Consider the following 288,358-nt stretch of genomic DNA (forward strand, 5'->3'; position numbering starts at 1 on the left):
CCCCTTTTCCCTCTCTCTCTCCTGCTCCACCTTGCTAAGATGTGCTTGCTTCCCTTTGCCTTCTGCCATGATTGTAAGTTTCCTGAGGCCTCCTAGCCATGCTTCCTGTTAAGCCTGTGGAACTGTGAATGAGTTAAACCTCTTTACTTCCTAAATTACCCAGTCAGTAGTTCTTTCTTTATAGCAGTGTGAAAATGGACAAAAACAATAGACAAGTTACCATAAATAACATTCAAGTAGTGGATAAAAGCATAAAGAAGAGATAAATGGAAGACATAAAAATGGCTCAAATATAACTTTTAGAGAGGAAAAATACAGTATCTGAAGTAATATACATTGAGTAGGATTAAGAGATTAGATACTGGAGAAGAAAAGATTAATGAACTTGAAGACACGGCTATAGAAATTATCTGACATTAAGTACAAAGAAAAAAGCAATTAAAAAAGAGTATAAGTTTTATATTTCGTTATCAAGTAGTCTAATTTATATGTAAGTGGCTTCTCAGAAGAAGGGAAGGGGATAGAAAAAAATTTGAAGAAATAATGGTCATATTTTCCCCAAATTTGATGAAAACTATAAACTCACAGATTCAAGTAGCTTAACCAACCTGAAGAAGAAGAAACATGGAAAAAAACAATGTCATAACTAAATTGAAGAGAAAATCTTAAAACTTGATAGTAAATGACACATGCATTCAGAGAAAAATAAGAATGAGAGCACACTTTTCATCAGAAAATATTAAGGCAAAAAGGCAAAAGAGCAATATCTTTTTTTTTTTTTGGAGATTTTTGCCCTTTTTGCCTAGGATGGAGTATGCAATGGTGCAATCTTGGCTCACTGGAACCTCTGCCTCCTGGGTTCAAGTGATTATCCTGCCTCAGCCTCCTGAGTAGTTGGGACTACAGGTGATCGCTACCACTCCTGGCTAATTTTGTATTTTTGGTAGAGACGGGGTTTCACCATGTTGGCCAGGCAGGTTTTGAACTCCTGACCTCAGGTGATCTACCTGGCTCAGCCTCCCAAAGTGCTGGGATTACAGGCATGAGCCACAGCGCCTTGAACGTGAAGTAAAGACTTTTCAGCCAAACAACTGCTGAGAGAATTCATCAATAGCAGATCTGCACTCTAAAAAATGTTCAAGGAAGTTTTTCAGGCAGAACAATGGTACTAGATGGATAGAAATGGATATATCATGCAGACATTAATCTGAAGAAAGTTGGAGTAGCTATATTAATAGCAGACAAGAAGATTTCAGAGCAAAGAATTTACAGAGGTAAAGAGAGACAATTCATAATGATAAAGGGGTGAAGACATCAAGAATACCTAACAATCTTAAATGTTTATGCCAGAGCTTCAAAGTACATGAAGCAAAAACTGATGCAATTGAAAGGAGAAATAACTCCACATTTGTAGTTCAGAATTTCAGCTGGTAGAGCAAGTAAACAGAATCAGTAGGGATAGAGAGGATGTGACAAGTGATATGGAACATTTTAACGAGGAACAGCAGAATACATTCTTTTCAAGTGCACGTGGAAAATGTACGAAGTAGAACATATTGTAGTCCACAAAACAAGTTTCAATAAATTGAAAAGTATTCAACGTATGGAAGGGTATGCAAAGTATGTCTTACAGTAGAATTAAATTATAAATTAATAACAGAAAGATACCTAGAGAATCTCCAACTATTCAAATACTTAGTGATGCACTTCTGAATAACCCCTAAATAAAAGAAGATATGACTGAATAAATTAGAAAGTGCTTTGAACTGAATGAAAATGAAAACAGCATATCAAAATGCATGGGGAGGAGCTAAAGTAGCACTTAGAGAGTATTAAGGTAATAAATTCTTTGATTAGAAAAGAAGAAACATCTCGAGACAATGATCTAAGCTTCCACCTTAAGAAAACAGAAAAAAATGAGCAAACTAAATCCAAAATAAGCAGAAAGAAAGAAGTAATAAAGATAAGAACAGAAACAATAATATAAGGGCAGATAAATAATAGAGAAAATCAATGGAACCAAAAGCTGATTTTTAAAAAAGATTAATAAAATTGATAAACCTCTAGGAAGAATTATCAGAAAAAAAAGAAGACACAAATTACCAAATCAGGAATGATAATGGGGACATCATGACAGATTTAAAGACATTAAGAAGATAAGAGTTTTTTCAGCAGTATGAATTCTTTAGTCTTCTAAGGCTTTTACCCTGAATAAATTGCCTTCCCACATTTCTCACATTTCCAGGTGTAAGCTTTCTGTCAGGGAATATTACAAATAGGTCCTAGGGCACCTAGTGACACCATGCTTTCATAACCTTCCACCAAGCTGACATCAGCTCATTAATCAACAGCCTTTAGACATGATCACTTGACACAGCTTCTGTTGAGGTTGCTGATTTAGCTCGCTGTTCATGGTCTGGCTGGGCTGGTGAGGGACTCAAGCCTGAGCAGCCAGCATCACTACACTTGAGTTCCTTGAGAGATTCAACTGTTTCTTCCAGCTGCTAGGGTCATGCTACATTCCTCTCAAGTTTCTGCCTTCCTGTCTTATGCTTTGGCAGATGTCAGGCTTTCACCCTTAATCTCATCAACCTTCTGCCCATCTCATCCTGCTTTCTAGCAGTCTTCTCTGCGAATGGTGTCCTTTGGTGCTGTGCCGTTTAGAAACTGACTGGTCCTATTTATGGTAGCCAAACTTCTTACCTACTTTTCAGGACTTGAAGTTATCAGAGACCCGAGGGAGCACTATTCGTTTCTTTGAGGCCTGTGCCATTATTCCCTCAGTCTTCTCCCCACACCCTCAGGCAAGTCAGATATTTCTGGGGCTTAGTTGAACTCAAGTGGAGAAGTCACTTTCTGTTTTTCCTTTTCTCAGACTTCCAGCAAATTTACAAGTCAAGCAGTTGCCTTGGGAGGTGAGGTGAAGGAATAACTTTATAGAAACTAGGCTTCCCTTAAATTCACTCATTATGAGCATATACTTGGCTGCCAGGCACTGGACTCAGCAACATATCAGTGAATAACACAGATGAAAATTTGTGGTGCTCACATTTTGGACAAGGGCTTGTTCAGTTGCCTTTCTACACCCTTTATATAGACTCCGTGTGTGCATGTGATGCACGTGTGTGTGTGTGGTGTTGGGGCCATCATGGTGTTGCACTGCCAGTTATGCTGAAATGGTTTCTCTCACCCACTCCTAAAGAAGGGATTGGCTCTAGAAACTTGCTGCTCTTCTAGATGAGCCAAAGCAAGCACCCTCTTGATTTTTCTCGGTGAGACCTCGACAGCTCACTCCTTTATGGTACCTCTCTGGTGATGGTCAGCCAGAAGGCAGATAGTTTTTGGAGGCAGGGTAAGCAAGGTGACAATCATTCTGCCCCTGGAGGTTGGCAGCCTTGTTTTGACTGCTGGCTTCTTGGTCTAGCTGACTGACAGTGGGCAGGTTATCTGAGCTGCAAATATTACCTCAAAGGATTGGTGGAATGAACAAATAAAATAATTAACTTTAGCTTATCATAGTGGCTGACACAGTCCTCTAGGAATAGACAGTAGCTATTTCCACTGATATCTTCAACATTATCATTTTTTATGTATTTCAGACAGAAGGGTAGCAGGGGGATATAGGTAGGTCCGCACATAGATACAAACAGGTAATATATATATAATCACTTCAAGGCAACATTGTTTTACTCCCCTTGGTAATTCCTCAAAATATTTTATACCCTCTCCCCTCAAAAGTTACTCCCTTTATGTATTGTTAATTCTGTTGATATCAGGGCCTGTTTTCTCTTATTTTGTCTTCTGCATTGAGTTTTTCAGATATAATTCTTTCGTTTCTACAGTTTAACATTTACCAGCTATTCAAGCCCCTTTTTCTAGACTTTATTAATGTAGCTACTTGGGAAAAAGATTGTAACATTTTAGAAGTAAGACTGGTTGTGTTGCAGGTATGTGGGGAAAACACTTTGATTTTGACATAGGATCTCACTCTGTTGCCCAGGCTGGAGTGCAGTGGTGCTGCCAGCAGTCATAGCTCACTATAGCCTTGAACTCCTGAGCTTAAACAGTCCTCCCAACTCAGCCTCCCAAGTAGCTGGGACTATAGTTGTGTGCCCATCTACACATTTTTTTGTAGAGATAGGATCTCGTTATGTTGCCCAGGCTAGGAGCAAACTTAATAAAAGGACTTGTATACTCTTAAATTGAATTTTATGATTTTGACCTACTGTTTTTGCTGTGATGTCCTCAATGATTCCTATAGAACACACAATAATGGTAATAACCTACAGGAGCCTCCTCTCATGTACAATTTTATTTTTCTTTTAAAGAGATAAGGAAGGGAAAAAAGTAGTTCATTTCCTTTTTTCTCATTTAGAAAAAAATTAAATTATACTACATTTTCTGGTAATCTGTTAGAAATTTACTTTATTAAACCTTGGTAACTGCAGCTATAAACCTAAAATATTCTTCTTATATTGATAGACCAAACAAAAGGGCTAAAACCAAATCTATCATCTAATTTTAGATTATATCTAAGTTAGTAAGTCTCTTCAAAATAAAGGAAGGCAGTTTAGGACACAGAAATTTTTATACAGATTGAAAGTTATCTTCCCTGAAAGAAAGGTGAATCTGAGAATCTAGCCACACTTCAAAAATGTGTGCAAGTGTTTATTCAGAATCCCTTCTATTTTATTAGAAACTGAAACAGTAATTTCACCAGGAGGAATTGCGTGTGCTCTCAATACAGGTAAGTTTGCCACTCCTTCCGTTGTTGTCCATTGCAGACATTTTGGACTCAAGGTAAGAATCCAAATGAGAAATAAGGAATATCCAGTCCCTGATGATTCATTTAAGTCCTGTTCAACTAGATGAAAGCTTCCACCAGAAGGAAGAGTTGCTGTTCCTCCTGGCTGGCTTTGTGTTTCTTTCAGTTCTCTAAAGAACTTTGTATTTGGGCAGCTATGCTCTGTTGTGTCAGGCTGCTGGACAGGAGTTGATGCTCACGGCGCCGCTGACCAGGGCTGCTTTACTGAAGCTCACTGGGTGTCCATCAATCACAAAGTGGCGTATGCAGCCTGTGAAGGGTTTGCTGGGGGCCAAGCGTGGTGTCAGTAGAGATTCTGAAAAGAGCAAGTAATAAAATCAAAGATTGCAATTGAGGTATTGCAAGCCCAAATATTACTTTCTGGTAAAAGTAAACATACTTGCATCAACATGATTTACATTTCAAAAGTGGACTATTATAATTGACTCATTTCTCAGGAACTTTATTTGCTTGTGAAGTCCTGTGAACATGTGGTAATTTTAATGTTTTGCCATATTTTCCATGATCAGATTTCTGTATATTGTAACTGTCTTTCAAGGCTGAAATTTACCACTTAAGTGTAAGCCTCAGCAGTGGATTTTCATAATCTACCTATGTTTTTAAAAGTTAATTTCACCTGGGCCTCTCTTATAATGTATGCTTTGCTAAGAAGGAGGAAAGAAACTGTAGCTTCCACACTATATTTGGACTTGGTTAATATTTCTGTTTAATTTATTACCCTTCACCCTTAAGCCTCTACATTTTTGCCTGTTCATAAAATATAATGAGAAAATAATGAACCCAAATAAACTAAAACTTAATTTTTCTGAGCTCAGGGTTTAAGAACTATACATAGGGTAATGATAACTCTCTTAGTCTTTGTGTGGGCACAGGTGCCCTGTGTTATGCCAGGGAACTTTCTCCTCCTATCTTAATTAGAAATCTAGAGGAAGCCTTGTGCTTATTAATTGTACAGACACAATTAAATATGTTAGGATGATGGAAGCAATATAATTTAAAACAATTTAGAGAGCTTAGAAATATCATAAAATTAAAATCCATTTAGCCAAAGCTTATTAGTATTTACACACAGATATGTGAGCAGTAGCAGATAGAGGATGGAAACACTTAGAAATCAGTAATTCAGGAAGGAACATAGAACAGCAAACAAGACATCAGCAAGCAGCTGTAATGTTTTCTAAGCAATGTAGGGTAAGAATATACAGAAGCTATGTACTGAAAATAAATCATGGAAATGGCATTTCATATTTAGAATTATAATCATAGAAGTTTTAGATTTGGAAGGGGCATGAGAGATCAATTCCCTTTATTGTCTCTAGATTAGTGTAACTATACATATTCTTTAAGCCTGCTCAGTGTACTTCATCATCTGGGTAAGAAATGAGTGAACAGGAAAGCTTATGAGGGGTAGAACATCTAATACTTCTGCTTACTTTGGAGACCAGACTTAGAACATGGGTTTTTATTATGCCCAAGCTTACCATCCTTTGGCTTATGAGGGAAATCATCTGGAGGTAATAATTTATGTAGCAGTTAATGGCCTGAATAATTCACCACACAATTAATTGTAGGTAGTGACAGTACAGTGCCCTAGAACCCTAAGTAATTGATTATTGAAATTAATGCATAATTTTAAGAGCAAATGTTTACATGTTGAAGGCTTGACTATATGAAAATAATGCAAGATTTTCAGTAGAGGAATGAATGCTTAGACCCGTGGGTAGTTTACATTAACAAAAACATTTTATTTTATTATTATTATTTTGAGACAGAGTCTCACTCTGTTGCCCAGGCTGGAGTACAGTGGTGCAATCTCTGCTCACTGCAGTCTCTGCCTCCCAGGTTCAAGCAATTCTCCTGCTTCAGCCTCCTGAGTAGCTGGAGGGATTACAGGCGCACAGCACAACACTCAGTTAATTTTTATATCTTTAGTAGAGATGGGGTTTCACCATGTTGGCCAGGCTGATCTCAAACTCCTGAGCTCAAGTGATCCACCCACCTTGGCTTCCCAAAGTGCCAGGATTACAGGCATGAGCCACCACATCTGTCAGAAAAAAAATCTCTAATCTTTAATTTCAAAATGATCACACACTAAAGTTGATTTTTTTGATTTGCAGTTCTATGAATTTTATGCATTAGCTTTTTATGGATAGAAATAATAAGTCACTAGAGTTCTGAGTGAGATTCTTGGAGAATTCAGTGCATTTAGGGGTTTTATTTAGCCTAACTTCTTCAGTTATCCTTCTTAATGCCTGGTTCCTGATGTAATTTTAGTGGAATTAACCTTGAACAGCTCAAAATGATATGATGAATTACATTTTATCTTAAATTATAATTGCTTTTGTTCTAGGCTTGCTGGCATAATTCTTAGATGGAATTAAAAGCTGCAGTGGTGCATGCGCTCGTGGTTACACCCTCCCGGCCTACTACCTCCTGTGCTGGCTCATTAGCTAAAGTTTGCTATTCATTCTGTGTCTCAGACAGGCTGCATTTGGCTTTAGGTACATCTTGCCCATCCAGTCTGTTGGGGCTTAGCAACTTTTGTAGTGAGGATGATGGCAGTGTGTGAGGCTGGGATCAGACTGTGAAAGCAAACAAACAAAAGTCAAAAAGAAATATTTGTTTGAAAAATATAGTAAGAACGTTGGGTGCATAGTGAAGAACAAATACTCCAACTTCCATGTCCACCTCCCAAAGCCTAGCACAGTGCTTAATAGGCAATCCATGCTGTGTGTTGAATATAGTCATGTTCCCTGCCATCAGTACTACTTAGTTACAACAGTATTCTGTGCCAAGTGCTACAACAGTGGTATGCATGCACATCCTAGGGGGAAAGGGACGTGTGTGTGTTAAGAAAAGTCTGAGCTGAGTCCTAAAGGTCAATAGGAGTTAGGTTGAGGAGGAATGGGGGAAGTTGTTCCTTACAAAGGTACTAGGGGAGGAAATGAAGAACATTTGCCAGAAATGGAGGCCCAGTTCCCTTATGCAGAGGCCTGGAGTAAAGAGACCATCATCGAACATTTAGGAACTGCAAGTCCCAGAAGGTATAGAGAGATCCCAAAGGCAGGGATGAGGGAGAGAGATGGTCAAGGAGCTTGCATGCTATGGTGAATTTAATCCTGGAAATGCTAGGGAATCTGTGAAACACTTTAAAGTGTGTTGTGATTTCTGGAGGGAAGCAATGTGCAGAAATGTGCACTGACGTGAGACTTTTTCATGCTGCACCTGCATGAAGTGCAGTGCTGGCCTTTGCCAGAATCCTTTCAAATCTAAAGTCAGGAATAGAGAGAGGACTGGGGAATGGAGAGGGGAGTGGAAGGGGGAGACAAAGGAGAAGAGTTGCTTTGCAAGGGTCTCAAATCTTCTTTTCACACTGGGTTACCATTACTGTCAATACTAGTATTAGAAAAATTCACACAAAAAAGAGTACTTGGTTGTTAACTCTTTTTGGAGTACCCAAGGTCAGATGCTTAATTTTATGTGTGCTTTCTTGCCCTCTTAATTAAAGCATTGTCTTTATGTGTCAGTCTAAAAATTATCTATTAGAAGATTATTAAAATCTCCACCAATCCAAGCATGAAAAGACAAATATCATATGTTCTCACTCATATATATGAGCTTAAGAAGTAGATCTCATGAAGAGAGGTAGAGAGTAGTTGGTAGTTACTAGAGGCTGGGACAGGAAGGCAGAAGGAGATGAAGTTGCTTAATGGGTACAAAAATACAGTTAGATAGAAGGAATAATTTCTAGTATTTTATAGTTGAATAGGGAAATTATAGTTAAGAATAATTTATTGTATATTTCAAAATAGCTAGCAGAGAAGAATTGTAATGTTACCAACACAAAGAAAAGATAAATGTTTTAGGTGACGGATATTGCAATTATCCGGATTTGATCATTACACATTGTATGCAGGTATCAAAATATCACATGTACCCCCAAAATATGTACAGCTATGATATGTCAATTCAAAACTCCCCACCAATTTCCAGCTGCAAAAGCTGGGTTATTTCCTTTTTAAATCCCACTCCCCAGCCAGAACATTCAGGTTTTCTGAGATAATGAAATGTGTGAAAACAAACTCATTCAATATGAAGACATGGTCCTTGCTTCAGAGGTTTAAAACAATTGGGATGTGTGTGTCTTGTCCATGAGTGTCCTGTTACCATCCTGGATTATACACAATTCTTGGCAGATGACAGCAGCAGTGACTGATGATGTTTGCAGAATTGCAGCTGGGAACCTCTCTCAGGGAATGTCACTACCAGCGAATAACAACTTATGGTCTGCAGCTGTTTTTGCAGTTCAGACTAATCATGGACAGAGAACTGTGCTTTTTCCTACTGAGGAAGGGGAGCAATTCACAGCAAACTTAATCCTCCAAAGTTCTCAGATCCCACTGTAGTGTTAGTCAGTGAGTTTTCTTTGTGTTTGAGATAAAATAGGGTATGTGTTTCACCATGTGTATGTGTGTGGAGGGTACTTAAAAGGGAAAGGAAAGAAAAAAAATAAGCAAATATGGCAAGGGAGAGTAACAGCTACCAGCTAGAATGCTGGAGGCTAGATCTTATGTGTCACTTTATTGTGCTTTTGCCTTTTAAAGGACACTGTATATAAAATCCTTTGAGTAACTGGGTGTATCATGAAAACACATGGTTCAATTCTATAATAACAATTATGAGAACTCAGTTTTTTGAATTGGAAACTTTTCCTTTTAAACAAGGCTTACCTGGAACACCTCCAACAAACACAGGTTCCCTGTGATCAATTGATTGTGGATTCAGGGGTCCAACCACGTGGTTTACTTCAGAGTCCACATCTAACTGAACCACATTTGAATCTCTAATAACTGAAATGCAGGGCAAAGGCTGGTCATAAGTGGCACTGGGGTGATGAATTTTTACATGAGAAAGACTATCATAGTAATTGCTTTTATTTATAAATAAAACCCATACTTTCTTCTATATTATTAAAATCATCAAAGATGTCTAACCAAGAAATGGCTGTAAGTAACATTTTTCTTAAAACGGGAGAATATTTAGAATATTCTTGTGCTACTTTTTTTGCTCTTTAAGTTGTGCATTATTTAAGCAATTCCTCAACACTATTTTGTAGCATTTATATTTTTGAATCACATGTGGATTAAATATACACATATTAGTATAATGACATGATTTTCTTTTCTTGTCTACTTTTAGACTGTCACGTGTTACCTATCATATAAGTGAGAGCCTAAGTTCTGCCAGGTCATAATCTTACAGTTGGGTGTGCAGGCTCCCCAGGACACCCAGCTTTCCTCACCTGTAATTCTGTGCCATCTGCCATCACAGAGACTCTGCTTGGGTGTTACTGAGGTGGAAAAATCTCTGAGGCCATTATTGACTTTCACTATGACCTGCAAATATAGGGCAAATTCTATGATTTAGTTTATCCTCATTGTGATAAAACCGAATTTCTTAATTTACCACAGTGAAGCAATACTTCAACAAATATTCACACATGATTAGCTTTGCAATTTGAACACAAGGGGTCACTCTTTGGCAGGCTATAGAAATAGGTTCAACTGGGGGTGCTCCTTGGGGAGAGAACAAAATGAGAAAACAGGGAGAGAGGGACAATAAGAAATAGGATGAATCCCTTTAATTGCTAAAGGTGGAGTGTGTTATACAAATCAGGTTACAGTGTTGGTGAAGAACTTGGACTTTGAAGCTAGACGGCCAGTCTCCTATTTAACTTACTCTCTGCCCCAGTTTTCCCATTTGTAAATTAAAATCGATACTGTTACCTACACAAAATAGAGATAATTGGGAAGATTAAATGAGTTAATCTATGGAAAGCATTTAGAATATAGTAAGCACCTAGTAGGGATACATTTTATTATGATGGCTCAATATAATTTAATAGAATGTACTAGAACCCAAATAAAAATCTGTTGTATTAAGTTAGCAGCATAAATGAAAATTTACTTTTTTCTTAATATTTGCCTGAATACTTCCATGAATATTCGTTAGTAATATTTTAGGATGAAAGTGGCATTTAATTATAACATAATTTTTTATTTCTATCAATTGAGAATAACATGTATACTATATATACATATTTGGTACACCTACATGATATCTGATATACATATATTATAGATATTTAGAAAGATGTTTGTTTTAGTGTTTGTTGATTTTGATAGTTAGGTTTGCTGATTCCATTTGGTGAAAAAAAATGCTTCTCATTCTTTTGTTAAAACTTTTTATGTTGTTACTGGTGATTTTTTTTGGGTAATTTTGCCATATTTTCATCACTCTTCATATTTATCAGATCAACTTTCAACATAGGAATCTGAATCCAAATATTGCCCACATTTACATTTCATGTTACAGCTTTCCTATTTTTCTTTTCAATTAGGAAAGATTGATGAAATAATTCTGTGAAATATATCTGCTTCAGATCTAGAATCCAAGATCAGATGAAACAAATGGTTACACTTTTCAGACAGTACCTGTCCATTTTTCATGTGAACATTTAAGTACTCCCCATTGACACTGTGGCCGTGGACCAGGATTCCAGAACTGCTTCTGGGACGGACTTCAAATGCAATTTCAAACTTCAATCCAATATTGAAAGATTCATCTGTGGAGATAAATACTATAAACTCCCAAGAATAGCAAGATAATATTTGTAACTATGGTGTGATTTTGTAATTATGTATCTTTGTATCCATTTATAAAAGCTTGATGCATTTTTCAGAAAGTGGCTTTTCCATGTCAAATTCACTGTGGAAAGTTCTATGAGGAAAGAAGATAATGAACACATCAGTCCTGTTGTGGGGTGTGAGGCTGGGAACAGCATATAAAATATGTGTTACGAGAGCTCAGCATAGGAGAAATTAATTCTAAGTAGGAGCAGCACTGCTGAGTATTTCTCAAGTGAGCCGGACAGGGCAATCTGGGCAGAGGAAGTAGACTGAACGCAGATACAGAGGCTGGAATGCTTGGAGAGCATTGTGAAGGCCACTGTGGCTGGACTGTCCCTGCCAGGGGAGAAGGAGGCATGGTAAGTGGGAGCCAGACTGGGAAGGGCTCTAGTGCTGAAGTATGGAGGTTAGGCTTTATTTTGCAGTCACTGAGCAAGAAAGCTATCCTGATTGGACCTGTATTTTAAAATAAAGACACTTTTCAAAAAAAGACGTATGCAGCCAACAAACATATGAAAAAAAAGATCATCACTGGTCACTAGAGAAATGCAAATCAAAACCTCACTGAGATACCGTCTCAAGCCAGTTGGAATGGTGATCATTAAAAAATGAGGAGACAACAGATGCTGGAGAGGATGTGGAGAAATAGGAATGCTTTTACACTGTGGGAGGGAGTGTAAATTAGTTCAACCATTGTGGAAGACAGTGTGGCGATTCCTTAAGGATCTAGAAATAGAAATAAAATTTGACCCAGCAATCCCATTACTGAGTTTATACCCAAAGGATTATAAATCATTCTGTTATAAAGACTCATGCACACGTATGTTTACTGCAGCACTGTTCACAATAGCAAAGATTTGGAACCAACCCAAATGCCCATCAATGATAGACTGGATAAGGAAAATGTGGCACATATACACCATGGAATACTATGCAGCCATAAAAAAGAATGAGTTCATGTCCTTGGCAGGGACATGGATGAAGCTGGAAACCATCATTCTCAGCAAATTGACGTAAGAACAGAAAACCAAATACTGCATGTTCCCACTCATAAGTGGGTGTTGAACAGTGAGAACATATGGATAAAGGGAGGAAATATTACACACCGGGGATTGTTGGGGGGTAGGGGGCTAGGGGAGGGATAGCATTAGGAGAAATACCTAATGTAGATAATGGGGTGATGGATGCAGCAAACCACCATGCCATGTGTACACCTACGTAGCAGACCTGCATGTTCTGCACATGTACCCTGGAACTTAAAGTACAATAAATAAATTTTAAAAAAGACCAGAGAAAAATGTAGACAAAGCAAATATCAAAATCCATTAAATAAAAAAAATTATTAAACAAGAACCTAACTGGTCCCAGTGCTGTACAGCATTTCAGAGAAGAAAGAGTAGAGAAAGTATTTAGGAGCTGTTACTGAGGTGATCCAACAACATTCTTATTACGAATAGTTGTGTTTACTCCAAGAGACTCATTGCAAACCAGAGCATTTAAATAATGTTCACTTGATGTGTCTTGTAAATCATGTAAAAGAATTTCCTGCTATTAATGCTCATGGAGTAGTACATAAATTGTGCAGTTTACTCTGCGTTTCCAGCTGTCCAAACCATTAGAGTTCTTAGCACTGAAATTCCATGAAAGGCTGAGAATTGGGAGTATGAGTGTGAGTGTTTTAGTGCAGAAGGTGGGTGAGGCAGGGGAGTAAAATCATGAGCTAGACAATAGAGGAAGTATTACCTCTGGGTGTTCTACTGGATTTGGTGGTGGTTTAAAAAGTATACTTGACTGTATTGTGATTTCTGTATTCAGGGGATGTGCAAAGTACCTAAGTGTCCTGAGAGCAAGGAACATGCAGCTTTATACTCTTTCCTGTCCTCATTCCAGGCACTTATTCTGGTGTCTTCCTCACACAGTGATTGCTCCATAGAATGTTCTTGGAATGAATTAGATGATGATTGCGTGTACTCTGCTAGGATTTTATTTATTTTTAGAGCTGTTATGTCCCGTCATCTGGCATAGAGACTGCCTTACGGGAGGCATACAATAAAAATTGTTCAATAAATGAGTGAGTAATGATCAAGGAGAATAACAAAAATCCAGAAATAAAAATTTCTGAAAAATAGTGTCTGCTGGTGTTTCAGATCACAGGGAGGAAGTGGAACTTCCTTTAGTAGTACAATGGTTCATTCCAAGAAGGAGCAGAGCAACACTTTGAGGAGCAAGGTGGCCAAGAACTGACATGGCCCAGGCCACGGAGCAGCATAGACATTCCAGAGGAGCCTAGGTGGTCTTCATCCAGAAGTTTGGCAGCTGTGGAGAAGCCTGGTTAGGGAGAGAATAGAAGGATGGAGATTGCATGCGTGGTTTGGAGTGCAGCAGGGAGAAAGGTGGTCTTTATGGAAAGAGGTCATCGTCTAAGGCTGAGTTTGGCATTCTTAAATTTTGACTCTGGGCCTGATATTCTCTGTTAGCCATCTCCAGGAAAGAAGCATTTCATGACTCATACTTTTAACATAACTAATGTTACCTAGAACCACGTATCCTCCTTCTGTTGAAAAGTAAGTGCCTGTTTCCATGGGGCCTTCAAAGCAAGGGGTCACGCTGAATGTCTGAGAAGCAGAGGTGATGGAGGCCCCATTGAGCTGGAGATGGGCGAGACAGCCACTAAAACTGTAGATGGAGTTAATCTGAGGAAAGAAGACATTTCTTAAAATCCATTTTCTCAACACAGATGCACCAAGGGGAAGCAAAATGAGGGGGTTTGAGTCCTGAGGGAAACCAAGTAATTCCTTGTTTTATTTATTTCAGCTATCTGAATGATTGATACTTTCCTGGGTAGTTGCTTTTTAACTTGTTTGAAGCTGGAATTTTGTATTTGATAATGTCAAGCTGTAGTAATTAAGCTATGGACATTTTCATATTATACTTTAACAAAATAAGTTGCAGCTGTGGTTTTCAAATTGAATATTTAGAAGTATCTTGTTTTCCCTCAAGAATGACAGCTGTGCCAAGATCACCTAAGGCTGATTAGGACTAGCACAGTTCTTTACTTAAATCTACCATTGCCAAATAAACAGCAGAAAGCTTTCGGTTCTGGTTTCATAAGCTGTGTTTGTGGTTGAGAATGTTTTGTATCACAGAACAAGAAACTGGGGCCACTTTTGATAACTGATTTTGTACTGCATTTGGACATTTTCAAAAGGAGACTGCCATGGAATTGGGGCTGCTTATCTAAAATCGAATTATAATGTAAACCATCTTTTTTGCTTCATCTACATATATTAATGGGTCTTAAAAATTATTTTCAACATTGCTAAAATCAACCTATATTTATGTTAAGAAAAATGTAGTTCTTTGATGCATTCCTTTTATTGCTAAATATTTTAAAAAGTGTAATATTTTTAATTTTTAAATTGCACAAATATTTTTCTACTATATTCTCACTTCTCCCCAGGGTAACCACATTTCCTTTATACATTTACAAATTGTGTGTGTGTGTGTGTCTGCGTGTAAGAAACTAAAAATGGGATTGTAGTCTGCATAATGACATGAAATCTTTTATTCACTCAATAATCTATAATGCAATGACTTGCTTTCTTTTTTGTTATCTCTTTACATTAAAAGCATAGGTACTTCCTGAACAAATAAGATCCCCTTGAGACATACATTTTTATGATAATTTATGCCTGTGAAGCTTTTTTCATTTCACATCTACCTCAGAATCAAAAGATGACTTCTGACTTTGTCATGCCGCAGGGCAGACAGGCAGCCCACAGGGCAGTACTTACTTTGATATCCCATCTCCAGAAAACTAGTTTTACTTGTGCTACTTTCCAGTTTCCTCCTCTGTGAAACGAGGGCCTCAATTAGATGATCTTCTGGCTCTAAAGGTCAGTGGCTTTACCTGATCCTGCCTGGCTTACCTGAACATTTTTCACAGCCTTTCCAGGAGCCACACCTCCCAAATAAATGGGACCCTTAATTTTCCAGGTAACTCCAGTAGGAGGAAGACTTTCTTCTAGGACTCGAAGACCATCAATCACCAGTCGGCCACTGCTCTTTTCCCGAATAAATATCACCTGCATGAAGAGAAGGAAAATAGCGCATCTCAGGTACATTCCAAGACTGGAGAAAAGGCTGTTGTTTCCTCTTCTCCCAATTTTGCTATTGCAGTGCTGTGGGAAGTCTTCAAAACGTTTATCTAAAAACTGGTACCTTCTCTGAAGATCAGGAGTTTATCTCTTCTGTTTAGTAGGTTTCTGGCGATGCAGTTGTTCTCTCCCACTTAAATTTCTTGTGATTAATTGTAATGCATGTTACATTGCTTACTTTTGCCATTACATACCCACCAAATTGCTTTCAATATTTATCTACTCTCCCTGTGGTATCCTGTCTTCCTGATTTACTATTCGCTTTTTATCTTCCACAGCTTAGTCAATAAATGACAGTCCATAATAATTTTTGAAAATTAAAAATCTATTGGCAGTAGAGAATAAGTGAGAAATTATTAAAAACCACATTTCAGTTTATGTTGGCTACTGAAGGTTAAAATAATTACACTTAGCCTGTGTCTCTTTTTAAGCAGTATGCCTCAAGACTTTTATAAGGAATACGATTTTTTTTTTGAAATTGAATTCTGAGCATGCAGCAGAATTTTAAAATGGATATTTCTAGAAAGAGTAATGGAGGGCCACTAGTGTCCCTTTGACAATGGTAGCCATTTGCTGATAATGCTGTTCTCTGCCTTCAACTTACATCATGCCACTGTCCGTCATTGTATTTCTCCTGGCTTCTAATCTTCAGTTTCTTGTGGCCAACATTAAACATGAAAACCAAGCGGCCATGGGCCAAAAATAGAGTCATGAAGTCATTCTCTTCTTGATCTGAGACATAGAAGATCATGCCATGGGAGGAGCGAGTTCTCAGGCGAATGGAAAACTGAGATCTGGTAAATGAAAAGAAAGGGATTATCATAGGTAAAATGAGACTGAGGATGATCTCTAACTTCTTAAAATAATACAGTGTAAGGAAGAATAACTAAGTAGCCATTCTATCTAGTCCTAAGCACATTACTACTAATTATTCCATACGTAATATTATTAATGAATATTAAATTAGCATGGCTAGTTCAAAAATGTAAATTCTTCTCTACTTCCTTAGACAACAAGGATGTATTCCACATTTAAGGAAATGCTGTTTCAGTTAAGGATATTACTGTATCTTGCTTTGAAAATATGGCTGCAGGCTGGGTGCTGTGGCTCAGCCTATAATCCCAGCAATTTGGGAGGCCAAAGCAGGAGGATCACTTGAGGCTGGGAGTATAAGACTAGCTTGGGCAACATAGTGGAACCCCATCTCATGAAAAAATTTTAAAAAATTAGCCAAGGATGGTGGTGCACACCTGTAGCCTCAGCTACTTGGGAGGCTGAGGTGGGAGGATCACTTGAGCCTAGAATATTGAGGCTGCAGTGAGTCATGATCATGCCACTGCCCTCCAGCCTGAATGACAGAGCAAGATTTTGTCTCAAAAAAAAAAGAAGACTACAATTTAGTAAAAATATATATGTTAAAGAAGCTTATTCATGGGGACAAAATATTTGTGAGCAATACAAATAATGTAATATCACTTGTGTGCTATGTAAAATACAGACTAAATTGTTTTCCCAATAAAAATTAATTAATGGATAACATATGTAAAAAGCAGCCACCTGAATGTGTAGAAATTAAACAAAACCTTCTAGAAATTTAGCCCCAGGCTATGGATAATATAAATTTATTAGGTTACCTTCTAGTTTGATTAACTCTGAATTATTCCTAAAAAATACAAAATACTGATTCTGCCTGTTAGGCAAGTAGCAAATTATAAGGCATGAGAGATTTCTTATTGAATGCTTTGCCTCTGTGAATGTTTGACAGAGCTATGTAAGACCTATATAAAAATATTTTGGTGCTAAAACTATAATTTTTCAGTAGTATCAGGTAACCTTGAGATCTGTGAAATACTGGAAAGAGGTGATGGGGTTGGAGATAGCTGGAGGGTCACAGACATACAAGAGTATTTGTATTTTCAATGCCTTTCCTTATTAACTTTCTAGCAGTTCAAATACACTCCCATATACAATCTGGAAGCAATTTGTATGGGAGAGGGAGGATGATATCAAGGTTAGATGACCAGTCATTCGAAACTTGCTCCACCTTCCTCTCCTTGTCTTTTCTTTTTGATCAAACACAGTAAACTCCTGGAAGAATGAAGTTTTATGAACCTTACATTTAGGAAGTCAAAGAGAATATAATTCTTTGGAAAGCATAAATCATGTACTATTTCATATTTATTTTGATGATAACATAATAGGATTAAGGTGGCACAGAAAAGAAAGATAGGAAAAAAAGAGGACATGTGGCAAAAAAAGATGGAGCCCAGCCATGTCATTAAGAGTCTAGAAGTATAGTGTGTTAATTTACTTTGCACCAAAATCTTCTTTTAAGTGCTCAAACTCTTGGCGGCTGTTGGCTGTTCCTCCATATTGATAGGCGTGCTCTATTGCTCTAGGGCTGTTGGAAAGGTGGCAATGAGAGTTTCTTGGAGTATTCTGCTCTGGGAATTTCAGGCCAACAGGATCCCATGAAGGTGCATCTTTACTTTTCCCTCCCTATAAAAGTAAACCAAATTAGGGGATGAAAGTGACATACTAGCAGCAAAAAATAACTTATGATGTCCTCATCATTAATAAGGATTAAAAAATTGTATATTATTTGCATGTTTTCCATTCATGGGATATTAGGCCCCCCCCTTCCCTACCTCTACCACTATGAGCAAATGACAGCAGTAGCTGCAGCAGTAACATCAACATAGCATGTTAACGAACCCCAAATTCTTCTGCATGGTAGTAAAGCAAAGTTAAACTCAACTTATAGAGATAACTGCTCTATCATTTAAATTAAGCGCACATCTTAAACAATAGTGAAAATTGGCAAAGTTGGCAATTAAAGTGACCCTGAATAAATTAACAAAGTCCTTATACAAGAAACAATATTAGTCTGGGCGCGGTGGCTCACGCCTATAATTCCAGCACTTTGGGAGGCCGAGGTGGGTGGATCACGAGGTCAACAGATCGAGACCATCCTGGTCAACAAGGTGAAACCCTGTCTCTACTAAAAATGCAAAAATTAGCTGGGCATGGTGGTGCGCGCCTGTAGTCCCAGCTACTTGGGAGGCTGAGGCAGGAGAATTGCTTGAACCCAGAAGGCAGAGTTTGTGGTGAACCAAGATCGTGCCATTGTACTCCAGCCTGGGTAACAAGAGCGAAACTCCGTCTCAAAAAAAAAAAAAAAAAAAAAAACAACGATATTAACACAGATTCTTATGCATGCTGTGTAAAATGTTAACATAGCAATATCTTCAAAATACTTAAGGATATTTTTGGTGATAGGCTATGTAACGGACTTTTATGTGACAGGATATAGAACAATTTTTAAACACATTGTGCTCTTAAAACTGCATGACCGATTCTAAAATTTAGAGTTGTGCAAGTATAGGCTAACATTTAATGATTATTTAGTTTTAATTTCTGAAGCAAAATAAAAGTAAATGCAAATAAATTCAAGTATTTAGTCACGTATTCAAGCAAATGTTTGGTGACTATTGAATGGGTAGAAGTAAATGGGAAGGAAATCAGTGTTTATACATGCCTCCTGTGGGTGGCATGTAGTGCGGAATAGAAAGTGAGAAATGATCCCTGTTTTTTAAGGAGCTGAAAATTAATTTGGGGAAACAGTTATAATAGCAAATTGGAAAACAGGTCAGTGCCAGATAGGACCTTAGATGACTTGCTGGAGGTTTTGTTTTTTTGGGTGACGAGGAGCCACACAGGTTTTGAAAGCAGGGAGGGAGTGGCCTGCTCTGACCCACCTAGCAAGATAGCTTGCAACAAGGAAGGCCTGAGGCACAGCAGAGTTCTGGTTCAGGATTACTGAATGAACGCACACCTTTAGTTCCTCCCGCCCCCTGATTCATTGAAATGTCAGAACTATATGCATAAAAATAAACCCACAGCAGTCCTGGAAATCTAGGAGGGTTTCTACTGGCAGAACCAAATCATGTGGAATTTCTAGAAGATATAAAGCAGATTGGAACAGATGGACAAGAAAACCCTTAATCTCATGCAGGCAAAAGATAAGACCTACCAAAAAAATAGTGTTTTAGCTAAATCTCAGAATTACTCTCAAAATCTAGACGTGATTTTGGGCAGAGGGCAGGTTAATTAAAGGACAGACCAGCTGTGCCAGTGTCCTGCTCTCAGGGCAGCAGCTAGTGCAGTTGGATTTTGGCAGTGGAGACTCTCACAGTGGTGGTTAGGTTGGAGGAGATGGGAGCTTGTAACTCTCATGTCCTAAAGGAAAGCCCACCTGGTTCCACCATTCCCTCATCACTTCTTTATGCAGTTGTCAGGACTCATAACCTGAGTTTTACTGCCACAGAATCAAGGTTTCTCTCTTGGATGGAAGAAATATACCCAGCTTCCAATACTTTTTGGTCTAGGATCTCACACACAAATAATGGCCATAGCTTCAAGCTGTAGGTGGGCCGAATGGGCTGGAGTAGGGCTGCCAGATTCTTTAATGTCGTAGGAAAATTTCCCCAAACCCATGCTCTGTTTCAATCCCAGTGGAATAATATGCTTTATTATTATTATTATTGTTATTTTTTTTTTTTGAGACGGAGTTTTGCTCTTGTTACCCTGGCTGGCGTGCAATGGCGCGATCTCGGTTCACTGCAACCTCTGCCTCCTGGATTCAGGCAATTCTGCCTCAGCCTCCCGAGTAGCTGGGATTACAGGCACGCGCCACCATGCCCAGCTAATTTTTTGTATTTTTAGTAGAGACGGGGTTTCACCATGTTGACCAGGATGGTCTCGATCTCTCGACCTCGTGATCCACCCGTCTCGGCCTCCCAAAGTGCTGGGATTACAGGCTTGAGCCACCGCGCCTGGCCAGTAATATGCTTTATGATGGGAGATATGATCATCTTTCTCTCAGTGAAGGGCCCAGCTGGAAATACTTTGCACAGGGCCTGGAGTGAGGGTGAGAGAACAGAGTGAGTGAGGGTAGGCGACTTTCCCAACTCTGGCTGCTTCCTGTTCTCTCTGTTTGGATGGAAAAGATCTTATGCTTTCTTAGTCAGTGCATCCACTTAGCCCTAGGTGCTCAGTGAGGCACAAGGTTATTTGAAACAGAACAATCTCAATTTACCAGTCTTGCCTTACACTGCTTCAATGTGGGAATACATGACTATGGAGGCTCCATCTCTCATCTGCTGCAAAAAGTCAATAAACTCTGGTATCTATATATGGCAACCAAATAGGCTAATTCTTCTAAACTCACACTCTTAATAATGATAAAATAGCCAAGTTATAACTTAATTACTTTATACCACAAAACACAGAGACTCAGTTTATTATCCTAACATGGGTATATGTATGGAGATTCTCACTGAACTCCACCAGACTTTGGCTTTACCAGTATAATATTTTGTTTTCTCTGTGGGCCTATTAGTTGCAATCCCACTGATAGGACCAGTTCAATTTAGAAAGATTCTTTTGTGTTAGATAACAGCCAAGCTAGCTGAGCTACTGAAGAAAAGGACAGCAATGTGTTATAAGGATATGGGGGTATCCTAAACAATCTAAGAGAAGATAGTATTCTGGTGTCCCAGCAGGGGCTGGAATCAATTGGAAAGCTAGAAAGAATCAGGACACTCCCTTTGTGGAGGTTTCTGGTTTCTCAGAGCATCTCTTTTCATTTTTCTTTCTCAGCAGTTTAGCTTTCTGCCTGTCACTCTATAAAGCAGCGTTTTTCCCCTCTGTGTATAATTAACATAGAGCCCTTAAGTTTACATGTTTTCTATTCAATAACCAGCTCAGGCTCGTCTCTCTGGGTTCTAAGTTTCCAAGGAAGAGAATCTGATAGCCCAGCTTAGTGCATGTGATCTACCCTGGTCCAGTGATCTATATCCAGAGAAGTGAGGTCATACATCTAAAACACAGGGCCTGCTTTCTGGGTTCTCAGAGAAGAGAGTGGTTTGCCAGATACCCTAGAATGAGGTCTGTTAAAATGCATGAAATGTTCATTATTAAACACCAAATAAGAAACTTTTCTCATTTAAGTTTGAAACATAAAAATTGTTTAAAAAAATTTAAGGCTGGGGCCGGGCATGGCGGCTCACGCCTATAATCCCAGCACTTTGGGAGGCTGAGGTGGGCAGATCATGAGGTCAAGAGATCAAGACCATCCTGGCCAACATGGTGAAACCCCGTCTCTACTAAAAATACAAAAATTAGTTGGGCGTGGTGGCGTGCTCCAGTAGTCCCAGCTACTCAGGAGGCTGAGGTAGGGGAATTGCTTGAACCTGGGAGGCAAAGGTTGCAGGGAGTTGAGGTCGCGCCACTGCACTCCAGCCTAGTGACAGAGTGAGACTTTGTCTCAAAAAAAAAAAAAAAAAAATTAAGGCTGGAACATAGGTGATAAGACAGGTATTCACAAATACCATAGGGAAATATAAATCAACATTACCTTTTTGGAAAGCTATTTGCCTTGATCTAGCAATTCTGTCTCTAGAAATCTATCTTAAAGATTTATTCAGCAGTTTACTCAAAGATTTATGTACAAAAATCTTTACCTGTAAAAGGAGAAAACTGGAAGCAACTGAAAGTCTATTAATGGTCAAATGAATATATTAAGTGATAAAATGGGATATGAGGAAGTGATTGTGAAAATAAATTATTACAATCCCAATTGCTTTGATGCAGCCTTGATCAAAATTTAGAGCAGATGCCATATATTTTTCTTGGTAGCTATTTGTGAAGCTATTGAAACAAGGGTCAATATAAGAAAGGATTAGCAAATGTTGGCATTCTAGTTACCATAAAATATAATTGAAATCTATGGTGATTCTGTATCTTGTTATTACAAAGTTGAGTTTCTGTCTAACATGATTTACCATAAAGGTTAACAAGTTTCCTATAATATGGAAAAGTTTGTGTTAAAAGTTGGGCTGTTCATTATAACCTTGAGACTGAACGTTTGTTGGAAAACTACATTTAATAGGCAACTTCGAAAACTGTGTTCATTTAAAGGTGTGACTGTGTTTGCTTTAGAAGGTCGATGTCCCTCATCAGCCTCTAATGTTAACCTGCTGCCTATGACCTGCTGCCCAGTGTTCAAGTGCCAGATAAAAACTTTTCAGGGTAAATCTTTTAGCATCAATGTATGACGGTAGCAGCAAGACTCGATTAGAATTTCATAGTATACTCTGAAAACTCCTTCATAGTATCTTTAAGCAAAATCCTTCATGAGAATCAGTGAAATTATCTGTCCTCCATGTCAAATTCAGGAAGGGATCCTAAGAAACGACTAAGCTTTAATTATACACACATAAGATTATTTTGCTAACATTGATAAAGCAGTCATGTATGAACAAAGGAGAAATTTCAAGGGGATTGAAAAAAGTGGTCCACATATGCTCAAATATATGGAAAGTGTCAACATATAATGGTCAGTGAAAAACCATCAGAATAGAGAAGCTGGTGGAGACACTTCCCTCTTGCTGATGGTCCAGAAGCCACCTTGGAAGGCACTCAGTTCTTCCCCAGAAAAGGTGTTCAACCTCACTGGCATTCAGGGAAATGCAAACTGAAACCTCAATTTGTCCATCAGATTGGCAAAATTATAGAAATTTGATTATATTTGTTGTTGACAATAGTGTGGGACAAAATGTTCTTTAAACGCCGTTTGCGGGAGTGTAAATGGGTATTGTCTTAATAGTGAAAGTGCATATTCCCTTGAGCCAAGCAATTGCACTTTTAGGAACCAATCCTTCAGAATACTCACAGGGTTCTACAGAGATATAACAACTAATTTTCACTGAATTTTCACCATATGCCTTGCACTGTGCTAAGTGCATTTCATTTCATGCATTAACTCATTTAGTTTTTGTTACAACCCTATGATGCAGATAGTTGTGTATTTGTTGGACACCTGTTTTATGCTTTGTTCTGGGCCCTTATGATACATCAGAGAACAAAACGAGTGAGCTTGCATTTTAGTAGAGGGGACAGATAGTAAATAATAAACATAATAAAAAAAGCATACTAATAAAATGTAAGTACTATGAAAAAAGAATAGAAAGAGGCAAAAGAGTGGCATTACTGGTGGGAGGTAGGAGGCAGGCTGCAGTATTCAATAGGAGGTCGATGTAGGTCATTGAACAGATGAGAGTTGAGCAATTGTAGAAGGAGGAGAAGTTGTCTGTGCAGATATTTGGGAGAAGAGTGATCCAAGTTGAAGGGAAGCTTGAATAAAGAACCTAAGGCAGGAGTTCCAGTGGTCCATTCTAGGAATAGTCAGGAGGCCGGTATGGGGAGAAGAGTGAGGGAGGTGGGCAAGTAGGAGGAGACAAACTCAGGGAAAGGGGAAAGGGGGGTGGATCACATAGGGCCTCTTATGAATTGTGGTGCCTTGGGTTTTTACTCTGAGTGTAGTCGGGGGGCCACTTCAAGCACAGTAATGGGATGATATGATTTATATTTATAAGGATCTGGCTGTTGGGTTGAGAATACGCTGTCAGGAAACAAGCTAGAAGCAAGGCGACCTGCTGGGAGGTGAGAGATGAAAGATGCTGATGGGATGGGCCAGGACGGGAACACTGACACCTGAGTGCACTCTTAAAACTGGATCATGAAAGACGTGGGGAGGGTTAAACTGAAAGAATGAGAAGGGATTAACAGTTTCTCTTGTAATGAAGGCAAATAATGTGCACAGTGGAAGTAAATGAATGAGAAAGAATAGTAGTCTGGATGGAATTTTAGAACTCAAGATTTTGACAATGGAGTAGCTTTAGCTGATGTCACAGACCAACTGTGCATGTGAGTTGAAGTGCAGGTCCAGGAAGGAGGGGGAAAAGCCAGGGTAAGATCAGAAACTTGAACAATTTCCATGATTGGGACAAAAGCCTGAAATTGTTACACAAAAGCAAATGATACTAGAGAATTATAGTACTAAATAATATGTATTATTTATACAAACTGTTAAGCATAGGAACATTTTAACCATTGTGAGGAAAAGTAGTTGGAAGTATAAATAAACAGCTGATTCAAATTGTTCATTGGGCAAGAATTGATGCAACAAACATGGATGAGCCTGGAGGACATTATGTTAAGTGAAATAAGGCAGGCACAGAAAGACAAATACTGTATGTTCTCATAAGTGGGAGCTAAAAATGTTGAGTTCACAGGAGAATGGAACTGTGGTTATCAGAGGCTGGGAAGGGCAGAGGCAGGAGGAGGATCGGCTGAGATTGGTTAATGTATACAAAATTACAGCTAGATAGGAGGAAAATGTTCTGTGTCTCTATAGTATGGTAGAGTGACTATAGTTAACAATAATTTATTGTGTATTTTCAAATAGCCAGAAGAGATGATTTCCAATGTTCCCAACATGAAGAAGTAATAAGCATTTGAGATAAATAGACATGCTATTACTCTGATTTGATCATTGCACGTCACATACATGTATTAAAAGATCACTCTGTACCCCATACATTTATACCATTATTACATGTCAATAAAATAAAAAAAAAAACGCTTCTATAACAAATAAAGAACTAATGCAACAAAGTTAGTAAACTGGAATATGTGATACTGCAAGAATCTCGTCTTTCCTGTGTACATAGTTGCAAAGTATCAAGTAAATTGTATAAAGCAGCAGTGTCTAGAACTGTGTGCATGGAATATGAGGTCAATTAGGAAGTCAGAACAGCGTTATCTTTTACCTTTTTATTCTGACTTGTTTTAGGCTTGGATAAATTTTTTCCTTTTTTATGGAGGAGAAACAATGGTGAAGACTCAATGGGACACTCAAAAAGAGAAGTGTGGACCTTTTCAGTATACCGTTGGAAATCTTCAACCTCCACATCTCTATCCACCCTGTGTTTGCAACAGAGGAAAAAATAAATATTAAAAATATTGTTCAGAATTACATGATGAAGAAGAGCTTTGGCAATTAAAATGTGTGTGTGTGTGTGTGTGTGTGTGTGTGTGTGTGTGTGTGTCTGGTCCTTACCCATCAACCACTCTTAACCAGAACCCTTTAAATTAACATTCAACCAGTTAATAACTATGTGCCTGCCATCACACATTTATACTAATGAACACTTTTCCCTCAACACACTCTGGATGATTGGAACTGCCCTTGTTTCTTCTACATTAAATTCCTCCCTTGCTTTTTCTTGTACTCAAGGCACCCCTATTGTCTTTGTTAAGAACCTAGATTAATAGCTTTCTTTAAAGTCATGCATTAAATTAAGACTTTCTTAAATCTCTGGGTATGTTACTCTGCCATTAATGATAAGTACAAAAATAATTGCATCTAATATTTATAGCTTGCTGTATGTCAGACACTGTACAAGTTACTTTATGTGCTTTATCTACTCATTTACCCCTCATGACAAGCCTACCCAGCATGCACTATTATTATCTGCATTATGTAGGCGAAGAAATGAAGGCTTACTTAGTCAAGGTTGAATGGAAATTAAAGGGCAAAGAACCTACACAGAAACACAAATATGACAGTTTCTCAAACACACACAAACTTTTAATTGCTATCTCCTAATACCTCAGATACATTTCACAGTTCTCAGTTTTAATATTTTCACTGTTGTTTTGATTTTATTTATCAATCATGCAGATGCATTAATAATAAAAATATTATACCTGGTAAAATAGGCATTACTTATGCAGCCAGTGAAATTAGCATACTGAGCACTGATTGGTGAGCCACCGAAGTAAAACTTCTTTTCACCTGGTTGTGTCTGTTCTACTTTCCCTTTGGTAGGATTCTTACTCCCAAGTCTGCTTTTATCTACTATCAGTTCATATCTGCAAAAGAAAAAGGCTTCTTTACATACCACAGAGCTAGCATTTTACCTTGACCCACTCTAGGTTAGATAAGCAGGTTTTCACATGAAATTGAAATGGAACATCTGGTTAATGGAGAGACAATGAGTTGCCAAACTCTTCATGAGGCCTAGGATAAAATGGTTGTCTATTCCTATATGCAGAAAAGATCTTTCAAACCAAGACTGGAATTTAAACCCATAAAGCAAGAAATTCAGATGACTAGTCATCATCATTATTTGTGTGTGTGCGTAGATAAAACAGCATACCTCATGGTAATCCTTAATCACATTTGTGGAAGACCATTTTCACGGCAAAGCACATTAGATTATTTTGATCCTTACTGGAAGTGGGGTCCAGAAAAAGCCTACTCATGTTTTCTGTGTCCATAAAAGTGGACAGAGAATAGCAGCAAAGGTTCATTTCTTATTCCAGAAAACTTTCTTATTATAAAAAATAAATTCAGCATTATCATTTTAAAGATGAAGTTTGAGCTTTTAAAATGTGGCCATACATGTTGCATTCTCAATTGTTTAATTCAAGGTCTAAACAAGACCAATATTTACTGAGCTCCTTCAATGTGCAAAATACTGCACTCCGTTCAGTAGGTGAGATTAGCAGGCACTTCTCTAAGGCGATTATAACCTATTGTTTATAGGAAAATGAACCCTTATATTTCTTTTAAGAAATTTCATAGTGATTTATTTTACATGTCTCAGAAGCTAATAGCAGTACTTTTTTGAAGAAGGTAAGTTTTTCATTCCAGCTTTTTTGTTTTAACGTTAGAAAAGGCATAGGAAAGCCTATTATTCATAGAAGTTTTTGACATAATCACGTCCCACAAATAGACATGTTGGAAAGAATATGAAGTGAGGATATGTACCTTGTGGGGGAGACAGAGGTAATGACGAAGTGGGACAGACCATCATTGTACTGCTTATCTACTGACTGAACTTTGATTCCCTTCACATTCATGACGACAGTACCGTTATCCAGTGAGATGGAGAACACGTCTGACTGAAATGCAAGCACAGGCATGTAAGTAGGGAATCTAGGGATCCAAAAGACGAAAACATTTTCAACATTTACTCAGTGGTATTGCTTAATGGCAATATCGTGTGTAGGAAATTTGCTTGTAAAATAATTTCTATAAATAGCTACCAAAATACCCTATTGCTTGTACTGATGTTGCCTATAAAATTAGACACATTTCCATAGAAAAATGCATCTCCTATATTTCAAACAGAAAATTTTTGGTGACATTGTTATGCTGGGAGTTGTCAATCCAGTCTCAGTTGCTCTCCTACTTTCAATCTCACTTTTAATTCCCTTGAAAAGATAGTATTTGGATCTCCTTGGGGCTGTAGCTATATGTCTAGGGAAGGGTTAATTTGCTAGTTTGGCTTTAAAAAATCTTTCACTTTGTCATCTACAGAGGCAGAAGGGATATTTTTAAAAGCAAATTAGTTCTTTTTTTTAAATTTGCTTATTGCTTGTCTTAAAATATTTGGCAAATGTTAATCTTGCTTCTCTTTCCTTATATGAGCACCAACTTCTAAAGTCTGCCCTCAAAATAGTCTACTTTTTGTAGGCAAAAAGTATTATTTAACTAACCAGGGTAGTCCAAGGCAGGTTTTGGGTCAGAAGTTCTACAAAATACTTTGGGTAAATTCTCACAGATTCTACTGATTCCAATTAAATTGGATATAAATGTGTCAGATACAGGTAATATACATGAAAAGTGAAAGCTGCTTTTAGAAGTTATAATGATGACCTGGCACATCAGTGTGTGTACTGATGATGACCTTTTCACAGACCCATCAGTTGGATCTTAGGGGCACCAATCCTGTACAGACCTTATTTTATTCTTGAAATAACATATCTTTATGAGCTGAGCTCACATGTTCTATAGCTAATCTAAGAGAAGTGTATACGTTCTTTTTACTCTTTTATAAATTAAATCACAAATGTGTTTGTTAATAGCATACAAACAGGGACTCTTAATTTTTGTGCCAGAATTACCTTTGGCATTTTGGTAACATATAGGGACTCCTTCACAAAATGTTTTAATTGCATAAAACAAAACATATAATACAAAGGAAACCAATTATATTGAAATATAGTTTTCAAAATACTAAAATAATCATCTATGAATATTATAACTTCTTTATTAAGGCATTAAATAACAAGATCTCATAGCAGCTCTAATAAGTACAGTAATTTAGAAGTAGCAATGAGTAAAAATTACATTCTGAAATTTCTGTGACAATTGTAATGTGAAATAAAAAAATCTATGATTTCTATTAATGACAAAGTCACAGGTACTTGTAATACTACTGTAGTGTGTTGCCTAGATTCATAATCAAAGAAAATGATCAATTTCAGTGAGACAAAATAAAGATGTATCTTTTCCCATTAAGTCCACAGACTCCTCTGATTTCTATCTATGAACCCTTGGGGGTGGATCTATAAATTCCAGGTTAGGAACTCCTAATATACAATATATATATAATATTTTGTAAAGTGTTTGAAATGAGGTATTCTGTGTATCTACATGTGAGTCAAAATTAATCTAAATAGAAAATCACTTTTAACATGCATTAAAAATTATTTTTAATAGGCAAAACAATAAACACAAAGAAGTTTCCTCAGAGAAAAACAGATACTTACCCCTGAAGCATAATAGAATAGTAACCCATTTGGTTGTAATGTTCGGAAATTAAAACCTCCTTCAAAGCCATCAAAGAAAGATATTTTCTGAGTTGAAGCAATGAAGCTCTGCCCATTGAAATATGCTCTGCGAGATATCTGTGTGGCAAAACAAGTGAATATAGTGTTTCTGATCATTATCAAATGCTTTAAACTATAAACTTTTCACACATGGAGGGCCTTGCCTGTTAGTGTCTATGCAAATAGCTTTTCTTCCCCCCACTTCTGGTTTATGTTGGAATTCAGGCATACACCAGGAGCTCCTCTGAGAGATGGGGTTTCATTTTCTCCACTGCCTCCAACCTGAGTGAACAATGACACTAGAGCACCCTCTCTGGGTTTTAGATGCCCCACCCATGGAAAACTGAAGCAAAAGAACAAGTCACAGGGGAACTTCACACACAGGAGCCTTTCTAGTTTAATGATTCTTCTTTCTAGTGGTGGCAGAAAGGAATCCAAGGTGTACCTAGGATCATGGAGAAGCTGAAAAGAGCTTTTCCAGCTTTTGAGAGTGGTAAGTATTGTGTCTATTAAAAAGCTGTTGACTGAGTGGTTCTTACAAGAGAGTCTTCTGGGCATCCATAACCAACTCCCAGGGTTTCTGTCTGCTCCAGTAAATTGAAATCTTTCTTTTGGAACTGGAAGCCCTTCATGCATCCTCTGAAGTTGATATCTAGGGGAAGGTGTGCTCTTAGGGTCCTGAAAAAGAAAGTCAGCCTTCACTGATACAGCCATGATGATGATGTTACCATGCATATGCAGGCTATGGAATTTGCATTTATTTATAGTCATTCATAATGGCTTTATAATCATTCATATTCTCATGCTTTCTCTGATAAGCACATAGCAATGTCTAATGTGTGCCTATAAAAGAGTTTTGTTCTGAGTCAAGCCACTTTCTTCCTTATAGTTTTCAAAATGCTTTAATTATATTATCTCATTTTATCTTATAACAATTCAGTATGACAGATGGAGACACTATTATTTCCCTTTAACAGATGATTATTAGGTTGAATCATAGGGAACTATGATTATTATACTGACATACATAAAAATAATCAACTCTTAGTAATTGCACAGGGTTTAACCTATAAAATAAAACTAAGAAATAAATTATTCTCTTATGCCACAAGTGATGTTAGGATTTGAACACAGGTCTTCAGACTTTTATTAATCCACGTTGTTATTGAACCCATTTTGGCATTATTTGCAACACATCTGTAATCAACAAAGGTTAGGGGAGTGTCTTAATGTTTCATTATACGTAATACACAACCCTTTGGATAACCTTAAACATTTGTGTAGCTCAGATGCTACTGGAGAGTTCAAAATGGGTTTAAGACTAAAGCAAAAGTAAACGGACAAATGCTGTTTCCTCTTCACACAATATACATGTTCCACCCTTCCTACTGTTGATGAGAAATATTGTATTAGATCATGTTCTAAGAGTAATACAATAATTAAAGAAATCTGTGATTACATCTGTGAAATGCTAATTTCAGGAGGTCCTGAAGACTGACTGCAGGGGGCCTGCAGGTACATGAATGAGTGTGCCTGTGCTTGTCCCTGTGTGTAAAAGTAGCAAGGGTGCTGACACTGTTACCAGACCTTCCTGCATGTTGCCAGCCTAGCACATTGCTAGGAACAAACAGCTACTTAACAAAAAGCCTTACCTGGATTGTAAGATTTCTGCAGGAGCTCCTCCAATGTATATATCTGTAAAAGGTATTTTCATCTTTTCATTATCCATGCTCTTGACATGCCTTCTGTCAACTACTAAGATCAATTTCTTATCATTGTGGTAAATGATTGAGATCTGGGAGAGATAATATATAGTAAGCCTTGATTAACTATTGAATACTCAGCTCTGTGACGACTTCTATGTATTTTAATTCTTCTGGCTATAATAGTTGTTCTTGCATGCGTTTGTGTTTGTTTGTTCACAAAATGGGGAATAGATTTTCTTTTCTCACAGACTTGAAAACTCTTGCTTCTACAACCAGCAGTTCACATTTCCTGGGAAAGGAGGTCTATATGAAGAGGGAGCCAGCCCAAGAAAAATTTTGCCATTCGACCTATTGTTTCCTCCTGCTCCTTCCTAGAGGATTCAGGAAATAACTATAAACAGGTGCCATCATTCTCTTCTTTTTTAAAAACAACTTTATTCAAGTTTAGTTGATAAACAAAGAACTACACTTATTTTATGTATACAATTTGATGAGTTTGGACATATGCAAACACTCATATAATCTCACAATCAAGGTAAGAGACATATCACACATTTCCCAATCTTTCCTTGGGTACCTTTTTGGGGTGTGTGTATGTGTGTGTGTTAAGCACACTTAACATGAGATCAATCCTCAATACATTTTAAATTATTTTTAACTATAGGCTCCATGTTGTATAGATTCATAGAACTTACTCACCTAGCACAACTGAAACTTTATACCCCCGGCAACCCCTATTGTATTCCCAAGCAGGTGCCTTCTGGAATCTAGATTGCATGTTACCAGGTGTAATTTTTTTTGGTGACACAGTGAGCAGCTCTAATAAATCTGCAAAAATGCTAGTCAGAGAAATAGTTAAAATATTCTTTTATTGGAAACCATTCTCATGAAGCTATGGACTTTGAACTGAAAAGGGAAATATAGCCTCTTACCCCTTGCATTTTGGTTCAACATAAAACATATTATGCCTTGTTTACACATTATTAAATTGTATATTTAAAATAGTTAATAAAAATGAAGTATATTTTCAGCAGCCTGCACATCTGTTTCAAAACTAAAAGAGATTCTTTGTGAGTTCTCTTTATAAGGAAAACTGTGCTAGTATTTTCTAAATTCTGAATAAGTGGCTTAAAAGGAAATTCTGTATTTACTTATATGTATTCTTGTTACATTTAGTAGGGCTCAAAGGATAAACAAACAAAAAAAATGGCTGTGTATCTACACTCTGACTCATTCAACAAATGTATGGAAGTATTCTATAGGGATACTAATGGAGATATTTAAGATTAATAGAAGCCTTCTGGTTAATTAAGCAATTAAAAGGAATTTTCCAGTGACTTTTTAATTGGAACACCAACAGGACAAAAATACATTCATTGTTTTAAAACAAATGTTTTCCTGGGGTTGAGAAGATGAGGTCCGTCAGTTGCTCCTTAGATATGAAAGTTCTTAGTTGATTTACTATCCTGCCTATCTCATTTGACTGCCTGATTAGATCAACAGATCTAAGTATAAAAAACAAAAGCAAAGCCACCCAAACCACAATGATTTGTACCTCATGGTATTTTGCATCATTAATTTGAGCTTTCTTTAACGTATCTTCAAGATGCACCGGACCATTGCTGAATCCAAAATCATAGAACACATGTAGGTAACCATTGCGCATTTCCAGTCTGAAAAACATACTCTGGGGAGAGAAAGAAGTTGTAAGATAAGAACATCTGCTATTATGCGAATAGAATCAGATTTAGCTGAATTTGAGAAATAAGACTGTATTTTTTATTATTGGAGTGATTTGAAGACTAAGGAAGTCACATGAAATTCTTATAAAATAAAAGTGACAATGGCTGGGTGCAGTGGCTCACACCTATAATCCCAGGACTTTGGGACAAGGTGAGTGGATCACTTGAGGCCAGGAGTTCAAGACCAGCCTGGCCAACATGGCAAAATGTCATCTCTACTAAAAATACAAAAATTATTCGGCTGTGGTGGCAGGTGCCTGTAATCCCAGCTACTGAAGAGGCTGAGGCAGGAGAATTCCTTGAACCCTGGAGGCAGAGGTTGCAGTGAGTCGAGACTGTGCCACTGTACTCCAGTCTGGGCGACAGAACAAGACTCTGTCTCAAACAAACAAACAAACAAACAAACAAACAAAAAACAACAAAAGTGACAACTACTTCCATATCAGCAGCGATTTCGTAACTTAATATAGAAAAGTTAATATTTATACATGGTATAAAAAAAAAACCTTTTGTTTTAATTCTACTTTCTGAATTAATGGATGAAGTCTACATTATTGCCCTTAAGAAAATCTTGAAAACAGAGTGTAGTATACCATGTTTATTCAACTGCCTTGTCTTTAGGCAATTTTTGAAAATTATAATAGGCCAACAGATATGATTGAATTTATTTTAGGGTGAAATTAGTAATATTAAAAAATAATTTCATGGCATTCTGAAAAGAATTCTCCCATATTATCAGCAAATATGGATTTTAAAAAAGAAGGCCATTGCTGAATTGTTTTGAAACACTGGATTTATGTAAATAAATATAGAATGATTATACGCTTGGACCATGTGATGTTTGAGAACCAAAGAAATTTGGTAACACTCAAGTAATTTACTGGTGAGGTTTGCTTGTTTCAGAAGATAGTTCATAGATATAAGAAGTCAACGATTTGAAAAATAAAGCACTGTGGCAAAGTCTCTGTTCAGGAAGCGATCTCCTGAGTGGAGTTTGTACATTCCTGGGAGTGTGGAAAACAACCTATTGGAGTTTTAAAAGAAAATATTTCAACTTCTATATATACTAATTTAAAAAATCTAAAATACAGAAGAAAATATTTCAATGTCTATTTATACTCACTAAAAAATCTAAAATAGAGAAAGCAACTAACTTTAAATATTTAATACATGAATAAATTATCTCTGGGCCTTCATTTCATCCTTTTGTCAGGCTTTCACAGGATATGTGAGGCTTCCCAAAAGGGGTTCCATACTTGAAGGATTGAACGTGGCTCCTCATCCATTTCATTGCTTCTAGCCTATTGCAATTTATTGCAGTTTACATGTGCCTAGTTACATGGATTTAAGGGTGATATAACCTAAAAAACAGAATATTTACACTCAATTTGTATTGAGATATAGAGTGATGTGAAAACATTTTGAGACACACAGATATTTGCTGGCTACTTCCTACATATTACTAAAAATGCTGTCAAGTTTATAGAGGGTTACATATTTTCCTTTGTAACATAAATTATTCTAAATTTGTTGAACTTTATTTGTGATGACAAATGTCTGACAGTAGTATGAAAACTATTATTTTTTTTCTACTAGTTATTTCACAAAATATACATACTGCCACACCAATGTAAGGGTATTATAATAATAATGGATGAGAAAGTAACTTTTTCTTTTTTTTTCTTGAGGACAATTATACTGTTAAGAGATGGTTTTTAAAGATGTTTGGGGATTTTTCTATTGTTAAGTGATTTTTTTGATGGAAACAATGTAAATGCAATCTCACAAAAACTCTCCCATCAACACTATTAAAATATTTGAGGGAAGAAATTTCTAAACTTTAGAAAAATCTTTCAAATTAAGTTTTTCAATAGCTTTGAATCCTTTTATTAAAGTTTACAAAATAATATCTGGTTAGCTTATAAGAACTAATATTAGAAAAAAGGAAACATACCAGTCGAATCTCAAAGACAACCTTTGCCACTTGGTGAATGTGATTGAAAACTATTTGACTTAGTAGGCACAGATACTGATATGCTCTTTCATTTTTATTTTGTGAGGTATCTTGTCTAGTTGCAACAACCAATAAAATTAGTGTTGAAATCAACTGGACTTAGGACAAGACTTTTGAATCACTGTATCACAAAAATTTGAAGGATTTTTGAAAATATTTAGCACATTTAATTACATTTTCTCACTAAAACTATTTTCCTTGAGCTGTACAGTAAAGTGCTATTAAAATATTTTGTTAGTGAGAGAAAAACATTTCTGTATCATTAACAAATAAGTCAACTTAATCTTCATTTTAAATATATATATTTATTTAATCTTTTATTTTATCATTATATAATTTGCCCTTTATTGCTAGTTTTGAATGTTTTATACTATACCTGTATCTGTTTATAGTACACATATATAATTCATAAATAAAGGTATATATATATGTGTGTACACACATATATATTTATATACACACACATATATACAAAGCATGCAAGCTTTGCTTTTCATTTGACGAGGGAATATGATTTAGAAGAGTTAGGAGACAAGGGCAAAATTTCTGCAGAAACACTGCTCACCTAGATCTTGGTGCTAATTTCCTCAAAGTTCTCTTAGTTTATTTATATCCAAAAATGTACTGTGGGGAAATGCATTTCAGGGTTGCTTTTATTTATTGCTGTCATTACTTTCCTGAAGAAGAAAATCCAATTTGACTTTCTAAACTAGAATTTCAATTTGATGGCATGACACACTGGACCTGGGAAAGATCCTGGAAACATGAATAGCAGCAAGTAAAGGAAATAAAGGAGAAGTAGTAGGACTTGTATTTTGACTCACTCCATTGATCATCAGGAGAATAAGGCCGTTGTCAGCTGTTGTTCGAACTTCTATGTCAAAGCGAGTCACCTGACCAAATTTCCCTCTCCTTGTGATGTTTCTCACTGCAGCATAACTTGAGCCATCGAAGAAGTAACTGGCGGCCCGACTCTGAGTGAAGGCCAGCTTATCTCTGAAAGGGAAACACAAGGGTCATTTGAACACTACTGTTTCTGTTATGCTTTTCAAGTGAAGCCCTTTTAACCCATTCTTCTAACATCTTCTGTGGACCTTACAACATTTAAATGAAGTCCTGTTGTCTGCATGGAAGAGATAAAGAGATATTTGTAGGTAATTTAAATGGATTGTTTCCTTCTTTATCCTGTGTGCTAGACAACTGAAGTCTCCAAAGACACCCCAGTCTCTGGAGTCCTAAATCAAGGCTGCAAACAAGTTGTTTAAGACTTGACACTTGGGCATGCTCATCTATGATAGAGAAAAGGTGAAGAGTTTTTTGCATGTATGACTTATGCAGTTTCAAAACTGGCTTCCCCAAAGAAAAGCTTGAGAACCTGAATGACTCTTACTTGTTCTATCTGCTGCTCTTGCACGAATATCCAAGTCTTTAGTGTTCTTAACTGTCTCTTACCGGGCACAGGGCACTGATGTGGAGGGGTCCATATTATAGATGTGCTTAAAGTTGTACAAGCTGATCACATCATTATTCAAAGTGGCCAGCTCCAGGCAGCCAACGAAGCCAGGCAGGTTTAAACTGGCAGGGAGCTGTGCAAAAGAAAAGGTAAAATCAACTATTTCACGATCATGTTTTACTCAGACGTCACAAAACAGACAATGAAACTAACAGTAAGTCAAAGCGACATATCCCTTCTTAGAAATATCTTTCTAGACCCCAGTGTGTTTACGCCAAATCATTTAGATATGCAGTGACTTGTCAGTTGTGCAAATCAGCCGAAAAAGTGGGATTTCCTGAGCACAGATTATGTGTGAGTCACAGGCTGGACAGTGAATTCATGACAAAAATCAGTCCTCATGCCAGCTTTGTGAGGTAGGTATTCCTGGTCTCATATAATGAGAGAGAAAATAATCCTCAGAGAAATTCCAGTAATGTGCCCATAACTAGTAATAACAGTCCTGAAATTGGAACCCTAGATCAACTTCCCATCTTCTTCGACCTATCTCTTATCCACCCTTCATCAGATTTCATACTCTCTCCTACCCCCACTTTCATCTCAGTAACTTTATTTCATACATGTATTAGGTGAGATAACTGAATTTCTGAAACCACCACTGCAAAGCTGAAGATTGGTCTAAACTGTGGGGACACCACAAGCTATGGACATTCCTGCAGCAGGTGTGGGTAATATTAATTACATATGCATGTGTCAGAATGAAATGATCTTCAGGAGTTAGTTATAACTTGAAAGCATTTGACATTATTCAAATATGAGTAGCACAGACCAGATTTACAGATTCTTGTTCAGAATTCTACTCCCCACTAAACCAAGCTCTTAAAGTGATACCAGCAACCCCCAAGTCATTATAGGTTTATGGATTTATAAAAACAATTACTGTAGATTTATAATAGGTGAAAATATAGCTGTATGGCTGACCTTGAAGTTGGAAGGCACTCCACCAACATAAAAGACTGTGTCCTCAGGGTCCAGATCCAGCAGGGAGTCATCTCCTGAAAATTCCCCCTTTTTAATGAACTTTTCCTCTGCTGTGCTACTTAGACTTGGGACTGTTAAAAACACCTTTCCATGTTTTCCCACCCTATTGAGATAAAGAATTTTCACTCGTTATTAGATAATTCGTAGAAAATACTTTTTAAATGTCAAAATGTTAATGTTCCCTCATTACAAAGTTGGTAATTTAATTCTGTCACACTAATAAGCTTTTATAAAATATCACAATCAATGGGAAAGAAGAAAGATATTTCATTTTGAAATTAATTCATGAATTGATCAGGTAAAATCTAATCAGATCGTGATTTGGAAATGACCTTTTTTTTCTCTTTTTTACTAAGGTGTTTGGGAAAGAGTACAAGAATAATGGAAGAAAAGCGAGCAAGAATAAAGGGAAGAAAATGCTATTCATAACATCCACAGGAAGACCCTGTGTGTCTCTGTGTGTGTGTGTGAGTGTGCATGCGCACGCACACACATGTGCACGCAAGCCTTCAAAAGCTTTTTTGTGAATTGCGCATATACACCCTATGTCATGAATTCACTGTACCTTTCAATCTTGACAATGCTAAAATAAGCAGGCCAGGAACTGACGGGCTTGGAGTCCAGGGGAATCTCCACATCTTTAGTTCCCAAATTATAGACATATACCAGGTTATCATTTTTGATTGCAAGACCTATATACTCTTTTTTGGCCTGAAATATCAAGAAGTAAGAAGTAATTTAAATAAAATTCATATGAATGAACATCAACTTTTATTTTCATTTCTTTAAAGGACAAACAGAAATCCAAATGCTTGGCTGTATCCAAGTGACTTCTGCCCTGACTTACTACCCAGCGCTCCTGTGAGACCAGGCAGTGGCTCTTCCTTTCCAGCCTTCCTGTGGCCACGTAAGAGTCTGCCGGCCCTAGGCTTGCTTAAGCTTGTGGAAATTGGTTGGCTGCAGGAATAGGCTAATTTTGTGAGGCTAACCTAGGGATATAATACAGTCTGACAGTACCCATCACTATGTATCTCCAAACAGGATTTGGCATCGAACAGAGGCTTCTATCTTTCTCAAAGTCCTTGAGGTGTTCCATTCAGACTCATGAAAGTTCGTAATGTGATGGTGATAGAAAACAATCCCCACAATATCCCACACAGAGAATAAATTACTTGTCCTTAAGTCTTTCTTTTAATCTTGCCATTAAAATGAGATCTTCTGAGTTACCAGAATGGGCATTGTTTTGGCTTGTTTGCCCAGGTGGCTTTATTTTAGGCAAGAGAAAAAGCAGCTTGCTTGTAAATATTATTCCCTCCTTTCAAATTCATGTTCTTACGTTTTTGCTTCCGAGGTACAGGATAAACTGATCTGCAGTCTCTGTCAGTTCCGGCTGCTTCACAGGAGGTTTCATGTACAGGCTCAGAGACGTGAAGGCCTTTAAGTCATCCATACTGGTTCTCGAGTGCACTTCCACCGCTGACTGGCCATCAAACATCATGGAGACTTGGATCTGGAGTTACACAACGGTTTCATTAAAAGTGCTTTGCAGAAATGGTTCTCATTGTTCTTCCCTCATTCGTGACAGGGGCCTCTGAGCTCTCCTCACCTCCATGCCTTTAGTTATTTACTCACCTCCTCCCCTTGTTGGAGAGAGGCTTAGGGCAGATTATGACAGTTTAGAATGGGGTGAGAGAAAGCAAAAAAGGTGGTGACTAAGATCCAAAAACGAGGATAAATATGAATTTCACGATGAACTATATATTTGGTTTGGGTGAAGAAACAACTTGCTCAAGTTGGCTGGTCAGTATACAGTTCACAAAGCTCATAGCAATTACACAAAACTAACCATTTAGGAGGAGTAGAACTAATCTTGGTTCCTAATACAGCTGAGACTTTCTCCCTAGGGTCCTCATAAAGGGGGCATGCGGTGAGGCTGGGAGCCACATCCTTGCCCTTGTCTGTACAGTTGGGAGGGGTCCGGACTAGCTTTGTAGTCTCAGACCAGGTGGGCTCTGCCACTTCCTAGCTATGTAACCTTTAGTTTCCTCATCTGTGAAATGAGGATAATAAATTTGGTGTGAGCATGAAATACAATGATAACTATAAAGTGCTTTCCAGTGCCTGGCCCTATCATTATCATGACTGTAATGTGTTCATAAGGTGCCTCTTATAATGGCTCACAGAAAGGCCTCACAACAAAGCACAATTCAGTAAGTGCATTTCTAAGAGGCCCAATGTGATATGCTGAACTGGACTGATTCAGGGGCAATTTTTAGAGTATTTAGAAGCAGATGGATTGTGTATACTTATGTCATTTATCTGAATTTTTCCAACTGAGTAGACATCTTTACATTAATTTATTAATACTGATTTGGCTAATGTTGGTGGTCAGTGAGCTCAGAGCTCTATTCCCAAATGACTGGAGTGCAGCTGTCCTATGTTACCAGTTGAGGAAAGACTAATACATCTTTTTTATTTTTGAGACAGTCTCACTGTCACCCAGACTGGAATACAGTGTCACAATCTCAGCTCACTGTAACCCCCATCTCCTAGGTTCAAGTGATTCTCGTGCCTCAGCCTCCTGAGAAGCTGGGACTACAGGTGTGTGCCACCATGCCCAGCCAATTTTTGCATTTTTGGTACAGACAAGGTTTCGCCATGTTGGCCAGCCTGGTCTCAAACTCCTGGACTCAAGAGATCTGCCCGCCTTGGCCTCCCAAAGTGCTGAGATTACAAGCATGAGCCACTGCGTCTGGCTAAGACCAATACACCTTAATAAACAAGAAGTGTAGGGGATTAAAGTCTTACATTAGTAACGGAGAGTCTGAGAATAGCACGTATCTTCATGAAAAGCATCTCACTTTGGGGCGCTGAGTAAGCTCCCAATTCCCAAAGGTAGGGCTAAGTCTGTCTTTAGCAAATGGTCTTAGGTGCGTAAGGTCCCAAAGTCATATTCTTTATATAAATAATATTACGAGAAAGTACTCACAAAAACCAACTGTTTTTTACAATACCATTTCTTGATGTACCTTTAGATAAACCTTTTTTGAAAATAAGGTAATTTATCATATGGGACCATTTATCATCTATCATTTAAAAGTCAGGTCTATTTACCAAGAATAAAATTCTCCATTACAAAATAGTTGATTTCTAACTCTTCTTTCTCTCAATAATTAGGACCAGTAGTCCGCTCAAGCTAATTCTGAACTGAGAAAATAAAACCATATACTTTGATCATAAAAATGGAGTCTGGTCTATGAATCAATTAAAAAAGTTGAAGGATTGGTGCGGTGGCTCACGCCTGTAATCCCAGCACTTTGGGAGGCCAAGGTGGGAGGACCAACTCAGGTTGGGAGTTTGAGACCAGCCTGACCGACATGGAGAAACCCCCATCCCTACTAAAAATACAAAATTAGCTGGGCTTGGCAGTGCATGCCTGTAATCCCAGCTACTTAGAAGGCTGAGGAAAAAGAATCGCTTGAACCCAAGAGGCAGAGGTTGTGGTGAGCTGAGATGGTGCCATTGTGCTCCAGCCTGGGCAACAAAAGCAAAACTCCATCTCAAAAAAAAAAAAAAAAAATTCAAGAGGTTAAAGAACAAGGCCCACTTTGCCACACTGAAAAGTTAATTGCTGTGTCAGGAGATGTTCCTACAAATGCCAACTCTAGTTATCTTCTGCTAGGTTGCTTCTGTATGTGTCTCAAAACAATGTCTTAGTTGAGTTTATTCCTCTTAGCCAGTATGTGATTGCTCAGTCAACCCTGCGGGTGGTCAGTAAAAGCTTCATCATAATTTGTGTTGTACCAGTGAATTTCTTGAAGAGGTAGGGCAGATGGGATAGGTTACTCCATTATGTAGAAGCTGTTAAAATAATAAATAAAATATAAGAACGAATTGAGGCTTTTATTGATGCTTTACTTGATTTCTTTTGCTATATTAGCTTTATTGACTAGTTTAACTCTGTGGTTTTTAAAACCTGACTATACGTTAGAATAACCTGGGAGCTTTCAAGAAAACACAAGTATGGAGCCCTTTCTCCACAGTCTGATATATTGCTTTCAGGTTGGGACCAGGAATTGATTTCGTTTTCAAAGTTCCTCACGTGTTTCTAATTAGCAAATGGGGCTGAGAATTACTGAATTGGAGAACACAGTAGAAAGGTCCAGGCTCTTGAAGCTGCCCAAGCTGTTGCAACTCAGCTTTGTGTTATGATTGTCACTAAGTGACTGATGAGTCTTTTCATCAGTTACCTTGCTGGCAACACTTCTGGTTTGAGCAATGAGCTCTCGGATCCTCTGGATGCTGGCAGAGACGTTGCTTGCAGGCAGCTTCTGCTCAACTGTACGAAGTTGATCCAGGAGCTGAGGGACCACCTCTGTCAGATTTCTTACTGCAGTTAATAAAAATTAATCACTTGAGTAAATATCTCAATATTAAGTATATTTCATGAATCAGATGTAGACAACAAACATGGACTATGTATGGTAGAACTATAATAAATTATTTTTAATCCTGTAAAATTAATAGTAAAACCTGTAAGGTACATGAATGTGCTTTGGTCAAAGCCCAGAGTGACTCAGCGAGTGTAGTGCACAGGTACATACTCCATTTGTTACAGAACCTGTTTGTGTAAGTTCATACTTGGCTCAGAGCCACTCTGGTTTGAAAACGTATAACTGCCCTGCTTATGGCATGCACAGGGCATGTGCTCTTGTGTCCAAAGAGAGAGTGCCAAGGTGGCCTGTCTTGCAGATGGACAGAGGGAGAACCAGGGCTCAACATGGCTTGGGTGTGCTGGTGCCCAAAGAGAGAGTAACGCTACTGACCTCTGTAAGGGAGAGCCGGTTGCCTTGAAGGCAGGCATGGGGAGCCAGGAACCAGCTTGGAGAGGGAGAGGGTTAAGCTGCTGACCCTGAAGGCAAGGCAGAGCTGGCTATGCAGCTGTGCATGGGAGCAGCAGGAGCAAGCTGCCGAGACAGAGCAGACAGTGTGAGAGCTGCTGATGAGAGAGCTGCTGAATAAAACTATATTTCACCTCTCTACATCCCCCAAAGTGTTCTTTTAGTTATCTTCCACCCATGTCCTTCCCTCAGACCTCAGCATGGGCTCCAACCTGACCCCAAGTGTGACGTCTGGCGTAGTTGTGGACTTAACAAAGTCCAAAGCACAATTTGTTTCTGTTTTTATGACATTTATAGTACTTAGGGATCTAAAAGTTGTATGTGGAGCAGGCTTTTTCTAAAGGGCAGGGTCCACAGTATATACACAAATGTTCCTTTAACCATATAGCACAGGTTCTTCTTGCATTTCTAATATAACTGATAGAACTGGTCAAGAGGAATACTGGGAAAAAAGGTGGGAAGGTTGTTTTCCAGAAGGTCCATGCACACATCATCCTGCTGCCACTGTCCCAGAAGACAGTACTAGATGGAGGAAACAGGTGGCACTCAGAAAAGTGGCAATTGTGCCAACGTAGGGGTGGGTGGCTATGGTCTGTGGGTGCAGACAAGGGTGATGCTACAAGCAGATCATAGCAACCTTTTATTTCTTTTTATTTTTGCGCATCTTGCTGGAGAACAAAACAACATCTGGTATTGCAGGTTGAGGAAAGCAGCTAAAGAGGAAGTGACTGGAGGGGGAGATGCACATTCCCCTTGACTCAGTCTAGTGCCTCTGTGCCCCACCAGGCTTGCCACTGACCTACTTCTCATGTCCTTTTTTTTGAATGCACAATTTAGACATAGAAAAGAATTCAAGTCAGCTAGGCATGGTGGCTTACGCCTGTAATCCCAGCACTTTGGGAGGTGGGTGAATCACCTGAGGTCAGGAGGTCGAGACCAGCCTGGCCAACACGGCAAAACCTTGTCTCTACTAAAACTACAAAAATTAGTCAGTCATGGTGGCACGTGCCTGTAATCCCAGCTACTCGGGAGGTTGAGGCGGGATAATCCCTTGAACCCAAGAGGCAGAGGTTGCAGTGAGCTGAGATCGTGTCACTGCATTCCAGCCTGGGTGACAGAGCTAGATTGTCTCAAGAAAAAAAAAAAAGCACACGTCATAAGGATACAGCTTGATGAAAGAAACTCAAAACAAAGAGAATGGCATAACTTTTTCCAGAGTTTCATTGACTGAACAGTGATTCTTAAAAGTGTGATTCCCAGACAAGCAACATCAGCATCCCCAGGGACTTATCAGAAATGCAAGCCCTTTGGCCCTGTCCCAAGCCCACTGAATCAGCAATTCCAGGAGTGGGATCCAGCAGTCTGTGTTTAACAAGCCCTCCAGGTGATTCTAATGCACTCTAATATTTGAGTAGCATTGGCCCAGAGACGGAACACTTTTGAGGTATTCGCTTATCTAAGGGCAGGGCCATGGTCATTAAGCATTAGCAGCTGAGCAAGAGCAAGCCTCTTTCTAGAGAAGAAAAGCTAAACTCAGGTTCCGGATACTATGTCAGCGCAGATCAAGGAAACATCCCTTCTCTGTACTTAGGACATACAATGGTTCTCTAGCACAAGGCATAGAATTAAGTAAAATAATAGCAACCATCAGTGTATTATATTGATTAATACAGAGGATCACTGACCACAACACCTATTTTATAGTATACTAGTCTTTAAAAACTAGAGAGGATATACTTAATGAATTGTTAGATAGTGATTATGGAAATGTATATAAGACCCTAAATGTATATGAGTCCTCCCGCTCCCTACAATCAATTTTCTCAGAAAAAGGAGGCCACTGTATATTAGAGTCTTGATAAAGTTTCTTCATTATGGTATCCATTTTCATTTTCTTTGTTTTGAACCACAAAATGCCATTCAAGAAAAGCACAGTAAACAATTTCAATTAGCACTAGCTCTGGATGCTTACTGGAATCACTTGGTAAGACTGGTGAAAAATGGAAACACAAATGTAAAACAGATTGAGTGCATATTCCTGAGGCAATATCATTATAAATGTAAGAGTTGAATAGTAGACAAATGTTTTAAAGACAAAATTTTAAAAGCACTTACATGAGTGGTTACTTGGAAGAAATAAATGTATACTTAAAAGATCATTACAAAAGAGCGATTTTACTGTTACGCGAATGGGTATCTGTTAATTGGAATAAAATTTCCAGTGACAGGTCATACATAGATCTATGAACTTTCTTAATTCAGTTACAAGTGAAGGTAATATTGTATGCAAACCATATTGGAGAACAAAAAGTTCTAGTCATGATTTGTCATGATATTGATGGACATTGTTATTTAAGAGGTCGTGATGGGATTGGATAAAAATGTGAGAATGGAAGAAGGGAAACTTTACAAGTATTAGGTGGTTCTAATATCTACAAAATAAATTAGGTAGACATGAAAATATTTCATTTTCATTTCTATAGAACTGTATATTCAAGTTGACCAACATACTATTCTTTTTTTTTTTTTTGAGATGAAGTTTCACTCTTGTTACCCAGGCTGGAGTGCAATGGCACGATCTCGGCTCACCGCAACCTCTGCCTCCTGGGTTCAGGCAATTCTCCTGCCTCAGCCTCCTGAGTAGCTGGGATTACAGGCATGCGCCACCATGCCCAGCTAATTTTTTGTATTTTTAGTAGAGAAGGGGTTTCACCAAGTTGACCAGGATGGTCTCCACCTCTTGACCTCGTGATCCACCCGCCTTGGCCTCCCAAAGTGCTGGGATTGCAGGCGTGAGCCACCGCGCCCGGTCCCAACATACTATTCTGAATAGAAAGCTGGAGTTATGTTTGGCTGTATTCAGTATTTGTTAGTAATAACCTGCTTTACCCAGATAAAGAAAAAGCAATGTTGCTTAGTAAAAGCAATGCCATTTAGTACTTTTTTCCCTAAAAGCTAAACAGTATTTTGTTAAGATTATTTACCCAACATTTGATTAACTTTGTTCCCTAAATAAGTCTTACATTATTACAATCGCTACCATTATTTCACATAGAAAAAATTATGACTCTTTACCAATCTATCTATTGTTTATGTAAAATATATATGTTTTTCCTATGTATACACACAGGTATAGATAGATAGATGAACAGAGCAAAACCTTTTCTTTTTCTAAGCTAACTTCTACAGTTTTCAAATCCAAAACCCAAATGAAGAAAACGGTTTCTTGACAAAAGTTGTATAGAGTTTAATGGCCAATTCCTTCATTAGACTGAAATTGTAAAATATCTAAGTGATACCTGCATCTCTAGCAGAGTCCACTGCAGTGTTGTAAGCAGAAGAGTCAAAATTTTGAAGATTCTGTGACCAGTTGGTTAGATTGTTGGCCATTGGGGCGGTGGCCTGTTGCACCTCCATCGTGGTCCTGTTGGCTTCCTCGGTGATCAGCTTGGACTGCCCCAGGCGCTGCTGAGCATCCCCTTCACACAGAGCACAGGGTTATTCACTTTGCAGAGAAGTCGGACATTTGTTGGGGAACATTGACACCCCTTTAACCCTTGAATGAAGCCCAGATCTCACATTTGGGCTCTTAAGTAAAAGTAAGATCTCTAGATAATCATGTGACTCACTGAAAACATTTCCAAATTAAGAGGCAAATTTAAAAAGAAGAGTATAACTATTTCCTATAAGCTGGTGAGAAAGCAATAGAAAATGCACATGAGATTTTAACTCATAAGAGGTTTGTGTCTGAAATTAATTGCAAATATTACTTTCTTTATGAAAAAGTAGGCTTGTGGAACACTTTTACCATAAAAATGATGCTGTAGAAGTCGATCCATAAAGAAAGGTATTTTTTAGTAGAAAAAAAGCAAATTTCAAAGAGTTTTATTGGTGAATTCCAATTTTTGTTAAAAAATTACATCTTTAAAATAACCATAATGTAAGTTTACAACAAAAAATTTGTCTAGGGGATGGGATGATTTTCTTCTTTTTTCTTATCTACATTTTCTAATTTTTCTATAAGAATTACTTATTTTTTATAATAAAGATAATTAGAATTCACTTAGATGATCTTATAACTTCAAATTTTATAAATTTGTAGTTATGCCCTAATTTGGTTATTGGATTTCTTTGGCCTCAACTGTAAAATAATTAGAACTCTAAAATAATTATAAATTTGAAGTTATATCATTACCTAAGTAAATTCAAATTATTTTTATTATACAAGTAATACATAATTAATTTAATAATATATAAATAATTTATTAAGGTGAGGGTACCTTTCATTTAACCTCACACACTCTGGATTCTGATAAATGCTGATTTGAATCCTGAATCTGCTTCTTACTGGTTGTGCCTGTTGCAGCAAGTTCCCTAACATTGATGAACCTCAGAGTTCATATTAGTCTGAAGGCAAAAGTGGCACTTATCCCCATGACATAAGGTATTAATATGATTCGCTGTGTTCCCGCCCAAATCTCTTCTTGAATTGTAATCTCCATAATCCCCACCAGTCATGGGAGGGACCAATGAGAGATAATTGAATCATGGGGGTGGCTTTCCTCATGCTGTTCTTGTGATAGTGAGTTTTCAGGAGATCTGATGGTTTTATAAGTGTCTGGCATTTCCCCTTTGCTCAGCAATCATTCTCTCTTCTGCCACACTGTAAAGAGGTGCTTTCTGCAATGATGGTAGGTTTCCTGAGGCCACCCCAGCCATGCAGAACTGTTAGTCAATAAAAACTCTTTTTTTTTTTTTATAAATTACCCATTTATAAGTGTTGAACACTCAGGACAGTGCTCAGATCATATTAAGCATCAATAAGCAGTAACTCTGATGATGCTGCTGCTGATGTTTCTTTGTGAAGGACCACTCTGCTGGCCAGAGCTTTGGTGCACTGTAGCACTGTAGCTAGGATTCACTCATTCCAATAAAACACCCATATGCTGCATTAGTATTTTAACTTTCACTGTGCTGAGGAAGGCACATCTGCTTCCAATCACATCAATGTAAGATACCACTGCAGTCCTAGATTAAGAAAAACGTGTGCTTTTGTTTCTCTGCTTGGGCTTGTTGGTCTGCTTGGTCTCTATTTGGTCTCTGTTTGGACCTGCTGTTTATGTGATGAGAATGACTCAACATGTAACAGAGGAAAGCTGTTTACAGCTGAGGCCAAAGAAATCCAATAACCAAATAAGGGCATATTGTTCTGAGGAAGGATGCACATAACATAACATTCATAAGAATGCCATTATCAAACACTATAAACAGCTTGATCTCATTGATCTCATTAAAAGACATACACACACACACACACACACACACACACAGAGGAAATGCTGGGGAAAAAAAGGGTCTCAAATATAAAGGTCACCTCTAGGTGGTGTGATTACAGTGTTTATATTTGTTTTTTCTTTTTATTTTCTATAACAATTTTTTTTGGTGATGAACACAAGTTATTTTGTCTAAAAACATTGACAATAAACAGTCACCTAATCCTTCCTTGAAGGTTTACCTTACACTCCAGTGAACCAACAGATGAGACCTCAATTCTCTCTCAGGTTGCTTACCTCTCTCTGCTGCTTGTAGTCGCTTAACGGCATCATTGAGTCTGGTTTTAAGGGCACTTTTCCTTGCTAGGGCTCCACCCACACGCTTGCTAGTGTCAGCCACCGCCTCATCACTGCCTGTAGAGAAGGAGCAGAAAGAAGTGGAGCCAAGATGCCTTGAAAAGGTTTTCTTTTCAACAAGGAAACTTCTCATTTGAAGGATGGAGTCATCTGCAGTATTCGTAGTATTCTGAATACTCTGAACATAGATCAACAATTCTGGAAAGTAGCATTTAAAAATCGAGATACAGAATTGCAGAACACTTGTAATACTGCTTGTGAGTGACTTAGGATGCCATAATGGTTAATTTCTTTGATGGAAACAGATAGCCCTGCTGTGACTAATAACACCAAGCAGCACAACTGTTAACGCGAGCTGAAAAGAAAAAAATCTGTCTCTCTCTCTACATATATATGATAATGACTGGTGATAAGAATAATTCTTGCTTTCTTATTTGTTTCAATAAAATTTTAATTGCTATATAACATACATCTAGAAAAAGGCATCCTTTGTAAGTGCACAGCTTGACAAATTTTCACAAAATGACCACCAAATATAACCAGCATCCAGGTTAAGAAAATAGAAACTTACTACCACCTTCAAATTTCCCTAGACACCCTGTGCTGACCCAAAGATGATCACTATTTTGAATTCTATCTCCATCTGATGGTTGTGTCTGTTTTTAAACACTATTCAAAAGAGTGGATACAGTATTATAGTCTTTTATAACTGTGATAATTTCTGTATAGAGCTATAATACATCTTGATAATGTAGTTTGTCTTCCAGCTTTGGTTTTATTCTTCAACTATCTTGGCTATTATTGGCTTTCCCCTCTCATTTCCATATAAATTCTAGAATATTCAGTTCAGGTGCTTTAATTGGTACTAAACTGAATCTGTAGATGAATATGGGAGACTTGTCATTTTTACAAATTTGAGTCTTCTACTCAATGAATATGATATTTATTATTTACATATAAATTCTTGTTTAGATCATTTATCTGAATCTTTATGTGTAGCAAACTTAGCCCCTTTTAACAAATTTATTTCTATTTATTTGATGCTATTGAAAACACTGTTATTTTAAAAAGTTAATTTCCCATTGTTGTATATAAAATTAAACTTATTTTTACACATTGAATTGGTAATGTAGGGTGTCATTGTATTGTTTCTAATATTAGTAAAAAAGCGGTCAACATTTCCATTTTAATATATTTGCTGAATATTATTTTATTTTTCAGATTATGAAAGTTTCCAAGTTTGCTGAGTCTTTTTTTAAATGAGTATCAAGTTTGTTAAATAATTTTTCCACATGTAATTAGATGATCGTATGAATTTCTGCTATGTTCTATAAATGTGATAAATTACAATCGATATTTTAAATATTAAACTATTCTTGAAATCCTAAATAAACTCAAATTGGACATCATATATTGCGCTTTATATATGTGCTAGATATATGTATTAGCTATATATTAGCTAATATCTTAATTAGAATTTTTGCATCCCTTTTTGTAAGAGAATTTGGCTTATTATATTCCTTTTTAATAATATCCTTATGTGATTCAGGTAACCACGTTTTGTTGGCTTCATAAATCAAGTTGGAGAATGCTTTCTAGTTTTCCGTTTTCTAGAAGAGTTTGTGTGAAAGTGGTGTTATTTCTTTTTTAAGTGTTTAAGAATTCACTGGGGAAGCCATCTGAGCCTTGAGATTTCTTTGTGGGCAGGGATCACTGGATGGTTAAATTTGTTATACATACATATGTACACACAGTACTATTAGATTTCCTATTTACATCAGTTTTGAGAGTCTTTTGCTTAAAAATTGTTCTTGAAAGAGTGCTTGTGGCACAGTGGCTAAACTGGGGTTATCCTTGAGCCAATTCCATCAGGTCAGGATGTAATTATCTCATTATCTGAACTAAAGGATCAACTTTGCCAGTAATTCTTTGCTTCTGTTTGTGCTTTGTTTAATTCCAAAGCACTAAGAATTTTCTTTCTTAACAAACAGCAAAATAGTTTTATCACTTCTAATTACACTTTCCTCCTTCTTTCCAATGGGATTGTAAAGCTACACTCTCTGATGGCACCCTTTTTCTTTTCTATTATGTAGTCTTAATGTGTTTGGTTTATTGCTATCTTTCCCCCCAAAGATGTGTATAATGGGTGGTGCTGTCATGAAGCACAGTTAACCAAACACAGCACTTCTTTTGCATTTTCTCTGGATAGTGTGGAGCATCTGTATCGTACCCTGCCTCCTTCCGCTTTCAAGTTTCAGTTTCCAAACATTAGAATATGAACAATGTTGTAGCTCTTATTTTTGGGTCTCATGACTGCAAAAACAAAAAAAGTACTGGCTGACATACTGAGAAAGAATATATTTAACTCTGTATTTGGATCTCTTGATACAAAGAAAAGAAAGAAAATCTATTTTGGGCTTGATGTTTATAAGAAGAAATGTTTCAAAAGAAGTGTGTTCTATTTGGAATTTACTGTCTTACATAAATACTTTTCATTTTTCAAATGAGTTAAGTAGAAGATTCATTTAAATAGCAGCTTCCTGAGATTATATTGATTATCAACTATGTGATATATATAATAAAAAGGAAAATTGGTAAATAAACATTACTGATCATTGAAAGGAATTTGGAAATAAAGAAAAGGTAATCTGAAATGATAACGTCATTTAGCAGATGACCTTGGTTTAATTTGAAAACTTGAATGTACATCATAGATGTGTGTATTTTCAAGGGAAGACAGTCCTATAAAGTTCTTTTTTTTTTTTTGAGACAGAGTCTCACTCTGTCACCCAGGCTGGAGTAGTTAAGTGGAACAATCTTGGCTCACTGCAGCCTCTCCCAGGTTCAAGCGATTCTCCTGCCTCAGCCTCCAGGTACCTGGGACTACTGGTGCTCATCACCCGCCTGCTTAATTTTTGTATTTTTAGTAGAGACGAGGTTTCGCCGTGTTGGCCAGGATGGTCTTGATTTCCTGACCTTGTGATCTGCCCCGCTTGGCCTCCCAAAGTGCTGGGATGACAGGCATGAGCCACCTCGTCCAGCCCTGACAGTCCTATAAAGTTCTAAGTCCTATGAAGTCCTTATTGTTGTTGTTCCTTTTGCAAATAAGTACATGAAGGGATTTGGCCAAATGAGATCATGAAATAGATGAAAAGGTCTGCAAAAATAGTCAAACAGGCTAATGCAGAGAGACTTAGACATAAAATATTGAACTTTGAAGGGATGTCATTCCCAAAATAGTAAAGTGTTTTTTATGAGGTTCCCTAACTTAATAATGACAGTAACTCAATAATGAGAGACTATATTACAAGTTATCAAAAAATAAAATAAAATATTTAAGTCACTGTGTTATGATGACTGACACATTCTGGTCTTTCCAACACAAGAAATGAAAGCAATACATAGATATAGCAACATTTATTTAGAAGTATTTTACTGTTAATATTACAATTCTAAATATTTTCACTGATATTCTAAATATTTTCCATAGAGTATGTTCATGATAGACTTACATAATAAATTAATTAGTCATGTAATAATTAGAATAGAGAAACAATGGCACTTTTTATTGCCTTTGTTTACTCACCAAAGTAAAATAACAGTTGTTTTATGGGAAATAAACAGTTAAGTATCTGCGTATAAAAGCAAAGTGCATTTATCTTTTCTATATAATGGCTCTTTGCAAAAGAAAAGAATATGCATGATTAAATGAGATTTATTACTTTGACAAAATTAGGTGAGGTTTTTGTTTTCAAACTTGGCTTTTGTTTTTAGGTGGTAGTTAGAAGTTCGCTAGATGATGAATTTCCAACCTCATTAGTCAATGTTCAAAAATCCTTAGGAATTAGTTCATTATCTCAGAGATGAATAATGTTTAGTGTATTTTTTAGTCCATTCAATTGTTTTTAAGAGTAACTCACAAGATTCAAAATTGTCTAATGTGATTTTGCTTTTATTTTTTCTTCCCTCCCTCACTCTTGGATGTGCACACTTTATCAGGTGCAAACATTGGCCTTTGGAAAAACTTCCTTCCATATGGTCATTAGGTCTGTCATAAATACAGTAAACTGTGTAGAATAAAACTACAAAACAAATGCAAAGAACCGGATGGCTTTGTGGTACCCTGTCATCCTAATTGACTTACAGTGGTGCCCCATTCCTTCATGGGAAACATTTTAAAAGGCCTTCTGAATTGTTCAAGAAAGAGGAGATTCTGTACCATATAGTTTTAGTGTTAAGTGTATTTTATGACATTTCCCCTTAAAAATTGGTATTTATGGTAAGTTTCCACTAATCAGCCTATTTGATTAGCAGGAATATCAGCAATAGGTGAGATAGCCATATGTTTCCATGTAGTTTACTACTTGGCAGTTTTTTTTTTTAATCACAATTTTAAGTATCAAATCTTTACTCTTTTATAACTTGACTCTGAGCAGGAACTATTGATATGTTATTTAGTTATAATATTATTTATTCTTTAATTTTAGATTTTGGAAATCTCTGTCTACATGTATGAAAGGATGGAAGCAGCTGTACATTAGAAGGGAGATAGGAAAGTGAAGATATTTACTAGACTCTGCCTTTGCTTGCAGTTCTCTGGCTTGATTGAGGAGGTTCTCGCTTTCATCTTTATGGTAAATGATTTGAGTATCAATCCCACTCACCGCCTACAAAGGAATTGGGAGGAGAGAGTAAAAATGACAGCAGAAGAAATAAGCTATTCATGGTTGTAGGATTTAAGTGACACAGTTTATTTGCTAAACACCAAGCAAAATTCATTCAGCTTCATTTTCACACCTCAAAATTAAGGTCAGATATAAATGTTACCATGAGAAAGCAATGTCTTTGGCATTTTCAAGGTAATTTTTTTCTTTTGGAAAGATTAAGTGAACCTAGAACAAAGCCCTGGCCAAGGCTTGTCACATAGAAGTCATGCAATAAATAATTTTGAGTTGAAAAAATCTAAAGGCATGCATAAAACATCTTCTCTATCAGCAGAAATTAATTTTAAATACATATGGTCTTTTTTTCAGGGACTTTGAAAAAACCAAGCTGTCAAAGAAAATGGCATTTGCTGACGGGTGTACAGCACATCTTGAAGAACCTGCAGACTGAAACCTTGAAGGCCTTCATGAAATGGTCTTTCCTTAGTTCCCCTGCCCTTCCCACTCTTTCTGCCATTTGTATTGCACACTGGAAGTTCAAGAGATGACATGGGAAAGCAGAAAAGTCATAAAGTGGAAAAGGCAAAGTGTAAATGAACTTAAGGGAATACTCACATCATAAATTCGGTCAGTGGTGTTCAAAGCAAATTCTGCTGTTTCGTTGGCTTCACTAACATAATTGACAATATTTTCATAGACATTTGATGCATCCAAAGCCTTCTGTACCAGCCCGTTCATATCTGAACTATGCAACTTCCTGTTAATAAACAAACATTGTTATTTCTCCTTCTTACCTTTTTGGGGAATGAGGCCATTTTTAATGCTTGTTTTTTAAATAATTCACAGATGCTTCCTTCTTGTTATTCAGTCGCCTGGCGTGGCAAGCTTTTCTTGAGGGTCACACCTGCTCTGCGTTCTTCTGTCTTTGTTGAACCCCATTTTGGTTCTGTGACAGCTGCCTGTCTGGCAGTGCAGCAGGAAAAGGGAATGATGATTTAAAAGCAGCCTCTGCTCCTCTTCCAGCAGGAATTTGTTTATGTGATGGATGTCAGGCAGAGGAATGAACCCATGATCATCACTACCTCGTGCTTAACCAAATCAGCATTGTTATTTCCTTTCTGTAGAGGAAGCCAAGGCTCTGGGAGAGTATGCAGAGCTTGTCTAGGGCACATATTGTCAAGGTTTGTCTCATTCCTGAGGCCTGGCTACATCCTGGGGCTCAGGAATGAGACAGCCCCAGCTGGTCTTGATGAGTGTGTGGTCGAGTACATGTTGTTTGCTGAGAGGTGATGGCAAGGAACACTGAGCCACCCCCAGGCAGAAAACTGCTAGAATAAGTAGGCAATATGTACTGGTCATGCACTAGTTAAACCAGTTCCCCAAATACAGGATATATGTCTCCATTGCTGACTTGCAAAGAGTGCTTTCTAGCTTATTTCTATTTTAGTAGTGAAGAGGTACTATCTCCCTGTTTAGTCTATCTTTATTCTATGAAGAAACATTGAGCACCTGCTTATTAAAAATACTTGTTCACAAAGAATAAATACGTGGGTCAGAGTCTGCTCTGGGCTTTCAGCTGGGAAATGCCATCTGTCCCCTGATGCTCCACTCTGTTTCCCACTTTTGCACTCTATCTATGTATCTGCTTCTTAATTCCTTCAGCACCACCTGGGTTGGGGTCTCTACAACTGAGCTGCTCTTGGCAAGTGGTGCCCAAATGTGGGGCTCGAACCCAGGACAAAGGGTCACCTGAGAAGCAGCTAATCTAAGCTGAAGGACACCTGAGAACTCTTGAAAAAAATCTCCCAGGGTAAGTTGGGGGAGCTCAGAAGGTCAGGGTCACAATGGGACAAGTTTCAAGCAAACGCGAAGTCTGTCATAGTTGGCTTCGTGATTTGATTAGAAGAGAAGTTAAAGTTAGTACTAGCTGCATAACACAGCCTTTTAATGCAGTTGAAAAATATTATCCCTGGTTTCCTGAGCAGGGAGCTCTAAACATAGAAGAATGGGAAAAAGTGGGTACTACTTTTAAAAAGGCATATAAAGAAGGAGCTGAGGATATTTCAATCCCAGTATAGTCAGTTTGGGCAATGGTGCATTCAGCATTAGAGCCATTTCAAACTGATGATAAGGAGGAAGATTCAGGGAAAGAAGGAGAATATAACTGGGATGAAGAAATTAAAGATAACCCAGTTAAGAAAAAAGACTAAATGAGGAAAAAGAAGGAGTTCGTCCATCAGCGCCTCCTCAGTATTTCATCAAAGAGTGGCCAGATCCACCTGACGTTTCTCCATTAGAGGAACCAGAGGCTGTTTTGAAAGGGAAACTAAAAGAGCAGTAATGGGTCTATTCAGGCTGGAATTCAGCAGCTGGTAAAGACAAAGATTTAGAGGCTTGGCAGTTTCCTGTTATAATATATCCCCCAAATCAACAAGGACAGTTTCAGGTAACATTTGAGCCTTTTCCATTTAAACTTTTAAAAGAATTTAAACAATCCATTAGTCAATATGACCTGGGATCTCTGTTTGTTATGGAACTGTTGAAAAATAACAAGGGGAGAAATACCAGATATAGGTGATGGGGGGATGAAGGCAGCAAACCACTTTGCCATGTATGTAACTATGCAACATACCTGCATGATCTGCACATGTACCCCAGAACCTAAAGTGCAATAAAAAAAAAAAAGAAAAAAAATGTGGCCACCTCTCATAGATTAATTCCCGCTGACTCGGACACGTTAACTCGAGCTTGCCCATCTCCTTCTCAATTCTTACCATTTACGGCCTGGTGGGCTGATGAGGCTAATATTCAAGCTAGTATGAATGTCAATGCTCAGCCTCCGATTAATATTATCGTGGAACAGCTCACAGGAATTGATGCATAGGGTCTTTTACAAGCACAGGCCACTATGGCTGATTTAGCCATAGAGCAGATTAGGAAAGCGTGTTTAAGAGCTTGGGAAAAGATTACAATGGGAGGTGAAATATTCCATCCTTTAGTGCAGTGAGACAAGGACCAAAGGAGCCGTAGCAGACTATAGCTAGATTACAAGAAGCCGTCAGAAAGGCAATTGCAGACACAGAAGCTCAGGACGTAGCACCGCAGTTTCTAGCATTTGACAATGTGAAGGCAGAATGTGAGCCTGGTCCCAGTGCGGTGGTGTCACAACTAATTAACCACAACCAGTTAAAGATTTCTTTGTTCCTTCTCCACTCCCTCTGCTTTACTTAACTACAGAAGTGAAACGAAATTTCACATATTGGGCATATATTCCTTTCCTTCCTCTGTTGCGACCTATGACACGGTTAGATCCCCCTGTAGATGTATATACTAAGGATAGCTGTGGATGCTGGAGTGGATAATTAATCAAGACTCGTCTCATCCTCAAGAAGAATGTATTTTAATGAATATCCCTCTCGGTTTTGAACATCTACCTATATGCCTAGTAGCAGCTAAAGGATGTTTACAATAAAAACTTCAGGCATGGCTAGCCATAGTACCTGGAAGAAATCACATTCAAGCTCAGTTGCATATGATTTCTGGCCTTGGTATTTCTTACAATAATTTGAGAAATAAAACAACATGTTTCGCCCACCCAAACCTTAATGTAGACAAAATAAAGAATGGTCCTTTAAGTTAAAAATATTAATCAGGGAAGATTGTGTCACGGCAGAGGCTGAGGTGCTGTGCAATGATGGAATTATTATTGATTGCTCCCCTAAGGGGATATTAATTGCATCAATTAGCTCTTTTGTCATGACACAGAATCAATTACATGGTACACAAAAAATAATAACAGTCCCGAGTCAAAACCAAACACTACTATTGTTTGAAAAATTGGGGGCATGACAAAACCTAGGCCAGGAATGGTTTGGCTGACAATGGTAACTGAACAAAAAGAACTTTGGAAAATACTTACGGCCCTAAAAACAAGAGAGGTCTTGAAAGGAAACTATACTAGATCCCGTTCTTGTAATTACTATTCATTCAAAGTTGTAAAAACTAAAACTCTTTGGATACAGAGTTGTGTTAAACACCCTCATCTTTTGGTGGTGGGAAAGTTACAGATTTATTTTATTAACTCCAAAGTGACATGACAAAATTGTAAGTTATTTCCTTGTGTGTTAATGCTTCTGTGCTTAACTCTCACAACTCTGTACTATCGGAGCTTGAGAGGGAATATGGCTACCTGTAAACCTACCTGTAAACCTGTCTTGTCCCTGGGAAGCATCTCCCTCAGTGCATATTCTTACTGAAATTATACAAAACGTTTTAAAATGTACCCGAAGATTTATTGCAACTTTAATTTTAATCATTATGGGTCTGATTGCAGTCACAGCCACCGCAACTGTGTCTGGAGCAGCCTCGCACTCCTTCATACAAACTGCTGAGTTTGTCAACAATAAGCAAAAGAACTCCACTTTGCTGTAGCATTCTCAAACAAAGATAGACCAGAATATAGCTAACCAGATTAATGATCTTAGGGAAGCAGTCTTCTGGTTAGGGGACAGAGTAGTTAGTTTAGAATATAGAATTCAATTACAGTGTGATTGGAATACTTCTGATTATTGTATTACTCCTTATCCTTACAAGGAAGCTGAGCATAATTGGGAAAAAATAAAGCATCACATGGAAAAGCATGCTGGAAACTTATCTTTGGATATAGCTAAATTAAAAGAGCAAGATTTTCAGGCCTCTCAAGCCCATTTAACTTTAATTCTGGGAATGGAAGTGCTCGAGGGAGCTGCTGATGGATTAGCAGTCCTAAATCCAGTGACCTTGGTAAAAACACTTGGAGGATCTCTGATTGCTCTTATGATTGTGTTATTAATTTGTCTTATTTCTCTTTGTGTAGTCTGCAGGTGCAGATTCCAAATCCTCCAAGAAATAGTTCACCAAGATAAAGCTGTGCTTGCTTACCTAGCTTTGCACACACACACACACACACACACACACACACACAAAGAGAAGACCTGTTGGGAGAAGGTCTTGATGTGTGTGTGGTGGAGTACATGCTGTTTGCTGAGAGGCAATGGCAAGAAACACTGAACTATCCCCAACCAGAAAACTGCTAGAACAAGTAAGCAATATGTACCAGTCATGCACTAGTTAAAACAGTTCCCCAAACACAGGATATATGCTCTTGTCCCCATTGCTGACTAGCAAAGAGTGCTTTCTAGCTTATTTCTATTTTAAACAGGCACTATCTCCCTGTTTAGTCTATTTTTATTCTATGAAGAAACATTGAGCACCTGCTTATTAAAAATAACCACTTGTTCACAAAGAATAAATACATGGGTCAGAGTCTGCTCTGGGCTTTCAGCTGGGAAATGCTGTCAGTCCCCTGACGCTCCACTCTGTTTCCCACTTTTGCACTCTATCTGTGTATCTGCTTCTTAATTCCTTCAGCGCCACCTGGGTTGGGGTCTCTATGACCAAGCTGGTCTCAGCACCCAGCCCTTCCTCAGCACACAGCCCCAGCTCAGTCCACCCTCACCCCTGCCCTTCCACACCATAGTCTTTGCCTTTGCTCCTGTCTGGCCTGTGTAAGGTTAATCCAACATTTACTGAGTAGCCGTCACACACTGGGCACTCACACACAGGGGCTAATATAACAGGAATAAAATATGTAAATGCTTGGTATACCATGCCTGGCGTCTGGTAATCATCAGGGTTTATTATTACACCTACACCATTTCCTGAATTGGGATTTTAAAACTCTATGTATACCCACATAATTCATTTTATTTACAACCTCTACTGCCTCTGTAAAACAAACTCTAACCTCCACTTCCACAGTTCATCTAAATCCTTTGTCTTAATTTTGTTCAGTCTTAAATCCACCAATTCCTTATTTTTTCTCAGTCCCAAACATTAATGATTAGTATCATCACCTCGTTCGTCAGTAACCTCCACATATACTCTCTGACCCAGTATATGACATTGCAGATCCCTCACTGGTTCCTGTCTTCTAACCACCTGACCTGTTGAGCTCAGTCATTGTTTCTCAGTCTCCTGCACCCAGTTCCAGTCCCTGTATGCCCCCTTACACTCAGAGCAACCTTGTATGTATTTCTTTGGCTACTTCTCTCTCTGTTGTCCAAGTCTATCATCATTCTACCTGCTCTACAGAAGGGCTGACTTATTTATTAGGCACAGCAAGGGCTTGCAAAAATGTTTTCATTTTAATTTTTCTCAATCAGAAGAAAAAATGAGGATAAAAATAATAATGGTGGTAATCTTTATACCAATGCAGACATGAAATAAAGGTTTTAATTTTTTTTATTAAGAAAGGAACTCACCAAGGCAAAAGTGCCTAGTAGCCGGGCATAGTGGCTCATGCCCGTAATCCCAACACTTTGGGAGGCTGAGGTGGGCAAATCATGAGGTCAGGAGTTCAAGACCAGCCTGGCATCTGGTAAACATCAGGGTTTATTATTACACCTACACCACTTCCTGAATTGGGATTGGACTGGCATGTCTCTCCTAAAAATACAAAAATTAGCCAGGCTTGGTGGCGCACATGTATAATCCCAGGTACTCAGGAGGCTGAGGCAGGAGAATTGCTTGAACTTGGAAGGCGGAGGTTGCAGTGAGCCGAGATCGTGCCACTACACTCTAGCCTGGGTGATAGAATGAGACTCTGCTAAAAAAAAAAAAAAAAAAAGTGCCTAGGGCCTATAGAAGTCATGTGGCTCTGTTCTGCAGAGGGGATTTCTAATCTAAATACTCACTACCTGTTCCTCCCCACAACCTCTTCTTAGAAAATGGCTCAGAGAGCAAAATCTGGGGAAGACAGATAAGAAAACGTTTTAAAGGAAAGGGAAAAAAGAAACAAGATGTTACAAATATGTATCAATATTATTAATGTTTTAAATTTTGCTCATGAGAGTGGTAAGATATAAGAGCATGAAACAAAGCCTTTATGACTTTGCTTTTATTACTAGACACAGAACAAGTACTACCTCAATATTCAAATTAAAAAATGTGTTATTGAAATGGAAGCTTCTTAATGAATGATATTTATCTTTGAGCACAGCATGTAAATCATTGTGCACACCTGATAGATATGGAAGGATATTCACATTTTGAACAAAGATGTCTCTAAATTGAAATACTTTCATGAACACATAGTCAGAAATATTTTAAATAGAAAAGGACTTGAGGGTGATTGACATTTTGGATCGTGTTTCATGTAAAGCGTGTAGTAACTGTCTTAGAATCATGCTGGAACACTGTTTGTTGCAGAGTGGCATTATGCAGGTGTTATATTTTGGAATCCCAATGAATGGAATGTAGTTACCAAAATGACAGAGAGTAATGAAGAGAGCCATAAGATGGATCTCAAAAACAATATTCTGCCAATATAGCATATTATCCAAACAGTATTTTTTTTTTTTTTTGAGATGGAGTTTCGCTCTTGTCACCCAGGTTGGAGTGCAATGGCACGATCTCGGCTTACTGCAACCTCTGCCTCCTGGGTTCAGGCAATTCTCCTGCCTCAGCCTCCTGAGTAGCTGGGATTACAGGCACGCGCCACCATGCCCAGCTAATTTTCTGTATTTTTAGTAGAGACGGGGTTTCACCATGTTGACCAGGATGGTCTCGATCTGATGACCTCGTGATCCACCTGCTTTGGCCTCCCAAACTGCTGGGATTACAGGTGTCAGCTACTGCGCCCCGCCAGTATTTTTTCTAAGCTCCATTTTATTGACTTCATCAAAAGCTAATTTTCTAGGGCCACGTTACCCAGCAGGATATAGCACTGTCTCACCCACTCATACACCAAGGTTTTATATAATCTCCTTTTTTTTTCCTCTTCATAGGAGATTTGGAAGAGTGTTTGAAAATTTTGGCAATCAAGAATAAGAAAGTGATTTATATTTTGAGCAGAAGTTAATATTGGTTCTTATTTTATTCATGACCTTTACTGGTCCTTTTTTCTAATCTTTCTCTATAGTGATCTCATTATTTACCTATTATTTCAGGGTCAGGAATTCAATTCCAATCTTTCAGTACTTTTCAATTAACATTAATTGAGTGTCCAAGGGTTGTGTGACTCTCTTCTAGGTGCTGGGAGGAAAATTGCCAATTGATTTTCTCTTAACAGGTGTTGAAATAAAATAGTTCCTGTTGGGCACTGTGGAGTATTTGTCAGAAGTCAGTTATATTGCCAATTCCCAGCCAGCTTTACTTAAGACACTTGGGTGTGGAAAGATAATGCTGTCTATGAAGTAAATAGGTGATGTTAGACTTAGAAGGATCTGATTTATTTTATAATGTTTTATACAGCATTTATGCCCCTAATCAAAAAGTCTTCATTCATCCTCCTAATAATTACGGAATGAACACCCTCCTCTTCCTGGAACACAGGACTTTAATATAACAGATTTTTTAAAATCAAAAAGACCATCTCCCCCAAACAATGGCAATAAACAATGATGGACTTTCAGATGGACCAAACAACCGACTGACATATCAACAAATAAGCATACGCATCCTTAACCAACCTGCTAAAATTGTATCCCAGTAGCTCTGGCATATGGAACTGAATAGTAACATTTTCTTCAGCCCATGTAGATTTTTGCATTTTTAAAACCAGGATATTACCTGCTCAATTCATTAGCTTCCTGTTGAAGGTCCTGTGCATGGTCAATAGCTTCTTGGACTAAATCGTGGCTGAGGTTACTTAGGTTAGATAGTTTTACTTGTAGTTCATTTTTGGCTCCATCTATTTCTGCATAAATCCCTGATGCATTCTAAAGAAAAACATTTTTTAATAAATAAATTGAATTTAGAAGAACTTAAAACATTCTTCCTAGGTACCAAAAGATAATCTCTATTGTTTTTTATTTTGAAGGTAAGCAAATGTTAGTGCAGGGCCCTGTAAGTCTAAAATGCTCCAAGTAGATATCTATTTATCCTGCATTGTCAGTGCTTTCTTCTCTACGATTGCTTCCCTAGCATTCACAACCCAGAAATGCTCTACCATTTCAGACCCGAAACCTAAACTAAACTAAAACCTTCAATTATCTGCACACTTCCCTAATGTTACTGCAGGACTTTTCTGCTCTCTTTATAGCAAATTATTTCACAAAATGGGAAGTTGTTTATATATGTTGTCTCTATTTTCTTGCTTTATATTCCCCATTTTGACCTATTCCTATCTGATTTCTATTCCATTACTCCACCAAAAGAGAAGTTAATGACATCTAAGTTACTAAATCCAATGACATCATTCCGTTCTCATCTTATCTGACCTTTCAGCTCCATTTCATGTGGTTGATTACTTCCTGAAATTCACCTTGTAACACAGGCTCTCTTGGTTTTTAATCCAACCACAGACCTATGATTTTGCCTAAAGGTCATGCAGCTGTGGAGATGGATGTTCCTGCAAACCCATGACTTTCAGCCTTGGATGGCCCCTCAATGCTGCAGAGATTTGTTCTCCTAGTCACCCAAATAGTGATTCTAAACATTGTCATCACTCCTAAGTCAACATTTCCTTCACCCACATCTGATTCCAAACAGATCACTTTCTTTTTTGTTTTATTTGGAGGTCATTAACTGTTAGTGGGGGACACTTCTTCCATACTTCTGATGTTTCCTCTATATGCAGGGAGCCCAGTGAGTGAAACTCCAGACCTCTCTACCCCTTTCCTCACTCTACTCCTGTGGGAGGGGAGGGATGGATTTGATGGGTAAATTTGGGAAGATTAACTCTACAGGCTCTGCTCAACTCCACCCTTCTTAGTCCTGGGAGCAAGCTGTCAGCAGAAAGCCTGAGTTTTCCTGTGTTCCTCCATATAAAAGCTATTTTGGGCAGAACTCCCACCTAAGCCTCAGGATGTTGCCTGTCTGGGTGGGCACAGCTGACTAATTCTGGGACTGAATGTCAGCTACCCCACTAAGAGACCTAAAGCCATTCCTGCTGTTTAGCTGCTTTGGAAATAAGGCAACCTCCTTGGTCTCTGTATTTCCTATTTTATTTATGTTTCTACCTGTTTAGAACCTGGGTTCTGGAAAGGGCACTGGTAACCCCCTCAGAGACTCCAGCACCAATGAACAGGAATTTCCCCCACTTTTTGCTACCAGCCCTCAGCCCTTCCCTGCAAACTCTATACATGATTTATAGCTACACCTACACACAAATTTCTCTCCAATTTTAAGAGGAAAAGTGTTCATTTTCTGTATAAAACATGCTGCCCCATTGTCTTGGTAACCCTGTTATTCATTCCTGCTTCCTAGCTACTGACTCTTCTCAGATGTAAACATGCTCAAGTATCTCTCAACAAAAAACAAACAAAAAATCTTATTCTTTCACTCTAGGCTCCCTTCTAGCTTTTTCTTTTGCTTTGACACAGTGCACTTTACAGAAATTGTTCTTGCCAAGATTACCAACACCTGGCACCAAATAGCCAGATCCACTTGACATTTTCCCACCTTAATTTACTGGATCTATCTGTGGTTTGTTACAGTGTTGGTCATTGTCTTTGCTTAAAACCCGTTCTTTTCCTAGCTTCTGTGACTGTGCTGTCTCATGGGTCTCCTCGTTCCTTGACCAGGAAAGAGACCATGAAAGTTGGTGTTTGACTCCCAGCCCTTTCCTCTCCCCTGAGTGATCTAACTTCCTTCTCTGAGAGCAGTCTTCTAGCATTCCAATCCATTCTCTACTATCTTGCAGGAAAGGTAATCTTTCTACTTAGAAAGTCTGACCATGTTATTTTCCCTTCTCAGAATCAGCCAGTTTCTTTGCAGGAATGAGTCCAATTTCTAAGCAAGGCTTCATCAACTGACCACTCTTCTCTCACCAATTTCATCAGTTCTCATGACCCCCAATCCACTATATCTCGTGGTGTAACCTTGACCAACTGCTTATTGTTTTAATGCTCCACAAATTTTTCTGGTCCATCTTACCTTTGCACATATTTTTCCCTGCTGGAATAGTTTTCTTTTTTTTCTCTCTAATCTACCTGGGAAAGCTCTACTCCTCCTTTAAAATTCAGCTCAAATATCACTTCCTGTATGTAGCCATCCCTAACCTCCTCAGAACGTGTTAAGTGTTGCCACGTGTTTTTATTATTCATTCATGTGTCACATGATTGTAATAATATTAAGTGATTGTTTAACTCACCACATCATACAATCCTGGGAGGCAGAAACTGAGTTTAACTTATTTTTGTAATCCCAGAATGTAGCACATTCCTAGTACAAAGGGTTTATTTTTGTGGAGGCAGTATTAAAGCTGTAGCCATTTTGATTGGTCATCTGGGGAACAATGCTTGGGAAAAAATGCTTTTTAATTGTATAAGTGGAAAATAGACAATGGACATACCACTTGTACTCATTCATCCAATCAACAAATATTGCCTGTGTTCCCATTATGGACCAGGCACTGTTTTAGGAGGTAGAATACCTTTGAACACAGTCTCCATTTTCAAGGAATTTACAGTTGAGTGGGGGATATACAGATAATAAACAAGTGATGAAATAAGCAAATAAGCTAATTTCAGGTAGTAAAAGACATTTTGAATAACTATGACAGGTGGGATGGGATGAGGAGTGAGTGGGGTAAGGGGTTCACTTGGATGGAAAAGTCATAAGGACACCAGCCATTTGAAGATCTGAGGGCAACAGGTGCAGAGGTCTCAAGGCAGGAAATAAGTATGGTATGTTTGAAACACAGAGAGGAGTTTGTTGGGTGAGAAGAGTGAGTGAGAAGAGCTGGGTGTGTGGTCAGAGAAGTGGGTCTGAACTGCGTTATGTAGGGTCTCATGGGCCAGGATGAAATGAGCTTGTTTCTTACTTTAAGTGCCACTGGAAAGTGTGTGTAGGAGAAATAATGTTGGTTATGTTTTCAAAGGATCGTTCTGCTCCTGCACGGAGAATAAGCCTTGAAGGACAAGAGAGGAGACAAATGAATCAGCTAGGAGGCTCTAGTGGCAATTTAAATTGCAGATGAGGTGACTTGCACCAAAGAGTAGCAGTAGAGACTTGAAAGTGGTCAGAAATCAAGATTCAAGGCGCGGTGAGGTGCCTCATCCTTGTACTCTCAGCACTCTGGGAGGCCGAGGCAGTGGATCATCTGAGGCCAAGAGTTCAAGACCAGCCTGGCCAACATGGTGAAACCTTGTCTCCACTAAAAATACAAAAAATTATCTGGGCATGGTGGTGGTTGCCTGTAATGCCAGCTACTCGGGAGGCTGAGGCAAGAGAATTTCTTGAACTCAGAAGGCGGAGGTTGCAGTGAGCAGAAATCACACCATTGCACTCCAGCCTGGGCAACAAGGGCGAAACTGTGTCTCAAAAAAAAAAAAAAAATCAAGATTCATTTTTGAGATAAGGGGAAAGCAGTAGACCCTGGAGTTTTGATTTGAGCAACTGGGTTGTGTCACTTATTGAGATGGGAAAGGAGTGGGTTTTCTTCAAGACGTGTCAAGTTTGATATGCCTATTATTAATACACAGTAGATGGGATTGTGACTTTATTACAATCACACTGAGTTCTGACTTGAAAATGTCAAGTAGACACTTGGATATAGGAGTTTGGAACGCAGTGGAAGTGTCACAACTGGAGGTATAATTGTGTAACATTGGTGTGTAATTGTTCTTTAAAGCTGTGGGAGGCAGTGAGATCAGCTAGGGAGAGAGTATAGGTAGAAAAGAGGGCCCAGGACCATCCACAGAGCCATTCACTACCCAGAGCAGAGATCAACATGGCCCAGGGTCAATGCAGCTCAAATTCTTTTTTTTTTTCCCAGACAGCGTCTCACTTTGTCACCCAGGCTGGAGTGCAGTGGCGCTATCACGGCTCACTGCAGCTTCCACTTCCTGGGCTCAAGTGATCCTTTCATCTCAGCCTCCTGAGCAGCTGGGACTACAGGTATGCACTACCATGCCTAGCTAATTAAAAAAATACATATATTTTTGTAGAGATGGGGCAGGGGGGTCTCACTATGTTCCCCAGGCTGGTCTCGAACTCCTGGGTTCAAGCAATCTTTTCCACCTTAGCCTCCCAGAGTGCTGGGATTAGAGGCATGAGCCACTGCTCCCAGCCAAACCCTGTTTTTGTAAAACCCTGAGCTGTGAATACATCTTACATTTTTAAGCGGTTATAAAAAAAAATAAAAACAAAACAAAAACAGAGAAAAATAAGAAAAAATAGGGACTGCAGAGCCTAAATTATTGATTCCTTAGAGGGTGTGCAGAAGACAGGCTAGCAAAGGGGGCTGGGAAGAAACCACCTGCCAGGGGAGAAGCCGTGAGCGGGTACCAGAGGCACCAGGACAAGGGCGCCACGTGGTGCTTAGAAGAGGGAGGGCTGAGAAAGCCCGGGAGAGACAGGCGACCATGGTTTTGGCTGCAGGAGGGTCGCTGGTGACCTGGACAGGAACAGTCTCAGTGAAGGGGGATGGAATGCCCTTCAGAAACGGCAGAGTATAGGAGACAGTGGGAGTCTGGGAGGTAGAAACAGCAACGATATGTCACTCTTGAGACATTTTGCTTTGAAGCTGAGCAGAGTGGTAGGGCAGAAGTTACAGGGATGCAAGTTTTAGAAATTTTTTTTTTTGTTGTTGTTGTTTTTATTTGAGACAGTCTCGCGTTGTCGCCAGACTGGAGTGTAGTGGTGTGATCTCGACTCACTGCAACCTCTGCCTCCCGGGTTCAAGCAATTCTACTGCCTCAGCCTCCCAAGAAGCTGGGAATAAAGGCCCGCACCACCATGCCCAGGTTAATTTTTGTATTTTTAGTGGAGACAGGGTTTCACCATGTTGGCTAGGATGGTCTTGATCTCTTGAACTGGTGATCTGCCTGCCTTGACCTCCCAAAGTGCTGGGATTACAGGCATGAGCCACTGCTTCTAGCTGAAGAATTTTTTTTTTTTAAACGAGCTTTTTTTCTTTTTGATGGTTAGGAGATTGTAAGGCATGTTTGCATGTTGATGGTAATGATTAAGTAAAGAATAAGACCTGGATGATTCCGAAGGAAGAGGGCGTAACTTGAGGAGTGAAACCCTGCAATCCCTTATCAAGGTGAGGAAGGATGGGGTTTGGAGCACAGTGAGGGGGCCAGACAGGAGGAGGAACACTTACAATGGAGGGGAGGTAGAGGTGTGGGTGCAGATGCAGGTAGGCTGGCAGATTTGGGGAAGAAGAATGGAAGGAGCTCTCTTCTGCTTGTTTCTAATTTTTCATAAAGCAGGAAGCAAAGTCACCAGGCAGAATTGATTAAAGGGAAAGTAGATTCCCACCAGTTGCATGCAACTGCTCTGTATGGCAATGATGGTGGGAATGAGTCAGGAATCTCAGTAGGTACAACAGAGGAACAGGCAGATAGGGTAGTTAAGGGTATTTTGAAAGAATGATTATGTTAATAATTTAAGCTGCTTAAGGAGGGAAGAAAGGACATGAGAGGGGTAGGGTAAAAAAAGCAGGGAGGTCTCCAAGTGGCCAGAGAATTACTAGGGTGGACATTCTAGAGTACATGAGATAGGAGCTGGTGCTCTGGGAGGGAGGTGCTTGAAACTAGGGTTTGGGAGGAGGTAATGTTACTGATAACAAGGTCTGAGTATGGCCATAGGTGGGATAACAGAGGTGAACTGGAGGATAAGCTTGCTGGAGAGGACGAATTCCGGAGGTCAGAGAGTTGGTGACTTCATCCATATGGGTTTTGCTGTCACCAAGGAGAGTGATGGGAGTTGGGCTGGAGAGCGAGACAGGTTGTTTGGTGGTGAACCAGTCAAAGAAACATATCTGTGAAACTGCTCTGGTGTGTGTGTGTTCAATTGAGAGAGTTGCATCTATGTTTCAGTTCAGCAGGTTAAAAACACTTTTCTTACAGAAGCTAGATTTGTTCATTCCAGACGGAAAGTGGGCATATGCTGTAATGAGAAATATCTCACCTTAAAAACTAAAAGGAAGCTATCTGGGAGAAAGCTTGTCAATGTGTGCATTCAACTTACAGAGTTGAATGACAATCAAATGACCTTAAAGTGTTATCTTTCAAAAGGTAATAAAAATGAGCTGAGAGTAACTTCATGATAGTTAGGTTCACTGCATTTTATTGGAAAATTCCTACTTTTTGAAATGTGACTTTTATTGATTTTGAATGCCAGATTTATTAAACACAACTTTATGAGTAAAGAGTGAGTAGCATGGATCGAGAGCAGCACTTTCAATAGAACTCTCCGCAAGAAGTTCTACTATATTCAGTGGCACAATGCCTGTTTCTGCACATTGCCTGTGTTACTGTATATACTAGCTCCTAGCTATGTGGCTGCTGAGAACTTGAAACGTGGCTAATGTGACTGAAGAATTAAAATTTTGATTTTATTTAATTTTAAGTAGTTTAAGTAGTGACATGTGGCTGTGGCCATCGTACAGTGCAAGAAACTAAAACATTCAGTCATCTGATCCTTATAATGCCTGCTCACTTTATAGATCTGAATTTATTATTATTCTGTGACATTGAGCTGTCATTGTAACCTGCTAGAAATACCTGAACAAGTCACGTGTGTCCTTACCTTTATTATATCATCAAGTTCCGAAAGAGTTAGACGAGGTGTTGTCAGAGAGTCCGCAGATGTGCTCAGAGACCTGTTCACCACTTCCGTTTGTTCCCTCACTCTTTCCTGTTGTTTCTGCAGGAAGGAAGAGCAAGGGAGCGTGATGTGAATGTGTCTTTAGGGAAAGTGGTAAATGTTAACTTGCTCTCTTTTGACTCAAGCAAGTCTGGGATCATATCCCAGCTCCATCCTCGCTGTGCACCTTTGGGGAACTCTACCTGTCTGATGCTGATTTCTCATTTATAATGTGGAGATAATAACAGTAAGAACCTTGGGAGATTAGAAGCACTGAGGATTATTATAACAGTGTCATCTCAAAGAGAGTTAGCACTCTAGAGAGGTTATTTGACTATTTTCTCCAGAATATAAAGGGGGACTATGGAGACAGGATTGAACACAGGCTCTATATTTGCAGTGACTGGAATATGAATTAATTCAAAAAGCATTTATCATGTGCTGGCTCTGGGCCTGACACAAACAACCCATTTGGACAAGAACAGACAATATACAAAAATAATCTTAATGGCCTTTTAAAAATTAAAAATGGCCCTACTATTAAAGCATAAAATTATAATCTTGCTTCATACCATTCAGAGCTCTTGATTGTAAATGCTCAGATGTTTTGAGAAGGAAAATTGAGGGTTAATACATATCTTGATGAGTACTTTAATTTCTACCTTCCCTTTTAGGTTCTAGTGTCAGGGACATTGTGATTCTGAAGAAATATTATGGGGTTTCCAATGATTTCAGAGTTTGAAAGAAATACAGGAAGAAACTTTAGGAGGGAAAAGTAAAAGACTCATTTTACACTTTGAGTGAAAAATGAGTTGAAGTTACCTTGGAAATAGTAATTTAAGTTAGAGTTGAAATATACATTATAGTGTAATCTAGGATATCATAGAAATAATTATAGAAGCCCAGATAGAGAAGGAAATACTTTAAAACTTCCTAAGTTCATCTTAATGATGACTTAGTCTTTCCTGACTTAGTGAAAAGGAAGAATGGAACTCATCTTCTCCAGATATGTTGCTATGGGGTAGATGTAGGTCTAGAGACAGAAAAGAATCACATTTGAACATCCCGTTAATGCAAGAACATTTTAAGATAATCAATTTCCCCTCGATATCCATCAAGCCTAATACAGTGTGACTATCTGAGGTCAATTATTCTTAGCTCTACTAAGACAGGGAGTTACACAGCTGTACACAAAATATGTGGGTTAAAGTATGTAAAAGAAGGGAGTTGAAAAAAGGTTGGTATTAGTTACCTCTCACATAATCGTTTTCCTTTTATAGTGTCTGAGCTATGACCCCTTCTGTAAGTTCTCTCAGGGTGACTGTGGGAGAACACTGGTAAATATCCTAAAGTAAGAGCCAAACTTCAAAGCTGTTGCTAATACCACTGTATGATAAGCTTATTTGCTGTAGATGAAAAATGACATGCTTCAAATTAATGAGTTTCTTTCACTTACCTTATATAGCATTAGACAGAAATGAATAAAATTACCTTTGAAACAAATAAAGATATTTCCACAGAAAAATGGTCAACTTGAACAAAGTAAAATGTTGAAGAGGAATAATTATGAAAATGACATAATTATCACTATTCAGCATGCTTCACTGTGCGTATCATATATGCAAAAAATAGAAAGAGTTCCATGATACCCCTGCCCCCCAAGAAAGAAACAGTCCGGGAAGGTAAAGCTTGGATAGATGAGAATCTATCCAAGTGCTTTTGAAAGAGTATTTTACTTTTAAAATATAGAATCTCATGTTCATCTGATAAGATTTTAATCATTCTGTTACTCTTTGGGATTAGAAGTAAGATGACAAAATAATGTAATTGCTAGTTGTATGGCTACTGTTGGCACATGTCAAAATGATTAAGCTATGTAGGTGCTTTTTTGGTTTTGTATGAGAACTGAAATTTGGGAGTTATTCTTTTCTAGCCCACGCTGTAGGTGTAACAGTGAAATGTGAAATTAAAACACTTAAGTTTGGGCTGGGTGTGCTGGTGCATGCCTGTGATCCCAAGTACTGGGGAGGCTGAGGCAAGAGAATTGTTTGAACCCAGGAGGTGGAGGTTGTGGTGAACCAAGATTGTGCCACTGCACTCCAGCCTGGGTCTCAAAACAATAACAACAACAACAACAACAGCAGCAGCAGCACACACTTAAGTTTGTTTTCTAAAACACAGAGTCACATTCCAGTAAGGTCAGATCCATTCCAATCTGTTTGATATAGGAAAGATTATAAATACAAAGTTGGATTTTTTTTTTTTTTTTTGAGACAGAGTTTCGCTCTTGTTACCCAGGCTCACCACAACCTCCACCTCCTGGGTTCAGGCAATTCTCCTGCCTCAGCCTCCTGAGTAGCTGGGATTACAGGCACGTACCACTGTGCCCAGCTAATTTTTTGTATTTTTAGTAGAGATGGGGTTTCACCATGTTGACCAGGATGGTCTCGATCTCTTGACCTCGTGATCCACCCGCCTCGGCCTCCCAAAGTTCTGGTATTAAAAAAGTTGGATTTGGAGGGGACTCAAGATGGCGCTGTGAGAACAACCCAGGATTGGAGCCCGCGTTGAATTCGCAAACGGTGAGTCAGTGCTGCATTTCCAGACTGATCTTTGTTGCCCACAGAACGGGGAAACTCCCAAGTATAAAAAGACACGGGACGCCAGGCAGTAGGTCTGCCTGGCGAAGCCGGCAGCCGGGGCGGCGGCGGCCGGCCCTACCCAGCAATCCCCACAGGGCGCGCTTGTCCGGGTGCCTTGTTGAACCGGCAACCTGAGACTTGAGAGGGCTGGACTTGAGACTGAACGAGACTTGCACAGTAGCCCAGCCCAGGGGATTGCAGGGACAGATCGGTTGGGATACCCAGTGGGACGAACAAAACCGTGATTTCAAACTATCCCGGGCAGACGGTCCGAGACGCTCTGTGGGGGAGGGGCGTCCACCACTACAGAGGCAACCTGCCCCAACTGATATACACGCCCACTGCTGAGGCAGCCAGCCGTTGCCGAGGCAACCCGCCCCAACTGAGATACACGCCCACTGCTGACGCAGCCAGTCGTTGCCGAGGCAACCCGCTCCAACTGAGATACACGCCCACTGCTGACGCAGCCAGCCGTTGCCGAGGCAACCCGTCCCTACTGAGATACACGCCCACTGCTGACGCAGCCTGCCGTTGCTGAGGCAACACGCTACAACGAAGAGACTCCGCCGCAGGGCGTGGCGGAGACCACAGCAGAGCCCGCAGGAACAGCGGAATCACACAACAGCAGGGCGGAGCCTCGGCAGCCAAACAGTGGCTAGTCTGCCTTTGAGCTGGGCAGGACACCTGATCGGACATCCAAAAATAAAGCCCAAACCCCTCAACACAGAGCATTTGAGAAAAAAAAAAGGGTTGTTTAATGAGCTGTGTTGCCGCTGAATCAAACATAGTAGCCTAACAGCCCTGAATGAACAACAGAGTGCACAGCTCAGCAATTAAACCCCTATAAAGTACAAACTGTCTCCTCAAGCAGCTCCCTGACCCCTCTATATCCAAAAGACTGTCATTAGGCAGGCATCATCCTGGGACAAAGAGAGCAGAAAAAGAAACTGGTAGCATCCCTCGCTGTGCCACGGCTACTAGAGGTGCACCCCAGACAAGCAGGGTCTGGAGCGGACCTCAACAGTCGTACAGCGAAGGGGCTAGACTGGTAGAAGGAAAACCAAGCAACAGAAATACTTCATCATCAACATTTTGGGTGTCCACTCAGAGACCCAAACGAAAAGTCAGCAACTACGCAGACGACCAGCAGACAAATCCACAAAGATGGGAAGAAACCAGCGCAAAAAGGAGGAAAACACCCGAAACCAGAACACATCGCCTCCTAGAAAGGACCAAAACTCCTCACCAGCAAGGGAACAAAGCTGGACGGAGAATGACTGTGACAAAATGACGGAATTAGACTTCAGAAGATGGATAATGAGAAACTTTTGTGAGCTAAAAGATCATGTATTAAATCAATGCAAAGAAACTAAGAACCTTGAAAAAAGATTTGAAAAAAGATTCGAGGAAATGATAACAAGAATGGATACCTTAGAGAGGAATATGAATGAATTAAAGGAGCTGAAAAACACAATACGAGAACTTCGCGAAGCAAACGCAAGTTTCAATAGCCGAATTGACCAAGCAGAAGAAAGAATATCTGAAGTCGAAGACCAACTCAATGAAATAAAACGAGAAACCAAGATCAGAGAAAAAAGTGCAAAAAGGAATGAACAAAGTCTCCAAGAAATGTGGGACTATGTGAAAAGACCTAACCTACGTTTGATAGGTGTACCAGAAGGGGACGAAGAGAATGAATCCCAGCTGGAAAATACTCTTCAGGACATCATCCAGGAAAATTTCCCCCACCTAGCAAGACAAGCCAACACTCAATTGCAGGAAATACAGAGAACACCACAAAGATATTCCTCAAGAAGAGCAACCCCAAGGCACATAATCGTCAGATTCAACAGGGTTGAAATAAAGGAGACAATACTAAGGGCAGCCAGAGAGAAAGGTCGGGTCACCCACAAAGGGAAGCCCATCAGACTCACAGCAGATCTCTCGGCAGAAACACTACAAGCCAGAAGAGAGTGGGGGCCAATATTCAACATTCTTAAAGAAAAGAACTTTCAACCCAGAATTTCATATCCAGCCAAACTGAGCTTCAGAAGTGAAGGAAGAATAAAATCCTTTGCGAACAAGCAAGTACTCAGAGAGTTTGTCACCACCAGGCCTGCTTTACAAGAGCTCCTAAAAGAGGCACTACACATAGAAAGGATCAATCAGTACCAGCCATTCCAAAATCACACTGAATGCTAAAGAGCTTCAACATAATGAAGAATCTACAACAACTAACAGGCAAAACAGCCACTTAGAATCAAAATGGCAGTATCAAATTCACACATAACAATATTAACCCTAAATGTAAATGGACTAAATGCACCAATCAAAAGACACAGACTGGCAAATTGGATAAAAATCCAAAACCCATCAGTGTGCTGTATCCAGGAAACCCATCTCACATGCAAGGATACACAAAGGCTCAAAATAAAGGGATGGAGGAAGATTTACCAAGCTAATGGAAAGCAAAAAAAAGCAGGAGTTGCAATTCTCATCTCTGATAAAATAGACTTTAAAGCAACAAAGATCAAAAGAGACAAAGAAGGCCATTACATAATGGTAAAAGGATCGATACAACAAGAAGAGCTAACGATCCTAAACATATATGGACCCAACACAGGAGCACCCAGATACATAAGGCAAGTTATTAATGACTTACAGAAGGACTTAGACTCCCACACAATAATAGTGGGAGACTTTAACACTCCACTGTCAATACTAGACAGATCAACCAGACAGAAAATCAACAAGGATACCCAGGGCTTGAACTCAGACCTGGAGCAAGCAAACCTGGTGGACATTTACAGAACTCTCCACCCCAAATCCACAGAATACACATTCTTCTCAGCACCACATCACACCTACTCTAAAATTGACCACATAATTGGAAGTAAAGCACTGCTCAACAAATGCAAAACAACTGAAATCATAACAAACAGCCTCTCAGACCATAGTGCAATCAAGTTAGAACTCAGAATTCAGAAACCGACCCAGAACCGCACAGCTTCATGGAAACTGAACAACTGGCTCTTGAATGTTGACTGGGTAAACAACGAAATGAAGGCAGAAATAAAGAAGTTCTTCGAAACCAATGAGAATGAAGACACAACGTGCCAGAACCTCTGGGACACATTTAAAGCAGTCTCTAGAGGAAAGTATATAGCAATAAGTGCCCATATGAGGAGAATGGAGAGATCCAAAATTGACACCCTATCGTCAAAATTGAAAGAGCTAGAGGAGCAAGATCAAAAAAACTCAAAACCCAGCAGAAGACAAGAAATTACTAAGATCAGAGCTGAGCTGAAGGAGATTGAGACACGAAAAACCCTTCAAAAAATCAATAAATCCAAGAGCTGGTTTTTTGAAAAGATCAACAAAATAGACAGACCACTAGCCAGATTGATTAAAAATAAAAGAGAGAACAACCAAATAGATGCAATAAAAAATGATAAAGGGGAAATCACCACAGATTCCACAGAAATTCAAACCATCATCAGAGAATATTACAAACAACTCTATGCACATAAACTACTAAACCTGGAAGAAATGGATAAATTCCTGGACTCCTGCATCCTCCCAAGCCTAAACCAGGAGGAAGCTGAAACTATGAATAGACCAATAACAAGGTCTGAAGTTGAGGCAGCAATTAAGAGCCTACCTCACAAAAAAAGCCCAGGTCCAGATGGGTTCACAGCCGAATTCTACCAGACACACAAGGAGGAGCTGGTACCATTCCTTCTAAAACTATTTCAAACAATCCAAAAAGAGGGAATCCTTCCCAAATCATTTTATGAGACCAACATCATCCTGATACCAAAACCCGGCAGAGACCCAACAAGAAAAGAAAACTTCAGGCCAATATCCATGATGAACATAGATGCAAAAATCTTCAATAAAATATTGGCAAGCCGATTGCAACAGCAAATCAAAAAACTTATTCATCATGATCAAGTAGGATTCATCCCAGGGATGCAAGGCTGGTTCAACATACGCAAGTCTATCAACGTAATTCACCACATAAACAGAACCAAAAACAAAAACCACATGATTATCTCAATTGACGCAGAGAAGGCATTTGACAAAATTCAACAGCCCTTTATGCTAAAAACCCTCAATAAACTCTGTATCGATGGAACGTATCTCAAAGTAATAAAAGCTATTTATGACAAACCAACAGCCAATATCATACTGAATGGGCAAAAACTGGAAGCATTCCCTTTGAAATCTGGTACTAGACAAGGATGCCCTCTCTCACCACTCCTATTCAATATAGTACTGGAAGTTCTAGCCAGAGCAATCAGGCAAGAAAAAGAAATAAAGGGTATTCAAATAGGAAAGGTGGAAGCCAAATTGTCTCTATTTGCAGACGACATGATAGTATACCTAGAAGACCCCATCGCCTCAGCCCAAAAACTCCTGAAACTGATAAACAACTTCAGCAAAGTCTCAGGATATAAAATCAATGTGCAAAAATCACAAGCATTCCTATACACCAATAACAGACTTAAAGAAAGCCAAATCAAGAGCGAACTGCCATTCGCAATTGCTACAAAAAGAATAAAATACCTTGGAATACAACTCACAAGGAACGTAAGGGACCTCTTCAAGGAGAACTACAAACCACTGCTCAACGAAATCAGAGAGGACACAAACAGATGGAGAAACATTCCATGTTCATGGTTAGGAAGAATTAATATTGTGAAAATGGCTATACTGCCCAAAGTAATTTACAGAATCAACGCTATCCCCATCAAGCTACCATTGACTTTCTTCACAGAACTGGAAAAAACAACCATGAACTTCATATGGAACCAAAAGAGAGCCCGCATAGCCAAGTCAATTCTAAGCAAAAAGAACACAGCGGGGGGCATCACACTACCGGATTTCAAACTATACTACAAGGCTACAGTAATCAAAACAGCATGGTACTGGTACCAAAACAGAGATATAGACCAATGGAACAAAACAGAGGCACCGGAGGCAACACAACATACATACAACTATACAATCTTTGATAAACCTGACAAAAACAAGCAGTGGGGCAAGGATTCCATGTTTAACAAATGGTGTTGGGAAAACTGGCTAGCCATGTGCAGAAAGCAGAAACTGGACCCCTCCCTGACACCTTACACTAAAATTAACTCCAGATGGATTAAAGACTTAAACATAAGACCTGGCACCATAAAAACCCTAGAAGGAAATCTAGGCAAAACTATCCAGGACATAGGAGTAGGCATGGACTTCATGAACAAAACACCAAGAGCATTGGCAACAAAAGCCAAAATAGACAAATGGGACCTAATGAAACTCCACAGCTTCTGCACGGCAAAAGAAACAGTCACTAGAGTGGATCGGCAACCAACAGAATGGGAAAAAATTTTCGCAGTCTACCCATCTGACAAAGGGCTGATATCCAGAATTTACAAACAACTCAAGCAGATTTACAGGAAAAAAACAAACAAGCCCATTCAAAAGTGGGCAAAGGATATGAACAGATACTTTACGAAAGAAGACATATATGAGGCCAACAATCATATGAAAAAATGCTCATCGTCACTGGTCATCAGAGAGATGCAAATCAAAACCACATTGAGATACCATCTCACGCCAGTTAGAATGGCGATCATTAAAAAATCTGGAGACAACAGATGCTGGAGAGGATGTGGAGAAAAAGGAACACTTTTACACTGTTGGTGGGAGTGTAAATTAGTTCAACCATTGTGGAAGACAGTGTGGCGATTCCTCAAGGCCTTAGAAATAGAAATTCCATTTGACCCAGCAATCCCATTACTGGGTATATATCCAAAAGACTATAAATCGTTCTACTATAAGGACACATGTACACGAATGTTCATTGCAGCACTGTTTACAATAGCAAAGACCTGGAATCAAGCCAAATGCCCATTGATAATAGACTGGATTGGAAAAATGTGGCACATATACACCATGGAATATTATGCAGCAATCAGAAATGATGAGTTCGTGTCGTTTGTAGGGACATGGATGAATCTGGAGAACATCATCCTCAGCAAACTGACACAAGAACAGAAAATGAAACACCGCATATTCTCACTCATAGGTGGGTGATGAAAAATGAGAACACATGGACACAGAAAGGGGAGTACTAAACACTGGGGTCTATTGGGGGGAAAAGGGGAGGGCCAGTGGGAGGGGGAGGTGGGGAGGGATAGCCTGGGGAGAAATGACAAATGTGGGTGAAGGGGAGAAGAAAAGCAAAGCACACTGCCATGTGTGTACCTACGCAACTGTCTTGCATGCTCTGCTCATGTACCCCAAAACCTATAATCCAATAAAAAATTAAAAAAAAAAAAAAAAAAATTTGGATTTTAAATTTTCTTATAAGGAATTAAAATTTCATAATATTTAAATATGCAAAAGTATGCAGAAGAATGGTGAAAGTAGTGTTAAGTAATTTAGCAGTCCAAGTTAACATGAAATAAATGAATATTTATAATCATGAAAAACCAGTGTACATGAATCAAATCTGTATTACTTGAGAGTGCTCCAGGCATTTGTCCAACCATCCGTTCATCAACAAATGTAACAAATGCAAGTTATCGTGTTTGGTGCTAGGAAGATGCAATTTGTGCAAGGCAGGAGTGCTGCCCTCGGGTGCTCACAGTCTAGTGGGGTTAGACCACGCATGTGCGCACGCGCACACACACACACACACACACACTCACACAGTTATGCATTCAGCAATTAAGAGTGAGTCCCAGACGGGAACATAGAAGAATATATGCTGACTGTGATGAAGCCTGGTGGTCATTCCAGTGGTACAACCAATGGCTGCACTAGTAGAGAGGAAGGAAGGAGTCCTTCTGGCAGCCAGCATTCTTTTTTTTTCTGAGATGGAGTTGCCCTTTTGTCATCCAGGCTACAGTGCAACGGTGCAATATCAGCTCACTGCAACCTCCACCTCCCAGGTTCAAGTGATTTTCCTGTCTCAGCTTCCTAAGTAGCTGGGATTACAGGCACGCATCACCATGCCTGGCTAATTTTTGTATTCTTAGTTGAAATGGATTTCACCATGTTGACTGGGCTGATCTCGAACTCCTCACCTCAAATGATTCACCTGCCTTGGCCTCCCAAAGTGCCGGGATTATAGGCTTGAGACACAGAACCAGCGTTTTTAACCTGGGGTTAAGATGGACTACCTGAACTTGCCTGTCAATCTTATACGTGCAAACAAGTACACATTTTTCTCACAGCAGGGATATATGTGTGCGTGCATGCATGTGTGTTCCATAGTTTTCACTGAATTCTCAAAGGATATAAGACTGCAGCAATGTAGGAACCGCTGGACTCAAATGAGTAGGCGAGGCACTCTACGGAGGGAGACACTTAACCTGGCTTAAAGGCTAGACAGAATTACACAAGGATGAGAGAGATGAACAAAGGAGACACCATGAGCAAAGGCAGTAAGAAGAAAAAGTGCATGATCTCCAGTGGCTAAGAGGCATGGTTTGTAGCAAAGTCAAGAAATACCACTGGAATAGTAGGTGGACTCAGACTATGGGTCGCTGAGGAATTTACCTTTCTTAAGTAGGAAGCCATTGAAGGCATTTGATGAAGTTGAATTATATAGTTTCTGTCCAATTAGAGAGATACCTTGCAATCAAATCTGGCAGTGACCTGAAGGGGAGAGAAGCCGGTAGCCTAGGCAAGGGGCAGTCCAAAATATCTGCACATGAGATACAGGACTGGAGAAATCATGGCTCACAGAAACCCAGAACAGGAGGGGCTGACTTAGAGCCTGGGGACTTGGAGCGGGGAGGAGAGCCCTGGACAAGAATGAGAAAGAATGAGAAAATAGCAAGGGAAATTGGAGCAAAAAAGGTGTTGATTTTCGGCAGGTAATGGCAAGACTAATCCTGCAGTCAGACACAAATATGAAAGTTATGCTGTGGGGCTCAGTTTTGAATAAGGATGCAAACCCACAAATCAATCCCTTTTAAGGACTGAAACGGTGAGACTGGGTGAAGTCACTGAGGGAGGAGATGGGGGCAAAAGGGGTGCAACTGTGGCTAATTCCAGATCCAAAGGTCAGGAAGAAGAGGGAGAACCGAGACAGAGCAGGGCTTTCAGATTCCTCAGTGCTATGCTGTTCCCTTCCTGAAGTCTTGCTCGTGCTGTTCATTTGTATGCAGTAGAAAGGTTTGTTTGGTAAAGTTAAAATGAGCACTACCATCTCTCTCAATCAAAAAATGCCAATTTTTTGGTAGCCACATGCATAAGGCTTAAAAAAAAAAGACTGTATAAGTTTATTTAAAAGCTATTCTGGCAGTCATTCACTTTTAGAACTGAAGTGTCTTCATCTAGGTAACACTGTCCTCTTGCTTGTTACATTTACAAAGTCCACTGTGCCCTGCATACACACTGACATTTACCAACCACTAGCAAATCAGCTGCCTATGCAGATACTTTAATTCTCAGTTTGTTGACTGTGTGTTACCCTTCCTGATTATGAAATTTACAAAGGACTTTTGGAGGTGAGATCTATTCCTAAAAATGAATCAAAAGAGAACTGAACATGTTAACACACAATATATGTGCTCTCTAGCACAAGACTATGTGGAAGACAAAGCACTTGGCTGAGATTGACAACTCACCATCTAAAATGAGAACCAAATACAGTTTACCACTATCAGTAGTATTAATAATAGCAATAAATATTACTCCCTGAGGCTAAGGGCACAGCTGTGGGTCTGACTGGGGTCTCCTACAGGTTATTTCTTGCCCGTGTCCTACCAGGACCAGTCTGGGTTGGCAGATCCACTTCTCATTTCAGGGCTTGCAGTACTGAACATGGTTCTGGGTCTTCATTGGTGAAGCCCGGGAATTGCTGCATGAGGTTGCAGTGTTGTTCCTCTCTTACTTAAATACCATAAATCTTCTCTTGGGAATAGAATAGTGTTATCCTGCAGGCTAGAGGTATGGGCTTAAATCTTTCAGGATGAGAAGAATCACTTATTTGTAACCCATGAAATGGTTCACAAGTTGCAGCATCAAAAGCACTACTATAGGTGATGAGGAGAAAATGAAAGCTTTGATGAGCACACGCAGTTGTGGTCAGGCTATGACTAAGGTGAGCTGCTCTGGTAGGGTGGGGAGGACGGCTTGGAAGGAAGCAAGAAAGCGGAGACTGTTTTGGTTGAGAAACAATGAAAGCCAGAGCTAGAGAAGTTGTAGAGGAATGGAAAAGAAGGAAGAGAGATAAAACAGGTCAGACAGTAAATCTGGGAAGAAGCTGTGGTTGGCTGGGTGTGGAAGAGGGGAAAGAGGGGAACTTCAAGGGTGAGGCAAGTCCCATTGACTATCTTGAAACAATATCTTGTGTTATACTTTTATTGTATAAGATAATCATGCCTTCATTTAACAAAAAAATGTTATCCCAACTGTATTACTCTAAAAAATATTGGCTAGGGGTTTGCTCCCATTAGCAAGTAGTGGTGATGAGTGTAATTCACTTTTATTTAAGAAATTTTACAAGGATTCTTACTGAGGTGCAATGATGACTGAAAATCAGTCTGGAAAGCCTAGTTTAAGTGGCTTTGCCAACCACAATACTACGTAACTGAATTAATGATATTTTTCATAATTGGCTTCTATTTGTTCACAGTATTCTTTTCTCCCTAATCTTTTAAAGTGTGTTCAAACATACATATGTCATCCTATTAAAAGATGACCCCTCTTGAGAGTGGTGGTCGTGAGTACATGCATTGCTTGGAGTGTACACATGACCACTACTAGTTCTCAGCACTGTAGGTGTGGGCATGCACAAATTCTGGCCTCATGAGATGACCGTCTTTGCAAGCTATGACCATGTCCGGAAATTTTCCTGACCTCTCTGCATTTATGTGGCCTTAGCAATTAGTTGCTGCTGACCAGCCAGACTGAAATTTACTTATTGTGCCTTTTCAAAAATTACACATACCCAGAACACATGGTTTTGAGCTGCTTTGGCCTTCTAGTGCTCTCAGTATATGGGTGAAGGGGAGGAAGGCAGCAGAACACACTGCCATGTGTGTACCTATGCGACTATCTTGCATGTTCTACACATGTACCCCAAAACCTAAAATACAATAAAAAGAATAATAATATTAAAAAAAAGAAAAGTTATGCATTGCTTACCCACTTGCAAGAACAACAGATCCATACACATGGACAAAAGCACTAGAACTATGGCATTCTTACCAAAGCAAGAACTAGACAATTATCAGTTTCAATTTGACTTTAGGAACACACACTTATGTTGGTAATTTATAGCAGCAAAAAAATACCAATATTTTAAAATATAAGTATTTAAATATATCAGTATTTAAAAAAATGTATATCAACTGCCCCTTCTTGGTGTACCGTCACACTGCTTACGCCTGAAATGCATTGGTGGTGGATGTCCACTGTACCTCGTGGTCCCGCTGCCTGGCTGCTGTGGCCCTGTTCATGTCTTCGGCATCCCTGACATGGTTAAGGGCCTGGTTAAGTGCTTCCTGGAGATCTGACAACTTAGCATTGTAGTCATCCAGCTGCTCCAGGACGACAGGAAACAGAGTGCGAGTCTCATTGTGCAGCCGCTGCCAGCTCTCAGCCTGGCTCAGCACTGGGAAGAAATGGAGACAGAGGCTCAGTGTGGCTTTCTCCTGCCCTCTCCTATTCCTCCCAGCATTTTGCAAAGTTGCAAAATTTTTAGGCCATGCCTTCTTTAGCGATGGAGATTGAAGCCATTCTTTGTAAAAAATAGCTCCACCTTTTAGATTTGAAGTAAAAAATGATAGCTTTTAGGGTTTGGGAGCCCTTGGATAACAGTCAGTTGAAAGAAGAGTTTGATTAGTTTTCACAAGAGGTTGTGTTTGTGTGAAAATCATGTCATTATACTGTGCTTATTATTATCCAGATTATTAATAATTTTTACTGTGTAAAGAGGACTTGGGTATACTATGGTTTTTACTATTAAAAAATAACCAGAATTATCTGGTCAGTAATAAGGCAAAATAATGTTCATAACCACTCATTTTCTGTAGTTTCTCTAAGCAACCATTTAGTTAGCTCTACTAGGTAGAATCCAAACCATGATTTTGGCGGAAAAAAGATTAAATGGCAATGATATGATATTCCTAAACTTTGCATGAGTCTTTCATTCTCTGCTCAGACACATGTGTTGAACATGTGCCTTTATTTCTGTTTTCTTCAGGGAATATTAGTTTGTCTTGTTGTGATTTTCTTCCATCACTGTAAGCAGAGCACAAAAGTTCCTGGCTGAGTGTAGAAAGTGTTGGAAAATGCATTCTTGGTGGAAGGAGGCAGAGTGGAAGATGTGATCGGCCTCACTTCTCCAGGGCAGGCTTGTTAAATTCCACAGTAGGCGATGAGCTTGGAAACATCTGGCAGTGACTGACACCAGAGTTCTAGCCTTTTTGAGTCTGACTCAGAACTGGGGCCTGAGATTCTTCTTTGGTTCTTACTGTTTCTAAGACTTTACACATTTGCCACCATAATAAACCCGTTTGCCAATAATGTTTTCCTACAGTATCACAATAACTGATAGCAGAAGTTGATAGTGACAATTGTGGGAAAACGACCTACTGCCCTTTGACACTTTGTGTGTCATTAGTCCCTTTGTAATCTAATGAAGCCTTCAGACTGCTTCTTACAGAGTGTTCTAAAATGCATAAAATAAAATATATGGAACTTAAAAAGAGACTAATATATGTGGTAATATAATAATGTATATGCTTCTTTACTAATCTCATAAGTAGCAAGATCTAGAGGTGGACCTAATAGCTACCATAATTTTGAGTTATAGGTGAATTTAAACAGTGTCATGAGATGTCAGCAACAGCTAAAATATAGTATGCAAATCTGTGATTTATTTTGTTGATTGTGTAGATTAAGTCAATTGTTTGCAACTCTTCCGATCAAGAGTGGAGTATATCTCTGTACTCCTTGAATTTGGGCTGGTCTTGATCAGTATAATGGCTGTGACATTGCTGAGCTCCAAGCCTAGGCTTAAGAGACCATGTGCTTTTCATTCTTGCCCTCTTAAAGCTGTTGCCATGTGAACAACCTGGACTAACCTTGTTAAATTAAGCCCACATGGATGGAGAGGTCCAGCTTTCCCAGCCAGCCCCAGACATCTGAGTGAGCTCAGCCAATAATTGTCACATAGAGCAGAGATGAGCTGTCCAGGTTAGGTCCAGCCTGAATTGCCAACCCATGAAACCATGAGCAATAAATGGTTATTGTTTTAAATGAATGCGATTAGGGTGACTTGTTATCATAATAAGTGATAGCTGATATAGTGATCAAGTGATTGGTACTACTATGGTTTGGTGCCTACATTCATCAATAAAGGAAATGTTAAATTTCCATTGGAGGCTAAAAGATATTGAAAGTCATTCACGGTCTTCACTACATGAATGTTTCTGGGCTTGTAGCATTCCTGCCTTCTCAATAAAATTTATTTTAATGTAGTTCTGGGAATTGATTTCCTTTAACCTTCTTTCTACTGTTTTATGCATTTTCACCAACTGCTGTAGATTTGGCATCTCAGCTGTTTCTCAAGGGCTCAAAGCTGGGCCTGAATCTAAAACTCTTGGTTATAAAGTCAAATTGTCCTGAACGATTCCCTGTGGCCACATATATATTCTAAATAGTTCTGAACACTGGAAATTGGTTGCTTTGACTAAATGTTGCCCTAGATTTAGTGTCCGCTCTTGGACCCACAAAGAGGGCAAACGTGCTGGGTCAGCTACAAGAGGAATACACTTACATTCGTGGGCCTCGTCTGCCTCCTCACCCACGAGCTCCCGTTGGGTGAGGAATGGTTGACGGCGTCTAATTTCCTCAAGCATCTTCTGGGCCAACACCAGCTTCTCAGAGACTTCTTTGGGGCTAAGTTCATGCTCTTCCCCATAATAGAGCATCTTGTTGTTGATCTCTGAAAGGAAGAACATGGTGAAACAAGGCAGCAGGGAGAGATGACTGGGCACTAGAAATGCAAGGGCACAAGGGCTGGTGGGCAAAGGGTAGGGCTGATCCTGAAATGGAAAGAGAGGCTTATTCAAAGGCAGCACACCAGTGTTCATGCTGTGAATCCCAGTGAGCATGGGAGCTCATCACCTATTCCACAAAGGAAGAAGACCCAAGGAAACCACTCTTCTCTGCTTCCCATGTGGTGTCTTTAGAATGGTAACTGGCTAATGCAAAGCCTGCTCTGCTTTCATCCTCATCTGGTTTCCACAGTGATTCGAGAATGTTAATATTTAGCATTAAATATTAATTCAAGGCATCCAAATCTATGGTCTTTCATTAGCCTGTTACATAAAATACTTAACCTGAAGAAAATGCTCAGAGACCACTCCTGTCATGGGTAAGATTATTTCTGTATAGGAGTTATTAATTGTATTTTAGATAAAGATTTGACCAAAGCTTTAAGGCAAAATGAGAGCATATTAATAGCTGTCCTGATGAGTCTTTCAGACTATTTCACAGGCTAAATATAAAGTGGGGGTTTGTTACAATATGATGGAGCTTTTGCTCATTAATATTTGTTTTTTGGCTATTGCTATTTGCCTTCTAGAGTGTGACTACTCCAGGTCATTTTCACCCCACTTCCATAAACCAGGTCGAGGATTTTAGAACTGGAGAAACCACTGAGGCTCAAAGGGATTAGGTGACCTGTGCAAATATTAGCAGATTGAAATACATCTTTGAATCCCTCTTTCTTACTATATGTGATGAGAAGAAAGGTATGTAATTGTCACCTGATTCTACTACAGCTCCAAGAGGAAGCATTTTATCTTCCTGGCATAAATGAAATTGTGTGTCTTTGGTTTACTATGATCTATGTAGTTGGCCAGACAAGATGGGTAAACAAACACTGGTGTCACATAAACCATACCAAGATAAGGGGTTGTATTTTATGTGGATAATGCTTGAAAGTCACCAGTGGTTATTTTAGAGATGGTTGGGAATGAGGAATGACATATAATTAATGTTGTACAGCATTCCAGAATTATATAAAGAGATGAAACACTCACTCTTCAAGTAAAGTCTAAAATATTAACCAGTGAAATAAACTAAGTGTAAATTTTTTCTAGGCTCTAGCATTTGCAATGCTAAATCCTTTGGCATTTTGATGCAAGTCTTATGTTTATTATTTTGGCCTGTTTTAGTTTAGCCACTTGCAGTATAAATTAGAAGAGGGGAATATAGACAATAGTATTTTTGCCTTTGGTCTATGGAGACTATTCATAAATTGTTTTAAAAAGTTAAAAATTGATAGAAAGAATTATTTCCCATTTACATTTCTTTTGTATTTTTTCATCTTTTTTCATGCTTAAATGATCAAAAAAGAGGATTCAGATCATTTCCAAATGAAACACTTTTGAATCAAAACATGGGTTACAATAGCAAAGGTGAATTATTTTCTCTGAATGGCTTACTAGGGTCCTGACATTTTCTGCCTAGAGAGGCATTTATTTATGAGTTAGATAAGGTCATGTAATCTTCTAGGTTCAATCTTACTTTTTGAACAAATCAATAGTAACTCTAAAATACCATAGAAAAAGAACATTTTGTCAGGAAATGCAAAAATATGAGACATGAGAGAGAATGTGAGTGAGGAGTGATTGAACTGCATGTCATTTGCTTTTATTGTTTATTATAGGCACTAGAGGAAACATAATAAAGGATTAATTTTGCTTTTATGTATCCCTTTGCATGGAATATGCCCCAGTATAAAGACATGAATCTCCCACTGTGGGTCCCTTTACTGCCATTGTGCCCTGGAATGCACTTGGTCTTGTCATCCAGCCCTTAATATATAGTATACTAAAAACTATGGAAATGCAGATACTGGATCTTAGCAAACTCTCACCCAAGTAAATCTTTGTCCTAGAACAGATGAAATCTGCTGCTTTCTGCTGGTAAATTGCAGGCTAGCTATTAGTGCACTATTAAGATAGTCTTCAAGATTATCCTGCATTTATTGGAAGTGAGAGCACAAATTTAAGTAAACCTCCAAGAAGGAAGGTACAATCATTCACAATGCTTCAGAACAAAGAAACCTCCCACAGCCCTCCTCCATCCTTTTCTTCTGGGTTGGGGGTCCAAGCAAGTTGTCTGATTGGCCTTTGGGAAAGCCCATCATAGAAACAGCGTGTGATGACTTGAATCAACTGACAGTTTACTGGCATTCTAAAGCAATGTTTTTCTCTGCAAGTAACCGAGAAAAGTCTGTGACTCCTACTCAACTTTTGCATTTTAGAGACACCATAGCATGCAGCCTCCTCTGTCAGAAGGGTATTCTGCGAAATGCCTAAAAAGGTAATGATTTTATACATTGATTCTTGAACATCAACAGATAGTAAGCAGGGATGAGTGCTCAGAAATCCCAGATAAACAAACTTGAAATGAAGACCTTATACAAGTTTAAACCCATAATGCTGTACCAACAAGTTCCTGGCACACAGCAAACACCTAACAGTAGCCATTATTTCTACTGTTGTTAATAACGTGAGTGTTTCCTTGATATTAAAGTGAATCAGAAGAGAATATATTTACCTTGAATTTTATCCCTCATATCATGGGCTTGCTCTACAAGCTGACTTGTGTGGTTAATGGTGTCCATGCTTTCCTTATAAACCAGTTGCCCTTTTCTGGAGGCTTGATTTTCCTACAAATAATCCATATAAAGGCTGGATTAAATTTATGAGAAAAGAATGTTGTATAAGCACATATGAGGGTGAGTAGGCATAGTGTATTCCATAAACATAAATCTTCCTGGCATGTGAAAGTTCTATAACATATAAAATGGTCCTAAAAATGATACATGAAGGCTAATGTAATGGCCGTTTTTTTTCAAATTTTTAATTTTTCCATAAGTTATTGGAGTACAGGTGATATTTGGTTACACGAGTAAGTTCTTTAGTGGCGATTTGTGAGATTTTGGTGCCCCTATCACTGGAGCAGTATACACTGCAACGTGTTTGTAGTCTTGTTTCCCCACCTCCTCCACGCTTCCCCCGAAGTCCCCAAAATTCATTGTATCATTCTTACGCCTTTGCGTTCTCATAGCTTAGCTCCCACATATCAGTTAGAACATAAAATGTTTGGTTTTCCATTCCTGAATTACTGCACTTGATGGCCAGTATTAGAATAACAGAATAAAATCAAGTGCTGTTCTTATATCATCAGTCACAGTTCAATCCCAACCAACTGCCGTTCATGTGTAATTTGTTCTTTGAATTTTTACTGCATCTCAAGGTGCTGGACTAGAAAATTGCCCATGTCCACTGATCATTTTGACATTGTGCTGACTGAAGAGCTTAAAGTTTCAAAGAGAAAATTGTTGAAAAAATAGGCAGACTTTGAAATGCACCGTGCTTCCAGTGGCTCCTGGGTGGTCCAACCACTGCTGAAATTGAACTACCACAGAGATTTCAAGGATTATTCTCGCTGGGCTAAATGCTATTTTCAGTGCTTCATTCCAAATTCCCATCAACATTGATGGCACTTGTATACAAATAACTGCTAAAGCAGATTTGGCTCAGTGTGAATGGAGCTCTTCTCCGGGAAGCTGCTTCTGTTCTCTCAACTTGGGATATCCTGTTTCAGAGATCTCACATGGTATTCGTCAAAAATAATGCCCAACTCAAATGTGGCCTCTGAAGATAGGGTTTGTGTGGGTGTCTGTGGGTACGTGTGTGTTTTTGTGTGCGTGGTGAAGGACAGAATGTGATCTAAGAGCACAGAAATGATTCAAGGCCAGGACCCCACCTTGTATGCACAGCATGGGCAACATGTACTTCCTTTTGGGATTCGAAAGCCTGATGTATGGATTATATTTAAGAGGAAGAGGAGTTCTTTAGTTTGGCACTTAGTAAAATGCCCACTTGCCTTGTCTGGTGCTTTTTTGGCTCAGCTCTTTAAAAACTGCTGTAGGAGCTGTGGGGTGATCTGCCACACAGAGCACTGGTAGACCCACTGTATAGTTTCCTGAGGATGGGGAAGCGGTTGTTTCAGACTTCTCTACTTTCACCCAGCATTCTACCCAGAGTATGATGCCATATTTTACCAGGAACATTTTTACACTCCCCAGGAATAACCCAAGCTAGTGGCCCTCTCAGATGGTCAGGGAAGAGATTGCAGAAATGGTGTTACAGCAAACACACGCCCAGGGGCTTTTTATCAGGCAGGTTGGTAATCCCCTCCCTACAGAGCAGGGCTCCCGGAGTCATGGAGCCCGCTGTGCAGCGGTAACGGGGTTATCAGTCCCTTCATAAATTGTGGGCTCTCTGAACGGACACCGCTTTCTGAGTCATGATATTCTTTCCTCCAATTCCAGTCTTCTTCTTGGGTTGTTCCGGTGCTTTCCAGAGAAACAGTATTTGTGGTCATTTTGGAATTAAATACGCAGAAACTAAAATAAATCTTAATGTTGCTCCTCCCTGGTTTTAAAAAATATGGACACAAACATTTAAAAATTTAGAATTTTTAACAAATTAATCTTTGATCCAGTTTAAGTTATATTTGCAAAGCATAACACCCCTAGTTTTTACTTTGACTTTATACTTCAAAGTAAAGCTCAATTGTTATTCCTGTGTCACTGAACTTATTATTTTTTGGTATGGAATCTTAGGCTGAAGTGATGAGAGAGAGCTGAAAAATGTCATGCCTGTAAGAAAACATTCTTTTTGACAAACGCCAGAGGGCGCTGAGATACAGGTAGACAGAGAGAAATAGCTACTGATACACTGTATATATGACTCAGTCAGTGGCAAAGAGGAGCATCTATTCCTTTACATTGTGAGATTACTGAATCTAACCTACAGTGAATGCTTATTTTTTTCTGTAACTTTCCCTGAAAGAAAAATAATAACATAGGCACATGGTAAAATAAATGTGGCTTGGTTTAAGAAAAGCTGAAATTTAAAAATTACCTTGCAACTGTAAACCAGTTGGTGGTTTACAACACAAATGTATTTGTCATTTGCTTACCTCAATAGTAAATTCTTCTTGTACATATTTGATATAAAGGTGCCAAGGATGTCTTGGTAATATAGTGCATAAAAGGTAGATTATGTGAGGGTGATAACCAATATCCAGGGTGATCATATATTTTATGGTTCAACCTGGGGCCTTTTGCACATGAAAGGGAGAACTTTTAGTAATCACTCTGGGACACAAGCATAAACAGCAATGGTCCTAGACAAACCAATAGTAAAAATATTGGTGTGCTACTTCAGAATTTGTACAGTAATATCTACTTCTAGCTGCCTCCTAAGCATTAGTGACCTCTGAATTCCTTTCTTGCCCTGATTATCCTCTGAGTTGCAGATTCACGTCTCTATCTGCCCTCTGTACACTCATAGATATTTCACTTTTAAAATGTCCAGAGTAACCCATTCATATTCTTTTTTTTTAATTCAGTCTCCGTAGAGACTGTCAAAAATTGCCAATGCCGACTATGTTTCAAGTCGTCGTGGCGGGGTATTGGGAAAAGTTTTCAATTAGCAATAACTGCACCTCGGATAAACCTCATTGGCTACGATACTGCCACTGCGCAAAGTTAACCCATTCGTATTCTTAGTCATCCATATCTCAGGATGGAGCTTCTCTCTTTGCCATTTCTCACCTCCGACTGATCACCAAGTCAGTTTTATTCCACTTGCCATTTTGGCCTCTCTTTCTCTTTTCCATGACCACAGTCTCAGTTCACGCTTGTTCTCTGCCAATCCGTTTCAAATAAAGGCAAGACAGCAATCCACTACTCTCTTGTCTAGATCACTGTGGTGATCTTCCAAGCAGTGCCCTTGTTTTCAATCTTCACTGGCTAGTCCATCATCCACACTGTGGAGGGATGTTTCTAAAGTGTAAATCTGATCAGCTTATTGTTCTGGGTAAATACTTGAATGACTTCCAGAGTCCACAGGCTGAAGTCCCCATGGTTATCAGTGTGGTTGAGAAGGTTCTTCACAATCAGGCCTCTGACAGCCTCCTCAGCATTATCTCTTGCTCTCTGCCTTACAATTAATATTCCGCAAGGCCAAGACCTTCCAGTCCCAAGAACACAGCATGTTGCTTCACATCTCTCTGTGTTCTCATAGCACTTATCTCTTGCTCAGAAGTATTTGATAAACTCCTACTCATTCTCAATTCACAGGCCAATACTCACCTTCTCTGAGAAGCCTGTCCTAGTGTACCCCTGCCAAAATAGTTCACCATTTCTTCCTTTGAGTTACCCTTTAGCATGTACCACATTTCTCTTATTATAATTATGGTTTTTTTTTTTTCTGAGATGGAGTTTTGCTATTGTTACCCAGGCTGGAGTGCAATGGTGCGATCTCGGCTCACCACAACCTCCGCCTCCTGGGTTCAGGCAATTCTCCTGCCTCAGCCTCCCTAGTAGCTGGGATTACAGGCACACGCCACCATGCCCAGCTAATTTTTTGTATTTTTAGTAGAGACGGGGTTTCACCATGTTGACCAGGATGGTCTCGATCTCTTGACCTTGTGATCCACGTGCCTCGGCCTCCCAAAGTGCTGGGATTACAGGCTTGAGCCACCGTGCCCGGCCTATAATTATGTTTTTACATATCTGTTTCCCTGCTAGACTGAAGGATCTTGAAAGCAGGGCCTTATTATATTTCAGGATATCTAGCCCCTAGCACAATAACTGTTACATACAGATGTTTAATAATGCTTCTGGAATAGAAATGTAAACAGTTGTCCCTCAGCATCCAGGGGGGATTGGTTCCAGGACTCAGCCCCCACAGATACCAAAATCCATGGTTGTTCAAGTCCCTTTTATAGAATGGTGTAGTATATGCAGTACTATAACCTATGTACTAGAGATAGTATACATTATCTCTAAATCACCCATAAGGCCTGATGCAATGCTTATATATCACTTCATTCATTTGGATTCAAAGTAATACTCAGCGTATGGTAAATTTTAATTTTGCTTTTTGGAAGTTTGTGGAATTATTTTCCAAATATTTTTGACCCATGATTGAATCCACAAATACAGAGGGCCAACTGTACTTAATTTTGTCCTGCCTTTTTGGCAGGACCAGAGATGAGGTTCAGATGCTTTCGAATCTTGGAGATAGCCTACGTTCCTTTTAGTCCTGTGGATCTCTTTGCATGAGTTGACATTCAGGGAGCTTCTGCTGTGGTTTAAGGAGTAGAAGTGGAGGAGATGGCACAGTACTTCCTTAGCCGCCCTTGGAGACTGTACTTTGTGACTCTGGGCTCTACAGTGGACCTTCAAGATCCAGATGGCAAGGGGCAGCACTGAGATTGAGAGAGGGCCACATCTCACCTTTGCCTGTAGCCAGTGACACTCTGACCTTGAGCACGGTGGCTCTGGGAACATGGAAAAGTAGAATTTTGGCATGATCTTTGGAATTTTCATTGCAGACAAGATCAGCAGCGGCAGAAGTGAGGATATTTTGAGCACTGGGTATTTATGAATACAGATGGATGGACATCTTTTAGGGGAATCCCAGACATAAGTGGTGGGAAAGGGCTGTAGGACTTCCCAATGGGAGGCTGGAGGATTTAGAAATGGACGTTGAGACAAAACTGGTAGCTAGGTGGACGTAACTTATGTGATCTAGGCCACATAAAATCCACGTGGCAGGTAATTTGCAAAAAGAAATATTACTTGTCAAGTTCAAGGGGTGATATTACTGATTTTTATCACTGTGAGTATACACAATGAAATCATTTACTTGATTTAAAGCCAAATATTAGTTACTTTCTTGATACAAGGCTTTCTAAGACAAAGTTTTCCTTAAATCTAATAATCAATCATAGACTTTTCTAGACTAAAGGCTTGAAGAATGCCTAAAAAGTCATTAAGACCAGCTCTGGGCATTTGTTTTGAAATGTTTCAGCAGGTTTTTGCACCATCAGGACTGTAGTTAGAACATTATATTCAATAAAATTGATGCAAACAGCCGGGTTTGTTGGTGGTCTGTTCTTGTTGTCTGGGAGACTTTTCTACTGTGATGTCACTTTCAAGAATAGGTTACTTCCTCCCCACTAAAGCCTGCATCTAGCTTACATTAGAAGTGGGGAAATTGTACAACAAAAGAATCAGGAACTCTACCGGAGCTGTGGGAGATGCTAATCTTGGTGAAAACATTTCCTCAAGAGTTTTCTTGAAAATTCTTTCCTCAAGAAGGAATTAGGCTGGGCGTGGTGGCTCATGCCTGTAATCCTAGCACTTTGGGAGGCTGAGGTGGGTAGATCACCTGAGGTCAGGAGTTTGAGACCAGCCTGGCTAACATGGTGAAATGCTATCTTTACTAAAAACACAAAAATTAGCCAGGTGTGGTGCTGTGTGCCTGCAATCCCAGCTACCTGGGAGGCTGAGGCAGGAGAATCGCTGGAACCCAGGAGGTGGAGGCTGCAGTGAGGCAAGAACGCATCACTGTACTCCAGCTTGGGCAACGAAGCGAGACTCTGTTTCAAAAAAAAAAAAAGAATTAAGATACTTTTAGCAAGTTTCAACCACATCTGATACCAAAATGAAGTAACAGTGACTTTCCACAAAGATTTATTTCTTGGTATTTCCTTTGCTATTTAAGAGATTTCACTGCTCTTCAAGAGCTAGTGATTGGATTAATATGGGCCATTGCCAGGGAACTAGGGACACAATTTTCATGTGCACTTAAAAATGAATGAATCTTCCAAGGGTACAATTAGAGTAACTTGCATTTTTAAAGCATAATCTCTTAAAGGGTTAGGGGTACTAGATACTACTGGTATTTTATTGTTGTTGTTGAACATGAGAATTGTTTATAATGTCAAGTACCAGTTTCTGAAAGCAGCAATTCTGAAGTACTCTGGCGAGCACTGGTGGAGCATCGTTAGAAAAAAAAACTGTGTTAAACATTCTAATATGCTAAATATGGTGCCTTGTGACTTAGTTTGCAGTTTTAAAATTAGTAAAGCACATGGATGGATATTTTTCCATTAGGCTCTTGTGGAGCACATTGAATAGCCTCTCACATTGACTCTGCTCCTGTTTTAAAGCTTTTCCTGTTCATTTGTGACAGCTTTTATAAGTTGTATTTTCCTCAATATTTTTTCTCTGTCTAGTTGTCCTTTTTGTTTATTTAGTTGTTTTATTGGATATCTAAATTTTTATCTTGTCAAATCTATCTTTTTATTGTGTTTAAGTGTTCTGTTATTCCCTTTCAAGGTTTAATAAGTATTTTATTCTATTTTTTTTTTGTGGATTTGAGAGTTATACTCAACTCTTTAAACAAACTAATTTATTGTAGTCTATGGTGTAAAGGGATAGCTGAAAGTTTTTTATTTCCTGCGAAAGAGTGAAATTGCTTTCTCAGGACATTTCCTTTTCTTTCCATTTGTCATTTAATTTATACTTTAACCAATATTTAAATTTTATATTCTATATAATACATTTTAATTCTGGATGCTCTATAGCTCTTAGTCATAAGATGCCTTGGTAAACAGCTAAATGAGCATCCTGATTAAACAAATCAACCGTATCAACCAACAAACTCTCCATAAACATAGCTTTTCAAGAAAACCAATCAAAATGGGAAGAGGCGGTAGAGACTAAGTATGCTAACTTTCTCTACAGGTCTGGTCTTGATTTATTTTAAGGCACATGGGTCACTGCATTTTTTCTGGGCTGTGTTAAGCCTCAGTCGTTTGCGACCAGCCAGCCTCACAGCAGCTAAATCCTTTCTTTGAAGGCTGTCCCGGAAACTGAATACATACATACGTACCTTTTCAACTAATTCCTCTACATCAGACAGAAGGCTTTTCATCGTGTTCTCAGCATTGTTGATTTGTATCTTTCTTAAGGCATATTGGTTTTCTCTTTCTGACAATTTTGTCTGCAGAAAAATGTGTTTTGAAAACAATTAGTCAATGTGCACACCAGGTTTTAAAAATGTACATAAAGCTCTTTCAGTGTAAGAGGACCCAGAGTAGAGTGTGAGGCTCTTTTCTCAAAACAGTGGGGTCCACAGCTTTTAGGGGCTAAAATTCTGCAAGCTCCACTAGACCAGGGGTGCTGGTCAGGGGCTGATTTGACCATGGGGAAAGGGCTCCTTTTTCTAATTTGTGCAAGGGTACAATATAGGTTGGTAGTGGCCCTGGGTGTTCTGAGCTTTAGAATTTTAATTTTGTCAGGTCTGGAAGAACTGACCAGCCCACCAGGATTGATGTAAATGGAGTATAGAAATTAACTTTCTTCATTTTAATGCAAGTCTCTTTATTTCAGACCCCTTGCCTTGTCCTTTTTCATTTTTGAGGAGTTTGGTCTAAATGTGGCTTTACTGAGATTACTTGGGAGAAAGCCCTTCAGTCTTGCCACTGACTTCCTGTCAGCCATAATAATTCCTATCTTGAAGTTTTGCCTTTGAGGAAAGAGAATCTGAGTGGTTTCAGGAGGTCTGGATCTGGGTTACTCCCTGGGAGGTAGTGTCTTCATGTGCCCAAATAGGTGAGGTTGGACAGGAACAATTTCTAAGTTTAGAATAAAATTCACACTAAGATTCTATCCAGGCTATAATTCAATTTTTGTTTTTGTTTACGCTTTACATATTTGGCCAACTGCTGTGAATATCATTTGCACCTCCAAAAAAGCAATGAGTACTTGGTGTGCCAGGTATTGTTCTAACTTCTCTGCATATATCAATTCGTTGAATTCTCTCAACACATGAGACAGATGCAATAATTATTCTCAATTCCATATGAGGAAACTGAAGAATTAAAGAGGTTAAATAAATTACCTAGTGGGTGTCAGAGCTGGGATTTGAACACAAGCAATCTAGTTTCAAAGTCCATGCTCTTAATCATTTTCCTAAATTGACTAAAAAGCTAAAACAATGTGCTGATACTCTATTTTCTCTCAGCTAATAATAATTGTTTTAAAAATATCCTTTGGTTGTGATAGAAGCTCATGATTTAGTGGGAAAGAAGACGTTTAAATCTTAGCTATATAGTCATCCATCGGTAGTTGAGGGAGATTGGACCCTGGACCCCGTGGGGATGCTCCAGTTCCTGATGTAAAATGGCCTAGTATTTGCAGATAATGTAGTACAGCCTCCAGAATACTTTAAATAATCTCTAGATTGCTTACAATACTAACACAATGTCAATGCTATGTAAATAGTTGTTATACTATATTTTTAATATTATTGTATTTTTTTTATTGTTTTTAAAAAATATTTTCCATCTGTGATTGGTTGAATCTGAGGCTGTGGAACCTGTGGATATGGAGAGCCAACTGTGTTACTGCTTTTTTTTTTTCCAAACTTTTGGCTGCTTTTAATTTGTTTACTAGCTATTAACTAGTAGATCTATGAGGAGAAACAAGGTATGTGTATGTCTGTGCGTTTGAGTGTGTGAGTATGAGAAAATGAGAAAGAATGTATGTAAATGAGAAGGAAAGGTGGGTGGGTGGGGGTTGGTGAGGAGAGAGAGAAAAAAAGAAGGATGCTTCTAGATAAACCCAAACCTTGCAAATGAAGGCTAAGGAAATGGTAGCCTTGTGGTACCATTTGTGGTAATGACTTAAGTAATGTATGGCCATACCAAGGAAATAAGTGTTTCTCTTTCCTCAGTAGTTTTGTGCACAGATACTAGTCTTTTAGTAATTTCATTTTCTATATACATTATTTTGTAGATAGTAGCTCTTGTTTTGACCCAACCTCATAGTTACAATCAACTTTTCATAATTTCCTATGAAATTACTTACGTTATGTATGTTAGATCTACAGGTACAGATACAAAAAGGGGTAGAAGGAGTTACTAGGTGCGGGCCTGTGAAGCCAGGATGAAAACAGAGTGGAAGGTAGAACATTCCTGCGTACTTTGAGGAGGTAGATGGTGGTGTTGATTTCATTCATGTGCTTATGAGCGGCGGCCCCAGAGGATACGCTCAGCACCCCGGATTTGCCTTCCTCAATGGAGAGCGCTGCTAACCGCAGGTCATCAGTCAGGTCCCAGATGCACTTATCACAGCCTGGAGGCGAAAGAGGAATGCCATTTCTTTAGAATCACAAGTCAAAAGCATGCTGAAAGCAGGCCATTATAGCAGAACATGAATGTCTACCTCTTTGGTTAATATCATTTTTATTTTCGTCTTATGAAGAGCTGTAATTCTATTCTTGTCAGCCTTTGGTATCTTGCTTGGTGTTAGCTAGTGAAGACAGCTATTTGCTAGACGCCCCTCCTCTCCTATTAGCTTTTCTCAGTCAGTACTTAGTGGCTAGCACCAGCCTTCTCCCCACTCCAGGGAGGGCACAGCTCCTCCACACAGCCCCACTTCCTGGCAGGATGAACACTTCAGCACCTGGAGGTCTGAGGGTATCACTGTGAGAGTCGCTTCCTGACATCTGATGAGGGCGCCAAAGTTCAGGCTGAACCTGGACACGTGGGGAGGCAGGTCCCAGTTCCTCATCACTTCTCACTTTTCACGTTTGAGTTCCTCTGAACACTGTCATCACCTTCAGAACCCAGGGACCCCTGCAACGCACTCACAAGGAGCGCACGCTGTGTTTCGGAACTGCCTTGACCACCTTCTGCAACTTGCCTGTTCCCAATCTCTTTCCTTTAGATGGTGCTCTCCTCTAGAGGTGTGATAAAGGGAGACTGGCGTGTTAATGGTTGTTAATACGTTAATTTGTTATTTGAAGTTTAGCATGGTTTTACTCATATGCTCTCTCAAGGGGGTGAGTCCCAGCCAGCACTTCAGGCTTGATGGAGGAGATGTTTAGGGCCAGGCAGGCATCTTGATGTTCTTAAGTTGGCCTTCCTAGGGAGCCACCCATTCAATTAGTGGGTCAACTTGGCATTGCTTGTGCCTCACATCCTATGGCATCTTCTAAGATGTGATCCAATTGTAATGTTTATCTCTTCTGCTCAGAGGGACTGAGAGACTAAGATACTTTTGTTTGGGGGATGGGATGCTTACTATTAAAATAGGTTTTAAACCAGGTTTTGTTCCCAGTATAACTCCTCATGATTTAGATAACAGGAGTGCCAGAGAAATCCAGGAAAGATAAAAGGCAGCTCCATTTTGTAAAGCCTGAATGTTTACTTCTGCTCCCACTTCAGATTTGGGGTAACTTGGGAGAAGCCACTTAAATCTTTTGGTATCTCAGTTTCCCCAGGTGTTGTAAAGCATTGTCTGTACATCATATTATCTGAGGACCTGAAGAGACAATATAGAAAAGGAGCTAAAAAGAGCTCTGTCACTGGGATTTGTGTTTCTGACTTTGCCTTTACTGAATAGGTAAGATGCTGAATGTAAAGACGGGTTAAAATAGAGCTATGCAAATGTAAACCACCCGTTTTCCCAATGGAATCAAATGGACCACCAAGTACTTGGTTCAAGATCCATTTGGTTGAGGTGCAGAAAGGGTTACGTCCAGGGGTGGGACTCAGCAGTTTCTAGAGAGTGATATTGCATAGCTCTTCTTAATCCCACACCTGCAGCACATTAGAGAAAGTGGGGTTAGTCAATCATGTATTGTTATTTTTACTTATGGTTGGGCAGTCCATGCCTGTAGGGGGTTCAAAACCTTCTTCCAAGCATTCTCCGGTTACGCTGTCACATGGGCCTCCCCCGCAGTTGCACACTATAGGAAACAAAACAAGAGACGAGAGATTCACTTCTTAATGCTTCAAATATGGCAATATTTTCCTGGTTTCTAGAAATACTAGCTGTTAGTGTATAATTCTTCAGTCGGGATTCATTACATTTTTCCTTAAGACTGTGTAGACTCTATGATACAGAGATTATGCCCTTCACCCAGTTAAGCTCCAGCCCAATGAGATTTTCAAAGGTGACCCTGGACAAAACTGAATCTAAGTTTTTTAGGATTTCTCTCCCAACACTTTGGGATTCTGACATGACAGTGCAATTGCTTTAGTCCAAAGAAGTCCTCTTAAATTTCACAAGGTGCTAAATGACCATGGAACAACTCATCATTCAAATGGAAATTGAAAGGCATCCCTTCCTTGCAGACTGATACTCCAGTTTAATTTAACTCGGGGGTTGATCACTGCCAAGTGTGAGGGAGGAGCAGCTCAGCAAGGCGTGAGTGAGGAGGCCCAGGAGCAATTCTTGGCTCCCACTGTGCTTGACCTTTGGCAAGACAGACTCCAAACCTCCAAATGACAGCTATCAGTGCAATAAGAATAATGTGCTGGAAGGAATCAGGAATGTTATTACATGAATTTAGAAGACCTGGGAGCCCATTATTTATCTACTGATAATTTTCTATAATGCCTTTTGGAAAAAGCAAAAAGAAAAACCCAATTTCATCAGACTGTTCAATTTCCACTGAGTTTCCATGTGGGAATTAATTTCTAATATTTAAAGAGGAATTCTCTTACTATCTATGGTAACAATTAACTGGCATAGAATTAATGCATTTCCCCCCACTTCTTAACTGTCTTTACAGAATAATCATAAAAACCAGCTTCAAAGAGACATCTATTTATTACATTTCATCTGTTTAATGTTCCACAAAATGCAGATTTATTAAACCATTCAGCAAGATCATGCTTTACTGCTTCTAAAATTAGCTTCTCTTCCACGAGTGATCTGCATCTTTGTAGATTACACACAAGTTTAGTAAATGTTTTGAGAATCAGGATGTCAACCTTTCAGGCTTTGGTTTTGCCAACATTATTTCTGATGTCTGCCTTCTCTCCCTTTAGCCTGACTAGTCACAGTGCTCCTTCCTTTCTGCTGTCATTCTCAGGGTTATGCCTCTGTGCACATTGCTTTCTTGTAGACATGTTTACTTTTATTGTGACTTCTGCAGAACATATGTGTTACATTTTTTTATTTAAAACTCTTTACTCCTTGGATCTTTTCAAGTGGAAATCTGTTTCACTGAGAGGATTTCTTATAGAGGCATGCCGCAGGAGTACAATACCTCCTGCTCTTCCTCCCTCCCCTCAAAGTCACATGAGCATAAGAAATACTCAATCTCAGCCTTCCCGTATTCTTAGAGGAAAGCAATCTACTTCACTTTCTGTAGCAAGTGGTTTGGAGACATGATGAATAAAATTTGTGTATTTCAGTCTAATCAAATTAGAAAGATTTCTTATTTACTCTTATAATTTGAGGAAATCGGAGGGTGGTGGAGATTAAATGGTACCTCTGGCTAATTTGTTTGATGGAAATCTTGATTTTAGCCAAACATAACTAAAAGAAAGTGATATAGACCTCAGAATAAGAAGATTGATTTGAACCATGCAAGATTTCTTTTCTTCCTTTCTTTTTTTTTAAGAGGCAAGAGTCTCTCTGTCACACAGGCTGGAGTGCAGTGGCACAATCTTGGCTCATGGCAACCTTTGCCTCTGCCTCCCAGGTTCAAGGGGTCCTGGGTGGGACTATAGGCACCCACCACCATGTCCAGCAAATTTTTGTATTTTTAGTAGAGACAGAGTTTTGTCATGTTGGCCAGGCTGTTCTCAAACTCCTGGCCCCAAATGATCCATCCATCTTGGCCTCCCAAAGTGCTGGGATTACAGGATCGAGCCACTGTGCCTGGCCTCAACCATGCAAGATTTCATTCAGTCTCCTCATTAATGGTAGGTGATCCATAGAAATCTGATTTATTTCTTTGATTAGAACTGGAAGGATATAAGATGCTGAGACAAAAGTTCATTTGTGTTAGTGTCTCCTAGTTTATTCTACCCATGAGCAAAGTTATATTAGTAGCCTCGATAAAGATTTCTGTCTCTGGGGGTTTGGGATGCATATTCCTGAGGATGTACATTGCCCTGGAAAAGTGACAAGGGAGCACTTGCCATACTTCCCCAGGATAAATTCTTCATTTTAATTCAGTATTGGCAGAGGGTCATGCTGGCCAGGCAGCTGGCTGGGTATTTATGATACTGCACCTGCACAGTTCTTGGCTATCCTGGCGTCCCCATAGTAGCCAGGAGCGCAGCGTTCACAGTTGAATCCAGTGGTGTTGCGTAAGCAATTCCTACACTGGCCAGTGATTTCGTCACAATCTTCAAAAATCAGGTTGGGATCTGAATTTCCACTGCAGTCGCATTTCCTACAGGTGCTTCCAATAAGTAAGGGGTTTCCATAGTAACCAGGAGCACATCTGAAGAGGAATATCACACATTTAAACATTTAGCATCACGGTTTTTCTTCATTTTAATCTTATTTCCTACAAAGAAGAAAGATGTAGTGGATATTTGTTGATTTCCCTCCCAGAATCCATTTGCACTTCCTCATCTTATTCATAGGACCAGACTTTGTTTTTAAGTAACCACCCCTCTCCATTATGTTGTAGATCATCTGGTTTACTTTATCTGTAGGCCATTCAGTTCAGCCAAGGTTGAACAAGTATATCCAGCCAGGGAACTGATGTACACAAATAATCTATGATGGGTGGGAGCAGATATGCTAAAGGTACTGCAATGAGATGTAAGGTAGCGTACAGCTGGGAAATGTCCTAGCCACAATGTTAATAGCACCTCTACTGAGAAACACTGGTCTGAGTCACTATCTGTCTAGTCACAGTGAATTGTTTAAGTAACTAAGCTTGAGCCAATCTCTGCCTGGCATTCTCCTCACTGAAAGGGATTGATCTAGGAGTGTAGCTTGGGTTCTTGTTTGAGGGTTATGGGGTGGCATTCTCTCCATCTTCAGGTGAATGAAGAGGTAGCAGGTAGTACTCTTAGCTCCTGGCAGCAACTTGTGACTGAGCAAAGCCAGCCTGGAGTCAAAGCAGATGGCAGAGCTGAGAGTACCACAAATCAATGGAGTTGGAGCCCAGACTGCCATTCTTCTGGATGTTTTAGATATATGCACCTACAGAGGGCAGGTGCCTGCCTGCATTTATTGTCTGGGCAGAGCCAGTGCCTATGGTCATGCTGGCTGGGCCTTTAATGAGAAAGCCTGGCTGAGTTAGAGAATGGAGACTGAAATCCATCCAGCCTTTGCTTGCCTAGCCAAGTTGTGCACTCTAGGTCAGGCTGCCTCTGCCCAGAGGAAGAATTGCCTTTCCCTTCTTTTCCCAAAAGTGCCCTGCAGGGCAGCAGAGGCCCTGCTGTGACTGGTGGGCCTGTAGGTCCCATCTAAGGGAACAGCTGTTACTAGGCTCCAGTTGATTGTTGCCAGCCTAGAGCCTTGAGAGAATGAAGGACTTACATTGCCTTATTTTTTTTTTTTGGAGAAAAAAGTGGAAATTTGGATGTTTATGGCAATTTTAAAAAGTTGATTCAAACGAAGATCAAACTACATGCTTGTTGGCTGATTGTGCACTCTTTTTTGCTGTGGGCTCTAAACTAGTGTGTGGAAGATGGGCCAACTGCAGCTGCAGACACTTTGGGAGTAGCTGGAAGGAACATGTGGTCACACCATAATGGGATCGAAGGTCAGGTAGAGAAGTTAGTTCTGATGCATGAGAGAGAAAGAGAAAGAGAGTCAGAAAAAGGTTTTGAGCATGGTGGAAGTAGTAGTGAAGGAAGCTAGTACTGGCTTCAGAATGCCTGGAGCAGAGGGATGGGATGGGGTGCAAAAGGCCTGGGCTGGGGTGTTGGCCTTGGGAGTGGAAAGGAAGGGAGAGCTTTCCAAGGAAATCAACAAGCCCTGGCCAGTAATAATAAGTCACTACAATTTTGTTTTTATGGGATTCCCTTTAAAGTAAGGGAATCATGATGCAGACATTTTGAAAAACAGAGAAATTAAAAAAAAAACGTATCTGTAATCCCAAGACCCTAAAAAAGTCACTATCAACATTTTGTGTATGTTCCTTCAGCCTCTGTTCCTATGTCTCAGTTTCTTGGTGTAGTTGTAGTGACAGTATATTTCAGTTTTTAAACTCTTTACCTGCATTGAACCTCATAGCTTCATCTATGTGAGTTTATTTAGTTACCACAGACACCCTGGGAGGGCGGCCACACAGGCCTGGCATTCTGAGGCTGAGAGGCTACTTCAGTTTTCCTGGGTCACATAGCTAGAAAGTCACAGTGCAAGGCCTGAACCTTCCGACCGTGGAGTTCTTTCTTTTGCTCCACCCTGGACTACACTGCTGCTGCTGTAAGTGAAAGAGTGGATTCATCCAACAGAAGGACAATTCATGTCCATTTTACATAAGGCGTAGAGGGAGACAGGAGGAAGAAAAGCACATAGCCCATGCTCTGAAAGGACAGGAAATGAATTAAACATAATTATACATAATACGAACTCTAGAAATCAGCTCTATGAAATGATGGGGATGAATGTAGGTTTTATATAACCTACAAAGAGACATCCCAAGACGAAATATTCAATGAGTGTTGTTATTCACACTTTCTTATGTCTTTGCACCTCAGATTTATAGGCCTGCAAGTCCCCAAGCCAGCATAAAATATTCCTCTACGGAATATGTGGCTGGATTGAATTTCTGGCCTTGGTTGCAGTTCATCACACAGAGAATATTAGGCTCTTGAGCCAACTGAAATAAGACTCAGATCTACCAGCTCAATGTGTAGCTGGGAATCTTGAAGTCTTGGAGTGAAGGGGCTTGCCCAAGCTCAGACAGGTCACATGCCAGTAAATATCTTTCTATTTAATTCCACTGCATTTGCTCTCTGTAGGCAGTCCCCCGGTCTTTCACAAGATAAAACTCGAATTTTCTATTCTGTAAGTTGGAATTTCAATCACAGTGGAAACCTACTTTGAGTTACTCTGAGTCTCAAGAACATCTGGTGGTAGGCTCAGAGGAAATGCTAAAGTTGTAGTCCAAACTGTAGACCCTATGGATTTAATAAAATGAGCATACAAAAGTTTACTCATGACAGTCCCTGAGAAACCCCTACTTTTATAGATAGGAGCTAGAAGGCAGAGAAGCTAAATGACTTGTTCATTGCTGCATAGCTCAAACCCCTGTGGGACTCCAGGCTTCATGTTCTTTCCACTCCAGCAGTCTAGCATTAAAGAATGAACTAATTAATAAATTAATGATTATAAAAGTGCCCAGGCCTGCCCTCAAAGAACTGACAACAAAGACACAAGAGCACCAGTATTTGAGTTTAGAGTCAGCACTGGAGCCCTGGCACCCAGTAGCCTGGTCCTATTTTTTTTCTTCCCTAATCTCTAGTTTATTAATGAATTGATCCACCCAGGGAAAATAGAACTGATAAGTTTATAGCTCAAATGAAAGGATTGTGACATATGAACTTTGTCATTTTTGTTAGTGATGATATTATTTGGGCAAAATGGAAAACCAAAAGATATGTCGTTTAGAAAAAAAAGATCATTTTGACCAAATACTTTGTTTTAGGAATGTTTAAAGCTCTCCTCCTTTTCTCTTTCTCATTCGCTCCTCCTCCTGGGTCTATACAGCTGCCACTGAAAGTCTTTATCAAGAGTGCCTCAAACTCCTGGGCTAGGTGGCTCAGAAACCTTTCTAGGAGGATGTCACTCTGTAGCTGTCAATGGGATTAAATAAGATGACATAAAAAAACAAACATTTATTGCAAAGTAGGTGTCAAGTAAACGCTCTCCACTTCTTTATGAAAGACTGAGAAATAAGGCTAGGAAAACATATGTAACCTAACTCAGGGTCACAGGGCAAGAATCCAGGAGTTGGTCAACCCAGAGAATACAGAGTCATAAGAACTATTTGCAAATAACAGGGCTTAAGTGTGAAAAACTTGATGTCTTTAGAGAGCATTAGACTAAATCCCCACACCACAGTAAGCTTCAATAAACGTTAGCTTTCTCTTGTTCTTTTTCCTTTTTCTTCTTTGCCATCATCGAAATCATTATTATTATCACCTTCATCTCTGATGATACTGTGTTCTGCCCTTCCTGTTAGGGGTTTAAGTCACTTTGGATTTGCTTTAATTTGCCCCATTCTTTCCTTCTGACCCTTAAGCAATAAGATTTATATGATCAACCATGCAGTCTTAGCATGTTGCTCACTCCACTACCAAATTTAATGCAGAGAAGTGTACTATCGATAAAGCTGCTATGGGAGGCGGTTTGGAATACTGAGTTATTTAGATCCTATGACTGAAAATAGTATTGAATGTTGAGGGTCCTGGGTTTTACTTTTGGATTTATTGCTAACCCAATTGTGTGATGTTAGATTAAGTCTCTCCATAGCTCAAGAGTCTCAGGTTCCTTATCTTACTTTTTAAATGAGCTAAGTATACACACACACGCACACACACACACACACACACACACACACTACACACATTACTATATATCATATATTTGGGGGTGGGTGAAGCTGGTGAGTCCTGAACAAGGATTTTTTTTCCCTTTTTTGTATTAGTTGACATGTAATGGTACATATTTATGGGATACAGAGTGGGATACACGTAGTCCCATATGTGTATACAATGTATAATGATCAAATCAAGGTAATTAACATCCCATCACCTAGAACATTTATCACTTCTGTGTATTGTGAACATTCAAAATCCTTTTTTCTAGCTTTTTGAAAACAGAAACTTAATTATTAACCGTATTCACCCTAGAATGCTGTAGAAAGCTACAACTTATTCCTCCCATCTAGTTGTAAGTTTGTATCTGTTAACCAACATTTCCCTATCCTTCCTCCCCATCACCCCCGCCACCTTTCCCAGACTCTAATAATCAGAATTATTCTACTTCTATGAGCTCAATTTTTTTTAGCTACCTCATATGTGAGAGAACATGTGGCATAAAAAATGTGGGCTGCTTCACGATTCCGCACGTCATCCCTGCACAGAGGCCATCCTAATCTTCTTTGGGCTGTTCCAATTTTAGCATATATGCTGCCCAAGGGAGCACCTCATCTTCAAAGTGTTCTTAGTTGTTCCTACTGGGATGAGAATGAGAATTGCAAAACTCTTCCTACAAGGCTTGTGCATTTAATAATTATTTGCATCAGAAGACAACTTCCTTTGCAACCTTTAGTCAGCCAGACTCAGTCAACTCTGGGTCACCCTTTCCGTTTTCCTGGAATAGGGTGGAAGGTTGGGGGTAAAACGGCAAGGAATGATTGACTCTTGTCACTACTTAGTATCTTTTTTTAAAGGAACATTAAAAGTGCTGTTGTTATTTTTTATTGAGAAAACTTATTTTTACTCAATAAAATTATTTAAAAATAATTGAGGCCTTCAACATGTCAGATACTGTGTTGGGGGAAGAACAGACAGAGAAGGAATATGATGCTGCATCTGTCTAGCAGCTCATAGTTTCACAGACAGATGAAGCCATTGTGTGACTTAAATTATGTCTCACTTTCTTCTCTGTAAATAAAAATGAAAATGGTGTCCCATAGGATTTTGGGTGCTCTTCTGAGGCTTAAATCATTGTCTGTAAAGTTTTTACAACAGTGCCTGATATATAGCCCAGTAAGTACTTAATAAATGTTATTGTTTTATCACGTGATCATGGTCTAAATACAATACAATGTGGAAAGCTTGCCAGCTGATCTGGTAGAGTTGGGGGGCAGCATGTCCAACATGGGAAGTTTAAAGTATGAGACACGAGAAGGTCTTTAGGGAGGAAAGACATGCAGGGCCCAGAGCAGCCAAGACTCATGAACCTAATTGTTATGACAAGGCAGGTGAGTGCGCTTGAGCTGTTTTTCACACAATAGTGTAAGAGATAGAGTAAGTAAAACATGTTTTATGTTTTAGACCAATGATTCTCAAATTGTACATATGTAACATGGATCCTTTTAAAAGGAAAAGCATTTTCATATAATTACTCCCTCCAGTGTTAAATTATGTTTAAATATTCCAGACACAAAGCTAGGTGGAAGCTCCTTATGTCCACGGTTGTTACATAAAAACCAAAATAAATTTTCAATTACAACATAAATAAAACTATAAACGAATCAATTTCAGATTCACATTAATTCAATAGTTGACGTTGCCTTGTAACTAAATGGCCACTTATAAAATGACATGGTAGAGACTACCTGAGTCCAGCATGCAAATCCAGCTATGTGCCATGTGATGAGTCATTTCTCTCATCAATATTCATTTTGGAATCTTTAGTTTTACAGTTTGCCTTGATGTCAGCCACTTGACCTCCAGTTGTCTGAAATGTGTTGTTGACATACTGTTACCTCTGTTTTCTCCCAGCACCGAGGGAGATCTTCCCTTATTATAATGTGACACAGCAGAAAGTCCAGAACATGTTTCAATGAATGTTTTCCTCAAAGTTATTATTAAAATTAAATGTAAAATTAGGAAAATATTCACTGAGAACTCATGAACCTTCTTTTCTGAGGACAACCAATGTTCTTAAGTCACAGTTTGAAAAATATTTCCCTGGTGTGAGAGTGGTATTGAAGCTCAAGGTAGAGCAGTAGTTCACAAAGCAGAGTCCTGGTGCATGAGAATCCAATGGGAGGTCAAAATACAGGTCCTGGGCCTCACCCCTGGATATTCTTTTTCAGTGTGGTGAAGGGGAGTTGGGGAGGACTCAGGAATCCAGAGTTTTCCAGGAGACACTTGGACACAGATTTGAAAATCACCACTTGACTCAATCATCTCTGAAGTGCAAAAAGACCTAGAGTGTTCTTGATTTGGAATAATTTTTACATTTGTTTAAAATACATATCCATGCAAATCAGCTGCATATTTAGAAAATCTCTTTTGGAGAGGTTCAAGTTCACAAATATATTGAAAACACAGATTAGGTGAAGGTTAACTCAAGCAACTTAAGAGCTTGGCTGTTCAAGCAGAAATCCTCCTCTTATTCCCAGGGTTGAACACAAATCAAAAGCAGCAAAGGCTGCCACCATTTGGAAGATGTAGCCCTTCTGGTTCAGTTTCCTTATCTGCAAAATGACAAAATACAACCTTCTCTAAGGTGGTTGTGAAAATGACAGATGAATAATGTAAAGTAACAAGGACATAAGTGATCATTAATCAATGGCATTATTTAGCTCAGAGCCTTAATTTCTAGCTAAGAAAACTCAGGGAAATGGGCCAACATGTCCCAGGCACACATTTGCCAGTGGCAGAAGGTGGACAATGACCACCATGACTCATACTGTCATTGGTTAATTCTTATTGTTTATTCAGTGCCAGGTCCCATACAAAAAATTTTACAGTATTATCTCTTCATAGTTTAATGAGATGGGTAACTTTATTTTCTCCGTACTGTACAAGTGGAAATTGGCATTTGGAGAGAGAGGTCAAAGAACTTGCCTGGGCAGGTCGCAAAGTGGTGGAGCTGAGATTCAAACTCAGACAAGCTGATGCTCAAATCTCCTCTTTTCAATACTTTACTTTCACTTCCCAAACTAGTGCTCTTGTGTAGAGCCTACCGCTCCAGCAGCAGATCTGACTTAGCCTTACTGGGTCATGGCAGAGCCCATGAGCCTCCTATGTGCGCTGAGGCATTTATCACCTGCAATTCCTTGTCAGAGGTGGGCATGCTGTCCTGTTGGGAAGGTTGGGATGACAGAACACTTCTCTGCACCCCTGTGTGATTTTACAGGACTGTGCCCTTAGGGCCCAAGCGATTTCACTTCTGGGAGCTTTGCATCTGGTCAGCAGGGCTCTATCTAAGGCCATTACTTTTCCCATAGGAGCCATCGAACACCCCATTAGCAATACTGCTTAGTCGTTAGCAAACTAAACTGAATTTAACCTCAGACACCCAAGAGAAAAAGTTCCATCCTGGCTGATTAACAATCATTACAGACCTCCAGTGAGCCAGAAAATGAGTAAATCAGGTGCCTCCTATTCCTGTGTCCCCAAGTAAGGAAATATAAGATCAGTGTGTCACAAATATTAATGAACCCAATGTAATCTAATCATCTCTGTCAGTCCCTCCTAATAGATGAAACTCATGTGGGTCCTAAGCTCACTTTCTCTTTTACGGCAATAAATAAATTAAAAAAATCTATAACTCTTTAGTGAAATAATTATCCACATTTTGCACACTTAATAATCATAATAACAAACCCTTCCAAGTGCAAAGATTTTTCTCTAGATCACAGACACTGTGGCTTTTGTTTGTTTGTTATGTTTCAGACCCACTTTGTGAGAGAGAGAGGGTGTTTTCTTTGGAAGTGAGATTGCTTATAATTTAAAGTTTATATTTTAAGCCCCAGGTTGAGTTTGTAAGCCTGTCTGTGCTGTTGAGGGCCTGCAGGTGAGTGACTGAACGCATGACTAGTTCCGCTTGGGCCTTCCTTCTCTGTCTCTAGGCACTGCACATCATTTAGCTGCCTAAACACAATGGTGAGGGCAACGCTAATGGCATTTTGTTAAAAATAAGAAGACTTGGCCAGGCACAGTGGCTCACGCCTGTAATCCCAACACTTTGGGAGGCCAAGGCAGGTGGATCACAAGGTCAGGAGTTTGAGACCAACCTGGCCAATAGGTGAAACCCTATCTCTACTAAAAATACAAAAATTAGCTGGGCATGGTGGCAGATGCCTGTAGTACCAACTACTTGGGAGGTTGAGGCAGGAGAATTGCTTGAACCTGGGCAATGGAGGTTGCAGTGAGCTAAGAGCATGCCACTGAACTCCAGCCTGGGCAACAAAGTGAGACTCCATGTCAAAAATAAATAAATAAAATAAAAATTAAGAAGAACTGTCTAAGAGACTCTTTTAGCAAAAGCCATTTTATCTTACAACACTGTGAGCAGCTGGCAGGTAGAGCAAATGGGAAACATCTTACTAGGAGTCATTCAGCAGAAAGCCTCTCATGCTCTGTGGAGAAAGCCTTTCTTACATGAGCAAACCTCAGACCAGTTTAGCCAGGAATGTCATGTGCTTTTCAAAAGAAGACATTTATGTGGCCAACAAACACATGAAAAAAAGGTCATCATCACTGGTCATTAGAGAAATGCAAATCAAAACCACAATGAGCTATCTCATGCCAGTTAGAATGATCATTAAAAAGTCAGGAAACAACAAATGCTGGAAAGGACGTGGAGAAATAGGAATGCTTTTACACTGTGGGTAGAAGTGTCAATTAGTTCAACCATTGTGGAAGACAGTGTGGTGATTCCTCAGGGATCTAGAAATAGAAATACCATTTGACCCAGCAATCCCATTACTGGGTGTATACCCAAAGGATTATAAATCATTCCATTATAAAGACACAATCACATGTATGTTTATTGCAGCACTATTTATAATAGCAAAGACTTGGAACCAACCCAAATGCCCATCAATGATAGACTGGATAAAGAAAATGTGGCAGATATACACCATGGAATATGATGCAGCCATTAAAAAGGATGAGTTCATGTCCTTTGCAGGGACATGGATGAACTTGGAAACCATGATTCTCAGCAAACTAACACAGGAACAGAAAACCAAACACTGCATATTCTCATTCATAAATGAGTGTTGGACAATGAGAGCACATGGACACAAGGAGGGGAACATCACATACCAGGGCCTGTCAGGGGATAGGAGGCAAGGGGAGGGAAAGCATTAAGAGAAATACCTAATGTAGATGACAGGTTGATGGGTGCAGCAAACTACCATGACACGTGTATACCTATGTAACAAACCTACATGTTCTGCAAATGTATCCTGAACTTAAAGTATAAGAAAAAGAAAAAAAAGAAAAGAGTGTCATGTGTAAATACCAGCCAGGGATCTAGAAAATCCAAACTCCTGTGGAATTAGTTTACTTTTTAGGAGATGGTATAAAGCATGGGCTAAATAATAGCTTTGTGGGTTTCCCCCCCAATTTATTGCTCTACTGACAAAAAGTGATTCATTTTTTATTTATTGAGGAAACCTCACTCTTTTTTGGGAAACATTAATTTTATTACTCTTTCTCTATGATGGAGAGAGAAAAGAGTGTTACCAAAACCACCTAGAGAATCTTTTCAAAATATGTATCATCGATTTCCTTTTCCCCTGTGTGCTTATCCTGAGATGTGGCCCTGGCCTGGAGCCCTGGGAAGCATATAGCTATTTGTTGTATCTGGGGCATGGGATTTGGGAAAATCTTCCCTAAGGGGTTTTGAAATGTGGTCCCTCCAGCCCTCTTAAGCATCTCCTTTAATACCGACTGAATGGGAGTATGGCAGAGTTGTTGAGTTATAGAAACAGAAAGCTTCCTTGGACCTACACAGAAAATAGAGCATTTTATTGGCTTACCTTTCACAGTTAGGTCCAGCATAATTTTCTTTACAAATGCACCGAACAGCTCCATTTTTCCTATAGCAGGATTCTGCAAAACTAAAATTGGAAGCAAATATTAGACATGGATTTCATACATCACTGAAGAGACTGTCTTAACTTTTTATTAGATCATCTCTATGTTGGTCCCATTAAAGTTCTAATGGGTGCAATCATTTTCTTTATTTAAATTTATTGTACACATTTACCTTGCAGATAAGTTTAGGCCAGAAGGCCCCAAAAGATGATGCCACTCGTTGGTGGGACCATTTCCCAGGTCTTATATAGATATTTCAAGCACAAGTTCAAAACATGTATTCCAAAGCCAGAAATAAAATAATTGAATTCTACCTGCAATTTTGGATTTTTTGAAGAATCCCCTTTATTTCCATCACTGTCTGGAAATTCATTTGAAAGTTTCCCCCATTTTTCTATACCAGAACTTGTCTAGTTTTAAAGGGAGGAACCAGTTCTAAACTATAGAATCTCCACAGAATTTTGATTTCTTTGGTGTGCACTTTAAATATTGGAGATAAGGGTGCTGAGACTGGCTGCGTTGATTGAAGTCCCAGTCAAGTACTGCAGCAAGACACAGGACCCACCACAGAAGGGTTTTACCCCTTAGAAACTTCTTTCTTCTTCTTTCTTTTTTAAAAGATAATAAACATTAGGATGTAGGACAAAAAAGTAATAAAATTATTGGTTTAGTGGAATAAATAAGTCTCCTCATTATTAAGGCAAAGGAAATGGGGTCATGCTCCCCACGTGTTTGGGAAATTCTACATAGACACATGAATTGTGCAGGGCATGGGGTGTGCGTGTGGGTGTAAAATTTTAACCCTTTCTTTTAAATTAGCTTTGGCTTTGGTACTGAACAACCAGATAGTGTGACCCGCTGCTCTCTTGTTTCTTTATGTATCAGCAATTTTACACTAACGGTCTTTGGAGGAAAGCAAAAGGGTGTGTTTATTTCTTTGATGACACTTATAAAATCAGTCAGAAAACAATATGTGCTTTTCAGTGAAAGGCAACACCCACAATTTATTTTCTCTAACAGTTTGATAAAAACATTCTAACAGTTACATTTCTTTGGCCTTTTATCCTTTATTTTGCTTGTTCTGATTTCTTAGCCTACTTAAGGAACCACTGTCAGTTAAGAAGAGTCCAGAGCACGGGCCCCCGTGTCCATCTTTCTTTGAAGGTGTTCCACCCAGCAGCCCGCCCACGCTTGAAGGATGCAACATCTGCTGGGGGCATCTGGAGTCATCTGCCTGTAGCTGACGCCCTGCTGTTTCAAACAGATGACAGTTTCCTTAATTGGAGCAATTTCCATAGCTAGTGGTAGAGATGGAGGATATCTGGCCAACCCCCAAATAAATACATGGACATTACGCAAATGGTCCTGGGAACGGCTGCATGACCACTGGTCTCTGTGGCAAAGGCAGACACCAAGGAAGTGCCAGCCCCAAGGATTCATTTTTGTTTTTCATCAGAATTAAATGTTTATGTTTTTCTTAAGGTAAACCCTGGTTTTGGCTAGGGAAGTGAAAACACTGTATCTCTCTCAGCTCACTCTAACCACTGTGGTGCCCATTTCAAGTGGAGGGGTGCCTTTTGTTCTTAGAAAACCCTTAGGAAACTCAGAGAAAAATAGACTCGGTCCTTTGTTTGCTTAACCCCCTCAAGCACTTTCCTTGCTTTCTTGTAACTGGAAATCCAAATCCTACATCTGCAGGCTCAGCTTCGTGAATGTCTCAAAGTGTAATTCAGAGTCTAAACTAGGTGCCTTTCTGAAAAGTCCTGGAACTTTCATTTCTATAAAAAGTAGCAATATGAATTTCTTAAAAAGCTGAAAAAGACAATAGGGCATTTGATTTTTGATAAGATATTTAATTAGTATTTGAGATTAGTTAACTAAGTTAATAAGGTCAGATCAAAAGGTTAGAATTTTTTAGGACCCAAGAAAATTTGTTTTGTTCCAGGACCACAGACTAATCCCTCCTCTCCTTTTTAGCAACCAGTTTCCCCAACAAGGGATTCAACAAGTAAAGCTGTTGTCACTACAGAAAAAAAAAAATCTGTAAAACCCCTTGGTCTCTCAAACCCTTACCAATTCTTCCCTACTCCTACATAATATTTACTTACAGGTGACACACTTTTGATTTCATTTTCATTTTCAGTAGGCTTTTCAACCTCAAATCTGTACGATTAGAGACTAGAGTTTTCATATCTGTGAATATGTACTTAACTTTGGAGGGCATTCTCTAGGTCCCTTTAGTACTCCTTTAACCCTGGATCCCTTACACAGAGAAAAACCACGGGCAGACATGTCGCCTTGATGCCTTTGGGAACTGTTTTGTCTTTCAGGAAAGGAGACTCATTCCACATCTGGCAACTCTTGACTTCATTTCTTCAAGAGTTAACAGCCTTCAGAAACGCTTCTTGCTCAACTAACATACTGGACGATGTGACTCAATAGATAAAGGGTCATTTGATGTAGGATTTCAAAACCCTGCTGTATTTTGACCTATCTTAATAGAGGTAAGACCTTTTGAATGTTTTATTCACTGCTATGTCACCAGTGACTAGTGCATGACTGGCACATAGTAAGTACTGAATACCAGTTTTCATGCCAGTGTATAATACGTGCTCAATACATATATGATTGCATGTAGACAAGGTTTCTCAGTCTATAGGGAATGATGTCTAAAGGTCTCATATCCCGAGACCAGGTAATTTAGATAAGAAAGTCTTGTCAGACAAATATGGTGAAAAGTGATAAAGTGGGACAATGTAATTATAAAGAACCATCTGAGATTGCCTGCCTAATTCATCCACTACTGTTTAAAACAACTGCAGCTCAATGCTTATAAACCTTTTCTGAGCAGATGAGGCTACACAAAATCTTTATATGGGAGAATGAGTAAAACCAGCTATGAGGAAGTTGGAGGTAATATATTTAACAAACTATATCATGGCAAGAGAACTGTGCTAAATACCTTACCAGATGTGAGTAAGACTAATGCTTGAGAGCAGAATATTAATGAACAATGGAAGAGTATACCAAGAAAGAGCAAAAGGAGCTCATAAATCAGGACATACTTGAGTGAAAATAATAGAACAATTAATGTTTGCATTTTCTACCCTTACTGTGAGTACCATCCATTTTACACAGGTTATTAATACTATCAGACATGAAAAATTACAGTGCAAGGTCTGAGGCAGTTTAACAGCTTCTAAAGAAGGATGGGTCTGAAAAACATCTGACTGCTCTGTTAGACTTGTCCATAGGATTCGAACTTATCACAAGCTATTAGGTGAAATGTTAGTTGATACTGCTGTTCAATTAAGGAAAAAAATTCAGGGGACTCTGATTGCCATCTCTCTTTTTCTTTTCTGTTTAGCGGTAAGTGTGTGAGTATGAGTGTGGATCATTTGATTTTATTTAAAACAGCTATCAATTACATACAAACATTTAGAACAGTGCCAGACATAGAGTAAGAAAAATCTAAGTATTAGAAAAAACATAGTGTTATGTGTTTGGTAAAGGCAACATCTACCTATACCTGTCCATGTTCAGGGCACCAACCCAAATGCTCCACACAAATTATCCTAGTCCAGTCCTCTGTGATACAGATCCTTACTTCCTAGTTCGATTTACTGTACTAAGAGAAAATATGAGATACAGGGCTGGTAAATGAATCAAGGAGAGGAGCCAACATGTGAATCCAGGCTTCTTGACTCCAAGTCCCATGGAAAGTGAGATCTAGGAAGAGAGTAACTTGTTGGAGATCATACAGGTATTATGTGTCAAAACAGAAATATGAACCAAGATCAGCTACTCTTTCCAATTGTGGCATAATAAAAAACAGTATTTAGCGTTTGTCTTTGGTTCCTGGCACAGAATTCCTGGATTTACTGAGTGAAAAAGACTCTCTTTTGTTATTCATAACAAGCACCTTTCAACCATATCTGAATTTATGCTAATGAAGTGACTCACTGTGGACCTCTAGATAGCTTCAGAGTGGGAACCAGTGACCAGAGGAATGACCGAAGAACCAAACATATAATTAGATGTTGGAAATTTCACCATCCCCACCCCCAACCTCCAGGGAGGAGAGAGACTGGAGATTGAGTTCAGTTACCAATGGCCAATGATTTGACCAATCATACCTATGGCATGAAACTATGATAAAAACTCCTGAACAGCTAGGCTTGGGGCTTCTGGCTGGTGACACGTGGAGGTGCTTAGAGCGTGGTGCTCCAGCAGAGAGCGTGGAGTCACTGCGTGCTCTCCTTCACTCCCACCTCTCCATATCCTGCTATATGTATCGCTTCCATTTAGCGCGTTTGGAGTTGTAACCTTTATAACAAACCAACAGTCGTAAGTGTAGCACTTTACTAAACTCTGTGAGTCATATTAATGAATTGTCAATCCTGAGGAGAGTTTGAGGGATCCTTCCCAAATTTGTAGTCTCCTGCGAAGAAGTGTGAATAGCCTGGAGACCCCATTTTTGGCTGACATTTGCAGTGGGGGCAGTCTCGTGGAACTGTCTCTTCTCTTAACTTATGAGATCTGTGCTAGCAGTGGAACAGTATTGGAATCTAATTGATTGTAGGACACCCAGTTGATGTCAGAGAATTGGAGAATTGGCAATTTGAAAAGTCATGTGTCACTAGACCTTTTAAATTCCGTATTCGGTCATTTTAAAAAGAATAAATGGCTAGTGATGACTTAATTACTGGATTTGTACATACTCCATTATTTCAATTACAATGTATGTCTCTTCTTTTTAACTTCTCCCTCAGGTAAAAGCATAGCTAGAAGTGTTCCTGTAAATATTCTGTAAGCTGATCGGCCTAGAGCATGAATTCTGTTGATCTGTGTTCTAATTCTGACTGAAAAGCCATATGTAGGCAAATGTTTCCTTTGTGAAAGTCAGAAGAGACAATACTGCTGAAAATATGGTATTATAATGAGTCTGTTGGCATTCCCAGTTGTGATCTCTCTAGGTCAAGGAATAGTCAAGAAAAGATGAGACTTTATAAGATTCCTTGCTTATAAAATTTAGGAGACTTCATAGATCTTATGATGCACCCCAATATTCTGGGAACAGAGTCATCATTTATACTGTAAGTGCTTAAGCTTTCCAGATGATGTATTTAGACTAGAAACATTGAACATATCTTTTCCAGTCTCATCTCAACATAAGGTTTTCCTGTGGAGAAACCTCAGAACTCTGGATAAAGCAAAACAAACCAAAAAAACCCCATAGACTGATCATTAAAAGAGACCATCCTCCTTTAGGACTTACTTGGCCAAGTGGGGCAGGGGACAGGGGCACGGCTGGCAGAATCGGGGTGGTCCCCTGATGGAGTCTCCAATATAACCATCCAGACATTTTTCACAGTGCTCTCCTGTTGTGTTATGCTGGCAGTGCTATGAGACAAAAGATAGGAAGATTGACAAGGATGCAAAAGAAATTTTAGAGACAGCAAATCTAAGAATCACGCAATACTTTTTCAAGTAAAAGGGATGTCAGGTCGGACAGCACAGACAGTGTGCGGCAGTACTGGTTAGCACGAGGAGTCTCACTGGCCACAGTCAATGCCAGAAAGTGTGGGTAAATGGTGAATGAATTCTTCTTGAGCTTTTGTGTGTGCGCTAGCAGCCTGGGGACTCTGGAGTTTGTGAGCAGAGGAGATTATTCATCAGTTACTTATTTCAATTCAGAATGATAATGAGAATGATTATTCTGGATGTTTCAGAAGCATTGGCTTACTGACTTGGAATGAATATGTAATGAGAAACCAACCAACCAAGCAAGCAAGCAAACAAAGGACATCCCTCTGGTACTTACCTATGACAATGGGAACAATAAGTATACGGTCTTGGAGGATAAAATGGGTCAGATTGTAGTATAAATGGAGTAGAAGGTAGATAAAGGGCATTCTGCTCATGGGTTGGTATCTTGGATAGTGACATACAAGAAATAGTAAGCAGGTTTATTTGCACGATTTTTCCACTTGTAGTAAGGATTATAGGAGGAAAAGGACAAAATGTCTGGAACGTCATTCCTCATTCAATATCACACTAGGCTGCAAGTCTCTTGAAAGTACATCCTAAGTTTCCCTTTCAGAATCATTCCTCCTTTTCCACTACTCACATTGTAGTGCTATTATCTGTTCTCAACCTCATCACCCCTCCCCAGCTCTGTCTTTTAGCACTGTATTGCCATTAACTCTAATGGAGTAGGCACTCAGTAACTGTCAAGCTGATGGATTAATTTCTATAAAGAGCAGTGAGCTAACACACAAACAGCTTTATTCTGTGGGATTGTACTAGATGGTACAAGGCAAAGCCATTAGCTCTGTATTTTCATCTTTACATTCATCAGAGTGTATAAAGGTTGAATTGGGGCTGCAGTGAAAAATTATACTGTTAGAATTAGAATGCCATTTAAGAACACACTCATATTTGAGCAATTGCCTTAGTCACACCGATGCACAAGAGCTTCAACAGAACAACTTTTTTTTTTTTTAAAACAGTGGAGGAGCCTTGGGGAAAGCAAGATGGAGCAGCAGTAGGCTGAACTCTGAGTTCCTTATTTTAGCCTTTATGCTTTATTTAAGGTTCAGAATAAAAGAATAGCAAGGTCCTGCTCTAAATATTTTACTTGAATTAACTGACTTAATTCTCACAATAATCCTGAAGTAGGTTCTTATCCTCCCCCTCCCCCTACCATTTTACATCTGAAGAGATGAAGGCACAGAGAGATTAAGTAAATTACCCAAGGTCACACGGATAGCAGGTGGCAAAAGTGAGATTCAAATTCAGGAAATCTGGCTCCAGAAATGAACTTGTTAGTTTCCACATTATACTGCTTCTCCAGTATTGTTGAAGAAAAGGCTTAACAAACAATTGTAAAATGAATACATTAGAAGGCATCAGTATTAATAACACTTTGAGCTTCAAGTGAAATATAATATCAATATATAAGTCAAAGGGGAAGAATCCTAATAAGGGTAACTAGCTATCCCGGTTGAATGCTCTTCAGGCATTTAATCAGCCACTGGGTATGAGCAATCTTTGGTCCCAGATTAGAATTATGTCTGCAGAATAGAATTTAGGGGCCAGTTTAGATTGCCTGACAGATCAATGAGAAACTCTGAAAAATAAAGTATGATATGCAGACAACAGGATGTTAGCATATTTCTCTCACAGTTTGTAATACTGTGTCTTATGCTAAGTCAGCCTTCAGGAAAAATTTACTGGGGAAAAATGAAGGAAAAGGGAAAGGGGTGAATTAATGAATTTGTGTCTGGAGCAAATAGAGGAAATTAACACGCCCCCAAAGCTAATATAAAATTATGGCAATCTCTCATCCCAGGAAAAACCATGAGCCTTACCCAACTACCATGAACCTAAGCCATGAGCAATCTGGCAGGGCTGCTTGTAGGCTGGGGTTAAATTTGTCTACGTTCTTGTTGCACAGATGAAGCCCCTCTGTGATGAAGAAAATAGGCCCATTGTAAGATGTTAGGCCATTCTTTGTGCCCAAAGTGACTATCACACTACAAAAGTGTGCTAATTTCCAATTCTGTCCCCTTATGGCTTGATAGATGTTTTAGACTCCTTGTCAGGGTTTTAATTCTGCCATGTCAGCCGTGGGAAGCAATGATCCTCAAGAGCAAAGCCACCAAATTTCTCCTGACCTGTAAATGCTCAGAATGCAAATATTAACTTTCCTCATCTGCCTTTTTTCAAAAGGTTTATTACAAAATTCCCTAAAAGGTTTTGATGCACATTTCGGGAGACTGGCAGACACAGTGCTGGACGAAGGGAGACAAAGTCCCTAAAGCTTCTACTTTCTAGCTGGTCGGCTTCGAAAAAATCATTTGACTTTCCTGGGTTTCTATTCCCTTATCTGCAAAGTGATGATGTAGACTAGAGGACCTTTCAAGTTTCTTCCAGCTCTGATAATTTTTTACTTTGAAGACTGCAAAATGTCTTTTGTTTTACTTTCAGTGCTCTGGAATTTAATCAGCAGAAAACAGGGGTTGCACTCCTAGTCTCTGATGAAACAGACTTTAAACCAACAAAGAACAAAAGAAACAAAGAAGGACATTACATAATGGTAAAGAGATCAATGCAACAAGAAGAGCTAACGATCCTAAATATATATGCACCCAATATAGGAGTACCCAGAAACATAAATCAAGTTCTTAATGACCTACAAAGAGACTTAGACTCCCACATAATAATAGTGGGAGACTTTAACACCTCACTGTTGATATTAGACAGATCAAAGAGACAGATAATTAAGAAGGATATCCAGGACTTGAACTCAGATCTGGACCAAGCGGACCTAACAGACGTCTACAGAACTCTCCACCCCAGATGAACAGAATGTACATTCTTCTCAGTACCACATCGCACTTATTCTAAAATTGACCATATAATTGGAAGTAAAACATGACTCAGCAAATGCAAAAGAATGGAAATCATAACAAACAGTCTCTCAGACCACGGTACAATCAAATTAGAACTCAGGATTAATAAACTCACTCAAAACCGCACAACTGCATGAAAACCAAACAACCTGCTCCTGAATGACTGCTGGATAAATAATGAAATGAAGGCAGAAATAAAGATGTTCTTCAAAACCAATGAGAACGAAGACACAATGTACAAGACTCTCTGGGACACATTTATAGCAGTGTCTAGAGGGAAATTTATAGCACTAAATGCCCACAAAAGAAATGAGGAAAAATCTAAAATTGACACCCTAACATCACTATTAAAAGAACTAGGGGAGCAAGATCAAATTCAAAAGCTAGCAGAGGACAATAAATAACTAAGATCAGAGCAGAACTGAAGGCAATAAAGCACAAAAAAAAAAAAAACCTTCAAAATATCAATAAATCCAGGAGCTTGTTTTTTGAAAAGATCAACAAAATAGACCACTAGCCAGACTAATAAGGAAAAAGAAATAGAAGAATCAAATAGATGCAACAAAAAATGATAAAGGGGATATCACCACCAATCCCACAGAAATACAAACTACCATCAGAGATTACTACAAACACCTCTATGCAAATAAACCAGTAAACCTAGAAGAAATGGATAAATTCCTGGACACATACATCCTCCCAAGGCTAAATCAGGAAAGAAATTGAATCCCTGAATAGACCAATAACAAGGTCTAAAATTGAGGCAGCAATTAATAGCTTACCAACTAAAAAAAGTCCAGGATCAGACAGGTTCACAGCCAAATTTTACCAAGCATACAAAGAGGATCTGGTACCATTCCTTCTGAAACTATTCCAAACAATACAAAAAGAGGGAAACCTCTTTAATTCATTTTATGAAACCAACATTATTCTGATACCAAAACCTGGCAGGGACACAGGTATAAAAGAAAATTTCAGGCCAATATCCACGATGAACATGGATGCAAAAATTCTCAATAAAATACTGACAAATCGAATCCAACAGCACATTAAAAAGTTTATTCATCATGATCAAGTCAGCTTCATCCCTGGGATGCAAGGTTGGTTCAACATATGTAAATCTATACATGTAATTTATCACATAAACAGAACCAAAGACAAAAACCACATGATTATCTCAATAGACGCAGAGAAGGCCTTTGACAAATTTCAATAGCCCTTTATGCTAAAAACTCTCAATAAACTAGGTATCAATGAACCATATCTCAAAATAATAAGAGCTATTTGTGACAAATCCACAGCCAATATCATACTGAATAAGCAAAAACTGGAAGCATTCCCTCTGAAAACTGGCACAAGATGAGGATGCCCTCTCTCACCACTCCTATTCAACATAGTATTGGAAGTTCTGGCCAGGTGCATCAGGCAAGATAAAGAAATAAAGGGTATTCAATTAGGAAAAGAGGATGTCAAATTGTCTCTATTTGCAGACAATATGATTGTATATTGAGAAGACCCAATTGTCTCAACTCAAAATCTCTTCAAGCTGATAAGCAACTTGAGCAAAGTCTCAGGATACAAAATCTTGTGCAAAAATCACAAGCATTCCTATACACCAATAACAGACTAACAGAGAGCCAAATCATGAGTAAACTATTCACAATTGCTACAACGAGAATAAAATATCTAGGAATACAACTAACAAAGGATGTAACGACCTCTTCAAGGAGAACTACAAACCACTGCTCAAGGAAATAAGAGAGGACACAAACAGATGGGAAAATATTCCATGCTCATGGTCAGACAGAATCAATATCATGAAAATGGCCATACTGCCCAAAGTAATTTATAGATTCAATGCCATCCCCATCAAGCTACCACTGACCTTCCTCACAGAACTGGAAAAAACCACCTTAAACTTCATATGAAACCAAAAAAGAACTCACATAGCCAAGACAATCCTCAGCAAAAAAGAAACAAAACAAACAAACAAAAAAACAAAGCTGGTGGCATCACGCTACCTGGCTTCAAACTATACTACAAGGCTACAGAAATCAAAACAGCATGATACTGATATAAAACAGAAATATAGACCAATGGAACAGAACAGAGGCCTCGGAAATACTGCCACATATCTACAACCATCTGATCTTTGACAAACTTGACAAAAAGAAGCAATGGGGAAAGGATTCCCTATTTAATAAATGCTGTTGGGAAAACTGTCTAGCCATATGCAGAAAGCTGAAACTGAATCCCTTCCTTATGTTTTATACAAAACTTAACTCCAGATGGATTAAAGATTTAAACCTAAGTCTTAATACCATAAAAACCCTGGAATTAAACATAGGCAATACCATTCAGGACATAGGCATAGACAAGGACTTCATGAGTCCATGCAAATACCAAAAACAATGGCAACAAAAACCAAAATAGAAAAATGCAATCTAATTAAACTTAAGAGTTTCTGCAGAGCAAAAGAGACTATCGTTAGAGTGAACTTGCAACAAACGGAATGGGAAAAAATTTTTGAAACCTACCCATCTGACAAAGGTCTAATATCCAGAATCTACAAATAACTTAAATTTACAAGATAAAAACAAACAACCTATCGAGAAGAGGGTGAAGGATATGAACAGACACTTCTCAAAAGAAGATATTTATGCAGCCAACAAACATATGAAAAAACGCTCATCATCACTGGTCATTAGATAAATGCAAATCAAAACCACATTGAGATACCATCTTACGTTAGTTAATATGGTGATCATTAAAAAATCAGGAGACAACAGATGCTAGAGAGAATGTGGAGAAATAAGGATGCTTTTACACTGTTGATGGGAGTGTCAATTAGTTCAACCATTGTGGAAGACAGTGTGGTGATTCCTCAAGCATATAAAAATAGAAATACCGTTTGACCCAGCAATCCCATTACTGAGTATATACTAAAGGATTATGAATCATTACATTATAAAGACACATGCACATGTATGTTAATTGCAGCACTGTTCACAATAGCAAAGACTTGGAACCAACCCAAATGCCCATCAACTATAGACTGGATAAAGAAAATGTGGTACATATACCATGGAATACTATGCAACCATAAAAAAGGATGAGCTCATGTCCTTTGCAGGGACATGCATAAAGCTGGAAACCATAATTCTCAGCAAACTGACACAAGAACAGAAAACCAGACACCACATGTTCTCACTCATAAGTGAGCATTGAACAATGAGAACACACGGACACAGGGAGGGGAACACACCGGAGCCTGTCAGGTGCTGTGGGTTGGGAAGGGGGGTTGGGAGATTGTAGAGGGATGGCATTAGGAGAAATACCTAATGTAGATGACAGGGTGATAGATGCAGTAAACCACCATGGCACGTGTATAACTATGTAACAAACCTGCATGTTCTGCACATGTACCCCAGATCTTTAAGTATAATAAATAAAAAAATAAAAACAAACACAAAAAAGCAGAAAATAAAAATAACAACAATAAACAATATGTTGTTGGGAGGTGATATGGTTTGGCTCTGGGTCCCCATCCAAATCTCATGTTGAATTGTAATCCCCAATGTTGGAAGTGGGGCCTGGTGGGAGGTGGTTGGATCATGGGGGTGTTTCTAATGGTTTAGCACCATTCTCCTAATGCTTGCTGTCTTGTGATAGAGTTCTCATGAGATCTGGTTGGTTTGAAAGTGTGTAGCACCTGCCCTTTTGTACACTCTCTCTCTCTTTTTCTCTTTCTCTCTTTCCCTCTCTCTGTCTCTCCCCTGAAGGCCATGTGAAGATGTGCCTGCTTCCCTTTTGTCTTCCATCAGGAATGTAAGTTTCCTGAGGCCTCCTCTGAAGCAGAAGCATGTACAGCCCACAGAAGAGTGAGCCAATTAAACCTCTTTTCTTCATAAATTACCCAGTCTAAGACTTCTTTTTTTAATCCAAAAAGTAGAGTGAAAGCAAGTTTATTAGCAAACTATAGGAATAAAGAATGGCTACTCCATAGGCATAGCAGTTAGGTATGACTTTATAGCAGTGTGAGAATGGATTAATACAGGAGGAAAAGTTTAATTTTTAATAAAACTGACTCCACTTAAAAATGAAATTAACATTCTGAACGTTTAGCCAGTGATTAAGAAAGCTATAACTAGATAATTAATTGCAGATAAGTGTTGGAAATGTCATTTGGACACCAACTGTGTCTCCTTAATGTGAAAAATGATGTCTCTCATCTACTTGGTTACAGCACCAGAATAATGTAGGAAGAAGGCTTAAAATAATCAGGCTAGCCTTCCTGTGTCTGTCAGCATGCTTCATGCAGGACAAGACCTATGGATCTCAAAGTATGCCCAGGGAGGCCAAAACTGTTTCTAAAGAATACTAAGATTTTTCTTATATTTTGCAGTCTCATTTTCTCATATGTGTAAGCTGAAATGGTGTAGAGGCTACACAACACAAGATATCACACAGATGAATGCAGAAGCAGATGGCAGAATCCATCTTCTTCTATTAAGCCAGTCATTAAACATATGTTCCACCTGTAAAATATGTTAGCATTTGATAAAAACATATTGTCTTACCATGCAGTGGGTATATTATTGCTATTTTCAAATGAATTAATAAGTATTATGAAATTGTTCAGTTTACATTTTAAATGCCGTAAATATCAGCAGACAGTCCACATAAACAAAAGTTCTCTGTTATCTTTAATAATCCTTAACAGTGTAAAGGTTTATGAGATCATAAAATTTGAGAACTGCTCTCTGTGTAGATAAATACCTCTCCAACTTCAGTGGGCACATGAATCTCCTGGAGATCTGATGAAAACGCAGATTATGAATCAGGATATCTGCATCTTGAGGGTCTGCACTTCTAAGTTCCCAAATATCATCAGTGCCGCTGGTTTAGAGCACACTCTGAGAAGCAAAGGCCTAAATAAAAATACCTAATATTGGCAGCACTGTTTGCTAGTTACACACAGGGTTGAGCCGGAGCCTGAGTTTCTAGCATAAGACAGTACATCTTTACTGCCATAAAGAAGTGACCCAAGTGTCTCATAGATTACAAAATTAATAATTTTTTTATTTCGGGTAGCTTGTTATTTTAGTAACTTATTCATTCATTCACTTAACAAACCTGAATTAAGCCGATATAATAAATAACGAGCTATATCTGTTATTAAAATGAAGACCTGGTTCCCACATTTGAGTAACTCACAGACTTGTGAAGGAAACAGAGAGGTAAACAAAGAATACTACGGTGTGAAGGGCTATGTCTGAGGTGTACAGAAAGTACATCCCTGCTATGGGACAAAGATGAGGGAAGGGTAGCTTTTAGCTCTTCCAGAGAAAGTTGGAGAAGGCTTAATGGAGGTGGTGACATTTGATCTAAGCCTTGAAGTTATCCTTCAAGAAATCCTAGGTAGAAAACGGGGGAACAAGTTCAGGCATGAGAGAGTGAAAAAACAAAGCAGGTTTAGGTGGCAGTGTCCTCAATGGCTGGAGTAGAAATTCTTGGAAAGAGGGATGCCTTGATTGGATTGTGTTTTTGAGAGACGTTTCCATTGCTGTGTGGGAGGCAGAGTAGAGGAGGAAGAGTCTGGAGCAGGGGACTGACAATGAGTGGTTGGGAAGCTGTGTCAGTGGTCAAGGAGATTGTTTCGTGAATTAAGGCAGTGGGAAGGGACAGACAAGAGCAAGCTCTCTCCTAGTTTGAATTGGTATGATATGATGTGAAATTGATGGTTGTGGAGGAAGTTGATGAAGCATTTGGTGTGTCTAAGCATGGGGGACTGGCCGATTAATGATGTCACTAGCTCAGGTGGGGAGTAAATGGGGAGGACCAAGTTCAGGTTGGGAGAGAAAGGATGAAAAAATGTATAGATAACTCATTACCTGCATTCAGCTTTTGTCATATTATTATTATTGTTATTTTTTGAGACAGAGTATTGCTCTGTTGCCCCGGTTGGAGTGCAGTGGTGAGATCTCGGCTCACTGCAACCTCTGCCTCCTGGGTTCAAGCGATTCTCCTGCCTCAGCCTTCCTAATAGCTGGGTTTACAGGCACATGGCACCATGCCCAGCTAATTTTTGTATTTTTAATAGTGATGAGGTTTTGCCATGTTGGCCAGGCTGGTCTCCAACTCCTGACCTCAGGTGATCCACCTGCCTCAGCTTCCCAAAGTGCTGGGATTACAGGCATGAGCCACTGTGCCTGGCCAGTTTCTGTCATATTCTCATGTTGATGGGCACACAGCAATAGGGGACTCCACTGAGTTTTCCAACCTTAGAATTCCTTGGACACGAAACTTTCTGACTTTGTTTCAGAACTTCAGTTATCATGGAACCAAACTGATCACACTTTCCAAAATTTCAGGTTTTTCCAAGTTTGCGACAGATGGAAAAATTGTCAAAGTTTTCATGAAAGGATTATGCACTTGTTGTAGATGCCAATTGCAAGGAAAACAGGAACAAGAAGTCTCTATAATCAGTTTCTTCCTGTTCTTGGACACCTAATTAATATGCTGGTTGATTGAACACACATCCTTAGTCTTACAGGGATTTACCTGGTTGATTTCTGCCTTACACAGTAATAAAATAGAGTTCAAAAATTATGAAAATTCTAGTGTCTGCAGAAACTGAGATGTGCTATCTTTGCTTTCCTGAATAGGGTTTTAATTAAGCTCTGAGACCAATAAGAAGCCCATTAGCTTTCAATATATTGGATTACTTCCCATCTCATTATGGTTATGGTAGGCTAGAAGTTCATTTGGATGAATTAAATTAATGGACAAATTAACTCTTAATCAAAAGGAAACTGAGGAGTCCTGTGCCTGTGGTGAACTTCAGGTCAGGTTTGTCTCATTCTAGTTCTGGCCATTAGGCTCCTGGCTTTCTCCCAGTGACAAAGCACCCATTCTTTAGACGGTAGCTAACCTCTGTTAGAGCCCCTTCTAACTTCTATGTACTTAGCCTCCAGGGCTGGGATGAAATACAGATTATCTGTGACCAGCATTTCTGCCACCAGCTGTCTACCTGCTTCCACTTGTTTCCTCTCCTTAATTCCTATCTTGTGCTCCTTGTAGAACCTTCCTAGAGACCCAGCCATAGCCCTCAGAGTTGCCTGGCCTTTGGGGCCACCTAGCTGACTCAGGTGAGAATCTTGCCCAATGTGTCCCAGTTCTCATAAGATGCAAAGTGGCCCATTGGAAAGACACTCAAAACATATTAGATTTCTGAGCTGTTTTTTTTTCACTTAGCCACCATTCTGTATTTGAAAGATTAGTGTTCCACTAATAAGAAGAAATCCCTTTGCTTGCCTGATGTGTGTAAAATGGTAGCATAATGTTGTCTAGTTTGTATTTTGTTGCTGAATGGGTTAGTTCAGCTTTACCAACAGCTTAGTTAAAATCGGTCTGTAAATTTTAAGGTCACACTGACACTGGATGTTGGAATTGAGGAGGAATTAGAAGCAGTTGAAGGTGGACAAGGCAGATACAGAGGTCTTATATGTCTTCAAAATAAAAGCAAAATAAGACAAAATGAAATAAAAGAAGGCATTTTATTTTTGGTTGCTTACAGGAAATGAGAGAAATGAGGTAAGTCAGGCAACCTGCAAGAACTTATTGAAACACTGGTGACGACAGTGAGCTACAAGGAGTGTTCACGCTGGAACCCTGGCTTCCTGGCTCCCTGAGAGCTGAGAATGAGCCACAGGGCAGGAGCTGAAAAATCTGGGTCTGCTCCATCAGTAGGCTAGGATAGGGGCAGCAAAAGAAACAGAAAAAAATGAGTTCTATTCCAGTATGACACCATGGACTTAACGTATTTGCAACTAAGTAAAAAAAAATTCTTATGATATTCATGCACAAGCCTTTTTTGCTCTGTCACTTACATTTAATTAAAGATAAATAGATCTTTTTCTTTTTTGCTTTTGTTTATTTACTGTATAGATGGGATCTCATTATGTTGCCCAGGCTGGTCTTGAACTCCTAAACTCAAGTGATCCTCCTGCCTTGGCCTCCCAACGTGCTGGGATTACAGGTGTGAGTCACTGTACCTAGTTATATGTTTTTTCTTTCTACATTAAATTGATAAGAATATATCTATATGTGTAGCTCTGGGGGATTAGGATTGTGAGTGACTTTTACTTTGTATTTTAGGCCATTTATAATTAAAATAATCTGGCAATTACACTAATGTATCTATATTTTTGTTTGTTTTCTTATACTGAACATGTATTACATTAGTGAGGGAAAAAAAGAGATTTGTCTCTGGACAGGGTGAGGTAGAGGAACCATCATTAAGATGAATAAAATGGCTGCTCTTTTTGTATTAATTTTCTTTGTTGGAATGAAGCAATTGCAGGAAGGTTGGCAGCTGCACTGAGAGTGCATGTAAATGTTTATATTCTAGCCCATCTCTAAACATTTATTAGAACCTATTATGTTACAGAACCATGGAGAGAATCACATGATGTTTGTTTCTCTCAGAAGCTCACCACTAGGTCAGAGATAAAGCCAAGATTGCTCTCATTCTAACAATGTCATTGTAAAAAAGAGTGGCTTAGTCATTGCTTTCGATAGGCACTAGCAGGAGGGACTTTTTCCCTCTTTAATTTATCTTAGTCTTTCATAATATCGACTGCCTATCAGCAGCTGATATGCTTGACAGTCTCCACTGCCTTATATTTTAATAAATCAGATAAAAAACAACCTTTAATTGGTCTAATTATCAGAGATGTACATTATTAGTTCAAGTGTATCCATGGGATTTTTTCCCCCCAAATGTCACTGGGATTAAAATAACAGGAAACCGGAGATGGAAGCATTAGAAAGGGGTAGACTTTGGCAGCTGCATGTGCCTACACTGCTACAGAGGACATCCTGGTTGTAGTGCTTATTTAAGAAGATGGGGGAAGGGAAAACAAATATCAGGACTAAATAAACACTACAGAGAGATAGCAGCATTAGTGTTTTGTCACTTAATTCTTTGTCCCTAGAAAAATGGCAACTTCTAAGGTTTAAGATTAATAAAAACATTTGCATTTGCACCTTAATGTATGAATAAAATACCACTTTTGTGTACCCACCTTAGAGGCCATTTATAATAAAAATTATCTAATAGGGACAAATATGCAAATGTTGAGTGCATTTAAATGTGTATTTTATAGTTTATGCAAAAATACTTTTGTAGTTTTGGAAAGCCTCTTTTTTTGCCAGATAGAAGCTTGAATTTTTCTGCTGTATCATAGAGCTCATGAAGGAAAACATCTATTTCGGCATCAGTCCTTAAAAATGCCTTCTATGACTTCCACTGATGCCACTTCTGGTAAATATTTCCACTTCCATTTTCACTCCATTCATTAAACATGGTAAGTATGTAATGAGCATTTTTTCTGCTGGAAAACTTCTGTCTTCCACGTAAGTCTCTATCATGCTTCAAGGAAGAACAGCCTATTGGAGAATTCATTTCAATTAAGAAACAAAATAAAGTCTCCTGGGGGCTTAAACACAGACTTGCAAAGACCACAAGGCCAAAGCTTTCATTTTCATCAGCTATTTGGTTCAAACTTAAATTTCTGTTTTAAAAACGAATTTTGATCTATAGACCTGTTTATCTTAGTTTCTAAAATAGGCTAGGCAACAACTGTTTCATTCTCCTGCTTTATGTGGAATGAAGCCAAACATATGGCAAATCATACGTTGACAGAGGAATTTGGATGTATGGCTTCCTCCTCTGCGTATTATTTTCAATCTTACCACCATTGGCCTACGGCAGGCAACCAGGGTGGTGGGGCAGGAGCCTCTGGGTGCACATGCACACTCATGCATATGCCTTGGTGGCTCCTTAAAACCAGAAGTAGTTTATACGAGGTGTTTCACAGGAAAAGTTGAAGGGTGAAAAAAGGCACTTGATTAGCAGTTTGCTCCTATGTAGCTCAAACATCCAAGAAGAATATTTTATCTTCACCCAAGATGCAAATACCCAGTGAAGTATGTGAAGTGTTATAGGTGTCCTGACTTACCACACAGAATCCAGAGCCGTCCAAACACTCGTTGGAATTGCCATTACAGTCACAAGGCACACATTCTCCTGACAGGGTGTGAAAGAATCCAGCATCACATTTCTGCAACAGACACACCAAACCATTTTGATTAATGAAAAGATTGAATTTTGGTCAGTATTTTCTGAGCAGAATGAGAGAAGTTGATTATTAAATGGTTTAAACATTTTTAAAATGAATATATTAAATGATATACACAAAACATGCTAAAATAAACTATTCTACCATTCAGTGACAGATGATTTATATACAATCTTCTTTGTTACATAACTTTTTCCTCTTCTTTTACTTTTCAGGAGAACAGAAATGCCTTTAACACTGTCTTATTGCAAGGAAGAATAAGAAGGTATTAGGTAACAGTATGGGAGAAAAAAATGCTAATGTTTTCTTCCAGTATAAGCAAACAAAACAAGATGATGATTAAGTATTAGTCAGGGTGGGTCGCACTCCCTATAAATAAAGACTCGTTTCAGAAATCATTCGCTATGTATGGGATAGCAAATTAGAGCTGAGTCTTTCATGAACTTCAGCTCTTAAAAACTTCTGTTTCTTCAGATGCTATCATTTTAAAGGAAGGGATAAGGAAGTTAATGAGTCCTTACACTCGTCAAGTCCCGTGTGGGTGCTATTCACATATGTATTTCATTTATCTTCATAACGCTGCGAGGAACCCATGACTTTCTCTTGTCCTAGTGATGAGCTCATGAGACTGAGAGGTGCTAAGTGGCTTGTGGGGATGTTAAACTACCCTGTCATGCACCAATTGACCTGCACAATCACCAGCTGCCCTCCCCAGATGTCACTTGTGTACCATTTGAGACACACTTGAGATTGTTCCTGGTTTATGTGATTGGGCTGTGGATATGCATTGGATACTTCTTTGGAATGTCTCAGGGATGATGGGCAGAAATGGCATTATGGGCCTGGAAATCCACTCCCCGCCCATCAGACAAGTTTATATCTAAAGAATTCCAGACAGATAAGAATCTGCTTTGTTTCCACAGACTTACAGAGTCCGAGATTTCACATCACACACCCCATTGACCCATTGTAGTTTGCACTTCCCTGGCGACCAGGAAATTTTTCATTATATCTGGCTGAAGTCCCTCTGATTGCTATGCAAATCTATTTCCTCTTGCTTTTTACTCTGTAAAGAAAGACTCACTAAACACCATTCATAGTATTTAAAAAACCCCATCAGTTTACACTTTAAAACTAAAATTTAATAAACCCCATTGGGAGGAAGTTTAATAAAGAATAAGAACATTTGCCTATGCAAATAAAGGCAAAGAAATTTCACATTTCTAAGTTAGAGAAATAAGACTAAGAAATGATTAATTTATAATTTTATAATGGAGAGTTTGTGGTTGATGGTAAGCTTCTTTCTCACTTTCCACTAGAAAACAAGAGAGAGAAAGGCACTAAGATTTCAGCAGGAAGCATTTAATTTAGACCATTTAATTTTACATTTTTAGCCTTTTTCCCAAAGTAAAACATACATGTTTTCATTGTGATGGGGTACATGGATTGATATCTATATCTATATTGATGTAGATATGAAGATAGATACAGATATCCATATATATGTCTCAGAAAAAAGATTCACAAAATAATAATGTACCTTAAAGTTCTCTATTGTGTTTAATAGTATATCCTGGTATGACCCATAAAATTGATCTGATGACCTATGAATGTGTTGTAGTTAAGCATTACTGCAGGGATTTCTTTATAAGAGTAGTGAGGGTCTTAATATTAGTTATCTCAGTAGCCTCCTGTTGTAAATCGTGGTTTCTGAGCTCTCTAACTGACCGTATTATAGTCTTCAGGGGAGCTTCTGATTCAGTGAAAGCAAAGGATCTGCATTTAAAAAAACACCTTTTGTGTTTTAGAGTAACTTTAGATTTACAGAAAAATTGTGAAGGATCTGCATTTTTAAAAAGCTCCCCAAAGATTCTGATAGTTGACCAGGTTTGGAGGCGTCTCTCACAATATCTTGTATATATTAATTGCTCAAAGAACACTTGGTGGTTTGGGTGGTTTGGACAAGGACAGCAAACTGGAGGCATATATACTATTGGGAGCCCACAGACGATACTCATAATCCATCTACTGCTCTCTGCTAAGGCTGGATTCAACTCTTTGTCAACAGTCCAGCAGCCAGGGCTTAGATTGAACTGCACACAAGATGAAATCTTTGTGATGTGCCAAGTTTAGGAGGAGAGTTCACTGTGACAGCCTGCCATTATCCACTTACCACTCCTCAGTCTGAGATTACGACCTTGGGTGAAGGAACTTGGCTCCTGTCTCTTATAATGTGTGAGATGGGAAGAAAAAGGAGGTAGGAACAGGGCTGTGTTGAGTCATTCGGCACCCCTCCCCCTGCTGAGGGGATGAGGAGGGAGGGCGGGAAACCCTGGCAAACTCCGTTTCTGCTGGGCCTTGTCCACCTGAAAGAATTATATTTTTCAATCATCTATCTGGAGGCCCTGGGCATGCCTGCTAGAGCACATGGCCTGGGTAGCTTGGGTCTTGTGTTGTGGAACTTTGGAGGATTCCCTGGAAAGGAGTTGTTAAGTGGTTCAAGAGAAGTTTGAAGGAAGAGCTGTTTAAAATGGTTTCCTTTAGGTAGAAATATTTCATCATGGCTCTAGGGAGTATTATTTATTTATTTTTACTGACTCTTTCCTTGAAATTTCAAAGGACCTGGCAAAATTGACCTTTTTATAATATCAAAAGACAGATACTTCCAAGTATGAAAGCAGAATGATATGTTTTTTAGTTTTGCTCCTGGTTAATGTAATCTCTATCCTTAGTAATTCTAATACCTGTGCTTTTTAATATTTAGAGGCCCGTGAAAGCTGCATGGGCTCTTCACAAATTAGTGTCTATTTTCTTTTGGAAGATTCTCCACAGTTTATTAAAGAAAGATGGTGTTTGTGTATGTACAGGTATGAGAGAGTAGGAGATGAAGCCTTATAATCAATTTTTTTGACACCACACTGAATCCTCTTTTCCACATGAGAAGCCTGTCCTATACCAGACAACTGTAAAAACACAATCTTGTCATTCGGAGGATCTGTACCTTCTGGGGTGCCGTGGTTTTTTAAAAAAATTGATAGTAATAACAAGGATAATGATGATGATGTTGATGATGATAATTATAATATAGTCACCATCAATGTTATACAACTCCAAGAGATTCAGACTGATCCAAATCTTGCTCTTTCTTTGCTATAACTTGCTGCCCCTCATAAATAAATACATAAAGTTTGTATATTTATTTAACTGAACATGAATATCTACCATGCTTAAGTCACCACGTCAATTATGTTGCCCAATTCTCTCACTTGACCCCACAGTAACCCTATAAGGTAGGTTCCCTTGTCTTCATTTTACTGGTGAAGACTTTGTGACTTACGGAGACGTATTACTGAAGCCAGCTAATACAGATAAGAAATGGTGGACCCAGGATTTAGATCCTTTGTTTTTCCCTCAAGTTTGAGCTCTTAACCATCTTGTGTACCATTAATATTTTGAACCAAATCTTTCCTGTTGAACATTTAGGTTATTTCCAAATTTTTGCTGTTATTAACATTTCAAAAAGACTGAAATGTATAAAAATGTAAAATATCTCCTTTAAATCCCAGAAAAAAAATTTGCTAGTAGACACAATACTTAAAAATCTATGGTTATTAATATATGAAAACCATTTAATGGGGATATTTACTTTTAAAAATATTTATTTTAGCCAAATTGTCACTTTGATCAATTACCTTCCACTAAGTCACTTGTAGATCTTTTATAGCTCTTCATTATAAGGAGACTCTTATTACTACACTTGCCTTCTGCTCTACCATTAAGACTGAATTAATCAATACCATTTACTTCTGCCTTTTGAAAAATAAGAGTAAATTTCCCATTTGCTTACTTTGTTATAATTAGTATGAGGCCTGGCTTGGAGTAAAATCATTGTGTGTGTACTTGCCTAATTTTACTTTTATAGAAATGAGAACTAGATGTAACTTTATGAGGAAATAAGTATGGTATATCTACATGTGCCAATTACATTGAAAGGAACTGGGATGATAGCACATGTTGTGATCATTGCAGAAGGAATTTTTTCTAGAGGCTTATCATATGATCACAATATTATTTATTTCACAAGATATGGTGAATTAAGATTGCTTAACAAAGTGGGCCAAGCGAATAACAGCTATGTGAGTGTTTGATTATTTTTTTGTTCATTTGAAGAGCCCCTTGAGAGCCCTAGACTCATACCAACAATACTGTCATTGGATATAACATTTTACAATTTTTCTAAAAATATTTAAATCACTTTCTTTTGAAGGATAGACTAGTATGCATACTTTGGCTGTGGCGAACTTTTACTTATTGAATAAAGTGGGTACCAATCTAAATAATAAAATTCTAGTTAAAAAAATTTCACAAAAATCTTGCTGTTTCCTAAACACTATTACAGAGGAGTTAATTAATTGCCCACAAGCCACTACTTTTGCATAGATACAGAATCTCTGAGAACTTCAGAATTTCTGTTACGAAGCCTGATTTACTAAGTCACCTACATACTCGAGTAGATCTTCTAGGGATATAAGGTCCCTAGCTACCCATTTAAACAAACCAACAATGGCAAAAACTGATGGGATTTAGGAAGAGTATGAAGTTGCCATCTGGGAGTACGAGATAAATTCTGAGCATTCTGAGTCCCAAAGAGGATCAGACCTAAGTCTCCAGCTCCAGCAAATGACAATGAATTAATTACAACAGAATTCCATCACAAAGAACACACTCTACAGCCCTACTGCCTATTCTCATAGGAGCTAATTGGAATGGTTATTTGGATTGTGTCTCCAACCAAAAAGGTCTATGAACATATTGCATATATTGACTCAGCTTATCTTCCTTTCCAATTAGACTTAAAATTTGATTCAACAACTTTTGCTTCAGTTTATTGAGTCTCGAAGTAAAAAGCATAAAAACTAAACCAAAACCCAAATCCCTCTAAATTCATTCATGTGTGTCCACAATCATTGCTACCATCCAAATTAATCGTCTTCAAATTTAACAGCCAATATTACATTACCTTTCTGCTTAGGCTTTTGTCTGTATTTGATGAACTCACTTTTTTCTTGTTTCCAGGCGACAATGATTTTTAGTTCTAGTTTTACTTATAGTGAGTTCCATGTTTTGTTTTAGTAAATAATAAGTCATCTTAAGATAGAAGATTATGCCCAGTTAGGAGCTAAAGCTGGATGTTCTCACTTAGAATCTTTGGTTCCTGAACAATGCTGACTTCCATCTGCCTAAAACTTGGGCAGACTTAGGAATCAGATGGTATTCAAGGATCTTCTAGTGGAGAACAACATAATTTAATCTGTTCAAAAATTTCCAAAATATTCCACCCTTTGCTAAGGAGGAATGACTTCTGAGAACATGTGAATTTATCAAGTGAGTAGGTATTTCACAAGCCATTTTTTCTGTGTCAGTAAAAATAAAATATGAAATATCTGAAATGGAAAGCAGTTCTGAATTTCAGCTATTGCTAACTTCTGGCTCCATATGTTTTTCAGATAGGGCATAACATGTCCTGATTTTTAGTATACAAGCCTATAAAGTGCCAAAATGAGTTAAATGGATTATGTGTTGCAGTTACCAAGAAGTTTGCTTCTTGATTGATTTTATTTGAATCTGGAGATAATTACTCTTGCATCCTCCCCTGGTATCTCTAAACTCTAGTTTGCGTAATTGAAATTCCCCACATTGTAATAGGAAAAGTTAACTTTTAGATTTTGACAGTGATTTCACCATAACTCAATTAGGAAAATGGTTTCAACATTCTTCAGAGGTTTCTGCAGTTCAAAGACATTTTTTTCTTAGGATGGCAGGATAAAGCTAGGCCGAAAAGCAAACACAGACTATGGTGCTGGTTTTCCCTTCTTGACTCAGAAAGTTACCTTTGTGCTTACTGCTTAGAGCCTATGTCTGCCATGCCTTGTCCAGCTTACAAAACACTAGCTCTCAATTTAATCACCGATAAGATAGAGAAAGTGACTCAGGTCCTGAGGAATTCCAAGGAGCATAGAGCCATCCTAACCACTCTTAAGCCAAGTCCTTTAATTCTGTCAGAAGTGAAGAGAGGATAATCACATTTATATGGCTACTCCTCAGCACTCTTTATGGGCTTCATGGGTGGAAACCAGTGCTTCACTCGTAGCTCTCAAGTAACTGTCCCTGAACACTGTTCATCAACTATTTGGACTGTGGATACCAACAGCCTTGGAGTGTGTTGAAGTACTTGCTACACTTGCTAATAAATAGTCCTCTTTATTTGTCCAATTAAAAGGATCAACCAAGAAAAGTTCACACCCCTTACAGCCATACAGGTTTTCTTTTAGAAATGTTGGGTTTGAGGATGATTCTATTTATTAATACTAATGAACATTTCTTTAATTTGCTTCTTGAAAATTATTTAAAGTAATTGTCAAATCACTTGTTTATAGTAGAGATTGTTGCTTAAATAACATAACAAGGCTTCAGTGGTGCCTTTTTTCCTTCGGTCTCCTGCTAACATCTGGCTTTCTGCTCTTGGTTCATCTCACATTGCCTCATGTAACTAGCTTGTTCTTTTCACTCCTCGCCTTCCAAGCTACGGTTACACAACATAGCCTCTGATGCTGCCAGATTTTTTTATATCTGAAAACTGACTCAGTTTTATTTAATTTACTGGGGCAAATGCCTTGGACACATTTCCAAGAAAGGAAGAGATTGCTAACCACAAGGGTTAGCAATAAGAATGAGTAGACAGAAATGACTTCAGAATTATAGGCATTTAGGGGATTTTGATTTGATTCCTTAGCCTCTCAGAAGGAATCAATGTTGTGAGGTGACAGACATCTCTGTCATCTTCATTTGGTTTTTATAAATCACAGCTAATAATTTATTGACAGACACCAAACATTGAGCTAGGTGCTTTTTATGGATGGTCCAGTTTGATCATTACCATTTAATAATGGCTTATGGTCTTGCAAATGTCTGCGTAAATTACTTTTTCTTTGTATAAGAAGTTTGGAGGATGAACTGTCTTTAAATGACAAGCACTTCTCTTCAGTGTACTCAGGCAAGGCAGTAGTACTTTTCTTCAATTGGGGTGTTTCATCAGTGTCCGTTGCTGGTAGATGAACCTGCGTCTGTATTGAGGTGACGTGAGTATTTCAGTGCTATCCTCACCCTGGATTACTCAAGATGCAAGGCACAAAGTGAAAGTGACTGGCAGGACATGTCTTTCCTTCCTTATGCTCGTCTTCACAGGTTTATGAAGAAATGCTACAGCGAATTAGTAGGAAAAAAGAAATGTATCTGAAACTTCTATTGCACCCACTTACTCTCAGCAGCTAATCCTGCGTCTTTCGGTGAAAACACAGAGGCCATTGGGTGGGAAATCTCATATGATCTCATTTTTCTAAATTCCCCTTTGTCTTGACTCATTCTTGTGTCTTCTGCCCATCTCAGAAGCAATCTCTTCATTGTAGGAAAGAGGAGCCCTGTATCTGTGTTCTGGGAAGCATGCATCTCTGGCCATCACACTCTGCCCCATATCTGGCCTTCCTCTCTGTACCATGCACCTTCACATCTACAGGGGTGAGAGGAGGCAAAGAGAACACTTAGGTGCTGCATCCTGTGTTGGATGAGCCTTGACATCTTTATCTGGGCTCAGATCCAAGAATATCCTCCCTCAACTCTGGCTTCCCTTTATTTCCTCCGTCTTGTCCAGCAGATCTCAAATGAGAATTTAATCACACTGGCTCTGTTTCCTTCATGCTATACTAATCCATGCCTCCATCTATCATTGGCTCTGCTTCCACTGCACTCTGAATCTGTCCTGACAAAGATGGCCAGTGATGTCTCTGTGGCTTTGCTTTTCCAATTTTACTTATCCTCATTTCAGTACTTAACATTGTTGATGGCCAGGTATAGGGTCATGCCTGTAATCCCAGCACTTTGGAAAGCTGAGGCAGGTAGATCATTTGAGGTCAGCAGTTCAAGACCAGCCTGGTTAACATGGTGAAATATTCTCTCTACGAGAAATATAAAAATTAGCTGGGCATGGTGGTGCGTGCCTGTAATAATTCCAGCTACTTGGGAGGCTGAGGCAGGGGAATCACTTGAACCTGGGAGGTAGAGGTTGCAGTGAGCTGAGATCATGCCATTGCACTTCAGCCTGGGCAACAGAGCAAGACTCCATAAAAAAAAAAAAAGCAAACATTGTTGAAAGTTCTTCCCTCCTTGAAGTTCTCTCTTCTGGTTTCCAGGACAACTCCTCTTTCTGGCATTTCTCCTGCCGATCTTTTGTTCTCAGTTTTTAAAATTTTATTTATTTATTTTTGGCAGGGGGCAGGGGAAGGGGCAGAGTCAGGTGGTTCATCTTCTGTTGCTTCTACATTGCTGGTGTTCTCCAGGGTAACTCCCTTAGCCCTTTTTTCTATCTACAGACTTTTGTATATGAATAACATTTGTGGATGATGTTAATCCCTCCCACAATTTTATACTCCAGCTATATTATGGTAATTCCCAAATCTCTCTAAATATCCCTGATCTTACCCTTTTATGCCACCCCCTTATTTCCAAGTGCTTGTTAGACAACTCCATCTCCAGTTTCATAGGCCCCTGAAGTTGAGTGTGTCCCACCCTGACTTTATAACAGCCTCTCCCAAATCTCTTTTTCTCCTTATATTATGTCTCAATTAATGATAAAGACTATAGAACATAACAAGAAAAGGTAATAGATTAACACTTTTAAATTACATTAATGTACTTTGCATGAATGTAACTTTTGGAAATACTTCTCTAGAAGAGAAAATTTTGCAAGGATTAGAGGATGGTTTGCATATAGAATGACACAATTTAAGAACTCAAGTTCTCTTACCTTTCAGAGTCACTGTGCTATCATTGTTTATTTCAAATCTGAGGTTTAAATGCAGGTACATGAAGTACCACAGAGATTTTACTTGTCCAAGTGAAATTTGGACAAGCGATTTTACTTGTCCCAGTGAAGTCTCAAGTAAGAGTGAATTTACACAGTTCTGAACTGTTATGAACTTGCTCTTTAAACTGATACCCCTACCTGTGTTGGGATGGACTGTAGGACTAGGAGTTCTCCAAATTAATTTCTGGATAGAGTACAATGTTTACTGAAGGTTAAGCAATTGGAATGTGTTAATTTGAAGCTTACATATTTGTTGTATTATCCAAACTCAACAGTAACCACAGCAACTGCTTAGAACTCAGACAACAAAAGAGTTCTCAGGGAGGGTAATTTTGTCATTGACATTGTTTAGAATTGCTGGCACATGGTGATAATAAAAAGCAGATTCAGTTTTAGTAAGTTTTATTGTTGTTTTTAAATTCTCTACACATAATGCATGCCCTTGCATCCTCCTGAGTTAGGCTGTTCCCACCACCTGCCTTCCCTTTGCAGGCTGCTGCCCTGTAGAGTTTATATTCTGCCTTCAAAATACTACCAGAGAGATTCTTCCTCCTTGTTCCCAATATCACTGTTTAGTTCAGAATCTTGGTGCTTCTCTCTCCTGGATTATTATAATTCCCTCCACTCTACTCTTCATTACCAGATGTTCTTCCTTCCAGTTCATTCTTCATTATCAGAATTAGTTAAAAACCCTTATCATACTACTTTTCCACCTTGAACCTCTCAGTGGCTCTTCATTCATTACCTATATGAATACATAAAATTCCTTAGCATGAAATACAAGAATCTAACCTTAGACTATCTCTTTAGGGTCAACCTTGGTTCCCTCTGCTCTAATGAAACCACAATACCCCATCACCCTCATAAATATCATGCTGTTGCCCACTTTGCCTTTGCACGTACTATTAGATATGCTACAGAGACCTGGGATGTCTTTCCCTTCTTCATCTCACCTGAGAACTCTTTCCCTAGACTTTCAGACTCAGTCACATGGCACCTTGCACAGACCTCATTAAAGCACACGGAGCATGACATTATAAATTTTAATTTATACTCTTGCCTCCCTGAAATCACTGTGAGCTCCTTGAGAACAGGGATAGTGTCTTACTAATTTTTGTATCCTCGTCTCCTATCATGGTCATTTGCAAATAGGAGGTCAATGCCAAAAATATGTTAGTGAAAAAATTGGTTTGAATTGGTAAAGAATGAGGCAAATAAGGAAAAACCGTGCCAACATTTTGGAGAGCAATTTGGCAAATCTCACAAGTGAAGATATTTCTAGCCACAGATGAATCTTTTAAATACAATATTGAGGAAAAAACCAGTTGCAGAAGAGAAATAGTATAATATTTATATTGTATTTTAAAACATGCAAAACAATACGATGTAATACATTGTGTAGGGATATACATATATAAAGAAAAGTATAAAAAAAGAAATAGGAATCTAAGAAATCAGGCCAATTAAGGGTAAAGGAGTGGGGATGAGACTGACAAAGAGTTTCAGGGCTTTGACTATTTTATTTCTTAAGGTACGTGGAGCGCATACATGTTCTTGTGAAAGAATGAAAGAAGAGGAAAAGGAACAATTGAGGAAAAGAAAAGAAAAGAAAGGAAAACAAGAGAACCTACTTAGGTTGACTGGATATAGGATTTCCATGCCTACACCTGGAGAGACCTCTAAAACATCATCTCTAGGAAGTGACTAATGTGGTCTTGACAATAGATCCTGACGCTTGTGTATAATTTCCCCAACTTCCTGGTTATTCACTTTATGTATCATTACTATTAACACAGTTAAAAAATAAGCAAAAGAACATTCCTTACTTAATTTGTCCTTCCTGTGTTTTTCACCTTACAGCTAGCAGCTGCCTCATCCCATGTGGCACATTTCACACATATCTGTCTTAGTTCAAGCGTACATCAGCCTTTAGGTTCTTCTATAATATTTGAGGGGCTACTTAATTTGATTTCCCCTAATTATTTTATTCTAGCAGTAAAGCTACATGTCCCAGGCTACCTATGCAATTCAAAAGACTTTTAGGATGCTTATTTATTCTAGTTGGGCCTTACTAATTTAACGCAGAGGTAAAAGATTCTCAAAATAGTGCACAATACTCCCATTTTCCAGTTGACTGAGAAATTGCAATATCCAAATTTAAGTAAGAGGGTTTACAGGCCAGTTTTCTGCACTAAGAAAGCATCTATGGCCCAAACACAAAGAATCCTCTTCCTTAGAGATCAAGGGAGCTAATGATGGGAGCCTTAACCGTCTGCGGCCTTAGATTGGCAGAACATGACAAGTGTGAGCCACAAGCTCAGGCCAAAGGTTACCCTCTCCAGCTGGCCTGGAGTTGAAACGGGGGAATCAGGGGGAAATTGTGCAATAATTCAAAGGAAGCTGAACTACAGAATTTAGATTATGTTTTTATAGTTTGCTAAATTTTTTAATATAATCTCTTCCTTTATGTGAAGGTGAAATAATTTGTCAATTAAAATAGTAGATGGTAGTAGATGCTTTTGGAAGATTCCTCTAGACAAATGGAAATGGAAAAAGCCATGAATTTCAAGAGGGGGCTTGTCACTGATGCAGTCAGTCAGACCCAGCAGGAATAATCAAAATTGATCTCAGAGAGTTTAAATGAAGAGAAAGAAGATAATTAGAGTTTACAGAATTGTGGGCAGGTCAAGGAAGCAAGGAATGGAGAGGGCATAAAGACTAGAAACATTAAAATTTACTAAGATCTCCTCCCCCAAGGGGATAAAGAAAGCTTGTTACACAAAGCCAGAGAAAGCTGGAACTGTGGAAGACAGAAGCTTGCCAGTGACAGCTGCCATCTTGGGGATCACAGCTTCTGTCTGAACAACAGTGCTGAGGCAGAGAGGAAGTGGAGCAGAATGGCCCAACTTTCCCTTCTCCTACTTTCCCTGAAATGCAAGAGAGCCTGTGTGCTGCAGCCTTTGGGCATCAGCCTCTTGAGACAGGGGCAGATCCTGGATCAGTGGGGACAGGTGCAGAGTCACCACCACACCCTTGTTCTCAGGGTGCTCAAGCAGTGATAGGAAAGACCTGCTGGCTCTTCATCTGGGGACTATTCAGTGGTTTAGCAGATATGCAAAGTGAAGACATCTGATTCACTTTCTTTCTCAGACAGTCCAAGGTCAAGGACTCTTTCAATAATCAAGTCGTGTTTACCAAATTTCAAAGGCTTATTGAAAGATGTTAATTTACCAATTAGGATGGTTTAAAGCCCTAAAACAAGAGCACAGTCAACTTTTGTTAGAAAATTATTAAATATGACACTGGAAATCCCTGTGGCTGGTAGACTGAGCTAGAAATAGGCCAAGGGTTTAGGATTACCTATATTCAGCTGCTTTCAATCATGTCTTCCTCATGGCCCCATTCCTCACTTTCTCCAGTTAGAGAGCAGCACATTTCCCTCACTTTCCCCGCCCCCTCTTTAAATGGCCCTACTCCTCCTCAGCCTTCCTCAGGCACAAGTCTCTGACAACAGCCAAAATCATACCAACATCCAGTATCTCCTTCAACGTCCTGAACTCAACTTTCCATTTCAAAAAGTTGAATTCAACTCTTTGAAATCAGCTCTTGCAAGATAATTGTTCCTTGTTGAAGTGGAAAGTTCTTTTTAGCTGTAATTATTCTAAACATTAATTTTTTTGTGGTGATGACAAAATTTCAAGTGGTCTCATTGATGGCCATAGTTAGGAAACAGCATGGACATAAATTGCTTCTCACAAGACTTATTTCTGGAAGAGCTAGTTGAAGACTGAAAAGAGCTAACAAATTGAATTCAATCCGTCTGGGGATTGAAGTTGCACTATCTAAAGAAAGATGGATTGCACACCACATATTTGGATTCCCCTATCATAATTTATAACAACTTGAGCAAAATGACATTTTCCGTTGTTCAATTGATGGAGCATATTTTCAGAGAATCAAAATTGATAAGGGTTTGTATTCAAAGGTGGGATCCATGTCAACTAGTCAGTTTTGATAGGATTCTCAGTACAATTATAGTGACTTAAATGAAAGAATAAAGAACATTTCATAGGTGAGGAACAATTTCTTTTAAATTCTTTGCCCTTCATTTTTTCTTATGCTTCTAATAGCTCTATAACCACTTCTATTCCCCCAGGAACATGCACATTTAGATATTACTTCTTTAGCATTTACATCCAAAATGGCTGGGATGTGATAAATCTACTTTTCGCCATTTCGAGAAATATCCATGTGTGTCTGTGTTCAGTTCCCATTTGTTGAGTTGTGCAGTAAATACTTGTTGAGTGAATGAATGAATTCTCTTCCAAGTATGCTTACATTTAAGATAGCTCAGCCTCTATACCTCACTGACTGATCTGCCATGGATATGATGTGAATCACTGCAATCTATTCCTTGTAGTGGATATAATTCCTTATAGTTATGTCCTTTGGATATAACTGAAGCAACAGAAAGACTGAGATCACCAATATTTCAATTCCAGCTCTACCTGAGTGACCTTATTCAGGTTATTTAACTCTAGGGTTCAGCAATGTTTAAGTTACTGATTCCTTGTCTTTCTTCCCTGGAAGTCTTAACTCCCTGAGCACAGAAACGGGATTCACCTGATTTGTTGCTCAACCCTTAGTGCCTTCATAGAGCAGAGGCTTAATCCATATGTATTGGATGTGTCTTGGCATTACAGAAACACAGAATGCCAGAGCTGGCAAGGACTGTATTCCTTACCTAACTCCTAGTTTTAAATTTGGGAAAACTGAGGCTTAGCAAAATAAGAAACTTATTGCAAGCTGTTTACAGCCAGGCGCGGTGCCTCATGCCTATTAATCCCAGCACTTTGGGAGGCCGAGGCGAGTGGATCATGAGGTCAGGAGTTCAAGACCAGCCTGGCCAAGATCGTGAAACCTCATCTTTACTAAAAATACAAAAATTGGCCAGGCACAGTGGCATGCACCTGTAATCCCAGCTACTCAGGAGGCTGAGGCAGGAGAATTGCTTGAACCCCAGGGGGCAGAGGTTGCAGTGAGCTGAGACCGAGACCGCATTCCACTGCATTCTAGCCTGGGTGACAAAGTGAGATTCCGTCTCACAAATAAAAAAGAAAGCTGTTTACATAGAGCAAGGTGAGACATCATTAGTGCTCTACTCACTCAACCACACTTCTTGATGAGGATGATAAAGAAGAAAATGATGATGAAAATTGTGGCGTTATTGCTAAAGCTCACACTTCTTCTGGGGCTGCAAACAAACCTATGCTGTCCATCTATGCCTTTCCCTGGGATATCTGGGATAAAAGTCAACTCTGTTCCAGCTTATCAGATTTATCAAGAATCTCACAGAAGATATCTCATTAGTATGTCTGCCTTTTTTTCTCAGGAAAGTGCCATTGTCATCAAAAGGTCTCAATATCACTCCCCGGTGATCTCAGAGGGGAGAATGCAGGTGGTGGAGGAGTAAGGTGAAGTGACCTCTCTTAAGCAAACTCACATTCGCTCTATGAGTGTTTGTGGCTGAGTCCAGAGAGATAGTCCAGACTATCAGATAGTACTCAGAGATTGCCCATCAGTCCTCTCTTATTACTTGGTTTGACATATGGTAATCATTCTTAATTTAAATATAATAATTTATAGTTGATGTTTTAGTTTTTAACAGTTTTTATGTAGTGTAGATAGAAATAGACCATAAAGCAAATAATGTAGATTCCTCATTAGCAAAGTCAACTCTTGATAGAAGCTAGTCAGCTATATCCAGCTATATCCCTGACACCTCCTTTGTTCCATTTGAGGGATCTGACAATGGGCCCTGGGAAAGGATGCCTCTTTGTGTAATATACACCAATATGTGTGCAGGTGTTTCCCCTCATGAATCAGAGGCAGGCGTCTGCTCAGGCAGAATATGTGGCAGCTTGACATATGTCTGGCCCCACCTAACAGGAAAACTACGGCCCATAAATTGTACTAATAAAATACCATCACTGCAATTCTGACTGAGCAATGAAACCAACACCTTCATCCTTCAACGCTAAGGAAGGCTATATCCCACAGAGGGTTTGTAACTGGCTCCAAACTTAAGATTGTGTATTGAACTCCCACTCTGTCATGTGTTTTATGAGTCAAATTTTACAAGTCAAATGATAATGAGATTCTACCCCTAGTGCTCTTATTTGTAAAATGTAAGCAGTAGAACCCACTTAGCAACTATTTTACATCTCTACTATGTGTCAAACACCTGAAAAGGCTCAGAAGAATGGCTCTTTAGGCTAAAATCCAAGTATTTCAGAGTGGAAGTCTTCTCAGGGACACTGGTGACAAGGCCATTTTCAGAGAGTTCATTAATAAACAAGTATACTAAGCACCAATTGCTTATAGAAAGCGAGGCAGATGAAGTACCATCCTGAACACTCTGCTCCTTAACTTGGGAAGCTTATTTAAAAAACAAACAGACTTTTGCAACAAGTGGCAAATATACACGAATACAATTTTAACTACAATATCATGAACTATTTATAAGCTACTTCTATTCTTTTTAAAGCATGAATGATATTGGAAACTGCTACAGAATGTCCATCCTTTTCATGTTACTTAAGGGTATTTTGTATAATTTTCCCCTCAATTTCCCTACCCTAAAGTTTTATTTTTAGGTTTCTGTGAAATACTATTTAATGTAAATATGTATTTTGTTTAACTTTTCATTTATAAATGGCTCAATCTGTACATTTCTTTCAAGTAAAAATTTTGAAGGATAGTTTCAGAATTGCTTTACAATATACCATCAGTTTGTAGCTTTAAATTTTGCCCCCAGATAACTGTTGTGATCGAGATAGCTACTCTGTTACAGCACGTTTATAAAAGTGAAGGCAAAGAACACAAACTAAAGTGAAAAGAAAATGACTGCAAAGGGAATGGCAATGCCTGGGGTGCAACAAATCTAGTCTTCACACTGCCATTTTAATGACAACAAAATAATACACATTTATGAAAGGAAATGAATGGGGAAGGCTGAGAGTGTTTGATTCAAAGCAATTCTGTTATCTGTCATTTGAGGGGAAAAATTGTGCTGATTTTAAAACAATACTTTCATTACAGATGTTTCCAGACCCCTTCCCTGATCCAAGGAAACAAAATACCATTCAGCAACAAGCCCAGATTTAGAGATGGGGCTTGTTCCAATATAAACATTTCTTAGCTAGATCTTCTCCATGAAAGTGCATAGTCAATTTTTCCATATACAGTGGGAAAGACAAAGCTTTTAGCTTAAAAGGCATTCTCGCCTGCAGCACGGAGCTCTTGGAATGAGCAGCCCAGGGACACTGTGGTTGGCTATTGATGTCACGTGGAATGCTGTCTTCACTTGTTCATCAAAATTATACAACAGAATTGTATCAGAGCGTACACATACCACGAACAGAAGAGTAGGCACTGTTTTGGCTTTCAGTATTTGGTACGGTCATTTTTTCATTTTGTCTCTGCTTCATGTACCACTGGTGATCCAGGGCCCAGCTCAGGGGATGGCACAAAGTAGGTTTTTCAACAAATAATTGAGGAATGTATAAACAATTTTTTGGAGCACCAATTTTAAAAGGAGCTTGCACAGGATATTTGGGGAATCAGAAGATGAATCATGGACCCTGCTGGCTTTCAGGGGTTCAATGGGGAAAATTTAAGGTGTATCTGTAAGTTACTAGAATATTTGGAATAAAGTGCTAAGAATTATAGTATCATGAGAAGTACAAAGAAATGCTGAGAGAGCTAAGAAAAGCAAGAGATTATTTTTAACATGGGGAAGAGAGGAAATAAAAAATGGTTCTTGGTAGATGTGGGGTTTGTGGAAGATTTTCTGGAAATAAGAAAACTGAGGTTGAAAGAAATTCTAGGGCAGTTTTTAATTCACTCTTCATAAGGTAGAGAGAGGCTCAAATTTATATTCTTCCCGTTGTTTCATTGCTTCAAGCAGGCATCTTTCACTCCTGGTAATCTCTCTCAAGAAAAACGCCAATAGATTTACTTTTTTCTGCTTGCTGGGAATTTCTTTGGAAGGATTAGTTTAATATCAGCAATTAAATTTGTGTAACATCTTCAGCAACCTCTGGCTTACAGTATACTCACATGGACACACCACCTTCTCTCCACACATTGCAGATAATATTGGAGTCTTGTCCCAACCCCTGAAATAAATGTTAGGCACATCTGGAAGCCTCGTTAATTCTTTGTGGCCACCAGGCTCCCATGAGTCACTCTCATGTGGCTTGAAAGTTAGGGATCTTGAGAACAGAAATAATTTTCAAGCTATAACTTATACATAGGGAGAATGTTAGTCAACTATAAAAATGAATATTTTTTGGCTGGGCGAGGTGTAATCCCAGCACTTTGAGGGGCTGAGGCGGGTGGATCACCTGAGGTCAAAAGTTTGAGACCAGCCTGACCAACATGGAGAAACCCCATCTCTACTAAAAATAAAAAAAAGATAGCCGAGAGCAGTGGCACATGCCTGTAATCCCAGCTACTTGGGAGGCTGAGGCAGGAGAATCACTTGAACTGGGGAGATAGAGGTTGCAGTGAGCCGAGATTACACCATTGCACTCCAGCCTGGGCAACAAGGGTGAAACTCCATCTCAAACAAACAAACAAACAAATAAATAATTTTTTAAAAATTTCCTAATTGAATACCCTTTATTTCTTTTTCTTGCCTGATTGCTCTGGCTAGAACTTCCAATACTATATTGAATAGGAGTGGTGAGAGAGGGCATCCTTGTCTAGTGCCTGATTTCAAAGGGAATGCTTCCAGGTTTTGCCCGTTTAATATGATATTGGCTGTAGGTTTATCATAAATAGCTTTTATTATTTTATGATACATTCCGTCGATACCTAGTTTATTCAGAGTTTTTAGTATGAAGTGCTGTTGAATTTTGTCAAAGGCCATTCCTGCATTTATTGAGATAATCATGTGGTTTTTGTCTTTGGCTCCATTTATGTGATGGATTATGTTTATGGACTTGCATATGTTAAAATTTTTTATTTTGCCATTGGATGCATTTTACCCAAAGTGAGCTAAGCAAGATAACAAGAGGAACACTTCATTTTGTGGCTCTCTGAGGAACTACAAGACTGATTTAATGAACTTAGAACCTATCAAGAATGAAAGCAAGAACCTGGTGCATTTTGTTTTCAATACTCTACTGTCATAAACCTACTCACTGTATAGCTGAGATATAGCAAATAAAGTATTCTCATAAAGATTTGACTACATTTTAGTATATTTTTTCTTTTTTGAAATTTGTTAATTTCTAGTTGATTTGAACTAACTCAAGGAAATTCATGCTGATTTATGACTTTGAGAAAGCGCAATTTCTAGATGAACATGAGCTTGTGTTAGCAGATTAAAAAAAAAAGAGATTGTAATCAAAACCAAACTACTTTAGATAATCTCAGATGGGGATCTAATGTCATAACTACAAAATAGATCCAACACATAGTTTTCAACATAACCAAAGGGAAGAGACGACCAAAAATGTGATAAGAAAAAAATAACAGAATGCTTATTTCCACTGAACACTGATATACTGCATGTCCAAAAATACAGGGCACGAGAAAAATGTGCTTCATCTGCCAAAGTAACCACAAATACTGTTTGAAACCAGGAAGAGCCTGGCCCTTTAATAAAAACCTGGAGGTTTTGAGCACCTTTCGAAGAGTATTATCTTCTTTGGATAATGTACTTAAAGGTGATTACTCTGGCCTTCCACAGACATCAGCTTCATCTCCTTTTTTTTTTTTTTTTTTGAGATGGAGTCTCACTGTGTCACCTAGGCTGGAGTGCAGTGTTGTGATCTTGGCTCACTCTAACCTCCGCCTCCTGGGTTCAAGCAATTCTCTGCCTCAGCTTCCCGAGTATCTGGGATTGTAGGTGCCTGCTACCATGCCCAGCTAATTTTTGTATTTTAAGTAGAGATAGGGTGTCACCATCTTGGCCAGGCTGGTCTTGAACTCCTGACCTCATGATCCATCCACTTCAGTCTCCTAGAGCGCTGGGATTACAGGTATGAGCTACCACGCACGGCCTAGCTTTATCATAAGTACAGTATTGTTCTCACCATACTGAGGATCCTCCTGACATCAAAGACCAGGGTGAGAATGAGGCATGATAGTCCCTACCATTTTGAAAATGGAGCATGGAATGGGCAGGGTTAGAACTGTCCTGTCTCTCAAAAACCTTCCTATTTTGCAGACCATGTGGGACTGCCCCAATTCCCTGAAATACAGTTTTTTCCTTGTTCTCTATTAGGTTCAGGGCACATCTCAGCAGATGCTGTTCACAGCAAAGTCCCTGGATTATACCATAAAGTTGCATAGTTCCATTGGGAATGGCAGATTTTCTTGAGAAACAGGTATGATGTATTTTTTTGTTCTTAGAAGACTAGGGTGAATTGGATGTGATATTAACAGTAAAAAAAATTCTACATATAAAAATGGAACTCCTGAAATTCAGAATTGTCATAAAGCAGGTTGAGAAGATCACAGAGGGGTACAAGTGCCAGAGTGGACCACTTTGGTGCTACCACCATTTCATTTTCTTCATTAATTTCTCATGTTTCAATTGTTTTGCTACATGATAGGGAAGTTTCTTAAAGTCATGTGGCAACCTGGCTGATGACTGTGTACAGGAGGAATACCAGACATGATGTGGTCTAGGAATTTTAAAAATTAATTCTCCAACTTTTAAAACAAAAATGTTATTGTTCAATTTTGAAATAGATCTTTCTTTCTTCCTTTTAAGATCAAGGATGTTTGGTTTATTTTTATGTGACCCTAGAAAACTCTAGCCAGAAATTCTGAAATCTTATGGCACTTGAATGCTTACTTTCTAAGTATAGGTGCTGAAAGCATGGTTTAAGGGGTTGACAGCCATATGGGGCAAAAAATGCTTGAAATGAAAGAAAAGGGATACATGATTTGGTTATAAATTAAATTCAAAATTGACATAAATATAATGACTGAAGGTGAAGAGAACCTTTAATGTTTCAGTAATTACTTAGTTCTAAGACACAGATGGCTACATAAGTTACAAGATGAAGGCGAACATGGATATCTTCTTGTCTAATCCAGCTCACTTAATGTCTCAACACCCCTGTGATGGTGACTGTGCTCTGCGATGCAGTAGGGAAAGACGACTGCCCCCACAGAGCCAGGAAACCTGGTTGTGGTTCCAGTTCTAGAAATCCTGTATGGGAACTTGGGGAAATGACTCAATTTCTGGCTCTAGTTTCTTCCTCTTCAATGACATTAGCAGCGTGATGATTTCTAGGCTCTTCCCATTCTAACAGTCTCTATGAAACCTCAGCTCTCTCAACAATGCTCCATGCTAGGAAATTTGGGGCTTATCATTGAACATTAACATGCTTTCATAAATTAGAGGAATACCCACCAGCCTGCCTGGTAAAATGATTGTGAAGACTAAAGGTAGAAATATGTAGCAAAACACTTGTAAATCATGAAAGGTAAATAAGTATTAACACTATTTTTTACCTGATGCAGTAGTCATTGGAAATTCCAATATTTGGCAGTTGTGTATAACACTTGTTCAATATCAACAGCTTTTTAAAAGCTGAACTCTTCAAGCTATGGGTAAAAAGAGGTATAAGAGACTTTTGTAATTCATTAGAACATCAGTTCTTCCTGGGTATACTGCAGATATTTTATAAAGCAAATTTGAAAACCTGTAGTTTGCCTTCATGACACTATGAAATGCTTAGGTTGCCGCTGTTTTAATTCACATGAAAACCACAATTTTTCATGCCTATTTTATTGATTTTTATAGACAAAATGTTCATCATGGAAGTACTTTGCCCTTTGGAGATCACTGGGAACAGCTTCTGGACCACAAAGGGGGTAAAATACTGCATCAAGGAAGGAGAAAGTACGACTTGAGAGCTATCTTTTTAGCTCAGGGTGCAGGTAAGAAACTGGTTTATGTTTCAGAATAAGATGACGTGTATTGTGATGGAATAATTGGTTTAGAAGAATAAAAATTGAACAGACATTTGGTCATTTCTAGGAAGATCAAAACATAGTGCTTATCTGGTCTACCCACCACTATCCTATCCTCTCTCAGAAGTTCCTTTGTTGTCCTCAGTACTCCCAGGTAATGACCGAGACAAAAGTGGAATTTCCTAATTTCCTTGCAAAGGGCCAAAAATATCATCAGACAAGGAACAGGAAGCATAAAAATATCTCTCAGGAGAGCACCGATTGTTTAAAGATTTCTAGCTTATGTTTGGAGCTATTACAGGGGTGCTCTGAACATCAGCTGCTCAATGCAACCAGTGACATGTACTGGCCTGAGGCAGGCGTGTGTGCAGCTGGGAAACTGCCTAGGAGGCACTGATTTGAATAAGATTTTGAGTAACATTTTGGAGACTTGTCTAGATTTAGAATATCAACTTGGGAGGCTCCAGCATAGTGGTTCTCAAATGTTTTAGAGCAGAGAAGTCCTTTTCAAAAAACCAGTAAAATTTCACATGAAATTTATCTATAAAACAAATAAAAAAGAAGCTGCTTTGATTGAAGGAGGTAGGGAGCCACCTCTGGCTGCTCAGGAGGCCTTGTACCCTCAGGCATTTCCATGGAGCCTCAGTCTAAACGCCACTGATTTAGTAGGTTTTATGTTAAAAGGTCTCTGCAGAGACTTCTCTCCCATGATTTAATATGTTTCTACAAACATCAGCAGGACCTTTAACTTCTCCCTCATCCTTACTCTTCAAACATATGACAAACCATCTTGATAGAACCTTGGCTATGATCCCAGCAACTGTTCTCTGTTCCAGACCACAGCCAGCATCCAAATCCAGGCCTCCTTAGGGTCTCCTGGACGGTTACCAATGCACGACATAGGTTACCCTGATTCCAGGCTCTCTGCCGCCTATTGCCAAATCTAGCCAGGAGCCTGTTTCCAGATGAATGTTGACAAATCACAATTCTCACTGTGTTTCTCTTTCTTCTGCTCTGAAACCTTTGATGGCTCCCTGTTGTTCAGCCCAACCAACTGGGGCTACTTCCTTTCCTAGAAGAAACCCTGTGTCTTTGTTTTTATTTACTCATCCTGTCCCCTCAGCTTGTATTCTTTTCCACAATCTGAAAGATTCAACTCAAATGCCATCTTGCCCTTGAAGTCACCTGGGAATGTTCCACTGGGAGTGAATGTTCCTTCTAAATCCTCCAAGAGTTTTTGTAACATAAGAAATGAGCTGTATTGCATTATTAGTGTACTTGTTTCATCTCCGTGTTTTATTAGTCTTTGTAGGATACATGGCACTTGCTAAGGTAGTGGGCACCTTTCTGCTAAAAAAAACAGAAAAGATATTGATATGGATCAGTCAAGTGTCTCTGGACATCTGAGGAATACAATGTGGCAGTACAGAACCTGACAAACGGTTTTTCATATTTCAAAATATTGAATTAAATGTTTGCCAGGTGCTGTGGCTCATGCCTATAATCTCAACACTTTGGGAGGCCGAGTCAGGTGGATCACTTGAGGTCAGGAGTTCGAGACCAGCCTTGCCAACATGGTGAAACCCTGCCTCTACTAAAAATACAAAAATTAGCCAGGCGTGGTGGGAACCTATAATCCTAGCTACTTGGGAGGCTGAGGCAGGAGAATCGCTTGAACTTGGGAGGCAGAGGTTACAGTGAGCTGAGATCACCATACCATTGCCCTTCAGCCTGGGTGACATAGTGAGACTTTGTCTAAAAAAAAATAGAAAATAAAATAAAAGTAATGGTGACATTTATTAAAAATGTACAATTAAAATCAAATGCTAAATTTGGCTTTTGCTTAAAGTCAAAACAGGGCAATTACATTTATTATCTTATTTTCTTAGAAGCTCTCTTTTGTGGTTATAAATTCCTTTGCCTCATTAAGAAATGAGTTACTACTTAATACCTTTCACTTGGTAGCTGTGATGAACTGAATTGTGTCCCCTCAAAATTCATGTTGAAACCTAATCTCCAATGTGTTTGTATTTGTATTTGGAGATAGTGCCTATAAAGAGGTAATAAATAAAGGTAATAAAGATTAAATGGGCTGGGCACAGTGGCTCATACCTGTAATCCCACCACTTTGAGAGGCTGAGGTGAGTAGATCACTTGAGGTAAGGAGTTTGAGACCAGCCTGGCCAACATGGTGAAACCCTATCTCTACTAAAAATACAAAAATTAGCTGGGTGTGGTGGCAGCCACCTGTAGTCCCAGCTACTTGGGAGGCTGAGGTACGAAAATCGCTTGAACCCAGGAGGCAGAGGTTGCAGCGAGCCGAGATCACGCCACTGCATTCCAGCCCAGGCAACAGAGCAAGACTCCGTCTCAAAAAAGAGAGAGAGAGAAAAGATTAAACAACATTTTAGAAGGAACACGTGAATCTTATAAAACTTATATTTTTATAAGATGAGGAAGCGATACCAGAGACCTCTCTCCCTCTGCAATACACATAAGAAAGGCCATGTGAGGACACAGTGAGAACGTGGCCATCTACAAATCATGAAGGGAGCCCTCACCTGAAACCGACCTTGACAGCACCTTGCTCTCGGACTTTTAGCCTCCAGAACTGTAAGAAAATAAATTTCTATTGCTTATGCCATCCAGTCTGGAGTACTTTGTTATGGCAGACCCTGCAGACTAATACAGAAGATAAAACATTTTAAAACATGAGGTTAGAGGAGGAGGAGAAATAGTAAAGAGATCCCTGTGCATGAAAATTTGGGAGAACATTATTCTCACACATTCCCCCATTCAGGTTACAATGCACTTCACAAGTGACTACTGCTTCAGTTCTTCTCTTAGTTCAGAAGGGCTGAAGACTGAGTCTGTTCTGAACAAATCACTGGTGCCTTGAATGGGACCTTTCAGCGCTATACCCTTATTCCTTTGGCGCTGAATGAATAACTCACTTATTTCAGACAAATTCTTTTATATAGTTCTTAAAGGAGTTATCAGCCTATATTTCTTATAAATCTGACTTTTGAATCCTTTTTATTGTTAAATTTCCTCTCCTTTTCTATGGTCATTTGTAGAGAAATATTTTAAAAGGTAAACTGTTTTTAAACCTTCGTTAGTTTTCCCGATTGACATAACTGTCTGATCAATTTCCCATGAGATCACGTTTTTCTGTTTAATTGTTTTATTTTTAATCTTTTTATTATTTTTAAAATTTTGTGGGTAAATAATAGTTGTACGTATTTATGGGGCACGTGAGATGTTTTGATACAGGCATGCAATGGGAAATCAGCACACCATAGAGAATGGGATATCCATCCCCTCAAGCATTTATCCTTTGAGTTACAAACAGTCCAATTATATTAAGTTATTTTAAAATGTACTATTAAGTTATTATTGGCTATAGTCATCCCATTGTGCTATCAAATATTAGGTCTTACTCCTTCTTTCTTTTTTTTCTGTGCCCATTAGCAATTCCCACCTCTCCACCAACCCCCTACTATGCTTCTCAGCTCCTGGTAAGCATCCTTCTATTCTCTATGTCCATCAGTTCAATTGACTTGATTTTTAGATCCCACAATTAAGTGAGAACATGTGACATTTGTCTTTCTGTGCCTGGCTTATTTAACTTAACATAATGATCTCCAGTTCCATCCATGTTTTTGCAAATGGCTGCATCTCATTCTTTTTAAGGCTGACTAGTACTCTATTGTGTATATGTACCACATTTTTTAAATCCATTCATCTGTTGATGGACACTTAGGTTGCTTCCAAATCTTTGCTATTGTAAACAGTGCTGCAACAAATATGGGAGTGCAGATATCTCTTCTATATACTGATTTCTTTCTTTCAGGTATATACCCAGCAGTGGAATTGCTGGATCACATTGCAGCTCAATTTTTAGGTTTTTTTTTTTTTTTTTGAACTGAGGTCATGTTTTTATGACCAGGTCAGCTCCTTCCATATCCTTTTCAATATATTTTTTTTGAGATGAAGTCTTGTTCTGTCACTAGGCTGGAGTGCAGTAGCACAATCTCGGCTCACTGTAACCTCCCGGGTTCAACCAATTCTCCTGCCTCAGCCTCCTGAGTAGCTGGTACTATGGGCCCATGCCACCACACCCACCTAATTTTTGTATTTTTAGTAGGGACGGGATTTCACCCTGTTGGCCAGGAGGGTCTGGTCTGGATCTCTTGACCTCGTGATCCTCCTGCCTCAGCCTCCCAAAGTGCTGAATTATAGGCATGAGCCACCATGCCTGGCCTCAAGATCTTTTAAGTTATAGGTCCACAGAGTAGACTCATCACTCCACTGAAAAACCAGTGCTCAGCATAGCTGGAGTTACAAAATATACACACATTCAGAAGTTTCACCCACTTTCATTCCTCTTATGTTTAAGGAAAGAACTCCCTACTGTTACTGAGATGATGCTTAGTTTACTCTATAACTTAAAAACCAGGCCAAAGACTAAACATACCACTAATTTAAATGTTCTTTACAGACTTGTCAACTGCTAAGACTACTGTGGTAGTAAGGATAACCTTTGTTAGCTGGGGTATTGCTAAGGCACCCTGAGACTTAGACACAGATGTTAGAGGGTCATTATAATGTGAAGGTTACAGGCTTCGGGTCAGATTTCCTAGCTATGACTGTGACCTATTTAACTGCTATCTGGCTTATTTTTGTCATCAGTAAAATGGAGTTAATATTAATGCCTTCCTCTTGAGGTTGTTATGAGGAATAACTGAATTCATAGTACACATAAGTGCTTAGAACAGTAGTTGCAACGCAGCAAGTACTAATCAAGTGCTTAGTAATTAAAGGTAAAAGGCTGCATCAAGAACACCTGGAGCCTGCTAGGAGAATGGGGACATCTGCTCTGATACAGAAGGAGACACAGACCTGACTCAAAAGCACTTTCCTGCAGATTTCAATCCCTCTAGAAAAGGACCAGCTGGAGGAATAGCAATTGGCAATTTTCATTTTGGGGAACTAGGTCTCTCCCCTGTCTCTTATCTTTTTAGTCTGGATGCAGACTGCACTCCTCACTCCCTGAAGAGACATTCTGAATCAGAATGACTCCCTTGTTACCAAGAAAAACATCACAATCCCACTATTTCCTGAGAAGTGTGAGCAACATCCTATTTTTGAGCAGATTCCCCAAGCAAATTCTTCCTCTGCCTCTGCTCTACTTTCTTCAAGGACACAGAGTCTTCAGTGTTTTGCTATCTGGGCTATGGGTGCGGAGAAGACTTAGGTGGGTGTAGAAAATCTGCCGTGTCATTTCATGTCTCTTCTCAAAAAATACATTCGGAGCACCCAGTATGTATGTGCCATGGTTTCAGGAAGTGACTTGACTTTATCAGCTTCCTTCAGATGCCTCAAAGCAAACTCTGCTTTGAGGCTTGTGTTTTATTCTGAAATACGTTTTTTCAGGTAGCACGCCCCTTACTAGATTTAGCCATAATTTATGTTTTTTTGGGTCTCCCTCCATAACTGTCTCAAAAACTTTTTGACATTTTCTGTATTCTCAATTTTCTGTAATTCCATTCAAAATTCAAGCCCACCTGTATTTGAGAGCCTAACATTTCTCATATTTTAATGTGCAGATGAACAGCCTGGGGACATGGTGAAAATGCAGCTTCTGATTCTGGGGTGGAACCTGAGATTCTGCATCTCTAACACATTCCCAGGTGATGCTAATGCTGCAGTCTTTGGACTACACTTTCAGTAGCAATGCTTTGGATCCCTCTGCCCCATAAGCCAGCAACAATCAGGGCATTTAGACACCAGAGCACATCCCCTCACATACCAAGTCTGCCTTCTAGACAGTTCGTTGAACATACTTGCTTCTAAATGCTGTATTCTGCCCAATCTAGAGCAGGATTCTTCTTTACATTGTCATTAAGATTTAGCGGACAGCTGTACTATGTATAATATAATGTGAGTATTTCCTGTTGATGTTTATAATGATTGATAATCTGTCACTGGCTTTCCCTTTCTTTCTCATTGAGTAAAAACGCCTTCTCATCTCTGGACTCTCTGCCACTTGGCACTGAACTGTTATGTGTTGACCTGAGTCGCTGCTCAGTAGGTCTCCAGTCCCTGATCTCTTCCATTGTATACTTTTCTGTCTCTCTGGATTGGGGACAGGTTTAGGATCATTCTGGAGGGTCCAGATAGAGTAGGGAGAGCACCCTTGGACCTTGGCATGGGAAATCCATGAATATTTATTGTCTACACTGAGACACGCTTAGGGGAGAGGCTCATATCTGTGGCTCTGTTGGTAACCTGTGCTGGGGCTATACCCCAGCCCCACATCTGAAGTTGTTAGGAACCACCCCTCCACACCTGCTTCCACAAACTAGGACCCCATGTTTTCTTCAGGCTCTGGACTCTTAAAGTCTTGGGGTTCTAACTGGGGCAACAGCTATGACAGTGTGATTCAGTATCTTAAGGCAGGTTCCCTTCAACTGGCATAAATTTTTATCTATTTATTAGACAATTATAGAATTTTGTTACTAGACGTAATCATTTTTAATTTTTTTAGTATAGAAACTGAGGCCTCAGCAGGTAGAGGGATTGACCAGGTTTCTTTACCTGGCAAGGGTGATCTGGTTGTTAGTGATGAAGCCAAGAATCAGAATAGTTAGTTACAGACTCATAGTCTAGCTCTACTCAGCTCTATGAGAATCTCCTACTGATGACTCAACTTAAGGATAAATAGAAATAATAAAGAGTAAAAGAATAATAATATATTAGCAGCAGATATCTTTTGTAAGATATCTAGATGTGCTCAGGTAATAATCAGTAGTTCCAAAGCTAGGATGAAGCTGGATGTGGTGGGTCACGCCTGTAATTTCAGCACTTTGGAGGCCCAGGTGGGTGGACTGCCTGAGGTCAGGAATTTCAGATCAGCCTGACCAACATGGTGAAACCCTGCCTTTACTAAAAATACAAAAATTAGCTGGACATGGTGGTGGGTACCTGTAATCCCAGCTATTCAGGAGGCTGAGGAAGGAAAATCACTTGAACCTGGGAGGAGGGTTACAGTGAGCCAACATCATGCCACTGCACTCTAGCCTGGGCAACTGAGCCAGACTCCGTTCAAAAAAAAAAAAAAAAAAAAAAAAGCCAGGATGATTTAGTCCATTAAAACAATTGGAAAGTACATAAGGCAAAAAGTCAGAAGACACAGTTCTTTGTGAGCTACGAATTCAGCAGGACTGGTTCAGGATGACAGGTCACAAAGACCCGGCTGACAAAACAGCATGCAGTGAAGAAGCCAGCCAAACCCTGCCAAAACCAAGATGGTACTAAAAGACACATCTGGTCTTCCTTACTGCTCATTATATGCTAATTATAATAAATTAGCATACCAAAAGAAACTCCCGCCAGCGCGGTGACAGTTTACAAATGCCATGAAACGTCTGCAAGTTACCCTATAAGGTCTGAAAGGGGGAGAAACTCAGGGTTCCGAGAATTCCCCATCCTTTTCCTGGAAAACTCAAATAATCCATCCCTTGTCTAGCATATGATCAAAAAATAACCATAAAAATAACCAACCAGCAGCCCTCAGGACTGCTTATCTATAGAGTAGGCACCTCTTTATTCCTTTATTTTCATAATGAACTTGCTTTCACTTTACTCTGTCGGCTGACTCTTGAATTCCACCCTGTGTGAAGCCAAGAACCCACGTGCCTCCCAGGCTGAACTCCAATTTTGGGGTTCATCCCATGATGATTGTACTACTGCTAATGGGCTTTGTGTCCCTGGGTCAAGCACCCCCACCTCCCCTCTCTTCTCAGTTTAGGTTTCTCATCTACAAAATGAGAGAGTTGAATTTCTAAACTTCCTTTCTAAATCTGACGTTCTATGATTCCTGTGATTTCATGGCTCATGTTGCAAGGTATGATAGATTTATGTATCCAGTAATAACCAACCACCCACTGACTCTACATTCAAAGAGATCTCCTTTATGCTGAATTTTGTGCTGCAGGAGAGGCATCAGGTCTCTTATGGATGGAATTTCAGGGTGTCTGTTGGCATTAACGATGGCAGACAACAATATAAATGAGGCAATTATTCATGTACTACAATGAAACTGCAGTCCATCTTCAGATATTCAGACTGTTTAATCTCCAAAGAGCAGGCATTTAGCACCTCATCTGTGACCTGTGGGTTGACAGAACCACCTAGGACTCAGGACAGATCAGCAGGAAAAGAGGTAACACTTAGGTAACACCTTTAGCTTGTCAAATTGTATCACTGTTCATTAAAGGGAAGCACACACATGTAACCATGAATCTTGAAAGGCACCTTGGACTACCTCTGCTGTGGAAGAAGAGGCTTGCCAGGGTTATCAGCCCCAGACCCTGAATTTGTGCTGGGGCTCTATGCTGTGATTCTAGAGGGTTCTATAGCCCTAGCATCCCAGAGGCTGAGGCTCACTAGACATTTCTCTTCCCTTCTGCTGGTGCCTATGTCATGTGCTTCTTAGGATTGACATTTGGTTTTCTAGTGCTGCTTAGTTCAGTGTGCCATGTTGCAATTCACTTTGCACATAGACAACAGTATTCCATGTAATAGTCATGTGTGTGAGGCAAGTTTTAGTGATGGTACCTTTGATCCCTAGAGTCCTTGATTTCCTTTGAAGCAATCATGCCACTCCAAAATGACATAATTTGAAAATAAATATTAACATGCAAAGTCTGCATCATGCTTAGGGGCCCTTTTAATCATAGAGTACAGCTTGGATTACTGGTCTAGTCTGCAAAAGACTTGTACTAATGCAGCTGTTAAGGTTACAGGATTTCTCTAACTCACTAGTTCTCACGAAGCAAAAAATGTGTAAATTTCACTCCATTTAGGTAAACACAGATCTCTAGCCTTCACCAAAATGCAACATAAAAACTAAGAAAGTCCTGGGAATGAAAAGAAGGTCATTTTGCATATTACTTAAATTATATCCACCCATCTCTCCTCCCATTTTTAACAGAATTTGTTTATATATTTTTTTTATTTATGGGGAAGATTTGGGCTGAATATGGAAATTTTCTCACTATCGTTCAGCTTCAGACTGTTTTTTCCCCCAGGTTCTCATGATAAAAAGACTCAGATTCAGGGCCGAACTGCTGGCAGCTGAATTTCATTAAGGCTTTGATGGGAAACTTAAGCTGGAATTACAAACATCTGTGGTTAAACTTCCCTTTAGTAAACCATTTCCCAGAATTTAACTTTTACCATACCAAGAGCAGAAAAGAAAAACAGTTGAAAAAAGAATGCCGCTCTTTTGCAAATATGAGTAGGTATTTAAATATTCTTCTATATGGTCACTTTACATCAATAGACTAGATTTACTTATTTTAGAAAATAAATGATCGGAAATGCTAAGGTTCAGAACACAAAGCATATGCTAGCAATCTGGTTTTAATGGCTGTTAACCAATCAAAGCTCTCAAAATTATGTCTGGCCATCATTATATTTATATGGTTACTATAAGCCAGAAAAAATCCATAATAGGGGAGTGTTTTTGGCATTTTTATTTCAAGAAACTGTGAAAAGTCAGATTTAAAAATTTAATTATTAGGGGAGAAAAGGTATTGTCCTTGTCATATCAAAGCTGTTGGGTTTTCTCTTTCTTTTTTGATGGGGGATGGAGTCTTGCTCTGTAACCCAGGCTGGAGTGCAGTGGCATGATCTCTGCTCACTGCAACTTCCACCTCCTGGATTCAAGCAATTCTCTGCCTCAGCCTCCCAAGTAGCTGGGATTACAGGCACCTGCCATCGTACCCAGCTAATTTTTTTTGTATTTTTAGTAGAGATGGGGTTTCACCATTTTTGTCAGGCTGGTCTTGAACTCCTGACCTTGTGATCTATCTGCCTCGGCCTCCCAAAGTGCTGGGATTACAGGCATGAGCCACTGTGCCTGGCTGCTGTTGGTTTTTTTCTTTAGATTTTTTAGTGATTTAGAAAAGCTCATTTATTTCTCTTAACTGCTCAGATCCTCCTATTGCTGGGGAAAGGCTGTTTAAAGAATCATCAAAGACACAATGATTATAAAAACTAAAGGACAGCCTCCTCCAATGTTGGATAATCAGCAAATTTTAAGCAAAAGTTAAAAGTACTCAAATTTATGGAATAAGAAAGATTTTTATAACAAAATACTTTAAACCAGATAGTAGAAAACTTTACCTGAAGATAGACAGAAGCAGAGAGTGGAAAAATGAGGGAGAAGGGAAAGAGACCGAGAGAAACGAGAGCTGACTTTGTGGTAGGCAGCTTACATATATTATTTCATTTAAATTTCACAACAATTTTGCAAGCAAGTGTATTTCTATTTATTTTATAATCAAAGGAACTAAGTATCTAAAAGATGGTCAAATTTGCCCAAAGTCAAACAGCTAGAAAGTTGTGGAGCTGGATTCATACCATATCTGTCTGGTTGTAAGCCCATATTTTGCCTGTAATGAAAGCTGAACTTCAAAATATTGTAAAGCAGAGGCTGCAAATAAATTATCCTTGAGCTGAATCTGGCCCTCAGATGTACTAAGCCTACAAGGAATTAAAAAAATATTTGAGTCAGCAATTTCACTTATGAATCCAAATTCTGTCTTCCTTTGAAAAAGACAAAACAAAACAAAATAAAACCAGAAGATCTGGCAGTGCTGAGAGGTGGCTCCCACTCTGGAAGAGGCATTCTCTCTTCTCCCATTATTGAGGCCCACCACTTACAGGATGTGTTTCTTTACTGAGCTAGATTCACTCAATTCTTTTTTACCTGGCCCCTATCAGATGCTGAGTTTTAAAACGTTCTCTGTACCATATGATCCAGCAAATTCCACTTCTAGGTATATGCCCAAGAAAACCGGAAAGCAAGAACTCAAGCAGATGCTTGTACAGCAATATTCGTAGCAGCATTATTCACAGTAGCAACCCAAATGCCCATCAACAAATGAATGGACAAAATATAGCATACATATAAACAGAATATTATTCAATTTTAAAAAGGAATGCAATTCTGACACATATTACAACAAGGATGAGCCTCAAAGACAGTATGCTAAATGAAATAAGCCAGGCATGAAAGGGTAAGTATTGCATGATTATGTATATGGAGTACTTAGAGTAGTTAAATTCATAAAGACAGGGTAGAATGGTGGTTGTCAGGGGCCGGGGGAAGGAGTTAATCAGAAGTTATTGTTTAATGGGTTTCAGTTTGGGAAAATGAAAAAGTTCTGAAATGGATGGTGGTGATGGTTTTATAACAACGTTAATGTAGTCAATGCCACTGAACCGTGTCTTTAAAAATAGTTCAAATGACGGAGTTTCTGTTATATTTATTTTATCACATTAAAAGAAAAAACTTCCTCTGGTTAAATTAGAGAACTCTTGAACACCAGGGAATAGAATTCTTTATTTTTTAGTAATTTTATAATAGGTCTATCATATTCAATACCGTTTTGAATATCCTACTTATTAATATAAATCAAGGACTTTTAAGATAGACCATAGCATCATGTGGAGGACACACACTAGAATGTGATTATAAAGGGAAAATATGATAAGAAGACTCTATAGTTGGAAAAAAGAGCTCTATCAGGGAGACTCACTAGTATACAGAACAGCATTTGGAAATTTGGTTAAGATACTTACCACCTTTAAACTTCAGTGAACTCATCTGTAAAATGGGTCTAATTTTTACTAGTATTAAATAAGATAATACATGAAGGTTGACAGGACATAGTAGAAGTTAACAAGTGTTAGTTTTTTTCTTTCTTGAGTATTTTTAAAAAGTAGTTATTAGACTTGATGGGGAAGAGAAGTTATCTCAACGTTTTGCAACTTATGCTACTCATCTAACAAGCACTGCAAAAATGATCTCTAAATTGCATTATATATTTCTTCATTTTAAGAAATTCCCCAAACTTTGACTAGAAGTATTCCTATATACACTTCTGTTTACCTAATCACCTCTTTCAAGCTACTTTTGCACAGTTGAACTGCTTTTATAAACTCCTTCCTAGCTGTGCAACTTACAAGTAGGGGCCTGGGCAAATGCTCTGTGCCTTGGTTTCTATGTGTATCAGATGAGATAATAATGATACAGTCACATTGATTTGTCATGAAAGTTACTAGAAATAACTCATGAAAAGTGTTCAGATCAGTATCTGGTATGCAGTAAGTAGTGACGAGTGTCAGCTATGAGCCATATTATTATTGCTATTACCACCACCGGTATATTCCAGTTCTTCTAAAATAAGGTTTTTGAAGCCCATTTTGGTATTTGGCAAGTAAGTTCTGGGCCCTACTAGTCTAGCTCAGAAATAATAGTTTTCTCACATTACTTCCATGGCATTTGCCTTGTAGCCATCCCCATAGAATGTTAGTACATTGTGCTTTATATAACGGCCATATATGTATTTTTTTCTCTCTCTTAAATTGCTTACTCCTGAGGGCAAAGATGAGACTCCACCTTATGTCTATTCCTCCTGTGCCTATTTTATTGCTTTGTTTGAGGTAAAGCTCTAAACCAGCTTGTTGGGTGAATAAATAAATGAAATAATGACTGCATGTAGGGGGTTGAGATCACCTAATTGAATTGTTAGAACAGCAGTACAGAGTGATACCCCAGGCTAGTGACTGGGGGTCTTAGTGTGATCCTATGGGATCTTTTTCAAAGCAAGTGACCAAGATAAGAAAAAAGAAAGCAGATGGTGAAAGAGATCTAAAGTATTTTTATTAAACATTCTGCAATCTTTTAATGGCAGGAGCCTAACAATAGGTTGGGACATGGGGGCACACAGCAACAAGGGAAAGAGTCAAGAGGAAAAGTCCCTCAGAGTTAGTCTGCTTTATAATTTCTTTTTAGCAAGTCAGTTTTTCCAGTGTAGGGTATGTTCATGGGCACTGATCTTCTCAGAGTGAAGTTAACACAGCAATAATGACAACAATAGCAAAACTGAGGTTTCTAGGAGAGAAATTCCTCTTTTCCCATCTGAGGGGTATTACTCAAGGTTGTCAGTTGTACCCCTTATTCTGTCATTTATTTGTGAAAACCAGTAATATCACTGTCACCTCCTCCATCACCTTTGACTATGCCCTGTCAGCATAGTCCTTGCCTTCTCAATATCTCAGAGTCTCTGTGTGGCTTCTTTCCAGCCACACAGTGTACAACCTTGTGTTCTTGACCTTGTTTATTTCCTACTTCTTTTTGATGGACAAGAATCTCACTCTTCCCAAGGACATTCTGATACTGGCCTTTTGTTGGGGTGTTCCCATCTTTATTCCTACCCCCGCTCCAGTTCTTTTGCATATCTACCGTATTTATATTGGTCAAGAAGACTTAGGCTTAGTGTTTCTTGCTATAGTGTGTTTGGCGGAATGAATGGACTTTCTTTTCCTAAATGTGACATATTAGAATAGATTATCATGATTGAAACTGCCCAGTATCCCCTTGAGAATCACCTGTTGAGAATCACTGTTCTCACTATAAACTCAGCAATAATGGACTCAGTAGATTGCTTGTAAAGAAGCAAAGGTGGGAAAATCCTCCCCACAACAAGTATGGAGTTACCCACAGGTGCTCCTCTTTTCAAATACTTTGCATTCTGGGGGAAGCTTGGGCTTGTTTTACAAGGAAAAGCGGAGACTTCCTTCTTGGTCAGCCAAGAATCTCTATCCTTTTATTCCTCACGCATTTCATGTATTTGTTCCCCAGCTCACGTGGAGCAACACAGCATGCCAGAGTTAATGTCTTGGGCTAAGTACTCAGGGATGGAGAGCACACAAGCTGGGCTATTGAGGAGCTTAGGAGAACCTCAGGAAGGCCTTCAGCCAAGCACCTTCCACTGCTCCATGCTTGCCTTAGTATTTTTCTTCCTTCCCTCTGAAGGAGAATTGCAGAATAACCATTCATATAAATCCAAGTAAAGAGAATGTATTTTTAGAATACCCTCAGATCCACATATTAAACCTCTCCCATGAATAATGCGTCTGTGTGTTCTCTTTCTTTCTCCATGTATACATAAATACAATCTTCGGAGCCAATCGAGTTTAGTATTTGCCTCATGTTATTAAGTCTCCGGAATGTATTTGGTTTAAGGTCTGCTTGCTGGCTATAAAGAGCATGGGAAACCTGATGGTGGGGCGTTGGGATCGCCGTGGGACCGCAGGCTAACTGGAGGCATTATGTGAAACTATGCAGTGGGAACATAATTACCTCAGTCCCACCCTTTCTACACCACATACTTTGACCTTCCTGGAATGACTAATATCTTCTTTCTGTTTTTCAAAACTGAAGGCCTCCATTGGCATTCTGAACCTATTAAACTCTGACAGTATTACAAATTTAACTCACTACATGACATTTATTTTTCCAGTTGAAAGAATATAGACAAACAGATATAATAACATTAAGTAAAGGAAAACCATAAACATAAAGTTCTAAGGAATATTCTCAAATAAGGGTTTCTTTTAACCTAGTCATCCACATTTTTAATAGTAACGATTATAACAAATCTTGGCATATACAAAGCATTTATACCATGTCAAGCACTGTACTAAGTGCTCTATTTTATCTAATTTAATTACAATAACAGTATGAGGTATAAAGCAGACATCAATAAATGCTGTCAGTTTCAGTTTATCTGTAATCTTGCATCTGCATCTGTAACTTGCCTAAGGTCAAAGAGCTCGAAATTTCAACTTGGGACCATTCGACTGAAATCCTACAATCTAAAACACTTTGCTGTCCTGTTTTCCTATTATTTCACCAAACATATGAGCACATAAGAAATTTCCTAGGGTATCAACATTAATTTTAAGTTTCTCTAAAACTCTAAAATTACTTTCCTAATTTGTTTTGGGATGAGAGTTATAAAAAACAGCTGTATATAGCTTGTCTCTTTAGATGTAATGGATATAAATACAGGATGCTCAGATAAATTTGAATTTCAGATGAACAATGAAAACAAATTTTAGTATAAATATGTTCTGTACAGTATTTGGGACGTGACAATAATACATCATTATTTACCTGAAATTCACATTTAATTGGGTGACCTCAATTTATCTGCCAATCTTACTGTTAAGCATTTCATTCAGGGACTTCCTATGTTCAAAGCAACAGGTGGAGATAATGCTTCCCTGGGGTTAATTCCAAGCCTGTAGAGAAGCAGACCTTCCCATTGCCTGAAGTCCCTCCTGGTCTGGCTTCTCCCCAAGTCTCTGGGTATGAAGTTGACCAGAAGCCATGCTCTCTCTTTCTCATGGAAGCTAAATTTTATACCACAGTGAGAGCTTGGTATATTCTGACGTTGTCTTCTCTCTCTCTTTTTAGGGGCACGTGGGTAGGGCTTACTCTGAAAAAGGATCATGTTCATGCACCTTATTTTTAATCATCACTAATTAATAACAATAATTGTACTAACAACAGAATTCATAACAAAAACCCATGCATCAGTGCTGTTAGAAATAGTGTCAATCCACATAACTGTTTTAGTTGTAGGGTTGCTGTAACCATAGCTATAGAGTGTGGTGTTTGTTTTGTTAGGTCAATTGCTCCTTCCTTTCCCATGAACTTAGGTGACTTCATTTTCCCCCTTGTTAGCATCTCCCATGTAAAAGACACGCTGTTGTCTGTTTCAGTTCAAGGGGTCTCTTAAATCACTTGTTCTGGATTCATTCTCCTTCACCAGATCTCTACATTTTGGTTTTACTTTAAACTTAAAAGCTATTGTAAGGTATTCAAACAGCAGTTCTTTGAATACATGTATAATCAATAGCATACCCCGAGGCTTGATTTTAATGGAAACATCTTGCTTCTGGAATATAAAGGCTCGTTCTATTTAAGGTATCCTCTCAGCTAACAGCTTCTTTCATGACCAGCCACTCTCACTCACCCCCTCACTTTCCCTGCTGCAAAAGACTTCTTGTTTAATATGAGACAAAAAAGGTCCTACTGTCCTAACAGCACAGAGGAGCAGGAAGCCAGTGACAGGGCACACACGTTAAGCACTGTGGCTTGACAAGATGACTATTGGGACACGCAAGTGGCAGAAGTCACCGATGTGCTGCTGCAGTCCCAGGTGAGGGTGTAGCACAGGGACTCAGGGCACCAATACATGCACTCTGGCCGGTTTGAGAAGATACATTCCAAGCCTCAACTTTCAACTCTCAACATCCAAACGCAACTTACAAAGGAAAACTCTTCACTTCAAGTTTCTGAACTGAAGTGAACCAGCCCAGGTGAAACTCTCTAGGCAGTGGGGAAAGAGGCGGAGAGAGAGAGAAGGACGAATGTGGCACGGCCCGCGGGACGCAGGTGCCCAGCACGGTGGCCACTGCAGACACTGTACCTCGGCCGCAGGCGGCAGGCGTCCCAGAGCCACGCGGGGCTCGCTCAGCTCAGGCGGGTCCTGCCTGCCAACCGCTGAGCTCCCTTCGATGTCGAAAGGAAAAGCGTGGTCGTCCCCAGACGCGGCGCGGGAGCAGGCAGCGCCCCAGAGGAGCCACAGAGGCAGGACCGAGCGCCAGGCTGAGCTCAAAGCCATCTCTCCGCCGACATCCAGCGGGGCTCTTCCAGGGCTCGGGTGCTGTGGGTCTCCGTGGGTCCCCCGCGTGGTGCGGCGGTGCCTCGCTATCCTCCTCTCCGTGTGCAGTATCCGGAGGTGGCAGCGCAACCAGCAGCTTGGGGGAAAAAGGGAAAGTGCGGGCTTAAGGGAGAGTCCCAGCCCCTCTCCCTCTGTCTTCCCTTTTCCCCCCTCTCTCCCACTCCCTCTTTCACTTTTCCTCCCTCCCCGCGGAGGTTCTGGCTCAAAAACTTACAGACGGACGGAGCTTACAGTCCGGCATCAAAAGGCAGAAGGATTGGGGTGAGCCCCGCCAGCGCCAGGCCGCCTCTCCCTGGCGGTTCGTGACTGGGGACTGCGCTGTCCCGGCTGCCTTCTCACATTCATTCTCACCACTCCCTTTTCACCTTCCACTCCCAGGCCCTCCCACCTAAGTTGGCTTTTCAGACAAGGAGGTCCGCCTTTCCCTGCGGCCTCCCCTCCCCTCTCAGTTTGGAGCCCCTCCAAGGGCTCCGCATGAATATTCAGCTTTTGTGACCGCTTCCTCACCACTCTCATTTATGTAGTCAAGGTGCCGGATATCTTATTATCTTATCTATATTTATATAGACCTTTTATGTGCCCCCCCAGCTAGTTTGCAGGAAAGTGGGTGGAAAAGGAATTCCAGGGGTAGGAACCAGAGGTATATGATCTCTGAAGGCAGAGGGTCAGGATGCCCACTTTCTTGAGCAAGGTTTCTTGTCTCTTTCTAGGGACAGATTGTTGCACTCTTTTGCTAATATCTTCTCCTGAGATTCACTGGCCATCCCTCTTCCTCCCTGCAGTCTTCACCCAAAGGGCTTGGGCGAAGAATATGTTTTACTGCAGTGCTGGAAAATGACTTCATTACTCAAATGCATGAACTTTTATTTACAAAGAACATCTTGTTTTCATCCTAAAGAGGTGCTTTGTAAGGGACCTGGAACAAGGCTTGCAGTGTATGAGCCTGTCAAATACACTGCCCACAGCCCCGACCTCTTCCTCTTGGCCTGTAATCTCATGCCTACTACATCTGTCTGAATCATGTAACCTTTCCAAGACTTCAGGGTGAAGGTGGGCTACAGTTATGCCAGGGGTGCCCCTGTGGATGGAACAGTGGCTGCAACAGCTGATAGGTACCTTTGTTTACATTGGCTTCAAAATAGAGCTCTAAACATTTCCAACCACGGCTTAAAAATGGTCAGATGAGACAACCATAAAATGACACCCAGGTAAGCCTCTAGGTATTTGAAATAAAGCATTTTCATAAAACCTAATCATTAGCTCCATTTCATAGAACAAAAGTCATTTTATCTAAGGATAAGCAAAACCATTTATTTTGCACCTATCATGTGCCAGACACTTGGCATATGCTGTTTGTAAACCTCACAGCATTCCTGCAAAGTAGTATTAGTACTTTCCTTTTATAGAAAAAGAAAGTGAGGTTCAGAGAGACTAGGATATTTGCCCGAGGTCACACAGCTGGTGGAAAGCGGAGGTGGAGTTTGGATCCTGGCTTCACTGATCCAGGAGCTCTCTTTTACATCTATATAAACCACACTGCAACTTCAAAATAATGAGCATGAATTCAGAGGTGGGAGAAATGGTCACTTTTAGTTTTTGAGTGCCTCCTATGTACAAAAAAGATTACATAAATTGTCTCATTTAATTTCATCTTCACGATAATCCCGTGAAGTAGGAATTGTCATACACACTTGGCCATGGCTAAATGGTAAAAACACTACCGAAGTCCAGATAAATCTGATGCTAAGCTCTTTGATTTTACATAGTAAAATTGTATGACACAAAAGTACTGAAACCTACTGGGCTGCGTTAGCAGGAGGTTAGGAATTCTGAGTCACAGGATGAGACAGGAGATCAGCATAAGATATAGGTCACAGAGACCTTGCTGATAAAACAGCATGAGGTGAAGAAGGCAGCTAAATCCCACCGAAACCAAGGTGGTGACCTTGGTCATGCTCACTGCTCATTATATGCTAATTATAATGCACTAGCATGCTAAAATACACTCCCACCAGCACCAAGACAGCTTATAAATGCCAGGGGCAACATCAGGGAGTTACTTTACTTGGTCTAAAAAAGGGAGGAAACCTTAGGTTCATGGGAATTGCCGACTCCTTTCCCAGAAAACTCATGAATAATCCACACTCTGTTTAGCATATAATCAAGAAATAACCATAAAAATAGGCAATCAGCAGCCCTTAGGGCTGCTCTGCCAATGGAGTAGCCATTCTTTTATTCCTTTACTTTCTTAATGAACTTGCTTTCACTTTACCCTATGGACTTGCCTGGATTCTTTGTTGCATGAGATCCAAGAACGTTCTCCTTGGGTCTGGATTACCCCTTTCCGGTAATATTTTCACTGAATTATTATGGGTAGTAAATGAAAGAATATAAATAAACATTAACACAGACTAGCTTGTAGTCAGAGCTCAATAAATACTGTTTAATTACACAATAAACCCTCCTTTAACATTACCTATATGTTCTTGGAAACTGACTTTAAGCAAAACAACATATACTGAAGCCAATTTTACCTCAGGCTAATTGATATAAATAAGATTTATTTAAATTCTTATGACATAGTTCTGGTCACAAAAACACCATCAAACTTCTAAATAAAGACCAAAATGCTTCTAATGGTAAGTATAAAAATAAATGTGAGCTATACATACATTTCAAAAAGATTAATAAAACAAGTGAGAGAATTATTTACCCAATGTTTGGTGAATCAGTGAGTGATAGCAATCATAGTGGTGGTAGGTTAAAACAGGGAATAAATGTTTAAAAGCAAAAATTGTAAGAAGCACCTCCTACCACCACGCAATTAAAAAAAACACCCACCACCAACAAATACTGTGGGCTCACTGAATGTTTTCATGCAGCATCGTTTATTGTCATGAACCTGTATGATTATTGTAGACTTCAAGAATTTTTATTTGATAATAATTTTTGTTCATTATTCATTTTTTTTCCAATCTGCTTCTTCCAACTCAGAGTCTTGGGTGGCTGGAGCCCATCCTGGGAGCTCAGAGTTCAAGCTGGGGATCCTGGAGAGGCCATTCCATCTCCGGGCACACTCACACACACAGTCACACTCGTTAAGACTAGAGCCATGCAGACATACCAAGGAACGAACACATCTTTGGGCTGTGGGAGGAAACTGGAGTACCTGGAGAAAACCCATGTGGGAGAACATGCAAATTCCACAGAGACAGGGGCTCCAGACAGGAATTGATTTTTTTTTTTCTCACCAATGTGATGACAAAGCAATGCTGAAAGAGACAATGTTATTCTGCGACCTGCCTTACTATATTTCCAAATCTTAAAGAAGAACAAAATGACTATTCTAAAAGAGGAAAGGCAACCATGTTTATTTATCCTGGTGGAGGTAACCTCCCATGTGAAGAATAACTGTTCACATTTCTGGCTGCTGCTGGGCCCTTCCTTGCATTAACCATGAATGAGGCAGTCATGGGCCGCAGAGTCATAGGTCAAGTAGACAAGGAGAGAGCATGGCTGACTAATTTATAGCAAGTTAGAACAGCAGAACAAAGGGAATTACCTCCTCATCAAAGGGCCACTCCCTGACCACCAAAGGCTTGAGTGTAGAAGGGTTTTATTCCTGCTACAAGGACAGCTGGGAAGCATTTTCAATGTGGCTGCTACTTATTTATTTATTTATTTAGAGATGTCTTGCTCTGTTGCCCAGGCTAAAGTGCAATGGCACGATCTTGGCTCACTACAACCTCCGTCTCCCAGGTTCAAGTAATTCTCTGGCGTCAGCCTTCCGAGTAGCTGGGATTACACATGCCCATCACCATGCCCGGCTAATTTTTTGTATTTTTGTTTTAGTAGAGATGGGGTTTCACCATGTTGGTCAGGCTGGTCTCGAACTCCTGACCTTGTGATCCATCTGCCTCGGCCTCCCAAAGTGCTGAGATTACAGGCATGAGCCACCGTGCCCAGCCTGCAGGGCTTTCTTATCACAGTTCTCCCTTTCTCTCTCTTCTGGGATCGGGGCTGGGAGTTCACCAAGTCCTTTCATGGATGTCATCATTTTTGGGACACCTATTTACCCCACGGTGCAAGGAGTGCTACTCCATCCATCATCCACAATGCATAGAAGATGGCATAGACATTCAGAGAAGCTCACAGTGCCTCCAAGGACATTAAGCCAGTTAGTGCAAAATTAGGGCCCCCATGCCTTCCAACTCCCAGACCAATATTTTCCCAACGAGACCAAATTATTTTTAGCTCTGGCAGCAGCAGATCTTGTGGGTTTGAGGCTTTATCATAAGAAGCTTCTGGAATTCCCTTTTGAGTTCCCTAGGGCAGTCATCACCCCTTTCAGTGCTTGGCTGTTAGGCCTGTCCTCAGCATCCAAGGCTCTACTGAGGGTGTTATTAACACATCCCATATGCCCTTCTGTAAATAGAAAGTCACGTCAGATGCTATTTTGGATTTGCAGGTGCTAATCTTGACATAACGAGACAGAGGACTGTTGTGGGGATTGTGTACTAGTGACAATAATTTTGTGATGAGATCAGTCAGAGAAGCAAGTATGAACTGAGCTATCCCCCACCATGAGGTCTCTAACTAGCACTCAAGTAGCAGGACTGTAGAGTGTAAGATGGCATCTTTTTTCTTCTGCTAATCCTGGTCTCCAAGATTCTGTTTTACAGTCGGCTCTGGTGGATGTTCAGGCTATATGAGGAGGAGCAGCAGTGAGAGTGCTAGGAGGTGGATAGAGTTTAAAAGTTGTTTTCCCTCTGTGAGTTTTCTCAGGCTTTTGTTCAGGACATGGATAGTATGTCCTATCTATGCTTCCCCTTCAGTCACAGACTCATTTGGCTTTTAGTATATGCTACCAGCATTCTTCATCATTTATTCTTTCTTCCATCTATTCCTCCATCCATCTATCCATATGTTATTCATTTATTTTATCATCATTTATTAAATAGCTCAGTACATCAGGTTTTGATGCTGAGGATAAAATGCTAAAAACATCATTCTGTCAAGAGTCTGGTGGGACTCTGTAAGGAATGCAGTGATTAACAGTTCAATGAGAATGTGTAGAAAGGCTTCTAATAAAATATATCAAACAAGCCATTTACTCAGATGCAGCCAGGGTAAGTCAGGGAGGCTGGAGAAGAAGAGGGCAACCGGGCTGAGTCTGAACTGGTGGGAGCAGGGGAAGGATGGTCCTCCAGGAGTGGAGTGCAGATGCAGAAGGACAGACAAGTCAGGGCACAGTGGCTCACGCCTGGAATTCCAGCATTTTGGGAGGCTCAAGCAGGTGGATTACCTGAGCCCAGAAGCTTGAGACCAGCCTGGGCAACATGGTGAAACTCTATCTCTACAAAAAAAAAAAAACAAAAAACAAAACCCAAATATATACAAATACTAGCCAGGTGTGGTGCTGTGTGCCTGTACTTCTAGCTATACAAGAAACTGAGGTGGGAGGATCGCCTAAGCCTGGGACGTTGAGGCTGGAGTGAGACTGCACCACTGCACTACAGCCTGGATGACAGAGTGAGACCTTGTCTTGAAGAAATAAAATAATAATAAAAAAAAAAAAAAAAGAGGAACAGACACATCAGAGGCCATGATGCCATGGAGGGTGGGAAAGCCATGTGACTTCTGGATGCTCTCTGAGCCCCTACTGTTCACAGGGTACTGTCTCTGCTGTCAGGCCCACAGAGCACAGTCTGCAGGAAAAGAAAGAGCTTTCCCAGCCTCCTACTGCTCTCTTAGCTCTGCCTGCCAATCCAGGCCCGGTGAGCAACAGAGGATCCTTCCCCAATGCAAATCTGAACACTGGGAGCTCTTAGTCCTAGTATTTATGCACTGAACCTGATGCGAGAAAGAACAACTTTAAAAAGGCCTCCATCCATCTCCTAGCACTCTTGCTGTTGCACCTCCTTGTACAGCCTGAACTTCCACCAAAGTCATTCATAAAAGAGAATCTTGGTCTGAGAGAAGAATCAGCAGAGAAGGAGACACTGTCCTACAATTTCCATTTCTACCACTGAGTATACCTGCTAGGGCACATGGTGGGGGAGAGCTGGTGCTTGCGTCTCTGGCTGATCCTATCATAAAATTGTCTTCACTGTTTTTTAGGTGGATAAATTTAAGCCTAGGAATGACATGATCATATTTGCATTAACATTTTTTTTTGAGATGGAGTCTTGCTCTATCGCCCAGGCTGGAGTACAGTGGCACCATCTCTGCTCACTACAGCCTTTGCTGCCTGGGTTCTAGTGATTCTCCTGCCTCAAACTTCCAAGTAGCTATAATTATGCCCCCACACCTGGCTAATTTTCTAATATATATAATTTCTAATTTTACTATAATGACTTTATCTGGTACATTTAAATTTTTTATACAAAAATTAGCAGGGGCTGGTGGCACACGCCTGTAGTCTCAGCTACTTGGGGATACTGAGGCAGGAGAATTGCTTGAATTGGGGAGGCGGAGGCTGCAGTGAGCCAAGATTGCACCACTGCACTGCAGCCTGGGTGACAGAGCAAGACTCCATCTCAAAAAACAAACAAACAAATAAATAAATAAGTAAAAATAAAAATAAAAAAGAAAAAGAAAAAGGAAAAGAAATTACATATACCAGAGTAGGTGGAAATAATAGTTACTAGAAATCATACTACTCTGGGGCAATAACTTACAACACTGAAAACATTTTGGTGTAAATAGCTTCAGACTTTCGTGACATCTGTATTAATGTATCCCATCTATTTTTATATTTTATATATTTTATTATATATATTATATATGTTTTATACATATGCTTTTTGTCTATTCCATCTTTTTTTTTAAACAAAGATGGATTAAACCATACATAATATATGTCAACTTTTTCTCCCTGTCACTGTAACTCCAATACGTAACCGTGAGTACCTTGCACTGTTCAGATGTGAATTTTCAGAAGACCTTCTGGCATGGATGGGGCCTGGAATTGAGGGCAGTGCTGAGAGACCAGTTGGGAGGCTGGGCAAGCCCTTTCTTCTCATGCAAGCTCTGTGAATCCCAAGGGCAGGGACTGTACTCATGAACTGGGGACTCAGGAAGCATTTGGGGATGATAGTAGCAATGAGTGGGTTGGCCTGATGGAGAATGAAACAAACAGATGAAAGCATGGTCCTAATGAGGATTATTGACCAGCTTCTGCTGTGGCCATCCCTTTAGGTCTAATAGGATAATTACTTCAACAGCCCTAAAGGAAAGTGATAAATGCTCCGTGTAACACATTCAATAGAGAACAGCAGGTGTCAACATCAATTAGCTTAGTGATGAGATCAATATAACAGAGAAGCTCCTGGGACTTGTTAATAAAATGATATAATTAAGAAGAATGGAACAACTTTCAAAAAAAAGAGGCCTAAGAAACTGACTTTTTGTGTCCATACATCCAACCCCACTCCCGGTAACACAAAAGAACTGTTCATTAAGATCAGGATTGCTGTCAGCATGGTGGGGAGATACACTGGATGGAGTGTTAAAATCTGTTCTAACCTGCTTTGTGTGAGCAGCTGCAGAAACCAGTCTGTGAGATTTTTAACTCAAAAGCTCTACAATGGAAAATGCATGCTGGACATGCTTACTTTAGGAAATCAATTGACTTCAGAAGAAACGTCGGAAGTAGAGAGAGCATAACCTTAATAGCGCTACAAATTTTCAAAGTGCCTTATAATTTGAAATTGATATATATTTGTTTCTCCTCCTACAAGTGAGACTGACCTGGCTTTAAACACCAAGTGTAGACTCAGACCTTTAGAAGAAAGATTCCTGTATCGCTCTCCACCACATTCCTTATTCTTAGAATATTTAACAACTGAAATAAGATGTTGAATTCACCATCCATTCATTCATCATCCATTCATTCAACAAATATTTTTCAAATGTCTACTTTGCAAGCTGCATTTTTCTAGGCTCCCTAGCAAAGAAGAAATCAGACAAAAATTCTTACCTTCATGGAGTTTACATCTAACTGAAGCAAGGTAGAAGAGAGATAAACAATCAGACATGGGAAATGTATAGTAGGTCACATGGTAAATGCTTTGGAGAAAAAGAGCAGAGCAGGGGGTAGAGCATGCAAGCTGAGAAAAGTTGGATGAAACTATTTTAAATTGGGTCATCAGGGCCAGGTGCAGTGGCTCACACCTGTGTCCTGGCACTTTGGGAGGCTGAGGCAGGTAGATCGCTTGAGGTCAGGAGTTCAAGACCAGCCTGGCCAACATGGGCAAAACCCCATCTCTACTCAAAATACAAAAATTAGCCAGACATGGTGGCACATGCCTATAATTTCAGCTACTCAGGAGGCTGAGGCACAAGAATCTCTTGAACTTGGGAAGTGGTTGCAGTGAGCAGAGATGGCACCACTGCACTACAACCTGGATGACAGAGCAAGAGCTTGTCTCAAAAAAAATAAAGTCACCATGGAGGCCTCAATGACGAGACAATATTTCTGCAGAATCTGGGATGTGAGGTGGCAAGCCAGGCAGCTATTAATGCAGAAGAGCAAGGCAGAGAGAAGAAACAGAAACTGGGTAATGGAAGGGAGGAAGGTGCTTCTCTCATTGAGGAATGAAGTGATGGAGGTAAAGCATAGCTGGAGATAAAGTCAGAAATGTAGCAGCTGTGGGGAGGATGATTATGTAGGATCTTTGGGATCATTATGTACAAAGACTGGCTTCTTCCCTGAGTGAACTGGGAAGAATTTGAAGGGACTTGTGCCTAGAAGTGACATAATAGTACTTATTTTGTCTGTGATGTGGGGAGTAGATGTAGGGAAAGAGGTGAGAGAAGAGGCAGGGAGGCAGGGAGGCTATTTTAAGGCTATTCTAATCATACAGGTGAGCCATCATGATGACTTGGGTTAGGGTGTTGGCATTTTATATGAAAAGTAGTTGAATTCTTGATTTATTTTAAATGTAGAATCAATGGGATTTGCTGGATATGGGGAATGAGAGTAAGAAAGAAATCCAGGATGATATACATGGTTTTGTCCTGAGCAGGCTGGAATGACAAATTTGCCATTAGCAGAATGGGAAGGATTATGAGAAGAGTAGGTCAGGGTAGTGGAGACATGAAGAGTTTAGTTTTGAACAAGACTTTTTTGAAATCCTCTCAGATCATATTCTTACATTTTATTCTTTACTTAAAGATACTTATTTTTAAAACATTATATATCCATAATGTGCAATGCATACTTTTGATTTCTCTGGGATGTATCAGGTGCAAGGAACTGTAGATAAGACTATAGGACATCCTTACAGTCTAGAAGAAAGATTTGTAGCATGAATTCCAGTATCTACAATTCAAGTCAATCAGTGCTCAAGATGGGCAAAATGTCCATTACCCTTGGGGGAGAAAGCAGGAAGGAATCCCTTTGAACTCCATGAGAAGAGAAGCCATTAAAGATTTGAGCTGGGCCGGGTACAATGAGTGGCTCATGCCTGCAATCCTAACCCTGTAATCCCAAGAGACCGAGGTGGGTGGATCGCTTGAGCTCAGGAGTTCAAGACCAACCTGGGCAACATGGTGAAACTGTCTCTACAAAAAATACGAAAATTAGTTGGATGTGGTGGCTAAGTTTTAATTAGCCTGTGATCCCAGCTACTCAAGAGACTGAAATGGGAGGATTGCTTTAGTCCAGGAGGTGAAGATCGCAGTGAGCTGAGCCAAGATCATTCCACTGCACTCCAGCCTGGGAGACAGAGGAGACCCTGTTTCAAAAAAAAAAAAAAGATTTGAAGATTTGAGGTTGATCTCTACACATGTATCGGAATTAGATGTGGGAAGATGGGTCGGGGAGGTTCATGAGAAAAGGAATTTCTGGCAAATGGAACAGCATAGGCTCAGGTGTAGGAATGGAAAAACACATTCATGTTCAGGCAAAAGCGAGTTGGCAGATGACTGAGCACTATACAAAGCTGGTTTGGGGGAATAACGGGAGATAATATAGAACTGTAGAATAGGTAGGTATAGCCTGATTACTTTACAGTTTGCTCCTATGAGAAAGAGAGATCACCGGAGAGTTAAGAAGGGTTCATTGAATAACCATGAGGTTTCACTGCAGCACAGCAGTGGAGAGACTAGAGGCTGCTCCAGTCGGGAGATGGCTGCAGTAATAACATAGGCCTCAAAGGTGGACCAAGACAGAATAACATTTATGAACTGTCACTGTCCCCTGGACACAATGTCCATCCCTAGGCTAATCCAGACGTAGTGCAGACATCTGATTTTGTAAAATCACCATTTCCTTGAAACTGAGGTGAATTTTAGCTTGAATGGAATCAGTCAATGGAAGGACAGGCCAGGAAAGAAGGCAACGCTTGATACTGGTGTTTCCCAACCAATGCACACTGTGTGCAGTTTGCCAAGCCACAGGCTGTCTTCTCCGCCAGGAGGTGTTGCCTGACAGCAATTCCTATCAGATAGCTTCTTCCTCTTTTTACTTTTTTTTGAGGGGCAGAAAGTAGGAGGGGGCAGCACAGTGGAAGCCCTTGTGAGTGCAGGGGTCTTCTGGAAAGAGAAGTTCTCATTCTTTGGAGGAGCTTCCCAAGGTGGACAGCTTTTTTCTCCTTTATGTGGTAGAGAGACTTTGTTGCCCTTGGAGTTGTTGACAGGCTCAGGGGAAGCCAGGTTTAGCAGAAACTGACCCCACAAAGGGCAGAGTGGAAGGAGATGAGAAAATGGGTCCCAGAAGGTGATATTTAGCTGCAGAATCTGAACTTTCCCATTTCACAAGTCCAAAAATACCCTTTATTGCCAAGTTGAGTTAGATTTTCTGTTACTGACAACAAAAAGGTTTCTAACTGATACAAGAACAGTAGGAATTTGAGAAACATGATTTTGGAAGACACTGTGATGGGTGAATCAGTGAGAAATAGGAGGTGGTTTATTGAACAGAAATTTTTTTGGGGGGAAGTCTTCAGGAAAGCAAAACTAATATACAGAGCATCTTGATTTCCCACAATTCATCAATCCATTGAACATTTATTAAAAGAGAAATTAGATGGTAAAAACTCAGCCTATGGATTCAGACTGTAAATCTGTGTATTGTAGTCTGTTTTTATAGCCTTCGATTCTCCAACTTATCAGCTCTGTGAACTTGAGAAGTTACTTCATTCTCTCTCTTTTTTTTTTTTTTCTGAGACAGAGTTTCGCTCTTGTTACCCAGGCTGGAGTGCAATGGCGTGATCTCGGCTCACCGCAACCTCTGCCTTCCTGGGTTCAGGCAATTCTCCTGCCTCAGCCTCCTGAGTAGCTGGGATTACAGGCATGCACCACCATGCCCAGCTAATTTTTTTTGTATTTTTAGTAGAGATGGGGTTTCACCATGTTGACCAGGACGGTCTTGATCTCTTGACCTCATGATCCACCCGCCTCAGCCTCCCAAAGTGCTGGGATTACAGGCATGAGCCACCACACCTGGCCCGTTATTTCATTCTCAAAGCCTCAGCTGCACATCTGTAAAAAGGGAACTGTACCTATCTCATAGAGTTTTTGTGAGTGTAAAATAACATCACGTATGAAAATTGCCCAGAATAATGCCTGGCACATAGAGAATGCTTAATAAACTTTAGCTGCTATTATTATTGCTGCTACTACTGATATTCATACTTACTTACATGTCTAATGTGTTCTGGAGAAAACTAGAAGACAGAGGGGTAGGTTGATAACTATAACTTTAGTAGAACTTTCTGTTGCTTATAGCATAATGCATAAATATTCTTGTTTTCTTTCAGTCGTTTTAATATTCAGAAGCTATAACTTAACAATTATAGATGCATTATTATCAATGTGGTATGTAACATGTGTTAAGGTTTCTCAGAGGCTGCTAACAAGGCTATCACGTGGTCATAGTCTCATTAGCGGCCGAAGACAACATCTAGCCCTTGAATACAGATTTCATCTTGATTCTTAGCACTATCCAGATAATGCACGGCTTCAGTCACTCTGTCCTTAATTACTCGGCTCTTTCAGTCTGTAGTGATTTTAGTTCCTCTGTCCTTAACAAACTCAGTTCTGTATCTGAATTTTCATTTGTAGACTCAGACATAGTAAAACTCCCTAGGAATAAGTGCCTAAAAATGAATAGGCTTTTCTAGGAGACTAGACCATAATTTGGGGGACAGTTTTCTCTCTGACATTGTCAGGCACTCAGATTCAGACTCTATAATTACTAAAGGTTTTTAGAATTATGGCACTTTACATTGGTTTTAACTTTTCATCATTTTGAGTATGCAGAATACTATCACCTACATTGTCTCAAATCATTCCCCTGACACCTCTGCGAAGTGAGCATAATTATCCTACTTGAGGCCGAGAGGCAGCGTCATGAGAGAGCAGTAGAACATGACCCAGTGGCTGATCTTCAGGCTCCCAGGCTGATGCAATTTCTTCCCGTTCCTTCTGGCTCCTGAAGCTATCAACCTTTGACATTTTAAACTTTACAACTCAACTTAAGTAACAGCTGAGCAGCAAGAATACAAAGACAGTTTCTGTCCATCAGATTTTGAGGAAGAATTCATGAATTATCATTCTTAAATTAATAATTATTAGAAAACAAGAACACCAGTGACAAGAAGTCAATTGTGGGCTAGAGGGAGAGAAGGATCCTATGATTGAAAGGAGGCACATTTCATCTTTAAATAACTGAATAAACATGAAGGTTTGTTTTCTCTGCCTTTATTAATTAGGATGTCAGAGCACAGAGAATTTAAAAATTGGGCTTGCCATGGCTCACGCTTGTAGGGAAGAGATCTTCCTGGTGAATATGCTGTATATCAAAGACCTTGAAATGAGCATTTCTTCCAGCCAACTACTAAAAATGGGCCGGTAGCATTTTTGTGCTTAATTAAGCCAGATAGCCATTGGGAAAGGGCTGGTGCAATTTTTAGCCTGGTGTTAAGATGAATGATGATAAACAGTTCCATCGAGGGCATGGGACGGAGCACACGGAGGAGAAAAGGCTCTGGACTGGGGCCTGGAAACCTGGTATTTACATCCCAGGGCTGCCTCTTGTGAGCCACAGTCTTGAGCCAGTTTCTTAAGCTCCCTGGCTTTCACTTTCCCTGCTCTATGAAATGAAAAGTGAGACAAGATGAGCCTGGGGTCCCATTCAGCTTCAAAGCTCTGATGTTCTTGGAAAGCATCTATCTCCAGATAGGGACTGTTCTGGCCACGGCCAAGAGCAGACAGATAGTTTAGAAAGCAGAACATAGACGACTATTCCATGGTGTTACCTGCTGAAATCATTAAACCCAGGGTCTGGTGATTTGTGCCCAAAGCTATGTTTTATTTAGGTGCCTGAAAAAAGCCTGTGGACAGTTCATGTAACAAATTTAATGCAACAAAAGGAAGAGAAATATGAGTTATTACTTTAAACTCTGCCAGATTCAGAACTGTAGGCCGGAAAAGAAATAATTCTGCTTGAGACCACAAAAGGAAAAAAATTAGGAACTATGTCTCCTGTTCCTGATTCACCCCCACTATGATATAGCCCTCCATTGGCATTATGGTGTGTGCTTCCTAGAACGATAGGCCATCAAGTAATGTAGTGTACAGATGGAAAAAGACCAGACAAATGACACAGGACACTGCGACAGGAACTTGTGACTCTACCAGCAGAACAGGGTAGTTTTTCTCAGTCATTAGTTCACCTGCAGGGTAATTAAAAAAAAATGTACTGAGTAACAGTGTTTCAGTGAAGTTGAATTTTATTTCCTTTATTTAGCCTCTATTGTTTTTTTGTTTGTTTTGTTTTGTTTTTGAGATGGAGTTTTGCTCTTGTTGCCCAGGCTGGAGTGCAATGAATGGCACGATCTCCGCTCATGGTAACCTCCACCTCCTGGGTTCAAGTGATTCTCCTGCCTCAGCCTCCTGAGTAGCTGGGATTACAGGCATGTACCACCATGCCTGGCTAATTTTGTATTTTTAGTAGAGATGGGGTTTCTCCATGTTTATCAGGCTGGTCTTGAACTCCCGACTTCAGGTGATCCGCCCATCTTGGCCTCCCAAAATGCTGGAATTACAGGTGTGAGTCACTGCACCTGGCCTGCCTCTATTGTTCTTAGCTGTGAATAATTTTATTCTTGCTATTTGCAAGGACCCTAAATATATTAGGTCGGTGCAAAAGTAATTGCTGTTTTTGCTATTGAAAGTAATGGCAAAAACTGCAGCTGCTTTTGCACCAACCTAATATAATTACAAACGGTAAAAAGAAAAAGGGAGAACTATGACAAAATATATGTGAACTCCACAAATCCAAGGCCAAGTGTAGAAATAAGCCTGGCTGAACTGTGTAGGAAAGGAAGCACCTGCTTGTTGCAGGATGCTGAGGAAGTTGGAGGATCCGTATGTAGGTAATTTTTGCTGTAGATTCCTTGCTTATTCATTGATTTTTATGTAATCCTGACACAGACTAAGTAGAACCCAGTTGTTCCTGGAAAATGTTCTTATTTAATGCTATGAAATAGCTCTGAAACCCAGATTATTAAGCAGTTTTGAGTAGTGTCTATGTCTAAAGTAGGACACAGGCAAACCAGCCCTTCTGGTCTACGTGTGACACAGTCATGAGGACAAACCCACAACAAGAAAAGAAATTTAAAAATAAACAAAAAACCACAAGCCAGGAGCATGAAAACACAAAGCAATCACACAGAGATCAGAGGAACATTGTCTATGCCTTCCGTCTCCCCACTCCCGCCCCTTTTAATAACTTAAACAGTTACCTCTGATCCTTCCTTGGATGGTGGACAATACCAAAAGCTGAGATCCACCTTCCACCCTGGCAATTGCATTACTGCATCATGGCTGGACATCTGCAATAGCCTGGGAACAGCCAGTGGGTTCTAGGCAGAAGGCCCAATATCAACATGTGTCTGATGGGCAGCTGGAATGAGGCTGGTGAGTCGCTGAGCCTCTATTCCAGAAACAATTGCCAGAATGTTTTAGCCTTTATCAGCCACTGCCTTAATGAAGGGCTGAGCTGCTAATGAAACCTACTCAAAATGGTAGCTCTAAATCCACCCCCAGGATCCTGGGAATCAGCAGACATTTTGATTTCATGTTTAAATAAGACAATGCATGCTGCTTTTACAACTGAGGCAATACTTCTGTCCGCTTACCTAATTGTAACATTAGCAAAGCTATGATGCTTTGGATGAAAGTGGGGCAAACCAGTGGCCTATCATTTGAGTTGATCAGTCAGTCCAACAGCCACTCTGTTGGTTATTAGTGTAACAACCAGTCTTTCATTTTGCTACCCTTTTCCTAAGCTTGGAATTTTTCTCATTAACTAACAAATTTCAGCTTCTCGTTCTGTCATGTATTATTATGAAACACTTTTTCACCTCCTAGGACTTACTACCAGCTCCTCTCACCATCTTGTCTATTCCCCACTCCCTTTTCATGCTTTGGCTTTCATTCATAGGCTCCTGGCATTGCCCCAGAATGCCATGGAGTAGTATGCCGTACTATTCCTTCTTGGCCATGACTCCCCTCAATTCATAGCTCATTCCATAAGGTTTAGGTCCTCATCATAATGCCACAGTGCCCTCAAGGAGCTCCCCAGTCACCTCAAATCACTGCATCCAGTGAGGGCTTAGTCTTTTCACCCCTGTGTAGCATTTCTTTCTTTTAAAGACCTTCTCCTCTTTGGGCTTCTACAGAAACATAATTCTCTTTTTCTCTTCTTAGCTTTCTGATATGACCCCCTAAATAGAGTGAGACACTCTGCCTTTGGCATTCTTTCTTCTTCCTTTATTATTTCCTCCTGATCTAATCTACTGCCCTGGCTTTCATTATTGCTTCTGTGTGTGACTGAACTCTTCATCTCTAGTCAAGACTGTTCTAATAAGCTCTAAACCTGAATTTCCAGCTGCTGAAATGTTATACCCCAAAGACACCCTTACATCAATCTCAGTATACTCAGAATGAAACTCATTTTCTCCACCTGAAACCTTCCTTATCCTTTCTTTTTTAAAGAGAATCACTGTTCTTCCAGTCATCTAGCCTCAAAATGTCAACATAGTTTTTACTACTTTCTTTTTCTTGACTCTCATTTCCCATCCATTGCCAAGTCAATAGAACCTACTAAGGCTGCATTTCATACACCAGCATCCTACAGAATAATGGGTTAAACAAAGTTAAAAAAAAATTAAACTGCAATACCTCTTATACCTTTGCATTGTGAATCCCTAAAAAGGACAGATCCTATGCCTTTCTCCCCTTACAGGCCTACAACACTTTTATTTTCAAGAGAAATCTGCTGAGGTTTCTCAGGAAGTTAAGGAATATATTTTGGCAAATGCATACATAGAAAAATTGTCATTCTGTAAAAGAGCATTTTGACCTATCATTTCACTGAATTCATTCAGAAACAAGCTATATGAAAGGGCCAGATCTGGGGAAAGCCATGCAGAATGGGTGGTGGGCTTCTTCCCTGACATCGTCTCTGACTCCAGACAGTAAACATCTGTGCAGCTTATTGCAAGTGAGTTTCGTAATTGGTGTAAAGTAACCACAGATATGCAGGCATTTAAAAATGGGTTAAAACAATTTTGTGCTTACTCACTATTACTCTGGCTCAAAATTCTTTTAAGTGTTCAGCAGACATCTCATTCTGTCTATAATTTGGTCCTGCTTGGGTTTAAAAAATAGATGTCTTTTAAGTGGTGTATACTAATTTTCATTGAGAGCCACTATTTCTGTGTATCACCAAGTAAAAAAAAAAGCTATGCTTCAAAATTATTCAAACACACTGATAAATCTGGCTTCTATAAAAAGCTAACCACAAGCTTACTTAGATAAGCAAATATCTTACCCTTTCTTTTAGGGCCTAGTACTGACTTTGGTTATATATACATTAGCTGGTATGCAGCTCTAAATTATAGCCTAGAAATGATATTCATTGCTACTATAGCATTACTCTGTGTTTCTTTTCACATCAGATACTATTTACAGAATATAATAAGATAAAAATGTATGAAAAGAAGAAAAATAACTATCTAATTTGTATGTATTTCTCTTATAAAAAGATACGCATTTTATGCAATGGCTGTGAAATGTTTCATGCGAATAACACATTTCTAGCAGCCAGGTGGCATGTCCTGCTGCACAGGAAGTGAGCGCTCAAGGAAAGCAAAAGTTATCAGTTAGAATGCAAGAAACTGAACACTCCCACTCACATTGGCATGGACAATAAGGAAATTCAGGTTCTCTATGACAAGAGGCCTGGAAGTGGGGGTTTCATGCACAAGCACAGGATGTGAGAGCTACAGCTCTGCTCTTCTGAAAATCTTTGGGTTCTTTCTTCTATAGGTTGGTTTTATTCTTAGGCTGGGCACAAGACAGCTGCAGCAGTTCCAGGTCTCACAGTCAGACTTGACACTAGAAGCAGAGAAGGATCCATTCCTCCAGCAGACCACCCCTCAGATTTCATTGGTCAAATGGGGTCACTACTCATTATTCACTAAGCAATGATAATAGATCAGTTACAGCCTGTAGCTATCAATGGCTTAGGCAATATGCCAGAAACAACAAGACAATAGATCTATGGCTTAGATCAATCAAGACTGTCTTAGAGAAGGGAATTAAGTCACTATCCTTTGAATTACTTGAACTAATTTGCACTCTGCAAGCAAGCAAGAAAGGAGAATGGATGTTGAAAGGGGGAATGAATGTTGAATGTACACATGGCCCATGATGGAGGAACAAACCACCCAAAACATAGTGCTTAAAATAACTACCATTTATTTAGTTCTTGTTTCTGGGGTCAGCAATTTAGGCTGGGCTCACCTGGACAGTTCTTTGAATTTGTATGGTCTTTCACATAGGACTGAAGTCAGCTACAGGTTGACTAGTGGCTCTGCTAAGGCTAATGGCCTCCAGCTCCATCCATGGCCCTGCAAAGGACATGATCTCCTTCTTTGTGTGGCTGGATAGTATTCTATGGAGTACATGGTGTATATGTACCACATTTTCTTGATCAGGTCTATCATTGATGGGCATTTAGTTGAGTCCATGTCTTTGCTATTGTGAATAGTGCTGCAGTGAGCATATGCATGCATGCGTCTTTAAAACAGAATGATTTATATACATTACTGGATCAAGCCTTTCTGTACCTGAAGAGAGGTGGCTGTTTCACTTCATAGATGCATAAACTGAGAGGTATAAAGGATAATGTAGTTGCTTAGTCATAGCAACATCAGAATTGAAACAGAACCTGAACTGTGGTCTCAATCCTCTGCCCAACTATCTTAAATAGTTGGAATTTGGCTGTTTAATAAACTCTCACCCAAAATACAACTAGGAACAAAAGCAAGAGCAAAAGAAGCCTTTAACCGTGAAAAGTTATGTCATAAAGTCCATAAAATTCACCTTACTTGGAAGAGAGCCTCTTCAAACTGTCGATCAGAATCTGTTTATTCTTATGCTACACACAATTATAACAGTGGCTCCTTCCTTCCTTCCTTCCTTCCTTCCTTCCTTCCTTCCTTCCTTCCTTCCTTCCTTCCTTCCTTCCTTTTCTTCCCTCCCTCCTTTCTTTCTTTCTTTCTTTCTTTCTTTCTTTCTTTCTTTCTTTCTTTCTTTCTTTCTTTCTTTCTTTTTCTTTTCTTTCTTTCTTTCAACGGAGTCTTTCTTTGTAGCTCAGACTGGAGTGCAGTAGTGCGATCTTGGCTCACTGCAACCTCCACCTCCCGGGTTCAAGCAATTCTCCTGCTTCAGCCTCCCAAGTAGCTGGGACAGGTGTGCACTATCACACTGGCCTAATTTGTGTGTGTGTGTCTGCATATTTTTAGTAGAGATTGGGTTTCACCAGATTGGCCAGATTGGTCTCAAACTCCTGACCTCAGGTGATCTGTCAGCCTCAGCCTCCCAAAGTGTTGGGAGGTATGAGTCACTGTGCCCAACCTGGCTAGAGAGGTTTCTAAGCCTTCAGTGTATTAGAAGAGTATTTCAAAGGGGGAAATATAGGCATAATTTTAAGAAAATGTGAAGTGATATTTGATAATTTGACAGGAGGGAGAAGAGAGAAACCTTTTAAAAATAAAATTTGGCTGGGCACGGTGGCTCACACCTGTAATCCCAGCACTTTGGGAGCCTGAGGCAGGCAGATCATGAGGTCAAGAGATAGACACTATCCTGGCCAATATGGTGAAACCTTATCTCTACTAAAAATGCAAAAAGATTACCTGAGCATGGTGGTGTAGTCCCAGCCTGCCTGTAGTCCCAGCTACTTGGGAGGTTGAGGTAGGAGAACCACTTGAACTCAGAAGGCGAAGGTTGAAGTGCACCGAGATCATGCCACTGCACTCAAGCCTGGCAACAGAGTGAGGCTCCGTCTCAATAAATAAATAAATTATATTCAGGGATTAAAAAATACTCCATTTAGATTCTTTCTTAAAAATAAAAATAGCTCTCTCTATTTAACTGGAATGGAGGGGCCTCACTATAATCATGGCTCATGTAGCATACACGAGTAAGTGTATAAGGCAGTATCTGAAAACAGTATAATTTATCTAACTGCCTGCTTCAGGTACCAGAATTGTGTTACATATGTTAGTGTCCCTCACATCTGTCCCCTAGTTCAAGAATTAAGCATAACAATACTTATAAAAGTGTCTTAATTTGGAGGTTCATAAATCAAGAAGATAATTTATTGAGAATGACTGAGCCTGCACACTACAGAAATAGCTTTCTTCAGTTTACTCAACAGCTAACTCAATCATAAAAGATACACCACAAAACACAACTCTTCACCAACGTGCTTCTAATTTTGACTTTGAGACCTTCCACACCAGAATTAGCAAAGCCCTGTGGTATCTGTGACCAAGGGCCCATCACCGTGCTAATAAGATGGCCACTGTTTAGAGTCTGCATTGGCCACTGACAAATCTTCTTTTAAGATGGGGTCCCTTTTTGAATATGAATTAAAGGGCATGTTTGACTGAGAATGCTGGACATTATGTTGTGAGGCTGAACATCCTCCTACTCTGTGGCCCAGCTGTTCTACTCCTAAGTATATCCCCAATGGAAACTCTGGCGCATGCATCATAGGACATGCACAAGAATATTATACTGCTCACAGCAAGGAAAACACACAAACAGTCCAAATGCCCTGCCAATGGGATACCGTGTGGACAACCTGCTAATACTTAGGTAAAGGAAGACTAGACAAAGACCGTCTAAATGAATGGATTAATTTTAGCCATATAGTATTAAGTCAAAAATATTAAGTCCTTAAAGAATACCTATGATGTGTTATTCTTTTTTAAAAGTTAAGAATAAGTGAAATAAACATACGAATTTTGGAATGTGTGTAGATATAGTAAGACAATTTAAAAAAGGAAAGCTAGGGAATGATCAATCCTGGATTTAGAATGAAGTTATTTGATGGGGAGTGGGGGTCAAGTTGAGGAGGAGGCATATGGATGTAGGTAGATTATTTTTAAAGCTCTAGACTTTTAGGGATAGCAGTGGTCTCATAGGCACTTATTAAATTATTCAAAATATTAAATTAAATAGATAACTAGATAAATAAAAGCAGGACATACATGTATCACTGATGAGAGTATGTCAGTAAACAAGATTATGATTAATTTAATTCGTTGAATCAGAAGGCCAATAAAAGGTCCAGGAAGAAACTTAGGTATATTAGCAGCTGAGGTTTACAAGAGTCAATTTGTAAGAGATCTATTCTTTAAACTACTTTGCCCCTGCAACACTGAAGGAGAACAGACAGGTAGGTTTGCAATGGTGCTTTGGTGAAGTGCGAAGGAAAGGGTATATTATCGTAAAGTAGTAAATTCACAGCTATTCCCAAATCTGAGCTCCCCAGTAGGTTGCCTTGCTAAGCACAGAGGCTAACTCCATTTCCCCTACTGCACATCAGAAGCTCACCAGCATCAGGCAGTGTGTGATTGTGACCCAAGAACCAGCCCATTTCAATATGTTTTGTATGTCCTCCTCTGAAGCATGCTGGAGATAAGGAATGATGTAAAAAGCAAGAGTAAGTTTAATTAGCACATGCCTTGCAATATTTCCCCATTCTGAGGACTAACCATGCTTTTCTGGTTTTGCACATAATCTTAAATCCAAGTTTTTAAAAGGGTCTTACTTTCTGAATATAGTTTCAGATTAGATTTTAGAATCAGCACAGTATGTGCGAATCTAAGAAATAGACATTCTGCACAATCCAAGGTGGAGGTTAGTCATCATTTTTCCTCTCTCTACAGTTTGTGAGAGAGAAGTTACAGCAGCCAGAACAGCACTCTAGTCCTCTAGAGAGCAATGTTTCTGCTAAAATAAAAAGGGAATGGACTACAGGATAAAGATAATTATGAAGATGTAGCCAAGGGCTCCATCTCCTCCTGCTTTCCATCCTGTGTTGCTCTATTCCTCAGGGAAGTAGCTGAAGCAAGGCCCTGCCACTTCGCAAGACTCAGCCTGTGATTCGGCAGCTGTGTTTCTTATACAGTGTATTTGCCTTACAGTATTTGTATTAAAGCTGTATCTTTTCCCTTCTCCACCCAAATGAAATCATTTCCTTTTACCATCCTGCAGCTTAATTCTTATGGAAGAGAGGCATTGCAGTTGTAAGGGAGACAGGGTGGGATGGGCAGGAAAGGAACAGCCAGCTTATAAACATGCCAGGGTTTAATATGGGAGCCAGGGAGAAAGCTCACACTTACAGAAAGATGATAGTGCTTTCTGCACCCGCCTGCACCCGCTGTGTTTGTGAGGGATCACTTTCCCCATCTTTGCCAGGCCAGACCCTGAAAACGCACCACGCCATCCTCCGAAAAGAATTCTTATTAATTAGCTGTTTGATTTTTGGAATCTTTAGGGCTTGACAATATTAAAATCATATTGGGATTAACAAGCAAATTTCAGTCACATTAAATCACAGAATGGAGAAAGTACTCCCTAATCCTCATAAACTTGCAAGAATGGAAAATGGCAAACTTTGCCTTTTATCTACAGCATATGAAATTTGAAAAATAGCATAAATGAAGATTGCATCCAAGCCTTTTCTCTGCCCTAAAAATGGCCTTGCAACTTAGAGAATGAATATATGCATTCACATAGATGTCAGCTGTCTTGATAAAACAATGTTTTCATAATATAGTGTTATTTCTTTAAGTCACATTCAATATTCTTGGCTGCCAGATGACAAGACAGGGAAAACAAAATATTTTTTGGGCAGAGGACAAAGACTTAAGGACTGAGGGGTCATGGGAGGGAGTAAAGTGGTAGTATGAAATTTGCTACTCTTTTTGCCTGTCCTATTTAATTTTTGAGATGAGTGGAGAAAAGACACATAATCCAGGAGGTTTGGGGAAGACCAGTTGTCTCAAAGTTGGCAATGATTTGTAGGGAATTTTGCATTTGTTTTCTCATCAAGTGCTTCATTAACAAAGGGCCAAAGTCGGGTAACTATGGACTGATAGCAGGAGAAAAAGACTCTAGCCTTCAAGAAGGTACCCCGGTGACTGACGTTATAAGGGCTGGCCTCTTCAGAATTTCCTTCCAAATAGGACAGTCAAAAATGGAATGAGTTATTGGCTTAAGATATTTAATAAGGACACAGTAGAAACTTAGCATTGTATTCAAGGCTGACCTCTCCTAGCACACACACGCATATATACACACACACATACACGCACACACACACTCCTTTAGTTTTAATTCTGTTTAAGAGAGAGTTTTGTCTTTAATCCCTAAATACCATACTTCATGCCAAATTATTTTTAGTTTTGTTACACACAATGGCAAAAGTGAGTAGCTTGAGAAGATGGCCAGTGGAGGAGCCTTTTGAACATCCCCTTTTATTAAGGAGTTTAGAGGCTTCAAAGGACTTGAAAATTGCTGACGGTGGAAAAAAGAAAAAAGAAAATTGGTTGAGACTATAAATTCATAACCATGTTTATTACATGTTCAAGGAAGATTGTTCTTTGGCCTCATTTTCATCCATGTCAACACAGTTTGGATTGCAAGTCTTTTGAGGGTAGGAGCAGTGACTGTGTGCCCTAGATTTTCTAAGATATCCCTGAGTTCCCATATTCTGCTCTGTGGCCCTTGAAATACCCTCAAATTGATGTGAAGATATTGCCCCCCAGCTACTCTGTTTACATGGTCTCATATTCAGAAAGGGTCTTAAAGCTTTGCAGTGATGTAGTGGTGCAGGGAGCTTAAACAACACAGTTTAAGCTATAGTCCTAATTCATAGTCGGTCAGTGCAGTGGGGACACCAAGGTTAGGGTCTCCTGTTGCAGTGTTGAACTCACAAGTGGACACCTCGGTTTTGTTGCTGTCAGTGATCCAGAGGAGAAAAATCTCACAACAGCACTAAAATTAATTTTATTTATCAAAAATTGTAACCCTAAATGGTTTTTCTTGATAAAGTAAAATTTACTCCAGTGTTGGCAGGGATTTTATAAATGTCTTATTTTCAGGAAACGATCTTCAGCTCATAAATTTTACCAAAACATGAATATAATTAAAATATATCCCTAAGTGAACTTAGAAACATTCTGGAACAACAAAGTTCCCCAGTGAGATGAGATGTGCCTTTTCTTTTGTTCTGTTAATCATTGAGAATTAAATTTTACTTATTTTCTTTTCCTCTTTAGTTTTCTTGAGAACTTTTTCAGCAGTTCAGTGGAAGAATCATCTCTTTTTTTCCATTCCAATGGAATACTACAACAATTTAAGAACTTTACTTGCTTCAATTTGGATCTTATGCCTTAGTCCCCCCTGCCCCTCCTCCCCATACACACACACACACACACACACACACACACACACACACACACAGGGAATGCAGCTTCTTTGAGTCGCTGACTCAAGCAGCAGAATGACATCTGCTGTGGATGTGCAGCAGCACAGCTGACATGTATTTGAAAAGTGAAGTGTTGGAGTCATTTAGGGAGCAGAGCAATTTCCTCTGTCAGAGATGAACACTTGGATTAATATAGATTACTTCATTCTCATAAAAGTTGATTCTGAAAGTGCCTGAAGCAAATCTTTTGACCCTGAAGTTGAGGCTAACCACTCCTGGGCAGGGTCAGAAGTTTAAGAAAATGCTGTTTTAGAGTTTAATGGGGTGAGGGATATTTCCAATTGAGTCTTCAAAAGTGCTTCAGACTGCAATTAGCATTTACTGTTGGCCGAAAAAAGTGACTTCATTCATTCACAGCCGTTGATCCTTATTTATGAATATTACCTTTTTTTTTTTAGAGACATTAAAGTAATATAATTAAAATACTTGATTTTTTTCCTTATTATTTTCCCTTCCAGCTCTGGCCATACCAAATTTCTTAAAATTTGTCTGTATAAGCCATGTCATTTTGTTGCTAACCTTTAAACATGCTGTTTTCTGTTTTAGGAAAACTACATTTTCCCCTGCTTCTCTTTACCTGGCCAATTCCCACTCATCTTTTAGGTCTGGAACTCTCAGCTGGGTGGAGTGTCACCCCTGTGAGATCCCTGAAAGCCTTTCCTTATCCCCCACTCATCTTCTCACATTTTTTCTTGTCTACCAGGACCTTCCACTACTGCATCATAGCTATTCACTCCAGTGCTTGGCACACATTAGGTACTCAACAAGTGTTTGTTGGATGGATGGATAAATAAAGAAAGAAGGAATAGAGGAATGAACAAATGCTTTAATCCCTTTCCAATTAGTGGAGGTAAAGTTGCTTTCAAATGTTATTGTGCTTCACAATCACTTGCAGTACTTTGATAAAAATGTATATTCTCAGGTTCTAACTGCAAGGATTTTTCATGACACATAGGGGTATATGTGGCAAGCTGCACATAATTCATGACTACAGAGCTTAATATGTGAGACAGAAAGTGGAGAAGAGCCTGCCAATGAGCTTGGGTTTGAGCTGCAGTACAGATGATGGGGAGACAGCAAAGAGTTTCAAGGATAGTCACATTTCTGGTATCTGTGTAGAAATTAGATGCAGCATTGATCTTCAACCTTGGCTGCATGCTGGAATTACCTAAGGAACTTTAGCAACTAAGTAATGATGTCTGGGTCCTCCTTGAGAGATTTGTCTTTAATTGGTCTGAGGTGTAGCCTGGGCTCTGGAATGATGTTAAAGCTTCCCAGGTGAGGCCGGATGCAGTCGCTCACACCTGTATGTAATCCCAGCACTTTGGGAGGCTGAGGTGGGTGGATCATGAGGTCAGGAGTTCAAGACCAGCCTGGCAAACATGGTGAAACCCTGTCTCTACTAAAAATTCAAAAAATTGGCTAGGTGTGGTGGCAGGGGTCTGTAATCCCAGCTACTTGGGAGGCTGAGTCAGGAGAATCACTTGAACCAGGAGGTGGAGATTACAGTGAGTGGAGATCACAACATTGCACTCCAGCCTGGGCAGAAGAGCAAGACTGCATCACCCACACAAAAAAGCTTCCCAGATGATTCTAGTAGAACATCATGATTTAGAACTACCAGAATAGAGGAGAAAATTCATCCATACAATTTGGCAATCAATCAACTCTCTAAGACACATTTTAAGTATGGTGTATTGCTGAAAAGTAGTTTAAAACCACAATGAGGTATTACTGCACACCTACCAGAATGGCTAAAATTAAAAAATGATGGGAACCAGACAAGATGGCCAAATAGGAACAGCTCTGGGGTGCAGTTCCCAGCGAGAATGCAGAGGGTGAGTGATCACTGCATTTCCAAACCAGCTTTTACTGCTGACAAACCAGGAGATTCCCAGGCAGAAAAGCACCATGAGTCTCTAGCATGGCTGTTTCAGCCTGAGCAGCAGGTCTCTGCCCAAAAACACACACAAATCTGGGCAGCCATTTCAACTGGCACCTGAAATGCCTGGGGAACAGAGGCACCCATTCAACTAAAACAAGGGGGCTGAAACAGGGAGCCAGGTGATCTGACTCAGCAGGTCACACTCCCACAAAGACCAGCAATCTAAAATGCTCTGGATTGAGAGTTTCACAGCAAGTACAGCTGGACCTGGGAGAGTCCAGCTCTGTGGGGGGAAGGGTGTCCACCATTACCAAGGCAGTCCACCACTACTGAGGCACTCCACCATTACTGAAGCAATCTGCCATTACTGAGGCAGTCTGCCATTACCAAGGCAGTTGCCATTACAGAGACAGTCTGCCATTACTGAGGCAGGCCGCCATTACTGAGGCAGTTCTAGCTATACCTCTATAAACAAACCACAAGGAAGTTCACACAGCAGCTGGGCAGAGCTCACAGCAGCTCAGCAACTCCTCTCCTGGCAGACTGTGACTAGGCTACCTCCTCAATGGGCAGGGCATCTCTGAAAAAAGGCAGCAGTACATCAGGAACTTATAAATAAAGCCCCACCTTCTCAGGACAGAGCACCTGGGGAAAAAAGGCTGTTTTGAGTTCTGCTGTAGCAAACTTAAACATACCTGCTCAGAAGCTCTGAACGGAACAATGGCGCTCACAGCTCAGCACTTGAGCTCCTATAAGGGACAGACTGTCTCCTCAAGCAGCTCCCCAAAACCCGTATATGCAAAGAGACACCTCATAAAGGGAAGCTCAGGCTGATATCTGTTAGGTATCCTTCTGGGATGAAGATAACAGAAGAAGAAACTGGCAGCAACCCTTACTGTTCTGCAGCCACCACTGGTGATCCCCAGGCAAGCGGGGTCTGGAGTGGACTTCCAGCAGTCCTACAGCAGAGGGGCCTGACTGTTATAAAGAAAACTAAAAAGCAGGAAGAAATAACTTCATCATCAACAAAAAGGACATCCACTCAGAGACCCCATTCAAAAGTCACCAACTACAAAGGCCACAGATAGATAAATCCACAAAGATTGGAAGAAACCAGTGCAAAAAGGATGAAAACACACAAAACCAGAATACCTCTCCTCCTCCAAAGAATCACAACTCCTCACCAGCAAGGGAACAGGCTGGATGGAGAATTAGTCTCATGAATTGACAGAGACTTCAGACAGTGAGTAATAACAAACTTCTCTGAGCTAAAAAAACAAGTTCTAACCCAATGCAAAGAAACTAAGAACCTTAAAAAAAGGTTTGATGAAATGCTGAGAATAAACAGCTTAGAGAAGAATATAAATGAATTGATGGACCTGAAAACACAACATGAGAACTTGGCAAAGCACACACTAGTTTCAATAGCTGAATTGACCAAGCAGAATAAAGGATATCAGAGATTGAAGATCAACTCAATGAAATAAAGTGAGAAAGCAAGATTAGAGAAAAAAGAGTGAAAAGAAATGAACAAAGCCTCCAAGAAATATGGGATTATGTGAAAAGACCTAATCTATGTTTGATAGGTATACCTGAATGTGACAGAGAGAATGAATCCAAGCTGGAAAACACTCTTCAGGATATTATCCAGGAGAACTTCCCCAACCTAACAAGGCAGGCTAATATTCAAGTCCAGGAAATACAGAGAACACCACAAAGATATTCCTCAAGAAGAGCAACCCCAAGTCAAATTTACCAGGGTTGAAATGAAGGAAAAAATGCTAAGGGCAGCCAGAGAGAATGGTCGGGTTACCCACAAAGGGAAGCCCATCACACTCACAGCGGCTTTCTTGGCAGAAACCCTCCAAGCCAGAAGAGAGTCGGGGGCAATATTCAACATCCTTAAAGAAAAGAACTTTCAACCTAGAATTTCATATCCAGCCAAACTAAGCTTCATAAGTGAAGGAAAAATAAAATCCTTTATGAACAAGCAATTGCTCAGAGATTTCATCACCATCAGGCCTGCTTTATAAGAACTCCTGAAAGAAGCATAAACATAGAAAGGAACAACCAGTACCAGCCACTCCAAAAAACGTACCAAATGGTAAAGAGCATTCGCACAATGAAGAAATTGCATCAACTAATGGGCAAAACAGCCAGCTAGCATTAAAATGGCAGGATCAAATTCACACATAATAATATTAACCCTAAATGTAAATGGATGGGCTAAATGCCCCAATCAAAAGACACAGACTGGCAAATTGGATAAAAAGTCAAGACCCATTGGTGTGCTGTATCCAGGAAACCCATCTCACACCAAGGATACACATAGGCTCAAAGTAAAAAGATGGAGGAAGATTTACCAAGCAAATGAAGAGCAAACAAAAGCAGGAGTTGCAATCCTAGTCTCTGATAAAAAGGCTTTAAACCAACGAAGATCAAAGAGACAAAGAAGGGCATTACATAATGGTAAAAGCATCAATGCAACAAGAAGAGCTAACAATCCTAAATATATACACACCCAACACAGGAGCACCCAAGTACATAAAGCAAGTTCTTAATGACCTACAAAGAGACTTAGACTCCCACACAATAATAGTGGGATACTTTAACACTCCACTGTCAATATTAGACAGATACACCAGACAGAAAATTAACAAGGATATCCAGGACTTAAACTCAGACCTGGAACAAGCAAACCTGATAGACATTTACAGAACTCTCCACCCCAAATCCACAGAATGTACATTTTTCTCAGCACCACATCACACCTACTCTAAAATTGACCACATAATTGGAAATAAACTATTCCTCAGCAAATGCAAAAGAACAGAAATCATAACAAATAGTCTCTCAGACCACAGTGCAATTAAATTGGAACTCAGGATTAAGAAACTAACTCAGAACCACACAATTTCATGGAAACTGAACAACTGGCTCTAGAATGTTGACTAGATAAACAATGAAATGAAGGCAGAAATAAAGATATTCTTTGAAACCAAGGAGAATGAATATACAACATACCAGAATCTCTGGGCCACATTTAAAGCAGTGTCTAGAGGAAAATACATAGCAATAAATGCCCACAGAAGAAGTGAGGAAAGATCTAAAATCAACACTCTGTCATCAAAATTGAAAGAGCGAGAGGAACAAGATAAAAAAAAAACAACTCAAAACCTAGCAGAAGAGAAGAAATAACTAAGATCAGAGCAGAACTGAAGGAGATAGAGACACAAAAAAGCCTTCAAAAGTTAATAAATCCAGGAGATGGCTTTTTGAAAAGATCAACAAAATAGACAGACTGCTAGCCAGATTAATAAAAAAGAAAAGAGAGAAGAATCAAATAGATGCAATAAAAAATGATAAAGGGGATATCGCCAGAGATTCCCCGGAAATACAAACTACCATCAGAGATTACTACAAACAACTCTATGCACATAAACCAGTAAACCTGGAAGAAGTGGATAAATTCCTGGACACTTGCACCCTCCCAAGCCTAAACAAGGAAGAAGTCAAAACCCTGAATAGACCAATAACAAGGGCTGAAGTTGAGGCAGCAATTAATAGCCTACCAACCAAAAAAAGCCCAGATCCAGATGGGTTCACAGCCAAATTCTACCAGACATAACAAGAGGAGCTGGTACCACTCCTTCTGAAACTATTCCAAATAATTCAAAAAGAGGGAATCCTTCCCAAATCATTTTATGAGACCAACATCATCCTGATACCAAAACCTGGCAGAGACTCAACAAACAAAGAAAACTTCAGGCCAATATCCACGACAAATATAAATGTGAAAATCTTCAATAAAATACTGGCAAACTGATTGCAACAGCACATCAAAAAGCTTATCCATCACGATCAAGTAGACTTCGTCCTGGGGATTCAAGGCTGGTTCAACATATGCAGGTCTGTAAACATAATTCACCACATAAACAGAATCAAAGACGAAAATCACATAATTATCTCAATAGATGCAGAGAAGGCCTTCACCAAAATTCAACATCCCTTTATGCTAAAAACTCTCAATAAACTAGGTATTGATGGAATGTATCTCAAAATAATAAAAGCTATTTATGACAAACCCACAGCCAATATCACAATGAAAGGGCAAAAACTGGAAGCATTCCCTTAGAAATCTGGCATTAGACAAGGATGCCCTCTCTCACCACTCCTATTCAATGTAGTATTGGAATTTCTAGCCAGAGCAATCAGGCAAGAAAAAGAAATAAAGCATAACCAATTAGGAAAGGAGGAAGTCAAATTGTCTCTATTTGCAGACGACATGATTGTATATTTGGAAGACCCCACCATCTCAGTCCAAAATCTCTTAAAACTGATAAGCAACTTCAGCAAAGTCTCAGGATACAAAATCAATGTTCAGCAATCACAAGTATTCCTATACACCAGTAATAGACTTAAAGAGAGCCAAATGACGAACGAACTGCCATTCACAATTGCTATAAAGATAATAAAATACCTAGGAATACAACTAAGAAAGGATGTAAAGAACCTCTTCAAGGAGAACTACAAACCACTTCTCAAGGAAATAAGAGAGGACACAAACAGATGGAGAAACATTCCATGTTCATGGTTAGGAAAAATCAATATTGTGCAAATGGCCATACTGCCCAAAGTAATTTATAGATTCAATGTTATCTCCATCAAGCTACCTATGACCCTCTTCACAGAACTGGAAAAAACACCTTAAACTTCATGTTGAACCAAAAGAGAGCCTGCATAGCCAAGTCAATTCTAAGCAAGAAGAACAAAGCTGGAGGCATCATGCTACCTGATTTCAAACTATACTACAAGGCTACAGCAATCAAAACAGCATGGTACTGGTACCAAAACAGAGATATAGACCAATGGAACAGAACAGAGGCCTCAGAAATAATGCCACACATCTGCAACCATCTGGTCTTTGACAACCTGACAAAAACAAGCAATGGGCAAAGGATTCCCTGTTTAATAAATGGTGTTGGGAAAACTGGCTAGCCATGTGCAGAAAGCAGAAACTGGATCCCTTCCTGACACCTTACACTAAAATTAACTCCAGATGGATTAAAGACTTAAACATAAGACCTAACACCATAAAAACCCTAGAAGAAAGCCTAGGCAAAACAATCCAGGACATAGGCATAGTCAAGGACATCATGACTAAAACACCAAAAGCATTGGCAACAAAAGCCAAAATAGACAAATGGGATCTAATTAAACTCCAGAGCTTCTGTACAGCAAAAGAAACAATTGTTACAGTGAATTGGCAACCAACAGAATGGGAAAACAGTTTTGCAATCTACCCATCTGACAAAGGGCTAATATCAAGAATCTATAAAGAATTAAAACAGATTTACAAGAAGAAAACTAACAAACCCTTTCAAAAGTGAGTGAAGGATATGAACAGACACTTTTCAAAAGAAGACATATATGAGGCCAACAAATATATGAAAAAATGCTCATCATCACTGGTCATTAGAAAAATGCAAATCAAACCACATTGAGATACCATCTCATGCCAGTTAGAATGATGATCATTAAAAAATCTGGAGACAACAGATGCTGGAGAGGATGTGGAGAAATAAGAACACTTTTACACTGTTGGTGGGAGTGTAAATTAGTTCTATTGTGGAAGACAGTGTGGTGATTCCTCAAGGACCTAGAAATAGAAATTCCATTTGACCCAGCAATCCTACTACTGAGTATATATCCAAAGGATTATAAATCATTTTATTATATAGACACATGCACATGCATATTTATCGCAGATATATATGAGGCCAACAAACATGAAAAAATGCTCATCATCACTGGGCATTAGAGAAATGCAAATCAAAACTACATTGAGATACCATCTCTTGCCAGTTAGAATGGTGATCATTAAAAAATCTGGAGACAACAGATGCTGGAGAGGATGTGGAGAAATAGGAACACTTTTACACTGTTTGTGGGAGTGTAAATTAGTTTAACCATTGTGGAAGACAGTGTAGCAATTTCTCAAGGACCTAGAAATAGAAATTGCATTTGACCCAGCAATCCTATTACTGGGTATATATCCAAAGGATTATAAAGTGTTCTATTATATAGACACATGCACACGCATATTCATTGCAGCACTGTTAACAATAGCAAATACCTGGAAGCAACCCAAATGCCCATCAATGATAGACTGGACAAGGAAAATGTGGCACATATCCACTGTGGAATACTACACAGCCATAAAAAATGATAAGTTTGTGTCCTTTATAGGGACATGAATGAATCTGGAGACCATCATTCTCAGCAAACTGACACAAGAACTGAAAATCAAACACTGCATGTTCTCACTCATAGATGGGTGTCGAACAATGAGAACACATGGATACAGGGAAGGGAGCATCACACACTGGGGTCTGTTGGGGGTGACTAGGGGAGGGATAGTGGGCAGGGTAGGGAGTTGGGGAGGGATAACATGGGGAGAAATGCCAGACATAGGTGATGGGGATGGAGGCAGCAAACCACATTGCCATATATATACCTAGGCAACAATCCTGCATGTTCTGCACATGTACCCCAGAATCTAATGTGCAATAAAGTATATTTTTAAAAAATGGTGATAACACTAAATGTTAGAGATAATGTGGAGAAACAAGTTCTCCAATAGGTAGTTGGTGGAAAGGAATGGTAATTTTTTCAAAGCTAACCATGCAACTATCATGTTACTCAGAGTAGGGTAAATGCATCTGATCTCAGTAACTTAAGCATACTCTGATAAATACCCTGTGTGGCAGAGACGTCTGAATGTATCTTCCTAGCTAGGGAAGCTGGGAGCAGACAACTTGAAGATTAATTCTTTTTCTATGTGGAACATCTGGGCCCCTGGCTCATTCCATGGAACACCAGCTATACAGCCTATTGAGGCCCCAAGTTTTGGGTTGAATGAAGGTTGCCAGGTGGAAGTTTTAGGGAAAGGGTGCTAAGTGAGAATGCTACTATAAACTGGATGCTTTTTGTAAGCGGTTACAGTTTTCCTGCCCAGCCCACCTCCACTGGGCTGTGTAGTTCTGCTGTGTAGGCTGCTGCCACTGGACTCTCTCCCCTAAATGTAAGCCCTAAATAAAACCCCATGTCTCATTTGCTGTCTCTGGGTCTCTTCTTCAGCCTCTTGAACCTGGTACCATCTCTGTTGTGGTTAACAGACATTCAGTCTGACACCCAGCATTTGCACTCCTGAGCATTTATCCCAGAGAAATGAAAATGTAGGCTGGCAAAAAAAATTGTAGGTGAATGCTCATAGCAGCTAAATTTTAACAGACAAAAATTGGAAATAACACAAATATCCTTTAATGGGTAAATGGTTAAACAAACTGGTATGTCTATATCATAGCATACTCTTCAGCAATGAGATAAACAAATTATTGACACATGAAACAACTTGGAGAGATTTCAAGGGTGTTACGCTTAGTGAAAAAACCCAGTCTCAAAAGGTTGCATACTGCACGATTCTATTTATATAACATTCTTGAAATGACAAAATGATAGAAGTAGAGAACAGATTAGTGGTTACCAGGAGACAGTGAGGAAGATGGGTGTGAGTATCAAGGGGTAGCCCCCTGCTCATTCCTTTATGGAAATAGAATCATTCTGTATCCTGACTGTGGTGGTGGTTACAGGAATCCATACAGGGGATTTAATTTTGCAAATGACTATAGTCACCTACGCTTACTTATTCGTACCCCCACACATAACACTCCCCTCCCCAGTTGAGTGGCAGGTAAAAACCGCTGAAAACAGAATGAGGTCTGTAGTCTAGTCAGCAGCATTATACAAATGTCAGCTTCCTGGTTTTGATACTGTACTACAGTAATGAAAAATGGTAACTTGAAAGCTTGGTTAAGAGTTTGCTGAACTCTGTGAATTATTTTTCTAACTTCCTTTGTGTCTACAGTTATTTCAAAGTAAAAAATGGTAGCAGCATATTGTTATTTATTAGCTGTATTTTAAAAAATGTTATGCATACATATATACTTTAATTCTATGGCTAGACCGTAGATTTTAGTATAGCGGCAATGTCTCATTAAGCTCATTCAAGTAAATTCCAAGTTGAATTCCATTAAACTCAGTTCATCTCAATAAATATTTGAAGGCCTACTAGACACAAAAGGAATGATGTTAGTCCTCTTACCTATAATCTTACATTGTCCACCCAGCCTAGCACACTGATATGTACACAGTAAGACCTCAAAAAATGGCATCTTCTGATGGGACACTTGCCTTATTAATTTTTTATTGTTATGTAATAATCCCTTATTTATATAAAGGCTGCATTTTTTTACTTTTCTTTCTCTGAAAAGACCAAACATTTATGTAGGGAAAATACATTTTCCAAATTAATTTCTTATATCTAGTTACCAGGATTGATGAAAATATTAATATGCTCCATAAATTAATTTCAGGTTTCAAGCTCTAAGCATGTTTTAGTATATTATTTTACATCAAAAGACATGTGCTTACCTTGAAACCAGGACAAACAGCTTAGACTACCAAATAATATTTTTGGTCTTTTTTATTTTTATTTTTAATAATCGTCAAGTTTAAATTTGTGGGGAGGAGGGCAATTTCCTTAATGTTTTCTTCTTGATTCAACATTCCCGAACAGCAATTAAAAGACAAATATCATTTCAGTAAATGAGAAATTCTTGTTTTCACATACTGATTGGCTTTACAACACACTAAGGTTAATTGGGAAGCTCCTCAGGCTTATCTGAGTGATAAGGAACAGCTGCAATGGATTGCACTCCCTTATCCCCCACATCATTTTGACAGAGCAACACCAAAACAAAACCTCGAGAAATGTGTCATTAAACTGCACTGCAAACCCTGGTTGCAATTGTGTCTGAGATAGCATCATAGGAAGCTGGAAGGAAACCAATAGCCTGAGAGAAAATGTTTAAATTAGCAGGGGTAGCCAGCCACCCTAGACCACAGCAGCTATAGGATTTGGTTACTGTAGTTCCAATGTATTGTAATCTTGATAGTTCTTTATCTCACATGAGTAAGTAGTGCTATTTCAAGCAAAAATATACTTTCCTAATGCAAATGCCCTAAATGCCAGATTTTTATATCTCTTTTTTTCTTTTTGAAAGAAAGACAAAAAAAGGAGTGAAGGAGAGGAAGAAAGAGGAAGAAAAAGAGGGAGAGAAAACGAGAATGTAGCTTTATTCTAAAAATAGTTATTAATAATGGCCGATCAATATTTTGTGTATTTAGGGTGAAAAATGTATGTTTTGTGTATTTAAAATGGAGAGCTCCTTAAATATTTATTGAGTTTACTTGTTCCGGATCTGAGTTCAAGTCCTGGATATCATTATTAATTTTCTGTCTCGTTGCGTCTAAATCTCTTTATGAGTCTTATGTATCTGGGTGTTAGGATCGTTAGCTCTTATTGTTGCATTGATCCTTTTACCACTGTATCTTTGTTGCTTTGAAATCTATTTTATCAGATGCGAGAATTGCAACTCCTGCTTTTTATTTATTTATTTTTGCTCTCCATTTGGTTGGTTAATCTTTTTCCATCCCTTTGTTTTAAGTCTTTGTGGCCAGATTTTTCTATCTCTAATGTAAGAATCACGTTGTAGATTTCAGCGGTAAAGTAAAAATGGACGTCTCTGACTGCTTTGAAGAGCTTAGAAAGTGCTTTACCTGTCATCATGTTTTCAGTAACAACAGCTAGTCTGTTTGAGCACTTATTATAGCCCAAGCACTGGACTGTTTCTCATGTATCATCTCAGTTAATCCTCCCTACAACCCTAGAATAGAATTATTATGTATATATTAAAAATGATCCCTAGCCCACATACAAAGCTTGTCCAAAGTCACAGAGCCAGTAGGTGACAGCCTGGACTTGAGTCCAGGTGCATCTTTTTCCAAAGACTCACTCTTATCCTTATGAGTAGGTTAACAGAGAATGCTTTACAGGGAACTCATTAAGTGAAGGTTGCCTAGTAGAGTACTTTTTAGGTCAGCAGATGTTTTTCCAGTTCAGTTGCCAGTTGGCCAGGTCACCAAGTGGATAACCAGTGTTCTCTCTGGTTATATATGTTCATATTTGGGATGAGATGTCTTCCACTGTGTAGTATGTTGACACTGCAGTGTTTTTAGGGAATGTGTGGATCAAAGCAACTTGCTCTGTAATGCTTTAGTTGGAAGATGGATATGTGCCATTGGTGCCCCCTTACTGGCCCCTGGCCATCCAAAGGCTCCTCTTTCCCGCTTCTACCTCTCTGTCCTCTTCTACACAGTCTGGTCCAATCATGCTCTTCATTTGGGCCTTGAAGGGGCTTAGTAACTAGTTCATCCTGCTATTTATTTTTCAAATAGCCCCTTTTGTATTTCCTTACCTTTGTAGGGTATGAAGCAGGGAAGCGCAGTAATAGCTTAGGAGTTCTGGTTTGGAGTCAGACAGACTTAGGTTCAAATCCCAGTATAGGCACTTTCTGACACTTAGACATAAATTTTGGTCAAGTCATTTAATTTCCCTGAGCCTCCGTTTCCTTATCTGTAAAATTTAAATGACACAATCTTACTGGATTGTTGTGAGATTTAAATGAGGTAATTCATGTAAAGCTGAATTCTTGGCACTGGAAAAGCTCGAATGTTAGCTATAGTATGTTAACTATAAATAATTGTAAACAATAGTTCAGCCTCTCTTATTTTTAGCACATAATTACTGTTCTTTCCATAACTTGAAATTCCTTTTTTCTTCACTGATCTTTGAACTTCCTTAGCCTCAATATACTACAGTCACCCTTAAGTATACAATGGGGATCGTTTCCAGGATACATTCCCCACCCCTCTCCTTGGCTAATACTATATACTTGGTTGAAAAAAATCCCAGTAGAAGTGAACTCTAGAAGTTCAAACTTGTGTTGTTCAGTGGTCAACTGCATTTAGTACTCATGAAGCCTTTCAAAACTTACATTGATCTGTATTCTAGTTGCTGAGCACTGTAATAATCTTCACTTTCTTAATTTTTCTTTCCCTGATATGTTATTTAGCACCTGTGTAAACCTATGCAGCTGTGCCTAGCTATGTATAAATGTTTGCTTATGTGCTTCTGTTATGTTTATTTATGTGATGCTGTGGAGAGCCAGTTGCTCTATTAAGTGATAAGCTCCTCAGAGGCCAAGGACCACATTTTCTGTTTCTGCTCCAGGTCCGGATGTCCTTCCAAGGACAGATTTCAGGAAGACTAAAACTCAAACATACAGAACGGCTTTATTAAGATGTTAATGACAAATGTTCAAACGTTGTGTTTTTTTCTAGGATATCATTTCTTAAAGTAATTTCAGTAATAGCTTATAGAATTGTTCGGTATTCTCCCGTTCTCCAAAGGCCCAGCTCTTTGCTCACTTGGGGGCCTTTAGTGGGTGACTTTTTACATTAAAAAAATTAATACAATAAGTCTACGATTTGAGAAACAAGTGAATAATAAAGAACAAAAAGGGTGTAGTAACTGTTACTTCCCAGAAATTTTCAGGCCACATTTCCTTTGATCAGTTAAGTGATTGATACATTGAATTAAGAAAATAGCAAGCCATGCATAATGGAAATAATAATAGCTACACTTTTAGAGCACTTAGTAGATACAAGGTGCCGTGCCAGGAGCTTGGTTTGTTTTATTCAATCTTCCTGGCACTACTGTGAGGTAGATACTAGGTTTTTCCCTGTTTTGCTTATAAGGAAACTGCAGTTAAAAATGGTGTGATTCATGTCTGCAATCCCAGCACTTTGCAAGGCCAGGAGGATCACTTGATCCCAGGAGTTCCAGGCTGCAGTGAACTATGATTGTACCACTGCACTCCAGCCTGGGTGGAAAAAGAAAAAAGAAAGGCTACCCATTGTCCAGGATGCAGCTGAAAAGTGATGGAGCCAGCCCCAGCACTCAAAACCCATGCTAATCACTAAGCTCTGTTGCCTCCCACAAAAGAGGGGTTCTATGGATGTGTTATAAAGAAAGTTATAATATTCTTTTTTTCTTCTTCTACAACACCGTTCCCTCACCCCCCACCTTAAGGAAAGGAAATTTCTATTAGCATATTGAATTTGCTTAATGTAGACAAATATGCTGCAGAAGTTTTGGATAGTTTGCAAGAACAACTTTAAAAAGAAAAAAAAATTATCTCACTGGCTGTTTGCCTTCATATGCTGCTGTTCTCCAAAGGCCCAGCTCTTTGCTTACTGCCTATCAGTGGAGTCCTTAGGGAGTGTTGTCTCTGTCTGTCAGAGTGAAGCCATTAGGGACAATATCTTATTGCCTTTCAAGAGGAAGGACAGGAAATATATTTTACTTCCCTCTCTTTTAGCCCGTCTTCTCTCTTTTCCCTCCTCAGCTATATTCTTTTGGAATAGATAACAGGCTGACTTCTCCTAGGAGTTCAGTAACTTGAGCCCTCCCCAAGCACTGTCTGAGAAAGCTGGCTCTCAACACACACACACACACACACACACACACACACACACACACACAACACAGGCAGCTGCTTGGGGGCCCTGTTCTTTGGCAGCCTCACAACTCCCGCCTGCTTTTTCTGGATTTCAGGACCCAGCAATTACAAAGCTGGCCTCTGGGTCTGCACGTAGAGCATGCTTTAATAATAAAAACGTCAAGTGGGTCTCTTCCAATTTCAGGCACTCTGGGAATCTCTCAGCCTTGAGTCTTATGGGATCTAAGAACCTCTCATAGGAGTCAGGATTATGCCGTAGTCAATTTGTAGCGGAATTCCTACATTTGTTCTGTTTTACAGCAAGGGTACCAAGAGAGTTCCAAGTCACTGCAACACGCTGTGCTGTATAATGCAAAGGAGGAGAGCAGAGGTGTCTATGCAAGGGGCCTGATGATGCCTGGGCTTCAGGCTGCGTAAGTGCCTCAGTTGTGGCAGGCAGCGGCCTGGTTGCATTCATAATTCATCTGTCTTCTGTTTCTTAAAAATGGCCTCCCCAGTTGAATAATCTTTAGGCCACTTCGAAACTGAACCTGCCCCTGGTTTGACTAATATGTTCCTATTACTAGACATTGAAGCCATTGAAGATTAAAGATGAGAAATCTATTGCAAATAATATGAAAAGTTGGTTTGTTGTCTTCTCACGTATGAGCATTTTTCTTATATTTACCATTTTCTTGTAAGCATTTTTTTTTCATATTATCTCCTTGAATCCTCACAACAACCCTGAGCAGTAAGGTCTATAATTTGCTTATTTTTAGGATGGGGATACAAAGTTAAATAACTCACTCTAGGGCTCTAGCCGGTAAGTGACAAAGGCTGGATTGGAACTCTGGCAGTGCAAAGCCTACCCTGCTAGCCACGCTGTACAATGCCGGTGTTGACTGAGAGCTTCTGTTTCACCTCCTTCTCTCTTGATGTCTTTCTTCTTTGTACTCAGTCAATCAACTCCTTTTTTTTTTTTCATTTTCAATTTTGTTTTTGAGATGGAATCTCACTTCACACCAAGGCTGGAGTGCGGTGGTGTGATCTCAGCTCACTGCGACCTATGTCTCCTGGGTTCAAGCGGTTCTTTTGCCTCAGCTTCCTGAGTAGCTGGAATGACAGGTGTGCACCACCATACCCAGCTAATTTTTGTCATTTCAGTAGAGACAGAGTTTCAGCATGTTGACCAGGCTGGTGTCGAACTCTTGTCAGTCAATGAACGTCTTTTCGCCTTACTCTCCCCATGAGATTTTATCTATCTGCTTCCCGGAAATGAGAATGTATTAACACATGTTTAATATGGGAGATAGGAATAAAAAAACCTGCAAAATATATTTTGACTGAAATCCAGAGATGGTAGTGGCTTGCCACTTGGCAGTGGAACTGGAATTAGATTCAAGTCTCTAATTCTCACTACTCTCCATGGAGGCTCTTCTACAGAACATAATTTCATCATAATAGAGTGTGGAATGTCATAGTAGAGTAAGTGAGGAGTGGAGAGAAGAATTTCTATCTGTGCTCAGTTAATGTTTGTTTTAAACCAATGTTTGTATCTTAATTTTAAAAAATAAATGTAATTTAAATGTTTATTTTCTTGTAAATAATTGTATATTTACAAAAGAAAGAAATTCCAAAGTTGCATTACAAAAGGGAACAGTAAACTTCTGTAACTCACATTATTGTTTTTTGAAAGAGGCATTTAATAAATAGCCTATATTTCAGTTCAATATTATTTATGTTTTCAATACATTCTTCTATAAAATGTATAAATAAGTTGCTGTTAGTTCAGACAAGATTAAAACATTTACTCCCACATGAAGAATGAAATGTCAGTTTTTCTTTTGATCCTTAGATGTTGCTTACAGAATTATAGTGGCTAACTGGAGTTCCATCCATAGTCAAGGTCGTTTCATACTTGAAACCCCCAGGAAACACATCGTATTATTGTTCTTGAGCCACTTGAACATTATAGGTTGACTGACTTCAAAAACTGTATCATGGGTAAAAAGCACAAAGTTGTATTCTTATTTTCTTTCCAAGTAATCCTAGATTTTAAAACTATAGCTTGAATTTTGTATGACAAAAGTTTCCCCAAACACTGAACATTTTATTCTTTTTTCTTGCATCCCCTATGTGTAAATCGTGAAAGCTCACAGTATCTTCTGTTAGCTCTGGCTTGGCCTAACTCACACTAAGGATTTCCATTTTTTTTAATTGCATAATTATTCCTCACTAAGCTTTCGTGCTATAAAGGTAACTTCAAGGTCAAGAGACACAACTGTCCTGATCAGACTTCTGTCAGCTTTCTAAGCCTTCTCACCCCCAACCCTGTGGCTTCTCAGTCTTCCTGATCCTAATGAGGAAAGAAAGAATGTTCTACCCTAACTTCTGCTCAAGGTACCACACTATGTTTCTGGTTTCTTTTCGCCCTCACGTTTTTGGAAGGATGGGTGACATTTGTTACCTCAGTGTCCTCATCTCTTTTGGTACTTGGAAATTGTCTTTTTTTTTTTAATGACAGCAGCATCCCATTCTCAGAACTCTCTGCTATTTTTACTTTATAGACCCTACTTGTATCTGGTTCTCTTCTTAGCTCTTGAACTACTTTTTTTTCTCTCCCTGTCTCCTTTGTTAGTTCCTCTTTTCCTGCCCAAATCTTAAATGTTATCTAAATTACCAACTACATTTGTTGTTCTTTTCTTCAGCTTTGCAAGTCCCTCTGAGTGATGTCACCCACTCTCTTGGAATGAGTTCCACCATATTCTCTATAATTCCTGCCTCCAGCTTGATCTTCTCATCTAGGCACCAGGCACAGACTTCCAAAAAGTGTGGAACTGCTTTAGCTGGAAGACCTGAAGCACCTCAAACTCAACACATCCAGAACTAATACCATTACTTTCTCTCTAAAGCCCGCCCTTTGATGTGTGCTTTTTATGGACATTGGTAAATGTTCTCACTGTTGACAGGTCTATTGCATCTTAAAACATCAGAGTTCTTCAACTCTTCCTTCTACCTCACTCTAATATTTAATCATTGCAGTGTTCTTTCCCCAAATTATAAGAAAACATCAGACACACTAAAATTGAGAGATGTCCTGCAAAATACCTGACACTCTTTAAAGGTGTCAAAGCTGGTAAAAACAAGAAAGATAAGGAACTTTCACAGATTGAAGGTGACTAAGGAGACATGATGAATATGTGCAGTGTCATGCCCTGGACTGAATCCCTTGAAAGAAAAAGGACATTAGTTGTGAAATGTGAATGAAATCTGTAGTTAGTTAATGGTAATGTGCCAATGTTAATTTCAGTTTTTTACAAATGTTCTGTGGGTCTAGAAGATACTAAGATTAGGGAAAGCTGGGTGAAAGGCATATGGGAACTCTATGCTATCTTAGCTACATTTCAATAAATCAATACTTTTCTAAAATAACAACTAAAAAGCAAAACAAAAAGCATGGTTTCCCACCGTTTATGCAATGCTTCTCAACTTATTTTGAAAAACTCATCTGGATTTTTTTTTTTTAAATGTATATGCCTGGGCCCCACCTGGGATATTCAGATTCGGCGGGACTGTAGAGGAGACAAGGAAGCTGCATAATTGTCAGGTGTCACAGGATATTCTCATATACTCCAGGTATTGCCAAACCACTTGTCTGCAGGACAAATGGAGCTTGCCTATGATACTTCCTCAAGATAGACTTCTAAATTTTTTACAGTAGACCATTGATCAGAGACCATAGACAGCCAAAATGATCTTTTATAATTAAGAATATAACACTGGCTGGGTGCGGTGGCTCACACCTGTAATCCCAGCACCTTGGGAGACCAAGGTAGGTGGTCACTTGAGTTTAGGAGTTCAAGATCAGGCTGGCCAACATGGTAAAACCCCATATCTACTAAAAATACAAAAATAAGCTGGACATAGTGGTGCATGCCTGTCTAATCCCAGATACTTGGGACTCTGAGGCAGGAGAATTGCTTGAAGCTGGGAGGCAGAGGGTGCAGTGAGATCATGCCACTATACTCCAATTTGGGTGCAGAGCAAGACTCCGCCTCAAAAAGAAAAAAAAAACAAGGAATATACTACTTAATAAGGCTGAAGTGATCCTGAGTATAAGGAATAAAATTGGTAAGTTGAATAGTTCTTCACATAAAGAATAGCATGAAACCCACATATTTTATTTTTAATTATAATATGTTTGCCATTTGACTTCAATAACTCCAAAAGCGTATTAAATATTTATGAGAGGGAATTATTTTCACATCTTCATTTTGCATTTCACTGGCTTTGAAGTGAAAATTTGCACATACATTTCCAGCAGGATTTTCATATGGTTATCGTATACTTGCAAGCTTCTTGTGAAACTGAAACACTGCAAGGTTCTTTCAATAAATAGGAAAAAATATCCACCCAACTTGGAAAAATGTTGCAAAAATCTTAAAAAAACATACAGATAATAAAAGATTGAAATTAGAGAGGCCATGTGTGTATGTGTATGACTCATGTGAGTGTATGCCTGCATGAAGCCTCTTACCAGACTCCGTGAGGTTTATGAGGAGATGTCAGGAGTTCCTTGGGTTCTTTGAAATACAAGGAAAATATATGTATGTATATATTGTTGGGGATTCTCAGTAAGGACAGTTAGCTAAAAAGCAGTGTGCAAAGTAGAAAAGTTCCTCTTGAAAATTTCCTTTCTTCTTAAAGAATCAATCATAAGTGTGCTAATAACTCTTTCTTACGCCCTATCCTATGCAGCTGTTAGACATGCCATGCTTACAGGCACAGAGTACATTCTATATCCTTGTACTTTAACCAAGATGTCTGTACAGGAAATGCTCACAGGCATGTTCCAGCTCTCCATGCCTTTACCTGTTTAGAAAAGTTTTAAGTTATTAGCCAATTGGATTTTTGTTAAGATTGTGAAGTCTGGCTCCAGCCAAAGGAGATCAAACACAGCAGTAAGGACAATTCCAAATGCTTAAGGGATATATATGTCTGTTTTCCTTTGTTCATTGTACTCTCTAGCAAGATGGCTAGTAAGAATACCCTTCCTACAGTGTGGGAAGTAAAAATTGCATTGCTGAAAAATCTTTTGTTTCAGTGCTAACTTTTCTTTGTGGCACCGACCAGCTGTTTCCAACAGCAGTAAGAAACACTGACTATGGGGAATCTTTCAAGAAGCAATTAGCATAATTTTAGATTGCCTAAATTATAGTTTTAAATCAAATAAGTAAAAGGTAGAGGCATTGTGATAGGATTTTGTAACAAGTTGTATTGCTAATGTAAAGCTTATTTGTTTTTCCTAATAGACGATTTACAATGAATATTTCCTGAAATGACCCAAACTGAAGCCTTGGTCTAAGAATACACTATTATAATAGTTTGCCAAATATGTATCAAGCCCTTACTATGTACCAAGCAAAGTTCTAGAGCTTTAGTTCACATTAGTGAACAAAACAGATAAATATCTCTCTCTAATCAATGTTACATTCAATTAGAGAAGATAGACCTTAAAGAATAAACAAAATAAATAGATTGCATAGTATGTTGGAGTGTGATATAAATGTTATGGAAAAAAGGAAAAAAAAGAGCAGGGTAAGATGGGTTGGACCAGCCACTTGGGTGTGGGGAGAAGTTGCATATTAAATAGGGTGAAAGGGTAGACACCTCGAAGAGGTGAGATTTGAGCATAGATTCCAAGGAAGTAAGGGAGTCAGCCTCATGGATTCTGACGTGGGGATAGGGGTGGGGTGGAGAGACATTCCGAGAACAGATTTACAAGAAAAAAACAAACAAGCCCATTAAAAAATGGGCAAAGCATATGAACAGACACTACAAAAGGAGACATACATGAGGCCAACAAACATATGAAAAAATGCTCATCATCACTGGCCATTAGAGAGATGCAAATCAAAACCACATTGAGATACCATCTCATGCCAGTTAGAATGGCGATCATTAAAAAATCTGGAAACAACAGATGCTGGAGAGGATGTGGAGAAATAGGAACACTTTTACACTGCAGGTGGGAGTGTAAATTAGTTTGACCATTGTGGAAGGCAGTGTGGCGATTCCTCAAGGACTTAGAAATAGGAATTCCATTTAACCCAGCAATCCCATTACTGGGTATATATCCAAAGGACTATAAATCATTCTACTATAAGGACACATGCACACGAATGTTCATTGCAGCACTGTTTACAATAGCAAAGACCTGGAATCAACCCAAATGCCCATCGATGAAAGACTGGACTGGGAAAATGTGGCACATATACACCATGGAATATTATGCAGCAATCAAAAACGATGAGTTCGTGTCCTTTTTAGGGACATGGATGAATCTGGAGAACATCATTCTCAGCAAACTGACACAAGAACAGAAAATGAAATACCGCATATTCTCACTCATAGGCGGGTGATGAACAATGAGAACACATGGACACAGGGAAGGGAGTACTACACACTGGGGTCTGTTGGGGGGAATAGGGGAGGGACAGCGGGGGTGGGGGAGCTGGGGAGGGATAGCATGGGGAGAAATGCCAAATGTGGGTGAAGGGGAGGAAGGCAGCAAAACACACTGCCATGTGTGTACCTATGCAACTATCTTGCATGTTCTGCACATGTACCCCAAAACCTAAAATGCAATTAAAAAAAAATCACATGTATATATAAAAAAAAAAAGAACAGGGAAAGAGCAATGGTGCCATTTGGGGAGCTGTGAGGGGGCCTTACTGTGAGGAATCAAGTGAGCAGTAAGCTAGGAGAAGGCTAGGAAAAGAAGCCAGAGGAGTAATTGAGGCAGTGAGGGCTTTGCAGCCACTGTAGGACTTGGGCTCTCTCTTTGTATGCCATGGGAACCACTGCAGATGGCTTTGTTTGTTTTTTAGATCCACAAATATAAACTTCAATGTACTTTGGTCAGAAATGGACAAATAAAGTCAACACAAAATATGTAAATCCAGCTCTAAAGGTAGAGAACGTGGCTTGGTGGCTCATATAATTCCAGATCTCTGGGAGGCAGAAGTGAGAGGATCTCTTGAGGCCAGGTGTTTAAAACCAGCCTAGGCAACATAGTGAGACATCATTGTCTCTATAAAAAAAAAAAAAAAAGAAAGAAAGAAAGAAAAAGTTAGTTGGGCGTGGTGGTATGTGTCTTAGTTCCAGCTTCGGCTGAGGTAAGAGGATTGCTTGAGCCTAGGAGTTTGAAGCTGCAGTGAGCTGCTATGATTGTACTACTAGCACTCTAGCCTGAGCTACAAAGTGAGACATCTTTTTCTCTTTGAAAAAAAAAAAAGGTGAGAATGCATTTGCTTTCAAACACACAGGGACAGTTAATAAACATTGTCCATGTATTAACCTCAAATAAAATCTCAACATGTTCAAGAAATAAGAGACCATATATAACATATTATCTTGCAACAGTGCAACAAAAGGTGACTTTCACAAGATTCGAATAGTTGTTTTTTTATATGTAGGTATTTGAAAATGTAAAAATATTCATTGACACATCTCTTGGTTTAACATATCAAACCCAAAATTACAAACCATGGAAAAATTAACAACAACAAAAATCACTGTAGTGTGAAACCAGCCTGGCCAACATGGTGAAACCCCTTCTCTACTAAAAATACAAAAATTAGCCGGGGGTGATGGCAGGCGCCTATAATCCCCGCTACTTGGGAGGCTGAGGCAGAAGAATTGCTTGAACCCAGGAGGCAGAGGTTGTAGTGAGCTGAGATTGCACCATTGCACTCTAGTCTGGGTGATGAGAGCAAAACTCTCTCTCTCTCTAATAATGACAATAAAGTAAAAAACCCATAAACATTGCACAGTGAAACCATAGTACATTGAATTCAAGACCTCTCAGGGTTTCTTTTTTTTTTTTTTTTCTGAGACAGAGTTTTGCTCTTTTTGCCCGGCTAATTTTGTATTTTTAGTAGAGACAGGGTTTCTCCATGTTAGGCTGGTCTCAAACTTCCAACGTCAGGTGATCCTCCTACATCTGCCTCCCAAAGTGCTGGGATTACAGGCATGAGCCACCATGCCCAGCCACCTCTCAGAATTTCTTACCTTGAAATTTCAGCATTATCTGGGAAGCAGTGACCCTGAAAACGGGGATGAGAACATGCAAGTTGACTCCAATGTAGCTGAAGAAATTTGAATTTTTGAATTCATCTTATGTTGCCAGTAGAAGTAGCTTTTCTTCTTTAACAGGGGAAATTTCTCCTTTGGCTTGAAGAACCTGCAGTGGCCTCCCTTGAGGAAAGAATTGTCTTGCTAGGGAATTTGTAGTACTGTAGGTTTTTGTTATTGCTGTTGTTTTAAAACAGAGTCTCGCTCTCTGTCTCGCTCTCTGGAGTGCTGTGGCGTGATCAGAGCAGAGGATAACAACTTGTTTCAAATGAATCACTGGCTGTTGTGTTGTAAAGGACACTAGTGCATAACAGTGTGGGTGTCAGGAGACTAGGAGGCTATTACAGTAACTCACATGAGAGAGGACAGCAACTGAGAGCGTCCTGGGGTGGTGGAAAGTAGTCGGTCTTGATATATTCTGTATGTAAAGCCAGCATGATCTCCTGAATTGTTGTGAAGGGGTGTGGGGGGAAAAGAAGAGTCAAGGATGACTCCAAGGTCTTTGGCCTGAGCAATTAAAAGATGGGATTACCCCACAAAGATGGAGAAGACTGCAGGCAGGAACAGCTTTGGAAGGAAGATTAGGAGTTCATTTTTGGATCTGTTAAGTTTGAGAAGTTAGGCTCCAAGTGGAGATATGCAGGAGACAATCAGCTACATAGGCCTAGAAATTTGAAGAGAGATCTGCCTTGGAGATATAAATTTAGGTGTCACCAGCATGTAATTGCTGTGCAAGGGTCATGGGACTAGAGATCATCAAGGGAAGGAGGATAGCTGGAGAAGAGGCCAAGGACTGGGCCTTGGGGCTCTTTCCAACACTAAGTCATCAGGGAGAAGTGGAAGAACCAATCAAGAAGACTGAAAAGAAGCAACCTGATAGGAAGAAGGAAAGCCAAGAATGTGTTATTCTGAAAACCAGATAGAGGAACTGTATTAAGGAAAAGTGAATGACAGACCTTGACACATGCTGACCTGACAGGTCAAGTAAGATAATGAGCACTGACCAACAGATTTAGTAATATGGAAATTACTGACAACTCCATCAAGAACAGTTCAGTGGAGCAGTAAGGGCAAAAGTCTGATTGAGTGGATTCAAGACAGAATGGGAGAAAAGAAACTAGTGACAGCCAGGTGATTTGCTGCAAAGGGGAGCAAAGGAGTAGGGCAGGAGTTGGTGGGAACGTGAAGCCAAAATGAGTGTGTGTAGTTTTTTTTTTTCTATTTAAGGTAAGACAAAAAAATAGTATGTTTGAGTTCCGATAGAATGACCCAACAGACAGTGTAAAATGAATGGTGTAGAGAGGAGAATTGGTGGATTGATATTCTCTATTAGGCAAAAGGGATGGGATCTAGTAAGCAAAGGGTGGGGCTCACAGGAAAACAGCAATTTCATCTATGGAAGAGGTGGGGACATGGAGAATATAGGTAGATATTTTGGTAGAAGCCTGATGACATTTTCCTCTAATTGTTTCTATTTTCCCAGTGAAGGGAGAATTAAAATGAGCAGCTAAAAGCAAAGGTAGTCCAGAAATTCTATGAAGAGATAAATGTGTCAGAAACTTATCACTTTGGTGCTTCTTCTATTAAACTGTTTGCCAGAGTTTCACTTGAGTAGAATCAATGAAGTTGTGTTAGTCCATTTCACACTGCTATAAAGAAATGCCAGAGACAGGGTAATTTATAAAGAAAAGAGGTATAAACGACTCACAGTTCCACATGGCTAGGGAGGCTTCAGGACACTTACAATCATGGCAGAAGGTGAAGGAAAAGCAAGTTCCTTCTTCACAAGGTGGCAGGAAAGAGAGAGTGTGCAAGGGAAACTCCCACTTATGAAACCATCACATCTCGCGAGAACTCACTCACCATCATGAGAACAGCATGGGAGAGTAACTGCCCCCATGATCCAATCACCTCCCAGTAGGTCCCTCCCTCGACACGCGAGGGTTGCAGTCCCAGATGAGATTTGGGTGGGAACACAGAGCCAAACCATATCAGAAGGCAGGAGAAGTACCATAGTAATGTGGTACAAAGAACATCTGCCCTGTGGTACTTCTGTCAAGCTTTTTGATATATAACTAAATGCTACACTTCCGGAACTCAGCATACAGGGAGGGAAATTTCAGGGCCTCCATCCCTGGGAGAATATTCTGAAAGAAGGGTAACCCTTAGCAACTGCACAAACTGCTCCCAGATGACTCACCAGAGAGCTTCTGGGTGGAAATCCAGTGGAAATAATGCAGACAGATTCATCTTGACCCCAGAGGTCTAACTCCACCCGAGGCTTAAGTTTCTTTCCTCTGTTGCACCCTGTGAGTTTCCTGGAGCAAATATTCATGTTTAGCTCCCATGTCTCTTCCCATTTAGCTGTCAGTTCCACTTAGGTATACAAAGCCACTCAGTTCTCACTGTTTTTAAAATGTCATGATTTTTCCCTGGCATCCTCCTGAGATTCCTCACAGTATTGCACCTTCATCCTCACCTTCCTGGGAGAGCAGCATTAACGCCTGGGCTTCCTGAGCATCAGCAGCAGCTTTCAAACAGAGAAGCACATGAGGAAAGCAAATTCACTGAGCCATTTCATTGTTCATTCTTCTATTTAGAACTTGAGAATATACGAGGCACCTCAGTCTTTAAGGCCTTCTTGAAAAATGAGGGGAATATTTAAAAGTAGTTAAAAAAAATAAAACATTAGCTCTGCAGTTTTTATCTGTTCCTTGGATAGTTAACCTACAGAGAAAATTAATTTGTTACCACATTATATTTGCTTCTGTCTTTCTCTCTGTATGTGTGTGTGTGTGTAAATCTGGGCAGATCTCATGAACTTTCACTTACTCTGGTAGAATAGGCAGTGTAAGTCATAAGAAGTTTCAAATTTCTAAATGTCTAGTCCAAGGTATTAATCACCACTACAATTTCCATTCTAGAAGTTTCTTCTCTCCCTTGCAGCAGCAGGCCTGTTGTGGAAGGGCAGGCTTTGCTCTCTGACCCACTCCTCCAGGCTGGCTGATTCCTCAGAGTGGAAGGGAAGGCATGGGGAAATGGAGGGAGGGAGTGGTGGCCTGCGAAAGTACTGCCTCCTGAGAGCCAGTTAAATATCAGGAATGTTATGAGCTGGTTGTTAAACTGTTGTTGGTAGCTTGAGATTAGTCATGGTGGGTGTATCTATACCACAGAGACTGGCAAATGTTTCAGATCAAGGCTTCCCCCTCCCTGCCCTTGGAGAGCTGTTTTATTAACACAGCACTGGCTTAGGGAATAGGAAGTTCTCCCTGGGCTTGGGTGCCTTTGAGGGCTGTAGTCTTTGCTTGCAGTTCACCTGACCCTTTGCCTACTTGTGAGTTCTTTGGAGACCACTATCGTCAGGTACCTCTCTCCAGCCCCTGGGATACTATGGGCTGTGCACGTTGTCCTTGGGCAGGCTGCTTCCAATTCCAAATAGGCTTCTGCTTGTGGAAGATGACCAGCCCCCACACACGCCTGCTGTTGGGAGCCCCTCTGTGCTCTGGGCAGGATTCACTTTGATATTATCCCAGAGCAACATTCCTTTTATATTAGTTTTCTATTGCTGTGTAAAAAATGACTACAATCCTAGCGGCATAAAACAACATTTATTTTTATATTGGTTTCTATGGGTCAAGAGTCTGGGCCTGGCTTAAGCAGGCTCCTCCACTCAAGTCCTCACAGTGCTGTAATCAAGGTGTCTGATGGGCTGCACTCCTCTCTGGAGCTTGGGGTCCTCTTCCAAGCTCATGTGGTTGTTGTTGGAATTCAGTTCTGGACAGTTGTAGGACTTCGTTTTCTTTGTAGGTCCTTGTTTCTTGCTAGCTGTCAGCTGGGGGCTGCTCTCAGCTCCTGGAGGCCACCTGTAGTTCTTTGCTCTCTTATGTTCCTCTCTAGGTCCTTTGACCAGATGTCTTGCAAAGACAGAAAGAGAATCTAAGTAGTTTACCTATATGGATGTAATGTAATGATGGGAGTGACTATCCTATCACCTTTGCCTAATCGACATCCCATTCCTTTTTCACATCATGTAACATAATCTAGGAAATGACATCCGACTGCCTTTGTCATATGCTATTGATCAGAAGCAAGGTACAGATTGTGCCTATATTAAACAGGAAGGGATTGTACAGAAGAATCATGACTCATTGGAGGTCATCTTCAGGGATGTCCACCATGCCTACTACATCTGGTCCTTGAATTTCACAGACCTGTGATCCTCTGTCAGAGGGGAGCACAGTCTCTTCCCACAGAGCCTCAACTTTCTGCCTATTCTGCCACTGAAGCAGCCTGCTTGCCTCTCTCTCTCCTTCTGGACTTGCGGAAGCGCAACATGAGTCTGCTGTGTTCCCTCTGCAGGGGCCTGTGGATCCTTCTGATGGTCATTTTGAGGTGCACTGTCTTTAGGCTTGAGGCAAAGCAAGTTGAAACTGACATTGCATTCCCACCCTTCAGGTGAAAGGGGGGGCTGATTGTCATAGCACCAATTTCTTCAAAGAATTCTCCTGAAATTTTATTTCCTGAGTTCTTTGTGTAAATTTGATCTTGTCAACGAGCTCAAGAATCAGTAGAATCTCACCATATGGGAAATCAGTAGAATACAGTGTAAACTTTATAAACAATGAATAATGGCATGTGTAGAATGTTTAAAAATGTGAAGGTGAATATTAGAAGAAATAGTTAAAAGAATGAAAAGAGTTGCCATTGGACCAAGGCAGGATAAGGATGGAGCAGATACAGCGCTATTTTTCTTTATATTCCTTTTAGCACTATTTCATTTTTTAAAGATATCTTCCTGTATTATTTGGAGTTTTAAAAATATATGCTCACCTGGTCTTTGTGCTTGTATATCCTACTGTAGGACCAGACACAGAAATTTTTATGCTTCAGTTTGCTCATCTGCTAAGTAAGCACAGCAATGCTTTAAAAATTGAGAGATGAAAACTCTTGATAAAATGTTTTGAAACCTCAAAGAAAACATGCTTTAAAGTATCAACTCTGATGAGCCAATTTGCTGTCACCAAGCCTTCTAAACATCCAATCGAATATTCTAAGTTATTTCTGTGCCAAAGTTACAATGCAGTCTCAGCTGAAAATGTATCTACTAAATACAGCTACAGTGATGACTTATGTTTAATAGGGCTTAACAGTGAATTGTTGATTTCATGTTTGACATTTTTGGAAGTCGAGACTCACTTTAGTGAAACACCTTTTGTCTAAAATGTATAGCAATGTTCGTCATCATACCAGTCTACGTTAGTATCTTAGACAGACACCTGGGGCATATAAACCATGTGGAACAGGAAACCAAAGGGAATGTCAGACTGTTGAAACCAGCATTCATAGCTGAGAACCAATTGGCCAGTGTGGCACGGGGCAGCCTGTTTCAGAGATCAGAAAGTTAGACCAAAGTCACAAGCAGGAATAGTCCCTGGCATCAGCAGCTAGAATTGTCAGTCAATATCCAGGCACGAGGGGTTGGAGCTCAAGGGACTCTTTTGTGAGCTGCACTTTTCAACACTTGAAAGGCAAATGAGAAAGCAGCAGCTCTTCCTTCTAAACTTAATTACCTATATTCAATTGATGAAGGCCATTTTGGAAGTGCTCTCTTCAGTTATATTTAGCAGAAAACAGGAGGTTCCAACAAGTTCGATGTGAGTAAAGTTTACTTCTTCTCTTACCAGCTTGACATCAGGTGCTGATGAAATAGTCTCACCATTCTGAGTCACAGTTCTGAGTGCAGACATTTGTTATCATTGATTACAAGCTGAGGCCGCGCCAGTTCATGCCACCTATTTTTTTTACCTTTTTTTTTTAAATAAATCTTATTGTATATATTTGAGGTTTATAACATGATGTTATGGGATAAAAATAGGTAGTGAAATGGCTGCTGTAGTGAAGCAAATCGACACATCCATCCTCTCACATTGCTACCTTCCTGTGACAAGAGCAGCTAAAGCCTACTGAACAGAATTCCCTAACACAATTTTATTAACTGTAGTCCTCATGTAGGACATTGTGTCTCTAGACTTGTCCATCCTACATGTCTTCTACCTTGCATGCCACCTACTCGAAGTGTCAGGAGGTTTTGGTCTTGTCTTCAGGTGACTCACCCACTCGTTACATAGCAGGTTGGTTTGCTTGAGGCAGACACACTGATTTCCTGAAAGCAGAATTCTTTTACTCTGGGAGTTGACAGCAGAGAGACAGAAGTTTTCTGACCTTTCAACAGGATCCAGGTCATAAGGACACAGGCCACAGGCTTTATCAGGTTCTTATTCTAGTGTGAAGAATGTCTTGAAACCATTTCCTTGGCTCCTCTGCATATCTAGTATGTCATTAATTTAATCAGTGAGAACCTATTTCTAATATTTGTGATAATTTCTTAAGCCTTTAGTGTAAGAAGACTTGTATTAGCCTCTGGAGTGCAGACTTCCTAACTGACTATTGCCTTGCTAGGTAACCAACACGAGGGCAGGAATTTCTGCTTCAGACAAGAGATAATACCTAAGGCTGTACTTAAACCAACACATGCTGTTTATGTTGAGGTATTTTATTTTATTTTTTTGTAAGACAGTTTTGTTGGAATGAAATTTACTTTCCTTTAACATATACTTTGTTTATTTTAAGCATGCAATTTAATAATTTTAGAAAAATTATAGAGTTGTGCAACCATCACAGCAATCCAATTTTGTAATATTTTCTCCACCCAGAAAGATTCCTCTTGCCCATTTGCAGGCAATTTCCATTTCCATCTCTAGTTTCAGGCAACCACTAATCTTTTAACTGTTTCTATAGGTTTGCATTTTCTGAATATTTAATGTAAATCGAATTATGTAATGTGTGGATTTTGTATCTGGTTGCTGAATAGAATTTCATTGCCCATACAGACTGCATTTTGTTGTTCATTCACTAGATTGTGGACATTTGGGTTGTTTTTTGACTATCATGAATAATGCTGCTATAAACATAGGTATATAGGTCTTTGAGTGAACATACGCTTTCATGCAATTTAGGGTAGATTCCGAGGAGTTGGACCTTATGCTATAGTGAGGTTTAAGCATTTTTAAGGAACTGCCAACCTGTTTTCCTAAATGACTGTACCATTTTTACATTCCATCAACAATGTAGATGGTTCCAGTTTCCCCACATCTTCCCCAGCCTTTGTTACTGTAAAAGTAGATTAAATATGGCCTGAGAAGGACTCCGTACTTCTGTATTTGAGTCCTTGTGGATGAACTGCAGCGTACTTAATAGGTAGACAAGATTAAAATCCTAACTTAGGAGTACGAGCCTGTAACAATAGCTGAGTCTTGGCCAATCTTGGTGGCCGTCCTTTAACCATTCATGCACTGCTGAGTGTTGAAACTGTGTTCAGATAAGGCACACGCCCACCTCTGACCAATCCAGCTGTTCTGTACCTCACTTCCAATTTCTATACTTCATTTCTTTTTTTTTGTCTGTAAATTTTCTTCCACCACTTTATGCTGGAGCGTCTTTCAATCTGCTGTGATCCTGGAAGTTGCCTGATTTATGAATTATTCATTGCTCAATTAAACTCTTTTAAATTTAATTTTACTGAAGTTTTTCTTTTAATATTATTATTTGTGTTTTTTTAATTATAGCCATCATAGTGAGTGTGAAGTACTATCTCATTGTGATTTTGTGTTTTCAAAATTTCTTTTAAATTTAAGATTCAGGGGGTACATGTGCAGGTTTGTTACAAGGATATATTGTGCGATGCTGAGATTTGGCTGCTGTTGATCTCATTACCCAAATGGTGAACATAGTATCCAATAGGAATTTTTTCAGCCCCTGCCGCTCCTCTTCCCTCCCCACTCTAGGAGTCCCCAGTGTCTGTTGTGCCAATGATTATGTCCATGTGAGCCCAAGATTTAGCTCGCATTTATGAGAACATGCAGTATTTGGTTTTCTGTTTCTGCATTAATTTGCTTAGAATAACAGCTTCCAGCTGCATCCATGTTGTTGCCAAGGACATTATTTCATTCTTTCTTATGGCTGTACAGTATTCCATGGTGTATATGTACCACATTTTCTTTATCCAGTCCACCATTGATGGGCACTTGGGTTAATTCCATGTCTTAGTTATTGTGAATAGTGCTCCAATAAACATACAGGTGCAGGTGTCTGTGTGGTAGAACGATTTATTTTCCTTTGAGTATACACCCAGTAATGGGATTGCTGGGTTAAATGGTAGTTCTATTTTTAGTTCTTTGACACTCTCTAAGCTGCTTTCCTCCCGGCTGTGTTAATTTGCATTACCACCAACAGTGTAAGTGTCCCCCTTTTCTCTGCAACCTCACCAAAATCTGCTATTTTTGACTTTTTAATAACAGCCATTCTGACTGTTGTGAGATGGTATCTCATTGTGATTTTGATTTTCATGTCTCTGATGATTAGAGATGTTGAGCACTTTGTCATATATTTGTTGGCTGTGTGTATGTCTTCTTTTGAGAAGAAGTGTCTGTTCATGTCCTTTGCGCACTTTTAAATGGGGTTGTTTGTTTTGTTTCTTGCTGATTTATCTGAGTGTCTTATAGATTCTGGTATGCTGAAGTATTTTAAAGAAAAACACACACATCATAACAACGCCCACTCGTTGCATTATATGCAGCTGCATTTTCTACTAAACATGAGTTCTCCTGGAGCACACAAGCACGTTTGAGAACAAAACACTTGAGGGAATGATATTACGTTAATCTCTCACACTGGAGCTTTGTTTCAGCTATGAACTAAGGGAGAACATAAATTTTGTTGTTGCATTTCATTCTTTTTCTATTTCTGATATATACTTGGCAAAAACTCTGTGCACTCCTGATCACTAAGGTGCCCCAATTCATTGGAAGTTCTTCATCTTTTCTCAATGGCATTAGCAGAAAATTGATATCTCACACATGGCATTAGTTGGAGCATAATGCCATCTCTCAAGCAGAGGCATACTCTTTACTTCATTACTGTACTCCCAGGTTGACTACAGAAAGAAACTAGTCTCTCTCTTTCTCTTCCTCTCTCTTCCTTTCTTTGTCCCCATTTCTTGCTTCTCTCTTCTACATCCTTCATTGCTATAAAGTTTTTCTTCTAATTAGATAATTGATGGCTTTGTTCTTTGTGAAAACAAGACTGAGCTATTTTTTACAAAGAAAGCTGGTTAAATTTCCATGATTCCATGCCCTAAGAAAGATCTTCCACGTATAGCAGCAGCTTCTGTTGTTTCTGCTACAGGTTTTACATGTTCTGAATCTACAGGTTACCCCTTGGCCAATAACATGGAATCTAAGTAAGCACCAGCCCTCTGCTGAGTGTCCCAGAGCCCTTTCTTTCATTCTTTCTCTTTCTTTCTTCCTTTCTTTCCCCCTTCCTTCCTTCCTTCCTTCCTTCCTTCCTTCCTTCCTTCCTTCCTTCCTTCCTTCCTTCCTTCCTTCCCTCCTTCCTTCTTTCTTCCTTTCTTTCTTTCTTTCTTCTTTTTTCCTTCTTTTTCTTTTCTTTTGAGATGGAGTTTCATTCTGTCACCAGGCTGGAGTGCAGTGGCACAATCTCAGCTCACTGTAACCTATGCCTCTCGGGTTCAAGTGATTATCCTGTCTCAGCCTCCTGAGTAGCTGGGACTACAGGCATGCACCACCACACCTAGATATTTTTTTTTTGTATTTTTAGTAGAGACGGGGTTTCACCATGCTGGCCAGGATGGTCTCAATCTCCTGACCTTGTGAGCTGCCTGTCTCAGCCTCCCAAAGGGCTAGAATTACAGGTGTGAGCCACTATGCCCAGCCTATCCCAGACCCTTTTTTTGTGCCTTTGTTTCCTTCCACCAGGTGTTATAGATCATTAGTTCCCACAGGCAGGCACTTCAACACTCAGGTTGCCTTTGGTCATTTATTTATCCTTTCACTCATTTGTTAAATATTTACTGATCATATCTCCTCAAGAGGAAGAGAATACACACATAAATGAGGGAAATACATCATCTAACCACAAGAAGAGAGTTAACAAGGGCTTTTTAACAGTAGTGCTTGAATGTTTCTCTGGGGCTCTTTCCCCTACAATATTGAGCATCTAAGGAATAGCAGGCATGTCAATTCCCCGTCAAAAAGCTATGGGTTAAGACAGTAAACCTAGGGACTAGAAGTAACCTTGGCCTTTTTTCCTCCTCCCTCCCTCCCGTCTTCTCTTCCTTCCTCCATTCCACCCATCCTTCTTTGCTTTCTTTTTAAAAAATCTGGTTTTAGAACTGGACTGAGAACTCAGTTAAGTGAAGCAAGCAAGCATTTCCCAAGTGGTGCCAACTCAAAATGAATTATATCAAGAAAGGAAAAGTAGCCTTCTTATCTGGAAAGAACTGGAGACCTTGAACCTGGGCAGCACATGCCTTGAACCTAGGATCAGTAAACAACAGGGATGGAAAAGAAGTAAGAATTTGGTCAGATCACCATATCTTTTCATTGTGCCTTTAGAAAAAAAGGAAAAAAAACATTTCTTTGGCTCACAGAGAAACTATATTGAGTAATGACGTTCAGCCTCTCACAGTGCTGGGCACAGAGCAGGTGTTCAGTAAATAAATAGTGTCCTTGTTTACTGAGTAACGTTTGACATGAATTGCCTCTAAAGCATTTTGTGTGATCCAGTGGTATTTAGGGACCTCCCAGGCACAGCCCTGCACCAGCTTTCTCAGAGTAGTGTCTCCACATAGGCAAGCCTTTTAATCCCCAATAAAACAAAAAGATGACCATAAATATTCAGTATCTTAAAAATTTAAGTAAATATGCAGTGTCCTACTTCTCACCCACATCTGCAAATGATCTTAGTTTGTTCCTTGGAAATGAACCAAATGCTTTAGTGAATGGTAGCACATTTTCTCTCTGTTTGCTTGGATAGACCTGTCCTAACTTAAAAATAAATGTTTAGTTAAGATGATCTCCAGCTTAACCTTTCTGAAGGCACAGGAAGCTGGATCAAGTGTAGCTGTCCCTGGCTATAGTTGGAGTATCCTGATGTAGGTGAAGCAGTGTTCCTAATGGGAAGTCCTTCCTTGTTCATCAACTAGTCGTGTTCATGTCTTTTAGCATTTACCCAAGTATTCAGAAGTCAAAAATCTGTGGGGTAATAGGTACATCGAATAATAGGAATTTGATTTAATTTTTCTCTTAAACTAACGCAACACATTGAGGTGCTTGTAACTGATGAGTGAGTTTGGTTCAGCATTCAGCACTATGGCTAATCATAACAATTTGTAAAAAGCATGTAGGAGTATTCCCTGGGATAGACCAATGGCTGTGCTTATAAAATGTGGCTGTTCCCTTTCATTTTCCTGGAGTAATCTAGCTCAAAAGCTTTCAGGTTGTGGATAGGTAAATTGATTTTTCAAGAACCAGTGAAAAGTTTAAATACCATAATATTGGTATTTAAATCCCATCTCTCATTTAATATGTAAACTTAGGCAAACATCTTCCCTTTCTTTAGAATTAATTTCTTAATCTTGTAACACTGTGACATTGTGGCCTGAGTGAGATTTTCCCTGTTGTCCCCAGATTGTCAGTAAGGCTAAAAGTAGAGAATATCCTCCAAATACCAGGCCCTAAGAACTGCAGCTACCGGGACCCACTATTTCCTTGTAGGGTCTTCTGAGAAGGATTATTCCAACAGGCTTGAACTCACCACTTCATTGTCTTTGACCCCTGCTAACCTTAGAAAGCTGAGAAGAGAGCCATTTGGGGAAGAAAAGTATTCATTTCCTCTCTTCATCTCCTGTTAGAAGCAAGAGAAGAAAGTCCAAGAGAATCATTCATAAATGTGGGGGTGGCCAAAAAGGGCAGACAGACACTTCATTCCACGGTAGAGTGCCTGCTTAGTTAGCAAAGCTGGTGGCCTGCCTTGAGCTGCTAGGTGTGTGTGTGTGTTCATACATGAGCACATATGTGTGAACTGGAGTTTTAAAAAATTAGGCAGGGTGCAGTGGCTCATGCCTGTAATCCCAGCACTTTGAGAGGCTGAGATGGGTGGATCATGAGGTCAGGAGTTTGAGACCAGCCTGGCCAACATGGTGGAACTACTAAAGATAGAAAAAATTAGCCAAGTGTGGTGTTATGTGCCTATAATCCTAGCTACTCAAGAGGCTGAGACAGGAGAATCACTTGAATTTGGGAGACAGAGATTGCAGTGAACCGAGATTGTGCCATTGCACTCCAGGGTGGGTGACAGGGTGGGACTCTGTCTCAAAAAAAAAAAAAATTAAAGTCACCTATATATAGGATAACTTGAAATCAGGAGAGATGGGGTAACATCAAGGTGGCGAGGAAATACAGGGTCACCAACATGCATGTTGGAAAAAGGACTATGAGGTGGAGAGGTCACCAGGATTTGTCACCACCCCTTCCTGCCCCCATTGACTTGGGCCCCTTTTCAAGAGATACTGACATGGCTCTTTTTTGCAGACCCTAGGACCTGGCCACAGGGTATAGATGAGGTTGGGGTGTTGGATAATTAAATGGGGGCCATTAGACTGAGGTGACTTATTGCCCTGGGTTTCTGTGTAAGCAAATGTAAACCTAACTCAGAATTTAAAAGAAAACAAAACTTAAGTCCAGCCAATCATAGGCAGCCAAATGAGCATTAGCTGTATTGTCTTGAACTTCCCACTGGGATAGTTCAAATAAGGCAATTGCTCAAACTTCAACCAATCAAACAATTTCTTTGCTTCACCTCATAAAAATGTCCCCTCATGTCTGTCAGAGCTTCTGGTTTGGAGCTGCCTGGTTCATGAATTCCCATCTGCTCAAATCAACTCTTGAAAATTTTAGAGGTTATTTTTTAACAGGGGCAATTATCTCTAGATCAATTCCCCGGTGAGGGATGAAGGAATGTGATGCAATAATGTCAGCTGGGGTGAGACAGAGATGTGGCCAGATTTCTCAAGGAGCTTCCAGTGTCAAGAGTTGCTTCATGGAGGGAGCATGCTGGAGAATGTGAAGCATGGTGGAGACACAGATAAGCAGAAGGGCAGTGCGGGACTCACTTCCTGCCCCAACACTAAGGAGTAGCTCAGGGAAGAGGGAGGAAAGGGGAAGGCATGTAATAAAGACCACACCTCTGGCTAGGGGAAGGGAAAGGAAGTTTTGAATGAGATATAACATGAGATCTTAATGAAACAAAGAGACTAAGAAAACACGGAATAGGGCTCAGGTGGTGTTAGGGAGGGTTTGATCTGGAATAGTCAGGGACAGTTATTGGAAGAAAATGAAATTTGTATTTATAGCTGAATGAATTGAGACTCTTCAATACCACCTCCCTGGTTATAGTCTACAGTTCTTCCTGCCATATGGTGCTACCCACTGACATTCTCTAAACATCTTCCCTCTCATAACCTCATCCTGTTCATAGCTTCTTAAATATTTGATTCAAGCACGATCTCATATTTCAACTTTACAAACACTTGGGATTTGTGTCAAATCTTGCCTTTTCGCAGAAGTCTTCCTTAATAATTCCAGGCCCCACATTCTTCCCTATCTTTCCCCGATGGCCCTCCGCTGTTTTGGCATTTTCTAGAATCCATCCTTGCTTTTCATTCCAACCTGCCGCACCCTAGTTCAAGATCCCCATCTAATCCTCCCTCCTCATGGTTGCTACACACCGCCCGAGGACAACTGGCTGAGGCCCTGCTGAATTTGGCAAGCCATCTGCTCCGAAACAGGGCGGTGTCAGCCCAGAGGGACACCATTCTCTCAATTGCTCAAGGGCTCTCTTAGTTCACCAGGTGTGCATGGGGTCCTGTAGGCTCAGAGGGAGTGTCTTTTCCTAAGTGGCATGCAGGTGACCCTATATTTCCTAACCACCTCGATCCCACCCCAGTCTCTTCCAATTTCAAGTTGTCCTATGCATAGCTGAAATTATTTTTTTTTAAACTCAAGCAAATCTCATTTTCTACATAAAAGCCACCCTTCAAGCCATCATCAATATCATATGTATTGGGTATTGTAAAAGGGCTAAGACGAAACAGCCTAGATGTGGAGCGTGAAGAGAAATAAAAAACTTCCTAGCATCACGAATCTCAAACCTTCATGTGTACACAAATCACTACTGGATCTCATTCAAATACAGATTCTGATTCGGAAAGTCTGGGTGAGACCTGAGATTCTGAATTCTAGCAAGTGCCCAGGTGATGCTGATGATGTTAGTCCAAGGACAACAGTGTAAGTAGCAGTAAATAACATTGAATACACTGTGAGTAACATTTAATTTTCACAAAGATTCCTGTGGGGTTACTATTATTATTATTATTATTACAATTTTTTTAGAGACAAGTTCTCACTCTCTCACCCAGGCTGGAGTACAATGGTATAATCCTGGGCTCAAGATGTCTGCCCTCCTGAGTAGTTAAAACTATAAGTGGGTGCCATCATGCCACCATGCCTGGCTAATTTTTTATTTTTATTTTTTTGTAGAGATGGATTTTCCCTGTGTTGTCCAGGCTGGTCTTGAACTCCTGGGTTCAAGCAATCCTTCTGCCTTGGCCTCTCAAAGTGCTGGGATTAAGGGAATGGGCATTTAAATTCATGTCTGCCTGATTCAAGACTCCTTTTTAACCACTGTGGTATATTCCCTTTAGAAGGACTGGAGAGGAGAAAATGAACTTGAGAAAGGAATTTCATTCAGGAAGTAAAACAGGCAAACTTGGGGATGGTTGGCCTTGATCTTCTCAGTGGAGTTGGTGAGAAGGTCACTTAGCTCTGGTGATGGGAATGAAAAGCCTAAGTAATTTGGGGGAACTGGGGCCAGCTGCAGTTGACCATGTGCTGGAGGAGGAGCAAAAAGAGCTGCCAGCATATGGGAGCACCCAGATGGAGCTGGGTGGATTGAACTTGCCAAAGCACTAAATCATTGGTTTCCAAACTTCATATTAGGATCACTTGGAGATCTTTTAAAAGTTCAGGTTATTCCCCAGGCCAGTTAAGTCACAATCTCAGGCTAGGGCACAAACATCAATAATTTTTGAAGCTACCCAGTAATTCCAAAGTACTGATTGTTTTGGGAACCAGTGCTGCAGATGATTTGCCTATAGTGCTCAAAAGGCAAATCTTGCATTACTTCAAACAACACAAGGAGCATTGAATAATGGTTTTGGTATTTTGCATAGTTCAGAGTTTGGCCAACTTTTTCTGTATAAAGCCAATGAGAAAAAAAAAATTAAGCTTTGTGGGCCAAAAGGCAAAATTGAGAGTATCATATAAGTACTTACATAACAGGAGAAAAAAACAGATTTCCACAATTTTTTTTTATTGATGAAATGTAAAACTTTATGAATACTGAACTTGGAACTTTATATAATTTTATGTGTTATAAAATATTAAAATTCTGTTGATTTTTGCAGTCATTTAAAAATGTAAAGATCATTCTCAGCTTGCAGGCTGTACAAAAACAGGCGGTGGCTGGGTTTGGCCCCCCTATGTTGAAATTTGCTGACTCCTAGTGTAGTTAATGATATACCTTGTGATGAATCCAAAGAAGCCATCAAAAATATTCATCTCCATAAAAACAAATCAGTATTCGAATGAGTGCTAGACTTGACCTACAACAAAACTGGCCTTTGAAAAAAAATCATTGCATTTTCCATGGACAAAGTGCAAATTGACATTTTGAGGCAAAGACTACTTTTACTCATATTTTTCATAATAAATCAGAAATAGCTGGTTGAAAACATGGATGACCTACATAGAGTCTACTATAGAGAGTACTGTGTTCTGTAAATAACTCAAAATACTTTAAAAATAGCTTTTAAAAGTATAAATAGTATTTTGATTTAATTTTAAACCATTCTGGTGTTTCACCAGATTTCAGTTCTCCTCAAGACCTCAAATTGTTAGAGATTCCTAGCTGTTGAGTACAACACCCTTGCGTTTGTAATGTGTGCATTTGGATGCCTCGATTATAGGTCAAAAATGGCAAATTTTTGAAAATGCTGTCTGTGTAATCAGGTGGAAAATCTGAGGCTATAGAAATCCCTCTACTATCTTCAGGCATTCTACATCCAGAACCTTCTGAATTATTGCAATAATAACTTCAGTAGTTTCTCATTAGTGAAAAGCACAGTGGGGAAAACAACGTTAAAGAGGAAAAGGAATCTTAGCATCTGCAGGCCTAAATATTGTATTTGTAATTTATTTACTAATGAGTAGTTGGTTTTGCTCCCCCTATGTGTAGAAAAGTTTGATTGGAACCGGAAGTTACCAGAAAATCGCAGGATTATCCATTTGTAGTTTCTCTGCCTTGAGAATTTGCCAGGTGTTGAGGAGAGCCCTCTGCTGTTAGTTTTATTTATTACAGTAAAATTTGAATTAACATTTGTTTTATGCACTTCCTTGAACCTTCTCAGGTTTTTAATGTTTCTGTTATGATTGTACTTTTTACATAAAAAAGAAAACATAAATTTCACAATGCCAGCTGGCATGGTTAATAATCCGTCAATTCTGTCCTTTTTGAACTATGCCATAGCATTGAAACATCTGGCAGTTTCCAATTTCCATGTCAGAGCAGGGTTTTGACCTCTGTTTCACTTTCAAATGGGTCTCCTCAGCAGAATAACTCTGCTTTCTAGATTAATTTCACTGTTCACACCCTTAACAGTGAATATGAAGGTTTAAACCTAATGCTTAAGAAGGTAACTGTGCAGTTTTCAGAGGAAACTGACTTTCTCCTGATCCTTAATTGCCTTTGTTACATTCTCTTATCCACATGGTGAATGCTCCTTGAATCTTACTTCTTGGACCTCTAATTTTGTTGTTATTATTTTTACATTTGCATCTGTGGACTCATCTATTCTCACAACCCTAGTTATAATGTCTAAATGAATAACCACTTAAGCTGTGTCATCTTGGAGACTGGGCAGGGAACAAGCATTTATTGGGTGCCTGCTACTTGAGCACAGTGGTAAGGTATATATATATGTAATATATAGAAAAATATATACATAAATGCAATATATATGCATATGTATATGTATTTTATCTAGTCCTCTTTTCCAACTTTTTTTTCCCAAATACTATACATTCCCACAGTTGTCTTGGTTGTTTCCCTTCCTAAGCAAAACTCTCTCTGCCTATCTTCCTGATTTTCAGCATTTCTGATTCGGAATTTCCCCCTTTTATTTTCTCTCTTTCTTATCCTCACTGCCATCATAAAGTCTTCATCATCTCACATCTGGATGGCCATTTTCTCATTTTAGCATTTTTTCTAGCCTTCAGCACCTTTTCTGCTCAGCATGTACTCATCCTACCACTTTTCCTAAAGAACACTTCTTTAATAATTTCCTTCTCCCATGTAAAATACCTGCAATGCATCTCCATTGCTCAAAGGTTCAGTTTTTAAAATTTCACCCTGATATTCTAGGCCCTTCAAGTCCTGATTTGATATCTCTAGCTAATACTCTGCTCCTAGCAAGGCTTATTCTAATCAGGTCGACCTCCTTCCTCCCCACACAAGGCTGGCACTCCCACCTCAGTACTTTCTCTTCCTCTTCTGTCTGAAATGTTTTCTTTCTCTATACCTGCCCAAATCCAACTCCCATTTGAGATACTAATATTTCCATAAAATCTTCTTTAATAATCCAACCAACATTGGTATGATCCTTTCTCAGTTATCTATTTGGCATTTATTATTGGTATGATGCATTATAGTATTTTATTGTATTAATCCTATTTGTATTTGATTTGTGTATATTCTCTTGAGTACTCTTAATTGTTCCTTCAGCATATCCCATCTGACTCGAAAGACTGACTGTATGTTTCTGATAAGAATATAGTCTAGTATTTCACTCTGGGATACCATACTGGGTTTAGTCACTTAAGCTCTCTGAAGTTAATTTTCTTCTTCCATAAGATGGAGACAATAATACCCCTCTACCTTTCTCATTTTGACAACTTGAGGTTAAAATAATATGAAGAAATGCTTCAAAGTTTTCGAACTAATTTGTTACCATGATGATGATGATGATGATGATGATGATGCAGAACCTATTTTCCTCCCTGAAATAGCACCTAATATAGGCTTGTAGGGGTGGAGAGGAGGTGATCCCTTTCCTCCCTATCATAAAGGGTCATGGCTGACACCCCTATAACAAAAATAACAAAAAACAGATTAATAAAAGAAAAACATAACAAGTTTATTATAATATTATCATGTGCACACATGTGTATAGGAGTCATATAAAATATGAAATCAAGAAGTGACCAGATGGTTGAGGCTTAAATGCCTTCTTCATAAATGAGAAGGAAGTAAGAGGTATAGGAGTAAATGATTTTTGGGGAAACAAAACTCTCAGTGCTCAGACAGTGGTCCACAGAAATAGTCTCTTAGGTAATCTCTTGAAGCTGCCTTCAGATGAATTGATGACATCTGTCTGGGTATGGTGATGACTCCCAGTCTTCTTTCTTCTCCAGTGGTTGATCTTTCCTGGTTATTTGATGAGATCTCCAGGGAGTGAATCTTGAGATGATTGCATTTCTTTTGGAAAGAAGCTTTCTTGGTCAGATAAGAAAATTTCAGAAATTGACTTGTAGAGTGAGGAAAACACAAGGTTAGGTGCACCTCGATTCTGAGGCAGCCTTTAAGGTCTCTCAGCAGGCCAGAGCACCTTTGTTATATCAGTCTTTGGGGTATCACTTTCTGAGGCTCAAAAGGGTCATGGAATTCCTTTCTGAGGACAGAGGTTGTAACCAAAGACGGTCACTGCCACCATGAGGAAGAAACAGCATCTCTCTGTAGGCACATCAGATCTGCCAGAGTTCAAGATCAAAGTCAGTACACTCAACTTAGCTCTTCACCCCACGCATAGCCTATGATGCTGCTGATTTCCCTTCACACAAAAGCTTGTGAACTATTGGTCTGCACTTATTGCTCATACTCTTTCAATCTGGGTCAAAGTTCTCAAGTACAAGAAATTGCCTCTAAAAGTGCTCAAAGACATTCTGATTGTTTAATCAGGTAGCTACTCTTCAGTCATATTCGTAGACCTCTCTGCAGCATTAGATGCCATTAAGAAGAGTTGTAACATAAGGTTTTAAGGAAGAGAGGTGTTTCAATGAAAGGGATTACAAAGGAAAAGACAGATTTGACTACACTGCATTTCCCAAAACTTAGAACATATTTGCTGTATGTTTGGCAGCCATATCACTATTTCTAACATTAAAAACTGAATAATACAGAAAAGGATGAAAACTATAATAGAAAAATTGGCAAATGTCACAAACATACAAATCACAGAAAAGACATAAATACACATACAATATAATGTTCGACTTTAATAATTAAAAAGTCTGTGGCCAGTTTTAGGTCCCACGTTTTTCTTTTGAAAATGTTTCAGAAGTATATTAAACTTCTTTTGAATAGGTTTCATAAAAAGTTCTGATTAACCTGCCTGGAGTCTTTTCTGTTGAGCCCAAAATGGTGGGTCATGATCACTTGCTAGAGTATTCCACTGGGTACAAGCTTTCCTTTTTTAACCCCAGGAACGGAATCCAGATGATAGCATTAGCTTGCAAAAACATGTTTACATCTAGCTACATTATGAATAAATTATATATACTTTTCCTCATTCAACAAAGTATAGAACCTAGGAAAGATAGACAAACGATGTTAGGTCTTGAAAGAATGAGTAGTAGGTTGTTTAGAAAGGCAAAGAATGAACAATTATTTTTCATCTGAACACTGCTTATGTCAATATTGTAGGTTTTATCCTTGGTTCAAGGTTACACATCTTCCTTGGGATACATCAGCTGCCAGCCATAAAGTCATATACCATACTGCCAAAAGTTTTTTTACAGCCTTCAACCTCTCTCCCATCCCACACCCAATATGAAAATATGCCCTTTGGAACATGAGTCTAGAAAAGTATCCCTTCTTTTAGAGCTAATCATTTCAAATGGAGCGAATATTGCAAAAATCCTACAAATGTCTCTTCTGCCCTTGCAATCAAGGCCCTGTTACTCATGGCATGTCACATACACAATTCATTTAACTTTGTGAGGCCTCTTCAGGATAAGATAGGTAATTGTTTCCTCACATTTTATGCAGAAAACCTAGTGCCTTGGGTAAAATAAATAACTGACTAAGGTTTATATGCTACTAAGAGGGCTGCTCTCCATTGAATTCAGGTATATCTGACTCCAGCGCCCATGATTCTTACCTCATTTTATTGTGTGTGTTTCCTTAAAAATGTAGCTTTCATATCATATTCATTTTAAAATTAACACAAGGCTTACCATGCTTCTTCAGTGGTATGGATTTGTATCCCATCTAAGATGCTTTGATACTCTGTGTGTGGACACTATTCCTGATGGTTTCCACTTACCCTGTAGAATGATCTACCTACTGTGTCCGGAAGCATCTGGGAGTTTCATCATGAGAAAGTTGAAGAATTCCCATTCTGAAATGAAAAATAAAACAGGGCGGCTGTTAGAACTCAAAAGGCAGTGTGATATTAGAATTGCTAAGGGTCACAGCTAGATGAAAGAAGTTATGTCATGTTCTGAGTTCACAGGAGGCTTTGTGGCAAGGTTCTGTAAACAACTTTCACTCTGGAATATTTGTGAATGGCCATCCATACAATTGATATTGAATGTTCTTGCTTGACATATTTTTCTGGGGACCTGTCTTTAGTGTAGAGATTCTAGTGTCATTTGGACACTTGGGATTTATGATTAAGAAGAGATCAGTGTCTTCACCAACCCATGGGTTGCCTAGTCAGGACCAGGGAGGTATTAAGTTAAATAAGCGGGAGGCCATTAGCCTGAGGCTGACTCCATACTTAGAGTTCCTACATAACAAACCATAAACTGAATAAATAAACAAGCTAAAAACTAACTCATGAATATAGCAAATGACTGAATTTTATCCAATTTAGGTTTTAGCCAATCACAGTAGCCAACTCATAACATTATGCCCAAATAAACCAAATGCCTCGTCACACAATGTCCAAATGAGGCAGATGCCTAGCTGTAGCCAATCATGTAATTTCTCTACTTTGCTTCTGTGTCTCACCTAAAAAAATTGGCAGGCATGGTGGTGCACACCTATAGTCCTAGGCAGCTACTTGGGAGGTTGAGGTGGGAGGATTGCTTAAGCCCAGGAATTCGAGACTTCGGTGAGTTCGGATCATGCCACTGAACTGCGGGCTGTGCAACAGAGCAAGACTCTGTCAAAAAAACAAAACATAAAAAAAAAAAAAAAGAAAAACAGCTTACTGCTCACACTGCCAGGCAGAGTTCTCTGAACCTCTTCTGGTTCTCTGTGCTGTCCCATTCATGAATTGTTCTTGGCTCAAATAAACTCTGTTAAATTTAATTTGTCAAAAGTTTTCTTCTAACATAGGATACAAGGGAAATTGTCTTTCTCCTTCTCCTAGGGCTCATGGTTATGGCAGGGGAGATGCCTTTGCTAGGTCCAAGTTCTGGTGTTGCTACTCGATATCTTGCTTGGTTTACACTTAGTTATCTGATGAGATTTGTTCAGTCAGTAGCAAATTTAATCAAGGTAAATCATTTTTAATTCTCAATTTTTCTAAAATAATTTACTATAGTACCTGAGGGAATAAATATGCTCTGTGTCCAGAATTTTGCTCTTAGGATTTATCTGGTTTGTAGGCTCCTAACTTAAAAAAAGGTTATTTTCCTAAAAACCAAAGCAAAACAATTATTTCCATAGCATACTGGACTGTAACATATTTTTTATTTATCTTCCTTAGGTGCATTGCATAGTCTTCAAGGATAAGGAGTTGTGTTTTATTTAATCTGTATCTTGTGGGCTTGACACATACTCAGTGCTCAGCAAGTGTTTTATAAATGAATAAGTAAATGAATTCAGAGCACAAAGTGAGCAGAAATACCAACATTTACCTGATAAGTTGGGCCACAAAGACGGGCCACTCTGTACTTAGAGCTGGGCAGGCCGATTTTCAGTACTCACAAAATTATCTTCAAGGGCTCATGGCAAGTATAAATTTATCCTCAATTTGAATTTCACAGGCTTTGACAAAAACACATTTGTGAGAGAATTTCTTCTTGAATGAGTGTATATAATTGGCTACCTATCCAAGTATCCAATTGATACTTGTACTAGCCTCTCATTGAAGAAAGAGAGGGAAAATAATTATTTGTGGTAACTGTATTCCAGAATTTGGAGATGTTAGAAGGCCTCCAGCAGCATCCTTTGAGAAGTAATGATCTACAGTATCAAAAATGATTTAACAAAAAGGTTAATATAAGGTAAATATAAAATTGGGATTGTGGCAAGATTAGATAGATTAAGAGAAAATGACCTAGACAAATTGCTATGAGACAGGGATCAGGCCCCCTCCACCTTACAACCTGCAGTGTGTTTAGGGGTTTCATTGGAAGCCACTGTCACTCCAGGTCTCCTTTAGTAAAGGGATCAATTTTGCTTGAGCTTATCCAGCTGTATCACATGCCGGAGGCTGTCATTCATTGTCCTATCTCCACTCCTCTACCACCAGCTGAGAGAGTGTGAGTGAAACTTGGTTCAAATAGGAAAACTGAAATGAGCTAAATTGCAAAGGCACAGACTTCTGGCAGACGAAAGTGCACAGAACTGGCACAGTTCACAGTCGACTAATCCCTATCTCTCTCCTCTTCTTTTGTATGCTGACAACAGGACAATTCATGTGATAGAGGATGCCTTTCCTTTTGTTTTCTGCCACCCGAAAGAGTAACACTTTACTTTTCATCTTTTATCATCTGGCTAGCTGTTTACCAGTGGGGCAGTGTCCTGTCCTTTTTCTATATTTGCAGAGCATAACCTTGACATATTGATGCCTTTGAAGGCTTTTGTTATTGTACACACTCATTTATGAATTGAAACGGCATTGTTTCTGGCTAATTTATCCTGAATCAGATTGTACACACTGACCCAGTAGCTTACTTAGTTTGGGCATATTGAGGAACTTGAGTTTCTTCAACACTAACTCTATTCTCTTCTATTCTATTATAAACAACTACATTTTCCTGAGATATACCCAGGCAACATAGTTCTTTTATAATTCTCTTTGTACTCAAAGCTTCTTCTCATTGAATGGGAAAGCTCAAGAAACTAGCTAGGAATCAAGACCTGTTGGAAGAAAAAGAAGTAGAGAGAACAATAGTCAGCCTCATTCTCTGTAGTGTAAGTGAAGACCCATGTTTAATCAGCTGAAGTGCCCTTTAGCTAAACTAAAGCTGGGTTGAAATTCATTGCAAGCTTGGGTAGAAACTTGGTTTGGTTTACTTATCGCTTAACAAATATTTATTATTTGTTTAGTGACTGGGATTATTAATAGGAGTAAGATTAATTTTTAGCTCTTGAAGTGTTCATGATGCATTGAAGAAGATAGATAAGAATCAACAGTGCCTCTCATGTACTACTGGTGGGAATGTAAATTAATACAGCCACTGTGGAGAACAGCATGGAGGTTCCTTACAAAACCAAAAATAGAACTACCATGTGATCTGGCAATCCTACTGTTAGGTATATACCCAAAAGAAAAAAAAATCAGCAAATCAAAGAGATACCTGCACTCCCATGTTTATTGCAAACACTATTCACAACAGCTAAGATTTGGAATCAATCCAAGTGCCCATCAACAGACAAATGAATAAGAAAATGTGGTTCATGCACACTATGGAGTACTACTCAGCCATAAAAAAGAACGAGCTCCTGTCATTTGCAACAACATGGATGGAACTGGAGGTATTAGGTTAAGTGAAACAAGCCAGGCATAGAAAGACAAACTTTGTATGTTCTCACCCATTTGTGGAAGGTAAAAATGAAAACAATTGAATACATGAAGATGATAGAATGATGGCTGCTAAAGGCTGGGAAAGGTACTGGGGAGTGGGGGAAAATGGTTAATGGGTGCGTAAATATAGTTAGACATTAGCAGGGTGCGGTGGCTCATGCCTGTAATCCCAGCACTTTGAGAAGCTGAGGCAGGTGGCTCACCTGAGGTTGAGAGTTTGAGACCAGCCTGGTCAACATGGAGAAACCTTGTCTGTACTAAAAAAAATACAAAACAGACAAACAAAATTCTCTGAGTGTGGTGGCACATGGCTGTAATCCAGCTACTCAGGAGGCTGAGGCAGGAGAATCACTTGAACCCGGGAGGCAGAGGTTACAGTGAGCTGAGATCATGCCATCCAGCCTGGGCAACATGAGCGAAACTCCATCTCTCTCTCTCTCTCTCTCTCTCTATATATATATATATATGTATATGCCTGTATCAAGATATCTCATGTACCCCATGCATATATATATATATACCTACTACAAAATTTTGTTTATGTACTAAGATTTATATACTATAAAAATAAAAAGGAATCTATGGTTCTAGGTGCTGTGAAAGAGGCAAGCTGTGTGTGCTGACATGGGGCATGGGGTGGGGACATCTCACACTCCCAATTGGGAGGCTGAGGGAGGAGACACAGGCAAATTTCAGGGGTCCTCACCACCATCTGATGGCTAAAGTTTAAACCTTGATGTGTGGAGATGCTGGGAACTTGATGTCCTTTAGTCTCAAATGTAAAGAATATGTGCTCAGAGGTGAAGTTTTCCCTGCCGATTCAGAGGAAGCTGACTCTCAGCCCCAGAAAATCTTTTGACTTGGGAATTCACTACTATTTGATTTCTTTGATATCACAGAAAATTTAAGCAAACTTTTTTTTTGTAACAATAGCAACAATAATAGCTGTTTTAAAAATATCCTTTCCTGACTTTCTCCGCACAGACTTAACCAGCAAAAACTTACTTATTGACATCTTAAAACTGAACATGTACATTGTTTAGATAAATGTAATCACTGTAAACACCTAAAAAAATATCCTTCCTTTCATATTCTCTGTTAAGGACATTGCTTGTAATTTTTGTAAAAACCATGTAAAATGGTACTAGAATAGTATTCTACCTATTTTGTGAAAATGAAAATAGAAATATAGAGATGTTAACTTAATAATTCAGGCACTAAGGTAATAAATTTTGGATTACTTCAGGGTTTTAGTCCATAATATACTGCCTCTTTGCAAATCCCTGATCTTGGCTGTAATAAATCTGCAAAAATCAGTCTCTTACTTAGCCCAACTTATTAGTGCCTGCAAATACTTCCTGAATGATATCTCCAGCTAGGTTTTTAGAAGCCTGTATCAGGCTTTAAAATGCTCATTTTTTAAAAATTGCATTTTAGGTTTTGGGGTACTTGTGCAGAACATGCAAGATAGTTGCATAGGTACGCACATGGCGGTGTGTTTTGCTGCCTTCCTCCCCTTCACCCACATTTGGCTCATTTTTAAGTGCTTAAGAAATAAGACTCACATAAGCAATTTTTGAGAAAGGAAACAAAAAAATTACATTCTAATTTGAGAGATAACAGGATACAAGAGCAGAATTAAACTCTTGTTCTGAACCTTGCTGCAAATTCCTTTATCCCCTTGGACTGGAGTTTTTAGAGAGTTTCCTCCTCTAGAATTTAAGATGTAATCTACCTGTTCTTAACTCTCTCCTCCAACCCTAAAATTCTTTCCTTTTAGGTAAGGAAGTTATGACAGTTCTGTCACTGATTTGTGAACCAAGGAAGAACTTTGTTTTTTTAGAGAGATTGTCAAAACTGGCCACATTCTTGTCTGTGACAATCAGGGGGAAAACTTCCTTCTGAGGGCCATACCACAAATACTGTTTTGAATTCAGGGTGTACCCATCCATTATCTCGATGGGATGTGTAGGGGTTAGTGCATATTTCTTGGTTTCTAGTGTTTTGCTGTAAGGATTTCATTTATAAGCTCATTTCCTTACACATCCAGAGCAATGTTTGCAGGTCAAGCTCCCACACTGTGAAATACTTGAACTCTCTAGGAAATATCCTGAGCATACAATTTAACTTCTGGCTCACTTGGTCTTGAAGAAGGGTATTAGAAAATATGGGGCAGGGGAAAGAAACTCGCCAACACTGGTGCAAGAACCTCAGTTTATTTCTGGTCTCCAATAATTCTTGCCAGTCACCCTGCATCTTGAGTAATACATCCTTTCACTACATCCTTTCCTCTTGAGTGCTACATCCGTTCACTTCAAAACTGAACGCTGGTTCTGCCTGCTCTGCTTTCATGCTCAGGAGAGTAGTCACTCTGGATGAAAAGCCACATCTCTTTTTTTTTTAATTGCATTTTAGGTTTTGGGGTACATGTGCAGAACATGCAAGATAGTTGCATATGTACACACGTGGCAGTGTAATTTGCTGCCTTCCTTCCCTTCACCCTCATCTGGCATTTCTCCCATGCTATCCTTCCCCAGCTCCCCCCTCCTGGCTGTCCCTCCCAAAAGCCACATCTCTTGACAGAGTAGGGTATGCTAAGTAATTGATGTGAGCCTTGAGCTTTCGCCGAGTCCTCAGCAGTTCCTGTCAATGCTTTCACTTGTTCATAGTTGTTGAATTCTCCAGTTCTCTCAGAGATTTCCAAAGCCCATCACACTTTTTCCCTCCCTCCCCCACCTTTTTTTTTTTTTTGAGATGGAGTCTCACTCTGCCACCAGGCTGGAGTGCAGTGGCATGATCTCGGCTCACTGCAACCTCCACCTCCTGGGTTCCGAGTAGCTGGGAGTACTGGTGCATGCCACCACACCCAGCTAATAATTGTATTTTTCGTGGAGACAGGATTTTATCATGTTGGCCAGGATGGTCTCAATCTCTTGACCTGTGATGCACCCACCTAGGACTCCCAAAGGGCTGAGATTACAGGTGTGAGCTACCCTGCCCTGCCACTTCTGCCCCCTTTTAGTGCCCTCTTCCTCAGTCTTAGCAGATGATCTTGCTGTTCCTTTAGTGAGGATGGTTAGGTCCCAGGTAAGCCCTCTATCGGCCACCAGCTGGTACCTACCTGCTCTCCTTCTTCACATTCACTTTGGTTCCCATGATCTGCCTTCCTGTCTCAGAGGATGGCTTGCTCCTTTTTCAAGACTAAATCCTCTTGGCTGTTAACCTAAATCACGAATCCCCAGGTCACTTGAACTCTGACATCTCATTCCTACAGTCATTGTTCCTGTCTCCACTGTCTCCACTGTCTCCTCCACAGGTTCCTAAAAAGAGAAACTGGCTTTGATGCTGTATGTACTTCTAGCCACCGTCAAGTCTCTCTCCTCTTTTTGAGAACTCAACATTTCTAAAGGAGTGGACTGTATCCCTGACTCTGCTTTCTTACCTCATATAGGTGTCTGGCTTTTGTCTCCACCATTCTTTAACTGCTTTCACTAAGGTCACCAAAATTCCCATTTCTAGATGTGATTGGCCTCTTGTAGTCCATGCCTTCATGGGTCTGTGTGTGGCACTTGGCTTAGGGAACCACTGCCTCTTCCTTAAAACATGATATTCCTTGCTTTTTCCAACGTGATGTACTTCTTTTGGTAGTCTCCATCCCAACCTGGTTGTGCTTCTCTTGCATGCAGGCTCCCCTTCCTCTGCAATCATGGAAAAGTTCACTGAAGGCTGGATTGGGTGGTCATTATAAGTGAAGGTTTGTTAGTCAGATTGTCTCTTTGTTTTCTTTTTTTTTTTTTTGGAGACAAGATCTTGTTCTGTCACCCAGGCTAGAGAGCAGTGGCCTGATCACAGCTCACTGCAGCCTTGACCTCCCGGGCTCAAGTGATCCTCCCACTTTGACCTCTTGAGTATTTTGAGTAGTTGGGAATGCAGGAATGCACCACCATGCCTGGAAAATTTTTAAATATTTTTGTAGAGATGGGATCTCACAATTTTACCCAGGATGGTCTCGAACTCCTGAGTTCAAGTGATCCTCCTGCCTCGGCCTCCCAAAATGCTGGGATTATAGGTGTGAGGCACCATGCCTGGCCCAGATCATCTTTTACTATCTGTGCTTCCATAGGTTCTTTTTTTTTTTTTTTTTTTGAGACAGGGTTTCACTCTTGATGTCCAGGCTGAGTGCAATGGCGAGATCTCTACTCACTGCAATCACTGCCTCCTGGGTTCAAGGGATTCTTCTGTGTCAGACTCCCAAGTAGCTGGGATTATACATACCCTCCACCACTCCTGGATAATTTTTATTTTTGTATATTTAGTAGAGACAGAGTTTTGCCCTGTTGGCCAGGCTGGTCTTGAACTCCTGGCCTCAAGTGATCCACTCACCTTGGCCTCCCAAAGTGCTGGGATTACAAGTGTGAGCCACGGTGCCTGGCCCATAGGTTCTTAATAAATTTCTCTGTACCCCAGTTTCCTTATCTTTTAAAATGCATTTGATAATATTTCACATTGTTTTGAGGATGATTAAATTAGATGATGCAGGAAAAACACTTAATGTGTTCTTTTCCTTCCAAAAAGAAAACTTAATCATTATGAGGTAACTATATAAAGCAGCAACCAGAAGTGAAATACTAAATCTCCAATTTGCAGTTTTACAGTAACAGCATACCAATATTCCATCATGCTTTAGGCTTTTCCAACTGTAAATATTATAGAAACTCTTGAAAAAATAAATGAAAGGTGCTTTTCTGAGTATGTCATGAAAGAGCCAATTAGAATTTTTAGTTATTGAGGGACATTTTGCTGGATTTTAGAGCATCTAAGACTTAAAATAACTGGATATTCAGTTTTGATGACTCCACGAGATTTTTAAATAAAATTATTACAACTAAAATGAAAATTCAACACCACAGAACATCTCAAAAGCACCTGAATTTTGGGATTACACAATTAAAGCAAGTCATTATTAGGTTAAAAAATAGGTAAGTTCAACTTTTATTTCTGATAAATTAATACAATTACCAGGGATTTACTGTCTTCTAAATATGAATATGATAATAAAATATATCTAAATCAAATAAGGTTGACTTCAAACTTATGTGTGGAACCTAAGTTAGAGCAAATGACAATTAAAATTCTCATAAAATTATAATACATACATTTTAAAAATTTTACAATTTTAACTTAATATTTTTGCCATTTCTTATTTGGTTATCCTAAAAAATAAAAAAAACTATGTCAATATTTCAGATTTCTGATGCACATTTCCCCCCAAATGTCTATTTAATTATTTTACAGAGTTTTCTGAAGGTCATTAATCCTGCAGAATGTGACGCTATTGCTTATTAATTTTTTTTACTCACTAAGTAATGAGCATTTTGATTTTCTAATTTTTTGTATCTGAACATCAATTATGATGTTATGTACCAGCGTGAAATTAAAGATTAAAGTTCGTAAGTCAACTTTATTATTAGATATGATAACTTTTGATGTACCACCAATAAGGAGATGTAAATTTCTCTGTACCATATATGTATATATGTATATGTATACAAATACACACAATATTATTTACCTATATCGTCAGATGTCATGATTAAATTATCTCTTAGGTAATTAGGTAGATAATTAGGTAGATATTAGTTTGGTGCAAAAGTAATTAAGTGATGGTTTTTGCCATCACTTAGTGCAAAACCGCAATTACTTTTGCACCAACCTAATATTAGATATGTACTTAAAGACAAAACTATATACAAAAGCCAATGGAGCACTTTATTATTTATCAATTATTTCCAGGCTCACTTTAGACCAACTGCCTTAGTACTCAAAGATGTCTAATATTGTTAACATTTACTGCATGGTTACTGTTTGCAAACCACTGATCTTAACACAACAAATCAACAAAACAGGTGCTGTTGATAACCTTATTTTATGCAAGAGGAAGGGAGGGGGAGGGAGAGTAAGTAATTCGCCCAACATCATACAACTAGATGTTGGTGGAGTCAGCATTAAAAAGAAAACTGTATGGCTCCAGAGACTATGTTTTTTTTTTTTTTTTTCCAGAGCTTACAAAAAATGTATGTGTTTATGAGAGCCATGATTTAGAACATTTAAAAAAGCCCTCCTGGGAACATAACTTAGGGAGAAATGTGGTGAGAGGGTGAGGCACAGCCACCCACAGGCATGTCACAAGATGTGCCCTGGCTCTCTGGGGTGAACTCTGCTCTGACTTCAGGCCAGAGGTGTCTGCCCCAGCAGTGCCCTGACAGCTGAGTGTCGGAAGGCTCTGGCTGGAGAGAATTCACTTGGAACCTTTCTTCTTTTTCACTGATGTTTCTTTCAGCATAGCATCCACTGCTACCACTATGGGCTCTGCAGATTTTTTTCCCCCCTCTCATCTTTTTGGGATTCAGGGTAAAATCCTGGCCATCAGGTGGCTGCACATAATCCCCTGCACCTGAGCAGAGGTCTCAGAACTCTGGACCGAGCAAGGGTCTCCGGGCTGCCCCTCTGCTGGAGCTCTCTTCTTGGCTGCTGGCTCCTGGCCCTTGTCTCTCTTAGACTTTTCCTCTTTAGGCCACTTGACCTTGGTCTGGGTTGGGGAGTAACTCTCCCCATTTTTGCCTGTTTCCTCTTTGTTTCTTTTCTTTCCCCTTTTGCATTGCATTTGGGTCTTGAAAATGTCAGGCCCTAGAACTGTGACCTGGGGCTTTTTCTTCAATGCTGCCATCCTCTTGGTAAATGCTCCTGGATGGTGAAGGCATGGGTGTCGTTGTTGTTTTGTTCTGTCTGGAGAGGAGGGACTGGAATCATCCTTGGGAGTTTTCTTACTCTGTCTTTTCCCAAAAATGCAGTCAAGATCTGTTTTGCTCCAAGATGATAGATCCTTTTCTTTTGTGAATTTCCTATGATGAACACAGTTTTTAAAGATTTTGGACTTTTCCTCAAGATTAAAAGATTTCTTTTTTTTATTGTCTGAGGAGTCTGCTGTTTTCTGCCTCTGGAAAGTGTTCAGTTCCACCAGAAGCTGGTTAAAATCACCTTGATGGGCTGGGCGCGGTGGCTCACACCTGTAATCCCAGCACTTTGTGGGGCTGAAGCAGGTGGATCACGAGGTCAAGAGATTGAGACCATCCTGGCCAACATGGCGAAACCGCGTCTCTACTAAAAATACAAAAATTAGCTGGGCATGGTAGCACGTGTCTGTAGTCAACAGCTACTCGGCAGGCTTCGGCAAGAGAATCACTTGAACCCTGGAGGCGGAGGTTGCCATGAGCCAGGATGGAGCCACTGCACTCCAGCCTGGCAACAGAGCAAGACTCTATCCCCACCCTCCCCCCAAAAAAATCTCCTTGATGGGCAATCCAGTTGTGTTCATTATTGATTGTAGATTGAAGTCCCATGTGGTTTTTTTTAACTTGAACTTTAATATGATGGGGTCCTCCTTGATCTTGAACCCCAAAACCCTTTCCCTGCAGCACTCCATCTTCTCTAGCATTCTCTGGCCAAACTTAGAATCAACATTACTCCAGGCAGTGGTTTGAGTATTCACAGCCCACTTCTGCTTCTGCTGCTGCTCAGCCTTTAATACTGTGGCCTCCAGACCTGAGGGACTTCAGCCACTGGGTGGGCAGCAAGATCCGGGACAATCTGGACAGACGGGACTCTCTTGCCAGGTGGAGGGCAGACCAAGGACTATGTTCTTAATCCCTAGGTGAACTGCTTTCCTTATTTCACTGAATCCTTGTAACAAAGATGGGTTAGGTGCCCTTTAGGTTGAAGATATGAAATTGCTAATATTTATCCATTTTAACTTACCTACACAAACAGTACTTTCATTTGCTACAATCACATAGCATTCCTTTGTATTGTATTGTACTGTATTATATTGTATTGTACTTGAGACAGGGTCTTGCTCTGTCTCCCAGGCTGGAGTGCAGTGGTGTGATCATAGTTTACTGCAGCCTGGAATGCCTCGGCTCAAGCAATCCTCCCATCTCAGCGTCTTAAGTAGTTGGGATTACAGGCTCAAGCTATGGTGCCCAGTTTATCCCCATTTTAATAAGTGGAAATAGAAGCTTACATCATTAAGTAACTCACCCAAGGTCAAGTTGTGTGTAATGGAGCCAGGATTCAAATCCAGGGCAGCTGGATTTCACAACCAATCCTCACCACTACTCTATATCACAGAAGTATGTTTTATCACTACCCTTGTGGTCTAATCTCTTTGTTCTCATTCCTTACTCTCAAGCCACTAGACAGCCAATGTCTTTGTACTCCCCAGATTCAAACTACTCTTGGATAAGTACCTGCTGTGCTACTACCACTTCCAATCATGTTTAGCTTCAAATTTTGTTGTCATTTCCCTTTTCCCATCGACTCTTAGACCTTAATGGCTCATGCTAATAAATTTTGGTTCTCTTCTGCTTCTCAAACTGTTTAATAAATTTTTCTTACAAGTAAAGTATCATATACTACATGAGCTCTAGATGAATTTTAATTGTGTTACTTAGTAATTTCTCTAATAAGCAGAATTCATATTTAAACTTTTAATGAAAAAGAAACAGGATATCCTTATGAACAGGCTTAAGTAGCTTTGCTTTGATATTTTCCTCTTTGACTTGTTTGGCTCCCATCTAAATTACTGAATAGTTGTCAGTATTTCCAATTCCTGTTGAACAGTTTTCTCAGGGACCCACCTTCACAGTGGGTACTAAGCTCTGGCTGAAGTTCAGATTCTTATTCTAATTATGTTGATGGAATATATGTTTTGTGAACAGGACATTCTTTACTGTAGAATAGTTATCAAAAGCTCCTGTAGGACTCAAGGACAAAAGTGATCAATATTTTACTGGCGGAAAATTTTACTAGAGGAAACTTCCTTTCTGTGTCTGTTGGTTTTTCTGTGGTCATTCAGGAGAAAGCCTGGCCCAACAGGGTTATAGACTTTGGGATGGTTATTGCTCTCAGCATAAAAGAAAAAATCAAGAAGAAACAAACTGGTGAGGTGTGGTGGCTCATGCCTGTAGTCCCAGCACTTTGGGAGGCCGAGCTGGCTGGACAACAAGGTCAGGAGTTAGAGACCAGTCTGTCCAACATGGTGAAACCCTGTCTCTACTAAAAATACAAAAATTAGCTAGGCGTGGTGGCATGTGTCTGTAGTCCCAGCTACTCAGGAGGCTGAGGCAGAAAAATAGCTTGAACCAGGGAGGCGGAGGTTGCAGTGAGCTGCGATCGCACCACTGCACTCCAGCCTGGGTGACAGAGCGAGACTCCATCAAAAATAAATAAATAGGCCGGGCGCGGTGGCTCAAGCCTGTAATCTCAGCACTTTGGGAGGCCGAGGCGGGTGGATCATGAGGTGAAGGTATCGAGACCATCCTGGTCAACATGGTGAAACCGCATCTCTACTAAAGATACAAAAAATTAGCTGGGCATGGTGGCCCGTGCCTGTAATCCCAGCTACTCAGGAGGCTGAGGCAGGAGAATTGCCTGAACCCAGGAGGCGGAGGTTGCGGTGAGCCGAGATCGCGCCATTGCACTCCAGCCTGGGTAACAAGAGCGAAACTCCGTCTCAAAATAAATAAATAAATAAATAAATAAATAAATAAATAAGTAAGTAAGTAAGTAAATAGAAGAAGCAAATCTATTTTAACTTTTGTTAGAAGCAAACATCACAAAACAGCTCTTGGAAAGGATGTGGGTATATGGGTATTGGTCTTTCCCACAGCACATCATGTTAAATCCTGTCATCTGTGTTCCTGGACATTCATATTTATACAGAGCGTTCTGAAGTGTAAGTCCAATAAATACTACATCTCCTCCATTTCACTAATTCTTAGGTAAGTTTACAATTACGACAACTAGGCAAAGGATTCCATGTTTTAGGTTATGGGCACACTTTAGGCTTGCTAGGATGACCAATTGTGCTATTTTTTTCCCTATCTGTCCTAGTTTTAGCACTGCAAGTCCCTTGTCTTGGGAAATTCCTTGTTCCCAGAAGAACTGGGACAGTTGGGCACTGCAGGTTTGGACAAATCCACCATGTGGTCTGAGTCTGACCAAAATTTTCTCCTTGTGTCAAATAATAATGACAACAACAAAACCCCACAAACCCCAGTGCTTTCAACTCATGTTTCCTTAATTAGAAACATCAAAGACACTGATTTCAAGTTACAAGGAGCCCAGCCAGATGTATTTACATGCTTGATTTAATCTTTTTCTTATAACCTGAGGCTGAATGGTAGAAGTAAATATTCTCGGATCAAAATGGATCAAGTAGGGTCTACACTTTGAACACTGGATAGCTGAATAGATTCCATATCTGTATCAAGAGATCATTTATTTTTACCATCTCCTCATTGCTTAGAAATAGGACTTATGATGAAAGACGCAAGCATCTTTACATTTGTAGGACTGCAGTGCTATGAGAGGAGATTCAACTCTCGGCTTCGTTATTCTCATTTTTGTTTATTTTATTTACAGTTTATTGACCCACTGTGCCATGCATCTTTTACTCCCTCTCTGGGAAGTAGAAAACTGCATTCGTTTCTAGGACATCCCATATCAAAGTGACACAATGAAAACTGGCGGCAAGTGGCACTGCCATTGAGTGACTTCTCCCTCAACCATCTAGCTGTGTGGTGCAATTTAAGGTAGATGGTGGATGAATGGCATACTCTGGGCTCCGGGCCAGCTAACTGGCCCTGGGGGAAATCATTCACACCCATTTGATGCACACACCCTTCAAACTCTCTTTCCTGCCCTGCAGCCCCCCAGATGAAATCCTTAAACTCCAGGAAGCAGCAGGTCCTTTCATTGCTGTCTCTGGGCTCCAGGAATCAAAGAGCAAAATGAATGTTTTCCTCTGAGAACTGGCACTGAACAGAAGGAAGGAAATGCCTACTCCAATTCAAGCATGTTTCAATCTCTGGAGAAGTGGGTACTGGGGAGGGGCAATATTGGCTAAGGAATCAGTGGGAAAGTGATAAATTTGTCTCTTATCCCAGCAACTAAAATTCTTCCTTTACAGTGCCGCCCACTCTTTTTTTTTCTTAAAAGGATTTGGATAATGAACAATCACTTTCTAAATTCTGAAGTTCAAAAATCTCTCAGTGGAGGAAGAAAAGGGAGTTTCTGAGTAAATCTCTAAAGGCTAGATGAATCATTGAAAAACATGCTCAGAAATTTCAAGATTCACAAACACCTCATGAATATACCATCTAAATCTAATCTGAAGAATCTGGCACTGAAACAAATCAATAGTTCTTTACCTTTTCCTCTCTTTGATAATTTTAATATCCAACAAGGTCAACTCATTTAGTATTTTAAAAAAAATAGTTATTCTCATTCAAAGATACAGATACTAGTGTGATTGACTTCCCAAAAGTCTGACCCACAGTCAGACAAAAACAAATTGGTGGTGATGGGGGGCAGATTCTACACGTCAAGTGACATGGACTCATCAAAATGTCAGTGTCCTGGAAAACTTAAAAAAACAAACAAACTTGGTGGTGGTGGCCGTTCTAGAGTAAATGAGATTGAAGAGACACGACAAGCAAATAGAATACATAAATTCGCAGCTTAATTCTTGATGGTGATAGTGTGATTACAAAGGAGAATGCCTTTGTTCTTAGGCGCTACATGCTGAAGTGTTTAAAGATAAAATGTCTTGACATGTCCAGCTTATTTTTAAAGTTGTCATCAATGAGAGACAGAGATGGACATAAAGAAAAGGAGGCAAATGTTAAACAAACAAATTCAGGCCTAAATATTGATTTGGAGCTCGCTCTGGAAAAATTCCCTGTTGCTTATTCAAGTCCAGGCCAGTCTATGAGTTCACCCATTGGCTTCAGAGTATAAATGGGACTATTCTGACATGTTCTAAAGATCTATCATTAGCCTGGTTTCCATTCAAGTCTTAGCTAACAGGAAGCACTTGATTCTCTGAAGAGGTGTGTCAAAGCAGAATTTCTTACAGATGTCCCTTACAGACACATTCCAAATCTGTTTCTCTCAATTAATTTTCAACCAGTTTCTGCACCCACCTCATTAGATTTTAAATTTCATTTGCAATTAAAATGGCATTTGCATTTTCTTGAGTAACTGTCCCTCCTATTCCCTCCCATTCCCCTTTCTAGAATCTCAATTATGTTATGATATGTTCCACAATAATTGCATTGTAAAATGTCATGAACCATGATTACAGGGAGGCTATTCACAAAGAATTCCCTCACTGTCTATTCACCCTAAAGCCTTGATTCATAAATTTAAAAAAAAAATTCCATGGTTATGTGATCCAGTGGAGAATCTTTGTGTTTTAATAGGTCAGATAGCCCAGGATATTGGACCTGCTCACATCTGGGAGTTTTTGAACGTAATTTTCAAGTAAGTCTTTGGGGCCTCTTTTAACAATATAAAAAGTGGTTTGAAGAAAATTTACTTTTTTTTTTTTTTTTAAAGAATCCTCATTGCCAATTTGACCATTTTATTCTTTTGTTGGGTCATCGTTTTGAACATCTGGCAGTCGGCACATGGGTCCAAAAGGCTCGTTTTCAGCAGTTCCTTGGCAAGATCAGTAACCTAACAATTTGGCCCCAATCCTTTGATATCTTTGAAAGACTCATCTCTCTGTCCATTACTTACCCTCTCATTCCACTTGTACTTGAAGTTCCATTTTTTTTCAAAAGCACTCTGTAATTCATGTCATTTCAATGGAAACTTTAGTACTGCTATGCTGGGCATTGTGCAGGACAATGCAGGGGAGACATGGAGGAATAGAATGTGGCCTCCTGGTTTGTAAGGAGAATAGAAGACACATACACTAAATATTATGTAGCATATGGAATATTCCACATGGGAGTCATAAACATGACTCCAGCGCAATTAGAGGCTCTTTCCTCATGATTCAAAAGTCCATTTCCCTCACCCCCACAACACCCAGAGTCAGGCATCTGCCTACTCTATTAGGTTTAGCTGAGTTACCAGTCTAGAGTGAATTTCTTGAGTCAAAGTCAATGACATTCATTCTATACCTTTAGCGTCCATCAGCATTTTTGGTATATAGGAAGGCCTTGAAAATTATTGTAGCACAGAATGGGCGGCTGGCTGGAGGATGCATGGTTATCCCAGGAGCTGATGTCTCTAAATACTTCCATAATCAGACTGATACAAGCTTCAGGGTTTGGAGACCTTTGGTTTCAATCTCTTACTAATATTGCTTTATGAACCCAGGGATAAAATCACCATGGTGAGGGGGAAGGATCCAAGATGGCTGAATAGAAACAGCTCCGGAGTGCAGTTCCCAGGAAGAACAAGGCAGAGGGTGAGTCCCCACCGGATTTCCAAACAAATTTTCACTGCTCACAGACCAGGAGATTCCCGGGCAGAAAAGTGCCACAAGTTTTCAGCACAGCAGTTTCAGCTGGTGCCAGCTTGGCACACAGAAACCCACACAAATCTGGGTGGTTGTTTCAACTGGCACCTGGAATGCCTGGGAGACAGAGCTGCCCATTCAACTGAAAAGGAGGGGGTAGAGACAGGGAGCCAGGTGATTTGGCCTGGCGGGTACCACCCCCACAAAACAAGCAATCTGAAACACTCTAGACTGAGAGTTTTGCAGCAAGCGCAGCTAGACCCAGGACAATCCAGCTTAGTGGGGGGAAGGGCAACCACCACTACCGAGGCAGTGTGCCACTATGCAAGCATTTCACACAGCAGCTGGGCAGAGCCTGTGGCAGCTCAGCAACACCTCTGTTGGCAGACCATCACTAGACTACTCCATGTGAGGCAGGGCATCTATGAAAAAAGGCAGCAGCATACTAGGAAATTATAAACAAAGCTGTCCTTTCTAGGACAGAGCACCTGGGAAAAGAGCGGCTATGATTTCCACTGCAACAGACTTAAAAGTACCTGCTCAGCATCTCTGCATGGAACAATGGAGCTCCCAGCACAGCACTTGAGCTCCTATAAGGGACAGACTGTCTCCTCAAGCGGCTCCCGACCCCCATATACCCAAAGAGACACCTCATAAAGGAGAGCTCAGGCCAACATCTGGCAGGTACCCTTCTGGTAGGAAGATAACAGAAGAAGAAACTGGCAGCAACCCTTACTGTTCTGCAGCCCACACAGGTGATCTGCAGGCAAGCAGGGTCTGGAGTGGACTTCCAGCAGTCCTGCGGTGGAAGGGCCTGACTGTTAGAAGGAAAACTAAGAAACAAGAAGAAATAACCTCATCATCAACAAAAAGGAATGTCCACTCAGAGATCCCATCTGAAAGTCACCAACTAAAAAGACCACAGGTAGATAAAGCCACTAAGACGGGAAGAAACCAGAACAAAAGGATGAAAACACCCAAAACCAGAATGCCTCTCCTCCTCCAAAGGACCACAAATCCTCACCAGCTAGAGATCAAAGGTGGATGGAGAATGAATCTGATGAATTGACAGAAACAGTCTTCAGAAAGTGGATAATAATTACCTTATCTGAGATAAAAGAATATGTTCTAACCCAATGCAAAGAAACTAAGAATGTTGAAAAAATGTTTGACGAAATGCTAACAAGAATAAAAGGCTTAGAGAAGAATATGAATAAATTAATAGAGCTGAAAAACACAACAACAAGAGAACTTCACGAAGCATATACAAGTTTCAATAGCGAAATCGACTAAGCAGAAGAAAGGATATCAGAGACTGAAGATCAACTCAATGAAATAAAACAAGAAGACAAGAATAGAGAAAAAAGAGTAAAAAGGAATTAACAAAGCCTCCAAGAAATATGGGACTATGTGAAAAGACCTAATCTATGTTTGAGAGGTGTACCTGAAAGTGATGGAGAAAATGAATCCAGGCTGAAAAACACTTTTCAGGATATTATCCTGGAGAACTTCCCCAACCTAGCAAAGCAGGCCAATATTCAAGTCTGGGAAATACAGAGAACACCACAAAGATACTCCACAAGAAGAGCAACCCCAAGGCACATAATTGTCAGATTCACCAAGGTTTAAATGAAGGAAAAAATGCAAAGGGAAGCCAGAGAAAAAGGTCGGGTTACCCACAAAGGGAAGCCCTTCAGACTCACAGCTGGTCTCTTGGCAGAAACTCCACAAGCCAGAAGAGAGTGGGGGCCAATATTCAACATCCTTAGAGAAAAGAACTTTCGACGTAGAATTTAATATCCAGCCAAAGTGAGTTTCATAAGCAAAGGAGAAACAAAATCCTTTATGGACAAGCAATTGCTGAGAGATTTTGTCACCACCAGGCCTACCTTACAAGAGCTCCTGAAAGAAGCACTAAAAAAGAAAAGGCACAACCAGTACCAGCCACTCCAAAAAGGTACCAAATGGAAAAGACCATCAATACAATGAAATAAATGCGCCAACTAACAGGCAGAACATCCAGCTAGCATAAAAATGGCAGAGTCAAATTCACACATAACAACATTAACCTGAAATGTAAATGGACTAAATGCTCCAATCAAAAGACACAGACTGGCAAATTGGATAAACTCATCGGTGTGTTGTAACCAGGAAACCCATCTCATGTGCAAGGACACACACAGGCTCAAAATAAAGGATGGAGGAAGATTTCTCAAGCAAATGGAGAGCAAAAAGAAGCAGGAGTTGCAATCCTAGTCTCTGATAAAATGGACTTTAAATCAACAAAGAGCAAAAGAGATAAAGAAGGGCATTACATAATAGTAAAAGGATCAATGCATCAAGAAGAGCTAAGGACCCTAAATATATACACATGCAGTACAGGAGCACCCAGATCCATAAAGCAAGTTCTTAACAACCTACAAAGAGACTTAGACTCCCACACATTAATAGTGGGAGACTTTAACACTCCACTGTCAATATTAGATCAATGAGACAGAAAGTTAACAAGGATATCCAGGACTTGAATTCAGATCTGGACCAAGTGGACCTAATAGACATCTACAGAAATCTCCACCCCAAATCCACAGAATATACGTTCTTCTCAGCACCACCCCGTTGCACCTACTCTAAAACTGACCACATAATTGGAAGTAAATCACTCCTCAGCAAATGCAAAAGAACAGAAATCTTAACGAATAGTCTCCCAGACCACAGGGCAATTAAATTAGAACTCAGAATTAAGAAACTAACTCAGAACCACACAGCTTCATGGAAATTGAGCAACTGGCTCCTGAATGTCGACTGGATAAACAATGAAATGAAGGCAGAAGTAAAGATGTTCTTTGAAATCAATGAGAACAAAGACACAACGTACCAGAATCTCTGGGACACATTTAAAGCAGTGTCTAGAGGGAAATTTATAGCAATAAATGACCACAAAGGAAATGAGAAAAAATCTAAAATTGACACCCTAACTTCACTATTAAAAGAATTAGGGGAGCAAGATCAAACAAATTCAAAAGCTAGCAGAAGACAAAAAATAACTAAGATCAGAGCAGAACTGAAGGAGATAGAGATTAAAAAAACCCTTCAAAAATTAATAAATCCAGGAGCTGTTTTTTTAAAAAGATCAACAAAATAGACAGACCACTAGCCAGATTAATAGAAAAGGGAGAAGAATCAAATAGATGCAATAGAAAATGATAAAGGGGATATCACCAGTGATTCCACAGAAATACAAACTACAATCAGAGATTACTACCAACAACTCTATGCACATAAACCAGTAAACCTGGAAAAAGTGGATAAATTCCTGGACACTTGAGCCCTCTTGAGTCTAAACCAGGAAAAAGTTGAAATCTTGAATAGACCAATAACAGGGGCTGAAGTTGGGGCAGCAATTAATAGCCTACCAACCAAAAAAAGTCCAGGTCCAGATGGTTTCACAGCTGAATTCTACCAGACATACAAAGAGGAGCTGGTACCATTGCTTCTGAAACTATTCCAAACAATCCAAAAAGAGGGAATATTTCCAAAATCATTTTATGAGACCAACATCATCCTGATACCAAAACCTGGCAGAGACTCAAAAAAAAAAAAAAAAAAAAAAAAAGAAAGAAAAGTTCAGGCCAATATCCATGATGAACATAGATATAAAAATCTTCAATAAAATACTGGCAAACCAGTTGCAACAGCACATCAAAAAGCTTATCCATCATGATCAAGTAGGCTTCATTCCAGGGATGTAAGGCTGGTTCAGCATATGCAAGTCTATAAACATAATTTATCACATAAACAGAACCAAAAACAAAAACCACATGATTATCTTAATAGATGCGAAGGCCTTTGACAAAATTCAACAGCTCTTTATGCTAAAAACTCTCAATAAACTAGGTGTCGAAGGAATATATCTCAAAACAATAAAAGCTATTTATGACAAACCCACAGCCAATATCATACTGAATGGGCAAAAACTGAAAGCATTCCCTTTGAAATCTGGCACTAGACAAGGATGCCCTCTCTCACTACTCCTATTCAAAATACTATTGGAAGTTCTAGCCAGAGCAATTAGGCAAGAAAAAAAAAAAGGCTATTCAATTAGGAAAAGAGGTTGTCAAATTGTCTCTATTTGCAGACAACAAGATTGCATATTTAGAAGACCCCATTATCTCAGCCCAAAATCTCCTGAAACTGATAAGCAACTTCAGCAAAGTCTCAGTATACAAAATCAATGTGCAGAAATCACAAGCATTTCTATACATCAATAACACACTAACAAAGAGCCAAATCATGAGCAAACTCCCGTTCATAATTGCTACAAAGAATAAAATACCTAGGAATACAACTAACAAAGGATGTAAAGGACCTCTTCAATGAGAACTACAAATCACTGCTCAAGGAAATAAGAGAGGACACAAACAGATGGAGAAACATTCCATGCTCATGGTTAGGAAGAATCGATATTGGGAAGATGTCCATACTGCCCCAAGTAATTTATAGATTCAATGCTATCCCCATCAAGCTACCAATGATCTTCTTCATGGAACTGGAAAAAACCACCTTAAATTTCTTACTTAACCAAAAGAGAGCCTGCATAGCCAAGTCAATTCTAAGCAAAAAGAACACAGCGGGAGGCATCACACTACCAGACTTCAAACTATATTACAAGGCTACAGTAATCAAAACAGCATGGTACTGGTACCAAAACAGAGATATAGACCAATGGAACAGAACAGATGCCCTGGATGCAATGCCACATATCTACAGCCATCGATCTTTGACAAACCTGACAAAAACAAGCAATGGGGAAAGCAGTCCCTGTTTAATAAATAATGTTGGAAAAACTGGCTGGCAGTGTGTAGAAAGCAGAAATTGGACCCCTTCCTGACAGCTTACACTAAAATAAACTCCACGTGGATTAAAGACTTAAACATAAGACCTAACACCATAAAAACCCTAAAAGAAAACCTAGGGAAAACCATTCAGGGCATAGGCATAGGCAAGGACTTCATGGCTAAAACACCAAAAGCACTGACAACAAATGCCGAAAGACAAATGGAATCCAATTAAACTCCAGAGGTTCTGCACTGCAAAAGAAACATTCATTAGAGTGAACTGGCAACCAACAGAATGGGAAAAAATTTTGCAATCTACCCATCTAACAAAGGGCAAATATTCAGAATCTACAAAGAACTAAAACAGATTTACAAGAAAATAAAACAAACAAATGCTTTCAAAAGTGGGTGAAGGATATGAACAGATACTTTTCAAAAGAAGACATATATGAGGCCAACAAACATATAAAAAATGCTCATCATCACTGATCATTAGAGAAATGCAAATCAAAACCTCACTGAAATACCATCTCTTGACAGTTAGAATGGCAATCATTAAAATGTCTGGAGACAACAGATGCTGGAGAGGATGTGGAGAAATAGGAACGCTTTTACACTGTTGGTGGGAGTGTAAACTAGTTCAACCATTGTGGAAGACAGTGTGTTGATTCCTCAAGGAAATAGAAATTGCATTTGACCCAGCAATCCCATTACTGGGTATATATCCAAATATTACAAATCATTCTATTATAAAAACACTTGCACACGTATGTTTGTAGCAGCACTGTTTACAATAGCAAAGACCTGGAACCAACCCAAATGCCCATCCACAATGGACTGGACAAGGAAAATGTGGCACATATATACCATGGAATACTATGCAGCCATAAAAATGATGAGTTTGTGTTCTTTGCAGGGACATGGATGAATCTGGAAACCATCATTCTCAGAAAACTGACACAAGTGCAGAAAATCAAACACTGCATGTTCTCACTCATAGGTGGCTGATGAACAGTGAGAACACATGGACACAGCAGGGAGGGGAGCGTCACACACTCAGGTCTATTGGAGGGTCAAGGGAGGGAGAGCTCGGAGGTGGGGAGATCAGGGAGGGATAACAGGGAGAAATGCCAGATGTAGTGACGGGGGGAATGGAGGCAGCAAACCATGTTGCCACGTGTGTACCTATGCAACAATCCTGCATGATCTGCACATGTACCCCAGAACCTAAAGTACAGTAAAAAAAATCACCATGGTGAGAAAAATGAGGAGTAAGATTCTCTCATGTGTATCTGCTATTTTTTTTTGTGTAACAAATTGAAAAAAATACAAGAGCATTATCTTCATCTCTACTGCTATGATCTTAAAAATTAGCTTCTGTACCTCCAGTCACTACTTGCTCAATCTGTGGCTCAGTTTTATCATTTTCTCACCAATTCCCTCTAGGACCAGCCATATCCTAGGTCAATAACTCAATTCTGGGACAACAGAGCTCCTTGCTCATCTCTGCAGGTTAATGAGAAGATTGTAACACAGTCACTCATTAGTAAGTAGAAATAAAGTCTCGGTTTAATGGACACACTAATTCCAGTGATACAAAGGGATCCTTTAAGTATTTTTAAAATATAAAGAGCTTTGAGTCCATCTGATTACTTGGATAGGATGGGAAAGGGTTAACTTACTTTCAAACCACTTGGGTTAATAGTAATATTATTTGTGTAATATAAAATCAGTTTCAGTTAAATATCAAGAGGTTAATTTTATTAAATAACTTATAAATTTTGTAAGTAAAATCAGTAAATGGTAAATGAAGTAAGGAAAAATACTTTTTCTTCAGTAAATATTAAGCAAATGGTGGCAAAAATATAAACCCCACTGGTGACTTCTGCCTCTTTGTAGTATTAATATTGCGACTATTTGAGTTGTGACTTCATGCCGGAATGATAGGTGCTTTACACACATTATCTCTAATCCTTTTGATGCTATAAATTAGGCTCTATTTTCCCTAATTCACAGATGAGAAAACTAAGTCTCAGAGAGGTTAAATAACTTCTCTTGGATTGCACAGCTAGGAAAAGCCTCCTGGAAATCAAATTTCACCATAGAATTAATAAAACATGCTTGACAAGTGATAGAGTAGGTTCTACGTAAAACAAGAAAGTAGTTGAGGTCTGACGTCAGCACCTTCAGCTTTTTGATAACTCTCAGTACAGGACTGGGCCACCATTCTTTTCCTCTTTCCTCCACAAGTCTTGTCGTAAAGAAAATCACAATAACAGAGCTATATACCTCAGTGAACTTAAGTTTTGCTATTTCTCTTAGGGAGATCAGAAGTTTCAGCCTCCCTCTAATTGTTAATAAAATGTTTTAACCATGTTATGAGGATTTCAGGTGTAAGTTAGTAAGACACAGCTGTAGTTTGAAGGGTCTGCCTTTTGTACATGATATTCACAAATATATAACTTTGTGTATGGAGCAAAATTGGCCGCATAGTCATCTGTGTATTAGTTATTCTGTAGATAATCCTTTGATTATTTATTTTTTGAATACCTTCAGTATGTCAAGCTCTATCCTAGTTGCAAGATAGACTATGTAATTTGGAGGTCTCAGCTCAAAGTTAAAATATGGAGTTCCTTGTTCCAAAATTAAGAATTTTAAGACAGCAACAGCAGAGCATTAAATAAGGTATACAACCCTTCTAAGCTCTTCTATGTAACTGCGTAGATCACACATCCGTGAAGCCGACCATGGCTGGGTGCTCAAGATGTAATGTTGAGTAGAAACTGCTCTTCCCCTCATGTAATTAGTAGTCTGTTAAAGGAGACAGATTGTAAACCAATAATCACATTAAACAATTTGATTATTTGATAAAAATAAAAACACAGAAATAATTATATACCAAAATAATTACTCCGAAGGAAAAAAGTGTAGTTCCAGAAGATAGTTTATCAAGAAAGATATCTCAGTCTGTGCTCGGAGAAAACTTTCAGGAGAAGTGATGTTTAAACAATAGGGAGAAATAAACTAGCTGATGAAGGGAGGGAGGTGCCTTCCAGTACAAGAGAGTATTTTATCAGAACGTGCTCAGGTACTGTGGGGCAGGGTGTAGCATGTCATGGAATTGAAGTAAGGATTGTATATGGAGAATAAAGGGGGAGTGTGGTGGGAGCCCAGACCAAAGAGATAGACACACCCAGACACTGAGCAAAACCTGGCCTTACAGGCTTGTGTAAGGATTTCAGTCTTTATCTCAGGGACAAGGGGAAGCCACTAAAGAGTTTTAACCAGGGGGCTGAGAGTAAAGGGTCTGAGACTGAAACGGGGAGAGAGTGGTTACAGAGCCGCCATTTAGGAGGCTGCTGTGGCAACTAGACTAGAGATAATAGTAGCTTCGCCTGGGATAGTGGCCAAGGTGGTCGGAGACATGGGGAGTTATTTGGACAAGCATATACAGAAAGGAAGGAAAAACAGAGGCTTGGAGAATTTCTGGGTGAACTTCTTTAAGCAAGATGCTGGCAGAGGAAGTTCAAAATGAGGGCCCAAAGCACATATTGCTTGGCCTCACCCATCCTAGAAGCTATTTAGAAAAATGAGATAAATAAATATTTTGAAGTATGAGAAAGAACAAAACACTTCCCTCTTCTACAAACCCATCTCGCTTTGAGGAGGAGAAAAATCAGTGATTTTGTTTAGTCCCCTGAGTAATGAGAGCTGTGGGTGGTCAGAGGCCTCCTCTAACTCTACAGGAGCTGGATCGTACTAAAATGTCAGATCAGTCTAGAGGAGAAATTAATTGCTAAAATAGCTGAAATGCAAAATTTTTACTGTGTTCTCCCTTACCTAAGGGAAGCCATGGCTTTGCAACTGTTAACTTTCCTTGAAAAGGAATTCAGACCTCCTCTGAAAGATCTGCAGAGACGTGAAAGCTGAAAAGCAAGTTGTTCTTGCAAAGGTCTTTAAGTAAAAGTGGCTGCTAAAAACAACAAAACTACCCTTCCCTTGACATAGTCAATTCAAAAAATTGTAATGGAGCCTTCTGAGCTTTTAGATTGAGCAACAAGTGGGTAAGAATAAACCAGAATCAAATACTATAGTAGGAGTTCCTTCTTTCTTTTCTTTCAATGCCCTTGCTTTCTCCCCACTATGCTCCCAGACCTCGTACATCTTTTTAGATGCTCTTGTTTCCTAGGGCTTGAATGCTTACTTCCCTGCTCAAGGAATCATCTCAACTTGTTATTCTCCTTAGAGTAGTTTTAACAAGACCCATGTTTATCATATTAGGAACAAATGTGTTTGGAATTGGGGAGCTTTAAGCTCTCTGTTAATGCACAGTGCTTTTCTGTAGCCGTCCGACTCCCAGTAAATCTGGCCTCACAAGAGGTCATCAGAATGAGGTACTTACTGTGTGCCAATCATGTACTAAGTTCAGCTTATGAATACCTATTACATTGAAACCCACCCAGTATTCAGTTAGTAGGATGGGTGATTTGGTGAATTAAATTCATGATGAAATCCTGTGAAAATCTCTCCCTCTCCACTGATCTATCACAATTGCTAAAAAGCTCAGCTAACAAGCCTGTGTGTGATAGTTCAGTGTTGTGCACAGTCTGCTTTTCTTTGTTCTTACTGTTGCAGAGAAACGGCAGGAAGTTAGGTACAAAGAATGAGAATAGGAGAGTATAGACTAAATGCAGGCTGTTGACCTTTAAAAAACTGATGCCGAATCATGCTAGAAGAATGTTATACAAATATTTATTTTATAAGTAAAATAGATCTGAATAAATGCTTTATATTTTTCCACATATACGTAATTTCGTCATCTTAATTAGAGTTGTATGCTTTGGGATTACATTAAAAAAAACAGAATGTCTTTTTGTCTGTTCTCGCTGATGCCAAGAAAATGATTACAAATTTTATAAACTGATTTTCCTCAGTGAGAAAATTTCTTGTCAATTTTACCCTCCCATTCCTAAAATCACCGCCTCATGGGTCTCCATTGATGGAACTGCATATGTGCGCATCTCTCATTTGCGTCTCTTCCTGATATTCACAAAACCTTCCACAAGTGAAAGGAAGGAAAGTGATGCTCATTAATTGGTTTCCTGCTCACCATCAAGGTCTAGGATCATTAAGTCTGAGGCTCCACTTGCTGCAGAGATACAGTAGATGGCAGTGTGCAACACAGAAGTGTGAGATTCCCGACCGTCTCAGCCTCGGATGGGCAACTGACTGGGAGGAGGTTGAATCTCTGGGCATGGATATGCTTTTTCCAGCCTAGTCAGAGAGAGGGGTTGCCCTCCTAGGAAATGCTTTTTCTGCATACACTTGGTTTTGCGAATTCAGTCAACTGTGGTTGTTTTGACTACTATAGCATCAAAGAAGGTTAAGCTTCTTTAATTTAAGCCTGAAAAATGTCTGTACTTTGAAACTCTATTACAATGCATAAAACAATCTTTATGTGATATGTTTACCTCCTTGTGCTTTATCTTTTATTAATTTTTTAAAAACCAGATCACTCTGGATAACTTACACATAAGCACTCTGGACATTTCATAGGCACATGTTGGATATACCAAGACTTGGTGGTTTGACTTTTCAGTGTCATGGGTAGAATAATATGAATACCCCCATCTACTCTCAAAGGCCACATCTAATTAGGTGACTGTGTTGGACATTTTAAATTATTCTCATATTTTCCCGAAAATTTAGTAGTAATTCCTCAATAGCCTTAAAAGATATTTAAACTTTTTTTTATTATAGAAGGCACAGGAGATTGGGGTCATTTTGCTGAATATTAAAATTACTTTCTTAATATAAGCAAATAAACCATTTATAATATGATATTTATTATTAAACATTAGCAAAGGAGACCTTACTCAGCACCAGTAACAGAAATTTCTAAAGAGAGAATTTTTATATAGAAATTTTCCTATAATAAGAGGTCTTAGAGGAAAGAAGGTATGTTGTATACAAATCATACACAGCACTTAATTACACTGAGATTTAATCATTTCAATAGACACACAACCACACACATTATCTGAAGCCTTCCCTCCTGGCTGGACTTATGTCTTCGGATTGGGGGCTTTGTCTGATCTCTGTTTTACAGTGTTTGGCTTGCCTAGGCTTTCCTACTTGGACTAATGTGCTCCATTGTATTTATCTTTCCAGACCTCTTATTCATTTAGATTTCACAGTTCTTTCCAATTCCATGGTCTCCTGGAATTCCCAGCTTTGGCTTTTCCTGGCCTGACTCATTCTGCTGGCACCCAAGACTGGCCCAGTTAGGCTGAACCACTGGGCATTTTTCAGAATTGCTACCATTTGACTAGAGGTCTTGGAATTCCAATCTTGGGTTGATTGCAGGGTTCTCTTTCCTCAGTGTCTGAGACACAGTTTTTTGGGGATTGTGTATCACCTTGCTTTAAATGCTGGTGTTTCTCAGGGTTCTACTCTAGGCCCTCCTTTCTTGCTCTGCAAAGTTTTCCTGGGCTATCTCAACCACTTTTCTGGCTCCCAGTTGCCATTTCACTTCTGGGCTGATCACTTCCAAGTCCTTGTCTGTAGCCCAGATGCCTCGCCTGACCTTAAGAAGTGTAGGCCCCTCACATCTGTAGAGACACTGACATGTCCCACTGGCACCTCCATAAGACCAACATTTCATGCTTCGTTTCTCCCACATATTGTTCTTCTAGCTTATCCCACTGATATCAGCATCCATATTTATGTCTAGGCCAGAAATCTCATATTCATTCTTGATTTCTTTTTCTTCCTCCAAAGAATGACTGAGCCCTATTGATACCAGCTCCTAAATATCTTTGGAAACTATTGAAATTTATTTTCACCAGTTTCTTCGCCGTTACTTTCTATCAGGCTACCATCACCATCATCTTTTACTTGGATCTCTGCAAGAGCCTCCTCCTCCTCCTCCTCCTCCTCCTCCTCCTCCTCCTCCTCCTCCTCCTCCTCCTCCTCCTCCTCCTTCTTCTTCTTCTTCCTTGAGATAGAATCTCCTTGCTAGGCTGGAGTGCAGTGGTGCTATCTCAGGTCACTGCAATCTCCGCCTCCTGGGTTCAAGCTATTCTCCTGCCTCAGCCTCCCTAGTAGCTGGGATTTCAGACATGCGCCACCATACCCAGCTAATTTTTGCATTTTTAGTAGAGATGGGGCTTTACCATGTTGGCCAGGATGGCCTCGATCTCCTGACCTCATGATCCCCCCACCTCGGCCTTCCAAAGTACTGGGATTACAACAGCCTTCTAACTGATTTCTGTGACTTCAGCCTTGCTCCTTTGTAATCCATTTCCCATGCTGCAGCTGAATTATATCCCTTGAATGCCCATTTGATCATGTTTTTTCTTGCTTAAAAAAAATAAAAAACTCATCTATGGCTGACTTCCCTTGTTCTGGATTCCTTCTTCTCAGCCATTAGCCCTCCACGTAGATTCCATTTTCTCTCTCTCTCTTTTTTTCAGAGTCTTGCTCTGTTGCCCAGGCTGAGTACAATTGTGTGATCTCTGCTCACTGCAACCTCTGCCTCCCAGCTTCAAGAGATGCTCCTGCCTCAGCCTTCTGAGTAGCCAGGACTATAGGCGTGCACCACCATGCCTGGATAATTTTTGTATTTTTAGTAGATTTGGGGTTTGACCGTGTTAGCCAGGCTGGTCTTGAACCTCCTGACCTCAGGCAGGGAGTTCACCTTGGCCTCCCAAAGTGGTTGGATTACAGGCATGAGTCACCATGCCTGGCCAATTCCATTTTCTCCTAATACCTATTCTGACCCTTTCAAACTTGTGTGAAGCACTCTTTCATCTGCTCTATAGCATGATATGCTTCCGCTACCATAACATTTACAGAACATGTTGCATTTGCCAGTTTACTTGTCTCTAACCCTCACTGGTCTGCCAGTTCAGAACTATATTTAGCTTGCTCATCTATTTTATATCTATTACTTAGGAAATTTCCTCAAATATTGTAGGGGCATAGGATACAGGGGTACAGTAGCATATTATTTGTGGTTAAGAATACATGATGGAAGAAAGTCATTGCAAACTCATTGCAAACTATCAATGCATGATATTTGTTGGACACGTCCTGTAGGACAGTCGTGGTTATGGATAATTGGAATTGTGTTAGGGTGGGAGGAAGGCTCGCTTAGGGAAGTAAAGCTATAGCAATGATCTTTAATCCGTTCATGTAGGATAGGTTTATTAACACTGCTTTGAAAGGTCTTTGATGATTTTAAGAAATAAACATTACTTGTATGAGGGTTCTGGAAAGAGAATGTCTAAAAACAAGTCAAAATACATTCGTCTTTGTTATATATGTGTAGATGTGATTAAAAACATATATGTGTAACCAGCATCCCATTGCAACATACTATAGACAGTCTCGTCTATTTCATAACACTATTTCCCTTCTCATATGTTGGTCTTACCTCCCTTTATCATGCTATAACTTAAAGGGCATTGGCTGTGTCATTCCATGATTTTTCTGGACGGGATCCTACTACTTAACAGAGTACCTCAAAGATAGTAGACACTCAGTAGATGTTCATGTGCAAAGCTTGGGTATTGCTGGCTTGCCTGGTAACTTGAAGAAGAAGGATATTTATTTTGATTCCTTTTTTTTGCCTAGCATTTTGACAATGAGCAGCATGCTAAGATGAAGTGTTGTGTTTAGATGATAGTTAATTGAAAGATTTCACTGCATAATTGAACGACTTGACTCTCTCAACTGAGTTCACAGGACTGTGCTGACTCTGCTAATTAGTTCCTATGTTTTCTTGTTTTGCAATAATACCATGCTAGGGAACTCACTAATACAATTTAAAAAAACTGAAGGGTTTTTCAGGCAGACAAATACTGATAAGGACATTTAAAAGTATACCAAAAGATTGGGCCCAGTGGCTCATTGTGCTGTAATCCCAGCACTTTGGGAGGTTGAGACAGGCAGATTGCGTGAGGCCAAGAGTTTGAGACCAACCTGGCCAACATGGTGAAACCCTGTCTCTACCAAAAATACAAAAATTAGCTGGATGTGGTGGCACACGCCTGTAGTCCCAGCTACTCAGGAGGCTGAGGCACAAGAATCACTTGAACCTGAGACGCAGAGGTGACAGTGAGCCAAGATTACGTTACTGTGCTCCAGCCTGGGTGACAGAGAGAGACTCTGTCTCAAAATATAAAATAAAATAAAATAAAATAATAAAATGCATAGCAGATCTAATGAGTCACACTTGTATCTTCAGTTAGGATGCAAACTATCAGTAAAATACAAGATATGAACCAGGCATGGTGGCTCATGCCTATAATGCTAGTACCTTGGGAGGCTGAGGTGAGATGATTATTTGAGCCTAGGAGTGTGAAACCAGCCTGGGTGACATAATAAGACTACATCTCTATAGAAAATAAAGAAAAACTAGCTGGGTGTGGTGGCACATGAATGTGGTCCCAGCTACTCAGGCGGCTGAGGTAAGGGATCTCTTGAGTTCGGGAGATCGAGGCTAAAGTGAGCTGAGATTGTACCACTGCACTCTAGCCTGGGCAACAGAGGGAGACCCTGTCTCAAATAAAAAAACGATATGGCAGAAAATGAAGATGGGATTTGGGATTCTGGATTGCCAGATTCATGGATGAAGTCTGATGAGTTGCTATGACTGTTAAAATAGCATAGATCCATAGTTCCAAGAAGGTAAAAGAATTATGTTAGCACCTGCGTTAATTAAACTTTGATTGGATTAAATACACAAAATAGAAAAATTATAAAATACACTGATTTAAACAAGATAGAAGTTTATTTCTGTCTCATTCGAAAGATGGCCAGAGGTAGACAATCCAGACAGGTGTTAGTAACACATCAAGATCACATGGCTTGGGGGTGGCACGAGACTTCAATTCATTATCCAAGAGATTGAGATGATAATAGCACCTACCTCATAGAGCTAAGAGGATTTAATAATGAAAAACATATGAATAAACACCTGAGATAAATAAAATGCCCAATAGGTGTTATGTATTAATGTGAGGGAGTGGCAGATTATTCAAGTGACGAATAAATAGTAACTAACATTCTAACAACTTACATGGAGGAAGGATGAGGGATCTATGAGAGGACATCACGGGGGTTTCTCACCTAGTTTGGAGGCTCTGAGAACACTTTTCTGAGAAACTTATGCCCCAGCTATATCTGAAAGATGAGTAGGTGTTAGTTGGAAGGCTAGCTGGGAATGGTTCCAAACAGAGAGAACCCACTTGTCCTGGATTAGGAGGGGACACTGTAAAGAAGGGAAAGAAAGCTTTGTGTCTGGATTTCAGAAGATGAGGCTGAAGAGGAGCAGGGCCAGGGCCAGGAGGACCTGATAGGGTTTTGGGTCTTTATCTGGAGAGCAATGGGAAGCCACCAATGAGCATCAATCAGATGGAGGAGGAAGTTACCATGAGGCTGGATCTCTGCTTGTATCTGGAGCTCCTGACTCCCAGGGGCTGATGTTGCCAGGTGGGACTGACTGTAGGAAGCTTGCCTTGATGTACCTGACTGTAGACAACTTGCCTTGATATACCTGACTATGCCTTGATGTACCTTGCGTTCCAGAGTAGGGGTGGGGCTCAAGCCATTTTGAGAGATTTATAGTGTACATTTGATAACACATTGAATGCTGGAGAATTGGGTGGAAAGGGAGCTTATTTTGATCCACACTTCCTCGCTCATCCAAAAACATTCTGATAGCCATAGATTAGAGGAGAGACTGTACGAATAATCTGAAAACACTTATATTTGGCTCTGGAAACCAAAAACGTAAACAGCTCAAGTGTCATGGTCACCTGTGCGTCCATATTCTTGCACTCCTGAAATTCCCTTGGATTTACACTGTCTCCCTCTGGCTCCTGCTTGGGGTCTGGGACCTACCAGTGAAAGAAGAGTGGGCCCACTTGGGGTAACTGAGCACTACTCATTTATTTGACAGTAGGTTATGGTTGTTGAAACTTACATAGGGACTCAGGTGAGAGCAAATTATTCCTGCAGATAATATGCTGTGGATGAGGAAATCTGTTGTCGGTGCTTATACAGCTATGAGCACACCATGTGCATAAACTGAGTGAACATTATTCAGTTTTTTTCTCAATATATTTGACAAAAATATTTAGAGGAACAAAAATAAAGGAGTTCATTAATAGAACTATCGTAGGAACTACATGTTATCAAATATGTAACTATGGAGTCTAATCATCTCTGGTTTTTACTGTAGTCTGTCCTCTAAAACAAGTGTATCCTAATTGCCAAAAATGTTTTCTTCATGAAACTTGCCAGATCTGCAAAACACAGTTCCTTTTGAAGAGAAGAGCCAGGGAACTCCATTAGCAGGCTTTGGTGGCATTAATAATTCAGAGAGGTGCCCTCCATCTTCTTTGAGATAGACAGAAGGGCCCCTTTAATGTATAACCAGGCAGTAGAGAGGAGAGGACACAGGTTGGAGAGAAAAGGAGGCTGCAAACCTGTCTCTCACCAGGGGATGGAAGCTGATTGTGAAAAGCTGCCCCACGACAGCTGCTGCCTTTTGAAAAGTGCAAACTGTGTTTTGAGCAAACATATCATTCCCTAGTAGGTATCTTAGATTCCTGACAGGTCTGATTATTTCCTCCTCCCCACTAGTGGCTACATCTTATCTAGTTCGCGTTCATGAAAGTCGATTTCTTTTTTAATCAGGAAGCTATGGAAACAAACTTAGTTTGTGATTTAATCTTAACTCCTGGAAGCTTTAGTGATAATTAAAAATTATTCTAAAAATTAAAAAATTTTCATGCACATTTTTGATATGTTTTCATGAGAGTATTAAGATATCATAGCTAAGTAGCTTCCAATATTTCTAGCACCTGAAAATTGTAAAAATTCATGCTTCTCTCTGAATTCAGTATTCCTGTAGTAATGGAGAATATGGGAATTAAAGTGTATATTTCTGGGAAAAAAATATTTCTCCCGGCAGACAGAAGCTTAGCAGCATGAAGTCAGTGTATGTTCAAGCCACAATCAGAGCTGGCTGAAAAATGTACACATCAATAAGAAATGATGCTTGTTGTTATTCTCAAACATCTGTTGAGGGCCTATTAAGTGTTATTCAGTGATAGAGAACAGCCTGATTTGGATTCATCCCTGCAATTAAATAAATTAAATAAAAAAGTGAAAAAAACCTCATCATTATTGGAAAGAGGAAAAAAAGTTCCATATTTAACCATATCATATGTATTGGTTTTGAGATGGCAGGAGCCAAACAAAAAGATGGCTGGATGCACCATTAGCGTTTTTGGTTACCAAGAAACTAAGATTTGCTGCTGTCACTTAGAGTTATACAATTTGTAGTAGAACAATGATCTTTGAATAGATTACAATGGAGATCCTGGAGGTCCCTGAGACCCTTTTAGAGAATCTGCAGAATTCTCCCTTTTCCAACTAAATATCTGTAAGAAGCCATTTTTCCCCACATATTTAAATCAAAGCAACATATCACAACAGGTTCAGGAAAAGTAGATGTAAGAATCCAGATGTCTTTTATTTAGCAAAAATTGCAGAGGTTTGCAAACATTCAAAACAATAGAACTTTTCTTTTTTTTTTTTTTTATTGGATTATAGGTTTTGGGGTACATGAGCAGAGCATGCAAGACAGTTGCGTAGGTACACACATGGCAGTGTGCTTTGCTTTTCTTCTCCCCTTCACCCACATTTGGCATTTCTCCCCAGGCTATCCCTCCCCCCCTCCCCCTCCCACTGGCCCTCCCCTTTTCCCCCCAATAGACCCCAGTGTTTAGTACTCCCCTTTCTGTGTCCATGTGTTCTCATTTTTCATCACCCACCTATGAGTGAGAATATGCGGTGTTTCATTTTCTGTTCCTGTGTCAGTTTGCTGAGGATGATGTTTTTCAGATTCATCCATGTCCCTACAAACGACACGAACTCATCATTTCTGATTGCTGCATAATATTCCATGGTGTATATGTGCCACATTTTTCCAATCCAGTCTATTATCAATGGGCATTTGGGTTGATTCCAGGTCTTTGCTATTGTAAACAGTGCTGCAATGAACATTCGTGTACATGTGTCCTTATAGTAGAACGATTTATAGTCTTTTGGATATATACCCAGTAATGGGATTGCTGGGTCAAATGGAATTTCTATTTCTAAGGCCTTGAGGAATCGCCACACTGTCTTCCACAATGGTTGAACTAATTTACACTCCCACCAACAGTGTAAAAGTGTTCCTGTTTCTCCACATCCTCTCCAGCATCTGTTGTCTCCAGATTTTTTAATGATCGCCATTCTAACTGGCGTGAGATGGTATCTCAATGTGGTTTTGATTTGCATCTCTCTGATGACCAGTGACGATGAGCATTTTTTCATATGATTGTTGGCCTCATATATGTCTTCTTTCGTAAAGTATCTGTTCATATCCTTTGCCCACTTTTGAATGGGCTTGTTTGTTTTTTTCCTGTAAATCTGCTTGAGTTGTTTGTAAATTCTGGATATCAGCCCTTTGTCAGATGGGTAGACTGCGAAAATTTTTTCCCATTCTGTTGGTTGCTGATCCACTCTAGTGACTGTTTCTTTTGCCGTGCAGAAGCTGTGGAGTTTCATTAGGTCCCATTTGTCTATTTTGGCTTTTGTTGCCAATGCTCTTGGTGTTTTGTTCATGAAGTCCTTGCCTACTCCTATGTCCTGGATAGTTTTGCCTAGATTTCCTTCTAGGGTTTTTATGGTGCCAGGTCTTATGTTTAAGTCTTTAATCCATCTGGAGTTAATTTTAGTGTAAGGTGTCAGGAAGGGGTCCAGTTTCTGCTTTCTGCACGTGGCTAGCCAGTTTTCCCAACACCATTTGTTAAACATGGAATCCTTTCCCCATTGCTTGTTTTTGTCAGGTTTATCAAAGATTGTATAGTTGTATGTATGTTGTGTTGCCTCCGGTGCCTCTGTTTTGTTCCTAGAACTTTTCTAAGTAATTATTTTTGTTTTAGAAAATAGTTACTTGTTTAAATAAAACTATATTATTTATGTTAACATATAATGGTTTTATTTTAATTAATTAAATAGAACTGTAAAAAAATTGTATTTCTAATATTGTAAATATGAAGAAATATAATTCATATGAACAAAAAGCTTTTTGGAGTTCTCACTTATGTAGAAGAGTGCAAAGGATATCACCTCACGCTGTAAGAATGATTTTTTTTTTTTGAGACGAAGTCCTACTCTGTCCCCCAGGCTGGAGTCAGTGGCATATCTTGGCTCACTGCAAGCCCCGCCTCTCGGGTTCAAGCGATTCTCCTGACTCAGCCTCCTGAGTAGCTGAGACTACAGGTGTGCACCACCATGCCTGGCTAATTTTTGTATTTTTAGTAAAGATGGGGTTTTACCATATTGGCCAGGCTGGTCTCGAACTCCTGACCTTGTGATCCGCCCACCTCTGCCTTCCAAAGTGCTGGGATTACAGATGTGAGTCACTGCGCCCTGCCCTTGAATGATTTTTATAAAAAAAGAGAAAAGATAACAAATGATGGCAAGGATATAAAGAAAAGAGGACCCTAGTACACCATTGGTGGGAATGTAAATTAGTACAGCTATTATGAAAACTAGTATGGGGCTTTCCAAAAAACTAAAAATAGAGCTGCCATGTGATCTAGCAATTCCACTTCTGGATACATATCCAAAGGAAAGAAAATCAGTACATTGAAGAGATATCTGCTCTCCTATGTTCATCACAGCATTATTCACAATTGCCAAGATAACAGAATCAACATATATTCATCAACTGATGAATGCATAAAAAATCAAGATATTCCTCAATGGATGCATCCAAAAAGAAAACATCGTACATGTACATGATGAAATACTATTGAGTCTTAAGAAATTGTATCATTTTCAACAACATGGAACCTGGAGGACATTATGTTTAGTGAAATAAGCTGGCACCAAAAGATAAAGACTGCATGATATCACCTATATGTGGAATGCAAAAAGGAAAAAAAAAAAAAGAAAAGAAAAGAAAAAAAAATGAACTCATGGAAGCACGGAGCAGAATGGTGGTTATGGAGACTGGGACAGAAAGAAGATTGAAAGGGGGAGATGTTGGTTAAAAGGTGGTAGAAAATTTTCAGGTAGACAGAAGAAATACTCTTTGGAGAGCTATTGTACATCACGGGCTATAATTAATAATCATATATAGCATACTTAAACATTGCTAAGAGAACAGAATTTGAGTATTCTCCTGTCCAAATGATAAGTATGCGAAGTGACAGATATGTTAATTGGCTTGATTTCATCATTTCACAGTGTATACACACATTAGACAATTAAAAAGTAAATGGCAAATCTGGGTAAAGAATATATCTCACTGTACTATTTGTACAAATTTTTTTGTCTGAAATCATTTCAAAATGAAATGGAATAAAAATAAAAATATTTTTGGATAATTAAAAAAGAGAGTATAAGGATTCTTGAGATTAAAATAAAAATAAAATGGAAGAAAGGATATTTTTGCTGAATGAATTTTAAAAAGAGTTTAAAAGGTCTTGAGATTAAAGTTTTAAAAGTCTGAGCCCCTGACCTTAGGTGATCTGCCTGCCTCGGCCTCCTGTAATCTCAACTACTTGGGAGGCTGAGGCGAGAGAATTGCTTGAACCCAGGAGATGGAGGTTGCAGTGAGCCGAGATCGTGCCACGGCACTCCAGCCTGGGAGACAGAGCAAGACTGCATCTCAGGGGAAAATAAAAAAAAGTTTGAGACCTGGTCCTGCTCCATTCACAGAAATGGAGATAGCACCAGATAAAAATGAAGTAAAAGTTGTCTGTTCAGTCTTGCAAAACAGCAGGAAGCCTGAGAAAGGAGAGGTTATTCAGAACGCAGTGAATCTTGGGGAAGAGGTTTATTCCAGCGTTCCTCTCTGCAATAGGACTTAATTCTCTCTCCAAATCCCTATTTGGAAGTTTGTGTCTTAGCTTTCCTCTGTTATGACTTTTCCTGCTCCTTCTGCTCTGGGTACAAACACCATAAAATTTATTGCTTTCCCAATAACACTTTTGAGAGCAAAAAACGGTATTATTAATAATTACAGGACAATAGCCTTGCCTGGCTGCCATCTTTCTTATCCTGTCAAGTAAGTACCCCCAAGAGTGGAATTGTTAACTGTTGTAGATGCTGTCCACTCATGATTGAATCAGGAATAGGAACACCAGTCATTACATTAGCCACGAGGTGATCAGGTTTCAAGAGTGCGTTTCTGTATCTGATCTCCAACACATTTTGCTTTTTAAACTTGAAATTAGAGACAAGACCAGATGGCAGTAGATTGACTCTAATACAGAGAGCTCTTTAGAAATTTTGATTTTTTTTGCTATAAAATTTTAATTGTACTTTAATGTCATCATCACAAACTGAAGGGTGGGTTGATGAGTTTACTCAGAATAGGGTGATACAATCTTTAGGGCGGAGTCTCTGACTGATTGGCTGGAGAATGTTTTCCAGGAAGTATAAACAGTCTCGCTTATCTGTGCTGAAGCTCAGAGAGCAGCAGATGTCTGTAGTGGCGCAGGCTTCCAATCTTCAAGACTTCTACTGGAAGTCTCCAAGTCAAGGTAACTTGTACCTTCTGTTTAAGCTGTTTCCAATATCCTATTCTGCCTTTGGCCACTAACTGTTTTTTTTCCCTGATGCCTTTAACTATCGTACTTTAGAGGAAGAAGAGCTAGTTTTGTCTTGTGTCGTGGAACTTTCTTCACATTTAACTCTAACACTGCATTTTAAATTTTTGTGTATGAACCTTAGGTCACTCTTTGCGTGAACTTGTATTACTATGATTCTCTAGCAATTTAGTGTCACTTTTATACAAAACTACAGAACTGTTACTTAATTTTTGTTATTCATTAATTTCTTTTTTCTTTTTTTTAAATATATATTTTATTGCATTTTAGGTTTTGGGGTACATGTGAAGAACCTGCAAGATTGCTGCATTGGTACATACATGGCAATGTGGTTTGCTGCCTTCCTCCCCATCACCTTTATCTGGCATTTCTCCCCATGTTATCCCTCCCAAACTCCCCACCCCCTGCTGTCTCTCCCCTAGTTCCCTGCCACAGACACCAGTGTGTGATGCTTCTCTCCCTGTGTCCATGTGTTCTCATTGTTCAACACCCGCCTATGAGTGAGAACATGTGGTGTTTGATTTTCTGTTCTTGTGTCAGTTTGCTGAGAATGATGGTTTCCAGGTTCATCCATGTCCCTACAAAGGACACGAACTCATTGTTTTTTATGGCTGTATAGTTGATAAATTTATTAAATAATATAATTTATTTATTATTTATGCTTATAACGAATTAATTTATATACTTTATTTTGGATTTAGACTACTGAAGAGTGGATTGTGTACTGAGGGCTCCCAAGTGCTTTCAGAAGCCAATAAAGGATCATTTCAGTTTACTTCAGGGCTAAGGAGTTAACCCTCAAGGACCATGGCCCAGAAACTGCAAGCAGAGTTGACCTGTCCAATTTGCCTGGATTTTTTCTCTGGTCCCATTTCTCTCTCCTGTGCACACATTTTCTGCTTTGACTGCATTCAGAACTGGATGCTAGAAACCCATGATTTGAAAGTGATGTGCCCCTTGTGTCGAGTAATGGTGGAGGCACCTTCTTTGGAAGAATGGCAAGTGAGAGCCATAGCACTTTTCACCAAGCAGCATGATTCCATATTTAAGAAAACTCTGCACATGAGGAAGGAGCTCCAGCATTACTGGGAGGATGTGACCCTGGATGCAGCCACTGCCAGCTCCCACCTTGTCTTCTCCAATGATCTGAGAAGTGCTCAGTGTAGGACGATCCACCACGACCTGACAAAAGATTGGAGGCTGCTGACCTGTGTCCTGGGTACTCCCTGCTTCTCCTCCGGCCAACATTACTGGGAGGTTAAAGTGGGAGAGGTGAAGTCGTGGTCCCTTGGCATCTGCAAGGAATTGGCTGACAGAAAGAGCAGTGATTTATCCCCTGAGCGTGGCTTCTGGATCATTAGCAAGGAGGCAGGAGCAATCCGTACTAATACCAACCTGAAGAAAATTCCTGCAAGCCCTGGCCTTTGCTGTGTGGGAATTTTCCTGGATGTTGACTTGGAAGAAATCCAGTTTTTTGATGTTGAAAATAATGCCCACGTTTATACACACAATTCTGTCTCCTCTTTAAAGCCTTTGCGTCCATTCTTCTGTCTTGAGCTGCTGAGAGGAGAAAATGGCACTGTCCTGACCATCTGTCCCCTGAGAAAATCAGTCCTTCCTAGGAGCTTGTTAAGAGGTGAACCTGCATAGTCAAGGCAATCCAAAACAAAAAAAACAAAGCTGGAGACATCACAATACCCAACTTCATACACTACAAGGCTACAGTAGTATAGTTTGTATCAGTACCAAAACAGCATGGTACTGGTACAAAAACAGATATATAGACCAGTGGAACAGATTAGAGAACCCAGAAACAAGACCTCATATCCACAACTATTTTATCCTTGACAAACCTGACAAAAGCAAGCAGTGGAGAAAGGATTCCTTTTTCAGTATACAGTGCTGGGATAACTGGCTGGCCATATGCAGAAGATCAAAACCAGACCATTCCTTACGTCACATACAAAAATCGACTCAAGATAGATGAAATAATTAAATGTCAAACCCCGAATTGTAAAAACCTTGGAAAACAACCTAAGCAATAGTATTCAGGACATAGGCATGGGGGCAAAGATTTCATGACAAAGATGCCATAAGCAATTGCAACAAAAGCAAAAATTGACAAACGGGATATAATTAAACTAAAGAGCTTCTGCACAGCAAAGCAAACTACCAAGCGAGTAAACAGACAACTTAGAGAATGAGAACGAATTTTTGCAAGCTATGCATATGACAAAGGTCTGATATCCAGCATCTAAAAGGAACTTAGGTTTCCAAGAAAAAAACCAAACAACTTTATTAAAAAGTGACAAGAGGGATCATGAGGTCAAAAGATTGACACCATCCTGGTCAACAAGGTGAAACCCTGTCTCTACTAAAAATTCAAAAATTAGCTGGGCATGGTGGTGCGTGCCTGTAGTCCCAGCTACTCGGGAGGCTGAGGCAGGAGAACTGCTTGAACCCAGAAGGCGGAGGTTGCGGTGAGCCGAGATCATGCCATTGCACTCCAGCCTGGGTAACAACAGTGAAACTCCGTCTCAAAAAAAAAAAAAAGAAAAAGGTGACAAGAGACACTAACAGAAGCTTTTCTGAAGAATACATACATGTGGCCGACAATCATATGAGAATAAGCTCAACATTACCGATTATTAGAGAAACGGAAATCGAAACCACAATGAAGTACCATCTCACACCAGTCAGAATGGCCATTATTAAAACATCAAAAAATGACAGATGCTGGTGAGGTCGTGGAGAAGAAGGAACACTTATACACTGTTGGGTACATTGTTAAATAGAGTACATTGTTAAAAAAATAAAATAAAGAAACTGACTGCTTATTGTAATCGCCAAAATGTTTGTTCTCCTTAACATTGGGATTTAGAACTTTCTGACAAAGGCTCTTGTCAGGCCCTGCTCTTCTATAGAAAGCAAATAAAAAAGTTTTCTGCCCCATAAGAGGTTACTGTCGTTGGACAGCCTACAAATATTGGCTTAGAATTTGGTGGAATGCTGTTGCTTCGCATAGGTGGCAGATTCTGTTGTGCCTCTAAAATGTACGTATAGATGCTGCATGCAGCCTGGTCTCAGCCCTTAGAATAGGGGCTTCTAGGAACCTCCCTTAAGGGATAGCTGGTTTTTCCTCCTTGCCTACTTTTTGGTCTCTTCCTGCACCCCTGCCACATGGAGTGCAGATGATTGGGCCACAGGGATGAGGGGCTGCCCAAGGGTCTGGGAGAACAGTGAACTGAAATCAGCCTACACCACTGAAGGCTACAAGTATCCCTGAGGGCTACACAGCCACTCTGACAGCCCTGGGACGCTTACGTCTAACTTCATTAATGTGATAAAGAAACCCCATGAGGCTACTTTACCTGGATAACAAACCTGTGCATGTACCCCTGAACTTAAAACTTAAAAAAAGTATCCTATACCTCAGCGAAAATAAATTCTAAATATTTGAGGTGGTGAATATATTAGCCTGATTTGATCATTCCACAGTGCATACATGTATCAGAACATCACACAGTACCCCACAAATATATACATTTATTATTTGTCAATTAAAAACAAAACTTAAAAAAGGAATAAACCTTTCTGTTTTCAGCCACTGTTAGATTTTTCGTGTTCTGCCTACCTTTGAACTTATTCCTGACTCCCGTTCTATTGTACCAAGATTTCTGAAGGCCTGTTGGGCAGCCTTAAAAATGCTTTTTATTTTGCCTTGTCCTCAGCTCTGCCCATTAGAACTTTGGTGAGTGTCTTCCAAGTGTCTCACCGTTTGCCGTTGGCTTCCTTCTCCTTCCTTTCTGTGATCAGCTTCAGTAATGAAAGAGTAGAGATAAAATGTGCCTCAGTTGTATTTTCTTAATGGAAAATTTTAAAGATACAAAATAGAGACTAGTATAATGAATTCACATGTACCTATCACTCAGCTTCAATCATAGCAACAATAGCCAACTCCCTGCCCCCAGATTGTTTAAGATCAAATCTCACACATCATATCATTTCATTCATAAATTCTTGTGACTATCTCTAAATGAAATGTATTTAGGAAAATGTAATTATGATGCTATTATACATAAAAATGAATAATCTGTTAATATAATCAAGTATCCAGTCAACATTCACAATCTGGTCTGATTCAGCTGTGAGGGTTTTAATTTCAGCAGTTCCAGCTTTTCTGAATTGGTCTAAGGAGTGTTTGCTTACATTTGACTCTCTGTGTTTTCTGTATTAAGATTTCCAATCTCAAAATAGTCAGGCACTTTTTTTTTCCAGTTTTCTTTTCAGTACTCAAGAAACCAACTAGGGCTCGCCTCACTTCCTTCTCATCCTCAAGTCATTATACCACCCTAACATCTGCCTGAGACTCCTGGGCACCCCTGCCACAGTCACCCAGGTATAGTTTGCTTTAAGGGCACCAGTGATCTTAAACTTCAACTTTCAGATTTGCACCCCGGTGAAAATGTGAAAAATTCACATTCACAGGTATCAGTGTGAGACACTTAAGTAACATTCTGAGACATGTTACTCAAGCAACATCTCAGTTCCATGGCCTCCTTTCTTGGTTCTGGAAGATTGTTTCTATTTTCCTCAGTAATAAGGGAGTAACTTCTGGGATTAGCGGCAAGATCCACTCTTTACTGAATCTGTGGGCTCTTAGTGTGGGCAGATTAGCCGCGGTAAGTGTTCTTCCTCAACAAGTGCAGACATTCCTTTTTGAGAAATTGCATTAGGGAGCATAGGTTTGTGGATGACCTTCCAAATCTATAGCAAAGTGAAAATTAATCTATATTTCTTTCTAAGAGAATTATTTAAGTGTCAAAGACTAAAGAAATTCTTTGGAAAAAGTGAAACATTCATGCAAAAAGCCTCCTGTTTACGGTTTTGCCACTGAAGTTAACCATAAATTAGATTGGAGGTTTTATCCAATTATGTTTGAGAAATTACTTGATTCGGTGTTTGTTCAGTTGAAGGAGTTGTACTCAGTTGCAATGATCATCTAACCTTTGTTACAGCTAATATAAAATTAAACTAATTTTAATTAGTCTTTATTGTTTAAGATGACATTTCAAACACTTATCATTCTATGATAAAGTTCTCCCTCTTATACTTTATTTTTCATAAATATTTATAATAATTCACATGCTATATGCATATTTTGGGACCTCTGCTTCTCAGGTTGGGATTTTCTTTTGTGCTTCAGACTTTTTAAAACAGCTAATAAATGCATGGGGTCCAATATTTAAAATGCTACATAGTGAAACTGTTTATGACTGATCTCTGTAGTGATTATAAATAACTAACTGGTAGTATTGTCTTCATCAGCACTGTGCTGAAAACTTTTGAGATTCCTTCTTTCTAGTCCTTATTTTCTTATTGGCAATCAAACCCTTCCCTCCTCCTGGAGCCTCCCCCCATTCCCCACTCAAAGTGCACACTGGTGACATTCAGAGAATTTCCATCTTGGCCTGCTTCTTGATACTGTATCTAAATATATCTACAGGTGTGAACAAAGCCTGCTAAAGTTCATAGGCCCAGAAAACATGTTACCATCTCTTGGAATGATGAGAAAGAAGTACCAAAGAGACTGAATTTATAACAATTTTGAGAATGGAAAGCTGGAAAACCATATGTTTTATATTGATTTCTGAAATTTAGAAAAAGCATCTGGACTCTTTTTAGTAAATAATAGAAAAAAATCAGTATTTTCTCCTATAGGGAGATTTTTACTGTAAAGTTTTAGACATACACTTAATAGAGCATATAAACAACCAATGCATTTATAAGTCAACCTCAATCATTATAAACATGTGGTCTCAAGGTTATTCTGAAGCGAATCCCAGCCACTGTATCATTTCTTTTTTTTTCTCTTCAATTATCTTATTTTTAATGACCTGAAAACCAGTGCTGAGACTCACGATTTAAACTGCCTAATTTCTTTGCTCTGTGTTTTGGAAGGGACAGGGTTGGCATTTCCCACTATGGCTGAGTTAAGTTAAAACTTTGTCTTGTAAATAAATACATAATTTCCTAATGCACACTGCAAATCCAAACGAGACCTAGTTTTTATCAAGGGACCAGGCGTTTCTGGGCACCCATTGTCACTGCTTTTCCTGAGGGCTGGGCTGTGGCTGCCACGAGGAGGATGCAGCCAGAATGGCTTCCCTTCTGAGATTCGCAGCTCTTCAGACAGGTGGAGAATCTGCTCCTGCCTGTCAGGGCTTATGGAGTCTGGCTCTTGAGAAAAATCTTGCTGAGGCAGGTCCTCTGGCAGTACCGGCACTTTACTGCAAATGACTGGAAACTGAGACTTTGTACAAACCTTACGTGGCAAGTTGGTTTTGACACTCACCATCTTGGCGGATTTGTGGCGTTAACACTGTAGTAGGAACTTTCTCGGGAAGACCTGGATCTCTGTCCTCAGAGAAGCTGAAAAAATGGCTTGGGCCACCTATGGTTATGTCCACAAGGAGAAGAGAGAATGTGGGAGGTTTGCAAGGCTGAATGGCCTTTAGTTTTAACTTGAAAGCTGGCAACCCAGACCCAAACCCACTGTGCTAGTTCTTGCTAGGTAGAAAAGAACTAGGTGCCAAAGGCTTTGATGTCATTTTTTTGGTACTTGACCTGATTTCCTGTTTGGAAACAGTTCTCTTTTAATGAGAATGAGAAATTGGGAGGCCTGTTGCACTAGTCTGTTATCATGCTGTTAATAAAGACATATCCAAGACTGACTGGGTAATTTATGAAGAAAAAGTTTAGTTCTACATGGCTGGGGAGATCTCTCAATCATAGTCGAAGGCAAAGGAGGAGCAAAGACTCATCTTACATGGTGGCAGGCAAGACAGCATGTGCGGGGGAACTGCCCTTTATAAAACCATCAGATCTCCTGAGACTTACTCACTTTCACAAAAACAGCATGGGAAAACTGTCCCTGTGATTCAATTACCTCCCACCAGGCCCCTCCCATGACATGTGGGGATTAGGGAAGCTACAATTCAAGATGAGATTTGGTGAGGACACAGCCAAAGCATATCACCTGTGAAAGGCAGTAGAGTTTTATAAAAATATATAGTGACCCACATTTCAGGGACCAACACCATGGACTTTCATCTTGCTCACCAAATTCTTCATAAGATAGAGCTCACTCTCTATAGCCTTAGCATCTTTGGCACCACAGAACCTTCACTGCTTGAAATTCACTTATGAAGTCCAACAAACAACTTTCTTTAAACAAAGAGGCATTTATTCAACTTAAAGTATAAAAAACAAACAAAAATCCACCACCAACCAAAAAAAGGCAGTAAAATCTCAGAACTTCTGTGCAATGCTTCTAATCAGCCTACTTATTAAATAAACAGAACACCAAACCAACCAAAAGCTATTCAAGTGGCAGGCTGCCCTGGGCAGAGCCCTGCCTACCTGATTATGGCTTCCTCAGTGTGAGAGCACAGTGTGATCATGCTGGAAGAAATGAGAGGTGGTTTTGCTCCTTGACTTTCAAACCCTAACTTTGGGAGCTCCTAATCCTAACACTGTATTTGGTAGCTGAAGTTATCTAGCCACATCAAGGGGCAAGGGAATGCAAACCCATTCTTAACTTCTTTTGTTTCTAGGAGGGAGGGAAGGCAATGGCTTCAGTCTCTTCCTGTAGGTAACAAGACAAAGGCCTCCATAACCCAGGAAGACAGGATGTGAAGTTCTTGCTTCTTTTCCCACCTCAAGATGAGTGAGCATGCTCCTAGAGAAGGACAGTCCTCCTAGCACATGACCCTGAATGCTTCTAGCACCAAAGGCTCTAACTCTTTCCCTCTGTGTGCAGGTAAAGGGGACGGGAGGCAGAAGAGCCCTTTTCCTGATTTGTGCCTGAGGGAGGCAAGAACAGGCATCTGCTACATGCCCTTATGATTTCTCCCCTCAGCAGGAGAAGGGAAAGGCGAGGGTGCAGACACTCTGGGCAGGTCAGTGCAGTTGGATGAAAGCCTCCAGCTCTTCTGGGATGAAGCCCTTGTAGAGGATCTTGTTCTTGTTCAGGGCCCAAACTGCAAGGCATTGCAGGGTCATGTAGTTGAAGGGCTCCGTGGTGCTGGCCAGCCGCTTCTCCTCCAGCAGCTCATAGGCCATCTTCTTGAAGGCATTGGTGGCATCCGTGTGGGCCCTGCTTCTTGGATCGGGGGTTTCATGATTGCCGGGCAGTTGCTCCTGGCTGCCATGTACAGCGAGGTGTTGTTGTCAAAGTCCCTGCTGTCTGGGTCAGCCTGCAGTTGAGCAGCACTTTGGCCACTTGCAGGGAGGCGCATCTGCTCACATTTGTGGTCCTTATTTGTGGTGTCCTTGCCTACAGCCATGTGCAGAGGGGTGAAGCTGTTCTTGCTCTTGGGCGCACACTTGAGCAGACGGTAGATGGTCTGGTGCTTCAGATGCTCCTGGCTAGGGGTGCATTGCACTTTCTCCAACAGAGCAGGTGGAGGATGATATCCGGCGCCTTGGTGAACTGGGCCGCGTCTTCAGGCTCCGGCAGCTGCAGCTCCTTGGGTCAGGGAAACATTCCATTTGCCAGCCCCCTTTCATGAGAACCCCCATGAAGTCAGCAAAGCTGATTTGTGTGCCCAAGCTGCCACTGGCCACAGGATCCTGCAGCACTTAAGGGAAGAGTTCTGCGGAGAGAAAGCTGCAGGTGGTTATGGGGCTCAGAGGATGGCACCAGGTTGCCCTGCTGCATGTCCAGCGTGCACTTATGCAGGCAGACGAGGAGCTCGAAATTGCCACAGTTCTCCTAAACCGTGCCCCGGTAACAAATGTAACTCCGCGGTGGTTTTGACCTCCTTGGAATAGCCGTAGGCCAGGACCAGCTTCTGCGGTTCCGGTTTGGGCAGGTACTCGCCTCACTGCTGATGAAGCTCCGTGGCTCATCCCCAGTGTTTAAGGATCCCAAACAGATCTCGCTTCTTTTCCACATACGTGGCTCCCAGAAATTCCAATGTTTCCGCGGCAGCTTACAGGCTGGTGGGAGAGCAGTTCCTAAGACTCCCGGTTCAGTGGTTCCTTCGGAGGAGCTGCAGCATGGAGCCCCTGAGGCTGCGTGTACCCCTGGCTAGTAGTGGAGGCCCTTCTTGCCGTACCCTGTCTGGGCCTCTCCCCCGGCGTCCTGCTTCTGGCCAGGCTGCTCCTGGATGAGGAACTCTACGATGCTGGTGTGGCCCATCATGCTGGCACCAGCAGTGCGGTCCTGCGTTAGCCATCCCATGCAGGTCTGGCACCCCGGCAGCAGGCTCTCCAGGCTGCTGGACGCCGCTCAGTCTTGGAGGGCCGCGTTGCCATTGGCACTGCGCGGTTCACCTGGGCGTCCTGCTCCAGCAAGTAGCAGGTGATCTCTCGGTGACCCTTGTAGCACGAGATCACGACACACACGTGGCCGTGCGGGTGGCCACCTCCGGGTCGGTCTGGTTCTTGCTAGTGGACGTGGGCACAGGCGGAGCGCAGGGGCATGGAGTTGGTGGGCCTGGTGCGGTTCGCCGAGGCCCTGTGGCGCAGCAGGCTCCACACCATGTCCAGGTGGCCGGCGGCAGAGGCGGCCCACAGCGGCGGTGCGCCCTAGATCATCTCACTGTCGAAGTGCCCCGAGCCGCCAGCCTCCACCCTCGCGCCGCCCCAGTCCACCAGGTACCCCACCACGTCCAGGTGGCCGAAGCAGGCTGGAGGTACACTCCACTTTCTCCAACAAATAGAGTAGATGGATGAGCAGCGGTGTCCCTCGCGCCGGCCACCACGCCTGTCAGCTTGTCCAGCTCCTTCCGGGTTGCGGCCTGTGAACAGCTTCTGGAGCAGCTGCAGCTTGCGGTGGCGGGCGGCCTGGTACACCGCGGGGCGGAGTTCCGTGGTCTGGGTGCCCGGGGTCGCCTAGACAGTGGAATCAAGCCTGGACGGGCTGGCTGGTGACAACCATCACGTCTCCCCCGCCGCCATCTGAGGGAGTCCCCGAACCATTTCACCTCTACATATGCACTATATATATCTCTTAGAGAACCAAACCCTTTAAAAATAACCAAAATATCATTATCACATCTAAAAATATAGTTTCTTAATAATATCAAGCATCCAGTGTTCACATTTCCTAAATTGTCTTACACATGGTTTTTCTAGTGTGTACGTTTGAATTGAAGTCCAAATAAGAAAAAAACATTGCTGTTGGCTGATGTGTCTATACATTTTCCCTTTAACTTCTTTCCCTTAAGAATCTTTTGCAGAAGAAACTGGGTTGAAGAAAATCTCAGTGCCAGAATCTTGCCGAGTGCATCAATTATAAAGATTACTGATAAAAAGACTTCAGTGTCAGGTGGATTTCAGTGGGTGCCTTCTCATCAAGCTTTGCTTGGAGGATGTGAGGTGAGGAAGAAAGCCCCTTCACAGGTACCTTCTCTCTTTGGCCAGAACTGGCCTCCATTGTGGAAAGAGGCGAAAAAGTGATTTCAAGTGCTTTTGAGTATTAATCCCAGTTACAAAATCTATGACTTATCTAGGAATTACCTTTAAGTGCATCATACTTATATGAGTAAATATATAAAAGAAACATTAAAACATTGGAGGTAAATCATGTTCATGGATGGGATAATTTAATATTTTAAATATCTAAGGCAGTTGCAGTTGAATTAAAATCCCAGTAAACTTTTTTTCTGTGTTTGCATCTTCACTAGCTGATTTCCAGATGAATAGATGAATAAATGTGTATGAATAGCTAAGCTAATTTAGAAAGTGAGGAGTAATGAAGGTGAAAAATTATCTGAGTTTGTTATTATTCAAAGCAATAGAAATAAAAAAATACACAGAAATACACTTAGTATGTGATCTTTGGAAAATAAATTAGTTACTTAATAAATAGTGATGGCAGACTTGCACAGAATATAAAGTATGGAATAGGAGGGAAAATTAAGTTAGATAAACAGGCAAATTTAAAAAATTAAATTTGAAATGTAAAACTGTAAAGCCAATAGAAGAAAATGCAGACATTATTCTTTGTGATTGGGGATGTAGACAGATAGTAAAATAAATCCATCAGAGAGAGTGACCTTGGACCATAAATAAATAAATGAATGAATCTTTCAAGTATAAACTATAAAGAGATATACTTCATTACATCAAAATGAACTACCTGGCTACTCTCAGCTTCTAAAGTCTGGAAATGTGGCATTTTAGCTTTCCATTCAGTGCTTAGTAAAGGATAATAAAGGATACCACATAAAAAATTTAGGAATGGGGTTTCACTTGAAGAAAAGGAAAAAAAACCTTAGAATAGGTGACAGTTTGAGAGAAGATCTATAGCACATTTATCAACAAAGAATTAATATTTAGAATAACAAAATAAATTTTTGTAAGTAAGCAAGGAAAAGACAATATAAAATATCAAGGATTATGATTAAGACCTATCCTAATGGCTAAAAAATGACATGCAAGGATGAATTGTTTAGCTTCATTCTAATCAACAAAATATAACTTAAAACTCTGAGACACTGCTTACCGAAGCACAAAAAATTAGAACATTGGATATCAAAAGCTGGTGGGACTGTGGGCAGATGAGAAATCCCGTGTACTGCTGGGAGATATGGACTGGTATGGTCACCCTAGAAAGCAATAAAGCAGTACTTAGTGGAATTGATTCATTACTCTGTAGACCCTAAACACTACAGAAATTCTCACAAGCATACACCAGAGATATTTATGAAGACGTTTATCACAGCATTATTTGTGGTAGCAAAGAACCAGGGGATAATTAGGCTAAATTTAGATTATACAGCAGTCACAAGAAATGAACAAAGTAGATATTTAGCCACATGGACAGGTCTCAAAAACATACTTTTTGTAGTCTAGTACTATTTATGTAAATTACATGTACACAAATAGTAATGTTGATATTTTAAAGACATTCACACACACACGTATAAATACAAATGTTGAAGGTGGCTTGAACGTACAAATATTAAATACTTTAGGTTGGGAGCCTGTGGAGGGGAAGAGAAATTGGATTGTCTAGGACGGAGATAAAAATAAAATAAGAAACAATGTGCCATGAATTGATGGCATGATCAACCCCATTCTGCCCATCTGACATACCTACACTAAACGAACTTACAAATCCACAAACTTCTCTTGAGAAATAGAAAGATTTGATCACCTAAGGTCTGGTATGGTGGAAGCCAGGAGGTGAGACAGATGTGGAAGAACAATGCTTTGCAGCTTCCCTCCCCATTTTCTATCACCAGTCAATGGAAGACATTTTTATTGGTCTCTGGTTTCCATAAGCATTTGTATTAAGGCCTCTGCTCTACAGAGGTGTGAAAACTTTGTTCCAGAGGGTGTCTCAGGAGTAGGTGACGTCATGGGCATGGACCAGTTTTGTAAGCCTAATGCGATAAATTTGTTTATCCTAAAAGCTGTTGCTGTGCTGTTAAGTTTCCTGGGCTGAGAACCCCAAAGACAGAGCCACTCAGAAATTTTATAGGCATCAAAGTCAATATTCACCCTAGGCAGGACTCCCCCTGGAGATCCAAATAGATGATGGGAAATAATTCTAAACGAAGTCCATAAGGAAATTTTTATAAGAGTGTAATATCTTCTCCCACCATGAACAATTCAGTTAAAAGAGCAGAGCTCACCTCTTTTCCCCTTTGACTGTTCTACTGTTTGGAAATGATCAAACTTTCCGTCTCTGATTAAAGTTTTCAGTTTACCCCACTGAAAATGTGCCAGTGAATTCTGACTCCTGAAGACCCTTGTCAGAAAGTAGCTTTCCCAATAATGACCTTTCTTGATTAAAATGCTAAGGGTGTTCTATTTTAGAATAGCTAAAAACTCAAGACCACATTCAAAAATAGACTCTTTGGGATGAAGTAAGAGACATAAACTCAAAACAGCTTTAAAAAAGGTATTTTCTTTTTGAAAGAAAAGGGTTTGTCCATAAACCATAGATAAAATAAGTTTAGTTACTACATTAAGCATTGATATGTAATAGGTGGAAAAAAATTAAGAGAGCTTCAATAAAAGTCCTTACTTAGGACAAAGAGAAAGTCACAGCAAACACAGGACCTTCCATACATTGGTCATCTGTAGCGAATATGTATTACATTCCATAGGGCAGTATTAGGAAGAACAGTGAATATAATGGACTTCACCTTATTGAATAGCTTGTTTGTTAACAGAGACCGAGGGCCAAGGACCAGTTTGTGTTAATAAATGTTTTTTTAATGCTACACTTGATAATGTAAAAAAAAATCAACAACATGGGCCTGCATTTGGTTATGTGTAGTTGTGGTCAGTTATGGACTTGTGCCATGTTAGGGCAACCATTTTCTGAATTTCAACCCACTTTGTTGCCACGCATGAGAGCAGTGACATCAATATGCACTGGAGGTCAACATGCTTTGCAATAAACACTAACCATCATGACAATCCTGGTGAGTACAAGTTACTCCACATGGGTAGCTGAAGGACTGAATTTGAAAGTCTACTCTTACGTTACTAAAAACTTATGGCTTCTAATATGAGGCAGTTTATTGCCAGTGGTGGTGGAGAATGATATAAAATGCAGAAGAGCACCCAGATTTTAGGACTATGTATTATCATTCCCCAAAATGAATCAGCTTTTGCTTGAGGAGAGAGACTGCCTAACCTGGGCAGGAAAAGCAAGATAGATCTGGAACATCTTAGCTGAACAGGAGTGATGATGATACTTTCAGAATTTTCTGGGGTAGTGTTAAGAGGTAAAAAGAGGTCCTTGTAAAAATGAACAAATGGTGACAAATGAAAGTCAACTATTACCACAATGTGAAACAGGCTGAGTTTAAACAGGAGCCTTGGTTTCATAAACAAACACGCACACACCATTCTGCATATGGTACCAGCCACATTCATCCTAAGGTTGAGAATTCCAGAGGAAGAAATTATCCTGTCACTGGACTAATGGTAGATAGTTGCTGCTACTTTCATTTTTTCCACTAGGCCCATTAAATACGACTTTTTTTGGCTATTATTTTTCTTGAGATCTAATGTTGAGGGCTTAATATAGGTAGAGCAGGCCAGGCGCGGTGGCTCACGCCTGTAATCCCAGCACTTTGGGAGGCCGAGGCGGGTGGATCACGAGGTCAAGAGATCGAGACCATCCTGGTCAACATGGTGAAACCCCATCTCTACTAAAAATACAAAAAATTAGCTGGGCATGGTGGCGCGTCCCTGTAATCCCAGCTACTCAGGAGGCTGAGGCAGGAGAATTGCCTGAACTCAGGAGGCGGAGGTTGCAGTGAGCTGAGATCGCGCCATTGCACTCCAGTCTGGGTAACAAGAGTGAAACTTTGTCTCAAAAAAAAGAAAAAAAAAAAAAAATATATATATACATAGGTAGAGCATTCGAATAGATTGCCTTTAATGTGACTAATTTAGGAGTCATCCTCAATAATTTGAAAAGAAATAGTACACCCTCTAGTGCCTCTAGTGAACGTTTTGAGGACTAGCATAGACCGCTTGCAAAACAGGTTGCAATGGGTCAGTTAATGGGGAGCAACATTACACATCCTTGGCATCCTTTACTCTGTAGCTCACTTGTTGCTGTCTTTGTGGTAACACAAGGGTCTGAAGGACTAACCACAGGACCGGAAGATGAAGGGAGTGTGTGTCTACAGTGTGGTAGAGTCCTTGTTGCTTCACTCTACTGCCTTTTGTAGAGCGTTGGGAAGAATGGGGAAACGTTTTGCAGGGAATTTGGAGAGACACTCTCACAGAAAAGAAAATCAGAGCATCTGTGTATCATGACATGGAAATGTAAAACCATTAAAAAACTATGATTGTGAAATTAGAAAGATTCTTTTAATTCTCATTGGACTAAAGTCACTTGGCATATGGATAATTGGCCAAGTTGTAAAAAGCAGGAAGAAATTTTGCTCTTGACATTTTATGATTTTTGTCTTTACTGATCTTAGTCAATTAACTTCTGGAAGACTGGAATGGCAATATTTCCATGGAATGAGATAGAAAGTATGATGGGTTAAAGTGGCAGTATGGCTAAATAATATCCTAAAAACCATTACTAGCAGGGATTATTCTTTTCTATTTTTAAATTTTTTGAAGTAATTTTTTTTGACAATGCACACATATCAAATTTTTAAAAAATTCAGACAGATGTAATATATATGAACCAGGTTAAAAAGTGTGCTCCAAAGGTGACAAAAATAGCATCAATTGTTAGAAATAATAAACCCCATGTATATAATTTGAATTATTTGGTTTGCAATGTACGTTTATTTATATTATGAAACTAGTAAAGCCCGTTTTTCTTTGTACTTGTGTGATATTTCTGATGGGCTTGCCCGCAACTTGTTATTTTTGAAATCGTGAAATACATGGTTACTTGCTCCAAACATCCAAACAAAAATCTACATAAATTTGGTTCATTAGGAAAGTTTTTGACTATATATACTTTGTAATTTATTTGGTTTTCTCTTAAAGCAAAATGTAGGATTAAACAGAACTTTATGCTATAACGTTAAACATACAATTATATAGTATTTTAAAACAATCAAGTGCTTTATATTAATTAGATATAATAACTTTTAAAGAAACGTTAATTTGAGAATGATTTCTGTGGCTTTGCCAGGAATGCACTGGGAAAGGGCACTAAAGAGGGAGTGTGCTCAGAAATCGAGATAGCCAGAGATTCTTTTCACTCAAAGGTACACTGACGCTCACCAGTTGCCCCTGAGACATAGAAGTGAAAACCTCGTTAGACCATAGTAAGAGTTGGCTCAAATCTTCTCTAGGGTGAGAGGGAGAAACACACACAGGGGGATAGATAGAAATGTTGACAAAGTTCCAAATGGAATTAAATAAACTGACCTTTGAAACCAGAATCACACATTAAATTACATGTTTCAGTTTCATTTGGACATTTCCATACAGACTGATTGCTTTTCATTTAACGGAACTCTTTTTTTGGTGGAGAGGGTGAATTTAAACTGTGAAGTTGTGTATACTTGCTGGTAAGCTACAGCTTCACTAACCACACGATGCTAAATTTTGTGGCATGGAGGCATAGAGGTATACACCTCAGTGACTCTCAGACTTAGTGTGCATAAATGTTACGTGGAAAGACTATTAGACTTCTAGGCATCAAGCCCAGGGTTTCTGATTCAGAAGTTCTGTGTGTGGGATGAGAAGGTGGCATTTTAAACAAGAACCCCAAACCCCAGTGACTTGGAAGAAACTGGTCTAGGGATTATCACTGAGAGAAACACCAGCTACACTGAGGTCAATAATGTAGATGTTGCAACCATTTCTAAATGAATTTATTGAGAGAGGTTCAGTGATAGTTATTTTTGAGGAGTCTGTGCGTGCTTTGGAAAAATTGGGAGGTGGGCCAACAATAACTGAAATATAATAGCACTGGTATGAAAATCTGAATGCATTACAGAGTGTAGGTTCTTCAGGGCACATGCTGGAGCCAGGACAGAACTCCTCAGCCACACTCTACATTCTTGCAGCCAGGCTTCCACTCCTGCTCCTTCCTCTGCTGGGCATGCTCTTCTCCTTATACTCCCGACTTCCTGTCATCAGTCAGACTCTGCTATCTTGTCACCTCTCAGGAGCCTTCCGTGACACCATCAATAAACTTTCTTTCCCAACCACTACCCTTCTCCTTTCCCTACTTCATCTTTCCTCATGGCACTTACAGTTTGCTGAAATAATATTATTGATCTGTTTATTTTTTAGTGTCTCTTCCTTGAGGCTAAACTCCAGGAGGTCAGGGATTTTGTTCGTTTCATGCATAGCTATATATCCAGCACTAGAATTAGGTAGTGGAAGAAATCCAATTTTTTTTCCAATAAAAATTTAACTAGTTTTATGGCCTATTTTCCAGGGGTTTGTGCTCCAGTATGGAAGAATACACTGACTCCCTGAACAAGTCCATTCTTGAAACTTGGGAGGACAGCATTATGCCTGTTTGGCTCAGTGACTGAGAAACTTACTTGAATGTTTTCTTTTACTCTTGATGGCTATCACTTTTCTTTAGAAAACTTGAGATCGGTAACAGACATAATATATTTTTCACTATCTTTAATAGGTTAAAGAGTAATGAATGAATATGACACATCTTGAAGTGAGGTGTGTGTATTTAGCACTCATCTGAATGTCACCACACAGTGGTGGAGGATGGATGGGATTAAGAGAGAATATTTGTCAATGCTTATTCAGGAAAACAGCTCATGCCAAGTATTTCAATACAAGGCATCCAATATGGGAAACTAGTTACAGCAGTGATGGAAGATCCAAAATGGCAGGAAGGGAAAAAAGAGCAGCCCCATCATTAGCCACAGCAGGAATTCCCTACCCGCTTTAGAATGGAGGAAAGAGGGAAGAGGGAGGTCCTATGGCCAAAGTCCAGAGGTGCTGGAAGCACAGACAAAGAGGCAGTCTAGAAGAATCT

At 39.6% G+C, this 288,358-nt stretch overlaps 2 protein-coding genes, 1 long non-coding RNA gene, 2 other non-coding genes and 1 pseudogene across 13 annotated transcripts; 2 read left to right on the forward strand and 4 right to left on the reverse strand.

Moving 5' to 3' along the window:
• Positions 1-4,397: 4,397 nt before the first annotated feature.
• On the reverse strand, positions 4,398-214,013 carry LAMA4 (laminin subunit alpha 4). Of its 9 annotated transcripts, none has more exons than XM_054254353.2 (39): positions 213,917-214,013; positions 165,603-165,933; positions 128,205-128,306; positions 115,041-115,165; positions 109,705-109,785; positions 99,515-99,729; positions 97,138-97,233; positions 95,464-95,615; positions 93,370-93,480; positions 86,162-86,273; positions 83,367-83,534; positions 81,004-81,197; positions 67,872-67,988; positions 60,960-61,108; positions 52,965-53,106; positions 52,256-52,352; positions 47,626-47,742; positions 45,355-45,534; positions 41,405-41,544; positions 38,491-38,664; positions 37,720-37,865; positions 37,095-37,257; positions 36,113-36,246; positions 35,485-35,656; positions 32,460-32,591; positions 30,851-30,993; positions 29,738-29,876; positions 29,139-29,276; positions 27,352-27,485; positions 26,286-26,450; positions 25,346-25,499; positions 17,983-18,170; positions 16,276-16,465; positions 15,444-15,599; positions 14,048-14,207; positions 11,320-11,450; positions 10,128-10,221; positions 9,556-9,675; positions 4,398-5,120 (listed from the first exon to the last, which is right to left on the reverse strand). In XM_054254353.2, exons 2-39 carry the CDS (start codon positions 165,795-165,797, stop codon positions 4,975-4,977), a joined length of 5,472 nt encoding a protein of 1,823 aa, XP_054110328.2. In that variant the 5' UTR covers positions 165,798-165,933; positions 213,917-214,013; the 3' UTR covers positions 4,398-4,974. The 9 variants fall into 9 exon arrangements, with proteins under 9 accessions (XP_054110328.2, XP_078226097.1, XP_054110327.2 ...); XM_078369971.1 differs by having other exon boundaries at positions 97,159-97,233; positions 212,146-214,013; XM_054254352.2 differs by having other exon boundaries at positions 212,146-214,013.
• Positions 89,030-89,170, reverse strand: LOC118153188 (U4 spliceosomal RNA). The gene has a single exon (XR_004742458.1). It is a non-coding gene; the product is annotated as a U4 spliceosomal RNA (small nuclear RNA).
• Positions 104,293-104,399, reverse strand: LOC118153296 (U6 spliceosomal RNA). Its single transcript, XR_004742551.1, has one exon. It is a non-coding gene; the product is annotated as a U6 spliceosomal RNA (small nuclear RNA).
• Positions 148,896-222,809, forward strand: LOC144582195 (uncharacterized). The gene is made up of 3 exons (XR_013534489.1): positions 148,896-148,936; positions 149,075-149,211; positions 222,456-222,809. It is a non-coding gene; the product is annotated as an uncharacterized LOC144582195 (long non-coding RNA).
• A 48,814-nt stretch (positions 222,810-271,623) lies between these two features.
• Positions 271,624-273,664, forward strand: RFPL4B (ret finger protein like 4B). The gene has a single exon (XM_054253668.2). It carries the CDS (start codon positions 271,699-271,701, stop codon positions 272,539-272,541), a length of 843 nt encoding a protein of 280 aa, XP_054109643.1. The 5' UTR covers positions 271,624-271,698; the 3' UTR covers positions 272,542-273,664.
• Positions 273,665-278,853: 5,189 nt separating this feature from the next.
• LOC100404383 (protein fem-1 homolog A-like) lies at positions 278,854-279,850 on the reverse strand (annotated as a pseudogene).
• Positions 279,851-288,358: the final 8,508 nt, after the last annotated feature.

This window comes from Callithrix jacchus, chromosome 4 (assembly GCF_049354715.1).
Source record: "Callithrix jacchus isolate 240 chromosome 4, calJac240_pri, whole genome shotgun sequence".
NCBI lineage: Eukaryota > Metazoa > Chordata > Mammalia > Primates > Cebidae > Callithrix > Callithrix jacchus.

Excerpts from the sequence above, each read along its gene's own strand:
- LAMA4 (XM_054254353.2), bottom strand. The coding sequence starts at position 165,797 with ATGGCTTTGAGCTCAGCCTGGCGCTCGGTCCTGCCTCTGTGGCTCCTC. Across the intron at positions 97,234-99,514 it reads GATAGCCAAGAACTGTGCAG|TGTGCAACTGCGGGGGAGGC; the intron begins GTGCAGTATCAT and ends TGTTTCCTATAG. Across the intron at positions 67,989-81,003 it reads CCAGGCAGCGGGACCACGAG|AAACAACAGGAAAGAGTGAG; the intron begins GTACAGTGGACA and ends TCCTTCCTGCAG.
- RFPL4B (XM_054253668.2), top strand. The coding sequence starts at position 271,699 with ATGGCCCAGAAACTGCAAGCAGAGTTGACCTGTCCAATTTGCCTGGAT.